The sequence below is a fragment of the Labeo rohita genome, chromosome 5, assembly GCF_022985175.1.
Source record: "Labeo rohita strain BAU-BD-2019 chromosome 5, IGBB_LRoh.1.0, whole genome shotgun sequence".
Taxonomy (NCBI): domain Eukaryota; kingdom Metazoa; phylum Chordata; class Actinopteri; order Cypriniformes; family Cyprinidae; genus Labeo; species Labeo rohita.
Genome location: NC_066873.1, coordinates 43447948 through 43696703, shown reverse-complemented (window position 1 = coordinate 43696703; position 248756 = coordinate 43447948). Strand labels below are relative to the sequence as shown.

The window sequence follows — 248756 nt, the reverse complement described above, 5'->3', positions numbered from 1 at the left end:
TCACATGTGACTAAAAGTCCTCCATAACGCACGGGTATATAGCCCGAATATTGTTGCAGGGGAAATTTGTCGCATACTGCCGTTTTTCGCGTTTTTTTCGCTTGCGTGCGGGGGCGCAAAGATTGGGCTCCTCCCTTTGCGCAGCAGTGTATCTGATTTTTTAGCCAATTAAAAGCTAGATATAAGAGAAAAATTTAAATGTTTGTACGGTAAGATTGTTGTTTTTTTTAAGAGTTCTCTTTTGTTGACCAAGCCTGCATTTATTTGATCCAAAGTACAGCAAAACAGTATTATATTATAGTATGTTATTATATTATTATATATTATATATTATATATTATATTATATTATATTATAGTATATTATGTTATTATTATATTATAGTATGTTATATATATATATAGTATAGTATTATATTATAGTATGTTATAACATTTTGAAATATTGTTACTATTAAAAATTTGAATACATTTTAAAATGTAACTATTCATGTGATTTCAAAGTGAAATTTTAATTTCTATAATTTAAAAGAATTATACTGCTTTTGAATAGTACAGAGTATACTGTATGAGAATATGAGACAAAACACATACAGGGGCATTTTTTGCAGCAATATCTTGAATTTTAGGGTATAACTGCATTTATGGATAACTGCATCATATGTGTCAACAGTCATTTACACTGACCAAAATTATAAACACAACACTTTTGTTTTTGCCCCCATTTTTCATGAGCTGAACTCTAAGATCTAAGACTTTTTCTATGTACACAAAAGGCCTATTTCTCTCAAATATTTATAACAAATCTGTCTAAATCTGTGTTAGTGAGCACTTCTCCTTTGCCGAGATAAAGATCCACCTCACAGGTGTTGCATATCAAGATGCTGATTAGACAGCATGATTATTGCACAGGTGTGCCTTAGGCTGGCCACAATAAAAGGCCACTCTAAAATGTGCAGTTTTATCACACAGCACAATTCCACAGATTTGTGAACAATATTTGAGATCTAGATCTAATTTTTAGTATGGCAAAGGGGTCTATGAGGGGTGACAACACCAAAGCAAGCCTAAGTATAGTTTTAAGGGATTTATAGTCTGACATACACAGTTGTGTTCACAAATGCATTTCCATTAAGTATTCATTCTATATTCATCTATACTGTTTAAAATGAAAAACAAATGACAACATTTCAATATCCATCATGGCACCAAGTGAAAAGGTACATCTTTGTACCTTACCTACCCCTAACAGTACATATTAGTACTTTAAAAGTACATATTTGTACCTTTTCACTTTGTATCTTAGGGTACTGCCTGAGCGACAAAACTGTACCTTTTTTTCTGACAGTGTAGGTTAATTTCAAATGCATGTTTTTGTTTGCAACTCAAACTTTTGTAAGAGCAATCTTATGATCATTTTTAAATTTATATTTATTTCTATAATTAATCTATATGGTCGTCTAACCTTGTGTGAACTATGTGTTTAAACTGTATTGTGTAATGTTTTGTAGAACCAAAAAGATCCTGACATGAATGTGACTGTAAACTTAAGCCAAATACCTGAGATGTTTGTTTATACACCTAAAAACCCTAAATAACGATACTTGATTAATCTGAGTGTCCTATCTGTACTTCCTCATTCATTCAATCAGTACATCTGCAAGCTGTTGACAGTTACACTGTTGTTCATTGCTTCCAGATGATTGATGTGGACGGAAGAGATCAAGATTACATGTAACTTACCTGCTTTTGCTCACACAAACATTTATTTGTTCATTTTACTCCTCACTTGAATTTCAAGAGAAAAGCATCTTTGTACCTTACACTCTTAAAAATAAAGGTGCTTTAAAAGGTTCTTCACAGTGATGCCATTGAAGAACCATTGTTGGTTCCACAAAAAAAAAAAAAAAAAAATTCAGGCAAAGGTTCTTTAAGCACCTGTAAATCTAAAGAGACACATACAATAATGTGCTCAAACAGACAGCCTCAAAATTAAATATAGCCCCAACAACAATCATCAGGGTCCAAGCACCAGTGACTCACATTGAATATCAATCCAACTGAAATGTATCTTATGACATGGTTTTTACAGAAAAGTCTGTTTTGAATCTTCACTGAGAGTTACAGTATGATGGAACAAGTTATAGAAACACACTGGTGTCAAAAGGGACAACTGACTTTCAAAAGAAAATAACCCCCTTACTGAAAGATGTAAAAAGCAAAACAAAAAAACAAACAAAAAAACTACTTTTACAATCCAACAATATGTGCTGTATGCAGTGTCACATGATGTTTTCATTCTGTATCTTAAAGCTCTGCGGTTAGGTTAATATGAAAGACTTTTATTTAGTACTTCCTCATTCATTCAATCAGTACATCTGCAAGATGCTGACAGTTACACTCTTGTTCATTGCTTCCAGATGATTGATGTAGACGGAAGAGATCAAGATTACATGTAACTTACCTACTTTTGCTCACACAAATATTTATTTGTTAATTTTACTCCTCACATGAATTTCAATACCTTTTTATAATCTGAAGAACCTTCTTCCACCACAAGCAACCTTTTGTGAAGCAGGAATGTTCTTCAGATGGTAAAGGTTCTTTATGAAACCATTTATACAAAAAAAGTTCTTCTATGGCATTGTGAAGCACCTTTATTTTTAAGAGTGTACCTACCCCTAAACAGTACATTTAAGTACCTTAAAGGTACATTTTAGTACTTTGAAAGTACATATTTGTACCTTTTCACTTTGTATCTTAGGGTACCGCCCCAGCAACAGAATTGTACCTTTTTTTCTGATGGTGTACAGAGATCCGGTGAGAAATGCTTGAATTGCAAATGGGATATTTTTCGCAGTTCTTTTCTGAAAAACTGACTTGTCCTGTTGTGTGACATGCTATGTTATGGCACCATTTAAAATGAATTAGTGAAGGCAAAACGATGACTGTTTTCTATTTGAATATATTTTAAAATGTAATTATTCCTGTGATTTTAAAGCTAAATTTTGAGCATCATTACTCCAGATCCTTCATCTAATCCTTCATCATGATTCTTCAGAAATGAACAGCATGTATCTGAAATGGAAATCTTTTGTAAAATTATATCATCACTTTTGATATCATTTTAAAGAATTCAATTGTTTTTGAATGGTATAGAGTATAATGTTACAAAAGCTTTTTATTTCAGATAAATGCTGATCTTTGGATCTGTGGAATCCTGAAAAATGTACTCACTTGTTTTAAATTTTGATAATAATAATAATTAAAAAAGGTTTTTTGAGCAGCAAATTAGCATATTAGAATGATTTCTGAAGGATCATGTGACACTGAAGACTGAAAATTCAGCTTTGATCACAGAAATAGATTATTTCTATATTCAAATAGAAAACAGTTATTTCAAATAGTAAAAATATTTCACAACATTACTGCTTTTGCTGTACTTTGGATCAAATAAATGCAGGCTTGGTGAACAGAAAAGACTTCTTTAAAAACATTACAATGACCTATATTTATCTACTTAATATTTAACTTTAATCCTGTTCCAGGATCAGGGCTGGGAGACACTTTGCTATATAAAGCTAAATTTTAAGCTTTATTTAAATGTATTTTAAAATTATATTTTAAAATATATTACAACATAAAACAATTTAAGTTGTAATAATATTGCAATACTGCTGTTTTACTTTCCTTTTTAATGATTTCCTATTTTATTGATTTACTATATATACAAAGCTCTGATTCGCACTCACATAAATCAAACTTTTCTTTTCGTTTTATTTATTTATCACCAGAGGACAAAGACACACACGTTTCGGCTCGCAGGCCTTCTTTAGTGTGTTAAACAATATAAAACCTCCACCCACTTTTCAAATCACTGAATGTTCATTCATTACATTTTTGAAACAGCTTGCATTCAGTTACTACACACATTATTAAACTCACCACAATTCTACAGTATATATCTTATTCGAGTAAAAGTTACATAGAATTACACATTTGTCGCCCTTATATTAACAGGCAGTTAAAATGAACCATCAACAGTATCTGCATTAACATGAAATCTTCAGTGATTAAACACATCGGACATGCGTCGTGATTAATAATCACTGATTCTCTCACTAAATGCTCGAGATTTACTTCAAAGAATCCGTATTGATTGAATTCTAATTCATTAAAGAAAGACAGAAAGATCCAATTCCTCATTTGGAATTAATGATTTAAGTTTATATATCCAAAATGCTTCTCGTTTCAATAACTCTTTATTTATATTACCTCCTCTACGCGATCTAATGACTTGTTCTATACCTATACACTCTAGTTATTTAATATCATGTCCCAATTCATTAAAATGTCTGGCTACTGAAGAAGTAATGTCTTGTCGTCGTACTTGATTTATGTTCATTAATTCGTAATTTCAACTGACGCGATGTTTTACCTATATATATTTTTTGACAAGGACATTTTAACATATAGATCACACTATGAGTTGAACAGGTGATACAAGATGCCATTTTAAAACATTTTCGTGTTATTGGACATACAAACTCTGACACGAATTCCGACACGCAGCACCATTTCTGCACGGAAAAAGACTTTCCCCTCCTTATTACATCTGAATTGACCAACATATCAGATAAATTACGTGATTTTTTGAAAGTAAATAGTGGGTAATACAGAAATTTGTCATTTAATGATTCATCAGATGATAATATGTGCCAGTGTTTATAAATGATTGATGCTATCATATTATCATGTCAGTAAACAATTTACTGAATTTTTATTTTTTTAAATAGGTTTATCTGTTTTCAAAAGATCATCTCTATCCACTTTATTTACCTTATCTAATGCATTATTTAACCAAATTTGTGAAAGAGCAATTCTACTTGTTCGTTAAATTCATGTGCAGTACTGCGATTACGTTTCAATCTGTACAACTGACTAAAGGAACTGGATGATAACTGTGAATGGCTATCTCATCCAAACCTTAATATTTGAATAAAACAGATTGTTATTATAGATATGATCTTGTTCAAATTTACCCATAAATAAATTGGCATAATTTGGTGCTATTTGAGTACCCATTGCTGTATACCTGAACTTGCAAATAAATCTTTCAAACAAAAAATAATTTTTGGTAAAAACTGGTCAGATCTATTATATATTGTGATGGTATTCTAATATCTTCGTCTTTGCAGTACAAATTCAGTGCATCCAAACCTACATCATGAGGTATATTCGTATAAAGTGAAGTAAAATCAAGTGTTACGAGCCAATCCATCCGTGTTTATGCAAAGAATTTTATCCAATTTATTCAAAAAGTCTGTAGTATCTTTTAAATATGATAGTAATTTTTTCACTGTTAATGACCCATTCCCTGAGACAATTGGTCACATTGGAGGATCTTCTAATGATTTGTGGATTTTAAGTAGAGCATATAAAACTGGAATCCTAAGATGTTCATTTTTTAAATACTTTAATTCTTGTTCATTAATCCATTTCCTATCAAATTTGTAAAATGTCATCAATTTGTCTTTTATAAGGCTCAGTCGGTTTAAATACAAGTTTCTTATAAAACGTCTCATCATGCAATATTGTTTTTATTTTCTCAGTGTACATTTTAGAATTCATGACAACAATTCCTCCACCTGTATCCGCTCGTTGAATGGTCAAAGTTGAATCATTCATTAGTGCTGACAAACCATTTCTTTGTGCTCTTGCTCTTGTTAAATTGTATGTCCTATAAGATTTATTCTGAGGTTTCTGTAACAATTTTTCCACATCGGTTTCTACAAGTCTACAAAAAGTGTTTACTGAATGATTTTGAACCACTGCTGTAAAGGTATTCTTGGTTTAAATTGTTGAACATACGGAGTTGCATTCACATTTGAACTGAAAAACTCTTTAAGTTTAACATTTTTGAAAAACTAACAAATTTAACAAATTTTGAAAAATTATATCTCGACATAATTCACAAGCTCAAAATCCTTAGAAACACACAATTACCTTTACTATGTATGTGTAGTTTACTCCATCCTCATCTTTAGAAATAAAGTCAACAGGAATATAAACCGCAAAATTGAGTCCAGCCATGCTCTCCACGTTTGACTTCATCTGAATAAACAACAGATTGCATTCATTAGTCTCTGGAGTTCTAAATGAAATTACATTAAATAATGAAATGAAATTAAAATTTTATTGTATAAAAACAATAGAGAATCGTGACTTTAACTGAGAAGCAAAATAGCGATCTCTTCAAAAATGACAACAAATATTTCCCCACCTCATTCACAACACCAAAATACATTCTCTTACTAAGTTAGAACAAATAAATTAATTCACAATGAGTAATTTCGTGTTTCATACCTGAAGGCAGATGTGCTTCACTTCTGGAGTGACAGGCTTCACCGGCCTCCACTCAGACATGGCCAGGGCTGGACTGGGACAAAAAATTGGCCCTGGCATTTTTTGGTTCAGGTGGCCCACCTCAACATATATACCTATAGGTATAGCCTACTATATCCCCAAAGAAAGAAACTAAAAGGTCGAAGTGTCATTTCCAAATAATAAAAATAAGTATGCAGCTGTGTACAACATATATGTTAAGACCTCCTCAAAGAATGCAGCCTTTAAGAGAGGAAGGCAAAGCACAAGTTAATAAATTATGATTTTTTTTTAACACATTGATTACAGTACTGGTATCTTTAATATTGAAAGTTAAGTATTTGAATCATGTGCGTCGCTAGGCCATTTTTAGGAGGGCTATTGCCCCCCTAAAATTTTGCGATTAGCTCCATAAACTGTACACGAATTCGTGATCGCCTCTGTCCCCTTTAAATTTCATAGGAAAGTTGCGGCAAACTTCGATCGGTTCCCCCCGTCTTTCAGCGCGTTCTTCTTTTTCAATCCGCAGACCGCGGCGGCGCAGAGTGATAAACAGACAAGGCGTGTGTTTATCAATAGATTGTTATAATATCTGCATCTGTGCGGTTCATTGTCATAAAAGGAGCAATCGGTTCCCCATCTACTGTAGTTTTCTCTGTGTTCACCCCTCCACAGCTTCTTCTGAAAATTTAACGTCCAATATAATGCATATTCCAGTGCATGTGGAAATAGGGTTGTACTAGAAATGCAAACCGTAATTCTGTGTATAATATATATATATATATATATATACACACACAGTACTGTGCAAAAGTCTTAGGCCACTAGTATTTTCATCAGCTAAAAAATGGTTTAAAGTCAGTTAAAGTCGGTCTTTGGCTGTAGTGTGTCAGTAGGAAATATCAGTTTACATTTCTAAACATTCATTTTGCCATTACTTATAATAATACAGTGAGATTTTTGTATGGAGCACAGGCTGTTGTCAGACTCCTTGTGCAAACAAACATCTCACTAGATTATTACAATTAATGGCAAACAGAGTGTTTGGAAATGTAAACCGATATTTTTTACTTACACACTACAGCAAAAGATAGAAATAACTTACTTTAAACCATTTTTTAGCTGGTAAAAATACTAGTGGCCTAAAACTTTTGCACAGTGCTGTGTGTATATATATATATATATATATATATATATATATATATATATATTATAATAGCCTCATTGGGGGCTGAGACCCCTAAACTGAAAATCCAAAAATCGCCCCTGATTTGAATATATATAAAAATTAATGTGAATTGCCTATCCCATCTCATTGTTTTGGATAAAAGCAAAACGTCAGATCATATTTAAATCTAGATTTATTCGCATTGGCCCATGTCATGAAATACTCTCTGTGAACACACTTGACTTGGCCAAAAAAGCGCAAGGGACGAATTTTCGTTAAAAAATTTTTTTTTTTACGTATTCTACACTCCTGGCGCGCACACGCATTTGGACAGGTTAGATCTCTCCGTTTCCCCTTCATGCGAGCCCCTGTTATCAAGCTCCTTACCGATTAAACTCCTCTCCTCCTGCTGCCTGTCCCTTTCGCCCGCATTACTCACTGCAGAGCAAGCCTGTTCTTGATAACGCTGCTGTGTACATTTCGGAATTGCTAACGACGAGGCACATTTTGCGGCGTCCGCCTTCAAATTTTTAAGCAGAATGTACAGACCAAAGCGAAACGGTGGTGCTGAAAAGTTCATGGAAAAGTAGCTTAAAAATTTGAAGGCGGACGCCGCAAAATGTGCCTCGTCGTTAGCAATTCGTCCCTTGCGCTTTTTTGGCCAAGTCAAGTGTGTTCACAGAGACTATTTCATGACATGGGCCAATGCGAATAAATCTAGATTTAAATATGATCTGACGTTTTGCTTTTATCCAAAACAATGAGATGGGATAGGCAATTCACATTAATTTTTATATATATTCAAATCAGGGGCGATTTTTGGATTTTCAGTTTAGGGGTCTCAGCCCCCAATGAGGCTATTATAATATATATATATATATATATATATATATATATATATATATATATATATATATATATACAGTCATATAAGATCATTAATCCGTGAACACACATTTAAAAGAGTACCCGAGCACACATTTCAAATTCACTGCAAACATTAAATAGTGAGGCATTTCATACACAGCACCCGTAGTTAGAATCTCCAAGCATAAATCACATGCCCTATGTGTAAGAACCAGCACAGGCAATCAATGTATTATATTCAGGGAGACAAAAATCAGTAATAGCTGAACACAACAACAACGCACATGACTCATATATATTGAATAAAATAGTTTCGGACTTCCCTGTCCACGTCCGACGACACCCTGCCGTCACTGTGAGGACTCAGCCTTCCCCTCCGCGGCAATGATAGGAAGGTCTTTATTAGGGCTGGACTGGGACAAAAAATTGGCCCTGGCATTTTTTGGTTCAGGTGGCCCACCTCAACATATATACATATAGGTATAGCCTACTATATCCCCAAAGAAAGAAACTAAAAGGTCGAAGTGTGTTTGGAAATGTAAACCGATATTTTTTACTTACACACTACAGCAAAAGATAGAAATAACTTACTTTAAACCATTTTTTAGCTGATAAAAATACTAGTGGCCTAAAACTTTTGCACAGTACTGTCACAAAATTTTAGGGGGGCAATAGCCCTCCTAAAAATGGCCTAGCGACGCCCATGATTCAAATACTTAACTTTCAATATTAAAGATACCAGTACTGTAATCGATGTGTTAAAAAAAAAATCATAATTTATTAACTTGTGCTTTGCCTTCCTCTCTTATTCTTATAAAGGCTGCATTCTTTGAGGAGGTCTTAACATATATGTTGTACACAGTTGCATACTTATTTTTATTATTTGGAAATGACACTTCGACCTTTTAGTTTCTTTCTTTGGGGATATAGTAGGCTATACCTATAGGTATATATGTTGAGGTGGGCCACCTGAACCAAAAAATGCCAGGGCCAATTTTTTGTCCCAGTCCAGCCCTAATAAAGACCTTCCTATCATTGCCGCGGAGGGGAAGGCTGAGTCCTCACAGTGACGGAAGGGTGTCGTCGGACGTGGACAGGGAAGTCCGAAACTATTTTATTCAATCTATATGAGTCATGTGCGTTGTTGTGTGTTCAGCTATTACTGATTTTTGTCTCCCTGAATATAATACATTGATTGCCTGTGCTGGTTCTTACACATAGGGCATGTGATTTATGCTTGGAGATTCTAACTACGGGTGCTGTGTATGAAATGCCTCACTATTTAATGTTTGCAGTGAATTTGAAATGTGTGCTCGGGTACTCTTTTAAATGTGTGTTCACGGATTAATGAGTTTATATGACTGGTGTACTTAATCAAGATATTTATATGAGACAATGCCATATGGCTGCTATTGTTGTTAATAAAGTATATTTTTTGTAATTCCTACTCTTGAGTGTGTTTGAATGTTCCTCCCGGACCAGACCGGGTTTGAATTAAAGGTGGTGGCAGTAGGTATTAATCCGAAATAGAGAAGTTCACCAGTGGCCTCTAGTGGTGGCTGAATTTATTAACTATTAATAATTATCTCACGAATGATTACTTATGAGCTTTCATTTAATTTGAGAAACACTCAGTACACTCAGCTTGTCACTGGTATCATCACAAATAAATGATAAGAAGTGATTGATTGTTAAGTAAAGTTTTTTTTTTTTTTTTTTTTTTTTTTTTCAGAACTGTAAGTATATGTATTTACTGACTTCATGTGTAAAATGGGAAATGAAATGATCATTCTGGTACCTTTCGACGTAGACGCAGATTTTCAGATCAGCTGTGGCATCTTAATGACTTGGTGACATTATCAGCATAAAGTACATGTGGTCCTGTGCCTCTACATACATTTCTGCAACACCATAATTACTTGCCTTACTGCAGGTTTCGCGGCAGTTTCAAAGTGAAATGTCCAGAGAGTGGCGATAAAACACGTTCAATACGTGGCCGTGGCACGTTTTTATTACGTTGGTACATATACGTACTGCTGCGTTTTTTATTACGCTGCTTGAGATACGTATCGCAGCTGTTTAGAATTCAAATATCTGGGGCATGCCGCTAAAGGTTAATGCTCTGTCGTATTGAAAATGTCCCCTACACCAAAACCCAACCCTAAACCTAACTGATAGTGGTAACAAATGCAAAAGTGATTAACAAATTTATTTGGTGATGCATCCGTACTATTTCAACTTCCTTATGCGAATGTGAGCTGTGCTGTCGAACGTAGTTGAGCTACTGGGCAAAATGACTGCATTAGAAAACTCATGCGTATGAAGCTGTATGTGACGACAATGAAAATTAGGCATCAAAACTTTCTGTGTAAATCATACCTGCCTCTAGTGTTAATTTCACATGGAAACTGCAGTCATTCATAGGTACGTTTTTTCAGATTTCTTTTTCAGAAGTTGAAAATGTATCAACTAAATATTTAGAAACTCTTAGCGTCAAAAATTACATCAAAAATGGTTTGTGCTTGCAGGATGACATAGATGATGCAATTTTATAGTCTGAATCTCATTTTCAGAGTGATAATTCAAATAATTGATCAAAGAGTGTTAACGTTTTTTTTTTTTTTTTTAACTGTTTAAAAATGTACATTTTTAAGATCATATTTTCTCACCTTTCTGCAGAATGTAATTGCCATCATCTATTCCCACCTGACAAATCAGATGTTATATTTGTATTCGTCAGAAATCATTATGAGACATGTTTTGTGCTCTTTCTTTGATATCTTTAAAGATTAGTGGGTTCAGTTTACACTTCCATGTAATTTTACAATGCATTGTTGTGCATGAACATGCTGACTTATGCTTAACTTTAGCTGGGTTGTTTGTTTTGATTAATTACAATACAATTTCAGTAGAAACAAAGTGTGCTGAACTCATCTCAAAATATAAATTTATTTTCATTCTCTTCCTGTCTTACGTTTGTGGAATAAACTGAAAAATAAAAGTGGACAAGACTTTGTTCTGACAGTCAAAAGTAAGAAAAATGCTAATGGTAATGTTCTGTCAGGACAATTTCTGTTACTTTTATGGGCAATATTTTTTTATACTTATTTAACACTACAAATTGAATACTGATTAAAAAAAACTACACATGGGATATCAGAAGCAGGAGAACAGTTAACATGCAAATGTGATCATTCATTATTAAAATACTTATTTTAAAATCTCAAAAATTTGAGTACTTAAAAAAAATGTAAATAAGAAATGTAAATTTATAGTTTTATAACCAGTTGACTAGTGACTGAAAAAAAATATGAAAAAGGAAGATATAAATAATTTATTGCTATTGTGTGAATAATATGTAATCATGTAATCAATAAAAAGTAACTGTAGACTGATTACAAGCATTTTTAAATGTAATATAATGTAAGAACAAGTACTTAACTTTTTGAAATCCAGATTACATGTAATGAGTCCCTAGCAGTGTTGGTCTACTGAAAGAACATAATATATTACTCATTACTAGTTACTCCTTTCAGAAGTAACGTTGTTACTTTACTTATTACTTTCTGGCAACAGTAATTAGTTACACTGCTAGGTACATTACTTCTTTCTTCACGCCCCACAGAAGTTGAAACTGTGTATTTTCCACATAAAATTCTTCTTGCATGTTACTAGCAACATATTTCTGCCTCATCATTTTACCAAAATCCACATTGGATTGCAGTCAGAAGTTATTACAAACACTCAATAGTGTCTTATAGTGACATTCAAGTAGAAGTGTTGTATTAATCTCATTTTTTTTTTTTTTTAATATAACTAACCATTATAGTGATTAGTGTTCTCTTTGGTTGCGCACTTAAAACTTTGCTCACATTATTATAAATTTCTTTCTATTGATGCAGTAATGCAACATGAAATCAGAGTAACAAGATTTCAACACAAGAAAAGTAATAAATAGATTGCTTTTAGAAGGTGATTCTTTTTTCAGATTAGGTCATTAGCTACTGTATTTTTGTGTGTGTTGATTTACAGACTTTATCATTTCATTGGTTTTCATAGACGCCTTGAGAAGCTTTTAATTGGGTAGCAGTAATCCTTTAATATTTGGGGAAACATGCTTGAGTCACACACAGACTTCAACATTCACAACAATGGTAAAAACTCAATTTTTTATTTATTTTTATTAACTGTAACAGTAACCATTTTATTCGCTTTTTTTAGTACTACTGCTGACACAAGACAGCAAAAAAACTGGCAAATAAAAACAACTTTGGGAGTCAGTGAGTAGCTGAGAGTAAACCTCAAGTAAAGGATCAAGTACCCCCTACAGTTCTTTTTTAGTTACTAGAACTCTTGTGTAAGTAAACTATACTAACTAAGCATTTGTCAGTACAACATACTATTCCTGTTTCACTTTACTGTTTTTTTTAAAGCAGTCATTTTGCTTTTTTTTTTTTTTTTTTTGACAGCAATTAAAGAGAATTGATCTAAAAAGAGTATTGATGGTAATGGAAAGTTTAAAAAAACATGACAATTAATGAGATTAATTACACACTTCTACTTGAATGTCACTGTCAGACACTATTGAGTGTTTGTAATAACTTCTGACTGCAATCCAGTGTGGATTTTGGTCAAATGATGAGACACAAATATGTTGCTGGTAACATGCAAGAAGAATTTTATGTGGAAAATACACAATTTCAACTTCTGTGGGGCGTGAAGAAAAAAAGTAATGTACCTAGTAGTGTAAGTAATTACTGTTGCCAGAAAGTAATAAGTAAAGTAACAATGTTACTTCTGAAAGGAGTAACTAGTAATGAGTAATATGTTATGTTCTTTCAGTAGCCCAACACTGGTAGTGACTCATTACATGTAATCAGGATTTCAAAAAGTTAAGTACTTGTTCTTACATTATATTACATTTAAAAATGCTTGTAATCAGTCTACAGTTACTTTTTATTGATTACATGATTACATATTCACACAATAGCAATAAATTATTTATTATTGTATGCATATATTAAAGGCATACAATAAATATGACAATGATGTTTAAATACGTATAAGAGAAGTATAAAGTGGGACCAAAATGGGTTTAATTTTCTTTAAGCCAAATATTATTACACATTTAATACTATTTGATGTGGGAATGTTTTTGAGAGGTTTTGTGAATGTTCAGGATTTTAAAGATTATGTTTATATCTCAATTCAATTCAAAAGAAGCAATTCTTGTTGTGAGATGGGCTAAACAGAAAATGTGTGTTATCCTTTTGTGTTTATGGAGTAATTGTGATATAAAAAATTGTCACAAACACTAACCCTTTGCTTTTGTATTATTTATTTCAGTTTACATTATTTTTTAAAAACTAATTCAGTCATTGAAGTCAATAAAATCTTAAAATTTGATCATTTTATTAAAACTTAAATTCTTCACATTTATATTCAAAGATTTGTAATAGTGAGGAATGTTTATTTTCCGTTTTCAGTGTAAAACATTTGTGGAGCGAGTTTGGCATTGTTCAGTAAACACACTGACACTGGAAGATTTGATTTTGGAGTTTATTATTGAGGAATGAAATGATTTATAGTTCCTCTGTACAGTATGGAAACTCACTGCATGTATCTGTTATTAGATAAAGATTATTTCTTGCGTTAAAAAGGTACCAGCGGGTCATAAACACTCAGGTACTGGATGTCTTTCACACTCAGTTCCCCTCCAAGTTGCTGAAATATCCATGCATGAACACACATTCCATCTCCACATACATCAACCAACACCTGACAGAGAGAGAAAAATTAATAAGGTTTTCATGCAGACAAACGCTTTACAAGTTTGACTACATTTGGACATGTCCAGCAATGCTACAATGTTAAGAAAAGGTTGGACAAAATTACTTGGTTACACCTGGTTAGAACACACTGCCACAGTTGACTAGTTGATATTGAGTAGAATGTGAGTTGTGCCTTGAGTTTCACAAGCTCAAAATCCATAAAAAATACAAACAAACAAAAACATTCATTTACCTTGACCATGTAATTCATTCCTGCCACAACCTGAGAAGAATAGACTGTAGGAAAGTAAATCTTAAACTCCCTTTTAGCCATCTTCTCTATCATTGGCTTCACCTGAATAAAGAGAGAAACATTATTATTGTGGTAACACATTACAATAAGGATCATTTATTAAGAGTTAGTAGTAACTGCATTAGTAAACCCAAACTAATATTAATAAATGCTGCATTTTAATCCACAAAAAAAAAAAGACATTTTAGACATGTTTTGAATATTTTACATCACTTTTGACAAGTTTAAAGTTTTCAATAAAAGATTAAGTGATTATTTATCTGTTATTAAATCTGAATTGATTGAGTAGGCACTTACATATATCATTCATATGGTGCTACATGGACATAAAAACTATGAATTTAAGTGAAAACTTAAAAAAAAAAAAAAAAAAAACAAAAAAAAAAACAAACCTAAAACAAATAACTAATACAATATTACCGCACCAAAAGAGTCACACAAACAGCTCACTACCCCATACACCGTGTTTACTCTAGGAGTGATTTTGTGTCTCGTACCTCAAAGAAAATCTTTTTCTCCTCTTGAGTGATCTGCTGCACTGGGCTCCATTCTCCAAGTTTAGCGTCTGTCATTGCTGCAGTGTGCTGATGATCCGTGTAGAGAAGAGGAGTGTTAATCGTCAGTCAGTCTGACCACCAGGATGACAGTACTGCGCTTTTAAAGTTTAGATCACATGACCTGAAGAACTGTGGGAGGTGCTGGCACAAATGTGTTAGTGAACTACAGTTAGATGTTTATTAAATCACCTAACCACAATGTTAAGCAACAGTAATATTGTCAGGTCAAAATTTATTTGCATAGCACGTTTCACAATACTTACGGTTTCAAAGCAGCTTAAAGAAAACCATAACATTATGTCTATAATGCTTACCTAAGAACTAATTTTAGGGCAAGCTTTTAGTATTGTTTTATTAAGATGTTTAAACTTTAGTCAGTTTAGTTTTAGTAAGAGGTTAAAATGTTGCTTGGTTTCCTTGTTGGTCACTATTGTGCTAATAACTGTTCACCACTTTTTGATCATAGACCTGAACATGAAATTTCCAACGTAAACTGCCGTAAATCTTGACTGCTTTGAAGCAGACTTGAAACACAAACACAAATTATTTTTTCCCATTCATTTCCAGTGTTTTTTTTTTTTTTTTTTTTTTTTTTGCAGTTGCAGATTTCTCATATTTTCTTAACATATTTCAACTGGTGAGTAACTCCTGAAAGTAACTCCCTGAAATACTTCTGGGAATTTACATGTTCAGTGGTGTAAAATGCTACATTTCATCTGAAAGCATTTGCAAAATTATTTAGTCACGATGTTGCACCATTTAAAATTTAATATAAGTCACTGAGCTTTTAAAGTGGTTTGCAAGACACCGATGAGCTCAGGATCTCCTCTCAATCCTACACAGAATCAGCTTCTCAGTTTCTAATCACAACACACTGTTTTCTGCTGTTGTATCTGTTTTTTGCCAACAAATTTTCTTCACTGTTTGCAAACATCTGTAAAATATCTTTATATCTGTAAAATGCATGGGTTTCATTTTCTATGAGCAAAATATTATTACCTATTCATTTCTATTCATTTGTGGTAAGATTTGATGTGAGTTTGCTTTTGAGAGGTTTTGTGAGATTCACCCAGTGTTGTAGAATGTTTAACATTTTAAAGATAATGTACATCATCTCTCAATTCAAAAGAATTGAATACTTTTTATTTTTTTAGAGAGATTTCATGTTAAGTTGGAACATGAAATTTTCAACTTAAACTGCTGTAAATCTTGAATGCTTTGAAGCAGACTTTAAACACAAACACAAATTCTTTTTTCCCATTCATTTCCAGTGTTTTTTTTTTTTTTTTTTTGCAGTTGCAGATTTCGCAACTTAGGCTTATTGGAAATATGTGCCTCTATATACATTTCTGCAAACCTGAAAAAACGTACCTATATGTACGAATCACTTCAGTTTCCAGTTAAAATGACTGCTAGAGGCAGTAAAACTTTTATTCCTTTTCACACATAGTATGATTTACACACAGTTTTGATTAATAAAGCCTAATTTTCAGACGATTACTACTGCTGAATATTATATTATGGTTTAAAAACAATTTTAACAACCCAAGCAATTTGAAAATTGATACTTTTGAACATTGTCGTCACACATACAGCTTCATATACATGAGTTTTCTAACGCAGTCATTTTGCTCAGTAGCTCACGTAATACAGCGTTGCACTTGGGTGATGAAGAGCGCCGGTTCGAACCTCGTGAAACTACGGTTCGACAAAACAGCTTAAATGTAAATGAGGAAGTAAAAATAGCACAGCTGCATAACAAAATTTTAATCAGTTTTGCATTTAACACTGCCGGTTAGGTTTAGGGTTGGGTTTGGTGTAGGGGATATCTCCAATAAGACAGAACATTAACCTTTAGCGACACGCCTGAATATTTGAATTCTGAACAGCTGCAATACGTACCTCAAGCAGCGTAATAAAAAATCAGCAATAAGTGCCTGTACCAACGTAATAAAAACGTGCCAAAGTCACGTATTGAACGTGTGTTTTATCTCCACTCTCTGGACATTTCACTTTGAAACTGCCATGAAACGTGCAGTAAGGCACGTAATTATGGTGTTGCAGAAATGTATGTAGAGCCACGTATTTCTATTTCTCATATTTTCTTAACATATTTCATCTGGTGAGTAACTCCTGAAAGTAACTCCCTGAAATACCTCTGGGAAATTTACATGTTCAGTGGTGTGGAATGCTATATTTCATCTGAAAGCATTTTACAGAATCAGTTTGTCAGTTTCTAATCACAACACACTGTTTTCTGCTGTTGTATCAGTTTTTGGCCAACAAATTTTATTCACTGTTTGCAAACATCTGTAATTTTTTCTGTAAAATGCAAGGGTTTCATTTTCTATAAGCAAAATATTATTACCCATTTATTTCTATTCATTTTGTGGTAAGATATATATATATATACTTTTTAATGCTACTTTTTAATTTAATACTTTTTATTTTTAAAGAGATTTTATGGTACTAAATTACATTTATGGAATAGTTTTGATCCATTTATTACCAGTTTACCACTTTTTGATCATAGACCTAAACTTGAAATTTCCAACTGTCGTAAATCTTGAATGCTTTGAAGCAGACTTGAAACACAAACACATATCCTTTTCCCATTCATTTCCAGTGTGGTCATTTTTGACCCTGAACAGTTTTAGGACCACTTAATAGAGGAAATCCTGATTCATCCTGATTGGACGTCACTGGCTAAAAATGATTAAGTATGAAAAGTTTAATGCCCGGACACACTTTTGTTTTGTTTGAAGTGAGACTTACATAATGATACTTGATTAATGTCTTTATGCAATAGGAATTAATGTTATGAATGCTCATTCAGATCTCTGTTCATCAGTACATTTGACAGATGATGGCACCTTAACAAAAAATGTAAAACAGCGATATAGGACGATTTTGAAGTTGAGGGAGAACATGAGATGGGAGTTTTTCTACATACCAACAGTTTCTACATTTCAACAGTTCAGGCAGAGTAAGACAAGACCAGTGACCAGCGATTAAAATAACCGATTGTTTCGCTAGATAAGACCCTTCTTTCTCGGCTGGGATAGTTTACAACCGCATTTGGGATTGTTTGAAGCTGCATTTAAACTGCATTTTGGAATTTCAAAATCGGGGCACCATATCAGTCCATTATATGGAGAAAAACGCACAAATGTTTTCCTCAAAAAACATAATTTCTTTACAACTGAAGAAAGACAGACATGTGAAGAGGTGAGTACATTATGTGTGAATCTTTTGGAAGTGGACTTCTTTAAATTTGTTTGTTTTGTTTTGCTGCAGTGTTTTATAGGGTAAAAAAAAAAACAATTTTAAAATAGTTTTTTTTAATAGTAATGTTCTGTTTTTTGTTTTTAACAGATAGTGGCATCAGTTATATAACTGCTTTGTTTCCACTCTGTGAAGGGCTATGAAGACAATGACTGAAATTTCTGCACCACTTGACTGTTAAAATGACAACACAGACCAAAAATGTATTATTCATAATATCTCACATGTGTCTATATATTTCTGGTAAAAAGAAAAAAAAAAAAAAAAAAAAAAAAAAGAAAAAGAAAAAGAAAAAGAAAATCATAATAAATAAATAATGAATATTGCATTGCAAATGTTTGATAATTTGGTTGTTTTTATGCCATAATATAATTTAGTCAGCACAAACTTTACAGAAATAGGCCCAGCTAAAATATTTATTTTACATCTATTTGTGGTACATTTATGTTTTTCAAAATAGCTTAAACAAATACTATAAAATAGGGTTATTGTAGCTATCAAAATTAAAATCATAAAAACATTTTTGTTACCTCAAATAAAATGTAAAACATAAAATACATTAAAAACTTTTTCATTTGGTAAAGTGAGTAAAATATCTAAAACTAAAATAAAATAGAATATCTAGACACACACACACACACACACACACATATATATATATATATACATGATATATATATATATATATATATATATATATATATATAAAAAGCACAAAACAAAATTGCTAAAACCTTAACTAAAATTGAAATAAAAATATTAAAACTTTGAATTCATAATCAAGCACTGAACAAACTGATGATGGACAAACGGTATAACAGGGATTTTCAAACTGAAATAAATTCAGATTCACACAGTTTCTTTGTGACAAGAATTTGAATGCACTACTTGAACAAATTCGATTTCCTACAACCAATTAAAATTCACCAGCCATGTGGAAAATGTTGTGCATGAAATTTAGTCAGAATTGAGCCACAAGATGGTGCTGTATTATAGAAGTTTTCATATTGACTAGTCACATTCACTAATAACAACACAAACTAAAATAGATTTATGTATAAAAATATCTGATGTATCGTGGTTCTTTCCGTTTCTATTTTGGTTTAGTCTGAGGTGGGACCAACACAAAAAGGAGAAAGACAATAGTGGGCGTGGCTTATGAGACCAAGCGTTCTCTCTGATTGGTCAAGTCGGATGGTATGAATTGTAACTTCTCTTATTTTAATTGCACACTTTTATAATGACTTTTATAATTACTTAATGCCATTACTAAAGAGTAATTAATTGTCCAGACAGCTGCAGAAATAGAAACGTAAGCGACGGAGTCATGTGGTGTATGTAACTGTTCTCAGCTTTTGAACGGACCGATCACAGTCAGTTGTGATGACTAGATAAAGATTTGTTTTAATGACATTATCTAAACATTATAGTAATATATTAAGTAAGTAAATATATTAAAAGATTTACAAATGGAAATGGAAGTCTTAGTTGCTTTCTTATTATGTAAATAAAAATTGTCTTAAATTAAATTTTCTTTTTGAAGAACCAAAAATAATGGCTTGGTTTTTACTATACTTGCACTTATGAATATGCAAAAAATAAAATAAAATTTATAATGTAATACTCTTTCCTTTTATTTGAGGGGATTTTAGTAAAAACAAATAAAAGGTGTTCTAGACACACAGAAAAAGTGGGGTCAATGTTATCAATTATAAATCTAGTCAAATCTTCTAGTCAAAAATATTTTACATGAGAACAATGCCAAAATAAATGAAACAAAGTTTCAGTCATCATATTACAAAAGGAACAATTCAAATCAATATCATTTTAAAATTTAACTAGAAAATTATTTACTGGATAGTATCTGTGTAAAATTTGAAAGGTTGCTTCCTTCACTTTATTTACCAACAAGTATTTGTTTGGTAAGGTCCAAATGGCCTTCCATAATAAACCTTTAACTAAGCTGTTCCAATAAATTATACAGTTAGGAGTAGAAACAATATCTTTTGGAAGTAAACAAATTGTTTTATTAACATTTGTACTTCCAGTGTCAAAACAAAGTTTACCAATATTGGTATCAAACAGATCAACTGCAAAGGGGGGTGTAATACTGTTTTGGGTATTAGCTTTAAATAATGCCAAGACTCCTGTGGGAATTGCATCCATGACAATAGACAAACTCTTTTGGTGTTACTGGAATTCCATGGACAGTTAGAAACTCAGAGTAAGTGAGTAACCTTCTTGATTTAATAATTAACTAACCCGAATTATGCCTGCTGAAAACCAGTTTTCAAAAAATAAAGATTTATTTTTATATCATATATTGCAATTATTCCAAATTAGGTACCTATGGGGTGAGAAGTTGTGTTTATACAATAGAGACCAAGCCAGCAACATTTGTTTATGAAAGTAGGATAAGCTTAAAAGAATTTTATCAATTTTATAAATGCAAATCAAGAGAAATCTAAGACCCCCTAATTTAGAAAAAAGAAAATTAGGTATAAAATTCCACAAAGAATTTGGGTTTAAAATAAAATGTCTAATCCAATTGATTTTAAGGGTGTTACTTAGAGAAATCAAGAAAGTTCAGTCCACCTGATTCATATTCATTATTGTAGACTAGATGTCGTTTCTCTACTGTGTTCTCCAAAAACGCACATCATCAGAAGTCGAATTCTTGAGAAAAAAAAAAAAAAAAAAATCTGGTGTTGTGTTGTTTAACAAATAAAACAAGACTTTCCGTTTAATACGATCTCTTAACCCCCTGGCATTAAGTGTAACTATAGACAATGACAGAATGAAAGTGTAAGTGAAAGTGAAAATGCAATCCACAAAAAAGGAGAAACACAACAGGTTAAATCTAGTAAGAGTTAGCAAAAGTCCTCGTCCAGCATGTTGTGAAAATTCAAAATACAGCAACAATCAACTAAAACTCAGGAATCCCAGGACGGCTCATATCCAAAACAAGCAATTATCTAGTAAGAGTTCCAAAAAATAAAATTCCATGATCCTTATCCATCATGTTAGATTAATTTCAGTTCCGGCAACAAAAGCTTTCCCGCCAACAAAATATGCAGATTTCCCTTGGAGACGAGCTTCATGTACTGCAGGCAGGGCCCTGTTAACCATTAGGAGGGGGCCCGTAATTGGCTGTGGAGTTGATTGAAAGGCCATGGGTAGCGCCGATCGTCAAAGCCTCACCATGCCCCCCACATATAGCGCTATTAGGAGCTTTTCCGTAAATTCCATGTTACCATTAGAAATTAAAACGTCACGTTTGAATTTGGTTTACTAATCAAATGCGTATATTCTATATTTTACTTTTGATGCATAGATCTATCAGGTGATCGCTGCGCCTAATGTCCACATTCTGCTCTCTTAACTTCGTTCTGGCATAGTCTGGAAATGGTAGCCTACGCAATAGAACAATCTTCATAAGTAAAAATGTAAAGATTTTTTCTTGGGAAAAAACAAACAAACAAACAAACAAAACACCACTGTAAAGGGGGCTAGGTTAGTTCCCCAGCTAGGTTATTTTAGTAAAGCTGATAAGGGAGTGGACATTGTGGAAACACCGGGCACAAGGAGCATATAAAAACAGCGTCATCGTTCCCACAGATATTAGGTCAGTTTGATTATTAACTTGTTTAATGTATTTTGTTTTTAGTGTTTGAGCAAAGTATATTCGCTTCTGGGTTGAGAAATAACCCGGTAGAAATATGTCAGTCGTTTTGCGCGTCATGATGTAGGCTGAGCTGTTCATTTAAATGCATTTTAAGCACTGGGGTTTAAAAACAAATGTAACTGTTCAGGGACAGCAAGACAGAATTCATTTTGGCAAATGCGTGCGTTAAGGCGGTTTCAGTGTGATACACACAGCGCGCAACTGCTTGTACAGCGCCTGACTAAACTTGAGTTCTTTTTCGCGCCTTAAATGAACGTAGTTAAAGATAATTCACGTATAGGAGCAGGCTATATGAGATCCTTACATTATATGGTAAGATTTTAAAGGGATAGTTCGCCCAGAAATGAAAACACTGTCATCATTTACTCACCCTCAAGTTGTTCTAAACCTGCTTTAATTTCTTTGTTCTCCTTAACATAAAAGAAGATATTTTGAGGAATGTTTGTAACCAGAAAGTTTCTGGTCCCCAATGACCCCAATACTGTTTATTTTTTGTTTGTTTGTTTGTTTTGTTAATACTATGGAAGTCAGGGGGTCCAGCAACTGTTTGTTTACTAGTATTGTTCCAACTATATTCTTTTGCGTTCAACAGCAGAAGGAAACTCATACAGGTTTAGAACAACAACAGAATTTACATTTTTGTGTAAATTATTACTCTAAAGCAGCCTAATATAGTTGCCATTTGTGTCAAACATTAGAAAGAAATCACTCACTACACTGTAAAAAAATTCCGGGATTTCACAGTGTGTAACTGTAATATTTCACAGTAAATTACATTATTGTCACTTTACAGGTTTTACTGTGATATTTCATGATATAATACCGTATTTGGGAATTTTACTCTAAAAAATAAAGCAGGCAGCGCTGCTTACTACTTACTACTGTAAAGTTCGTTCCACTTGCTGTGTCGTGACTGAGCTCTCTCCTCTGAGCTGAGCTGCTCTCTCGTCTCCTCAATGTTCTCATCTGTGATATTAAAATTGGTAACAAAAAAATTAAATTTCAATGCATCAATGGATAAAAATTGATAGGATAAAAATCCTTTTAAAGCTATATATATATATATATATATATATATGTATCAGTATTGTGTTGGGGGGGGACCTTGCAGTAAGTCACAGGCCCGGGGCCCAGTAAGTACTTAATGTGGCCCTGGTGACAACTCTGAAACCAATAACGCATTCTCTTTTTAGCTGATGATAATAGCGCTCTGCTCTCTTCCAAACTCTTCATGGCTTTAGTAGCGGCGCGCAACCAGTCTGCTTGGCTACATCAGACACATCATGACTCCCTTCATTCTGTTTCCAGGCCGGAAAACAATAAAAAGAAAGTCCGTTGTCTATTTTTTGCCCTGTTGATCGTGTGAATGGACATTAAGTTCAACAACGCAACAGGTTCTTCCCATGACTAAAAGTTCCTTGGCGCGTCACAACAAGTGGCCTCATAATATGGAGATTTTTCCCATCAGCAACCGCGGCGCTAGAGCCGTGACCTCACGCCCCCCATCCCCTATTGGCTTTTGAGCTTCTAAGCGCCGCCTGGATGAAAACGTGATTCATGTTTCACGATAAATGCTGTCAGCTAAACTCAGATCCTTGTAATCGCCTCAGTCAATACACTGCTTTAGATCAGTCGTAGCTGACGTTTTTAGACTTAATTCTGTCTGTACTTAAAAGCGCACGTATCTTATCTTGAATTGGATAGAGATGAACACAGTGGTGCACCTGAGGTCAGGTGTGTGCGCTCTAGTGGCGCTCCTACTTCTGTCTGTCTCAGCACACATTACAGATCGATGTGATAATGGAGCTGACAACTGCAATAAACGGCCAGAAACATCTGACAGTCAACCTCTAAATACAGGTAAAGTATTTAGCTCTCACTTTATCTGAGCTAATGACAAAATAATAATGTCTAAAATGCCAAAAATATCAGAGAAATGTTTTTAAAATCTACTTTAATATGTAATCAATTTGTATTTCACATATGCGAAACAAAATAATTGTATGCATTTACCGAACGTGAGAAACGTAACACCTGTCTACACATTAAGCATGTGAGTTTACACGTATGGTCAGTGACTCAATCATGGGTCAATGAAAGTTTAATGTTGCATCATATGATGAACGAGTTGGCTTTGCCATATCCTGCCTGATGTCTATGAAAGCCGTTTTCTGTCACATAAGCAGAAAAAAAAGGTGATTTGGTGAATTGGAATTAGGAGAAATGTTGCAGTTATGATATAGAAAGTGGAAATGAGGAGAAATTATGACATAAACGCAAAAATAATGACCAAAAAAAAAAGAGTTAAAAGTTATGACACATTGATTAATGATGAGATAAAAAGTAAACATTTTGAGATAAATGTAGAAAATATGACATAAAAGTAAAGTTTTATATATACACATAAACGTAAAAATTATAGATAAAATCATGTCATGTTGGGATGAAGAGTCAAAATTATGACATACTAAGTTAAGTCTATGTATGAGAAAATAGTCAATTATCAAAAAATCTAAATTATGAGATAATAGTTATGAAACAAAAAGTAGAAATCTTGACAAAAAATGATCAGATAAAAAGTCAATTGTAGCATAGAAAGTCAAAATTATGAGATACTGTAGATAAAAAGTAGAAATTATGACATTAAAAGTTAGAGTTCTAACACACCGAGTCATAATTATGAGATAAAAAGAAAAAATTATGACATATAGATAAAAAAAACCAAATTATGACAAATATAAAAATTATGATACAAAAAGTTAAAGTTATGACACAATAAGTATTAATTATGGATAAAATTATGACACTGGGTCATAATGGGATAAAAAAGTAATTATAAGAAAAAAAGTCATATTATTTTGAGATCCATTAAACAAAAAGTAGAAAAAAAAAGAAAAAAAAAATCAGATAAATAGTCAGTTATGTCACAGAATGAGCTAAACTGAATGAGATAAAATTGTTTAAAGAATAGTAATTATGAGATAAAGACAAAATGACAAAAAGTTAGCGTGAGATTTAAAAAAATCATATTTATGAGAAAACCCATAATTATGTGATAAAACAAAAATGATGACAAATTGATAAAAAGTCTTTATTATGACATACTGAGTCATAATGATAAGATTAAAAAAATCTAAAACATGACAAAAAGTAAAAATTAAATTAAACTCTTAATTTTTTTAAAAAAATATTATGTCACAATTACTTATTATTTTAGTATTTTTGAGTTTATATCATAATTATGACTTAGTATGTAATAATTTGAACTCTGTATCTCATAATTATTGTCATAATTATGGTTTTACAAAGCATGATTTTTCCACTTGTGTGGCTGCAATGAGTTTCCAACTTTTCATCTTTGAAGGGTCAATGATTCAATGAGTGGAAATGTAGTTTTTTATATAAAAAATGAAAACACTCAGAGGTTTATACAATCATTTTAAACCTGTACACGTTCAGGTAGATACTGATGGCAAGTTGCAAGTGTAGCTTGGCAGTGAAAACATCAAACTTCTTTCCAGCCAATTAAAAGACGCAGATTTCATAATTAATTTAGTTCATATTAATTTAATTAATAAGTGTCTTGCAAATATATATATATATATATACACACTCAGATGTGTTCTCACCTGTCGTGTGTTTCAGATGATGTTGTGACGTATGAGCAGCTGAAGGAAATGATGTCGACTGGAAACATCCAGCTCTTCGATGTTCGTGAACCAGACGAGCTGGAAGCAGGATTTATTCCAGGAGCCACTAACATTCCCTGTAAGTCACCAACACACAAAGATCTGCACAGACACACACAGACATGATGAGTTACAGTGTTTTTGGTCATTCAGTGGGAGACGTGGAGCAGGCCCTCAGACTGAACCCAGATCAGTTTAGAGAGCGCTATGGCGTCCCAAAGCCTGGTTTAGAGGACTCAGACTTCGTGCTGTACTGCCAGAGTGGTGGCCGCAGCTTCAAAGCGCTGGAGACCGCGAGAGGTCTGGGATACAGCAGGTATGAACACACACACTGTTATTCCTATCATTATATATGTGCATATAATGTAATTAGATACACCTGTAGGTGTAATTTAATAAAGTGTTTTTTCAGCACAGACTTTTTTGCACAGGCCTTTTTAAATATATCTATATAGTTTTAGCAAATCAAGTTAAATTAAATAAAAAATGAGAAATGTTGCCTTTGCAACTAGGTAAAATAATAAAAAATGTTTTTTTCCTTGTATTTTATTTTAGGTGTGTTCAAAATTAATGTTTATTTTCTTTCAAGTAAAAGAATGGTTTAAGTTTTTTTAATCTGCATCTGTAAATCACAAAAACCTCATGATAATTCATTTAATTTATGCTCATTCACTCACAAAAAACAAAACTCATTCATGGTGTTTTTTGTCTCTCAGGGCCCGTCATTATGCTGGAGGATACAGCGAATGGGTTCAGCTGGAGCCTCAGTAAATGAAGCTTATTTCCGCTCTGTGCGGGACCTTGAAGACAATGACTGAAAATTATACAGCGCTTGACTGTTAAAATGACAACGCAGACCAAAAATATATTATTCATAATATCTCAGATGTGTTTATATATTTTTGGTTAAAAAAAAAGAGAAAATAATAATAATAAATAATGAATATTGCATTGCAAATGTTTATGATAGTTTGGTTGTTTTAATGCCATAATATAATTTTGATATGATTTTGTCAGCATGATCTCCATAGCAAAGGACCGTAGCATAAACATAAAAATGATGACAAAAAGTTCAATTTATGACACATTGAGTCATAATGAGATAAAAAGGTAAACATTTTGAAATAAAAGGTAGAAATGCTAAGATTAAAGTAAAATTATATATTTATAAAAGTACAAATCATAGATAAATCGATGACACTAATGAAATAAAAAGCCATTGTGACATACAAAGTCATAATTAGATATTAGGGATATTAGGTCGTAATTATGAGAAAATAGTCAATTATCACACAAAAAGTCAAAATTATGAGATACTCTCATGGTTATGAGATAAAACAGAAATGATGACAAATGTAAAAACTATGAGATAAAAACTCCTAATTTAAGCCAATCATAGCATTAAGACTGTTTTAATGCTATGTTTTAATGCTATGATTGGCTTAAATAAGGAATATTTAAGCCAATCATAGCATTAATTTATATATATGTATATTTATATATATATATATATATGTATGTGCTTGTTATATATATATATATATATATATATATATATAACAAGCACACAACAAAATTGCTAAAATCTTGAAAATGGGAAAATCATTCAAAATATTAAAATGTTGATGTCATAATCAAGCACTGATCACACTGATGATGGATGAACAGTATAATAACAAGGATTTCCAAAAAGAAATAAATTTAGATTCATGCCAGTTCTTTGTAACAAGAACATAAATGCACTTCATGAACAAATTCCGTTTCATACAACCAATTAAAATTAAGGGATAAATGTGGAAAATTATAGGTATGAAATTGAGTGAGACTTGAGCCACAAGATGATGCTGTATTCAAGGAGTTTTCATATTGACTAGTCACATTCACTATTAACATCACAAACCAAAGCAGAGGTTTCAGACTTTCAAAAAAACATATCACTTAATGTTAAAGTCACCATCTTAACAATGCAGAACAAATTCAAGAGAACTGAACCATGCAAATATCTAATGACTACATTGCATATTTCACACTATAAAATAAACATTCATTAAAAAATATGAATTTTAACAAACTAGACTGCATTGTACATGACTCTGGAATATCAAAAATAATGAAAGATACCACTGTAATGCCTTCAAAAACTGACCAGATAATGATATTTAAAATAAAATTCTTCTAAAGGTTATGAGTCTTGAAAAACTGCTAAAATATTTAAAATATAATTTTCCCCTACCCAGACACTTTTAACCTTCTCTTTATAGTAAATGTATAAAAACTGATCAAATCGTACACATTTTACTTTGCAATGTTTCCTAAATGCAAGCATTAAAAATATGATTAATTTGGGATTTATACGTGCAATTTGTAATTTTCTTGAAAGATTTTAAGATTTTATTGAGGCAGTCTATCATGATCAACTAGTGCTAAATATGACTATAAGGCATGAAGAAAGCAAGAATTATAAACATTAACATTATGATTTTCTGTATAAGCTTGACAAACTCTAGCAGAAGAAATGTCCAGAGTAAAAATCCATGCTGTTTTTCAAGCTCTGTTTAAATATATACATTTTGAATGATTGTATTCTCTCACCCTTTCGTACAATACATAGTAGTGTGTGAATATGCAGAATTATGTTTAAAGATGTGACTAATAATAATGCTACTCTTGAACTTCAGTTGGTTCATGTACTTCATAAACAGATTCATTTCCAGTTAAACACTTTACCTCAGTTAAAAGAAAAGATGACCATTATTGTGTTTAATGACCAGTGCAATAGCTCCATGACCAATATTTATCTACTTAATTTTTAACTTTAATCATGTTCAGGGTTGGGAAACACTTTGCTATATAAAGCTAAATATTACTTAAGTAATATTATTTAAAGTTTTATTTAAATATATAATAAAAATTATATTTTAAGATATATTACCATAGAAAACAATTTAAGTTGTAATAATATTTGCAATATTACTGTTTTACTTTCCTTTTTAATGATTTCCTATATTGATTTGTAATAATGAGAAACATTTATGTTCGGTTGTTTTAGCATAAAACAAGTAATGTTTGATTTTGTTTATATCCACAGATAAACACACTGACACAGGAGGATTTGAATACTGATTTTAATATTGAGGAAAGTAATAGTTTTAAATAATTTTCCTGCGTGTGTCTGTTATTTGATAAGACAGACCATTTCTGTATGTGGTTAGAGGTGTTTAGAAGGGGACCAGAGGGTCATCCATGTTTTTTGGGTAGCGGATTGCTTCCACATCCGTTTCTCCTCCACCGGCAGGAGAATGTCATGACAGACAATATTAGATACAGTGACTGCTACAGACTAGACTTGGACTAGATTTTCAAGCAATACTACAAAGTTGCAACAGAATGATTTATCTTGCAGGGAGTCAAATGCAGAGAAATTTTATAGAGTGGTCTGGTGCTCCTCCTCAGTCAAGATGCAAATCACTTGAGTTGACACATTATCAGAATCAAAATGACTTTAAATAATTCACAAGCTCAAAATCTTTAAAACACACAATTACCTTTACTATGTATGTGTAGTTTACTCCAGCCTCATCTTTAGAAATAAAGTCTAGAGGAGTGTAAACCGCAAAATTGGCTTGAGCCTTCTTCTCCACTTGTGGTTTCACCTGAATAAACAAAAGATTGAATTCATTGGTCTCTGGAGTTATAAATTAAATGTATTTAAACTAAATTAATATATTATTGTATTAAAACAATATACGTAGAATTGTGACTTTAACTGAAAAGAAAAATAAAGCGATCTCTTCAAAAATGACAACAAATATTCCGCACCTCAGTCACAGCACCAAAACACGTTCTCTTACTAAGTTAGAACAAATAAATGCATTCACAATGAGTGATTTCGTGTCTCATACCTGAATGCAGATGCACTTCACCTCTGGAGTGACAGGCTTTAGCATTCTGGTACCTTTAGCATTTCAGAGGTAGATGCAGTAGATTTTCAGATTAGCTGTGATGTCTTCATGACCACATGAGTACATGTGGTCCTGTAATGCTGAACTCACCTGTAAATCTACAGTAAAGTCGCATACAATAACGTGCTTAAATAGACAGCCTCAAAATTAAATATAGCCCCAAACAAAAATCATCAGGGTCAGTCACTCACAATGAATATCAATCCAATTGAAATGTATCTTATGACATGGTTTTTACAGAAAAGTCTGTCTTGAATCTTCACAGAGTTACAGTATGATGGAACAAGTTACAGAAACACACTGGTGTCAAAAGGGACAACTGACTTTCAAAAGAAACTAACCCTCTTACTGAAAGATGTAAAAAAAAAAAACAAAAAAACCCTACTTTTATAATCCATCTGTCCATGTCATAAGGCTCTGCATTTAGGTTACTTATTAAAGACTTTTATTTAGTACTTCCTCATGCTTTTCACTAGAACACGTCTCCTGACACATAATGTCATTTAAGAGTTAATATATTATCAAGCTTTTTATGGTGAGGCCAGCCCATACAGCAGCTACATTAATAATTTATTAATGCTTCTTTTTATATATAACTATATAATATTATTTTTTGAACATAAAGTAAAGTATGTTCTTTGCTGAATTTTATTCAAATGTGTTATACAGAAAACAAATAATATATAAAGCTAAATATATTTGTACATTTATATATATATATATATATATATATATATATAAATGTACAAATATATTTAGAATATATATACATATATATCTTATATCATAAAATATATATTAAAAAATATACAAAAAACTGGCAAAAATATATTGGTAGAAAATGTCTTTATGCAAATAAGACTCAAGATGTTACTGCTTCTGCTCCTTACACTAAAAAACATGCAAAACATTTGACTTGCTCAATGCCTTCAACACTGTAAATGATGTTTGTCTGATCTGATCCACTGAATTCAGGTTATGACTGATGTAAAAACAATTTTTATTCACATCAGGTGGCCGTTCATAACAGTCTTCTTTCATTTTAGCTGCACACAGAATAAGAGATGTAAATATATTTTGAAAGGACAATGGTGGCTTTACATGTTTTCGTCCTGTATTATAGTCATGGTTGACCGTAAACAGTAAAAAAAAAAAAAAAAAAAAAAAAAAAAAAAATCCTTTAACCCTAAAACAAAACAGTGCAAATCCAAACATGGGGAGAACAACGGTGAAAGGTTATTACGGAAAATTCATACACATTAACAGATACACTGGGCCCAGTTTTATCAGTGCATGACTAATACTTTCCTGACCAACCAAAATCACGAGAGAAGCTGAAATAAGTAAGCGCAATGACCACATTCCATATCAAAACTCAAAAGTTTTTCATTTCCATACCTAAAATGTATATTTTAGTCACCCTTGTGCCTTGGGGCGGTATCCTAAGGTACAAAAGTGAAAAGTAAGAAGTAAAAAGTACATTTTTGTACCTTATCTACCCCTAAACAGTACATATTAGTACCTTAAACAGGCCCTCCAGTTTTTCGCGATTCCGCGATCGCTGAATCCAACGCAAAATCAGCAACATGTCGCATTTTTTGTGATCCTGCATAATTTGCCATTTCACCGCAAAATAATCGCAAAAATGAAGGTCTCAAAAAAACAAAACAAAAAAAAAAACAACAAAAAATTAAAAAAGACCCACTAATTTATATAATTATTAACTGAAATATACCTAATTTTACTGAAGCTGTAATGTATTATTTTCAAGATACAGATATGCGCACGTGATTGGTGTGTGTGAAACAGTGAACACAAAACTTTGGCTGGAGTCTGCCACTGGACCGGTCGCAGTCGATCCGTGATATGTACGGACCAGGTCAAGACCCCACCGTTCGTCATGTGATTTTACAGATTAATTTGCCAATTTACACGTTCAAGCTATTTAAAACCAAAAGAAGAAGAAACGTAACAGAACTCGATTCGTTACTTACGCGCTGTTCTCGCATACACCCGAAGCGCGCACAAGCACAAAGACGTGCTTCAGACAGCGCGGCACCGAGTTAATTCCTCTTTTACGTCTCCCTGACGTAATTATTTTCGTACCTGGATTAAACGTTTTTCAATGGTTATCATTATGCACTTAAAAAAAGTGCCTTTCCTTTATTCTTTTATTGTTGTATTTTTGTTTTAACATATTGTACTTTTGTACATATTGTACTTTTGTACGTTTTACTATCTCTTTTATATATGTACAAAGATGGATCTTTAATTAATTTCCAGTTTAATAATATTTAGCAATGTTAATCGAATGACCATTAGAAACTGGGTGATTTGTTTATATATAAATAACCTCTGTCCAACTGGTTGGTCAAAACCCTCTGAGCGATTTATCTAAAAGCAACATATCATATCCTGTGGCTCTAAAGATCACTGTTATGTCATATTTATCAAAATATTGCTATAAATTCTCAGTTGGTATGTTGCCAATAATAAGTAACAATTCCTATCAAATCAACATCAAATGCAAAAATAGATGTAAATGATGAAAGATACCATCACAGCACAATAAATGCTCTGATAGGATCACTCTTTGGACATTTATTGGATTTTTTTTTTTTTTTTTAATTCAGTGTTCTGATTTTAGTTATTTGTTTCATGAAAACCCACTAAACTCTTCTCTAAAACAGTGAATATACAGTTATATGACAGTTAAAGATAATTGCATTGTCTGCAAATGCATCAAAAAAAATAAAAAATAAAAAAATAAATAAAATAAATAAAATAAATATTTTATAGCGAGTGAGCACGGAGAGATTTGCAAGTGCATAGGATACAGTTTGAGCGCGCACACGCACACTTTGAGAGAGAGGAGAGAGACATTTTAAGTGCGCACAATCTCTCTGGGCGAGAGCAGCGTGAATCTGAGAGCGCGCGTTCGGTTTTGTGCGAGAGCAAAGGAAATCCGCGTGCGAGCGGAGAGATTCGCGCTCGCGCATTGTATTAATCTACTTTCGCGCTACAATAATGCGCTCTCGACATTTGTCATTAAAATAACCCCATAATAGACTTCTATTACTTTTATACTGACCAAATGTTATATTCTATCCCCTAACCCAACCTTCAGTCGGCTGCATGTACGCCATAAAGGGAATTAAACGTTTTAGGTTTAGGATATTCGATACAAAATGAAGTGCTTTTGTACTTCTGGGTGCAAAATGTACAAGTGTAACTACTGTAGAATACGAAATATTGCTGGTTTTTGCTGGTCATGAACCAGCAAAGGACCAGCTTAAACCAGCATCAAAACCTACCTAACCAGCATCCCAGCATCAAAACATACCTACCAGCATATGCTGTTTTTTTCACCAGGGGTAATTCTTTCAGTCAATGAAATTAGTCATAAACGCTGATTTCTTCCATCATGAATTGCCTTTAAATATTTTCATTTGTAAGCAAGTCAGCAACTCTGTGTCATCTATAGTGACAAAATGACAACCACAGACTTTCACTTAAATCACCTAAAAATGCACAAAAATTTGACTTAATGTTTGACATTGATGTAATGTCCTTGAGTTGACACAGTAAAAGACAGATCAGAGATTCGTTATGCCATATCCGAATCATTGTTTGTAGAGATGACAAATTACTCTATTTGCCTAGATTTGTAACGTAGGTTTGGGAGGAGCCTTATCATTCAGTCCTGTCAATCATCATTACGAGCCTATATAAGCAGCTCTCATTGCACCATCCCAGCCTCAGTTCTTCCGGCATCCCTCCACCTCCCCTTCTCCTCCTCTATTTCTGTTATTTTCCCTCTAGGTAATATCGCAATGGGGGGTTGAAGTCGGCGCTCAAACCGAGCCTCGGGTTTGAGCCTCCATTAAGGACAGTAAGCCAAGTTTGTTTATCATTGCCCATCAGGAATGGATGGGCAGGCAAACTCGTGAAATGGTTCGTTATGATCAATGTTTGTTGCATTAAGCGTTGTCTGAGGGTGTTAATAAAATATGAACTGTGTATGTATCAGATTGCTTAATCTTATGTTCGCTGGAAATGTTGTGCCTATGAAACTAAGATGTGCAAAATGTGAGGAAATAATGCTATATTAATTACTAATAATTTTAATATTTTGTGATATCTGTAACTATTAGTTTGCACCCATAGACATTATTAAAGCATGCTAAACACCAATATATCCAAATTCCTTTCTCCCCCTCATAAACTACTGATAATATACTCAGTAATATCAAAATAAAATCCTATTTAACTTCCTAAAAGTCAAATGATATGTGAAAACAAATCATACACCAAGACAACCGTGTGTTCACTGGCATTTAATGTTTGTACAGAAGAATCAGCCTTTTAGCTGATAAACCGCGATGTATCACGATGGCAAACAAGAAATAATTTAGCAACATATTTACATGGCAACACAACAAGAGTTCATTCACAGTTCCAGCAGAAACAAACATAACGTACATGCAGTGCAGCTGTACATGTGTGTTTCGCTCCGACATCCTCACGTGAAGAAAAAGCTTCTCTTTAACAAAAACAGCGGCCTATTTAAAGCTGAATTCATATACAGAAAGGAAAAACTGATGCTAGATAAGTAATACTCTCAACAAATAACTAATAATCACTATCAAGAGTCAGTTGACTGTGTGAAGCGAGGAGTGTTTTACAGAAACCTGACAATTTATCCCAAAATGAACATTTTATCATTTTTACTTGTCTTCATGTACTTCCAATCCCGTATGATTAATTTTGTATAATTAGGACACAAAATGAGACATTTTTAAGAATATTTATGCACTTTTTCATGTTACAGGTCACTGTGACCCACTATAATATTGTGTAATATTTCAAGTACAAACACAAAACTGTATTTTTATCATTTTGGGGGGTTGAATTGTCATATGGAGTTCAAATGACATGAGAGGGAGCAAATAATGACAGAAATGTCATTCTGGAGTGAATGATTCCTCTAATTCTGCTTGGTGTCAGATTTCTGAAGCTGATCTGAATGGATGAGATGTTGTACATGTGGATTGTGTGTTCAGTATTACAGACTGACAGTGGTTTCTCCTTTAGTGACAGACGCACCGCAGCTCTATAAGAGTTAAACTTCATTCAAAGACAAACACGCTTAAAACTCACACACATTATCGCCAAACTTCATTACACTCATCAGTCCTGCACAGAACGAAATATGGGAAATAAACTACAGAAAACTACACTTCTGTTCCTTCACTCGATCTGAATGAGCATCTCAGTGAGATGTTTCACATTCATAGTTGAACTGATAAAAATAGACATAAAAGAGTAGTTATCTCTTCAAAATCAGTACTCGATCAGGTTGCAAACATGCAGCTGCTCCGATGACGCTTGTGACCTAACAAAAACATATCCAGATCAATCAAAAGATAAATAAGGAATTATGTTTTGCATAAAGAAAATAGAACTTTTACTTTTCTATCTATTTTTTAAAAGCTTTGACATTATTTTCAAGGTCATTTTAAGCACAGTTTAACTGTATTAAAATATAAAAAAGTGCATTAAAAATCCATAAGCATAAAGGCAGTACAGTAAATATGACTGTGATGTATAAATATTACAGATTTATATAATGTGTTTTTGTTTGTATTACAGTAATGAGAATTTAATAGCTAAATGTGCTTAATTGTCATGAAAATAATGCCAAAATATGAAAAATCAACTTAATTTTCTTTAAGCAAAATATTATTGCTTATTTCCTTCTGCTCATTTTGGGGTAAAATATGACCTTAACAAGTTTTTGACAGCTTTTGTGAGATTTGTCCAGTAAGTTACTGTAAATGTTTAGGATTTTGAAGATGATGCACATCAAAAGAAGCAGTTCCTGTTTTTGTGAAATGGACTAAATGGAAAACAAACCTTTGTTTTTATTAACTGATCGTGTTACGTGTTATAAAAATTGTATTGTCCTGTTAATGTACAAGGAACCCTATCAGATGTAACAAACACAAACTCCTTGCTTTTATATGACATGCCTGTATTTCAGCTGGTTTAAGTTGTGAGTTGTGGACTAAACCTTCATTTGACAGGAACGGTGTAATAATTTAATACTTAGAGCCCAAAACAAGCTTTCATGAGTATAAAATGAGTAAAACAGAAACTGGATTCAGAGTCCCTGATGTAAACGAGTCACACTCACAAACCTTCTTCAATCAGCACCGTCCGTCTTCATGATCACATCATAACATTAACCAGAAATGAAAACCACTGTGCTGAAAGGAGATATGATTAGTTTGGAACTAAACCACTCTTAACCAGTGAGTATCATTAGCTGGTTTAGGTCTTCAGCTATGGTTTGTTTGTGGGAGCAAACGCCTGTTAGTTTGGCTTTTTTTAGTTTTCTGCTACAGGCGGCATGTTTTCTCTTTCCTCACTTATATCACCAGAAAAATGCTCATCTCAAGCTTCTGTTTAATTTAATTCCCATAACGTACTTCACTGAAGCCACACAAACACTTTGAGATCCAAAAGTCTTCTACAAAAGACATGATGGAGCTGGAACGGGCAAAATTTCAAATTCACTTCTCTTCCTACCACATACTAGTGCGCAAACCTCCGGTTCCGGCTCTGTAACAGACTTCCTAGTGTTAGACTTGTCCGTCGGGCTCTTGGAGGGCCAGTGGATCAGAGCGAGTCCTTTGGCTCAGTGGACTCTTCAATAATGAAGGATTTTTGCTCTTTCTTCATCCTTTTGCTGAACCAAACACATTCTTCTCGATCTCTGAAGGCCTTTGGCACATTATAAATGTCTTCAGGCAAGAGTTACACAAGTCTGTTTACTCAAACGACATGAGATTCGCTGGTATCTACAAGAATGGAAAGAGCAATTACAGCATTGTGCAATTGCAACTGTAGTTTAGTTGTTCAACATGATGCATTACAAACTCATTTTAAAAATTTTAGCTCAAAAGGTTTTTTTCTCCATAATATTAAATACATATCAATTAATATAAATACATACATAAACTACCTTTTAAAAATGTAAGATTTTTGTCTCTTATGCTTTCCAAGGCTGTATTTATTTGATCAAAATACAGTAAAATCAGTAATACTGTAAAATATTATTGTTTTCTATGTGAATATATTGTAACATGTCATTTATTTTTGTGATGTAAAGCTGAATTTTCAGCATCATTACTCCAGTCTTTAGTGTCACATGATCTTTCAGAAATCATTCTAATATGCTGATTTGCTGCTCAAGAAACATTTATGATTATTATCAATGGTAAAGGGGTCATCGGATGCCCATTTTCCACAAGTTGATATGATTCTTTAGGGTCTAAATGAAAAGTCTATAACATGCTTTGGTTAAAAATTTTCAATGGTAGTGTAAATAACACCTTTTTTACCTTGCCAAAATCAGCTCTGCAAAAATCATCCTGTTCTGGTCGAGGCTGCTTTAAATGTTAATGAGCTCTGCTCGCCCCGCCCCTCTCTTCTCTCTGTGAAGTAATGAGCCTGTTTACTTTAGCCGCATTTAGCCGTGTTTAGCCGCTAAACTTGCTAACTAGCATGTTATTAGGAAGGCGATCGCAAAGATTCATAAAAAACCCCTTATACTCACTTCTGCTGTAAGTGAAGCTGGATCACGAACGATTCACGTGAACATAGACGGATATATGTAGATCGGGAGGCGCATTCCCTTCACAAACAAATGTAATCCACTGCATCTTCAGCGGCTCAGATGTCAGGAGTAAATGACGACCACTATGTTCATTATTACATCCAGCAACACAACACCTCAATCGCTCAATCTGAAATATTCTTGTCTAATTTACATCCCTGCTCCGTAGTGATGGGAAGTTCAGATCATTTTACCGACTCGGACCTTTGAGTCTCGTTCAGCAAAATGAACAAATCTTTTTGAGTCATTTCGTTCATTTTAGCAAAATATAATTAAAATGTTACCTGTTACCTCCCTAACACATCTACTGCTTACACAAACGTTGATTACACTTAAAACAAAACAAAACTATAATGCTATAAGAAACAGAAAATATTAATTCATTGTTTACCTGGGTCTTTAGTCTATGATTCGCTCACCTCGCCTCTTATCGGACAAGATTTCGGGTTTGAGTCGTTCGTTCATCACCTGACAGCCCCATAAGGTGAAAACCTGAAGACTTGAAACAGGTGAACTAACTCCAGTACAGAACCTAATAGGATGTTGCGCATGCGCGACTAAATGAATCACTCCCCGAGACGACTCGTTCATCCCGAGTCACATTAAAGATTCGTTCAAAATGAACGAATCGTTCAAGAACGGCCCATCACTACTGCTCCGGCATCGAAACAATGGAGGTCGGACTGTTACAGCTGATCTGAGGTAAGACGCTCATGTCAATCAACTATCGTGGAAGAGGCCTCTGTGGGTTTTGTACATACACTGCCAACACACAGTAATGTTCAAACAGCATGTAAAAATGAACTTTGTATCCGATGACTCCTTTAAGGCTGTGCTGTTTCATGCTGTGCTGTGATACATTTTATTTTTCAGGATTCTTTGATGAATAGAATGTTCAAAAGAATCTTTTGTAACATTATAAATGTCTTTACTGTCAGTAAAGAAATGAAAGAAATTAAAGCATCACTGCTCAATAAAAGCATAAATTTTTTATTTTAATTTAAGATTTGCTAAAAAGCATTATTTTTTAACTTAAATAGTGCACATATATGTATATAAATTATGTTATTATAAATAACATATTTGAACATTAAAGTTCAAATCTAGTGTTAAAACATTTGATCCCAAGATTTCTGTAATGTGACACTGCTTTTACATTGATTCCAGACTTTTTGCTATGCATAATTTGATTTCTGAATCACTTGAATTTGTGTCCATATTTGTTTGTTTGAACTTCTAGCAAAAATAACTCTGTGCTATTATTGTGAATAAGATTTTGGTCACATCATTCAGTCCTATCACACGGAAGTAAATGAATCAATAGTTGTTGATACCTGAGGTCTTCTTCTCCGACACGCCTCCTCCAGGTGTTTGTGCCACATGATCGCAGTGAAGCGATCGCTAGTCTGAAACTTGTAAACATTCCCTGAGAAACACAGACTTTGCTTGAGTTATTTTTTAAAAAAAATTAACTATAATTAAAACTATAATTCATTTAACAATGAACAATTTTGTAATTTAGTGAGGAGTGCCATATAACACATATAAAAGCACAAAAGGAAACCCTTAGGGAATCAGTTTTACCTTTGTCAGGATCATTGAGCTGAAAGATGTTGGGTTGAGCCGGATCATCCGGCAGCACCACCATCCAGCCCAGAACAGACACTTTTTTACATGGTGAAGACTTGTACTATGTTATGTGGAGAAAGATTTCATAAAATGTTATTTTCATGTCAAATGATTCTTTTCCCTTAAAATTCTCCAATAATGTTTACATTTTTTATTTATTTAAAATAAATAAAATAAATTTATTAAATTACAAAAATAAATAAATAAATAAATAACGTAACAATATATTTATTTTTTAATTTATAAAATATGGGATTGCTGTGAGATTCTTAGCATCACTCACATGTTTCCGTTCTGTGGCTCGCAGAGCTTTAGATCCGTAGAATATGAGAGTGGAACCACAAAGTGTGATCCAGTACCGCGTCCATGATGCCAGCTGAAAAAACAAAATAAAGCAAACAATCCATGATGCAAACTCAACTCAGAATGACATGAACTATACAAGTGAGCTGGGCAATACTCCCTATGATTATATAAACATATGTGATATCTAGAGAAATTCCTGTAGCTCAAATGAGAGCATGGGACCACTGACATCAATGAATGCATGAACTAAATGTTTACTTTAAATGCAATTTAACCCGCTTTGGAAAAAAAAAGCATCTGTCAAATGCATAATGCAAATGTATAGAAATCTTTTGGAATTTTATTTTTAGATACACTGTTTCAAAGAAAATCAATGAAGAAACATGTTGTTTTGTGCTTGTACGTGTTGGTCACTAGATGGAGCAGCTGCATCAAATATTCAGTTCATTCAAAGCCACAGGGACACACATTTCATGAAACATTTATCAAATCAAAGAAAAGTTACAAACTTTTCCCTGCTGCATACTTCTCGTTTGTAAAGTACATTTGGACAAATCAATATATCAGCATAACATCTCAAAGTTATTATCTGTTACATCCAAAAAAAAAAGGGCCAAAAATGTATCTGCTAAAATATGTTTCAAAATATATTTATCCAACATATTTTTTAAATTAATGTTCTTGAAAATATACATTTTAAAAACATTTATTTATATCTTTGCCCTCTTTATATTTCAATCCATGAACATACAATCAAATAAGTTGCATTTGATGAAATGTTTATATTGTCTATGTGTAATCATATTTATAATATTAATTCCAAATGTTACACTGTTAAAAATAAAATGCACATATTAAAATAAAATACAAATATTATTATGAATATTATAAAATATTTTTTTATATAGTAAATAAGATTATATTTTGAATTATATTTCATTATACCTGCACTGCCGCTCAAAAGTCTCTGATGCTCATCAAGGCTGCATTTATTAAAATACAGAAAAAAAACAGTAATATTGTAAAATGTTATTACAATATAAAATAATGTTTTTTATTTTAATATATTTTAAAATATAATTTATTCCTGTTTTGCAAAGCTGAATTTTCATCAGCTGTCACACGATCCTTCAGAAATCATTCTAATATGCTGATTTATTATTAGAATTATCAATGTTGTAAACAGTTGTGCTGCCAAATGTTTTTTGAGAACTTGTGATTCTTTTTTCAGGATTCTTAATGAATAACAAGTTAAAAAGAACAGCATTTATTCAAAATATAAATCTTTTCTAACAATGTAAATCTATGCTATCATTTTTATTTATTTAACACATCCTTGGTGAATAAAAGTATTAATTTCTTTAAAAAAAAAAAAAAAAAAAAAAAAAAAAAAAAAAATGTACTGACCCCAAACTTTTGAACAGTAGTGTATATTGTTAGAAAGCCTTTCTGTTTAAAACAAATGCTGTTCTTTTTATCCTTTTATTGATCAATGAATCCTGAAAAAACTATCACAGGTTCCAAAAAATATATATATAAAAAATAAATGTTAACATATCAATGTTATCATGTTTTCAACATTGATAATAAATCAGCATAACAGAATGATTTCTGAAGTATCATGTGACACTTAAGACTGGAGTAACAGCTGACAAAAATTCAGCTTTGCATCACAGGAATAAATTATATTTTACAATATATTAACATAAAAAACATTATTTTATATTGTAATAACATTTAGCAATATCTGTATTTTTCATCAAAAATCAAATTGATCCCAAACTTTAGAGCATCAAGTATATGTTGGCCCCCTAAATATATGTCATCTGCGTGCTACCATGTTTGGCCATAAGTACTCATGTCATATATGCACCATTTTAAAACAAATGCAAAAATATCTTTCTGTATGAATACTGGCAAATGCTGAAAAATATTTAAATACAGTTTTGTTCCTTTCCCGTTCACCTTGGGTTTCCTGCCCTCCTTCAGCAGGGTTTTCCTCTTCAGCGCCCCCTCCATTGTGACTCCACCTGACTCTCCATGAGCCAGACTGGTCTCTGCTAGTGACGGACTGCACAGAGGGAATCACATTAGCTCAACACCTTCACAACAACAACTAACTTATGCATGGCGTGTGGAGCGCTCAGTTGACACACGGTGATTGCTGCTTCTCTAAGCATGTAATGAGGCCTCAGAGAGCAGACGTTCCAGCTCACATCTGATGTGAGGAAGTGACGGAGCTGCAGGAGAGCTCAGGCTGAGGCTGAGGTGAAGTGTGAGTTTGAGAGAGTAAAGACAGCATTGATGTCCCCCTTCACCCGGCAAACACCCCACAAGATATCGGCTCTGTTTCAAAACCTACTGAGCTGCCAATGTAGGATGCATTAAACAGTATAATGCAGCCTTTAAAATAATCTATTCATGCCAAACTCCTCAAGTTCTAAATGATTTAACACAAAAAAGCTTTTTTATGCAATATTTGACTTGTTTAAAATACCAGTTAATATCGGAGTTTCCAATAAAGACCTGCACTACCCCATCTCCCTACACTCTTAAACTACTGATATATTTGCATATATCCAGATATATTTTAGTGTACATAAAAATATATGGTTTTATGACTTTTGAATGACTAGAAATCAATCATTTTATACAATCACTATTGAGTGGAGTCTCCTCATTTGCATCACACTTGCACTGCTTTCTGGATATCCAGCTTTTCTTTGAATAAAAGCATCCAATATACCAAGGTTTATCAAAATTAAATATGTATAAAATATTACTTGGAACATTATTAGTTTCTATTACAATATATTAGGTTTTTTTCCCCCTAATCACTAAACTGTTCACTAAACATACTGTTTGGATGTATTATTTATTTATTTAAATTTGATTTGTTTTGAAATGGTGCATACATGACATGAGTACTTATGGCCAAACATGGTAGCATGCAGATGACATATTTAGGGGGTAAAAAAAAACAAACAAAAAAAAAAAAAAAAAAAACATTTTTAATAGTTTTTAAAGACGTTTCTTATGCTCATCATGGCTACATTTATTTGATCAAAAATACAGAAAAAAACAGTAATATTGCAAAATGTTATTACGATATGAAATAATGTTTTTTATTTTAATATACTTTAAAATATAATTTATTCCTGTGATGCAAAGCTGAATTTTCGTCAGCTGTTACTCCAGTGTCACATGATCCTTCAGAAATCATTCTAATATGCTAATTTATTATCAATGTTGAAAATATTATTTATATATATATATATATATATATATATATATATATATACACACATACATACATACATACATATACATATATATATATATATATATATATATATATATATATATTTTTTTTGGAAACTTTAATATTGTTTTTCAGGATTCTTTGATCAATAAAAGGATAAAAAGAACAGCATTTGTGCTTGTGACAATAAACTTTAACAAACTGTTAGTTTATTTTTAATCTATTATTTTATTATTTGTTTACTTTAACCTAATTTGTTAGTTTATTTATTTTCATTTAACTGTTGTTATTTATTCATATTTATTTATTTGTTTACTTTAACCTAATTTGTTAGTTTATTTATTTTCATTTAATTATTTTAATATATTTATTTATATTTATTTATTTATTTATTTACTTTAACCTAATTGCTACCGTTTGTTTTCATCAGTTTATTTAATTAGATTAATGTTATTTTTTATTTTATTATTTATTCATTTTTGACATGGTTGTTTTCTAAACTTTGCATGTGAATGTCTATCTGAGTGCTGTCCATGTACTAGCTAGGATGCCAAAGGAAGCCATCCAGGTAGAAAGGAGAGTGGACCGCAAGTCAGCTGGTTAGGTTTTGGATCAGAGCTTTCTCTTCTATAAATACAGTAATTCTGTTCTATAACCATCCTGAAATGATGACAATCTGATGTCTGAATAAAGAGAGAACAGATGACAGACATGAGAGTCTTCAGACTGAACCAGACAAGAGAAGGAAACTGGAATGTTAAAGAGGAGACGCTGCATGCCGAGACAGGTGAAACCGATGGCCCAGAGGAATGGAGAAGGTGACCTTTGACCCAGGTAGGGGTTTGTACCTGTGGGCATGGCTGCGGCCTCTGGGGGAGCTGCGGAGTGGAACCCTCCAGTTAGGGCCCAGAGTCGCGTACATGCGGCCCCTGTTTGCACATTCGCCACAATGAGTTTAACTGATACTCATACTACAGATCTCTAAATGATTTAGGCTTACATGTAAATGCATGTATTTGAATTGCACCTATAATTTGGACTATACAGTTTTAACATAAACAAACTAATGAACTTAAAGTGATATACAGTCAAGCCAAAAATTATTTGGGCACCAGATATAATTGTTGATATTTTTTTACTAGTGGGTACAGGACACTATAATTCATTTATGTAAGTGGGGATAGCAAAGTAAAGTAAACTGTGACATATTATACTCAAAAATTCTTCATACAGTGGACTACTAATAAAACTGATAAAAATTTGGGACCGAATTTTTTATTGTCTTGTCTTGCTCTGCCTGAACTCTGTGTATTCTGGCTCAAGACAGTTAGGGTATGTCGAAAAACTCCAAACGTATTTTCTCCCTCAACTTCAAAAATCATTTCAAAATCATCCTACATCGCTGCAGAAGTTCCAACCCAGTCTTTACAAAGTGAACATGCAAAGAAGATCAAACATCCTTAACAAAAAAGGTAAAACAGCGATATAGGACAATTCTGAAGTTGTGGGAGAGGGAGAACATGAGATGGGAGTTTTTCGACATACCCTAACTGTCATGAACCGGAAAAAAGCAGAGTTTAGGGAGAGCAAGGCAAGACAAGCGTTTGACATTAAAAAATATATAAATAGTATTATTTTTATGAAAATAACCAATCGTTTTGCTAAATAAGACCCTTCTTCCTTGGCTGGGATCGTTTACAACTGCATTTGGGAAGCTGCATTTAAACGGCATTTTGGAAGTTCAAACTCGGGGCACCATAGAAGTCCACTATATGGAGAAAAATCCTAAAATGTTTTCCTCAAAAAACTTAATTTCTTTACGACCGAAGAAAGAAAGGCATGACAATCTTGGATGACAAGGGGGTGAGTACATTATCTGTAAATTGTTGTTCTGGAAGTGGACTTCTTTAAATTCAGGCCTAATGTACGTACACAGGCTCTCACTGACAGAATTAAACGAACATTGAATAAAATCACTGAATCTGCCCAGATGTTGAAGGAATAGTTCACATAATGAAAATTGTCATCATTTACTCACCACATTTTCTCCATGCAATTAAAACAAATATAAAGTACTACGATGACTTTCAACTTCATTTCAAAGCACATATGACTTGTGCAATTGTGTAAAAAGTCTTCTGAATTCACTACAGAAAAGACTGAAGACTAGTGCAGAAGATCACTGTTATGGTGATTTTGTGTCCTCTTTGGAGCTTGAAAAGTCTTGGTCACTGGCTTTTATGTGAATATCTAATAAACGTTTCCTTTTGTGTGTCACAGAAGATAGAAAGTCACATGATTTTGGAACAACATGAGGGTGAATAAATGATTTCATTTTCAAGTGAACTATCTCTTTAAAGCTTCAACTGTTTGAAATCAATTTCTGTTTCAGTAGCTGTGTTACTGTGTTTTGCTATTTGTACGCATATCTATGTGTTTTTCTGTAGAATGGACATAAATAGATGTTAAACATTTATAAACATTTATAACTGGAAACGATAAATGAACAACAACAAAAACAATTAGCACCACTGAGCTAATAGTCATAAAAGTCATTCATATTAAAACAAAAAACAAAAACAAAAAAATCACTTTAACTTACAGCATGAAATAGTCACAAATATGCGAGAAAATCTCACCTCTCGACTCCTGGAGAAAGATCATCACAGAACGAACTCTGACTGCTGCCTGATAAAACAAACCAAACAAACCTCACAATTATTTTCATGAGCGTACAAATCAAATGCTCCTTCATCATTGACAGTGGTAATGAAACAATACGGTACTAGGCAGTAGAGTACAACCTCACTGGGGCTGCAAAACAATTATATTTAAATAACTGAAAACATACATTTTATTAATTCAATTAGATCTATTAGCAGCAGTATGACATTTAGTTGACAATTTAGGTTTTTAGATAATCTAATGTTAATAGTTGGTCTCTATTGGTTGCTGTGCAGTGTTGTTGGGTCATGGGTCATGTTACTGACCAATCAGCATCCAGGATCAGAAATGTATTCTGGGTTCAATATAAAATTAGCTGTGGGATAATGTTAATAACACAAAATTATTTTGATTTGTCTTTCATTTCCTTAAAAAGCAAAAACAGTTATAATAATGCAGTTACTATGGAAGACTTGCACTTACAAAAAAAAACACAGACAGGCATAAGACTTTATTGCATGAGTTTGCATGTGATCTGATTTTCTCTGTGTAGTTATATTTAGTCTTTCAACTCTGTTGCCATGGTGACATAATAGTGTTCTGTTCCTTTTGCACAATACATGCAATGATGCAAGAAATCTGTTCTCATGAATTACATCAGAAACACATAAGCAGAAGACCACTCAACCTAGTACAGTAGTCCCACCTCAAAAACGCATATTTAAATCTTTACAGATCAAATTACTATTAAGTTTTATTGAATCCGTTTTAGGTTTTTATAATGCATACGTATAGTATAAATACGTAAAGCCAATTAATATGGCACGGAAAATCATTTGTTTATATCATTGCTTATACTGCAAAATGTAAACGATGTCATCTTACAACTATATGCATATATGAAACATTATACCCATCTTTATTCATACAGACAGTACACTCATATAAAGTGCACATATGTGACCCTGGGCCACAAAACCAGTCATAAAGGGTAAATTTTTTGAAATTGAGATGTATACATTATCTGAAAGCTGAATAAGCTTTACATTGATGTATGGTTTGTTAGGATAGGGCAATATTTGGCCAAGATACAACTATTTGAATACCTGGAATCTGAGGGTGCAAAAACAAAACAAAAAAACAAATCAAAATATTGAGAAAATCGCCTTTTAAGTTGTCTAGATGAAGTTCTTAGCAATGCATATTACTACTCAAAAATTAATTTTTGATATATTTATGGTAGGAAATTTACAAAATATCTTTATAGAACATAATCTTTACTTAATATCCTAATGATTTTTGGCATAAAAGAAAAATCAATCATTTTGACCTACGCAATGCATTTTTGGCAATTGCTAAAAACATACAGTGCTACTTAAGACTGGTTTTATGGTCCAGGGTGACATATGGCCACAGCCATTTCACCCTGCAGCCCAAGACTGGCTACCCACTGAAGCTAAGCAGGGCTGAGCCTGGTCAGTACCTGGATGGGAGACCACCTGGGAAAACTAGGTTGCTGTTGGAACAGGTGTTAGTGAGGCCAGCAGGGGGTGCTCACCCTGTGGTCTATGTGGGTCCTAATGCCCCAGTGTAGTGATGGGGACACTATACTGTAAAAAAGCACCGTCATTCGGATGAGACGTTAAACCGAGGTCCTGACTCTTTGTGGTCATTAAAAATCCCATGGCACTTCTCGTAAAGAGTAGGGGAGTATCCCCGGTGTCCTGGCCAAATTCCCTCCTTTGTCAATCATGGCCTCCTAATAATCCCCATTCACTGAATTGGCTTTATCACTCTCTCTCCTCTCCACCTGTAGCTGGTGTGTGGTGAGCGCACTGGCGCCGTTGTCCTGTGGCTGCCGTCGCATCATCCAAGTGGATGCTGCACACTGGTGGTGGTTGAGAGAGATCCCCCCATATGATTGTAAAGCGCTTTGGGTGTATAGCAATACACAATGAAAGCGCTATATAAATGTGATCATTCATTCATTCATATATACTAATACAGTAAAAATATCTGCCATATTTTCTCACAAAATTACTAAAATTAGGGCTATTTATTTTATATAGCATATCTGCTTGATTGCTTGTATTGTCACAAAATGCAACTACTGTATATTTTTGCCCAACTCCACTAAATGCAACTATAACAAATTATGATATAATAAACATTAACATTTTGATTTTCTGTAAAGCTGCTTTGTAAGTGCGAGTAAAAAGAACTACATAAATAAATATGACTTGGTTAATTCATGCAAGTGCTTTAACAATAATAAAAAAAGCTTCACATTTATGCTTTTAAAGGTATATTATATTGACAGCTAGTGGTTGAACGGGTACTGCAGACCAAATTTAAAATATTGTTTCCATGGTTGTAATATACTGTGTTTTTTGTTAGCTGGCAACCCAGAGTGTTGAAATTCTATTGGGTGAACCAGCAGTGGGCGGAGTCACACGGATCAAAATAAAAAACAGACATTCCGATGCGGAACACGCATTTCAAAGCTTTGTTTTTGGGAGAAACATGTTATGTGAACTTAGCATGCAAACATATTATGGTATTTTTATGCTTTAGTACAGCGAAAAAAATTACATATAACACCTTTAATTTCATCCAGAATGCTGGGCTTCTGTACTTCCAAGTGTGTTACTTTAACCATATTTTTATTTATTTATTCATTTTAAACTGAAGGCTGATTCAAAATTATTTTCTGCTGTAATTAACATTATTCCACACATGCTTAAAATGCAGTAAACTCAGCACATTCCTTAAATACGATGTGAAGGGCTTTGGTAAAATCCATCAGCTTGTGCTGTTACCTATAGAGATGCCGTTAGACACGGAAGAGCTGTGTGGGTTGTTCCTCGCCGGACTCTGGGACTCTAGGAAGCTGTCGTCCAGCAGGTGACGTGGTTTCTCTATGGGGAACGTCGCACTTTTACTCTCCACCACACCGAAATGCCACATCATACTGCGAGAGAGTCAGAAAACCATCATGAGGCAGGAGATTGAGGAAAACTGTCGTGTAAGTTTCCATTGAGAAGTAATCTTGAAAGAATAAAAGCAAAAGTCATGCATATTTGTTGTTTAATACACAGTTACATCAGTGCTCAAGTTTGGGGTTGGTAAGATTCTTCAAAATGTTCTTGAAAGAAGTCTCTTCTGCTCACGGAAGCTGCATTTGTTTGATTAAAATTGCAGTAAAAACAGTAATACTGTCAAATATTGCTACAATTTAAAATAACTCTCTTCTATTTGAATATATTGTAAAATATAATTAATATATATATATAATATATATATATATATAATTTCATTACTCCCGTCTTCAGTGTCTTCAATGTAAAAACTAAAATCTAAAACCTAAAAACCAAGTAAATAATTAAATTAATTAAATAAAATAAAAAGAGACAAAAAAGAAAAAAGTAAATAAAATGTAAATAAATTTAAATAAAAATCAAATAAATTAAAAAAAATGTAAATAAAAACTGTAAATAAAAAAAATACAGAAAAAGTAAACTTGATTTAACTGAAATCAAGATAAAAATATGATGTAAAAATATAACACCTTTAATGTAAAAACTAAAACCTAAAAACCAAAAAATAAGTAAATAAATATTAATACATTTAAATAAAAATCGAATAAATGTAAAAAATGTAAATAAAAATTGTAATTCACTACTAAAAAACAACTGCTCATCAAGGCTGCATGTTTGATTAAAATTTCAGTAAAAACAGTAATATTATTTCATTAATTATATAATAAATAAAATAAAGAAAAAAAATGAAAAAAGTAAATAAAATGTAAATAAATTTAAATAAAAATCAAATAAATGTAAAAAATTTTAATAAGCATTTTAAATAAAAATATATAAAAAATGTAAACTTGATTTACTAAAATAACTACTAAAACTGGGGAAAAACAACTACAGAGGTTTATATAGAAAAAAAAACTACAGTGGTTCTATATAATTATATAAAATACAACAAAAAATGTCAAAAAAACCCCAGCAAAATTACCAGAATGTTTACATAAAAATAAAAGCTAATGTAACATATTAATAAAAAACTATTATAGTATCTCAATGATACTAAAATATCATTGGTACAAAAAAAAATTCTAGATATATAAATATGCAATAGATATGCAATAAAAGCGCTTTACATGTATGCTTTTAAATCCTCTGTACTTCCAAGTGCATGACTTACATACATTTATTTATTTAATATAAGTTAAAATAAAGTTAAAAATTTGCATTTATTTGAAATGGAAAGCTTTTGCAACATTATAAATGTCTTTACTGTCACTTTTGATCAATTTAATGTGTACTTGCTGAATAAAAGTATTAAGCTCTTTCAAAAATATCTTACTGACCCCAAACTTTTGATCTAAATATAGTATGCAAGTATGTGTGTATATGTAAACAGAGACAAAACGGACGTGTTTCCAAGGCTGTGGCTCTTCCTGTGACGTGAGGGCGGTGGCGTGGGAATATGAACCCCCACGGTGGCATCAGGACAAGTGGGCCGTCGATTATACCTGACCGACAAAGACAACTCGGATGGACCTGGAAGAACAGAGAAAGAGGGAAAAGCAGAATGAGTTTTTCTCTGAACATGCCTGATTGTTCTCACCGTCTCACTCAATGAAACATAATGAAAGAAAACACGTGGAGACTCTGTCAGCAGAGCCTCTGCTTTAACAATCACAGCCGCAACACAAATGTTAACATTCTCTAGTCCTCTTGAGGGAGACAGATTCAACGCAGCGATGAGAGAGAAGGAGAGAGGAAAACAGAGAGGATCCCCAGAGTAACGGCATCCACATGTTCCCGTCCGTGAGTCAGTGATGGAGCGTCACGGCGGCTCCTGAACGTCATCACATGCTTTCTAAAGCCTCGCTCGCGTGATGTTCTTCTACTGCGCGGTGAAAAGTAGCTCTAGAACTTTAGAGCCATTAGTGAACCAGTGTTTTTAGTGATTTAGTGTTTGTATTCATGTACTATTATAATATTTATAAATATTTAGATTTTATAGTTTCAGATTAAGCCATTCTGTTATGTGCTATAAAGTATTATTTTTATTATTTTAACATTTCTATTTAGCTTACTTTTATTTTTATATTTATTTTATTTTTTATATTTTGGATTATTTATATATTATAGAATTTATAGGTTTAAGGTTCTTAATTAGCTTTTATTTTTACATTTTTATTTTTATTAGGGTATTATTATCTTATGTGCTTTTGTCATTTATATTAGTTGTTCTCTAATATTTAGTTTTTATTGATTTTTATTATTTTTCCATGGCACCACGGTTATTTTTTTTATTTATATATTTAATATTTATATATATTTAAGTATTTATTCAGATTTTAATTCATCTTATATTTTCAGTTTTCATAAAAATTTTACTATTAGTCATTTTGTTATGTGCTTTTGTAATTTTTTATTATTTTTTAAAAATATACTTTTATTTACCTTTCATTTAGTTTTATTTTATTCCTGGTTACATTTACATGTCACCAGTGTTATTTTCATTTTATCTATATATTATAGTATTTATTAATATTTTTAATTAGCTTTTATTTTTATATTTTTATTGTAATTTTAATTTAAGTATTATCAACTTATGTTCTTTTGTCATTTATATTAGTTGCAATTAATATTAAAATTAAGTTTTTTTTTTTTTTTTTTAATTTTCCATTTACATTTAGATTGCACCATGGTTATTTTTTTTTATTATATATATGCCATTATAGTATTTATTAATATTTTAATTCAGCTTATATTTTTATATTTTAAGTTTTTATTTACATTTTTACTGTATATTATATTATATATCTATATATCATAGTATTCATTAATATTTTGAATTAGCTTTTATTTTTATATTTTTATTGTAATTTTTGTTTAAGTATGATCATAATATGGAGGGCCAAATTACTCAATATTAAATAATTAAATAAATGTTGAAATATATAAATAAATCGTTAAAAGCATAATTTAATTATTGAAAGCATAAATAAATGTTTCAATATTTATTTATTTATTTATTTATTTAAATATTTACTTTTTTTAAATGTATTTTTATTTAAATATTTATTTAATATTTTCTTTATTCATTTATTTATTTATTTATTATTTAAATATTTATTTATTTATTTACGCATTTATTTCTGCATTTCTTATTGCCTCCACATTTCATTTTGAGGTTGGCGGTTGTCGGCACGTCACTCAACAATAGTGGGCATCACCTTTCCAGCTCGATTTCTTTGGCCTTTCTAGTTCAGGTGCCTTTTTCATGTTTTTCGCATCACGAGCTATGGCCGTATTGTTGACAGCTGGAGTATAATGCTGTCTGTGAAACACACACACACTTAACTGCAGAACGATATTTCATTGATGAATCGTTTCTATCATTTATTTAACATAACATTTATTTAAATATTTAACTTTGAGTAATTTGGCCCTCCATAATTTAGCTTCCATTTAGTTTGATCTTATTTCTGTTTTACATTTAGATGGCACCGGTGTTGTTTCAGTATTATTTATATACTATTATAGTATTTATTAATATTTTAAATTAGCTTTTCTTTTTATATTATCAGTTTTATTTTAGTTTTGGTAATTTTTTTGTCATTTTAATGCATTTTTACTATTATTTTTAAATGGTCTTTTTTTCTATTTAGCGTTTATTTATTTTTATTTCAGCTTTGTTTTTAACAGTTTTATTACTTCAACTTAGTTGTCGAGGGAACATTTAGGCTTAAGTTTTTCATCAAATATTTCAACGTTATTTCAGCTTTATTGCAATGACCGAAAACAATTTCCACATACAGCATTTTTTTTTTTTTTCTTTTGGAAAATATCTTGGAAACAATCATTAGCAATGCAAAGAGAAGTTTCCTCTTTTAGTTGCTCAAAATTAACAGTATTATACTTTGATGTGTATAGTGCAGATGCAATTCAGCATATTTGTATGTGCATTTATGCATTTAGCAGATGCTTTTATCCAAATAGAGAAAATCGAGGATATCTGTTATTTGGGTCAAAGGGAAAAATCTGAACACTTGACATTGGTTACTTAAGGCGATAATTAATCCAAAAATGAAAATTTGGCCATGCCGCACCCTCATATTGTTCCAAACAATGACTCTTTTATGTTTATGACATCATGAAGTAAGTCATAGTTTGGAGGCACATTAGGGTGAGTACATGTTTGGGTGAACAATCCCTTTAAACTTCAATATCCCATCACACGAACCCATCAAAAGAGGCAATCAGACGGTCTCAGACTCAACGACTCAACAGAGTTTTCCACAGTGGACAAAAACACCTTCAGGCATCATGGGAAAGTGGAAACAATGTAAGACAGCATGCTGAGACACTTACACACCAGAAAACACATTTAATGGAGCGACTGGAGCCTTAAACCGTGTCTCTTCCAGTCTGGGTTAGACGACGGCTTTACACTGTGTTTCTAATATGTAAATACTCGAATGCCACAGTGGGACGTTTAGGAAATGATCTTCACCTGGTTCTTGTTAAAACCTTCAATAATGAGTCTGACAACCAGCTCATGAAATGAACGCCACATTCTGAGCGGATATTCCATCTGACAATGAAAACGGCATGATGGGGTGAGATTTGATTCGACGCAGGTGTTTCTGGAGCATCATGGAATTAGAACCTTGGAATCACGGAATCTTTAAAAATGAACAGCAATTAAATGTAACATTAAACATGTTCCCTGTGGTATGGAGTTACTTTTGTGTCATTTTTAATGCATTTAAATATGCAGTATTTGAGAGCAACATGAATTATTCAGTAACTAAAAAACGAAACTCTCTGCAATGCCAATAAATTGTTGTTTTGCTTTGTGCATTTGTAAAACTTCTCATTTTTAATGTTTTACTTACAATGTAAGTAAAACAGTATGTTTGATTGCATAAAAAGTAGTGGTTCTGGGACACTCAGGATCGAATCCGAGCCATGTTATGTCTTGATTTCATCTCTAATTATTGATTTGCTTCCTTGAAATAATATGTGGCAAAAGATTAAGCATCAGAGGGAAAACTGGCGGTATTCTGGGAACTAGAGAGCGGCTGCATCATTACTGCGATCAGATTACTGGCTCAAACTGAGACATTATGCAGGTTCTACTGGAAAGACATGCTTTTTCATACACTTTGGTCCTTTTTTTAAATCAGCTAATGATCAATTATCTAATATTTAGAGCACAGCTGACACTGGAAGCAATTATGGGTCAATCATTTGATCTCTCACCTTAAAAAAGAAATTCTGTCTGGTTTTGCACTGGGTTGCTCCAAGAGCAGTTAACATACTTTAACATGATTTAACAGTCAACATGTTACTTTAGTGTTTAGTACTAAATCATTCAAGAAGCTGTTAGGAGAAGAAGGTTTTCTAAGTGCTTTGTCTGGTGTCATCTGTACCTGCGGACTCCAAATCGCTCTCCATTCTTAATTTATTAAAAGCGAATTAGATGGCAGACATATGCTTTGAGTTTAGCAGTACATGTTAGCGATCAATCTCATCCTGTCTGTACATGCTGATACATGTGTTTAACCACATATGTTCATGTGTGGGGGTCAGACTGGATTGTATGTGAAACATAATTCATGTAGCAGCATGTGTTTCTTTTGTTTTTGCTACTAAATGAGAGATTTAGGTGACTTTAGAGCCTCATATAACTCTTATGCTTACCAAGGCTGCATTTATTTGCTCAAAAATACAGTAAAATCAGCAAAATTGTTAAATATTATTACTATTCAAAATAACTGATTTCTACTGTAATATATTTTTAAATGTAATTTATTCCTGTGATGCAAAGCTGAGTTTTCAGCATCATTACTCCAGTCTTCAGTGTCAAATAATCCTTCAGAAATCATTCTAATATGCAGATTCTTTGATCGACAGAGAGATCAAAAGCACAGCATTTATTTGCAATAGAAGTCTTCACTGTCATCAATTTTGATGATTTTTTTTATCAATTTAATGTGCCCTTGCTGAGTAAAACTCACCCAAACACTTGAACAGAAATGTATACACAACTAAACACTGACAGGGAAACACAATGTGCAGAGCTAAGAATAACATCCAAGGCTGTGGACGTGAGGGAGAGACATTTCTGTCTCGGGTCTGTCTGTGATTAAGACCTGCTGTTCCCAACATGAATGTAACTGGCTGCTTCCAGATAATAATAGTTTCACAGTGATGTGTTTGAGAAATATTGTTTATGTGTGTCTGAGTGACATAGAGTGATAGGTATGCTTATGGACTTTCCCATCTAAACACATTTAAATCATTCTTTTCAATATCTGTCTGTCCATCCATCTATCTATTGTTCTATTATCCATCCATTCTTTTATTGTTCTATCCATATATCGTTCTATCACCCATCAGCCTTTTATCATTCTATCATTCATGCATTGTTCTATCTTTCTATCATCCATTCATCCATCCATCCATCCATCGTTCTTTCTATTTTTCTATTCATCTGTCATTCTATCATCCATCCATCCATCCATCCATCCATCCATCCATCCAGTCTAAATGTCTATCATTCAATCATCCATCCATCCATCCATCCATCCATCCATCCATCTGTCATTCTATAGCTCATCTATCCATTGTTCTATTGTTCTATCATCTATCCACACATCCGTCATTCTACTCAGGTACCATCCATCCATCCATCCATCGTTCTATTCAGCTACCATTCTATCATCCAGCCATTATTCTATTTTTCTGTCATTTTATTTTTTTCTATCCATCTATTATTCTATCATCCATCCAGTCTAACCTTCTATTGTTCTATCATCCATCATTCTATTTTTATATTTGTCTGTCATTTTATTTTTTCTATTCATCTATCATTCCATCATCCATCCATCTATCATTCGACTTAGCTACCATTCATCCATCCATCGCTCTGTTCAGCTACCATTCTATCATCTATTTATTCATCCATCCATCCATCCAGTCTAACCTTCTATCATTCTATTATCCATCCATCTATCCATCCTTCTATTTTTTATATTTGTCTGTCATTTTATTTTTTTCTATCCATCTATCATTCTATCATCCATCTATCATTCTACTTAGCTACCATTCATCCGTCCATCGCTCTATTCAGCTACTATTCATCTATTTATTCATCCATCCATGCATCCATCATTCCATTTTTATATTTGTCTGTCATAATGTCATCTATCCAACCATCCATCCATCCATCCATCCATTCATCCATCATCCAGTCTAACCCTCTATCGTTCTATCATCCATCCATCCTTCTATTGTTCTATCATCTATCCAGTGCTCTCTAGTTTTATCCATCAATCTTTCTATAATCTATCCACACATATGCATTCTACTCAGGTACCATCCATCGCTCCACCCACGCATCCATCTATTATTCTCTTGTTCTACTCATCTATTGTTCTATCATCCATTCATCCATGATTCCATTTTTCTATTCATCTGTCATGCTATCATCGATCCGTTTCTGTCTGTAGGTATATCTGCCTTTCTATCACCCATCCATCAATATGTATATTTAACATGTGAATTTCTTTGGCCAATCAATAAAGTTAATCTAATCTAACCTGATGAAAATACACATTTACACTTCAGTAGTGCTCAAAAAACATCCCAGGTATATGTAGAATGATTCTTGATTGTGGAAAATAGTCATAATAAAGAGAGAGTAGTTGTGTCTGAACGGCTGTTCCATGTTTTGCTCTGTTTTCTGGCCTGAGTTCTGTGGCGAGATCTCATTTCCTTGCCTGCACGTCTTCACAAATACAGGTTATGTAACAGCCAGTCACCCCGAGACTCTAGGAAAGACCTCGTCTGCCCAGTCCTTGCTGTGATGTAACCATATGGCTGAGACGTGGCCACAGGCATCTCATTCAATAAAAGAAAATTATATATATATACACCAAACATTGCTTCATGTCAAACTGGCATTCGAGAATACAATGAAAAGGAAAGAATGACACATCACAAGCCAAATGGTCTCAGTATCCCAGACCACTGTGTTATATTACTCTCGGTCAGATCATCTGGTGTCGATATTCAGATGGGCATGATGCTTCATAGGAGAAAAATGCTGACGTCTTTATTTAACAATCAAAAACTTTAGGACTACAATAACTACAAATGTTATAGACATTCACCTCTGGCTTTGGAATAAGAACAGACGCGTTATTCAATGGCAAGAGAGGCTGAACGGTTACAGATTGCCTTGGAAACCCGACAAACATCAACTTTTACGAAAATGGAAACCTATAGATTTGGTTACGCAGCTCAGGAGCAAATGCTTACCAAAGATACTCACAGAAAACTTATATTATTATTGGAAACTGCTGTTGGCTCATCGCGTGACTAGACCTACCGGGCAACAGCCAGGCAGCGTTTTACAGTGCCAGCATCTAACATACAGTATTTACAACGTATGAGTTTTAATGGTGCAAAGAGAACTAAAAATCCACACCTATATGTTCATAACATGGCTAACATTCACAAAAGAAAATAATCTCATAACGGTTTTTGGCAGTGAATAAACCAAATGTACTATACCTCAATTAGAGGAGTCAACGATTATGTGATGATCACAAAATGATTCAGTCCTTTAGGCTAATCCACTATTGTTTGTTCAATTTCAGCACAAATGTGCTCATGTGAGCACTGGGCCAAAACACACAAGGTAATCTGGGCTAGTAAAAATGATGCGTAAAATTATTATAATTATTATAAATGAAATTATTACTAACCACGGTAAATTAATGGCAAATTAAACTCCTAAACATAACATTATGTGTAATTATACAATTTCTGATGAAATATATCCCACAATGCCCATCAGAAAGGCCTTTTAACCCAAAAACGACTGATAAAAAGAAATGAATATAATGTAGGACTGAGTAGGACTGAATATAATCAGAGGAAGTATTACTTCAAAGAGTCACTGTTGGAGAATTAGAATTATTTAAATGCACGCAAAATATAGTTAAACTATATTTTTAATTAAAATATATGAGATATTACTTAAACATTTAACCACTTGAATTTGCATGCACCAATATAACAACAGCATACACCGGTAAATAAATACATTTAAAATGTAAACTAAATATAGTAAATAAATAAATCAGTATTTTATTTTATATCAGAGATGCTAATAAAACACCTTTTCAGAGCTCTCATACACTTTGCTTAAAACATTTGGGATCAGAATTTTTTTTTTTTTTGACAGAAATGAATACTTATATTCAGTAAGAATGCTTTAAATTAATAAAAGGAGACAGTACAGAAATTTATAATGTTACAAAGGACTTCTGCTTCAAATAAGTGCTGTTCTTTTGAATTTTGTTTTCAGCAAAAAAATCCTGGAAAAAATGGTTTCCATGAAAGTATTAAGTTGCAAAAAGGTTTTTTTTTTGGCATATTATTATGATTTTTGAAGGATCATGTGACACTGAAGACTGGAGTAGTGCTGTTGAAAATTCAGATTTGATCTCAGGAATAAATTACATTTTAAAATATATTCAAATAGAAAACAGTTGTGTGAAATGGTAAAATTATTTCAAAATATTACTGATTTTACTGTATTTTTGATCAAATAAATGCACCCTTGGTGAACAAAAGAAGCAGTACCTACATAGTGATTCATTAACTGGAACAAAACTTAGCAACTGGCATTGGTTTGTAGGAAATGCAATGACCAAACAAAAAGCTAGGAATTAAAACACTGGTTAATTTCATAACTGCACCAAAAATTACACTGCATAGTTCATAAACTGTCCAGTTTAAAACAGCAGAACTCTGGTGATGTGGCTTGCTGTTAAAAGTGTTGCTCAATGACTGCGGTTTATCATGTTTTCTAAGCTCAATGACTGATGCCTGCATGTGGTGATGTGATGCAGATTTGCAATGTTGAAATTAAGGCTCCGTTGAGAGCCATTTATGCGCTGTTTGTTTTCTCAGTCCACATTCAGTTCCCTTTGCCCTTTCAATGAGTCAAAGAGGACGGGGCCCCTTGGCCCTTCATTTACTCAACCACCAGGGGCCAGTGACCTCATTCAGAAGGGACAACATAAGGGATGCTGGGGAAAAATGACTGCAATGTCTTTTGTAAGTTACTACCATTCAAAAGTCAGGGGTCAGTAAGACTTTTTTTTTTAAGAAATGAATATTTTTATTCAGCAAGGATGCATTAAATTGATTAAAAGTAAGAGTAAAGACATTTATAATGTTACAAAAGATTTTGGTTTCAAATAAATGCTCTTTTGATTTTTTCTAATCAAAGAATCCTGAATAGAAAAACATCCATCACTGTTTTGAATGTTTCTTGAGCAGCAAATCAGCATATTAGAATGATTTCTGAAGGATCCTGTGACACTGAAGACTAAAGTAATGATGCTGAAAACTCAGCTTTGCATCACAGAAATAAATTACATTTTACAATATATTTAAATAGAAAACAGTTATTTTAAATCATAATAATATTTCACAATATTACTGTTTTTATTGCATTTTTAATCAAATAAATGGAAAATATATATATATATATATATATATATATATTTATAAACATATATATATTGCATATATATGGCAAAGCATATAATAAAAATGTACTTTCAAAAAAACATTTAGGAAGTTTTTGAACAATAGTGTACTTGCATATAAGTTGGGCCTCATGGCAAAGCAATTCTGCAGGTAATAAAAATGTACATGACAAAACCCCTTTCAACAAAAACATGCAAATATATTGGAAGTAAACTGTGATGACATTTAGGCTGTCTTACCTGCAAGATCTTCTTTGGATGTGGCCATGCGTGGCGAGCTGTTCCCTGGTTCAATTTTCAGAGACAGTCTGTAATGGAAAGACAAGCAAAAGTTTCACCAAAACACTCCACAAGGCAATGAAGCTTCAGACTGGTACATTCAATATTTCAAAACCCATTTTGGCTTATAAACGGTGCTTGATCTGTGCCGAAACGAGATGACTTTTTCACAGGAGAAATTAATATTATGGATAGAGGACTCATATTTTAGCTAGAAGCAAGTTAAAAACGTCTTAATGATGGATTTGTTTGTTACAAACACACAGCTTTTGGCTTCACAAGATGTTAACTGATGGACTAGAGTGGTATGGATTACTTGTGAATTACTGTGATGTTTTTATCAGCTGCTTGGACTCATTATTCTGACGGCACCCACTCACTGCAGATAATTTATTGGTGAGCAAGTGATGCAATGCTACATTTCTCCAAATCTGTTCAGATGAAGAAACAAATGTATATTTTATAGGAAATTTTCATTTTTGGGTGAACCGCTACTTTAAAGAGATATATTACATATGCTTTCCCCAAGTGCAAGAACATTTCTTGAATGAAAACAGCAAAAATGAATGAAACCAAAACTACAAGCTCATTAACATATAACTGCCCACATTTACATATTAACACATAGTCAGTATTCAGCAACTTAACCTGCCCTGTTGAACAACAGTCTGTGTACAATGTCATCACTTGAAGCCAACTAGAGAGATTAGAAACATCATACAGCACAAAACTGAAACCACTTCACCTTTCAAAAACTATAAAAGCCCTTATAGGCCTCAGTGGTGATGTAACATTGTTCATGCTTGCATTTGGCATTTCTAGTCATGTGCTTGACCTAAAGGAGACATTGAGAAACCCAAACATGATCTGTTGGGCTGATAACATTTCACGTTTTTATAGGGGACCAGAAGGGACTCATTGTTAACAATCCAATAAACTGAAATGCAATCTCTTATTTCCACACCGCCAACTATGATTTGACATTCTGAATGCACAAAATATACAAAAACAGGCTTCAATGGCATTTTGGCACAATGTACGGTGAGCTTTGGAAAGGAGCGTTCAAAATAAACAACACGCAGCCAGGCTTCTGCATCTCAAACAACAAGGCCAAGGTCATGGGTTCAATTCCCAGCAAATGAATGAACTGAAAAAAAAAAAAAAAAAAAAAAAAGCAGCGCTTAAATAACGTTTCTTTGGGTAAAAGTGTCAAAATGTGCCAAACGCATAAACGTAAAACCAGTATGACTTGAATTTTTACTAAATATTAACTTTTGCATGACGCTATGAGCAAATCACGGTTTTTATAGGTAACTAAAATTAATCTGAAACCATAAAAAAACATTTTTATTAGTTATAAAATAAAATAAAAACTTTAATTGAAATTAAATATTAAACACTTGAGCTTATTTTATGTCAGCTAGCTCATCTCATTTTCATTTAGAGTAAACCGATGCAATGAAATAAGTGAAACTAAAGCTGAAATATAAATGAAAACTACATAAAAAACAGATAAAATGACTTTAAATGCAATGAAAATGAGAAAAATAATAAAATATAATGAAAATACAGAAAATCTTTCCCAGCGAAACATATAATAAAGTTAAAACAATAACAATCACAATAATAATATTTAAATACAAAAAGCACATTATAAAAACACTTTAACAAGAAAAAAATATATAGTTACAGTTACCAGAACAGTATCTGTTATTGTTTATAAACAAGATAAATCTCACATCAGGGATTTGTTTACAATCATTCCACATTATTTACTTGTTAGCAAACAAATTAGATGTTTAACAGTTGGTTTACCCATCTCAAATGTAGCTACTGGACATTTTTTCACAAATATATGATTGAACAAGAGATCAATGACTTCACGTCTGTAATAAATCACTGAATGTTGTCAAATTTTTAAAACACACAGCTGCAGAAATTACATCTGACAACCTCCAGAAAACTGAACTGGTTTCACACCATGGGCACACTAAAGAAAAAGTCCTCAATAAGTAACACAAGACAGACTGCATGTACTGATAGCCAAAGAACAAAATGAAACCGCCAAAAACAGCAACTCATCAACCTGAAACAGCGATCGGGGGATTTATGAAAAAAAAGATCAGATTCTTTTAGGATAACACACTGTTTCAGGGAAATTAAAATTTTTAGAGTCAGATAACCTATGGGTGTGGAGAAATCCCCAGAGAGGCACTTTAATGACAGCAATCAATCACTCACTGCTAATTTGCACGTAACAGCATTTCTCAGCCACGAAAGCAAAAGTTTTCACCGACAAGATTGAAGTGACTTAACAGAGGTTGAGAGTTCAGAAAACAGACAGTCGAACTATTCCAAACCATAGCAAGACTACATTTTAAGGTCTCAAGGACAAGCTCCAGATGCAACAGCTGTTTCCAAACGATAGGTAGCAAATCGATGCTGCATAGACAAATTATAAAGCAGCACCAGGTGACTCCAAAGATAAGCCAATCCCAGAATGCACTGCGACAAGCTAGGTGTAAATTACTTTGAGTACTACACAGTTTCACTACAACAAACTAACAAGGCATCTCATTTAAAAAAAAAGGGATTATTTTAAACTATTTCTATCATGGAATAAATAATGTAATCTCATAATTCTGACTTTTTACTTTTCTAATTCTGTATTTATTGCTCACAATTCAGACTTTTTTCCTTGCATTTTGGAGAAAAATACCAGAATTGTGACCTATAAACTCAGAATTCCAAGAAAAGTCAAAATTGCAAGATTCCGAGTCAGGATTCCGAGGAAAAAAACTAAAAATTGTGTGATCTAAATTTAGAATTCCAAGAAAGTACAAAACTATGAGATATACACTTAGAATTCTGAAAAAAAAAAAGAAAAATCATAAGATTTAAACAGAAAAAAAAAAATCTGAAAAAGAAAATGTCAAAAAAAATGCAAGATTTAAACTCATAATTCAGAGAAAAAGTCAAAATTGTGATGTAAACTCATAATTCTGAGAGAAATAAAAAATGGCAAGATTTAAACTCAGAATTCCGTGAAAAATCTTAATAATGAGATGTAAACTCTCATAACAATTCTGAGGAAAAGAAAATTCGAGATTGCAAGATTCAAACTCAGAATTCAGAGAAAAAAAGTTTCAAAAGTTTTAAACTCACAAAGGGAGAAAAAAAAGCCTGAATTGTGAGATAAGAAGAATTTTTTTTTTATGCTGCGGCGAAAACAAGTTTTCATAGTAAATATGCGAAACATATATACAATACATTGAAAATCATTTTGAACTGCGTGAAGTTCATTTTCCAGCCTGGTGCATGTGTAGTGTTTCCAGACCTGTGGACCTGCAACGCAAAAGCCCTCGATTCTTTCAAGTTCACAACCCATCTACTATATGCTGGCTGTGGATCAAAAAGTGAGATGGCCACCGGTGATGAGGGAGGCTGGGGTTTGTCGGGCAGGATACAGCCAACAGCATGATGTCAATCCTGGATGAACTTCAATAGCACACCCTACGGTTTCCGAACGTTTGCGGCCATGTGAGGTCGTAACGGGGTCACAGACGAAATGTCACCATGGAGACCACATGAGAACCGCCGACTATCATCGAGATTTGGAGCTGAGCCCATCTCACCCGCTATAAAACAGAGCTGAGCTGTGCAAAAACACCCTGGAGATCTGAGATACGGCAAACAACAAATAACAGCGTGACAGACGCTCAGAGTCCCTCTGTTGTATAAAGATGGAAGAGCTACTTTAAAAATGTATTCATCTAAAAAATGACAAATGACACAATGAACTCCTGACTGAACTCTAACTCGATCCACAACAAAACCTCTGTGATTTTTACCAAATATAGCTGCAATCTGATTATTCTGACTTTTTAAAAATGTGAATTTAAATATAAATTTGTACAAAAATATAACAACGTATGTCTTTAAAAATATGTAAAATATATAAAACACACACACACACACACACACACACACACAAAATACTAATACTAATAATAATACTAATAATATATATATAAATTTTTTTATATTAAAACATAAATGTATATTTATATATAAATGTAAAAAAAAGCTTTAGATGAAAAATATAAACGTGCATAAGATATATTTTTTTAAACAATATGCTAAATAACCCAATTTTAAAATGACAAATGACAAACTTGTTAAAAAATATATATTTTTTTTTTCAAAAAATGTGCAAAATATTCTACTTTTAAATGACAAAATATAACAATACAAATACTTTAAAAAATATGGAAAAATGTAACTTTAAATGAAAACATATATTTTTTTAAAAATATGCAAAAAAATGATTGTATACATCTTCAAAATGAAAAATGACACAATGAACTCCTGACTGAACTCTGACTCGATATATAAAAATCTAACTTTAAATAAAAAAATATAAACTGCTATAAAATAAAAACACAAATTTATATTAAAAACACAAATTTATAAATTAAAAATTTTACATTAAAACATAAATGTATATAGATTTTTGATAAGTAAAAACCTAACTTTAAATGAAAATATAAATGTGCATAAAATATAAAAATATTTTTTACACAATATGCTAAATATTCTAATTTTAAATGACAAAATATAACAATACATATACTATACACATACACACACACACACATATATATATATATTTCCCCCAAACATCCATGTAGTTGGACCTTGATTTTTTTTTTTTTTTTGTTACATATATATTTTTTTTATTTTGGGTTCATAACACAATTTTAAGTCTGCTTTTTCTCCAAAATCTGTGTATAAGTGATGTGATGTGTGATGGATGTATTCCCTGAGACTGCATTCTTGAGACTGAAGAACTCTGATTAAAACGACGTTTACTGATCGTCTGTTGTCAGCACAGGATTCGCTCCAAATTTTTTGAAGTGAGTGAAGCCAAGAAAATAAGAATATAATCATTTCAGACGAGCTGAATGAAAGAGTGATGGAGGGACGTGTTTATGTCTAAGTCGTCACGGATCAACGGCCACAGGACACAGAGAAAAAAAAAGACACTGGCTTCTCAGTGCAACATAATGTTATGGTTTCAAATCTCTGTTAAAGTTGATTTCTTACCAGTCAATGAAGGATATTTCAATTTTATAAACACAGCACAAGATAATATTTCATAATTGTGTGCTAATATGATTGCTTCAACAGACAAACACTTTTCAGCAGGGGTGATATCAGATATTGGACTCATTATCACATTTCCTCTCCCATGTTGAGACATTAATATGGTGATGTCCATCTGATACAGCAAAAACAGGCTCTTCACAGCACTGACATGAGCGTGTCACAGATAATCACTCATCCTGAAGCATAAACATTTAAATGCAGCATAATCACAGCCTCTTTTAACACACTCTGATGAATTGCTACTTCACAAATTCTCTTCACAGCTGTTCATGATGGTATGCAATGGAGAGGAGAACTTTAGAAGTTGACATTAAAACAAAGAGAGACCTGCCGCATTCTTTACAGCTTCTGGTTGGAGATCTAGTAAATGTTGGTCATCTACCTACAAAGAAACAGCTCATCCAGAAATGAAAATTCAGTCATCATTTACTCAACCTCATGTCAATTACAAACCTGTCTGACGTACTTTCTTCTGCAGAACATATTTTGAAGAATGTTTCCATTGTTTTTTGTGGTTTCAGACAGCATTGACTTTCATTGTACAGACAAAAGAAAAAACTGAAATATCCTTGAATGGCCACAAAAAAGCACATGCATTTTTCCAAAATGTCTTGTTTGGTGTTCTGCAGAAGCATAAAAGGCATTTTTGTTTGAAATATCCCTTTAAGGAAGACTTGTTTCCACTATGGGATATAAAAAAGGAATAAAAAAGGTAATTGTGACTTTTTACACAGAGAAATAGTGAAACAGAATTCTTACTTTTTTCTTTTAAGTCTGAGCTTACATCTCTAACTTTTTGAAATTCTAACTTTTTTTCCTTAGAATTCTAAGATTACATCTTGTAATTCCAATTTTTTTTCTCAGAATTATAAGTTTATATTTTGTAATTCTAACTTTTTTCTCAGAATTTCTAAGTGTCTAATTTTAACTTTTTTCCTCAGAATTTGTCTCGCAATTCTGTTTTTTCCCTTTTCTCTCAAAATTGAGTTTATATATTACAATTCTTATCTCATAATTCTGACTTTTTTTTTTCAGAATTTTAAGTTTAAATCTCATAAGTCAGACTTTTTTCAGAAATCTAAGTTTAGATTCTCTCCCCTTTCTTACTTTTTTCTTAAAAAAGTTTACATCTCATTCTAAATTTTTTTTCTCATAATTCTAAGTTTCCATATTATATGTCTTACTTTGTTTTTTTAAGAACCAAGTTTACATCTTGTAATTCTAATTTTTTTCTTAGAATTCTAGGTTTATATCTCGTAATTCTGACTTTTTTTACTCAGAATTCTAAATTTATGCCTCATAATTGTAACTTTTTTTCAGAATTCCATATACAAACCTCGTAATTCTAAATTTTTTTCCTCAGAATTCAGAATTTGTTTCGCAATTCATCCCCCCCCAGAATTCTAAGTTCATATCTCGTAATTTTATTTCCTCAAAATTCTGCTTCAGAATTCTGTTCACATCTTGTAAACTGCTTTTCTCAATTTCTAAATTTACATCTCATAATTACTTCAATTTCTCAGAATTCTAAGTTCACTTCTTGTAATTTTTTAATTTTCTCAAAATTCTGTTTCTAACTTTTTTCTCAGAATTCTTTAGTTTAAATTTCTCTGTTCTTTTTTTTTTGCCACAGAATTAAAAATAAAAAGGCAATTGCAAGTTTTTTCCTCTTACAATTCTGACCTTTTTTTTTTAAGTTCATATCTAAAAATTCTGACATTTCTTCTTAGAATCACATTTCTGTTTTTTCACAATTTTTATAAAATACTTTTATTTATTTTTTTTTTCTCAGAACTGCAAAAAAGTCCAAATAATAAGATATAAATTCAGAATCACAAGGAAAAAGTCTGAATTGTGAGATAAAAAGTTGCAATAACCTTTAAACAGACTGCGAGGTTCTGTCTAACATATGATCATAACCAATAACAGAATTAAAAACAACATTAAATGTTGCTAAAAAAATAATGCAATTACTGCAATTTAAACAGCAATACTTGCAATGAGTTGCTAGATGCTGTTAGTAAATAAATACATATTAGGGGTATAAAAGTAGACCAACATGACGTTCAGTACAAATTTAAAGAACAATACTGGCACAGATTTGCTGGATGCTGTTATGCAAATACACCCTTTACGTTTCACCGCTTAAGGGGCAAATTATATGGTTTGGAAAAACTGCATATGAGGATTTATTTATTATCTCACTGTTGGTTTCACCATGTGTTTGGACTCAGTCGGCCTAAACCCTGCTGAGCTTAAGCAATGTTGCTCAAACTCACAGAACGCCCAGTGATTTTAATAAAAACACATTACATTTGTGTAAAACACTATTTAATGGGACAATCAAAATGTCTAAAGGCGGTTACAGTTTCACCACATTTATGTGATGACTTTGCTGCTTACTGTGCCGACCACCCAAAAATCTAATCATGCTGTTGTTTGCCTATAAAAGCAGTGACCCGTTAATTCCCAGTGTCCTAGGGATATCGGCTGTCATGTTGCAACCAGAAAAACACAAATGCAATCATCTGCTATTTCCTGTTCGCCAAGCATTAAATCATCTGGCTTACAGGTCGCCCTCGCTTTGGGCCACTCCCGGTGCCATGCGTCCTGCTAAAGTCATCACAGCAGGAGCTATGCAGTGAACACAGCCCCTTTGCTTTTTACCTTTGAGACCTACTTACTTGAAATTGTCATCTTCCACAAACTTCTGAAGCTCCTCGATGTAGCGAACAGACATCAAGTACTTCTGCACATGCGGGAGGGTCACGAGGTGATCTGTGAGGAGGATGTCGAGGGTCAGACATGCGCATGTATATATAAACGTGTAACTGAAATCTCCCTACAGATTTCATGATTAAATATCCTGCAAAGCTGACTGTGAGCTAATGAACTGACCGTATGTGCAGGACATCTGGAGGTCAGAGATCACCCGTAGGATGTTGTTCATCTGATTGGTTCTCTGCTCAGTCTCAATGATGCTGTCAGACGCAGGATAGGCAGAGTCGATGTAAATCATGTCCAGCAGGTAGATCCCTGCGATTGAGAAAAGGAAGAGAGACCGACTGTAAGAATTAATGTTATATATGGATTCACTGATATGGACATTTAAGCTGACATTATAGCGACCCAGGATGATGTATCACCATGAAAAAATTTATTTTGTCATACTGACCAAATGACTGTACAGTGTCTGGCTTATTTAATAACTACTAACCAACTATCATTTTTAAATTTAAATTGTCTGAAATGATTTAAATGAATTTCTATTATTTTAAATAATATATTGTAATAAATGAAAAAATGAAAATGCAAACAAATAAATTTATAATGTGTGTCATGTTTTGAAAAAATTATCTAAATAACTTAATGAATGCAATTAAATATTTTAAATTATTTAAAATAATTTAACAATTTAATTTAATAATAAATAAATGCAATTAAATATTTTAAATTATTTAAAATAATTTAATAATAAATAAATTGAAAATATTTTATTTGAAATTATTTACTCTGTGTCAGCCTTACCACATGCTGATATCTGTACAGACATCAGATAATACAGCAGAAAAAACTCTGTTAACTTGCGATAAATTATTGCAATTCTAACTGTTTTTCTTCAAATTACAAGTTTACATCTCATAATTATTTTACTTTCTCAGAATTCTGTTTACATCTCATAATTCTAACTTTTTTTTTTCTCAGAATTCTTTAGTTTAATTATTATAAAGCTTATAAAACTTATTATTTACTTATAAATTTACTACTGTTTTATTTTTTTTGCCACAGAAATAAAAATAAAAAGGCAATTACAAGATTTTCTCTCACAATTCTGACCTTTTTCCATGCAAATTTCAAAATGCTGACTTTTCTTCTTAGAATAACGTGTTTGTATTCTACAATTCTGTTTTTTTTGTCTTCTCAGAATTGCAAAAAAGTCCAAATGGTAACATATTAATTCAGAACTGCAAGGAAAAAGTCTGAAATGTGAGATATAAAGTTGCAATTACCATTAAACTGTAATGCCCTGGAATTATGGTCATACTGACTCTAACCAATCAGACTGTGAGGTTCTGTCCAACATATGATCACAACCAATAACAGAATTAAAAACAACATATAATATTGCCAAAAATAACGCAATTACTGCAATTTAAGCATCAATACTTGCAATGTTTTACATTTAAACATGTATGAATGCAATTAAATATTTTATATTATTTAATACAGATTATTATAATAAATAAAAAATATGCATTTAAATAATTAATACAATATTTATTTTTAATTACAACTTAATTACAATTTAATTGAAATTCGAATAAATTCTTAATTCTTAAAAATGATTAATGTAATGTTTTCAATAATAAGTAATAAGTAAATAAATAAACAAATAAATATTTACATACATTTATTTAATTTAATAGTAAATAAATTGAAGATATTTGATTTGAAATGATTTACTCTATGTCAGCCTTACTGCATGCTGATATCTGTATAGGCATCTGATAATACAACAGAAAAATTATTTTAAGTCTAATAAAGAGATTGAGATAAAGCACCTCCACACACAGTAACAGTGTATTACCTCAGTCAGGCTGTGATACACGTGATTTGTACTGACTAACAAAAACCAGACATGTACTGTAGGGACAAGTGGACACTATTGGCCTTAATTTACCTCAGAATGCCTCTTGATTTAGACACAAGGTAGAAATTACACTTCTGCACGGCATTCATAATTAGACATTTCCTAATCCTCTTTTTGATTTCTGTGAGTTGGTCAAAGAGCAAAAGCATCTGATGAGATGAGAACCGCTCATGTGAGGATCAGAGGCAGTCATGCTTGTGTTCTAAATATAACATTTCCCTTGTGTATCTTTAATATAAGGATGTGTTTGTAATGATGGCATACTACTACAGTACACTTCAGTACATGACTTGCACACTTTAGTATGCAATGAACATGCAGCCAAATATGACCTATACTAGGGGTGTAACGGTGCACAGAAGTCACGGTACGGTACGTAGCTTGGTTTTAGGTTAAGGTTTGATTCAAGTTTGGTACAATAGGAAATCTATTTTCATTTATTTTCAAAAGAGAGTAGTGCTACGTACATCAATAGCATAAGCAGTAGCTTTTGTATATTTTGTATATGTATAATTTTAAGATTTAAAGCAAAAACAGAATGGTCTGATTTTAGATTTGTAAAATTATGCTACACCTGTACAAAACAAAACCGGCAGGCGGACTGAATAAATACAAAGCAAATTTATTCTCTGACAGCAGGAGGCGCTTATGTAACGGCAGCAATGTAGGGTTTCCTATGTTACCGCTTTAACCAAAGCAGCTACGCTTATAAACATTACTTTAATACGCATTATATGGAGGTAAGCAGAAAAGACAATGCCACTGAAACATTTCTGAGGATGGTCAGTTCCTCTCAGAGGTACATTCATATAAACCCCCACATATTTGTCTTCCTATATTTCGAGCATCACGAACAGTGAGCTTGATCTGCCTGCTACAGTATTTTCTCCTCTTTACAGACTTCATAAAAATTCCACACAAATTAAATTTTGGGAAATGACTGCAATGCAGTTTGCGTGCAATTCTGGAATAGAGATCGGCCAAAATAAAATTAAAAACCGGTTCCGGTTTATAGCCGGTCAACCGGTGGATCTCTAGAACCTGAAACATTCCCACATTGCTCACTTATAACAAGCAGGCAGTTTTTTGAGCTCTTGCGTGCCAGCCGGTCTTGTTTCTTGTTTTGGGTTGGTGCGTAGATTGTCTCTTCTTCTTCTTCTCATTCCTGTTGTGACAGTTAGCGTTGCATTACCGCACCCCGTTTTGGATTAATCGCCCATGACTGAGTGTATTCGGATCAGAATAAGCGTGACGGATCATGACAAATACATGTACCGTTACACCCCCAATCTATAATCTGAATTAAACTCAAAAGACAAGCTGAGACAAACTACTGAGAGCGAAAGGCCTTCGGACGTGTTCATAATCCTCAATAATAAGCGCTGGAGTGACTACAGCAGTTCAGCTGTGGAAAGAATGAAAAATCTGTTTCCACCCGAACAGCTGAGGTCTCTGGAGAATGGGAGCAGATGTTTGAGGCATCTGAAAGCATGTGGCATCACTGTGGAGGAGATGGCATGGCCTCCTGCGAACCATTAGATGGGTTTCACTAATGCACACTAGCAAAGGGTCAGGATTCCCGCACCGCAGCGGTGTCTATTATTCCAACATACACAACTTAAGCAACTTTTCATCTGATGATTCATCTGATTGTAACTTTTTCCCATCAAGATTTTTTTTTACTGTAGTTTTGCTAGAGTACCAGCCACTTTTTCCCTTGCATGGAACTTTACTGTTCTTAGACATTATATTTACACAAAAGTTATTTACAAATACATAGATATATTTTTGTGAATAACTTTTGTGCAAATATAATGTCTAGGAACAGTAATGTTCCATGCAAAAGAGAAAAAGTGGCTGGTACTCTAGCAAATAAATGTTTCAATGAAAACCACATGCCTGGATTCAAACTGAGAGAGGAAGTCCTCACAATCTAATAAAAGCATAAATCACACTAATATATAAAACAAGGCAAAAGTCCTGCTCATAACTGTGTAGTCAAACGGTGGTGCCCTGCTAGTGATTAGAAGAGCATTATTTGAGCAAATGACCTGGAGCGTTAGTTTAATATGTCAGCGTATTTATGATGTTTGGGTAAACTGCTGCAGGCTGCTTGTCTTCAGCAAAACAGATGGAGATGTTCATCTACAGAATCAAGTTGTTCTGTGCTGTAAACAAAACATATTTAAATAAATGGCCCGTAGCAGTGGCACAGCATGATGGATTCTATTAAATCCTGCATTCATTTGAGTCTCAGACCACGAGAGGTGACGCGTTACCATGAATGAAATGATCATCAGACATAAGCAGTCACATTAGACAGAGTACAGACATACTTTTAATGAACGATAGATAGATAGATCGATAGATAGATAGATAGATGACAAAATAATTATTAGGTAGAATGATAGCATGACAGAAAGATAGCACAATAGGAAGATAGATAGAAAGAACGATAGAACAATAGAATAGATAGATAGATAGAACGATAGATAGAATGATAGATAGATAGATAGAATGATAGAGTAAAAGACTGAATGATTGAATGATAGAACGATAGAATGATAGATAGATAGATAGATAGATAGACAGATAGACAGATAGATAGATGGACAGAACAATAGAATTAAAGAACAAGAAAGAATGATAGAGTAAAAGACTGAATGACAGAACAATAGAATGATAGATAGAACGACAGAATGATAGATAGATAGAACGATAGATACATGATGGACAGAACAATAGAATTAAAGAACAAGAAAGAATGAAAAAACAAAAGAACGATAGAATGAATGATAGAGTAAAAGATTGAATGAGTGAACGATAGAACGATAGAACGATAGATAGATAGATAGATAGATAGATAGATAGATAGATAGATAGATAGATAGATAGATAAATTGAATGCTAGAACGATAGAACGATAGATAGATAGAATGACAAATAGATAGATGATACATAGAACGATAGATAGAACAACAGATAGAAAGATAGAACAATAGATAGATAGACAGATAGAACGATAGAATGATAGAGAGAACTATAGAACAACAGATAGATAGATGATAGATAGAACGATAGAATGATAGAGAGAACTATAGAACGATAGATAGATACAACGACAGAACCATAGAACGATAGAACGATAAATAGATAGATGGACGGATAGAACAACAAAATGAAAAACATGACAAAATAAACAGGTAGAATGATAGCATGACAGAAAGATAGCACGATAGGACGACAGAAAGAAAGATAGAATAGATAGATATACAGCAGAACGATAGACAGAATGATAGAACAATAGACAGTTAGAACGATATGACAGAACAATAGAATTAAAGAACAAGAACGAACGAAAGAACAAAAGAACGATAGAACGATAGATAGAGTAAAAGATTTAATGATAGATAGACAGATAGATAGATAGATAGATAGATAGAAAGAATGACAGATAGAAAGAATGGGTAGAAAATGGATAGAACGATAGAATTAAAGAACAAGAAAGAACAAGAAAGAACAAAAGAACGATAGAATGATAGAGTAAAAGATCAAACGATACAACGATAGAACAAAAGAACATTTAAACAGACAGAATGATAGCTAGGACATAATTTTAATGATAGATAGAATGGAAAAATGACAGATAAAATGAACGACAAATAGAATGTTAGACAGAAAGATAAGCAGACAGACAGACAGATAGACAGAAGTGAAGCAGATATTTTAAGCTTGTCCAAATATAGCAATAAAAGTTCAAAAACTTCAAGTAGATATGTTGTCAACACAACGTCTACACACATCCAGTTCAGTCACACACACACACATCTGTACGACCAACCTTGACACAATCTGAGTCATTGTATGGCTCCATCCACTCGATGACATCAGCGCTCAACACAATCAACATCTCTGCCATTGTATTAGCAATGCCGTTCTCTTTCCAAGCACAAAGCCCTGAAAATCTTGCAACACATCATTTCCTATTTCCTTTTTTATTTCAGGGTGTTATCAGCAGGTTTCGTGAGGTTCACTCGAACACTTAAACTAAATATAAAAACTCTGTTTGACAACATCGGATGAAGGTTGTGGGAGGGTACAGACACGTTGCACAAGTGATTACAAACATCAAATCGCGATTTACTGCTTGTCTTCTGCCTGGAGTGTGTTTTGTTTAAGGTCATCTTTTGTTTTTTCCAGGAAAAACCTGATGAAGGATTCACTGATGAGATGCTCAGACTAAACAGCATCAGGGTACAACTCCCCTGTGCCCTTAAAAGGCAGCAGTGTGGCATCTTACATAACAGTGTCTCAAAGCACATGGTGAAAACCTGACAGATCGAACAGTGTATCACTGTTTCTTCCTTCTATTGCAACATTCACCTTGGACAGCGCAGCTCTGCATCATGTGTTGTTCTTATTACACAATCAGAGACGTTTGCCCAAAGAGACCATGAAAACGTGCTGAAGCGAGGTTCACAAAGTTGTGATTTGCTTCCAAGGCCAATCATCCAACACAAACCAGGTCTTTGCACATGCAACAGTCTCTGGTTGTGCTCCTCAGATGTGAGAAACTGCCTTTTCTCTGATGTGTTTTATAGCTACACGTCTGCACAAGTTACTGTCTTGGACAAAAATTATGTCCTTCAAGCCTGGCTTGGATTGTTCCTCTTTACTTTGAGCATAATAACTGATGACTATTTATGATGTTTAATTATGCATGCATATGAACAAAAATTCTCAAACTGTTAATTGCAATTATTTATGACAATTATTCATTATTAAAAATTCTGTCCTAACAACATGCATAATCAAACCTTCGCTGAACAACACTGAAATACATAGACCACTGATAAAAAAAAAAAAAAAAAAAAAAAAAAAATGGCAATTTCGATGATTTATATACACTGAAGCATCTTTAAACCTGAACATTAGCACAGGAAATGTAATATAAAAGAGTATGACAAAACTGCTGCCAGGCAATGAGCTCATAGATACAAACCAGTGTCACTAAATATATAGCAACACTACTAACTTAAAATATTTTTAAATAACATAAAAATCCTCAATGTATATGTAAATAATTTAAAAAAATAATTTATATATATATATATATATATATATATATATATATATATATATATATATATATATATATATACACATACATACATACATACATACATACATATATATATATATATATATATATATATATATAATAAATCAATATTTCATAAATATCCTATAGTTCAGCTGACAAAAAGTTTGTGAATAATAAATGTTTTATTTAATATTTAAAAATAAAAAAAACAATATTTTGATATACTAATCCTCATCGTACTGTACCAGATAAATACTGTTCGGACTGTAAATATGTGAAATGTACACCTTTAGTGCAGTTTAAAATAAATTCAAATAATCAATTAATTGATAAATCAATATAAATCATACAAATGTCAAATTGAAAAAATTATTTGAAAATTAAAAAAAAAATGTTTACTAAAAATGATAAATATATATATATATATATATATATATATATATATATATATATATAGAATTTTTTTTGTTGTTGTTGTTTTTTTATATATTGTACTATACCAGATAAATACTGCTCTGACTATAAAAATGTCAAATTTATACCTTAAAGGCAGGGTTTCCGAAAGCTAATAATTAATTAATTATATAACTATAAAATGTGTAATTAAAATGATAAAAAAAGATTTTTAAATATAAAAGTAAAAAAAAAAAAAAAATTTTATTTGTTTACTGGCATGTCCTGTGACCTTTAACCAACATTAGACACCCACAAACATGCAAATGTGTCATTATATTACTGAAATAATTGTTTTTAAATTTAAATATTTAAATCCTAAACAACAAAGAAGAGGGACTTTAAGTAAAATATTTAAAAAAAAAAAGCTCCCTGCTTTAGGAGTGCAGCAGCTTGTCACTATTGTACACTGTAAAAAGTATTATTATGTTAAAGTTGTAAATAAAATAAAAATAATTAAAGTAGGTTTTACAAGAAAATACTATTTCAGTTACTTTGTAATTATGTGTGACATTTATTAGCAATTTCTACATGAATATTGTTTGAAAATATATTCAATAGTACTTTTGTGCCTCATCTACCAATAAACAGCACACATTAGTACATTAGGGTATTAATACACGCCTTTTAAGGATAAATAACATACTAAGCTTTTTCCTTTGAGAGCACTGCCACATTTTCATTTTGAAACCCCGTTTGGAAGGGACAGTACATTTTATAACACTGAATCACACAAAGTTTCAGATGAGAGTACATTTGAAGACTTTCTGGATTCAATAGCTTCAGAAATGCACATAAACACCAACTTTGCCTGTTGGGAAAGACGTGCAGTGAATCAGACAAACGCTTCACTGCAATCTAAGCAAAAGCGGAAAGAAGGGACGTCTTGTTATTCTCCGTTCAATTATCTTTAATTTTATGGCCGAATTTAAAGCATGAGCTCCTTTCAAAACGCATTATCATCTTCATGTACATTAACCACCTTCACCTCCAGGACAGAAAGCGAGATAGTGATGAGGAGACATGTTTGGACTGCAGAGGATATGATGTAGTGGTTTGTTTTGAGGCTGTACATCTCTGTGTAAACACTCAAAATCTTATCAGATGAGTCACAAAACACATTTCTTGGACCGAATGGAGAGAGAGGAACCATATTGTTCCTGTTAGAGTTGCTCTTCAGTGTGAACTTGACAAATAAACAGTGTAGAGGTTCTCAGACAGTCCATATAATGACATAAGTGCTTAATTTGTCACTCAAGCATCCATAACATCCCTTTTATGGATTTATGGATTCTGTGCTAACTGCTAAGCTGCTCTGAATGTTCTTGCTAGACAGTTCAGAGTGCGTTTTTACTGGCACGAGTGAAAGGCTTCACGGAAATGACGGACCTGAGAGAATGTTTTGGTGTAAAACACTTTGGTGTAAAAGGTAAAAAGTGAACCAGAGGCTGAGGAGAAGCGTTCTTGTAATACCAGCATCTAAAACAATGCGTTTCAAGCATCTGTCTGCATAAACTGCACGCTGAATCACAGATAACCAGTGTACGATCAGGCGCATGTCAGACTGTACTATTTTATCTGTAGAAAAATATTTGGCAGGACATGTTTTCAACATTAAAAATGTTTTTTTGAGCACTAACTTAGAATATTAGAATGATTTCCGAAGGATCATGTGAAACTGAAGATGCTGAAAATTCAGCGTTAAATCACAGGAATAAATAACATTTTACAATATATTCAAACAGAAAATGGTTATTTAAAAAGGTAATATTTTTTCACAATTCTACTGATTATACTACATTTTTCGTTGAATAAATGCAGCCTGGGCGAGCAAAAATTCTTCTTTCAAAAACAATCAAACTTTTGAAAGTTAAAAGCACACAGGCACCAGTTACTGTTTTTTGTCCCTTAATGGCATCAAAATTGCAAGCGAAGTATCATTTAAACTGCCCTTTAAAACCTGTTTATATGCAGGATGTTTACCTCAATTATGTTAAGATTGACTAAATTACTTCACTTCAAGACACCGTGACGCCATCAGTGACCTTACACACAGATAATGACCTTCTCATGTGGTTACGTCAAGAAACCGGCACTCGAAACCGCACCGGATCGAGACTACGAGGTTGTTTCTCACTGTGGCTCCACACTAAAGCATCTGATTGACCTCTGAAGCAGCTCATTATGCTGCCGCTGGTTTTCACATCACCACTAAGACATAATAAATAAACAAACTTTCCAAGCAGGGGCAGCGTGGCTTGGCAACCTCCTGTCCTATAATCATAAATCAATCCAATAAAGGTGCAGGCCCGGGACTGGACACGGCTCCCCTGCTGCAGATAAATGGACACAAGCTCTGAGCTCTGCCAAACGGACATTCAAGAACACAACATTTACCTGACACAATGGTCAGCAGTCAGAGGAAATCTGATTGCTGAGAAAGAGAAAATGAAAAACAGCAAGAGAGGACAAAAGGTGATGAGTAAAACAGACAACGGACAGAGTCGCGTGTGTTCGGTCCAAAACACGGTCAGTTTCACAACTTTGAAAGGATATTCACTCAAATATGAACATTTTGATATTATTTACGCTCACATGTGTCATACATGAACATTAAACCTCCTGGACAGCAACCAGTCTGGCTTCAGAAGTGGACATTCAACCGAGACTGCCTTGCAAGACTGGCAAGGGCTGCTTCCAAATATTCAATACTTATCTTGCTGGATCTGTCCACCAGATCCTCCTGTCAACCCTATTGGCAAAGTGCATCTCAGGAACTGCACTCTAGTGTTCGAGTCTTACCTCTCAGATAGGTCCTTCAAGGTATCTTGGAGGGGTGAGATGTTCAAGTCGCAACGTCTAGATACTGGGGTGCCTCAGGGTTCAGTTCTTGGACCACTTTTCTTCTCTTTCTACATGTCATCACTAGGTTCTGTCATTCAGCAACATGGCTTTTTATATCACTGCTATGCTGATGACATTCAACTCTACTTCTCATTTCATCCTGATGATCCGACAATAGCTGCTCGCATCTCAGCATGTCTAACAGACATTTCCTGCTGGATGAAGGACCATCACCTTCAACTCAACCTTGCCAAGACAGAACTGCTTGTGTTTTCAACAAACCCATCACTTCATTACAATTTCACCATCCAGCTAGGTGCATCAACCATAACTGCTTTAACCCTCTGGAGTCGAAGACCGCACCGGTGCGGTCTGTCTAGTTATTTGTTGATGGCGCGAAATGAAATAAAAATACAGATAAGAATAAGGTATCATTTGAAATTGCAAAGGGTCTACTCTTATTTGTGTATAGTCATAATAACAACAACACAAAGAGCTTTTAATAAACAGGGTGCGCTCTTTGCCGTCTCGGTCTCTGTCACCTCTCTTCAAAGACACGTAAATAAAACAACCTGAATCTCAGCAAACACTTGCCTCACAAACATGATAAGTATATGTGTAGAAAGCTCTGAATGTCTACTTTTAAATGAAGTCACGTCAAAAAAACAAAGATGCATGTAAACTCCCACATCACCTCTGTTAACAAACCTGAAGATTCAAGTTCATCTCGGCTACTTTTTGTTTCTGGTCTGGAAGTAGATGCGCTAATGAGACAGAATTTACCTCAGAAGAAGAACACGATTAGTGATCGAACGATACTGATATTCTATAACCGATACCGATACCAATTATTTGCATGTTTATGTGCCCGATAACCGATATGCAGAACTGATATATATCTTCACTATTATAAAGTAAATAAATGACTGAAGTAAATCCATACCTCACTTTGGGTTTTCCTCCTTTCAGTCATCTTAAAAAAAAAAAAAGTGTTGAAAATTTGCAGTCTTTCATGTTAAATTTAATCTTCATATAACAACAATAAAAACATTTTATTCATAAAAAGCATCAGCTGCAACACTAATAAGCAAAATAAATGTAGAATGTCAGAATGTTTTTTAAAGGAGAAAATAAATAAAGGACAGGAGTCATCCTCATTTTAAATTTTAAACACTTGCTGTTAAAGCTGTTAAATTGGCTAAAGAGTAAAGAATAATTCACTGGATAATGTTATTTCATTGAATAATATTCTCTGGAATTTTTATTGCATTTTATTGAAATTTTATTGCATATGAAAGGCCTGCTGACAAAGCGCTGTCTATCTATGCATTTACACAGAACTATACTCAAGCTGCGAGCGTTTGCAGAGATAATAAATCATTAATATCCATAGAGTTGTATTTATTTAGATGAAATAATGGTTATATAGGCTGTGTCCGAAAGCCTAGACAGCTGACTTGCTGCCTCGCTGCCTTATCAGTCAATGACTTTGTAGACAGCGGTTCTGCATGAAGGCACCTCATGAAACTGATTTCGGACAGGCTACTGAGGCAGCGTAACGGTTTAATGATCTACAACAAAATAGAACAAAATAGAAATAGAGTTTTGATGATAACTAAACAAATATTTAGATACTATAATACTGATTTCTCGCTAGAAATAGCATCAAAAGTGCAAAAAGTCAGTCAGAAATATATATTTACACACAAACCGACTTTCAGACGCCATCTTTATTTTTTTAACTGCCACGGAATGGAACGCACAGAATTGTAGGATATCTAAGGCAGCGAAGGATACATCTATGCTGCTTTCAAAATTCGATCAGAAGAAGGTACCTCCGGAAACAGGAAGTGAAATTGAATTTGTATTCAGACATGCCTTGATGCCTTCCTGCCTCGGAATGCTGCCTCTGAAGGCAGCATTTTAGAGCTTTTGGACACAGCCATAGTAAATGTTAATAACAAGTGAATCTTGCTAAAAGCTACATGCGGTGGCCGTGCTGGAGTATTTCCTGAGCATCAAACCGGTGAGTAAACAGCAAAATGCAGACGACTTCCCATGACTAATGATGAGCACACAGACAACAGAGAGAGAATTAAACTCAGCACTTTCATTTCCAACATGTGCTCATTCATGGCTGTATATTATTTAATTCAGGCAAATTTATGACTTTACTGGGACAGGACTTGACGGATTATACGTGACTCAGTGAGGTCTTAGAACCAAGCTGTAAACTAGCTATCAGGAATTTATGTAACACATCTAATATGTGCATTAATGGCTGTTAGGTTAAATGAAACATACTAACTACAGCAAAACATGTAAGTATGCTTTACCTATGCATGCCGTTGTTGTTCTCTCGTCTCCCCCCCCTTTGTCGACACCGCAATCCTGCACACAATTCTCAAAACACTCACAAGATGGCGGCGTTTATCGGTGAAACCGATATTACAAAACCGATAGGAAATCGATATATCGGTCGATTTCTAAACACGATGTAACGCGCAGCTTGATCCAGTGGAGGATATCATTCCGATGAGTAAGATTACATTAGTTTGTTTTGCTTTAGTTGTTACTGTGTTATTGTGACATAACTTGTACGCATTTTACTAGTTAGACTTTTTCCAAACTATAATTCCAGACTACATGTATAAAATCAAGTGAAACATTTTGAAATATGTGTCATTTCATTGCATCTAAATGTCTCACAATGCCAGGATGTTTTATTAATGTTCTAAAAATATAAAAGCACAATGAGTGGTATGAGTGTTTACACTGTTTACACAGTGAGAATGTTTAGCACAAAGGTGTATTATTGTTCAAGTCTCAGTGTTTAGATCAGTTTGTTCAATCATGTGTCCTTGACCTCACTGTTGATTATGACACTAGCTATGTTTCCATCAGTTTATGCACATTTTGAAGTATTGCATTAGAAATGTGATGAAAACACCAAATTTAGAAAAAAAAACAAAAAATCCTTAATTCGCAAAAACGTTTTTACGCTGACTTGAGGTGGTTTTTGAATTGTGCGAAAAAAGGTTAATGCGAATACTTAGTGACAACTTAGATATTTGTGTTTGCTAAACTTAACAGATGGGTAAGTAACCCAGCTGCCTTAAAATTTTAAGTTGAATCAACTCAAATATCTAAGTTGTCACTTAGTATAATTTAACATTTCAAGCTGAATAAACTTTTTTTGAGCTGACTGAACTTAAAATTTTAAGGCAGCCAGGTAACAAATTATTTTAAGTTAACTCAACAAACTGTTTTTTACAGTGTAGCAGACTGACCTTATTGCACAGCATCTGAAATGTTGTTATGTTTATTTTAAGATGCCTGAGCAAAGTCTGCCGTCAAAGTATTTTTGTATAACTGCCTCAAAAAACTGTATTACAACACTGTGTTCCAAACAGCTGGCATCCACCTCCCAAAGCAATGATCGCATGTACTGTTTTGTCTACTCTCTCTGAATTGCAAGTAATTTATTATATGTGACCCCTGGACCACAAAACCAGTCTTAAGTATCACGGGTATATTTGTACCAATAGCCAAAAATACATTGATTTTTCTTTTATGCCAGAAATCATTAGGATATTAAGTAAAGATCATGTTCTATGAAGATATTTAGTAAATTTCCTACTGTGCATATATCAAAACTTATCAAAACTTTTTGATTAGTAATATGCATTGCTAAGAACTTCATTTGGACAACTTTAAAGGTGATTTTCTCTATATTTTGTTTTTTTTTTTTTGCACCCTCAGATTCCTGATTTTCAAATAGTTGTATCTCGGTCAAATATTGTCCTATTCTAACAAGTCATACATCAATGGAAAGTTTATTTAATTTACTTCAAAGACTTCGCGACTTTGGATGGAAACCGGGCTACTGTTATAAACCCCTATTATTTTACTCTCCTCACATTCTTTCTTACCTGCTTCACAGACACATTGCTGATATATGGCTCATTATGGGAGGGCCCTTTGTCTCTCAGGTTTGAATCACTAAATATTCATGGAAATTGTCAGTCCCTCACATACGGCCTTTCTAACACAAATCATCTCTTAATAAAGTTAAAAACAATAAATTGTTTTCTGTGAATGAATGGGCAGGATGACGTCATTTTGAAGCAAAAACTCTAGGCTACAAGATCCAAAAGTGAACAAATGTTCTGTATGTGTTTTATGGCCTTATTTCACTGACTTAAACATTTTAGTTTTTCACTAACCACACAGAAAGGTTGTTTTCTCAAAAACACAAACATGTACATTCCTGCTGCTCACATATTATTGTAGCCCAGTTTGTGCTGATTACAGCGTAATCAGACTTTAGCCATTAATATGTTAAGATACGGAAAAAAACACAAATGTCAGGGCAAGTCAAAACTTCTCCAGGGCCCCCAAACCCCCTCAGACCCCAGAGGGTTAAAGACAGGCAGAAACCTTGAAGTTGTGATTGATGATCAGCTGAATTTTTGAAACCACATTGCTAAAACTGCCCAGTCCTGCAGATTTGCTTTATTCAACATTAGGAAGACCAGGCCCTTTCTTTCGGCTGGACTATTGCAATGCTCTCTAATCCAGAATGTGGCTGCAACATTAGTCTTTAATGAGCTGAAAAGAACGCATGTCACACCTCTGTTCATCCATTTGCACTGGCTACCAATACCTGCTCACATAAAATTCAAGGCATTGATGTTTGCCTACAAAACCACCATTGGCTCTGCAACCTTTACCTGAATTCACTGCTTCAGACCTATGTATCCTCTAAAAGCTTGCATTCTGCAAGTGAATGGCGCATTATAGTGCCATCCTGAAGAGGCACAAAATCACTTTCACACAAGCAATTTTTAAAAGGGTGGTCATTGTGGACTAGGAACACCAAATTAAGTGTAGGATTTTCCTCAATTGCTCAAAGTTTCTGCTGAAACACAGTGAGGGTCACAGGGGTCACCAGCAGCACCTGTCAATCACTACACAAACTTCAAATCCTCTAAAGAAACTAAAGGAAGTCAACTCTTTTGAGAAAGAACTTAAAATAATCCTTCATCAGTACGGTACCTGCTCCTAAGAATGAATAACTGGGACAATAAAAAAGTGGATTATATGACTGCCGTCATTAATAACGTAACTAAAGAATCCAAAACAGACACAAAAAAACCCCAAAAAGCTACGTTATGCATTACAAAACCTGGCTTAATTTTCAGTCATTTTATAGTTTAGTCACGCAGCTGCGAGCGCCATCATCCCAAAACTATTTAGTCTAAACATGACGGCTACACCGCAACGAAACATCATCATGTTCACAACATACAAACTTCATTAACGCTAATCTGTATAACGTTGCATGCAGTCATTCCTCCGCTGGGAAAAGCTTGTTAATGACAGGCCGTGTAAACTCAGCTCTGCGGGCCATTCCAAAAGATCAGCTTCTAATTGTTGTACATTTGTGCTTGATTTTTATAACCATACACAGATCAGCGCTCAGTGCTTCCAGCTGGACATCCCACACGCGGATAAGGTAGATGTGACCCTCCGTTTACAGCGGTTCGTCTGGAGGGAAAGAGGACTCGTGGGACTGTAGTGGGAATTGTGTAACATCAGCTGACAGCTGTCGGGATTTGTGGCCGGGAGCTTTGGGTCTGTAAGAATGCAGCTCATCACCCTTAATTCATCCTGACAATCACAAACGTTAAAAGATTCACCCAGAACAACAGCAAACACAAGCTAAACCACATGTACAGATAGTCACACACCACTTATTTATACTAATTGATTAGCTGGTGGACCAGATGACTCTGGCAGAAAACAAGAGAATTCGATTTGGCATAATGGATTTAAATACATGTAGCTTTCTGTAGTCCGAACTAATAAAAAAACAACAAATTGACATTTGTATGTGGCTAGAAATCTATGGAAGCTTAAGAAAGGTTATTGTGACTTTCTCTCGCAGTTCAGACTTTTTTCCCCTCGCAATTCTGAGTTTAAATGTCACAAATTCTGACTTTTTTGCTTGCTATTTTGAGTTTGTATTTCAACGTTTTTTCCTTTCAATTCTTGAATTTATATTTTGCAATTCAGACTTTTTCCCCTCACAAATTTGAATTTGTCTCGCAAATCAGACTTTTTTCCCCTTGCAATTCTGAGTTTATATTTCACAATACAGACTTCCTTCCTTGCAATTCTGAGTTTGCCTCGCAATTCAGATTTATTTCATCACCATTCTGAGTTTCTATCTTGCAATTCAGACTTTTTCTCATTGCAATTTTCCTTGCAATTCTAAGTTTATATTTTGCAATTCTGACTTTTTCCTCACAATTTTGTCTTTTTTCCTCAAAATTCTGAGTTTATATTTTTTACAATTATGAATTTTTTCTCCTTGCAATTCTGAGTTTACATCTTGCATTTCTGAAATTCAGACTTTTTTCTCCTCACAATTTTCGTTGGAATTCTGAGTACATATCTCAAAATTCTGAGACAAAACAAAACTTACAAAACCGTTTTCCCCTTGCAATTCTGAGTTTCTATCTTGCAATTTGGACTTTCTTGCATCCGAGTTTACATCTCACATTTCAGACTTTTTTTCTTGCAATTCTGAGTTTCTATTTTGCAATTCTCACTTTTTCCTCAAATTCAGATTTTTTCTCACAATTCTAAATTTATATTTTGCAATTCTGACTTTTCCCTCACAATTTTGACTTTTTTCCTCATAATTCTGAGTTTATATTTTTTGCAGTTCTGACTTTTTCCTCTTGCATTTCTGAAATTCAGACTTTTTTCTCCTCACAATTTTCCTTGCAATTCTGAGTTTATGTCTCAAAATCGAGACTTTTTTCCCTTGCAATTCTGAGTTTCTATCTTGCAATTTGGACTTTTTTCCTTGCAATATTGAGTTTATATTTTACAATTCTGACTTTTTCCCTCACGATTCTATTTTTCCCCCTCAAAATTCTGACTTTTTTTCTCAAAATTCTAAGTTTCTATTCTGCAATTCTGACTTTTCCCTCATAATTCTGAGTTTATTTTTTGCAATTCCTTCCCAATTTAAAACAAGCCTGACTTTTTTCCCCTCACAATTGCGAGTTTAGATCTCACAAACTGATTTGAATTAAAGTGAATCTTCACTCACTTTTTCTCTACACTGTGCATATAATTTGCTATAAAAAACAAGGAATGAGTTACTGATTTCTAATGCACATGCATGAATGTAAAAAAAAAAAAAAAATAGCAAAGTCTCTTACGCTTGTGTCATCTCACGTGCCTTAGATTAGAAACGAGAACAACAGACATGAGCAGACACAAAGTTCTTTCTGCATGGAAAACAACTTATATCATTTTGCAATGTCTTTACTGACATTCATTCAGCTTAGATGCTATAAAACACTTTAAAAGTCTTCAAAGACCAACAATTTAATGGTTTAAAGTTAATGGTGCAACTTTATATCTTGCAATTCTGACTTTTTTCCTTGCAATTCTGAGTTTGTCTCGTAATTCAGACTTTTTCCTTCGCAAAATAAATAATTTTTCGCTATAAAAAAAAGAGGGATTGAGCTATTGATTTCTAATGCACATGCATGAATGTGTAAAATAGCAAAGTCTCTGATGCTTGTTTCATCTCACGTGCCTTAGATTAGAAATGACAACAACAGACATGAGCAGACACAAAGTTTTTTCCTGCACGGAAAACAACTTAATATCATTTTGCAATGTCTTTACTGCCATTTATTCAGCTTAGATGCTATAAAATGCTTTAAAAGTCTTTAAAGACCAACAATCCGATCCCTGTCTTTTATCCAATGCAAAAATCAAAGGTTAACAACCTGAAATTACCTCTGGCTCTTTACTTAGCGAGCGCTACTGTGACTGCTTGTTTGTTAATGGTGCGAAAACCATCCAAGCATGATGTCAGGATTTCATCACTTGCACAATAGTGGTCAGTCCTAAAGATTTCATACTTAAACTGGAGCTGTGTTGTAGTCTAATCAAAGCTTTATTTCCATCGATACAGGTGTGCGCATTTGAGCGCAATAGTGTAACGGTGCCGACGACAAGTTACAGCAGATTGACGGAGTGTTACGACTCCACAGGGGAGGGAAGGAGTGTGAGATGTTTGAGGTAATAAGTCTGAGCTGTCAAGTGAACGTTTGAGTGTGTGTTACGAGGGTCAAGGGAGCGAAACCGCTCTGGAACGGTCAGCGGCACAAATGTTGACTCTAAGCAACCATTTGTGCCCAAGCGCCTGTGATCGGTCACAGGTTTTCCGCCCGTCAGCTGCGTCGCGCAAGAATCAAAAACAAACAAATTAACCCAAAAACCCACATGCAATGAATTAGCCTGGCATGTGGAGCCCAATGAGCCAAGGGGCAATTTAATTCCAGTTTGGAGGCATAATGGTCACGGTTTGATCTCTCGAGCATTTCCAGCATGAAGCATAGCAGTGTTCGATGAAGATGGATGTAATAACAGGTTTGTTTGGGCTCATGCTTGGCTAATGAGCTGACATCATGCTTGGATGCTTTTCTCACCATTAAAAAACAAGCAGGCACAGTAGCGCTTGCTAAATAAAGAGCCAAAGGTAATTTCAGGTGGTTGACCTTTGATTTTCACACTGGATAAAAGATGGAGATCTGATTGTTGGTGTGAAACAAGGAGCCAGTCTCCAGGTCTACTCGGTAAGGGTTTTACTGCGCTTTTCGCACCACGAGCGCCATTAGACGACTGGGACTCCGGTTGAGGGGCAATAAAAATAAAGCGAGTATGATGGTCTCAGCACATGGAGGAGATTTAGAGAGGACGGTCCACAGAAACCAGGAGACCCAACTCATAAAACAATCCCCAACATGCTTGAGTGTGCACTATAAAAAATGACATATATTTGGGTAAAATAGTAGCCAAGCTCACAGTCAAAATATAAACACAGCACAAGGCGTGTAATTGCTGAGGAAGAATGTATACGCCGTGTCTAATGTGCAGACAGTATGTTTATGGACGTTGCTTTATGTTCTCGGATCACGCTGGAAGCTTTTTGTACATTAAACATTTGAAATGTTTATTATGATCTTCAGTTAAGACAATGGCTTGCTGTTTGGATCAGGGCTTCCCAAACTTTGTTAGCCAAATCCCTTAGATTTACTTGAAGCATTCAAGATTTTGAGGTGATATTTCAATAATTTAATGACACTTTCGTATGATCATGGTTCTGCTTAATGGTCGCATAACATGCAACTGAACAGACAAAATATTTAATCTTTATTTGTTTATTTATTTTTTTAATAAAATATATCACTTAAAATGTTTCAGAAATGTGACAAATAAATTAATAAAATCATTAAAAGATTTCATTACTTGGAAAAAAATAAAACACAGATAAACAAACTGAAAAAAATAAATAAATAAATAAAATACAAAAAGGGTGCAATTTATATCATCTAGTTGACAAGGCAGCCTTTCTCATTTTTATTTACTTTGTTCAAGCACTAAAATAACCAAAACTAAATACTAAATTATACAGACAATTTATGAATAAATAAATAAATAATACATTCGTTTTTAAAATATAATTATATTTGTATTTACATATCATTTAAATATTTATGAATATTTAAAGAATTATAATTAGACAGAAATATAATTATAATTAAATATAATTAGTTCTGCAGAAAAAAAACTAAAAAAACAACCCAAAAATGAATTATATTTAATTATAATTATACTTACATTTAATAATAAAGATTTAAATTATCATTAATTATAAATATATTTATATTTTAAAAACTAATATATTATTAAAAATAAAATACACAACAAAACAATGCAACCTTTCTCATTTTTGTTTACTTTGTTAAAGCACTAAAATAAAAACTAAATACTAAATTACACAGACATTTGGTAAATTTATGAATTAAAAAAAAACATTTAAAATAATAAATTAGTTTTTAAAATATAATTATATGTATAATTAAATATTTATAAATATTTAAATAATTATAATTAAATATAAATATAATTATAATTAAATATAAATTTTGTTTTTGGAAAATAAAAACAATAAAATCCCCAAACTAATAATATTGAATTATAATTATACTTAAATTGAATTATAAATATTTATAAATATTTAATTATAAATATAATTATATTTTAAAAACTAATGTATTATTATTTAAAATGTTTTTTATTTATACATTTAACAAATAAAGTAATGAAATTTAATAATTAAAATAATTCATTACTTGGAAAAAAATAAATAAACACAATAACAAACATAATAAAAAAAAACAAATAAACAAATTGAAATAAAATATACAAAAAAAAAGGCGTATTTTATATCATCTAGCTGACAAGGCAACTTTTCTTATTTTTGTTTACGTTGTTGAAGCACTAATATAACCAAAACTAAATACTAAATTATATAGACATGTAAAAAAACAAACAAACAATTTAAAAAAAATTTGAAAACTAATACAAAAAAACAAAAAACAAAAACCCTCACCCACAGCAAAATTACTAAAATTAAAATAAAATCTAATTTGAAATATTACTGATTTGGGAAAAGAGAAATGAGCACAGCATATCTGTGTATGTACTCAATTGGATAACTGCAAATTTATTTATTTATTTAACTTTTTTTTTTATATTTAATTACAGTGTTCCACTGGACACAAAGAAACTTTTCTGATTTTCTTGGATGGTTTGTATGCAGAGAGAAACTCTGTAATTTAAGACTGACCATCTAACTCTTGAATGGTATACAAAACTCTCATTATATTTCCACTTTTATGGTGGAAAATGCAGGAAAAACAGAGTCAAAACTGAAAAACAGAACTGGTTGGTAAATTTCGGTCTACCACTTCATCCAAACAATGCTCAAGCTGAAATGTGCGAACCCAGAGTTTCTTTATGACTAAACCATTTGAAGGCCACGACTAACGCAACTGGCCTGAGCGTTTTAAGAGACTGAACTTCAACATGAAAAGAGCGCGAGAAAGAGACAGAGGACACAGAAAGCAGCTCATTAGGGTGTGTGTACACACTGCTGTTTTACAAGCGTCTTTGATCACAGGTCACAGGGAAAGGGTCATCCTATAAAAATAAAGGTCCTGGCGAGTTTCCTTTCAGCTCTGACATTCCTCTAGAGTGTTCTGATGACAGACGTCTTCCCCTTTTTGTGCTTCAGTTTATAAAGAAGAAGGACGTCACAAATAATGGCTTATGGGGTCACTGAGCACATTAAAAACTTATATAATTACTAAAGAATGTAAACTATGTTTTATATACTAAAGCTCAAAAGTCTGGGGTCGCAAAATGTTTTGAAAAAATCTGTTCATCAAGGCTGCATTTATTTTATCAAAAATACAGTAAAAACTTTTTTAAAAGAAATTAAAAAAAAAAATGCAGCCTTGTTCAATCAAAAATATAGTAAAATAAGCTAAATTTGGAGAAATTATTACCCTTTTAAGTAACTATTTTCTATTTACATATATTGTAAAATGTAATTTATTTCTGTGATGCAAAGCTGAATTTTCAGCATCATTACTCCAGTCTTCAGTGTCAAATCATTCTTATATGCTGATTTGCTGCGCAAGAAACATTTATGAGTATTATCAGTGTTAAAAATTGTGGTGCATCATAATATTTTGGAAACTGATTATTTTTATGAATAGAAAGTTCAAAAGAACATAATTTAATTAATGCAGAAATCTTTTGCAACATTTACCAATGTTACTTTTAATCAGTTTCATGCATCCTGAATCCTTCATGAATAAAAGTATTAATTTCAATCTTACTGACCCCAAAGTTTTGTCAGGTAGGTCTATTTTATTATTTGGAAATTTGGTAACTAAAAACATTTGTAGTAATTGAAATAAACCTAAAATAATACAAAATTTAAATATAAATATTAGATGGACATCAACATCAACTTTTTTTGTAGTTAGTTATCAAAACAATTTGTTCCTAATTGTTTTTTTGTTTTTGTTTTTAAGCCGAAGCACTAAAAATTTCCAACTGAAAATAATTATATATATATATATATATATATATATATATATATATATAATAAAATTAATTACAATATTTAGAAATATATTTAAACAACAACAACAAAAATCACATATTAAATATATATATATATATATATATATATATATATATATATATACATATATAAAAAAAAATTGTGGTTATTTAAAAAACAAAGTAGGCACACACCATAGCTCCAGAAAGAAAAATATAGAAATATATAAAAAAAAATATTTATTTATGTTCTCACCACAAGGTGACGTTTCGAGCTTCAAGGCTCTTCATCAGACAGATTTTTATTTAAAATGTAACAAATTTCCTTTATGAATAGAACGTTCAAAAGAACAGAATTAAATTGATGCAGAAATCTTTTGGAACATTTACAAATGTTACTTTTGATCAATTTAATGCATCCTTGACGAATAAAAGTACTAATTTCAATCTCACTAACCCCAAAGCTTTGAAAGGTAGGTCTATTTTATTATTTGGAAATTTAACTAAAAAACTTTTTAGTAAGTGAACTAAACCTGAAATAAATAAAATACAATTAATTAATATAAATATTAGACAAAAAATATCAATATTTTTCAGTTAGTTGTCAAAAAACAATTTGCTCCTTTAGAATTTTCAACTGCATTAAATTAATTCAAAAAATATAATAATAATAATAATAATAATAAAACACAAATAATAATAATAAAATAAACTATAATATTAAGAAATATAAAAAATAACAACAAAATCACATAATAAAACATAAATAAAAAAATACATTTGTGGTTTTTAAAATGTAACATTAAAAATAAAAATACAAATACAAAAATACAAGCTAAATTTAAAAGTTATACCATCATGCATGTTGGATAATTTATAATATAATGGGAGGAGGTAAGACTTTTCAAGAGGACATTAACCAGATCTCCCTTCACCCCTGTGGTGCCAGTTGGACCACCAACACTAACCACGTCCGGTTAGGTAAGGGGCTAAACTACACATCTCTGAAACAGACGCCAAACACTGGCCCACAGCGTTAAATGGAAAAAGAAAATAACGATGCTTTACGACAATGTCCGCTTCTCAGTGTGATTTCCTAAATGTTTCTTGATTTACTGTAATTCTGAGCTCTTACCTCATCCCGTTTTACAGCTGAGGCTAAAAACAGCATCTGCTGCCAAATTATGATCCCATCGGCAGAACATCGAAGGAAAAGCTGCGCAATCCAAAACTGGAAGTGATGCTTAAGCTTCACATCATGACCTGCGTTACAAGCACGTCCTGATCTTCTGCCTTTGAGTTTAGCCTTATTTATTACTGAGAGGAACAGAAAGCAGGAAAACATATGGACAAATGCAGTGCTTTGGCAAAGACAACACTGCTTGTTCCTTTGCATGCACCATCAACTATTTAGTTTCTTAATATATGTTTCTGGTCTTACGGTAAATGATTCAACAGCGCAAAAAAAAAACAAAAAGAAAAAAAACACTGACAGTCTTCTTAGTCATCAACAAAGACTTTATAACTCACTCTACCTCTGAAACAACTTTGCTGTTTAGCAATCCAAGATGGATCAAATTAACTCCTGTTTATTTTGTTCATTTTATATCCCATTTTAATCATCCCATTAAACATTTCACATTATGAATGTGTTACATCATGTTGACTCAAGGCAACTCTTAAAGGAACAGTGCACAAAATAATGAGTTCTGTCATCATTTACTCTCCCCTAAGTTGTTCCAAATATAACATTTTGATTACGAACATATGATTATATTTCTTTCATGGTACACAAGATCAGATGTTTTGCATACATTGATCTTTTCTATACAAAGAAAGCTCTAATACTGACATTAAAAAAGTATTCTACAACACTGTTGTTTTTTTGTTTTGTTTTGTTTTGTTTTGTTTTTTTAAGTACCATTTCAGTATTTCTACTTTAAAATGTCATGTTTAATTCAGTTTCATTTGCCATTTATTAATTCAGGTCATCCAAGATGTAGACGAATCTTCATCAGATTTAGAGAAATCCCATCACTTGCACACCAATGGATGTGAATGGGTGTCGTCAGAATGAGAGTCCAAACAGCTGATAAAAACACACACAATAATCTACAAGTAATCCACACCACTCCAGTCCATCAGTTAAAGGAGAAGTCCACTTCCAGAACAACAATTTACAAATAATTTACTCACCCCTTTGTCATCCAAGATGTTCATGTCTTTCTGTCTTCAGTCGTAAAGAAATTTTGAGCTTCCAAAATGTTGTTTAAATGCGGCTTCAAAAGGCTCTAAACGATCCCAGCTGAGGAAGAAGGGTCTTATCTAGCGAAACGATTGGTCATTTTTTTCAGGAAAAAAAAAAAAAAAAAAAAAGTATACTTTTTAAGCACAAAAGCTCACGTACCACAGGCTCTTGGATGCGGGTCCACAGGTCGTTCTTGAACAATTTGTTCATTTTGAACGAATCTTTGATGTGACTCGCGAAGAACGAATCGTCTCGGGGAGTGATTCGTTCAGTCGCGCATGCGCAACATCCTATTAAGTTCTGTACTGGTATTAATTCACCTGTTTCGAGTCTTTGGGTTTTGTCACGTGATGCTGATTTTGTTAAAATTAATAAAATGACTCAAAAAAGATTTGTTCATTTTGCTGAACGAGACTCAAAGGTCTGAGTTGGTAAAATGATCTGAACTTCCCATCACTACTACGAATCATGTCTAAGTTCATCGTCTGTGTACTCCGGCTAAAAAAGGTCCATTTTATTTTCTCCTACAACTTTAGAATCGTCCGACACGTTGTACCTTTTTGTTTGTAAACAGCGTTTGACTTACTTGCACTTTCCTACGTTCGGCCTGACCTTTCGACCTGATTCAACAGTACGTAGTGAACGCACATGCCGGAACCTGTGCTACACCAGCTTTTGTGCTTAAAAAAGTACACACATTTTTATTTTCTGAAAAAAATGACAGATTGTTAGATCGCTAGATAAGACCCTTCTTCCTCGGCTGGGATTGTTTAGAGCCCTTTGGAGCTGCATTTAAACTACATTGTGGAAGTTCAAAATTGGGGGCACAATTGAAGTCCATTATATGAAAAAAATCCTGAAATGCTTTCAAAAACCATAATTTCTTTACGACTGAAGGCAGAAAGACATTCTCCTTTAACATCTTGAGAAGCCAAAACCTGCATGTTTTAAGAAACAAATCCATCAGCAACATGTTTTTACCTTCAAAAGCTGCTTTCAGCTAAATTACGAGTCTGTAATCCACAACATATCCTCCAGTGAAAAAGTGGTCTGGCCTGAATCGGGAGAGAAATCTGCACAGATCAAGCACTGTTTACAAGCCAAAACAGCTCTAAACAAATTTCGATGTGCGTGACAACAGAAGATGCACTTTTTCAGTGGGAGAAGCGTTTTTATAGGTTATGACCTCTAAAATTGGCCAGAAGTGTCTTAATGATGGATTAGTTTCTCGCAAACATGAATATTTTTGCTTCTTAAGATGTTAACTGATGGACTGGAGTGGTGTGGATTACTTGTGAATTATTGAGTTGTTTTTATCAGATGTTTGGACTGTCATTCTGACGGCACCCATTCACATCCACTGGTGAGCAAGTGATGTAATGCTACTCTCGGATGGCATGAGGGAGTACATATTCAGCAAATTCTCATTATTAGGTGAATTATACCTTTAAAAGACTCTCAATCCTTTTGTGTGGTCCAAAACAGCATGAGGCAGATTTACTGTAGACATGCAGTGCGCTGCTGTTTTCATCAACAGATTTACACCGAACAAAGCGAGGACAAGCTGCAAAGCTGGGTTCAAATTGCAAGTGATTCCCAGGAGTTCAGTTCAGCCGTGGAATTTCAACATAAATCTTTTCATGCTGAAAAATACCATGTCCCGTCTCCTTGTTTTCCCTAAGCACCGGGCGGATTGTGATCTCACTTACTGAGGCTTACAATGCTATTGATAGAGTGACTGACACATGAAAGTGTGTGAGAGACCACACAGCAGGACAAATGTTTGAGTCAGTGGGAACAGAAACACCCATCAGCCTGTCCGTCAGTAATCTTGTTATGGATAGAGCCAGAATGAGAGAATCAGAATGACAGCCAATTTGACCTCCTTCATTGTTTACATTCTCTGAACAAAATATGACCCCCTGCAAAATATTCCAGGGTGTTACTATGTTTCTGGGTTGCTTCATTTATGAGAAAACAAGAGATACTTCAGATACTTAGCTAAAGAGTCTCTTTGGAAAAGGAGCTTGTAGAAAAAAAGTCTTTGTGCTGACAGGTGAGCAGAGAGAGCTTGTGAATGTGTGTGGGCATTTTCTGTGTTAGTCGTCTCTTTTTTTGTCTGCAGGGGTCGTTGAAACAGTTGGACACACTTGTACTTTTTCAGATTCTGGCCCTTCACCCAAAAAAACTCAGACCACCAGCTCTAACTTCGGGAATATTTAATGTCTCCATCATTCAAATCCCCTGCCATTTAATTAAAAACACCTCAATAACGTGTCATTTATGCAGTATTTCCAAAGCATATATCAATGTGAATTTACCATTTAAAAAAGTGGTCTGAATGAACTATGAACTGGCTATGGTGTAATAAGAATAAGAATAAGAATAAGAAAAATAATAATGTAGATGATATTTACATACATAATATAATTATAATTATTTTAATCATTAATATATTAGTTAAATATAATAATATAGATTTATTATTTTAGTTATAGTATAATAATATTAATAATAAAATGTAGATATTTGCATATGTAATATTATTATTATTATTTTTTAATCATTAATATATGAATATATTTGTTAAATATAATAATATAGCTTTATTCATATTTTAAGTAATTAATATATTTAACAGTTAAATAATAATTATTAATAAAATGTAATTATGTACAACAACAATACTATTTTAATTTTTATTATATTTTGTTAAATATGTAGTAAATAAATAACTATTCATATATTAGTTATTAATTTGTTAAACAGTTAAATATAATTGATCTTATTAATAATAAAGAAATAAGAAGCAGAAGACGGATTTCATTAGAATTTAAAGTCAGAAGTTTAAAACTATCCACTTTATAAAATTAAGTCATTTATAATGCTTTATAATGCAACTTAAAATGTTATGTTTTATTGTGAACTATAAACAGGTACAATAAATGATATTTAACAATTAAATATTTTAATCATTAAAAAAAGACTATAATGCATTAGAATCATGATCAACATCAGAAATAATTTGTTAGACAATCTATTATATGCATTAAATCAAAGGAAACAAGGCATGGATACCTCAATAAAGCATGACATATACTCTACAAGCTTTACAAGAACAAATAGTGTTGAAATTGCAAACGATGAGAGCAGCTGCTCTTTTGTAAAATTGCAATGCGACTGCAGCAACACGAACATTCAAGTAAAGTGCGCATTCCTGCTGATCACTTCCCAGGAATCCCAAACAGTGAGGAACAATGTACTGATGCAGACGAAGCCGGTCACAAGGTTTGGCATTAAGACGGACATAATGAAGACTGCATCGCAAGCTCCCATGGGCACTGCTTTGAAACACAGCAACATGCTCCTGCTGGAAGAGCTTTTCAAGTTCAGCAGAGTACATCACCTCTCTTTTTTATTTGGCTCACCTGTGTGTCCCATCAATCAGGCTATCCGTCAGACAGGAGGGAGTGAGATCATGTCTGAACCATAAACCTCCATAGGAAGTTTTACAAGTTCTACAGTACATACTGGAGTCTGCAAGCGTACAGATCAGCTAAATGTACAATGACATGAAACTAAATACGCAGCCAAAAGTGATTAGACATCTTGTATTCATGAACAAAAGCATGTAATGGGGATCAGAAAAAATAAACATCAGATCATTTCCAACCACCTGCACCAAACAGATATCCAACAAAGACCTTTAGTCATCATTTCAGTGATGACATCTTATCTGTACTACATTTTGTGCATCACTGTACATGTTCAGGTAGCAAAGCTGTTTTGAAGCAACACCAATATCTATGGTAACATCCTAAATGGTAAAATGACCATAAAAACTATTGTTTAAACAACTTTACAGTTTAAATAATGTAAGTTTTGACAAAACCAAAACGTTTTAGTTTACATACACTTGATTCTTAATACCGTGTTCTTACCTGAAAGAAGTTTGTCATGAGTCCCTTGTTTGTCCTGAACAGTTAAACTGCCTGCTGTTCTTCAGAAAAATCCTTCAGGTCCCACAAATTCTTTGTTTGTTTTTTTCAGCATTTCTGTGTATTTAACCCCTTTCCAACAATGACTGTATGATTTTGAGATCCATCTTTTCACACTGAGGACAACTGAGGGACTCATATGCAACTATTACAGAAGGTTCAAACACTCACTGATGTTCCAGAAGGAAACACAATGCATTAAGATCAGGGTAAATTGATCTTCTTTTGTCTTCTGGGAAACATGTAAACATCTTCTGTAGCCTCTGAAGGGCAATATTAAATGAAAAAATATAATATTTAGGCAAAATAAGAAAAATGTGCACATCTCCATTCTGTTCAAAAGTTTTCATCCCCCGGCTCTTAATGCATGTTTTTTTTTTTTCCCTTCTGGAGCATCAGTGAGTGTTTGAACCTTCTGTAATAGTTGCATACGAGTCCCTCAGTTGTCCTCAGTGTGAAAATATGGATCTCAAAATCATACAGTCATTGTTGGAAAGGGTTCAAATGCACTTACAAATACACTTTAAAACAAAAAACAACAAAGAATTTGTGGGATCTGAAGGATTTTTCTGAAGAAGAGCAGGCAATTTAACTGTTCAGGACAAAAAGGGACTCATGAACAACTATCACTAAACAAGCAAACAAACAAAAACAGCTGTGGATCATTCAGGTGTATTAAGAATCAAGCGTATGTAAACATTTAAATGGGGTCATTTTTTATAAATTCAGCTATTATTTTCTCTTGTGGACTATATGTAAACATCTTTTATGTGAAATATCTTATTCAGATCAGCACTAAATAAAACATAACATGCATTTTGTATGGTTCCTCTTATTTTGGTAAAATAATTAACATTTTGCAGATTCTGAAAGGTGTATGTAAACTTTTGACCTCAACTGTATATAATTGGTCAGGAACAAAAAACAGCAAACAGGCTGAATGAAAATGCAAATTCGCTCTCTGACAGTAGGTGGCGCTTATGGAAAAGCAGAAATACAGCAGTGACATCTGAACACAAAGCAGTGCTGTGCTTATAAACACTGCTATATTGGGCATCCTACAGATAAAGGTTGAAACTTTTCTGACGACAGTTCCCTTCAATAAAACCTCCTCAGATTTGCTCGAATAGCAAGAATGGCCTATATCGATGGCATATAAGCATATCAAAGGCGACGATTTGCAGTTGATCACCACTTGACAAGTTTCCAGCGACAAGCCACGTCTGTGCACATAGAATATGAAATTGCAACAGCACACAATCACAGCCAACCATTTGTTGAAATCAATTTACAAATACATAGTTTTTGCACTTTTAAACATTCTTAACTACAATAAGAAACACTACAATAATACATTAAAAGCACCATTAAAAGTAATTTTTATAGTCTTTTTTTTTTAGACATGATGGTCAATGCCACAGAGGTGACTTTAATTGCTAAAAATGCTAAAAAGCTCATTCATTTCATGTTTAAGGTCTTTTTAAGTTCATTTAGATTTGGGTGTGTCAGAAAGTGATGAAATCTGAGTAAGTTGTAGGCCAGTTTGTAATGTGCAATTTCCACCAGTTTGCCCCATTCAGGTCCAAAAACATAGGAGGTTCTCATTACATTAAAAGCATAATCATCCATTCACAGTGATATGAAAGCACTGCATCATTTTCACGTGACTTTACAAAACACGTTTTGAGAACACAATGAGCTCAAGAGAGGCAAAAGAGCCAAAACATTATCCACCGCTGTCACTTTATGCACATTTCATATTTGTTTTGTTTTATTTTTGTACAGTGTTATCCAAGTATGAGCAAGTACGAACAACATGCCTTAACAGACACCACAAAAAATATGATTTATGTTTTAAATGTGCCTCTTTACAGACTCACACGGAATCGTGTGTGAATAAAAAGCGTTTTATCGTTTACTTTTTTCCAAAAATAAAGGCACCAAAAGCTTCTTTTTTTTTTCTTTGCAGGAATGACAGAATAAACATTGTTGGTTCCAAAAAAAGAACTTTTCAGTAAACAGATCTTAAAAGAACCTTAAAGAACATTTTAATAATCTAAAGAATCTTTTTTCCACTATAATGAATTGTGTCCAATGGAAAAGTTCTATTGATGTTAAACGTTCCTTACGGAACCATCAATGCCAATAAAGAACCTTTATTTGTAAGTGTATCAATAGTGATGACCATTAATTCTGTGCCAGGGGGAGGGGAAAGGGGCGGAGCCAAACAAAAACAACACCATTACCACAAACTAGAGAGAGAGAGAGAAAGAGAGAGAGAGGGAGGGAAAGAGACAAAGCAGAGTGTTCCCTGTGCTCAGTGGTGATGAGTGGAAGTTAAGGACGTCTCTCTCTAAATCAATGTGTCAGTCAAAGTGAACACTTAACAGTGAGCAGCTGGAGGATCATTTGGACAGAGACTCCAGCAGGACATGCAGACACATGCTGGGACACGCGGACTGAACTTAAACTGCACTTAAAGACACTTAAAGACACTTTAGGACACGAGGACACAAAATGAGACTGTCACCCATCATCCCATGACAGGAGACACGCCGGGGGACAGACAACAAGAAAGAGGGACAGAATAGAGCAGAAAGGACAGTGGTGGATCGGTGATGACTTTCACTTCAGGGACGACAACATCCAACCTGCCTGGAGAGAGATTAAAGGGATAAAGCAAAGAGAAAAAAAGGAAAAGAGCCGGGAACATCAGCACACTATCTGGTAAGAGCTGTTTGTTTGATTACAAACGCGATGAAGTCACATGAATCACATTCTCTGGCTTTCACCTCTATACTGTGATTCAACTTTACAAATGAACAAACTGGCTCATAAATCATGCAATGAAAAAATTCAAAACACATTCTTCATGTCAAGGATTTCTTTGTAGAAATGTGCATGACTTTGCATGATATTTTATTCATTTTCATTTCTTTGCCAGACCTGGATTTTTTTTTTAAATGCCTGATTCCACATGACATTTAAACAACAATTACATTTATTCATGCGCCATATGCTCAAATCACAATTTAATTGTTGTAATTTTGCTTAACAATTTTAGAAACCAAACATAACTACAGAAAAATCACATTTAATAGACATTTCAGGGTTTTAAAAGAACTGCACACTGCAGCAATGCCAAGTCAAGGGTTCGATTCCCAAGGAATGCATGATGTATACCTTGAATGCAATGCAAATCACTTTGGATAAAAGCATTTTCTACATGCACAGATGTAAATATTTAAATGTGGAATGATGCACAAAACTCTCATCAAAGCATGTTGTGTCTGGTACAAACAAATGTGTAAGTGAAAAATGTTCTGCATAATGATGTTGTAATGGCAGTAATGATCCTCTAGCATGCAGATGCAATCACACTTTCCACAGAAACAATTACTGCCTGAACTTCACTTCATGCATTCAGGTACTGGAGGATTTGAGGTCAGGACAGTACATATAGTTTCAACAAGAGCTTATGACATAATCACCCATAAAAGCATTTGCCGCATCTAAAAGAAAGTTCTTTGCAGAGAGCAATGAATGCAAATTATTCATTACTGATTGTCTTTGGTACTTGTTTGTCATTCACTCAAATAAAGCTTCTTTATTGGCATTGGCACCTTTCATCTCCATAGAAACTTTCCATTGCACATTGGTTCTTTATAGTGGAAAAAGATTCTTATTTTTAAGAGTGTTGCAGTAATACTAATTGTATTGCTGAATGGATCCATACTTGAACTCAATACTAAAGTCATCAAACAGAAATAAAACCAAAAATAATTGGTTCATCCCACATCATCACAGGAATCCCTTCAGCTGGATTTGTATCCAAAAGACACGCTCTCGCCTTTCGTTCTGAGAGAGAAGACTACCATTTAATTTCCTAAGCGAATACTAGTGCTACAGTTAACGCAAACTGAAAACTATCCAAGAAAGCCAGAGAATTGAGAGCCGGAGAGAAGAGGAGACCCCGATGACATCAGCGGCTCAAGCCGGCAGTCCATTATGAAATCAGTCGGGTTTGAACTTTTAAATCCGTGAAATCTAAGTCAGATTTTGAATTCTGAACAATGATGTAATGCTGCTTTCTCATGCATGATTCCATGAAAGTGACTCTGGCATCGCTCATTACAGTAAAACAAATCCATGTGTTGCTTTTATTGGTGATGACACCAAAACACTGCCTCTATTTCGCAAACCTTAAGAAAAAATAATGCACAACATATAATAAAATAAGCATCAAAGAGTAAAATGTGCTTAAGTAAGGTAAAGTTTTGGGCACTTTGATAGACTTTTTTTTTTTTTTTTTTAAATATGGTAATCACATAAAGGGTTAAACATATATTATAAAACAATGCAATACAGGGTTGGAAAAATCCTAATATCTAACAGACAGTGAACATGTTTCCTAAATCAATGCCAAGACAAATACACAACAAAAACATCTCTACTAATACAGTTATGCAATTGTTAAAGAATATATGATTCATCATGCATGTTTGTACGTCTTGTGCAATCTTGTTTATATTCTGCTTGATTGGAATACACTTTCTTTTGATGACTCAAAGCGAGGAATGTTTGTTTGTACATTCAGTCCAAACCACAAAACACATTCAGATATTAGAAATACTTAAAACATAAAAAACCTTACAGGTTTTCAGTATTAAATGACGTATTAAGAAGTCCCATGTACATCACCTCCCCGTGGCAGTACTATTGTTTTAAAGCTCTCTGTTCAGTGTTTACTTCTGAAGCAATCCCTGAAATGAGTGGGACGGACCTCTTACTTAGTAATGAACACAATGAAAAACATAGACCGCTGAGTCTGTTGCTACAGGAGACGGTCTGTACACACAACACACCACACCAGGCACTGCGTGTGATTGATTTTTCCCATTCGTGAATTAGCGCATTCCAGCGCCGGGGTGTAAATCTATGACTCAGCCGCTCAATGGCCGGAGAGATTAGAGAAACATCAAACATGCATACACATGCACTTATGTAGCAAAATCTGTATGCATGTGCATATGTTAGACTTTTTAGGATTTGATCTGATGTTCAGACTGTATGTCTTGAGACTTTATAAAAAATCTGACTTATATTAAACAATTATTTTAAAGAATCATATAAAAAGACTCATATTAACATGTTCCTGGTTTTGAATCAGGCTGATGAATGTTTTACTAAATGAACTCAATGCATCAGTCAGATCAGTGACCAAATTAACATTACTTAATGATCTTTATTACAATATTTTGTATAATTTTGTATATGTAAAAAAATATGACTAGATTTTATTTACATTTTATTTCAAATTTTATTAAAATTAAAATATTTTAAACATATTTTCTCAGATGTGAATCACTAAATATTCATGGCCACTGCCTGAACCACAAAACCTTAAGTCGCATTTAAAAGTCTTAAGTCGCACAGGTATATTTGTAGCAATAGCCGAAAATGCATTGTATGGGTCAAAATTATCAAATTTTCTTTTATTCCAAAAATCATTAGGATATTATGTAAAGATATTTTGTAAATTTCCTACCGTGATAGGCATCGCTAAGAACTTCATTTTGTCAACTTTAAAGGCAATTTTCTCAATATTTAGATTTTTTGTTGCGCCCTCAGATTCCAGATTTTCAAAGAGATGTATCTTGGCCAAATATTGTCCTATAAACATTGTCCTAACAAACCAAACATCAATGGAAAGCTTTTATTCAGTTTTCAGATGATGTATAAAGCTCAACTGACCCTTATGACTGGTTTTGTGGTCTAGGGTCACATATTATTGTAGCACAGTTTGTGCTGATTACAGTGTAATCAGACTTTGGACATTAATGTTTTTAAGATACTGGATAAATACATTTAAGATAGATAAATAAAAATAAAATAAAATAAAATAAAATAAAATAAAATAAAATAAAATAAAATAAAATAAAATAAAATAAAATAAAATAAATCACAATTGTCAGGGCATGCCAAAAGACCCCAGAGGGTTAATATAAATTAAATGTATTAAATTATTTAATTTGATTATTTAATTATATACAAAGTTTTCATATGAACAGCTGATTTATGTTTCAAGAATCTTAAGTACACTATATTTTCATTTTGTGACCGACAGCAATGATAAAGTTCAAACATGAGAGTAAAAGTTAGTAAGATGTGGATTTGGTCACTGCTCTGATTTGTTTAGCAAAAGATCATGAAACAAATTCAAACCAGTAACTTGGGATTTTGGGCTTTTCTGAACAAATCATTAAAAGAACTGGGTTACAAGAGTCAATTGTCTGTGAATCAGAGTACACTTGGCACACAAACACAACTAACACATGAGTTGTTTTGTTGTGGTTCTGGAGATTCAGTAGCTGAAAATGGTGCAGGAAACACAGGACCACATTATCCACCATATTTTAATTCTCTCTGCTTATTCGTATCAAACCATACAATGAACAGACATAAACAAAAACATTCATAAACATTTATGTATACAGCAAAACTTGTGTGGCCAAACTTGCATATAAAGAAAAGCCACTGTGAGGCCTAATGGTTTAAGACCTGTCAGGTATTGGAAGAGATTTAGCATCAAATCCCACAAGGCACAATCCAAAAGCTATTAGAATTGGGTAATTCTAATGGTGCAGAGTAATTCACTTTGGATAAAAGCGTCTGCTAAATCACCACTTACAGATGCTTTACCAGGGCAAACCAGACCGGTTCTTTGGAAATCACCAAAGACCTTCTAAGGTTTTTAAACACAAAACACGTTTCATTAGCTAATGGCTTTAAGATCCATTTACATTTCATTCAACAAAGGGACTCAAATGATGAGGAACTCTTAGGGTTGTTCAAACAGGATGCAAAATTGCATTTCATCAGTGCTGTTTTTTTTAACTGTCATTCTACAGTATGAGCACATGCTGCAGACATGCATCACTGCCTGTTGCACTGCATCGGAATCAGGCTACTGCTTTAACTGCATGGGAAGCCCAGTTGAAGACTGCATCAAATGCATCTATGCATAAAAATTGGCAATGCCAAAAGTTTGGGGTCAGTCATTTTTTTAATAGAAATGACTGCTTTTATTCAGCACAGATGCATTAAATTGATCAAAGATGACTGTAAAGACACTTAAAATGTTGGAAAGCATTTATATTTCGAATAAACGTGGTCTTTTGAACTGTATTTAATAAAATAATTCTGGACCAGTTTCCACCAAAATATGAAGCAGCACAACTGCTTTTAACATCAATGATAATAAATGTTTCTTGAGCAGCATATTAGAATGATTTCTAAAGGATCATGTGACTGCAAAGACGAGTAACGATGCTGAAAATTCAGCTTTGCATCACAGGAATGAATTACATTTGAACATAGATTCACATAGAAAACCGTTATTTTAAATTGCAATAATATTTCACATTTTTTACTGTATTTTTCATGTTCCAGCACAGAAACACATCTCAGAGAGCCATGACTGTCCTCACTTTAAAGCGCTTTCTTCTGGCCCTGCTGACCATCACCCTATCCAGACCCGACTCCGCTTCACTTGGGTTCGCTGAGGAGTTCGAAAGCCGAGATGACATTCTCGAAAGCGAGTTCATGTACGCCAGTCGGCCCAAACGCTCCCCTGACCCTCCGAGCACCTCGGACCCTGACAAATGCTCTTACACTTTCATAGTGCCTCAGCGCAAAACCACAGGCGCAATCTGCGTCAACTCTAAAGAGCCGGAAGACCTGCTGGAGAACCGCGTGAACAAGCAGGAGCTGGAACTGCTGAACGGAGAGCTGCACAAGCAGCGGCGGCAGATCGAAACGCTGCAGCAGCTGGTGGAGGTGGACGGCGGCGTGGTCAACGAAGTCAAGCTGCTTCGTAAGGAGTCGCGCAACATGAACGCACGGGTCACGCAGCTCTACATGCAGCTGCTGCACGAGATCATCCGAAAGAGAGACAATGCACTTGAGGTTTCTCAGCTGGAGAACCGCGTGCTGAATCACACGTCGGAGATGCAGCAGCTGACGGCACGCTATCGGGATCTGGAGCACAAATATCAGCACCTTGCATCGCTTGCGAGCAATCAAAGCGCGCTTATAGTGCAGCTAGAAGAACAGTGCAGGAGAGGAGGCTTTGTTGGTGGTGGTGTTGGTGGTGGTGTTGGTGTTGGTATTGGTGGTGGTGGTGGTGGTGGTGGAGGTGGAGGTGGAGGTGGTGTTGTACGACAAACGCGACCTTACCAGCCGCCTGCAATCCTCCCCCAGCCACCGCAGCCTCCACAACATCGCCAACCACCTCCACCGCCGGTCCACCATTCCCCCGCCAGGCCTTTCCACCCACCGACCTACACCCGCAACAACAACAACCAGATCACCAACGAAATCCAGAGCGACCAAAACGTCAAAGCAATGCCACCGACTTTACCGACGGTGGCCTCTGAAACACACAGCTACTCAACAGATAAACCCTCAGGTGAGTCTCTTCAGCATCACTCCATCTGTCATCATTTATTCACCCTCATGTTTTTCCAAACCTATATTTAGATGGTCTTTGAAACATTAGAGATTTGAACATATTTTTAACAATTTGAATTTGAAAAAGGTCATTAAAGGGCAAAAATTTCCATGCCAAAAAATAGCCGTAAATATAGTATATAGAATTTATTTTTTCAGCTTTCACATCTTTTTTTAACCATTTTTTAAACCAGGATTTTAACCACTTAAAAGTATTTTTTTTAAACAATTATTAATTAATTAATTTATTTATTTTTTTTACATAATAGCACTTTAAAATATAAATAAATAAATAAAAATCAAGCATTTTTTATATACTAAATGCTAAGCAGTTTTTTATGCATTGTTTTTTTGTGCAATGCCAGATTTTTTTTTAATAACTACCATTCAAACACACACATTTCTCAGTACACATGTAAAAACCACACCAATAAGACCACACAATTATAACTGCATTGATTAAAAATGTTCAGCAGAAGCAGAAAAAACAGGAAAAAAAGTATTTGCTGCATAAGTCAAACTTAAAAACAAGGTGACATCAGGTAAAGAAAGAAAAAAAAAAGATGCCTTGCCAACCGAATGGAAGCCTTTTTACTAATTTTGCAATATATCATGCAAAATTTGTAAATAGGCTTTCATTCATATATATTTAATATTATGACTTTCAGTGGGGATATTTTTGTCCTTAATTTCTGATTCTGAAATATTACATATTTATATTTATTTATTTATTGCAAAAAAAACAAACAAGCATATTTTTAGCAAATTAATGCTGTTTTGCATTAACACAGCCATAATGGAAAAGACAAAAAGTCCCTAAGGATCCATTAGAGGTTTTCTTTCTCTCAATCGAAAGTCCAGGTAACCAAAATGTGAAGATCCAAAAATCCAAAAATGGTCATAAAGGCATTATAAAACAAATCCGAGTGATGTAATCATTGTGAAGAGATATGATCACTTTACATAATGAACAGATTTAACTATAGGCTTTTATATAAACACAGACACGCAGAGCGCATCACATATGGTAAACTAGGAAGCTTAAACGTGTGCCTAAATAAAATGAAATTAAAAACTGTTCATCATATGAAGTGATTATCTCTGCGTTTTGAAGATTAACCAAAGTCTTATGGGTTTGAAATAACATGAGGGTGAGTAAATGACGAAAATTTTCATTTTTCAGTCAACTATCCTTTTAATGCCATGTAATAAACCAAACCCATATGACTTTCTTTCTTATGTGGAGCATTAAAAAATATATTTTAAAAACGTGGGGTTTTTTAAGTCCATAAAATGCAAGTCAGTGGGGTTGAATGTTGTTTTGGACCCGCTGGCTTTCATTATATGGACAAAAACAATTTTTCAAAATATCTTTTATTGGTTAAATGATGCACAGAAGGGCACATAAATGATGACAGAATATTCATTTTTGGATGAACCATCCCTCTAAATCAGTGTTATCATTGACTGTTTTATATGAACATACAAAGACACGCATTTAGTTGCATGAATTGTAATGTCAAAAACAGCACCAAAAGTGGTATTGTTTGGTACTGTATATAAAACACCATCTAAAAGTATGGAAAAAGTGTGATTTTTTTTTTTAAATATATGCATAAAATTCTGCATTTTGTGATGACTTTGCTTTGATAAGTTACAGAACAAACTTCAAAAACAAACATTTAAAAAAAAAAATACTGAATCCGGAATTTGGAAATATTTAAAACCCTGGTAATCTTAAACCAGTCTAAGCTGGTTTGCTGGTTTTAGCTGGTCTCCTTGGAGGTGACTGGCAAGCTAAACCAGCTAAGACCATCTTAAACCAGAACAAACCATCTAAGTGCTGGTTTAAGTGAGTTGTTTTCAACTGAGACTAGATCTTTAAACATGTTCAAATTAGTCTGCTGTGCACAAAATTTATTTGCCAATCAATCAATAATCTGACATGCACTATTTGTGAAGTAAACAAAAAGAGATTTTTGTTGCAACGATAACTGCAAGTGACTTAAATCCATTTATTCCAAGATCTGATAAGGATTTAATGCTGTCCAAAATTGCTCTTTGAAACCTGGTACATTTCCAAACATGGGAAGGATACTATATGTTAAGCATATAGTTAAGCACTCAAAGAAACATTAGGCACTGCCTCAATTACAGAACATGTTAAAGAAAACATTTCCTCAAAATCATGACGCAAGTCTCCACGCTTCTACAAAACATTATGCATACGCAACAGGATCAGGGTGAGTAATGAGAAACATCTAAACATTACGCAGCCAGCAATCTTCTTTTTCTTGCGGCGTTTTAGCAGATTTACAAGGGTAATTGTATTCTGCACACCGAGTATGATAAATAGGTATGGATACGCCTAAGTGGTTTGGTTATATCAGTGCTTCCAAAGAAAACAGCCTAAAAAGTTCAGCGACACAGTCAACACGTGGATTTCCCTGCTCAAAGAGCTTGGCCTCCGTCCCATTACAACACAATAATTTGGCAACACATCTTCTGAACTAAGAGTGCGCATTAATCTTGGGAGGAAAACCCTACAAGACATTAACCACTTTAAAGCCCTTAATTTGGGGATTCCAGACACCATTCAGTGAACTTTTACAGAGAAATCTGTGGTTTAATGGAAGGGGTCTGTTTAAGTGTTGTTTACTATTCTGCTATAGGGGAATTTCTTTGTGGTAACTTAAGATTGTTTGTCTCGAGATGCTCAAATGTGGCTGTATAAATGAAATGCAGTGTAGGAACATAAATAATGGGGTGACTGTATATGGTTGTGATTATGAACCAGTTTACACATTTCTTAAATCTTCCTCACAAAAACCAAAACGTCACCAAAACATGCATGCATGGTATATTATACCATGCTTGTTTCTCCCATAGGATAAAAAAGGTCACTTTTTATGTTACAACCCTGTCTGCATTGAGGAAAAAAAATGTTAGAACTGTCAAGATGTAAACTCAGAATTGCAAGAAAAAAAAGTCTGAATTGTGAGATGAAAAAGAAATCATAATGACCTTTTTTATATTTTTTATCCCATGGCTGAAGTTAGCTTCCATACTGTATCCACTGCAGACCTCTGTAAATCCATCCTGTCGCTGTATTTTCTTCATTAAATGCCATTAAATCACGCCTCTGGAAGTTATTAGCAAGATCTTCGCCCACAACAAACAACTGTAATGTGCTAATGTGCTTTATTTTAACAGATTCATGCACACTTAACAACATGCAATGCATCACTTGACGGCACACTTCTAATAAATATGCCACTCTGCATGAATAAAACAACTTTTAAAATACTGAGTAGCTACTTTATCATATGCACAGCACATTTAGTTTTAGTTTTCACATGAAACAGATGAATTGGCAATGTCTTATGCCGTTTACACCTGCAAACAAAAATCTTGTGTAATTTGGATAAAAGCAGCTGCTAATCGCATAAATGTAAAACTTCAGATGCTTTCTGAAGGTAATAAAATTTGCAATGCAAATCATCAAAACTGGGCTGATACCCAATTGTGGTGCATATGTATAAGTATGCAATAAAGCTTGTTTTTTAAATGAAAATTAGATTTTGCATGACAGCTTGCTCTGAAAATATGTCCTTGTACATAGAATAGAGCAGAAAGGGCTGATGAACAATCGTCTAAAACCTTTACGGAATACAAAAGATTCTTCCAAAAAGAGCCGACTGTGATTTCAGAGCAGACTCTGAGTAGCTCTTACTCATGAGATGAGAAGGCTCTTGCTCATTCACAGTCTGGAAAACGATCTGGTCACAAGCAGATTGATTCCAGTCGTACCCTTTGGAGATCCTAATGCTTGATTATTCAGCAGCAGACGGCAAAAAAGCTACTAATCTGAAACGAAATGTCAAAAACAGCAGTCGCCGAAAAGGCCGAGACAAATCAGATCAAAAACTGTGACGAATCCGATTCGTCTGAAGAGATTCCATTGTATTAGCATCTGAGGGAAAGTCAACAAGTGTGACAAAAGGTGGAGGATAATTTGAGACAGAACTTCAATGAATGTTCTCTAAATGCAGCTGACCTATGGATGAATGTCTTGCTATAATTCGGTAACTTTATTAGAGTACGATACAGTTCACAATAGGGATGACATCAATCTGGTCTGACTCTGTACTGATGATGTAATTTGCATGCTCACACTTAAAGGAATAGTTCATCCAAAAATGAAAATTTGCTAAAAATGTAATCACCCTCAGGCTGTACAAGATGTAGGTGAGTTTGTTTCTTAATCAGATTTGGAGAAATGTAGCATTACATTACTTTCTCAGCAATGGATCCTCTGCAGATTAACATCTTGAGAAGCAAAAAGATGCGTGTTTGTGAGGAACTAATCCATCGTTAAGACGCTTCTGGCCAAATTTAGAGTTCATAATCTATAATAACGCTTCCTCCAGTGAAAAAGTACATCTTCCATTATCTCTCACATCAAAATCCACCCACAAATTTGTTTAGAGCTGTTTGGGCTTAAAAACAGTGCTTGATCTGTGCAGATTTCTCTCCAGATTAAGGCCAGACCACGTTTGAAGTGGTGGTGAATTACTTGTGGATTATTGTGATTTTTATTATGGCTCTTATTCTGACGGCACCCATTCACTGGTGAGCAATTGATGGAATGCTACATGTCTCCAAATTTAATGAAAATAACAAACTCATCTACATCTTTGATGACCCGAATTAATAAATGGCAAGTAACACTGAATTACATCACTTGCCCACCAATGGATGTGAATAGGTGCCGTCAGAATGAGAGTCCAAACAGCTGATAAAAACATCACAATAATACACAAGTAATCCACACAACTCACAACAAATCCATCAAGACGTTTATAACTTAAAACGATCACTTCCAGCTAAAATATGAGTCCTCTAGCTATAATATAGTTTTATTCAGTGAAAAAGTCATCTGGTCTGAATCAGGAGAGAAATATGCACAGATCAAGCGCCGTTTACAAGCCAAAACAGTTCAAAACAAATATGTGGGTGGATTTTGATGCAAGAGGACAACAGAGGATAGAATTTTTAAATGGATTATGGACTCATATTTTAACAAGAAGCGATCTGTTAAAGTTAAAAATGCCTTGATGGATTTTTTTCTTACAAACACGTAGCTTTTCGCTTCACAAGATGTTAACTGATAGACTGGAGTGGTGTGGATTACTTGTGCATTATCGTGATGTTTTTATCAGCTGTTTGGACTCGTTCTGATGGCACTCATTCACTGCAGAAGGATCCATTGGTATGCAAATGGAATGCTACATTTCTCCAAATCTGATGAAAAAAACAAACATCTACATCTTGTACGTCCTGGGGGTGAGGACATGTTTAGCAAAATTTTCATTTTTGGGTGAACTATTCCTTTAATCCACTTTAATACATTTCTCACAGCTGCTTGTTTTTATAAACTCCCCTGGCAAAGCAGCTCACTTTCAGATCAGAATCCCTGCTAGGTATCCAAAGCAGACAAACAGCTGGTACTCGCTAGGATCAGAATGCTAAACCTACTAAAACAAGCTTCTTTGTGTAAATCTGAATGTAATCATGTCTGGTAGCAAATGGTGTGATCTTACTTTAAAACACATCCTCATGCAAGCATCTTCCACCAAATTCATTAGCTTGCAAATGGAAAAAAAGTACCGTTAACATTTAGACCTTTGGCAGAAACACACTAAGGTGGCCAGACAATATGGAAACAATAACCTGAAGTATTCCGTCTGAGAACAGAGGTGCGATTTGGCTCATGAACTGAAGTTCGCAAACTCATTAGACTCGTTTACAGGGGTGCTCAAGGCAGGATGGATTCAGTCAGTAGCAAGACCAGTGTGCTAATTCTCTACATAATTTTCCATCTCTTTAGGGCAGTTTATATGCTGCCCAAAAAAGGTGTGGAGAACATGCAGTCATAATGAAAACAGCATTGTGCTGCTGGAAACTTGTGAGTCCAGATGAGAAAATAACATCTCCGAGGTCAGTGAGGACAAAAATGGCATGACTACTTTAAGGGTTCATGCATTTAAAATGCTTACCAAATCTGCAATTTTTACAACTAAGAAAGCTGCAACACAGTCGATGCACAAAAGAAAACAAGCTCCTGGAGGTCCTGACCAGGCATCACTCATCAATAAATGATGAATCTCTTTCGCAACTGTTCTTTTAGAAAAGCAAACCTAAACAGCTATCCTCAAAAACAGCTGGATTGATGGATAGCAGTGTCTATATGTAATCTAAAGCAGCTATGAACCACATCTGATTTAATTTTCACATTAAATTCAGAGATGCTGTAGAGAAAACCATGCATTTAATATTGCATGTGCTTGCTTTCCAAACAGGGCCATTTAAAGACTGTTTACAGGCTCTAGAGGAAGGACACGCCAACAGCGGCATGTATCTGGTGAAGCCGGAAAACACCAACAAGCTGATGCAGGTCTGGTGTGACCAGAGACACGACCCCGGCGGCTGGACTGTCATACAACGTCGCATGGATGGATCGGTCAACTTCTTCCGAAACTGGGAGACGTATAAGGTCAGAAAGAAGTTTATGTTCATTTTTTTGAAGTAAGATGATGACGGCGACTATTCTGTGTTACCTTAACGTGTGAAGTTACACAACATGTTTATAAATACATATTCTGGGTTCAGTATACAAATTAAGCTCCAACAGCATCTCTAAGTCAAGTCATATTTATTTACATAATGCTTTATATGATGCAGATTGTTTCAAAGCAGTTTCACATTAGTAAACTGAAAAATAGCAAATATGCAAATATGCTGCAAAGTTCTTTAATTATGAAACAATATTTCCTGTAGACTAAAAGGCTGTCTCACAATATCAGCACAACTGAAAATGTGATATTGATTTTATAAAATAGTTTGATAAACAAGAAGTTAATATTATGTTAAATTTTAAATCAATATAACCTGTTTTTCTCAATTTTGCAAACAAAATAGTCCAAACAAAGCCACCAAAACTAAATAAATCTGCAGTTTTAAATGAAGAACTGTAGAACTCCAGTGACAACCATTACAAGATGACTAGTTGAAACATTTTAAAATGCACCTGCATTGTTTTGCATTTTGTGATTTCTTACAAATGTGAACCTGGACCACAAAACCAGTCATAAGAGTAAATTGTTTCCATAAGCTTTCCATGGATGTATGGTTTGTTAGGACAGGACAATATTTGGCCGAGATACAACTATTTGAAAATCTGGAATCTGAGGGTGCAAAAAAAAAATAAATTAATAAAAATATTGAGGAAATCGCCTTTAAAGTTGTCCAAATGAAGTTCTTAGCAATGCATATTACTAATCAAAAATTAGGTTTTGATATATTTGCGGAAGAAAATTTACAAAATATGTTCATGGAACATGATTTTTACTTAATATCCTAATAATTTTTGGCATAAAAGTAAATTGATAAATTTGACCTAAACAATGTCATGTTGGCTATTGCTACAAATATACCTGTGCCACTTATGACTGGTTTTGTTGTCCAGGGTCAGAAATAGTGTAAAATAATTTTTTCATCTTGCTCTTGTGAACCCAATATTGTGCATCATCACACCCCTAATAATGATGTAAGTTTATGGGGGGAAAATATCATGCAGATGATGATGACGTGATCATACTGAGGTCATGCGTGCATACGTCATTGTTCAGCGCTGATAAAACTGAATGCAATGCTTCAGATCTCCATCATTGGATAAGAGCAGGAACTCCCCCTTGGTCACAGTTAGTTAAAGTAATGAGACCCACATTGTTCTGAAACCCTGCCATTCGTGCTTGGAGAGACTTTCATGACAACATGTCTTAACCGGTCAGTCTCATAGCAAACTGTGGCTTTATGAAATCATCCAGAACATCACTTTCAAACGTCAAAGGAATTTGGTTATGCAAGATGGGCAAGGTTTTTAAACAAGGGCCAGGGCTTTTCCACAAAAACACTGTCTGACGGAAACACTCTGTTGATCTCAGAACAGAAGTGTCAGTGTTAAGGAAAATATCTTGATGACTATATCCACTGAACTGCTCGACTAAAATGACACTGAATGAAATCGAATGACACTGAATTGCAACAAAAGTTAAAATGCATTATGGAAATAAATAAAAAATGTTATTTAAAAAAATAAAAATAAAATTATATATAGAATTTTATTTTTATAAAAAAAAAAATAAAAAAGTTGCATGAATGCATCGTTACTCACTAGTAGTTTTAGAAAGTTTTGATCAAAAATATTGGTCACACTAAGCCTTTTATATAATATATATATATTACTGTATATATAAGGCTTAGTGTGACCAATATTGTTGATCAAAACTTTCTAAAACTACTAGTAAGTAAGGATGCATTCATGCAACTTTTTTTTTCTTCCATTTCCATGGAAGGATAGATTTTGAGGATAAATTTTTATGCAGTTCATAATGAACACATCTGTCAAGCTATGGCATTAATGATCTTAAACTCTGCATGTCGAATCAACATGACACTTTTGAATTTGCATGCAAATATAAATGTTGCATAAAGATTCTCCATTGTGTTGCATGGAAAAGCAGCGTTTGGAACGACTTGTGGGCGTGAGGAAATAATGACAGCATTGTATTTTCTGGTTGAACTATTTCTTTAAACAATGAATAACACAGCAGCAGTCTGGAGTGAAAGTCTATGCTGGTGATTTATCACATGCATTAATCAGCTCTGTTCCTGTTTCCTCATGCTATACTAGGTGTTGAGCTGGCTTGTCTGTGACGTAATGTGTAATTTCTGTCTGACATCAGCTAGTTACATGCAGTATGTTCTCAGGTGTTGTAGATACTGTGGTCAGAACTGCTTCCTGAAAGAATAATGACTCCTAATGCTGAGACAGCTAAGTACAAACACATGCACGATATCGCTGGGGTTCTTTTAAATTTCATCATCTGGCAAGATTAAAGATCTGACAAAGAGTGTATAAAACAAGAACGAGCATGACAACTTCTGAACTGTAAAATTATTTCACAGATTTCACCACAGTAAAGCTTAAATATTCATATGTAAAAGTATTTATATATATTTTTAAAAACAAAATGAAATATTTATAAAAATAAATTGTTACAAAACATTGTTATAAAATATTTATATTTTGAATAAACACTGTACTTTTTAAACTTGTTATTCATGAAATAATCCTGAAAAAAAAAAAAAAAAAAAAAAAAAAAAAAAAATCACAGGTTCCAAAAAATATTTGGCAGCACAACTGTTGATATTATCCAACATTGATCATTCTTATAATAAATCCGCATATTACAATGATTTCTGAAGAATCATGTGACACTTAAGACTGGAGTAACAGCTGATAAAAATTCAGCTTTTCATCACAGGAATAAATTCTATTTTAAAGTATGTAAAAATAAAAAACATTATTTTATATTGTAAAAACATTTTGCAATATTACTGTTTTTTTTTTTTTTTTTTTTTTTTTTTTTAATCAAATAAATGCAGCCTTGATGAGCATAAGAGACTTCTTTAAAGACTATTACAAGTCTTACTGACCCCAAACTTTTGAACGGTAGTGTATATGAAGAGTTCAGGTGCAAAAGCCTCTAAATCCATCTGACGTATTTCTTTAAAATGAGCACTTCTTTCTGGCTACTTTGTATAGGTTTCTATGTAAGTACTGGTACTTCTGATTGGGCTGAGGCTGGAATTTAGCAAGTTTATTTATTTTATTATTATTATTATTATTATTATTATTTATTATTTATTTATTTATTTATTTCACAGATTTCACCATAGTAAAGCATAAATATTCACATGTAAAAGTATTTATATATATTTTTAATAACAAAATATTTATTAAAATAATATATATATATATATATATACACACATACACACACACATAAGACTTCTTTTCATTTCAGATCGGGACTTTGAAGTGTATCTGGAACCATTTAAATTAAGTTCGGAACTTCAGAGCGGGTTTGCAAATCATTTGATTTAGATTGTAACTTCATAGCAGGTTCTTGGATCATTCTGTAAATTGAATGATTCGCGCTCCGTGCTCCGAGTCCTGATCTGAAGAGATGGTTTGCGAATCATTATTCAGACCAGGCCTTCGGAGCGTGGATTGCGAATCATTTGATTTAGATCGGGACTTTGAAGCATATCTGGAATCATTTGATTTAGATCAGAATTTCAGAGTGGGTTCTTGAAACATTGAATGATTTGCGATCCGCGGTCTGAGTCCTGATCTGAAGTGATGGTTCGTGAATCATTATTCAGATCGGGGCTTTGGTGCATGGATTGCAAATCCTTTGATTTAGATTTAAACTTTGGAGTGGGTTCACAAATCTTTTGCTTTAGATAGGAGCGTGAAGTGTGAATTATTTGATTCAGATCGGGACTTCGGAGCGTTTTTTTGTTTTATCTTTTTTTCAAATTTTTACTTAAACAGTAGAGAACATCAAATCATAAGTGAGATCCCTGATTAAAGTCCTTGAAAAATCAAAAAAGTAGTGCTTGAAAAGTCCTTGAAAGTCCTGGAATTTTGTTTTACAGTATGTGTACGAACCCTGTAAAAGAGGTAGAATTGTTTGTTTAACAATCTCTTTGTCTTTTCTATCTTAGCAAGGATTTGGGAACATCGATGGCGAATACTGGCTTGGTTTGGAGAACATCTACTGGCTGACCAACCAGGGCAACTATAAGCTGCTGGTGACGTTGGAGGACTGGTCAGGAAGGAAGACGTTCGCAGAATACGCCAGCTTCCGGTTGGAGACTGAGGCGGATTTCTACCGGCTACGGGTGGGCCGTTACCATGGCAACGCTGGAGATTCACTCACCTGGCACAACGGGAAACAGTTCACCACCCTGGACAGAGACCACGATGCGTACACAGGTATCACACCTGCACTGATCGAGCATTGAGAGTTCACTTACTCAACTAGAGTTCACTTACTCAAAACCCTTATTTTCTCTCTCACAGGAAACTGTGCCCACTATCAGAAAGGTGGTTGGTGGTACAACGCCTGCGCCCACTCCAACCTGAACGGCGTGTGGTACCGCGGTGGTCATTACCGCAGCCGCTATCAGGATGGAGTTTACTGGGCCGAGTTCCGTGGAGGATCTTATTCCTTGAAGAAGGTCACTATGATGATCCGACCAAATCCCAACACTTTCCATTAGAACATCACATGAAGGAAAACGCAAGCCTAATGCAGCATAACTCAAAAAACGTTGTAAAAAGTGCAATGTTAATGTTTTGTTTTTTGTTAATTATTGATTGTTTACTTTGTTACGAATACATAATATGCAGTCATACATATCCAAAACCAAAAATGATGAGTGCAATGACTTCATGAAGGAGACACGAGTCTTCATGGGATTCTTCCCAAATGGCATTGTGGACACTGAAGACCAAGTGAAAATACTCGAAAAACTGACAAACCTGGCAACGCAGGTTCCACATGACCTGGAAGCCGAACAGCATTGTGTGCGTCCTTACAAGTGTGCTTCAAATGGAGATAGAGTCTGTTCATTCTCACTGTAAGAAGTCTATCCTTGAAGAATTTTTTTTTTTTTTTTTGAGTTTACATTAGTGTTATTAAACATGACCTGTTATTTGAACACATATACATTCTCCTTTGATTTGTCTATAGCATTGACTTCCAATACAGCGTACGCCGCAATTGTGCCTAGGATTTCTGGACATCTTAGACAGTGTTTTTGATGCAAAAATTAAAATTCGGTCATCATTTTGGAGGTAAATCTAGCCTGGTCTTTGTAGATAAACTGTAGCTTAAGGTAAAATTGTGAATTGGTAAAATCAACATTTAATCACAAATGTAATGAAAGGTTTGAAAACTTCAATGACTGGGAAACATTTAGCAGCATAAATGCAAATCCTCTTTTGTTTTAGAATTGATCTTCAATAAAGGGTACATTGCAATTGTGCCTTCAAGTGAACTACATAGGATTTTCCATGCAAAAAATAAATGTTGGTCACCATTTAGAGGTAAATCTAGCCTAGGCATTGTGTATGCATCTATTATCACATTCACACAAATGCAAGGCCTCTGCAAAAACCACAAATGCAATGTCTGTCTTTTATATTATTGTCTACTTGACTGTTTTAGTGTAACATTGTGTTGAGCAATCATATGTCCATGAATGATTTCACTCTGGCCCTTTAGACTGAGTGCTGTTTTGAAACCATTTGTATATAGAAACTACGAGTGAGTGTTTTTGTAACGCAAAGTATGGTTGTGTTGTGTACTTACAGAATTTTCCAATAAATTATGTACAGCTACTACATTGTATAGACAGGCTCTTCTGTGATCAGCTGCGAAAAATATACACCAGTCTCGGCCTGTAGACTACAGTACATTATTAACACTGATAGAGAGACTGAGCTCAAACCTCAACGTTTTCACTTTTATAAGTAACTAAAGGCTGTAAAGGATCCTACGGGAGACTCTGAGTGCAACAGAACAGACTCAGAAAACTTTTCCCCATTAATCATCTTTGTCGCTATAAATGAAAAATGGTGTCATTACCATTAGTTTCCAAATGAGGAAAACCCTATAAACTGCTGGAAAATACATTAAAGTCAAGTGAAATGAAATTGGCATTTGCAAGCCATTTTACTTCTGTAATGTAAAACACTTGCAACTGAAACAGGATATTGTTGAGGAAAAGTAGCTGGTGGAACTGATTTTATTAATCAGAAATGAACTCAACTGTAAAAAGCAACATGTTTTAAAGGAAAAGTTCACTTAAAAATTAATATTTGCTGGAAATGTATTCACCCTAAGGCCATCCACGATGTAGATGAGTTTGTTTCTTCATCTGAACAGATTTAGAGAAATACAAAACAGTTCTAAAAAAGCATTTTGGACTATTTGGACTCTCATTCTGACGGCACCCTCTCGCTGCAAAGGATCCCTTGGTGAGCAATTGATGTAATGCTACATTTCTCCAAATGTGTTCCAATGAAGAAGTCATCTACAAATTTGAGCACATTTTCATTTTGGGGTTAACTAAGACTAACAAAAAGAGATTCTGAGATTGAATAGATGTGTGCAACAGGAGACATGAGATCTTCTGTGGCATTTTGTCTATGTTTACGATAAGCAGATGCCCACCCACAATGACTAGACATAAAGAGCAGATGAAACAGAGAGAACAACACACTGACTGTTCAGCACGACAGGGCATTTTAAGGGCACTAGGACAAGTACATACTCTGAATACCATGTGCTGGGACACATCAACACATGAAGGTATTAGTAAGTTTATGTACAAAGCATAACACTGTGCTGGGTCAGTCAGTTCTCGGATGCCTGCACATTTTTGTGCATTCTTTTAGGCTTGTTAATAAGGCTGTCAATTGATAACAATTTCAGCAATTTGATAATACAACATGCTGATTATTGTCTAGGTTGCTTCCTAATCTAGTTGTCTAATAAATCTGGCAAATGTTTTGACAAAATGCTTTTGTTTGTCTTTTGGATAAATTTACATTAATCAAATTACTCACAATTAGGAAAAAGCCACCAAAAGAAGATAATTACATTGCATTGTGTCAGATAAGTAAATCAAGATGTTTTAACTTTAAACTGTCGCTTCTGGCCAAAATACTAGTCCTCTATCAATAATATTACTTCACCAGTAAAAAAGTTGTATGGTCTGAATCAGGAGATCAAACACTGTTTACAAGCCAAAACAGTCCAAAACAGTTCTAAACGAATCTGTTTGTTGATTTTCATGTGAGAGCACAACAGGAGATGGAGTTTTCACTGCAGGAAGCGTAATTGTGTATTATGACTTGTATTTTGCCCAGAAGTAAATATTTAAAATCAAAACGTTTTGGAGTCGTGTGGATTACTTTTGGATTACTGTGATGTTTTTATCAGTTCTTTGGACTTTCATTCTGACGGCATCCATTCAGTACAGAGGATCCACTGGTGGGCAAGTGATCCAAATCGGTTCTCATGAAGAACCTCAACCTCTACAGTACATCTTTGCTAGTTTTGATTTAACTATACCTTTTATAGACAAAAACTGTATTATTGAATGGCAATCTGATCTACAGTCCACATTTATCTATTGGACAATCAAATTTGTCCAAGATACAGTTGAGGTCAAAAGTTTAAATTCCCCTTTCAGAATCATTAAACATGTTAATTATTTTACAAAATGCATGTTATTGTTTATTTAGTACTGACCTGAGTAAGATATTTCACATAAAATGTTTACATATAGTCCAGAAGAGAAAATAATAGTTGAATTTATAAAACTGACCCCATTCAAAAGTTTACATCCCCTTTATTCTTAATACTGTATTCTTACCTGAAGGATCCACAGCTGTATTTTGTTTATGTTTAGTGATATCTGTTTGTGAGTCCCTTGTTTGTCCTGAACGGTTATACTACCTGCTGTTCTTCAGAAAAATCCTTTGGCATTTCACCATTTTTGCATATTTGAAACCTTTCCAACAATGACTGTATGATTTTGAGATCCATCTTTTCACACTGAGGACAACTGAGGGACTCATATGCAACTATTACAGAAGGTTCAGATGCTCACTGATGCTCCAGAAGGAAAAACAATCCATTAAGAGCCGGGGGGTGAAAACTTCTGAACAGAATGGAGATGTGTACATTTTTCTTATTTTGCCTAAATATCATATTTTTTTCTTTTAGTACTGCCATTCAGACAGAAGATACTTACATGTTTCCCAGAAGACAAAATAAGTGAAATTTACCCTGATCTTCAAATTCCAAAAGTTTTCACCCCCCGGCTCTTAATGCATTATGTTTCCTTCTGGAGCATCAGTGAGTGTTTCAACCTTCTATAACAGTTGCATATGAGTCCCTAAGTTGTTCTCAGTGTGAAAAGATGGATCTCAAAACCATACAGTCATTGTTGGAAAGGGTTCAAATACACAAAAAAGCTGAAAAGTAAGAACACAGCATTAAGAGTCTTTTGAACCGGATCATTTTTATAAATTCAACTATTATTTTCTCTTATGGACTACATGTAAACATCTTTTATGTGAAATATCTTATTCAGGTCAGTACTAAATAAACAATAACATGCATTTTATATGATCCCTCTTATTTTGGTAAAATAATTAACATTTTTAATGATTCTGAAAGGGGGATGCAAACTTTTGACCTTAACTGTATAGGGGCGAATAACATCTTCCATCTTCACTAAATGAACAAATTAAAATGACAGCACTACTTTTTAGTCCAAAATAACTACATCAAAGCCTACAGACATACTCTATTGCACACAGGCAGAAAACAAGCCGTATTTGGTTCTCTTAACATGCTAGACAAACAACCTCTTACTGTCTAAGTGAACAACTTTTGGCCAGAATAAGCTACAAGAGAGATAACACATTATGTTTAGTTAATGGTTTGGGTAAACAAAATTACCGATTGTGTCCAGGCAACATGTGATACCAACAACAAAATTGCTAGAACGTGAGTACAGTGTGTCCAAGAAATGCTTGCACAATCACCAAAAAAACAGCACCTGTAACACATCTATAAATCAGTACTTGATATGAGCATTTAATGTGTGGATCCCTCCATCTTCACCCAATTTGAGTTAAATCAGAACAGCAGCTGTAAATGACTAAGTGCTGAGGAATATAAGACATAGTTTCCAACAATCCCTGATCACTGATACTGCTGTAAGAGCACAGAGGGTTTGGAATCAGTTTATTGTTAAGTCTCCAGACTTACTGCGAATCTGTGAGATAATGAGAACCGTAAGTCTGTGATCTCTCTGATAGAGTTCAGAGCATAAACAATGACGCTGACGAAACAACAATGACGTCTAATATGCATTAGAGTAGAACACGGGAAAACACTGGAAAAAAAGGCCTAATATAATAAAACCACCAATCTAAATTGCATGTTTCATATTTAAACGCTGAGAGTACTTGTTCCAAGGCAGATATCATATTAAAAACACATGCATTATGCATGCTGCCATTGTGTTTAAGAAACTTTGTAAGGTGACCAAAAATGACATGATATTCCCTAAAACAAGTGTTTTCTGTCAATATGAGAACCCTAAAGACAAGCAGTGCTTGTAGATTTCCACACTTTTAATGAACAGATTAACTATAAACATGAACAGAACAAGTTTCTCTATTCTTACGTAAATGCTGCGCTGAATTGAATGTGACATTCTACATCAGAATGTTTTCATAAATGATTTAGCTAAAATCTGTTGAGCTTGTGTTTCATAATTGAAGTTTATCAATGTGTTTATAAAATGATGGCTCAACATCTTAGTATGTTCTAATGTCCAGATGAGATATATTATATGTATAAATATACAGAGAAGTCAATTTAATGCTTTTTTGAATCTCTAAAACAGAATCAGGCGAAATGGAGAAAAAAAAACAATTTGAATGGCCAAAATTGGAGAAAGATTTGTAGAACAAGATCATGTATTTACAGAATCTACCAGCAAGGGCAAATCCCTTGATCCCTTGGTAATACTTCCCATCCATTCATCCCATTTCAAGGTGAAGTAAAGCACATTTTCAGAGAGACTGAAAGAGAGCAGACAGAGGAGGACTCACCAAGGTAGGGGATGCAGGGCACCATCTTGAGGGAGCGGATGTACTCTCTCATCCTGGCGTAGTTCTCCTCTTTGGACGTCAGGTAGTCCAGCTTCTCAAATGTGGCCTTGTCCTTCCGACTTATCAGCTGAGGAAAAACAGGAAAGTTAAGGCTAGTTTTTCATCTGAAACACTGTCTCAAAACAGGCCATGTTGAGAAGATACTTTAAAACCCAGATATGATCTACACAGAATCAACCCAACATGGAAATGCTGCTACATTGAACACCAATCATTCACTCTTTGCGTGTTTCTGACATACATACTTACTAACATGATTGTTCTCAGCTAAAAATAAGAATATTTTACCATGTTTAAATCAATTTTGCAGAATATTTCAACCAAAAATCAGCACAAATATAAAGTCTGCAGTTTCCATTATATGCATTTTTAAATTACACTGTAACACATAATTTTCTCAAAGTTGTAAATTAAAAAATTGGACTGTGTTTTATATTCTACGGCAAAATTCCATGTTTGATTCAATGTTACTTGAAATTTCTTTTTAATTATCTTTGAAATTTAACAACCATTTCTGAGTGAAAACTGTTTCAAAATAAATTTGACACCTTTTTTGTCCAGCATAGATCAACAGCCAATCAATTTTTAATAAGTATTGACTTTCTGTATCGTATGACTTTTGAAGGCTCAGCTGAAGCACAGGTGTCACATGGACTTCTTTTAAAGGTCTATTTTGGAGCTTGACACCATGGTTTGCTAGGTTTTTACAACAAAACCCGCCCATTTGCTACTCAAAACTAGCCCAAAACTAGCCCAATCGCGTTCTGAGGTGGGGTCATCTGTTAAAAATCACCTTCTGGGATAAAATAAAGTTTTTTTGTCAAGGTTCCCCTTGTAAATTCGCATTTCAGGGGCTAAATATAATGTTATAGGGTTCAGTCCAAAACATCAAAAACAACCTGCGGCAACAGAGTTAAAGTAGCCAAAAAACGCAGACTTGGCAACACTGCTTGACACTCATTTACATTCATTAAATGGAAATGTGGAAATGGAAAAGTGACTGCAGGTTACCAAAGATTTAACCTTCCTTTTTTGATAAAAATCTGGACAGTTTTTGTTGCAAGTCATTGCTTTCCATGCAATTCACCAAAAATCAGCACTGAAAAACACCAAAGAATAATGCAACAGCAACAACAAAAAAAAAACTCTTTTGTAGGTTGACAGAGCTTAAAAATATAAAACATGTAACAAATGTCCTCATTTCTGTTGTGTTTTTTAAGTCATAAATACTTCTTGTGACTATTTGTACACTGAGTTGAGAATAAACACAACTAACTACAATTAATATCTAACATTATTTGTACATGCCAGCATTTATTGCTACATGTATTTACCTTTTCTGGTTCTCAAACCCTTGCAAGGGTAAAACGGGTTTCTCACTCTTTTCAGTACTACTGAGGTCCAACAAACTATCAACCAAAAAAAAATCCTCTCAGAGATTTCTTTCTGACAAATGAAGACAAGTCTTCAGTTTCAATCAAAGTATACTTTGAGTTTTAAGATTAATAAGCTCTCATGCAATTCATATATTATGTCTGGCAGGCTACAATAAAAAGTTCATTTTTTTTTTACCAGACTCTTTGTTGTTTGTCAAAGCACTGATTCCTGGCAAACCGCACAATCTGACCTCGAACATAATCAAAGGAAGCAAAATTTGTAGTCTTTCCAAAACAAATTTGCGTTGAAACTTTGCATGCACCTTCATACATGAAAAACTCATAAAATTCAAGAAACAAATAGTTCAACCAGCGTTTCAAGTGGTTTAAAAAAAAATCAAATACAGGTTGATTGGACCCTAAAACCCATTTCCAGTGAATAAGTACAGCTGGTGGAACATAAAGAGGGACCTTCTCAACACGCCAAGCAAATGCAAACAAACCCGAGTGAATGAACAACTTGCAGAGGAAATCATCAGACCAACTGTTTTCTGACGCTTCTTTTAGACTTCACAGCTGTTAGCGCTCATGCCGGGGTTTGACCTGCACTACACACTCTGAAAACACACATGCATATCGTTTTTGTAGGTTGAAACCCTTAAAATCTGTAGTATAGTCAATTACTTGTATGCTAAATCTATGTGAAACTGTCTCGAAGACAAAGCTGCTATTCAGCAACCATTTTGGTTCAAAGTTCAAACTCTACACAAGCTTGTGAACGCAAACATGTTTCTTTTGGAGATTAATTAAATGACAATGACAAACATGTAATTTTTCCACTCTGCACGTGCTACAATATCCAAAGGTTCAGAGAAGGAAATGAAAACTAAACCATTGCAAAAATCCAAACATTCTGGCTTGCTTCTCCCAATTGGTTTAATAGTTTACACTGTATTTCTGCCCACCCAGCTTGTTTCAAAATACAACCGAAAACTTCAAAGCCAAAGCGGGCACATGGTGCTCAAAACTCAAGAGACACTCGCGTGTCCATACATGTGCCTCATTAATAATGAGTCCGGCCGGTCACGCCATGAGCTCATGGAAGCTGCGATCTCATTGGTTTACGAGGCTCGGGGGGACAATGCTAAACGCTTGTACATTTGCAGTGGTAAATACCTCATGATGGGAAGAAAGAGACACATTTGAAATTCCACTGACTACTGCAGAAAACTGCGGGGAAAACACAGAGCTGTGAAGCACTTGGGCTCAAGACGTTGACAAGGAAACATCAAGGCGCTGGTCAAGGTACTCAATCAAACAACAGCTGTACAAACGCACAAATTGAAAAAAAAAATATATATATATACTAACACATATGCTAAAGGAGAAAGGTGTTCAAAAGTGACTTCAAAAAAAGTCTGTTATGTTTAACAAGAATGCATTTATTTGTTCAAAAATACAGTAAAATGGCAAAATATTATTATAATTTAAAATAGCTGTTTTCTGTTTGAATATGTTTTAAAATATAATTTATTCCTGTGATGCAAAGCTGAATTTTCAGCATCATTACTCCAGTCGTCAGTGTCAGATGATCTGCCAGGAATCATTCTAATATGCTGATTTTCTGCTCTAAAACATTTCTCATGATTATCAGTGTTCAAAAAAATGTGCTACTTATGTTTTTATGGAAACCATCAGGATTCCAGGACTCTTTGATGAACTTAAAGTTGAAAATCACAGCATTTATTTGAAATAGAAATCTTTTGTAACATTATAAATGCCTTTACTGTCACTTTTGATCAATTTAATGCATTCTTGCTGAATAAAACATACATAAATCTTTAAATAAATTCATTAATTTTACTGACCCTCCATTCAAAAATGTACTGTCAGTACGATTTATTTATTATCTCATTTCAGTAGTGTACATGCATTAAAAAGTGTACAAAAAGTGCCTTCTAAAAGAATACAATAAAGTGACTGAATTTTATTTTCATTTAATTTTACGGATGTTTGACACATGCAGATTTAAATGTTTAAGGCTGACTAGAGAAATGCAATTATTTTTTACACTTTTACATCCAAGCAGGCAATTACTTTTATGCATTTAGCAGACACTTTCATCTTACTTTGCATTCAAGGTTTACATGTTATCAGTTCCTGAATTTCCTTGGAATCAAACCCATGATCTTGAAGTTTCTAAAGCCATGATTTTACTGTGTGAGCTACAGGATCTCAGACCCTGTTTACACTTGTGCGTTTTCGTTTTAAAACGGCATTTTCAGAAACGATCTCCGTCTACACTACACAACCCGAAAACGCATGTCACATGACGATTCAAGCAGGTACAACCATAGATAAGTATAGGTAGATTCCCTATGCCGGACGCGTCTACGTTCTTGGAGCGGTCGAATGACGCACCCCTGGAGTTTTCAAACCAAAATGGGATCTGCAGCATTTTCAAAAGTCTCTGTTTTCGAGGGTCGAAAACGCCGGAGTAGTGTAAACGACAGGCGTAACCGTAGCAAAAGTTATGCGTTTTAAAACGAAAACGCACTAGTGTAAACGCAGCCTCATCCTTACATTTTCAGAAAAAACAAAAAAACAAAAAAAACAATGAGTTGGTTTGTTCTAATAATCGTTATACACTCCAAAAAATGCTGGGTTATTTATTTTTTTTTAACCCAAATGCTAGGTTCAGCCAGATGGGTCATTTTATTGGGTTGTTTTAAATATTTTTACCCAGGTGCTGGGTTGTTTTTTTTAACCTAAATGCTGGGTTGAGCCTGTCTCCGGCGAAACAACCCAGCTGCTGAGTTACAGTCAGAGCGTGGGCTTATTTGAGACCTCTACAGGAGAGACCAGTTCTCAGCGCTGCCAATTTGATGCACTTCTTCAGCTAAATAAAGGTTTGTATACATTTTATTTCATTTCTTTACAGGACAAGACGTCAGTCAGCTGCATCAGCAGCGGTCTCTTTGGCATGATGGAAACGCCTTTTGCATTGCATAAAATAAATGGATTTTATTCGTTATAGTATTGAGTTTAAATTTAATTTGATGTTAAAATATGTTCTCTAATGTCATACTGTTTGTTTATAGGCAGGTTTTGGAGTCTGTCACGATATCTTTCAGGTATTAGTGAAACGAGAGGCTGCGGCCTGCAACTCGCCGGCGCAAGAACGAACGCTATTTTGGTAAAAAGTGATTACAGAGAATGGCGGAATACACTAAATTTAAAATGCATGTCTTAAATGCTTGTTAAACAAGTGTATGTAATATTGTGAACTATGTATTCACCCAAATTCAATTTGTCTTGTATTTTGTCCATGTGTTCTTGCTTAATAATAAATGTTCATCTTTTGTTCATCTCTAGTAATTCCGTGTGTGTTTTTATAAGTTCCAGTCCATTTTAAGCCTGCAATATAATAATTTGTAAACAACAGTTGAGTTAAATAAAACAACCCAGCATGTTTGGTAAAAACATTCAACCCAACCAGCTGGGTCAAAATAACCCAGCATGTGTTCTGTTCAATGTTTACCCAGCGCTGAGTTGCCAAATAACTCAAGTTTGGTTGTTTCAAACCCAGCATGTTTTAGAGTGTAGTAATAGGTATGCAAAGGCAACAAGTGTAAGTACTGTAATAGAAAATAAAGTCATCACATGGTAGCTGGAAATGTCAACTACATGGATATGCTGGAAAAGGCGCACAGTGGGAATGGTGGAAAAAACTATTGCACAGGAGGAAATTTCCTTCACTTGTTCAGACAGCGCAGACAGCCTGCTGATATTTCACTCCACACAGACACAACCCTTTTTCCCAACATGCAAGCTGACAAATATCCTTTTAGTGGCTGGATAGGAACATTTTTATGGTGGGATTTCAGACTAAGCTAGATGGACGTCAGATATCAAAGCTAAAGCAACTCGAGTAATTCAACTCACTCAGTACGGAAACTTAGAGTGAACCGTTAATGTGGAATACGGAATGGGACATGAGGAACGGGATATGGATTTGGGTCAGTCAGCATCTTGGTGTTATAGTTGGCAGCGGGATAAGAAGTTTAGGAAAAAACAGTGTCATGTTTCACGTTTGTGGTGAGCAGATCTGATTGAGATGGAAAATGTGATGGATGAACCTGCGTGAGGCGGGGAAGGGACGGTGTATGATTTCCTCTGTGAATACGGATGGATTGCAATGGAAGAGGAAGCGGTTGAGACCTATAGGAAACACGGGTGTGTACACACACACTAGGCCTCACTGTCTGATATGCTTACATGAACTATGAACATACTGGGAAGAGACACACAAATGATTTCAACACATGTAACCACAAACGAAAAGAGCAGAAACAATGACAAATGATTTAATTTCTGATTTGGAAGTTGGAACAGCATGATTGACTGTGAGAGCTGCAGTTACAGCTAAAACACTACTGTGAAGACAATGCAATAACAATAAACAATGTGACCTAAAATATTTTAATGTAATGAGCTATTATTTTATCTATAATATCTAATTGAATATCAGATGAAATCAACATTTGGGCTAAAATCAGCCAGTAGAACTTTTATCTCAGAAAATGGGTCAAAATAAAATTTTCATTTCAAAATTAAAAAGAATACTGTACATCTAAATACATTAATAAATTAATGAATAAAAATATTATATATTATTAAATATTATATTATATTACATTACATTACATTACATCATATTATTAATATAATATAATATAATATAATTAATGGTGTCAAAATTAGCACTTTAACGCAGGCGATTTTTATTTTTTAATTTTTTTATTTTAAGGCAGTAAAATTTTTTAACGCAATTACAGCAGGGGCGGGGGTAGGTTTGGCCACCCCACCCACAACCACTAAAGAATTGCGTTTATTTAGACGCAGAATGTAATAACGAGCACATCAAACGAGAGACTTTTCAGACACTCACTCCAACGTCGCCAGGCGCAAATCACACGAGTGCGAAAACGGTACCAGTGACGACCCGAGCTTCAGTAGAACATCAGTGAACTGTGGTCAGATCAGATGTTGTCAGTTCATATGTCAGTAAAGACGAATCTTACTAAAGTACTAAAGTCACAGCAGCCAAAATATCATAATAACCAAGAACAAGAACAAAATTTAAAAAAGAGGAAATCAATAACTTCTGTAGTTTTAAGCTTTATCTTTTATTTAATTTATATATATATACACACACACAATAAATATATAGTATATTGTAAAAATTACAAATATACTGTAAAATAAAAGCTAAAAGATGAATGTGTGATAATATATATATATATATATATATATATATATATATATTTTTTTTTTTTTTTTTTTTCCCATAAGTTATAAAGGTAATATTTGTTCTTGAATTATTCACCCTCAAATAATTTCCATAAAAATGTTGGAAATCATACGAATGTGTAAATAAAGTAAACCTGGCACACAATGCATTACCAAATGTGCGTTAAACTTACAGCACATTCAGATATGGTCTAATCTCTGCTTGATAATCCTCAGATGTTTTTGGGCTGAAATAAGACTGGAACATTTCTTGACAGGCTTCGTGAGATTTACCAACATTCTTCGGCTCATCCAAATATCAGGATATTAAAAGCAATTGAGAATGACTTGTAAAAATTAGCATGCGCTTTTATTTAATGGGCTAGAACAAATGGTTTATGTCATTACATGCCTCACAGATGCCTGTTCCCACCGTAATCATTAGCGTTTAACGCAAGGAAGAACTGACATGAGGAATCCTGGCAGAAAAGTTTGTTCCACCATCGCACATGAAAGCGGACACGCCAGAGATCAATGGAAACACTTGTCAGATGGATTAATAGCCAGTGTAACATCTCAATGCAACAAAAAAGACTTCTGACATCTGAATCAAGCTTTGAATGCCTGTCAATTAAAAAGCCAAAGCGCTTTCACGTCCAAGAAAACATCTCTCCAAATATAAGATCAGATAGCAGAATAGCTTTCTGCCCGGAAACAAAGCTTGTGCAAAATTCAGTGCTAAATAATTAGTTCCTGTAAAGCGTGGATTTGAATTGAACTACAGTAGTTAAATTGAACATTGCAGGACTGGAATCTGAAATTTGAATTTTGAATTAGAATGTTGGAAAGTGGAATTTAAGGATTTGAATTTTTAAATCTGATGATGATGTTGACACTAAGGTCATTTATAAACGTGGTTGAGCGACGTTAAAAGCTGATGTAAATTACTCTACACCTTTGTTTACATCTATGTGTTGCTAGGCAACCACTTTGTTGCAACCACAACACAACAGTTTCTGAGGAACTACATTGTTTGGTGGAAAATAATGTCTCTATTAATATCATTAGACTTTATTTGCTCAGTTTTATTTTGTGAAACCTTACTATTGTTTAAGTACACACTCTAAAATTCCAGGAGTGACCACTGCACTTAAATACAGGAGTGAATCCCTTAAAAATTATAGTGTCAACTGTGTCAACTATCTTGCACATTTAGCTATTTTTAACCAACGTAATATTACAGCGACCAAAGACTCGTTATATTCAGCAATTTTAACTAAATCGCAATCAACAGAACCATATAGCGTTTTGTTTATGTTTTGAAAGGTGCTTTGTAAAGCGAGCTCTTAAAGGGTTGCCATGTCCACTTATTATAAGCAATGCCTTATTAAGCATTTCCGGGCCTTTTGTTTAGGCTAAGCTAATAAAGTCATCTAGTTTATGGAGTTAATTAAGTAAACTGGTGTTGGTCATGATATTTTGGTATGTGGCTCATTTCCAAGGTGACACGTTTGGGTTTATTATGGGCTTTATTTTATATCTTATAGCATACTCTGGCAACACGAACAAGTTCTTGCACCACACATACAGAAAAGCCACAACTCTGATATCCACTTAGATACGTCATTTTTGAATGGTATGTTTACAGAACTGTATTAAGCACTAAAAGGTGAACTGACAATCGAGTTTGGCTGCAATGTTTATGTGGCCATTGTGTGGCCATATAAAGAGTATGAGTGGACTGTCAGTATGGAGAAGGCCTTACTGCCCAGTCTGACCACCTGACATCTGGCCGACAGGAAGTCCAGCTGCTCAGGGAGCAGTTCAGGACATCAGCATGTTGTGTGTCAAACTATAGAGCTGAATGCCAAGCTGTTGTCCACAAACAAACCGCATTCTCACAGATGTGTCCAGATGAGAGAGAGCAGTGCAGGATGAAGACTGACATCATCATTATGACACTGCTCTTAAATCATGTTTGTTACTTTCTGCATATGTTTTCATTCACAATTGAATAGAGACAGCCTTTTAAATAACATTTGAGTTCCTGAATTTGAATTTAATATAACTAGAAGCAGAACTGCAATTTAAATATGAAATAGACAGTAGAATAAAAAGAAATTAAGGCTACGTTTACATGCCAATGATGTAGTCAAAAACAAAAAAGTTTTTCCCTTACATTGTTAAAAAGATTTACATACAACAACGTTTTCAAAACGATTCACAAGTTGCAGGTTTATATCATGTCATTTTGAAAAAAAGACAGAATTGTAAGATATAAACTCAGAATTTTAAGATAAAAAGTCACAATTACCTTTTTTTTTTTTTTTTTTTTAATGAAAAATCACTGGACAAATGAAAAGAAACGTCACAAGTCCTGCTCTGCTGTCGCGCTGCATGGTTTTGTTACACTTTTAGAGAATTTGGGGCCAGTTTTACTAAACAGGTAAGAGCACAATTCCATAAAAGCACCGATGGGAGGGGGAACCTCTGCATGTGATTTACTAACAACGCACACATTAAAGAACACAGATGCAGCTAGATCATGTCCACAATGACCAATGCAATCTACCAGGAGCAGTGCAAATTACTGCCTGCTTTAAGACATGCTTTTTTTTGGCGTTAAATAATGGTGCAAATACCAGTAATTTGACGAGCGGTGTGTTATATGCATCTACCGAATTTTGTGAAGCATAGCTTGAGAGGCGCTTTGTTGAAATTTTATAGGTGGTGCTATCAAGCCATTTTGTCACACCTACTTCTGAAACCAACATCAGATGTAAATTTTCACCCCTTTGCCGTGTGTGCAAAGTTTCATGAGTTTGAGCGTGCTTAGGCCCTTGAAAATGCGATTCATTTTGGAGAAGAAGAATCTGAGCAATTCCAATAGGGTCCTCACACCACCGATGCTTGGGCCCTAATAACAGGCTTCCTGTTGGGTTTCGAACTTCGTACTGGGGCACTTTTTTGTAGATATTTATGTTACATGTGTCTACCAAATTTCGTACGTGTATGAAACATAGCTCGAGGGGCACTTTGTTGAAATTTTATAGGTGGCGCTATCGAGCCATTTTCCCCACACCCACATCTGAAACCACATCTGATGTAAATTTTCACCACTTCTGGCATGTGTGCAAAGTTTCATGAGTTTTCAAGCATGTTTAGGCCCTCAAAACTGTGTCCACGCCTTTTCAGTGCTAATTCTTCACTGCACGTTTTTAGTCATTCCTGACAGCACTATTTTAATGCCAAAAGACAGTTTGTGCTGGCGCAAGCTGTTAGTAAAACTGTCCCTGTGTGGGAAGGGGAAGGCTATCCATATCCCTGGTTGCAACCAAAGTCCCTCTTGAGAAAACTCTGCTCACTCAACAGCCAATTTATTTTGAAAGCAGGGCATTTTATGCATTACACTTTCTTCTATTCATAGTATACAAGTTCACCGTCTAGGCATTTCTAAAGTTTTTGCTGCAGCCCTACCCACAAGTATTGTATAATGCATGTTGCTCTACCAACAAAGTAACTTTGCAGATCGCCCACCTGTCAGTCAGGATATCATTGGCGCTTATGGGGTGAACCGTTCTGATCAAAACCCAAGAAGATTCAACCACAAGCGTGGGACAATCTGTATCTGCGAGAGAGATTTTCTTGTATGCAAAAACAATAAATAAAAAAATAATGTCTACAGAACTCTAACCTTCCCCATCAATGAAGCCTGTAATGCAGCTAACAGAGTTTCTTCTGTGGTAAAAGTCAGAGTTCATCTAAATTCATCTAAATCACGGCTTTGGGAAACAGTCTTGCTAGCAGTAGTACTGGGCTTTAGGGTGTTGAAAGCGGATATACCATGTTTCAGGTGGTTTCAGCATGCCTAACATCGAATATTAGCCAGTATTTTCTCAATCTGCGATTTAAATCAATTTTCACAGTGCCAGCTGTTGAAAAGCTCTTGAGCGACAGGCTAATCCTACAGGAGAACACTGGATAATCTTTCTTCTGCATTTGACATTACTGTTTTAAACAACAGTATGGATTGAAATGACCCTTTTGCAACAAAGCCACTGAAAAAGCTCCTGTAACGGGCTGACAGAACAGGAAAATGTGTGCAGGACCTGGCAAAGCATCTGGAGGTCTCTGGCTGAGAGAGCAGGTGCAAGGAAGGACGGTTGCTGGTAACTGGGGGATAAAACAAGCGCTACTGGTCCCTCAGGACTAATTAGACCTCGGCTGCTTTCAATACAGTACAGTCAAATCATATCCAGCTCATACCTGCAGATGGGCTATAAAGTTTGTTAGCTAACCATGTAATACTTTCCTGTTTTCTCCAGTAATGCTTGCCAAAATTCAATATTCACCATCGTGGATTGTTGAGATATCACTCATGTAACACACATGACATGAGACGAGTTACAAGCCAGTTTGATACGTGCCGTTAGTGTTCAAATCACTGATTATAAACCAAACCAAACATGATAATGAGCTAAATAGCTAAAGTATAGGGCTGTCAATCAGGTTTATTATTGTTAACTACAACTAAAACTATTCAAATATATTTTTGTTCATTAAAACGATAATGAAATAAATACATATACAGTGGGTACGGAAAGTATTCAGACCCCCTTAAATTTTTCACTCTTCGTTATATTGCAGCCATTTGCTAAAATCATTTAAGTTCATTTTTTTTTTCCTCATTAATGTACACACAGCACCCCATATTGACAGAAAAACACAGAATTGTTGACATTTTTGCAGATTTTTAAAAAAAAGAAAAACTGAAATATCACATGGTCCTAAGTATTCAGACCCTTTGCTGTGACACTCATATATTTAACTCAAGTGCTGTCCATTTCTTCTGATCATCCTTGAGATGGTTCTACACCTTCATTTGAGTCCAGCTGTGTTTGATTATACTGATTGGATTGGATTAGGAAAGCTACACACCTGTCTATATAAGACCTTACAGCTCACAGTGCATGTCAGAGCAAATGAGAATCATGAGGTCAAAGGAACTGCCTGAAGAGCTCAGAGACAGAATTGTGGCAAGGCACAGATCTGGCCAAGGTTACAAAAAAAAATTCTGCTGCACTTAAGGTTCCTAAGAGCACAGTGGCCTCCAAAATCCTTAAATGGAAGACGTTTGGGACAACCAGAACCCTTCCTAGAGCTGGCTGTCCGGCCAAACTGAGCTATCGGGGGAGAAGAGCCTTGGTGAGAGAGGTGAAGAAGAACCCAAAGATCACTGTGGCTGAGCTCCAGAGATGCAGTCGGGAGATGGGAGTAGGGCTGCACGATTAATCGAATGCGTTTATGAGGCGTGCTTAGTCAGTAAAGCCGGTACTTTGATTAGTAGTAAAGCTCCATCACGTGCGTTCAGCTGGAGCGGCAATTAATACACAGAGCCGTAAATCACTGACAAGCTACGCCAAATCGCACTCATAATCGAATGCGATTCATCTGCGATTATGAGCGCGATTTGGCGTAGCTTGTCAGTGATGAACGCACGTGATGGAGCTTTACTACTAATCAAAGTACCGGCTTTAGTGACTAAGCGCGCCTCATAAACGCATTCGATTAATCGTGCAGCCCTAGATGGGAGAAAGTTGTAGAAAGTCAACCATCACTGCAGCCCTCCACCAGTCGGGGCTTTATAGCAGAGTGGCCCGACGGAAGCCTCTCCTCAGCGCAAGACACATGAAAGCCCGCATGGAGTTTGCTAAAAAAACACCTGAAGGACTCCAAGATGGTGAGAAATAAGATCCTCTGGTCTGATGAGACCAAGATAGAACTTTTTTGGCCTTAATTCTAAGCGGCATGTGTGGAGAAAACCAGGCACTGCTCATCACCTGTCCAATACAGTCCCAACAGTGAAGCATGGTGGTGGCAGCATCATGCTGTGGGGGTGTTTTTCAGCTGCAGGGACAGGACGACTGGTTGCAATCGAGGGAAAGATGAATGCGGCCAAGTACAGGGATATCCTGGACGAAAACCTTCTCCAGAGTGCTCAGGACCTCAGACTGGGCCGAAGGTTTACCTTCCAACAAGACAATGACCCTAAGCACACAGCTAAAATAACAAAGGAGTGGCTTCACAACAACTCTGTGACTGTTCTTGAATGGCCCAGCCAGAGCCATGACTTAAACCCAAGTGAGCATCTCTGGAGAGACCTAAAAATGGCTGTCCACCAACGTTTACCATCCAACCTGACAGAACTGGAGAGGATCTGGGGAATGGCAGAGGATCCCCAAATCCAGGTGTGAAAAACTTGTTGCATCTTTCCCAAAAAGACTCATGGCTGTATTAGATCAAAAGGGTGCTTCTACTAAATACTGAGCAAAGGGTCTGAATACTTAGGACCATGTGATATTTCAGTTTTTCTTTTTTAATAAATCTGCAAAAACGTCAACAATTCTGTGTTTTTCTGTCAACATGGGGTGCTGTGTGTACATTAATGAGGAAAAAAAATGATTTTAATGATTTAAATGATTTAATGATTTTAGCAAATGGCTGCAATATAACAAAGAGTGAAAAATTTAAGGGTGTCTGAATACTTTCCGTACCAACTGTATATTAAATATACAATACCTATTAAACAAACCTTTTCATTCATTGCAATATCTACTAAAACTAATGGAAAATATCAAAAGCACATAACAAAATTACTAAAAATTTAGGGGAAAAAAAGCTTTTTAAATTAAAATTAAATAAAAGCCCATTCAAAATAGTAATAAAAACTACAATAGTATATGCATAATACTAAAATAACACTGTTGTCAGTTGATTAAAATGCAATTAACTGCATAAATGGCAATGTTAAAAGAAATGTTATCTTGGATAAATAACTATAAATAAATAAATCTCTACAGATTCATTTACTAATAAATGGATGCTGTGATATTGCAAAAGAAAATATTATAAAATATTTATATGAAAATAGAACATTATAAGCTGTTACCCATACACTGCCATTTGAAATGTTGGGGTTGGTAAGAATTATAAATGTTTTTGAAAGAAGTCTCTTCTGTTCACCAAGGCTGCATTAATTTAATAAAAAATACAGTAAAAACAGTAATAATGTGAAATATTTTTACGATTTAAAATAACTGTTTTCTATTTTCATACGTTGGAAAATATAATTTATTCCTGTGATGCAAAGCTGAATTTTGAGCATCATTACTCCAGTCTTCCGTGTCACATGATCCTTCAGAAATATTCTAATATGCTGATTTGCTGCTTGTGGAAACCATGATACATTTTATTTCAGGATTCTTTGATGAATATTAATTTCCAAATAGCATTTATTTGAATCTGTAGCATTAAACAATGCTCAATAAATGTAAAATCTGTAGAGAAAATGAATTTAAAATTTATTAATTGCATGTCATAAATCTAACGCAAAGTGAGATTCTGTCCTAAACTGCTGCAACCAAGACAAGAACATGCACGTTGTTTTTTTGCTCTCTAGTCGTCTGATTTGGTCATTTAGGGTTGCCGTACGTACTGAGGAATGAGGGTGAGCAAATGATAACAATTTTCATTTTTGGGTGGAATTTCCCTGGAAGTGTGGGCAGATTAATTACTTTTCCTTGGAAACTGATGCATCAAATGTGATGAGATCACAGCGCAAAAATGCACATGCTACTAATAATGAGATTTTGCTGTCTGACATCATCATCATCACCATCACCATCATCATCATCATCTTCTGTATATAGCCATAGCCTTGAGCTTTTGAATAACAATTAATCACAAAGCCATATTTTGTTGTTGTTCCCTTGATATCATATTTTATGCGCAATCCCTTGCGTATTATACATAAATCTGGGCTTCACATTATATCAAATATGTTCATATTTTATTAAGCTGTGCATAAATGAATACCTCCCATCCACGTCACTTCAACCAAGGCCAAACCTCCGGCGCCACAGACCTTCTCGAGGACGGCTTTTAAAGGACAAAGTGTCCCTGGTGTTCCTCTGGGGGTGGACGGACAGGGCCATAAACCTGCCTGCAGAGTTGATCTTGGCATCATCCGCAGCCAACACAGAGGTAAGTATCACTGAACTAAACCTGCAGCTAAAAATCATTAGCGGAATAGCAAAAACACTGCGTTTTGAAGAGAGACACATTACGGATCAGACCAATCAGTCCAAATTTGTCCAAAACCTAGTAAGCTGAGGGGTGCTTCAAAAACAAAGGCAATGTAATATTATCAAAAAGACATCTTTTGGCTAAATTTTAAAGCAATAACATATGGAAATCCAATTATGGCTTTTAATCTGAGAAAAAAAATCATGATTGCAAGACATAAATTCTATTAATATAAATATAAAGACTTATTTCTTGCAATTCCAAGTTTATGTCTCTCAGCTCTAAAAAAATAAAAAGCTTAAATTGTGAGGAAAAAAAAAAAAAAAAAAAAAAAAAAAAAATATATATATATATATATATATATATATATATATATATATATACACTAAAACTGTGTTTACATAATTATAAATATACTGTGTACATTATAAATATACTGATATACAATAATATACAAAATATACAAAAATTCATGTAGGAAAAAAAGATCCATTCAGAAAATTGCCAGTAAATTTCACAAATAACTATTACAAGCAATGCATTGAATTAAACTATTTTAAAGTAAAAAGACTGAAATGGTATTTTCTTGTACTTTATTATTTTACTGTACTTGAGTAATGGCAGCTGAAAATTCAGCTCTGCATCACAGAAATTAGATTTTAAAATATAATTATAAAGTTATTTTGAAGTGTAGTAATATTCACAACATTACTGTTTTTACTGTATTCTTAATTAAATAATACTTTAATTAAATAAATGACCCAAGCTTTTGAATTGTAGTGTTTAAACATCCACAGCATAAACTCTCTCTGTTTATAAAGCCAAACACTGCTTTTCTAGTTAAAAATTGATTTCAACTGCACTTCCTTAAATTCAAATGCAAATTCAGAATTCTGCTTCTTGTTTGCTAGCTCAATTTCAAATTCAAAATTAGAACTGAACTGGAATTTAAAATGCATTCTAAATTCAGTTCTAAATGTCGCACAACACTGCTGGTCACTTAAAAAGGTTTCATTTCAATTCAGACGCTGCTTTAGAGGGCAGTAAGTGGCAGACAGTGAGGCCAGTCAACAGGTTTTGAAACACAGCCATTGAGCGGTTGCCAAAATCAAGCGGAAAAAGCATTTCTAGTACATTGAAGGTCATACTGTTCGTTGAAAGAAAGTGCAGGAAATTATTTATCCGATGCTTTAATGATGAACACATCCTAAGAGCATCATTTCTCTTCACATTTCAAACATCTGTTAATTGCTAGGGGAAGTGGTCATTTGGCCTCAAATATGAATAGTAAGAGGATCCAACGGCAAGTGCCAAAAAACACGCACCCAGACGTTCAGTCCTCAACCTCCAAAGCTCCCGTGTGCTTCCAGACTCAAACAAAAGCACTGGATGTTGCAGCCGTGACCCAGCAATCTGGCTTTAAATAGTTTATTTAAATTCCTGACTTCTACTAGAAATGTTGAAAAAATACTATTTAAAAATAAAAAATAAAAATCTATGCTACAGTGAAGAGTTCAAGCGTGAAGCCCTGCTGCTTTCATGACCATTCTGATCGATAGCGGCAGAAAGAACAGCACGATCACACATTCGTCACTAAACTCGTCAAATTTCCAAAACAAACTCACCAAGCATAAAATCTGACAAATAAACTGGTTTTGGCAATATTTTGCAGACCAGCTGGTCTGATTTTTGGAAACTGCAACATAATGCATGACTTCATATTCAAGACATGAATAAATACATAAGGAGGTTTTCAAGCATCAAAACAATAAAGGTTTAATGTATCAAAGTGCTGCTTTTTAACAAAAAATAATGGCTATCATACAGCTTACCCACTAAAATGTCATTCAGTGTAATAATAGTTCATGAACCAAAAATCTTGTCAGACATATTTAGAACCAGAATCATTCCAATGAAACGTTACAAAATGAATAGTACATTTCCAAAGACCTGTGTTAAGTGTAAAATCCACAATATATTGGGAATCTCTCTGAATCTTGACCCACTGGTCTGTATTTTAAGGATCCTATTTCTCTCAAATATTGTTGACAAATCTGTCTAAATCTGTGTTAGTGAGCACTTCTCCTTTGCCAAGATAATCCATCCACCTCACAGGTGTGACATATCAGGATGCTGATTAGACAGGATGATTATTGCACAGGTGTGCCTTAGGCAGGCCACAGTAAAAGGCCACTCTAAAATGTGCAGTTTTATCACACAGCACAATGCCACAGATGTCGCAAGTTTTGAGGGAGTGTGCAATTGGCATACTGACTGCAGGAATGTCCACCAGAGCTGTTGCCCATTTCTCTACCATAAGCCGTCTCCAAAGGCGTTTCAGAGAATTTGGCAGTACATCCAACCGGCCTCACAACCGCAGACCACATGTAACCACACCAGCCCAGGACCTCCACATCCAGCATCTTCACCACCAAGATCGTCTGAGACCAGCCACCTGGACAGCTGCTGCAACAATTGGTTTGCATAACCAAAGAATTTCTGCACAAACTGTCGGAAACCGTCTCAGGGATGCTCAGCTGCATGCTCGTCATCCTCATCGGGGTCTCGACCTGACTGCAGTTCATTGTCGTAACCGATTTTAGTGGGCAAATGCTCGCGTTTGATGGCGTCTGGCACTTTGGAGTGGTGTTCTCTTCACAGATGAATCCCGGTTTTCACTGTACAAGGCAGATGGCAGACAGCATGTATGGCGTCGTGTGGGTGAGCGGTTTGCTGATGTCAATATTGTGGATCAAGTGGCCTATGGTGGCAGTGGGGTTATGGTATGAGCAGGCGTATGTTATGGACAACGAACACAGGTGCATTTTATTAATGGCATTTTGAATGCACAGAGATACCGTGACAAGATCCTGAAGTCCATTGTTGTGCCATTCATCCACGACCATCACCTCATGTTGCAGCATGATAATGCATGGCCCCATGTAGCAAAGATCTGTACACGATTCCTGGAAGCTGAAAACATCCCAGTTCTTGCAGGGCCAGCATACTCACAGGACATGTCACCCATTGAGCATGTTTGGGATGCTCTGGATCGGCGTATACGACAGCGTGTTCCAGTTCCTGCCAATGTCCAACAACTTCGCACAGCCATTGAAGAGGAGTGGACCAACATTCCACAGGCCACAATCAACACTGCATGAGACAAATCGTGGTCACACCAGATACTGACTGGTTTTCGGACCCCCCAATACAGTAAAACTGCACATTTTAGAGTGGCCTTTTATTATGGTCAGCCTAAGGCACACCTGTGCAATAATCATGCTGTCTAATCAGCATCTTGATATGCCACACCTGTGAGGAGGATGGATTATCTTGGCAAAGGAGAAGTGCTCACTAACAGATTTAGACAGATTTGTCAACAATATTTGAGAGAAACAGGCCTTTTGTGTACATAGAAAAAGTCTTAGATCTTTGAGTTCAGCTCATGAAAAATGGGGGCAAAAACAAAAGTGTTGCGTTTTGGTCAGTGTTTTGGTCAGTGTAACTGCCATTGTAAACCTTTACCAATCTTTGCCACCATACTTCAAATAAGTGCCTAATCATTTAAAATATAATTACATTTAGTATGATCACTTTTTTGTATATTTTAATAAGTACATGTCAGAATAAGTATGTTGTTTCATTTTTCTGTGACGCTGAATGATGAATACTAATTCACCAACATTTTGCCATTTTATTTTGACAAATGTTATTTGAAACATTAAAGTAGACACTTTACTTGCATTTAATTTGATTTCTATGTATATTAAATCACTTTTGCAAATTAAATTTGATGCGGATACCAGAATGGGACGTCTTGTCTTTGACCCACATACACAATTTAATGCAATAATGCATTAAATCTGATGCAGGTGCAAGCGGATAAAAATCCAAGAATTCCAAATGGTCTCACAAAACAAAAACCATTTAAGGAAATACAGCGAAACTGACTCTTTGGTGTGGATGACATTATACTACACATTACTAAGCTTTTGTAAGAAAACTGATGTAGTTTACACTAACATTCATAAATTTAGGATCAAAAATGATAGTAAGGACATTTATAAATATATGTATATGTAAAATTATGTTTTTTTTTTTTTTTTTTTTTAACGTTTCCACAAAAAAATGTAGCAGCAAATGTGTTTTAAAGACTGATGATCAGAAATGTTTCTTAAGCAGCAAGTCAGCATATTAGAATGAATTCCGAAGGATCGTGACACTGAAGACTGGAGTAATGATGCTGAAAATTCAGCTTTGATCACAGAAATAAATTACATGTTTAAATATATTAGTGTAGAAAACAGTTATTTTAAATTGCAATAATTTTTCACAATATTACTAATTTTACTGTATTTTTTAACCAAAGAAATGCAAATAAGAGACTTTTAAAAACATCAAACTTTTAAATGTAGTGCATTTCAAACAGCGGCTACCTTACAATGAGCGTTTTTAGCTTTTGGTTTTCATTCCAGTTTCTATAGAACTCTAATTTCATCCAAAATGTTAATTTGGGATCATCACTAGTTATGACTAATGTTTTCTGTAGTCTACACTAACTGAAAACCATACAGTATACAGTAGGATGAGAGAGGTGTTATGTTTGGATTCCATGTTTCTTTCCACAAAGTTAGATTTTAAAGAGTAACTTTCCATTTGAAATGACAGACGCTTGCGCTAAAAACATCAGTCTCAAAGCGAGCAGGGAAAAATAATTACAGGACTAAGTGGTCAAAGTGTGGAAAACGTAATTATCGTGATGTATGAGCAACACATTTGTATAATTCAGACATCATGATTAAACAGCCAAAGGTTTGAGGTCTCCGATGAGTCTGGCTTTATACTGTGGGGACAAAACAATTCCCAGAAGTGAGGCGTTTCTTAAGTTTCTTAAGGACAGTCTCAGGTTTGGGTTTTGTCATTCAGACAGCTTGCAAATGTGTGTAAATGTTGAGTGTTTCTTACCGCCCAGGTCTTGCTAAGTCTAAAGATGGGAGCGCTTTGCAATGCCGACACCACAGACACCATAGAATGGAGGTTATTCAGCTCTAGAAGTTTCTGCAGACATAGAAATCAAGTGATGTATTGATAAACACTCAATGCACAAACCACAAAAAGGGTGTATAAAGCACAGGAGAGTCAACACTGCAAATAATGATTTCTTGCTCAATATTTCATCTGATTTTCCAGTACAAACATCTAAACACATCATGAAACATTTACTTGGGAAACAAAAGTGCTTAACCCTTGCTGTGCCGAAAATCCTTTACCTAATGTGGTGTTCTTGATCAGAAATGACCAGCTTTTTAAAAACTGCTTGGAAATCTCTCATTACTGCATTTTAATCACCAAATCCTGAATTCAGTATTTTGTTTTTGAGTGAAAAAGCATTATTTGTGGGTAATTTTGACAATGTTCATTTAAAAACTGAGCTTCATTTGTTTTAATGCATTATATTTTCTGAATGTGTAACAGTGAATTGAGCATTATAATGCACTGTATGTATTATTCATAAGATTATACAATGCATTATAAAGTGCATTACAATGCTAACATACATCAAAACTACATTTATTATGCATCATGCATAAAGGCTTAAAGTGTTACCAATTTTTCAAAATGCAAAAGCTCACTTAATTTGCTTTCTCAAAATTATATCAAAATTAAGAATAATGAATAATAAAGTATTAACGCAGTGACAAACTCTTTTGTTTTAAATTAATTTAAGTAAAAAAAACAAAAACAAAAACGACTTACTTATTTTTATAGCTGGAAAGCTGCTTTGAAACAATCTAAAATGCTACAGAAATAAAGGTGACTGACTGTTATTATGCTTCTCAAGTAATTATATCTTGACTTTATGTTTACATAAAATACAGAGGAAGAAAACACATTTTTGCAATGAATGAGTAAATGTATACGGCAACCACTTACGTCAAGTCAAGTCAAGTCACCTTTATTTATATACCGCCTTTAACAATACAGAATTGTGACAAGGCGGCTGTACAGTATTAAATAGGAAACAGTACATCAAGGCAAACCAAAGGCAACATTAAACACTCACATTATACGTAAAGGTAGTTAATCAAAAACAATAAAATAAAATGCAATATTGTGTTAAGAGAAAGTGTCCCCAACTAAGCAAGCCAGAGGCGACAGCGGCAAGGAACCAAAACTCCATCGGTGACAAATGGAGAAAAAAACCTTGGGAGAAACCAGGCTCAGTCGGGGGCCAGTTCTCCTACGTTTTACTGGTTGCATGTATGTAATGAAGAGTTCTCACTTCATAAATGGTTAAGCTGCAATTTGTGCAGACAGAGAAAATGCACTTGTAATGAAGCAGACACACTACAGTCTGTTTGTTAGGTTAGATGATGTCACAGCTACCGCCCACACTCGAAACCCCCTTTACTGCTCTCTGATTGGACATCACCCACTAAAAGACAGTGTCCTTCAGTAAGATACGGACCTGCTTTCATCATTACTCCCACAATGAAGACCCAGCAAACTCTAGAATGATGGAAAACTGCTTTGTGCTCGCTTCAGCAAATTTGGCACACCCGGATCAACTCCATGACACATGATGACTACAATCTGAGTTTTTCTTTTTTTCTCAGCTTTTGTTCTGTCAGCAAGTGTTCCTCTGAGATTTAGTCATGAGATATCTGAAGGATGATATTCCAGCCGCTTCACTGACGTGGCTTGTTTTGATGAGTTTACTGAGATGAAGACAGTACAGCAAAGGCTTCTTCAACACAGTATGAAGATGAAGGGTGGGCAAACATATGTCAGAGTAATTATCAAGCTTAAGATGAAAAACAAAATCAAACTCTTCATACTGTGTTTAATTGCATTAAAAGTGAAGTGTGCACTTTATCTGCATAATTAAATTTTGACTAAAGAAATCACTTTGAGAAAATTGGACATTGGTTCACCCAACAATGACAGCTTGCTGAAAATGTACTCACCCTCAGGTCATCCAAGATGAGTTTGTTTCTTCATCTAAACAGATTTGGAGAAAAGTAGCATTACATCACTTGCTCACCAATGGATCCTCTGCAGCGAATGGGTGCCGTCAGAATGACAGTCCAAACATCTGATAGAAACATTACAGTAATCCAACCTCCAGTCCATCAATTAACATCTTGTGAAGCCAAAACCTGTGTGTTTCTAAGAAACAAATCCATCATTAAGACATTTTGACATCAAACTACTGCTTCCAGCTAAAATAAGAGTCCATAATCCATAATAACACTTTGTCCAGAGGAAAAATCCACCAAAATATTTCTTTAGAGCTGTTTTGGCTTGTAAACAGGGCTTGATCTTTGCATATTTCTCTCCTAATTAAGATCAGACAAGTTTTTCACTGGAGAAAGCAACATTATGAATGGAGGACTCATATATTAGCTCGAAGCAATGATTTAAAGTTAAAAACATCTTTCTTATAAACACACAGCTTTTGGCTTCACAAGACGTTAATTGATGGATTGGAGTGGTGTGGATTACTTGTAATGTTTTTATCAGGTGTTTGGACTCTCATTCTGACGGCACCCATTCACTGCAGATGATCCATTTGTTAGCAAGTGATGCAATGCTACAAAATCTGTTTTTCTCCAAATCTGATGAAGAAATAAACTCATTTACATCTTGGATGACCTGAGGGTTCATTTTTGGGTGAACTATTCCTTTAAACTATGGTAGAAGAAAGTACTCTGGCATTGAGAAAATTGCATGTCACCTTTAATATTAATTTATACTAACACTTGCAGTTTACAAATCAGGAAAATGAGAAAGAACATTTTAAAGTGCACCTAAATAGCTGCACAAACTATGTCTGAGGAACCATTTCCAGAACATGACTGTGAACCGTGTATTGCACGGAATGAGCCAAGATTTAAATCAGTCAGAGAGGCATATAAATGTGACGGCTGCTCATTCATTAGTCCTAATGTGGCATTTCTATAACATGACTAAAGGCTTCCAAACTATATAGATGAGAATATTAAAATTTAATAGCATTAATCTTTTTTTTTTTCTTAATTACATGTTTATTATAAACATTCTATATATTGTAAATTTCAGCTCTGGCTTGACTTCATTAAGCTCTTCGTGTAAAGTAATGGAAATTTGAAGGCAAACTGATGCATGCTTATATAATAAAACTAAATAATAATGCTTTGTTTATCGACCTTATTTCAAAGCAGGAAGTTGTTAGTCAGAGTTGAACAGACTAACACGCATCCAGCTTTATTCTAGCACGATACAGCTGCGGCGATTTGACATCATTAGTGTAACTTTTCTGCAGTATATGTAATCCAGACTCACTGTAAAAGCCCTGATTGCTCATGAGCTGCCCACACAGACAGCATTTTAAGGCTTCAGAGGCTGTTCCAAAAATGTGGGAAAAAAAACATTGTTTTCAAATTCTAAGGCTGCATTGCATGATGAGAAATGTAGTTGTTGCACAAACAACCAAAGAATAAAGATTTTAAAAATGCCCTTGTGAATAAACAGGTGACATTGCAGCATTTATTACGACCATCATACGTGCAGAATGATGTACTTGCAACAGACTTTGTGAGTTTTCTGATGGCTTCTTGTTGATTCATTGAGAATATGATATTGTAAACAGCTGTTCGTTGATGTACCTTTGCAATCTTGATGAAGTGGCTCATCATCTCGGCACGGATCTTCAGCGTTTGAGCGGTCAGGATTTCCCGTACTAACCAGAAGCTCACCTGAAGACGAAAACAGGGGAAAAGTTTATGTGCAAAAAGAGACTCATATTTAATAAATATGGCTGAAGACAATGAGCATGTCATATGATAAAACGTTTAAGGTGCTGGACTGCACAAAAGGTACCACTATGACGCCAACATGCATTAATTTGCTGGACTTCACAGTGGTTTTTAGCACAGTTTTAGCAATTTTTTTTTTTTTTTGTGTGATTTGCATAGTATATGCATATTATGATGGAAAGGTGATCTTCCCAAATAATTAAAAAAAAAACAAAAAAAAACAAAACTGAATGCTTTGAGGAAAATAAATATATAAATAAATGAATATTTTATAAATACATAATAACAGTTTATAAATAATGTTTCTATATTTTTAAATAAATATTAAATAATTCATATGTAAATAAAAGAATGATCAGACTTAAAAAGAATGAGAGAGAAAAGCAGAGGTCAGCTGAGGTCACGTCACAGGACAGCAATAAGTCATCTGGGGTTTCAACTCATGATTTTTTTCACTAAAGGGAAACTCAACTAGAAACTCAAATCATCTCTTGTGGAAAACCCATTTCTGAAGGACAAAAACAAAAATGCTGGAAATGAGATGAAGAAAAAGTGGTGTTATGTAATGAGTGAAAGACGAGACACTCTGCTCTGATTATAATTGTACAGCAAACACACAACGCTGGACTTCACTTGGCAGAGACTCTAACCCAAGCAGATGCCAAAAAAAAAAAAAAGAAAAAAAAAAGAAAAAACAAAATTAGAAAGCAGATGAAGCCCGAGTGATTCTGGCTGTAGTAAATAGTTTAAGATTTCAGCCGCAGGGAACCATTACAACATAACGGGAGTCAGGTAACAAACTTCAACAATTTCCTCAAAAGCAGCAGATTATATTTCACGCAAGGAAAATCAAACTAAACTATTTAATGTCTAACAAATAATTTGAAAGAACTTTTAGCACTACTGAACCAAACAGTGTAAGAACTGTAAAACAATATTGCAAGTTGTAAATAAAAAATTATTGGAATATGTTTTCACAAGAAAATACTATTTAACACTAGGAATTTCCAAGTGAAAATGAAATGTAACATTTTTAAAAATCCTACACCAAACTGTGTACTGACTGCAAAAAGATTGGGATCTTTTTAGACAGTTTATAAAATAAAATAATAAAAACTGCACTATTTATGAGGAATATGTACTGTTATGGATGTGACAAGAAAATCATGCACTAAAAAAAAAAAGAAAAAAAATGAAAAGAAAAATGTTTTTAAAAACTACCTCACATTAATATTTGAACCACCAAATGTTGACATCTGTGCTATCAGCATAGTAAAAACCATGGTAAAATTGACCTTTGCATGGAATTACCCACTGACATCTAAGATTAAGTCAAAAAAGTCCACATTTGAGGTCTAGCATCCTAAAGCACACAAAATGTGGTTAAAAATCCAGACAAAGATTCTAGTTTAGAAAAGGCAAAAAACAGTCGATTTGTTCACAACCAGTAAATGGCCGCAGAACTCCCTGAGGAACAGTAAATACATCTGTAAACTAAGAATATATGGACTGAACCATCCAAGCAAATGATGTCTTTTCCATCGACCCTCAGAAGTTAAAGCTTAAACAACACATTGGAGGAAAAGGGCACATAGTTTAACCGTAAATTTGGCCACTGACTTTCATCCTTAACAGAAGACATTAAATTGATTGAAATTGAGTACACAAAGCTTTAGAATTAACATATAAGAAAATACAAGCCCTGTTTCTTAAAGTGAGCTGCCTTGCCATCTACTGCCTACACAGACGGCATGAACAACTGAAATGGAAGCTAAAGTGAATGATATAAAGTGCTTTACATGCATGGGAATTTTGCACGCAAACAAAGAGATCTCCACACTAGAGGTCTTCACGGGTCCACCTGGATCTGAAAACCCAAGGTTCGACCCGAGAGCCGAGCAGGTTCGGGTCCAAAACTTCTACCTCGGACGTGGGTTAGGTTTGGTATTAGCAGGCTTGGCTCTTGGGTAATTTAAAACAAATGTGCTTTTTCCAAATGAACCCGAGATGACCAGAATTCTTTTAAACTATCCGTGTGCTTGTACCGTGTGCTTGGAGGAACGCACATAGAAAAGGAGCATATGTTTGTAACCTCACACACAGAAATCCATCTATGAAATATGAGATCCATCAAGAAAAAAAACACTTGCTTCATTACGCTGCGTGTTCATGCAAATAATTGAGCAGCGGCCAAATCAGTCAGCAGGACACACGGATTTTTTCCTGATTGACTGCAGGGCTGCCGGCTGTGCACGTCAATGCTGTTTACGTTTGTTTACGCACATCAAGTTCGGGTAAGAAGTGATTCGGGTCGGGTACAGATTTTAGGAAATGAGAAGACCTCTACTCCACACACAATGTGCACACAAGACACTCACATGATATGACCAGTATGAGTCACTAGGCAACGTTGCTTGGAGCCAATGCTGTTTGAGAATGGAAAGAAACTGAATACTGAAACTTTCTTTTTTTTCCTTTTTCTTTTTGGTACAATTTACTGGAACCACACTGAGAACCCAATATTTCTGGAATTGAACCATACAGGGTCTTCAAAATGGAGATACCAAGAGAAAAGTTTTTTAGGAACCCAATACTACTTGAATTACAGTGTTTTTGTTTGTTAGTTTTTGTTGGTTTGTTTGTTTGTTTGTTTCTTTTATTTTTGAACTGCAACCTTTAGTATATAACACCACATGGATTGCTAAAGTCAACAGATATTACTAATAGACCTACTAACCTCTGTGTAAAAATAACATTGATGCTGCCATCTTTCTAAAGTCATTTTTACACCATGTAATTTGGCTACAAATCACAGGTGAAAATTGTCAATTTACCCTTCTCTGCAAAATAGTGAATTAATCTGTAAATATACGTCCATGACATTTAATGTTTTGGCTTTCACTACTATTTATGTTTTCTTGAGCTGTAATATGAACAAAATCAACAATTTTAGCCAGGAAGTTTCTGAAATTTGGTTGATTTGACAGAGATTGACCTGAAAGTTTGACTACAAATATTGGTTTACAAAGTAATAATACATTAACGGAGCCACACTGAGATTCACATATCTCTGGAACTGAATCATAAAGGGTCTTAAAAATTTAGATAACAAAAGAAAAGTTTGTTAAGAACCTAAATCAAAAAGGATATTAATATATATTTAATACTTCTTGAACTACAGACATGCCAGATTCGGGGAATAGTGTTTTTTCCTCCCCATATTTGAACACCATTGATATATAGTGCAATAAGGATTGCTAAAGTCAACAGAATTTATTAATAGACCTATCAATCTCTTTGTAAAATAACATAATAATGCTGCCATTCTCTAATTTGGCTCTATATTACAGGTTAATTGACCCTTCGCAAACAGCTTGATTGACAGGCGATCTGACCAATCATAACGCAGAATACGCTGTTCTGTCCGACAAACAAATCAGACAGGACAGTAGATTAACTTTGGTGGACTTAAACTTAAAAATTTGTGTGTATTGATGTCTTTCTGCGGTTGAATTAAAATACATTCTGATGTTCATTCATGTTTTTTTTTAATGCAAATATGAAAAATAAGAAAAGACGCGATCGGTTCATGTGTTATTGATTTAATAAGGCTGATCTGATCTATCACATTTGTTGTATTATATACCAATGGTGATCATTTAAATATGGGAATAAAAGTACTTTTTCCCCAAAGTTGGCATGTCTTTAATTTAGGAAATTTTTGATTTTGGTTCTTAAACTTTTCTTTTGGTATCTAAATTTTAAGACCCTTTATGGTTCATTTCCAGAGATATATGGATCTCAATGTGGCTCCATTAGTGAATTATTAAATTGTAAACCAATAATTGTAGTCAAACTGAGTGACAATTGAGTAATTCTGTGTCAAATCAACCAAATTGTAGAAACTTCCTGATTGATTTTGTTAATATTACATCTTAAGAAAACATAAATAGTGATAAAAGCCAAAACATTAAATGTCATGGACGTATATTAACAGATTAATTCACTATTTTGCAGAGGGGGGTCAAAATGACAATTTTCACTTGAGATTCGAAGCCAAATTACAGGGGGTAAAAATGACTTCAGAAAAATGCCAGCATCATTATGTTATTTTTGCATAGAGATTGGTAGGTCTTTTAGTAAAATCAGTTGACTTTAGCAATCCTTGTTGCATTATATACCAATGGTGACAGTTCAAATATGCGAATAAATGCACTTTTCCCCAAATTTGGCTTGTATATAATTCAAGAAGTATTACATATATATTAAAATTTGCAGTGGAGAGTCAACTGACATTTTTCTCAATTGAGATTTGGAGCCACATTACAGGGTGTAAAAATGACTTTAGAAAGATGACAGCATCATTATGTTATTTTTACACAGAAATTTTCCCCCATGCCTGTAATTCAAGCAGTATTGGGTTCTTAAGAAAAGGGAAAAAAAAAAAAAAAAAAACTTCTTTTGATACGTATTTTGAAGACCTTATATGGTTAAATTCCAGGTTAAAGTCTGTAAGTAAATTGTACCAAAAAAAAAAAGAAAAGAAAAGAAAAGAAAAGAAAAGAAAAGAAAAGAAAACAGAAAAGCTTTCATTGGCTTATTCAATGTTATCCCCTCATTAATGAATCAAATCCTGACTAAATTCCCAAACTACTCCTCCTTCATTTCATAAATGTTAACAGACACTTCAATGTCATCTTTATTAAGATAAATGCACACACCCTTGTGAAAGTCACAGTGTTATAATCTAAAGAAAATGTGCTTCAAATAGGCCAAAAAGTCAAGTTTTCCAGCAATTGTAGGGAACAGGAGGGGCGTATCATAGCGCGGCAGCTGTGTTAGGTTAAAATATACGAACGCCGCTTTGCTAGATAAACCACATGCAATGATGTCATAGCCTATAGCTCATTATCAAATCATTTACACATTATAAGAGGTCTGGTTGGTATAGAAACCTGTGGAGAAACGGGGCGCAGTGCTTACATTTCTTGGCTCGGGGATGACGGGTCTTTTTCCAAAGTGGTTGTAAAGTGGGCTTTACCAAAGCGTAGAGCTGTGACCCCCTTCATGAAAAAAGGTGAGCTCATCTGGTTCATTCCTATCCATAATGCCCTCAAAACGGCTCTGAAAGCTTCTGTTCCTGATCCATAAATAATAAACTGGCAAAAAGTGCTACGATGTTCTGAAGGCCGAAGTTTCTGCTCAGTTGCCATGACGACAAAGCACAATGTTTCCATGTACAATTTTTGCTCACCTGATTTCACTAAAAATACAGAGGTGATTTATCACATGAACAAACTCAACTAGACATTTAGCAGAGCTCTTGAATAGGGCTGCAGGACTTTTCTGCTAAAAACTGTGACTGCAATTTAAAAGAAAAAAAAAAAAAACAAATCAGGCTTGCTGTGCTTGTTTGCAGGGCTGCACAATTTGGCAAAATATTTGTAAAAATTTATCAATATAGACATACAAATAATAATATAATATAATATAATATAATATAATATAATATAATATAATATAATATAATAATAAATCATCATTGTTACTATGAAATACAAAAATATCATATTTAAGAAATAATAAAATACAATACATTACAATATAATCAATATGGATATAAAACAATAATAATAATAGTTGTTGTTGTTATTATTATTATTATTATTATTATTATTATTATTATTATTGCTAATATAAAAAATTAATAAAATAAATATAACTATTGTAATATTTCACTGCAAAATAAAGAATATATATTTAAGATTGATTTAACACAAGTTTTGTGATTATACATTAATATGGATATAAAATAATAATAATAATAATAATAGATGATAGATAGAATAGATATAAAATAAAAATATTATAAAAAATAAAATAAAATAAAAATAAACATAACTTGTAATATTTCACTGCAAAATAAAAATATATCATATTTAATAATTTAATTTAATTTAATTTTACATCTTCCAAAAAAATGCAACTGATTTACAAAATGTGATCAATTTAAAATACCAAAAATCTAGGTTTGCTGTGCTTGTTTGCACAATTATTTATTATTTTTATTATTATTATAAAAAAAAGAAAAAAGAAAAATTACTAAAAAAAAAACTATTACAATTGTTCTATTGCACTGCAAAATAAAGAAATAATATTTATTAATAATAACAACAATAATAATAAATCATGAACTGCTTGCATGTAAATGAACATGCCTTGCTCTGAAATATTCAGTGCACATATTTATTTCAAGTAATTAAATCATACCTTTGTTTAACTACTTACATTAAGGACAAAACATGAATTTGGTTTTATTTCTATTAATTGTGCAGCCTTGCTTGAGTATGCAAAACTCATCACCACAACACCACAAATGATTCAGATTAAGTAACAAGCCAATGTTTAACATTAGAGTCAAAGGTTTGTTCAAATCATTGTCTAACATGAGCACCAGTAATAGTGATGCAAGACTTACTGCAAGAACTGCACTTTCTAGACAGTCTTTACAAGAACTATAGGGCTTGAGGTTGGTAGTTACGGGACTTCACAGTACATCAAACGACAGGCATTGTTTAAAGAAAGACACACTCTTGGGTGGCCAAGAAATGTGGCTAAAAGCCGCTCCATCTTTCCGAAGGTCTGGAAGCCAGCTCATCATGTTCGGCTTAATGATGTCATAAAACCGACGACGTCGACAGCCAAGATAGAAGGAATTCTGTGAAACTGACTCTAAGGAGATCTGCACAGCTAAGACCGCTTCAAACGGAAAATGTGCAGCGGGGAACTTGATGCTTTTATGTAATTTCCACACACTCCTGGCTGAAAAACTAGAACAAATCATTAAACATACGCCATGAATGTAAAAGTGGGTAATCTACTGTCTGCTTTGCACTTTTATAGCACTTTCACAAAATCGTGAATATGAAAAATCGGGACGCACCAGTTAATCCAATTAGGTTTCGGATTTAAAGAGACGGATTTAAAATCAAATTCATTCCAGGCTGAAACTTCATAAATAAGCAGAACTGGAAGAGCTACATTGAAACCACAAATTTAGTTAAGATTAATTTATGGCCAAATGCTTCTAAATTACACTGAAAACCAAACTTCCTTTTGGTATTATAATTAACGGCTCACCAAGTTTCAATAACAAACATTTTAAATGTCAAAATTCATTCCATGAACAAATCTGATTCACAAATCTTTCCTACGAGTCGTGCGAGTTGAGTTGTACTGCTAAAGCTAAAGGCAGGAGAACTTGGAGACTGTTTTTGGAGAACAAAAAAACAAAAAGGCTCCATACAAATGAAGACACACACATAAAAAAAACAACACACTATCAAATACTATCAAAAACACTGACTTGTCGCCTCATACTGTAATCAAAAACTTTATATCAGAGTGTTTAAACATTTCAACACAAATAATTATTAAAGGAAAAGTTCACCCAAAAAAGAACATTTGCTGAAAATATGATATAATATAATATAATATAATATAATATAATATAGTAATTTTTGATGATTTTTCGGTGCACCACTAGTGACACTAGTGAATAAAATAAAATAATATAATATAACAGAATAAAAAATAAATAAAACTAATAAAATATTTTTTTTTACAATACAATAATAAAAGATAAAATTAAAATTAATAAAATTTAAATAAATTTAATATAATTTTAAATTAAAATGTAAAAAATTAATAATAAAATAAAATACATTCAATAAAATAAACATGACTACAATACAATAAAAATAATAAAATAAAAATGAAAAAAAAATTCAATTAGTTTAATATAATTTTAAATGAAAGTGTAAAAAATAAATAACAAAATACAATTACAGAATAAAAAAATAAATAAAACTAATAAAATAATGAATACAATAAAATAAAATGCATTTGATAAAATAAAAAATTACAATAAAATAAACATTTAAGAAAATTTTAAATTAAAATACATTTTAAATTAAAATGTAAAAAATAGAAAAAAATAATAAAATAAAATGTGTTCAATAAAATAAAAAATGATTATAATATAATGAATATAATAAAATAAAAATTAATCAAATTTCAATTAATTCAATATAATTTTAAAATAAAATAAAATAAAATAAAATAAAATAAAATAAAATAAAATAAAATAAAATAAAATAAAATAAAATAAAAAAATAAAACAAAATATGTACTCACCCTCAGGCCATTCAAGACGTAGGTGAGTTTGTTTCTTCATCAGATTTGGAGAAAGATAGCATTACATCACTTGCTCACCAACGGATCCTCTGCAGTGAATGGGTGCCATCAAAATGAGAGTCCAAACAGCTGATTAAAACATCACAATAATCCACACCACCCCAGTCCATCAGTTAATGTCTTGTGAAGCCAAAAGCTCCATGTTTGCAAGAAACAAATCCATCTAAAAGACATTTTTAACTTCAAATCATTGCTTTCATAATCCATAATAATGCTTCCTCCAGTGAAAAAGTTGTGTGGTCTGAATCAGGAAAGAAATGTGCACAGAACAAGCATCATTTAAAACAGCTCTAAACAAATATGTGGGTGTATTTTGATGTGAGAGAACTTTTTCACTTGAGGAAGTGATATTATGGATTATGGACTCATATTTTAGCTAGAAGCAATGGTTTGAAGTTAAAAAAGCTTGAATTTCTTTCTTACAAACGTGCAGCTTTTGGTTTCACAAGACTTTAATTGATAGACTGGAGTGGTGTGGTTTACTTGTGGATTACTGTGATGTTTTTATCAGCTGTTTGGACTCTCATTCTGACGGCACCCATTCACAGCAGTGATGCAAGTGATGCAATGCTAAATTTCTCCAAATTTGATGAAGAAACAAACTCGTTTACATCTTGGATGGCCTGAGGGTGAGCACGTTTTCAGCAAATTGTCTTTTTTTTTTTTGAGTGAACAATTCCTTTAAGTACAAAAACAACTTGGCGGGTCGTGCAAATAATTTCTCACATGCATCTTTGTAAGAAAGCGGTTTTCACAGTTGGCCCGGGGTGGTAAGTGATTTGTTGGGAGTGATCATTTTTAAAAAAGACTGTGTGCCGTATGTCAACAACATACAAGATGACAAGATGAATGCTGCCTAACACAAGAGCACAGCAGTGCTTGGCCAACCACACATATCTACTTTTCCTTAAACATGAACAAAATCGAGAGGTGGAAAAGTTCAAGCTTGAGGAGGAGAAGAGCACCGGGCTGGATTTCTGGCCGTGTGAGAGCTGTTAATAGTATTTCCAGCACATATTAAGTCCTCAAGCTGTGGGCCATCAGGTTGATAATGGTTTAGTGGCACAGTTCACAGTCTGCTGGCACTACATCAAATACAGCACAGCCAAAAGCACACTTTATATCCACTTCATACACTTCACATCTGGAAAACTAAATGAATATATACATGAATAAGTGCAGCATCTCACTGGGATGACAAGCAGGGATGAACAATATCTCCATCATATCAATATCAGCCTCAGTCTGATACTGGGTCACAATTACAAGCTGATTTAATTGATTTAAATGATTTGATTAAATGATTTAAAAGTGCTACACAGTTATATATCTATTCCACGTGCACATTTAGATTTGATTCTTGATTTCTTTTGAAGCATAAGCAACACTGGATTGTAAAAGAATAGAACAGAATAGAATAGAATAGAATAGAATAGAATAGAATAGAATAGAATAGAAGAATATCCATCATCGACAAATGTTCTTTTTTTGTGCACCACTAGTGACAATAGTATAGTAAAATAAGTAAGTAAATAAATATATAAAATTACAGAATTAAAAAAAATAAAAATAAAAAGTAATAAAATAAAATTTAGTACAAAACAATAACAATATAATACAATAAGAATGACTAAAATGTCAATTAAAATGTAATTTTTAAATTAAAATAAAAATTTATTTATATATATACACATATATATATAAATTTTTAATTTATATATATATACACACACACGCACACACACACATATATAATTATAATAAAATAAAACAAAAAATGAGTACAGTATAATAACAAATTAATACAACGAACAAATACAATTTCAATTAAAAATGTAATTTTAAATTAATTAAAAATGTATAAATTATATAAAAATTATGTTAAATTGAAATAAAATATAAAATAAAATGAAATAAGATAAAAATGAGTACAATACAATAAATTAATACAATAAGAACAAATAAAATAGAAAATAAAATAAAAATGAGTACAACACAATAACAAATTAATACAATAAGATAATAAAATTTATTAAAAATGTAATTTTAAATTAAAATATAAAAATTAAATTAATATTTTAAATTAAAATAAAAAAATAAATAAATCAAATTAAATAAAAGAAAAAATGAGTCAATACAATATCAAATTAATACAATAAGAACAAATAAAATTTCAATTAAAATGTAATTTTAAATTAAAGTAAAAATGTAATTAATATTTTAAATTGAAATAAAATGTAAAAAAAATAATAAAATAAAAAATGAGTAAAATACAATAACACCATAAGAATGAATTAAAAATGTAATTTTAAATTAAAATAATATAAAAATTTAAATATTATTTTAAATTGAAATAAAATGAAATAAAATAAAAATGAGTACAATACAATAACAAATTAATACAATAAATAAAATCTCAATTTAAAAAAAATGATTTTGAATTAAAATAAAAATAAATAAATAAATAAAGTAAAACAAAGATAGAAAATCAGCAAACATGCCAATCGTTCATCTTACCTGGTTGAACCTCCGTGTGAAGGCAACAACATTAGGAGCCAAAATGTGTTTCTCCTTTTTGTTCCAGCCACAGCTAGCAAGCTCCTACAACACAACAGATACAAACAATGCTTAAGACAGTAAATACAATCAGTTTTGATTTCATTCCACCATTACGATTTGTTTTAAACATCCTATTGTGGTTGAAGTGTTTTTTTTTTTTAATGACTGAGCTCTAACATCCAGCGCCTTTGACTGACAGCAGGCCTTTAAGTGGAAGCAGAGTTATTACACTGAGGAGCCCCTTTATTTAACCCAAGTGTAACCGAACCCTGTTTCAGTGATGATTTTGTGTTCGCTCAGCCTTGTGTAAGATCTCAAGTTTCCTCTGTCAGTCAGTAATTATGTAGATTGCCCAGAATTTTTTTTAACACTCAAACCCTCAAGTGAACTGAACGTGACGGACCTTCTGTGAGTTTACTTTATTTGCAGCTTACAGCTAAACTAATGTGTTCGCAATTATTCTATATTTATATACTGTCACAAATGATGAATTATGGCTTTCCAGATGGCTCTCACAAGTCCTATAGTCTTTAGTCAGGGTTGAAGCTCATGATAATTGTCACTTATTTTTGTAAGTCGATTTGTAAAGAAAAATTGCATGTATTTTTGATGAAGGCATAACATTTGCATTTCACATTAGGTACACAACAATACTTAAGCAAATTGTATATCCATCCCTCACAGCCATACAATTCTTAAACCAGACAAGAAAAAACAAATAAAAGTAAATAATAAATAAATTTAAAATGAATGAATAAATGAATGAATGAAATAATTGCAAATTAACAAAAAAAAGAGAGTTAATAAACTAAATAAAATATCAAAATAAAAAAGATAAAAATAAGTAAACGTAAAGAACAATTACTAAATAACTTAGGAAATAAGAATTTAAATAAAATATAAAAATAAAAATAAAAAATGACAAATTAGTAAATAAATTAGAAAATAAGAATTTAAATAAAAAATAAGTAAATAAAAAAGAAGGAAATAAATATGAAAGCAAGAACATAAACACATTAAAAAGATATGAAAATAAGTAAATTAAATGAAAATAAATAAATTACAAAATAAGAAAATAAATAAGATAAAGAAAAAGAAAAAGAAAAAAAAAGTAACAAAAAAGTAAAAAAAAAAGAAAAAGAAAAAAAGAAGGGAAAAATTAAATATGAAACAAAGAACATTTAAACTATAATTTAAAAAATAAAATAAAATAAAATAACATTTTGACCGCTAAAAGACATTCAAATCTGTGATGAAGAGGAAAAAAAAAAAACACACTAAAGGGTTGGACGAAGTGAAGGAGCCCAAGGCTCTCCAGGTGGGTGTAAGAGCTCACGCTGAACACTTGAGAAACACCCAACCAATTAAAAAGAAAACATGTGAGAGGTCAAAGGTCGCGTTTTTTAACTTTCATTCTCAGAATGCCTGGCACTAAAGTGGATACGCGGCACTGTGGGTATTCTGAAAGGCCACAGTCTCTCCCGTCACAACACCTGCTCCTCACATCACTGCGGTCCCAGTGTTTTTTTTTTTTTTTTTAAACATTTGAGTGGCTTTTATGGCTCACAAGACGAGGCACAAGCAGCCATAATCCAGTTCTAATATGAAATTATTTCTGAGATCAATCAGACAAGGCCAAACACAGTTATTAAACATAACTGTTTAATAACATATGTCCTACATAACTTATTTATTTCTGTGTGTATAAAAATTATATATATATATATATATATATATTATTTTTTTATATATATATTATTTATATATATATAAAAAAATCAATAATTGTACAATTTGCAATGTCATTCAAGGTCAGAAAAATACCTGCATATTATATATAATATAGAAACAATATATAGAATATATATTAATTTGATTTTAAATTATAAAATGTTCAACAATAATAAATATATTTAGTATATACATACATATATATTGTTAATAAATAATGTTCATCATATAGTCATATTAATTATTGCAATTAATATTTGTTAATCACAATATTCACTGTCATTTTGTTTTATTGTTGTGATCATTGTTTTTATGATTATTCTACGTCCTTTTATGTAAAGCACTTTGAATTACCTCTGGGTATGAAATGTGCTATATAAATAACCCTGCCTTGCCTTGCTACCTATAGCACCTATAGTATTTTTATATTATTTTTTTCTCAGCAAAATGAATTCAGTACAACTAATACAATTCTGAATTGAGGGAAATGTGTTAAAAGGTCACAAAAACATTACAATGAAAAAAATGTATATTTTATCATGAAATGGTCTTAAATTAGGCGTAATATTTTTGTTCATATTTTAAAATATTTGTTTTATTTGTTTAATTGTATTATTGTACAAATATAAATTATAATTTTTCTTCATATATTCATATTAATTACTGTGATTATATTATTTTGATTATATTATATTATATTATTTGATATATACATTTTGATATTTTATAAAGTTTTGCTTTTTTTTAAATAAAAAAAATATATATTTTATATTTATTTTTTATTTAGTGCATATGCAAATCTCTCATGACTTTTTATAATAAAACTGCATGCGAGAAATGCTTGGGTAAAGATGTGGTATGCAACTTATAAATAGTTCAGAAGTCTAAAAAACTGTTTTGTTTAAGGCTGTTACCATTACTACTACTGGCAAGTGATGATTTTCTGCAATCACAGACTGCAAATTTTTAGCACTAATGGCTAATTTACTAAAACAAATTCATCATCTCACTTGCATGGAACGGTCAGAGGTTGTCAGACCTTACGTCAACTTCCTTTATAGCACAAGAATTATCAGTGATAGTTTATTTCGAGTCAGGCCACGAACACCTACAGCCTAGACTTAACACGAGTAAAAGAGGAGGCAAAGATGGTAAAAGCAGACCCAGCTGGAGGTGGTTACCTCTTTCCCTTTGCATCAGCGGGAAGTCAGCTTTCAGGAGGGCCAGAGGTCACGCAGCTCCGAGGGACGGCGTAAAAGTGTCAGGAAAGGAATTATGCGCGATTTCAAGCGCCGAACCCAGCGGCTTTTACATCTGAATTCAGGACAATCCTCAAAACTATCAGGATAAAATTGAGTAACATAATGAAAATGAATAATGTGATACTAACTAACCCGCCACAGCAGACTCTAGAAAAACATGGAAAAAATGGCTCTAAGATGTTATGATTCACAACGACGCTGGATAATATGCATCCAGTGGTTTCAGACACGACAGAAAGTTCCTTCGTTTTACGCAACTCGTTCTTCCTGCCAAAACTGCTGTTGTGGTGTTTTTCCAGTACTTTGTTAAACTAGTTTCCATTAAACAGATTAATGAACTCTAATTACAGCTAAAAGCCCACAAAAATGCAGTAATCAAGAGTAATAAAGAGTTCTCATAAAAAAGGGACAATCTCTCTTTTTTTATATATAAAGAGTTTTCACAATAATAAATAGGTTATTATAGTTAACTAAAACCATTAAAAAAAACATTTCCATTACTTGAAATAAAATAAATGCTAACAGAAATAAGAAATAAATAAGAAATAATAATAATAATAATAATAACAACATTATTATTATTATTATTATTATTATTATTATGATAATACTTGATGCAGTAACATAACTAAAATTAGAGCAGAAACACCATATTATATAACATATTATAAAAGGAATATTAAAAATATATATATATTAAAATATACAAATATGTATTTAAAAAACATAGTATTTTAATTATATTAAAATATCACTGATAGGTTCACACTTTTTTCCAAATTCAGATTTTTTTTTTTTTATTTTTAGTCATGTAATTATTTTTCATTTCTATTTTATATATATAGTTTTTTTCAAAAATTGATTTATTTAGTATTATTTATTATATATATATATATATATATATATACACACACACACATACATACATACATATACACACACATACACACACACACAAAACGTATAAAATTGACAAAGCATAAGTTAAATTTCAAACATAAGTTAAACTTCAAAATGTATTTTTATTTAGTATTATTTATTATATTTATTATAGAATAATTTTTATTTATATATTATTTATTATATTTATTATAGAATAATATTTGTTCATATATTGTTTATATATATATATATATATATATATATATATATATATATATATATATATATGTTCATTTTTTATATATATTATTAAATTATTTACATTTATTTACCATTTTATGTATTTTTATTTTTTATGTATTATTTTAAGAATTTATATATTTTATATTAATTTTTATCTTATCTATTTTATCTTTTTTTTATTTAGCATTATTTATTTCTTATATTCTATATTTGAATATATATATATATATATATATATATATATATATATATATATAGCGTGTGTGAGAAATATATAGCATAATATAAAAATATAATAATATATTTAAGTTATATTTACATAAGTTACATTTAAAAAAATATTATTCAGTATTATTTATTATTACATTTCTGAATGTATTATATAATTTTATATTTTAATATTTATTACATTTTTATATATTATATTATTATTTATTTTTTTTACATTTATTTACCATTTTATTTATTATGAATCATTTTTTAAATTTAATAGATACTCTTAATTCATTTCAGCTTTAAAAACTGGCCTGATCAGCTGAAAAGTCCCCAATCCCAATCACTACAATATTGGGCAAATGATTCCCCCATAGACTTTCACTTCAGTCAACACGTTTTATTGTTTTCATAAACATCATAATCCAGAAAACTCTATTCAGTTTAAAGCCTGAATGCATTAAACACAAAGCGTGACTCTGCGGCCCGCTGACAGACAGATTAAAGCTGGAGCGAGTCGCTTTACAAATTCTCTGTTAGGCATCATAATTCTCCGCTATTCAACTGAGAAATAACAAAGCGCGTTTATGTTTAGCTATAAACACAGCGCTGAGGTAATCAGGCTCTTTTTTTTGGTTTGCACTCCAGATGTAGCTGACTGACCTCAGGAAGCAGATCCAATCTAATCCGCACTACTATTGCTCACTCACGTCTATTATACTGTAGTATTTGATGCATTTACACATGCAAATGCCACATACTGTCTGTACGACACCATACGGAAAGACATTTCTCTTGCACAATTGCAAACACTCAAAAGACTGAATGTCTGAAAATGTGAGTACAAACACACACTGAGTAGACATTACAGCATCTTTAAGGCCCGTCCAAAAAGAGAGTGATATCTTGCGCAATTTGTTAATGCCTAAATTACACACAGACCTTGTGTTACATTGCACACGTTTTTGTCGATGTGGAATATGTTTCCGTCTGAAACTTTACAGACCGAAACGAAAGCCGTGTGTTTGTTTGAGTAACTTGATGTTTGAGAATGTTTGAGTGTCTTACAGGATGTGCTAAACATGAACGGTCAGGGGGATCGGCTTCACTTGTGCGTGTTCTTCTCATGTAACGTCATCCTGTGTGTTTACTCAGTGTTTATAGCAGCGCTGTATTTACAAAAGCATCTTATGCAATAAAACAATATTTAACCCTGTAAAGACATATCAAACAGTAGTCCAAAAATAAAAAAAGTGTTTACATGTAAGTGTTTATAGGGGCTGCATTACAATTTTCATGTTAAATGGAGAATACACGAGTCAAAGAAATAATACAACAACAGAGCGCACTTTTACGCTTCTGTAAATGTGAGCAATCATCATCCAGGTCTGAAATATACAATAAAATAAAATGTAAAATAAAATATAATAAGAGAAAAGAAATCCAAAACGTTTGCATATGTATTGTGTGTGTGTGTGTGTGTGTGTGTTTGCATATGTAGTTTTTTTGTTGAGCACCATTTAATTATTTTTAGAAAAGCAATCATCATCCAGGTTTATAATAAAATAAAATAAAATGTGCATATGTATTTTTGTTATTAAAATAAAAACACAGTTTTAAAAAACTGATATAACAATAATAATAATAATAAAGTTTGCATGTTTGGTTTTTTTAGCATCATTTTATTGTTTTTTTAGAAAAATCAATCATCATCCAGGTCTGAAAAATAAAATAAAATAAAAAAAGTAAAATGTGCATATGTATTTTTGTTATTAAAATAAAAATACAGTTAAAAAATAAATAATAATAATAATAATAATAATAATAATAATAATAATATGTTTGCATGTGTATTTTTGTTGAGCATCATTTGATCATTTTTAGAAAAGATAATCATCATCCAGGTCTGAAAAATAAAATAAAATAAAATAAAATGTGCATATGTATTTTTGTTATTAAAATATTAAATTAAAATCAATCACCCAGATCTGAAAAATAAAATACAATAAAACAAAACAAAACAAAATATAAAATAAAATATAATAAAAATAAAAAAATATAATAAAATAAAAAGTTTGCATATGTATTTTTGTTTTTAAAAAAAAAAGAAAAAAAAAATACACATTTTAAAAAACTATAAAAAAAAATATGTCTGCATAATTATATGTTGAGCATCATTTGATAATTTTTTAGAAAAATCACGTTAAAATGTGAGTATAAAACATGATCTCATAGGCTTTTGAGGAACATTTATTTGTACATCTCAATACAATCATCATTGTATTGCATTGCATTGCATTAAATATGAGCAAACATGTAATTTGGTGGAGATGCTAATATTTATATAGCCATGTAAAACCTAAAATTTAAATTCTTATACCTTGTAATGTAAATCAATTAGATCTTTATAACAGCAAGTATTGCATTATAACTGAAATAATATAAATATCAGTTGTCACTCTTTAACTCCAAAAATATGTCTTAAGATAATATTTAAATGATCAAAACATATAATGCAATGCAATATAATGATGATTACGAGATGAACAAATAAACGTTCCACAAAAGTCTGACAATCATATTTGATACACTTCAGTATTATTTTGTATAGATAATCAAATAAACTCAAGTTCCTTCAGTCCAGTAAGTGTTCATCTTGAAATATTACTAAAAATATAAAAGCCATTTTATGTTCACTCTAAAAACCTTCACAGAAGATTTCGCAGTAAAAAGACACATTAACAACTGGTTAAAGGCCTTTTACTTCCTAGAAAGTCCTAGAAAGAAGCCATATAGTGCAACAGGTTTAACAGCAAAGTTCTGATCATGTTTATCATTTAGAAGCATTAGAAATTTGCAGATCAAATATGATAAAGCAGGCTTTATAGGGTTAAACTGAATAACTAGGATTTGTCAGACCCCACTAAGCAGCCAAAAGCATTGCATGTACAGCAGTGCATCATTAAGGTGCTTCATAACCAGTCTGAAGTGAGCATTAGTGAAAGAGGAGCTGGGAAAACTAATGAAAGCGGGTCACAGGTGGTCTCATCCATCAAGCGCTGTGCGCCAGCGGTGTGTTTTCCAACAGTTTTACATCATTCTCTTAGGAAAAATTGGACCTCCTTCTCGCTGTCATTTACACCGGCAAAGATAATGAACTGATAGCGAAATGTTATTCTCTTCCCCAAACAGCTTATAAACATGCCTAATGAAAAACTGTCAGACTGTTAGAATATTCTGCCAAGGCGTTTTATTTGCAAAGTCTGCGCTTCCACCGCGGCGCAACTGTGTGTATTTTATCAGCCGGTGCTCTTCAATCAAAACAATGGCTGTTAGATATTAGCACCAGGATCAAGATAGTAGCATAAATATTGAAAGAGGTCGGTTTACACATCCATCATGTTATTAACATGGAGGGAAATACAACACTTTCAGCAAAGACACGCACCTCTTATTTGAGACTATGAGGTAATCCTGAAATAATGTGTACATGCAGATAAAATGATTATGGAGTCTGCTCTGCAGTTTCCATGTTAAATGGGCAATAGTGTGATTATGAAGTATAAATAAGTTATAAATTGTAGGATAATACAATGCATTTTAGAACAATTGGAAATGTGACCAATCATCACCCAGGACTGAAAACTAACTAACTAACTAACTAACTAACTAACTAAATAAATAAATAAATAAACAAATCATCAGCTATGCCAGTCAAATAAAATAAAATAAAACGAATAACTGACAGAAATGGTAGTACAACACAGTGTATTTTAGCAAAAATTAAAAATAAATAAAATAATAAAATAAAATAACATTCTTACTGACAGAAATAGTATTTTTAGCAAAAATCTAAAAAAAAATTAAATAAAATAGAATAAAATAAAATAAAATAACTGACAGAAATACTAGTACAACACAGTGCATTTTAGCAAACATGAAAAATAAAAAAATAAATAAAATAACTGACAGAAATATTAGAACAACAGTGTATTTTAGCAAAAATTAAAAAGAAAAATTAAAAATACAAAAAATGAAAAAATAAAATAAAATAAAATTCTTACTGTCAGACATAGTATTTTTTTTAGCAAAAATGTAAAAAATAAAATAAAATTCTCACTGACAGAAATTGTAAAACAGTGTATTTTAACAAAAATTAAAAAATAAAATAAAATAAAAAAATTCTTACTGACAGAAATACAGTATATTTTAGCAAAAATGAAACAAAATAAAGTCTTACTGATCTTACTCACTCAGCGAAAATAAAATAAAATAATAAATAAAATAAAATAATAAAATAAAATTCTTACTGACAGAAATAGTAATAGTGTATTTTAGCAAAATGAAATAAAATAGAATAAAATGAAATAAAATAACTGACAGAAATACTAGTACAACACAGTGTATTTTAGCAAAAATGAAAAAAAAAATACAAATAAAAAAATAAAAACAAAATTCTTACTGTCAGAAATAGTATTTTTTAGCAAACATTAAAAAAATACAATACAACACAATTCTCATTGACAGAATTACAGTATATTTTAGCAAAAACAAAACAAAATAAAATCAAATCCTACTGACAGAAAATGGTAGCACACCACAGTGTATTTTAGCAAAAATAAAATAAAAATGAATAAAATAAAATCTTACTGACAGAAATAGTAGTATAACACAGTGTATTTTGGCAAAAATTAAACATTAAAATATAAACTAAAATTAAAATAAAATAATAAAATAAAATAAAAGTCTATAATGTGACAGTGTGACAATATGAAGTGTTCTCCAGTCTACAAGATTTCTGGCTCAAAACATTTTGACCTCTGTCTTACCTCTGGCTGTATGGCCTTAAACACGGGGGCATCCATCAGGGTAATTTGGCTCTAAGAAACAAAGACAAAAATAAAACCACGTTTTCATCGCTCAGAATGAGAGTGAGTAATCACAGCCATGAGCTCATTTTCCAGCACTAAGTTACAGCGAACATTATGGCAAAGGACAAAATGAATGAAAACAATTCACCATAAAAAAAAACAACAACAAAAAAAAAACACCACAGTGAAAGAACTTGGTTCAAAGGGGTACTTCCAAGTTCCTTAGAAGTCTAAAGACCTTGATGCAAGTGAATTATGGGTAAAAGACTCCTTCAAATCCCGCAATCAGGCTAACTCACCTATTGTAAATCACGTTAAACTATTCTGAGAAGTTATTATGCATCACATATCAGCAGCTGTGTCCCAAATCCTAGTGAGCTGCCTACCTAGACAGCATATAAAGGTGTCATAAGGGCACTCAAGATGCAAAGACTGTTCTGAAAAGTAGGATCATTACAGGATGGCCGCATCACATGCATCTTTTACTGATTACGTTTATTTACATAAGGTCCTTGAATTCAAAGAAAAGGACAAGGATTGATTTCAAATGTATTAAATAAATACAATAAAAAATAAATAATTATAATTGTTTTCTATAATTAAAAAAAAGTCTTATATATTTGTTTATTTTTTTAAAATATAAAATAAAATATATACAATAATAAAATGTATTTACAAACAAGAAGAAAAGAATACAACAACTATTTTCAGTGCATTTAATAATTTTACAGGATCATTAGTCTTGGCATCAAATAAAAACATAAATAAACATTGCAAATATAATAATGCAATTATTTATTATTATTATTATTAATAATAATAATAATAATAATAATAATAACAACAATACAACCTAAACACCCATACTTATGCATTAATTATAAGTCAAAACCCATTTTAACAGGTTCATTACTCTTGGCTTCATGAAAAAGAAAGAAAATGAAAAAGAAAAAGAAAAAATTCTTTACAATGCATTAAAACAAATGCATTAAAATTAAAATACATTATTTATTTCAATTAATTTGCAAACATAATTAAGCAATTATTTATTAATAATAATAATAATAATAATAATAATTCCAGCTGGGGAAAAGCCTACAGTAACTCATCTAAACTGGTTCATTGGCCTTAGCTGATTTAAACTTGTCTTCACTTGTACGTGCCCAAAACCCTTATAAAACCAGCCAAGAGAAGTTCGCTTGACTGGGCTGAGCGAACAGCTAAGACTGGTTAAAACATGTTCCCTTAGCAACATCAAACTCTTTGAAGGACAACAGTGAGTAATGACCTTTTTTTAAAACAGTCTTTGTTCCACAACCATTTTCCCTTTCACTGTCCACAGCGATGTGGCACAAGGAGCCGCTCACTATTTCACTATATAGCTTATGAGGCTCCATGTCAGTCAGGATGCTGCTCACTCGGTTTGGACCAGAGCTAGAGTTTCCACACAGAAAGGTCCCTACTGACCAGGACTGCTACTAATAAGACTGCATCATTACGGGACAAGATAAACGATGTAGAACCAAGCGCAGCTTTAGTTTTCCACTAGAGAATGCTTCATTTTTAACGCTGACAGTTTTACTCACTGCGAACTCCTCTGGCGTCACTTTCAGCACATCAAAAACGACAGCATCGTAGCTCTTTGCGTAGTCAGCGCCCGGGCCGTCCACAGACACAGAGCTGTTGCTTCCCTGAATATGACAAAGGATATAATATGAAGATACCAACATGTCAAGCATGAAATATTACAGACGCTCATAAATGCATAACAGTAAGAGAGAAAAGAGAGGGATGCAAACAATGCCTAATCATAAACTAATTAAAAAATCGAAATCGACCACATTTGCTCTCTTAAACTAAATTATCCTCATTTATTCTGCTGTGGCCCTGTATTGACCGATCATTAAAAAAAAATCAGCACAGTTCTTTCCATGGAAAAGCGAAGTTGTGTTAGCGTGAGGTTCTCATGGCAGACGTGGTATATGTTTCTCATGAGACGACTGCCAGCGCTGGAAAAACCATGAAAACGTTCCTGGATCCTGATTGAAACGATCTTTGATCTGATGATAACAGCATCTGAACGAGGACACGTCTGTGAGCATATGGGCAAAAGTCTTATGATTTTGTGCATTGGACGTGTAAATGTCCAAAAACTACATAAAAAAAACAGCTGAGCCTTACAGAAAAGTACTGTGGTATCACCATAAAAATGCACAATGGAAAACTGAGGTTTGGAGACTATCGTGGATTTTATTAGACGTTAACGTTACAGAATCTTTTAAGTCAATTAATGATTGACAAAAACATGGGTATTTTTTATTAAAAAGTGCTGAGGCTTTGAAAAAAGAACCGCGGTATTGCCATAAAAATGCACAGCGGAAAACCCAACAATAATTACAATATCATGGATTTTATCAGACTTTGAAGGTACAGAACATTTCAACCACATTTCAAGTCAATTATTTATCATTAAGGTATTTAAAAATGTGGGGTCAATAAGATTTTTTTAAAGGAATGTATTATTTTATTCAGCAAGAATGCATTAAACTGATCAAAAAGTTTCAGTAAAGACATTTACAATGTTACAAAACATTCCCATTTCAAATAGATTAATTTAATGTTTAATCTATTCATCAAAGAATTCTGAAAAAAAAAAAATAAATAATAATTCCACAAGAATACAACGCATGCAATATAATAATCAGAAATATTTCTTAAGCAGCAAATCAGCATATTAGAATGACTTCTGAAGGATCATGTGACACTGAAGACTGGAGTAATGATGCTGAAAATTCACAGGAATAAATTACATTTTGTATTATATTGAAATAGAAAACAGCTATTTGAAATTGCAATAATATTTCACAGTATTACTACTTTTTACTGTATTTTTAATCAAATACATGCAGCTTTGGTGCACATAAGAGTTTTCTTTCAAACAGGGTTTCTGCAGGATTTTTAAGCTCAAATGTAAGACTTTTTAAGACATTTTTTGAAGAACTGCACAAACTAAATTATTACCATATGTGCAGGGTAGGGCAATGTCTATGTTTGTTTGTTCAGACAAGTGGAAAGAAAATACCCAAAGGACACTGTTCAGTGTTTCTTTTTATAGCATTGTATCTATTTGTGTCAATAGATTTCAATTACAATACATATTTTTAAAGGCTGTTTTCTCAAAATGATTTTTTACGGCTACACTGAGCCATAAATCTCCACTTCAGTAGCACTTACACACGCCATTCTTTACAATTTTAATCCTGTTTATACCTATAATGTACAACATTTTAACAGCAGTAGCATCTAATATCATGGCACTTTTGTAAGTGGAGGAACAACGTCAGTTTTTAGACAATAGAGCTGGGCAGGCCGTAGGTTGATGGTGCTGCTGTGGGTCGGGTAATGAGAGGTGAACAGAGGTGAGGAAAGGGCTGGCAATGGAAATGAGGAGAGGAGTGGGAGGCATTACCTCATTTCCACCGCCTGTCATTCAGGGTCAAACACTCATTAGAGCAATGCAATGCTCCACTGCAAACCCATAAACTGTCCATCAAACAACAGCCGCCCTGCAGAGGACGTAAGTGAGGACAGCAAGTGCACTGATGCCTTTCACGCGTGTGTCAAGATTGTTATGTTTTGGCAAGTCTGAAATGTGTTGATTCTTCTATAATTTCAGAGACGTTATTATTATATTACATTATTATATTATATTATATACAAACAATTGTTATTTTTATGTTATGGCTGAGAAGCAAAATGATGGTAATACATACTGTGGTGGCCAAAATTATTAGAACACTAGTATTTTCACTAGCTAAAAATGGTTTTAAGTCAGTTATTTCTATCTTTTGCTGTTAATTGCAATAATCCAGTAAGATCTTTGCTTGCACAAGGAGTCTGGCAACAGCCAGTGCTCCACACAGAGATCTGATCTCATTATCATCCAGTCTGTCTGGAATTGAAGAAACAACAAACTGAGACATACTAAATCCAGAAGAACTGTGGCAACATCTCCAAAATGCTTTGAGTGCATAAATAGTGTCATAAATAGATTTTCTTTATCAATTAACTTGTATTAACTAGATTAAATCAACATTTGGTGTTACCCATCCTTTGCATTTAAAGCAGCTTTTGCCCTAGGTGCACTTGCGCATAGTTTTTCAGGCAGCTTTGCAGGTAGGTTTCTTGAAGCAACTTGGAGACGCTGCCAGTTCTTCTGGATTTAGTCTGTTCTGTTTCTTCATGTCATTCCAGAGACAGACTGGATGATGATGAGATCAGATGTCTGTGTGGAGCACTGGCTGTTGTCAGACTCCTTGTACAAACAAAAATCTCACTGGAGTATTACAATTAATGGCAAAATGAATGTTTGGAAATGTAAACTGATATTTCCAACTAACACACTACAGCAAAACATAGAAATAACTGACTTAAAATGATTTTAAACCTGAAATACTAGTGTTCTAAAAATTTTGGCCACCACTGTATATCATACATAACATGATTAGTACAAATAGATAACCTAGTCTGTCCAACTAATTGGTAAAAACCCTCTGAGCGATTTATCTAAAAACAACATATTATAGCTTATATTGCTCTTAAAGGGGAAGTCCACTTTCAGAACAACAGTTTACAAATAATGTACTCACCCCCTTGTCATCCAAGATGTTCATGTTTTTCTGTCTTCAGTCGTAAAGAAATTATGGTTTTTGAGGAAAACATTTCAGGATTTTTCTTCATATAATGGACTTTATTGGTGCCCCGATTTTAAACTTCCAAAATGTAGTTTAAATGCAGCTTCAAAGGGCTCTAAACAATCCCAGCTGAGGAAGAAGGGTCTTATATAGCGAAACAATCTGTCATTTTTTTCCAAAAATAAAAATTTGTACACTTTTTATGCACAAAAGCTTGTGTAGCACAGGCTCTGGGATGCACGTTTACGATACTACAAATTAGTGATGGGTCAGTCTTGAACGATTCGTTCATCTCGGGGAGTGATTCATTCAGTCGTGTATGCGCAACATCCTGTTAGGTTCTGTACTGGAATTAGTTCACCTGTTTCAAGTCTTCGGGTTTTCTGATTCGTTCGTTCATCTTATGGGGCTGTCACGTGATGAACGAATGACTCAAACCCGAAAACTTGTCAGATAAGAGGTGAGGTGAGCTAATCATAGACTAAAGACCCAGGTAAACAATGAATGCATCTTTTCTGTTTCTTATAGCATTATATTTTTGTCTTGTTTGTAGCGTGATCAATGTTTGTGTAAGCTCTAGATGTGTTAGGGAAGTAACACGTAACATTTTAATTATATTTTGCTAAAATTAACAAAATGAATGAAAAGACTCAAAGGTCAGAGTCGGTAAAGTGATCCGAACTTCCCATCACTATACTACGAATCACGTCTAAGTTCATCGTCTGTGTAGAGTATGGCGGCAGAGTATGAGTATGGCGAAAAACTCCATCTTATTTTGTCCTACAACTTCAGAATCGTCCGACATCATTGTACCTTATTGTTTGTAAACAGCGTTTGATTTTCTTGCACTTTCTTAGTCTTTGCACGTTCGCTTTGTAAACACTGGGTCTGTAGTTCGCCTACAATCGGCGTGACCTTTCGACCTGATTCAACAGTACGTGAACGCGCATCCCGCAGCCTGTGCTACACAAGCTTTTGTGCTTTAAAAGTATACCAATTTTTATTTTCCGAAAAAAAATGGCAGATCGTTTTGCTAGATAAGACCCTTCTTCCCCGGCTGGAATCATTTAGAGCCCTTTGAAGCTGCATTTAAACTACATTTTGAAAGTTCAAAATCAGTGCACCAATGGAGTCCATTATATGAAGAAAAATCCTGAAATGTTTTTCTCAAAAACCGTAATTTCTTTACGACTGAAGACAGAAAGACATGGGGGTGAGTAAATTATTTGTAAATTGTAATTCTGTAAGTGGATTTCTCCTTGAAGACATTGCATATATGAGATAAACTAATGTCATATCATGTCAGATACCTCAACTGAATTTAAAATAATTGCAATAAATTCTCAGTAGAGCCTGACCGATTTATCGGCAGGCCGATATTATCGGCCGATATTAGGCATTTTCCAAACTATCGGTATCGGCATTTATAATGGCCGATAAATGTCCCATGTCATGAGTGTTGGCGTTGTATAGTTTGTACACCAGAGGGCACTCTACACTGTCCCTGTTGGCAACACTCGTGTATAACGTGCCACACATCCTGCAACCTGCTGATCCAGCCAGAGTCGGGCAGAGAGAACCAGTTATCCGCGAGTGAGATCATCGGTGAAGTGTGTTCATGGTGAGTTGGTCACGAGACATACATTGCTTGAATAACAATTAAAAGAACATCCCCATCAGTTCTCTTAACTCAAATAAGCATGACAAAATTCGTGACTATCATGTCCAGTTTTGCTGCTGTTAAATAAGCCGAGAGTGAAGCGGAATTAGCTAGTAATTACGTTACGTTGTTACAGTGTAGTTGACTGACTGTCCTTTTAACTTTTGACAATGAGACTGAAGTATTTCTTTAATAGCGTGACAGTTATAGCAATGAGACGTATCATCTCTCCTTGGCCTGTTATATTGAAAATGTATGTTTTACAATTTGCAGTATGACGTTATCCATTGCTAAATTATGGCTCATCATAGACTAGCTAACCACAAAGCTAGCTAATGCCACTATCAGTGGAAGACCGCTAACGTTAACATTAATGAGCTTGGAAACCACAACGAACTTATTCTGCCTAAATAAAGTAATGATTACTGTATTTATAACTAGCATATCTCTAGTTACAGTCCCTGCATTGTAAAATGTAAGTTAGACTTGCAAGGAGTGAACATTTAGACAGAGAAAAAGTATCAAACGTAGCTTGTGCATAAAAATTAGCTTTTCTTTTACATGTGTGTGAAATCCAATGACGCCAAGTGTGCGTTGCAGACTGTCGTTCAGCCGCAGCATTAAGGCGTCACATAATGGATTTAGATTGCTAAATAATAGGTTTTAGAAGGCAGGCAGCAACTGATGATTGAAAATGGTTTGATGTAGCTTGGTGGAAAGAATTTAAAAAGTGCAGGTAAAGGGATAAGCAAGCTGACATTGTAATTGTGACAATAAAAGAAACAAGTTTCTTTTTAAAATGCATTATCATATTATGTTAGTTAAAACTCATAAATAACTACAAATAACTAAAGTTAGGGAAATCTGTTAATGTTTTGTTGCGCGTTTCCTAAATTTAAAAAAAAAAAAAAAAAAAAAAATCGTCCGATATATCGGAATATTGGATTTTAAAACCAATAAATATTTGTATTGGTATCGGCCTTCAAAGTCCTTTATCGGTCGGGCTCTAATTCTCAGTAGGTACACTGATGGCAATAATAAGTAACAATTATGTTTCCTATTAAATCAACATCAAATGCAAAAGTAGACGTGAATTATGCACAAGATATAACAAAATAAATTCTCTATTAAAATCGCTCCTCTAAAACAGTGAATATACTGCTATATGACAGTTATAATGCAGGTAACTACACTGTCTGCAAATGCATTAAATAGCAAAGAACAAAAGCGTAATGTCCACACACTCCACTGCTCCATAGAAAAATATTTATTTGCAACAACGCTTCAACTGCCTTTGTTCTTTGCCAATTTCTGATTTTTTTTTTTCCTGCACCTGGGCCCTGTTTTGGGTTTGGGTATATGCGCACCTTATTTATATTTTGCAAATGCATTATATATGAGGAATTCATTATAATGGTATACTTGGTCTCCACATTTTAAGTATTTAAGGAATAATGCATCTGATCCAGATGTAAATAGTTCTGTCTTTTGACAACACTACCGGATGTAGTCATTTAGCAGACACTTTTATCCAAAGCGGCTTACAACTGAGGACAATACAAGCAATTAAAACCAACAATAGAGCAATAATATGTGTGAGACAATTCTCAGCTAGTCTAACATAGTACATGTAGGAAGGTTTTTTTTTATAAAAAAAAAAAAAAAAAAAAAGTAAATAGAATTGAAAAAGAATAGAGAATGCTAGAGTTAGAGATAGATATTAATAGACAGATAATATAGATTATATATTAGATTATATTAATAGATGGATAGAAAATACAAATTTCTGCCTACCAGTGTTACAGGTGTTTGTGCCATTGTAGATGCTCACTGTCATATACTTCTCCTGACTCCCAAGATCATCTACTGTGTGATGTAAATTATGTTAATGACACAATTTTGCAAGCTTCAGTAATTTATTGTGTTAAATTATTTTAATACGTTTAGGATGTTTAATCATCAGAATGTGTTAACATACACAGAATAATAATAGTAGATCAGTAGTGTTATTTCAGTATAGTGTAGTTTATTATTTCAAATAATCAAATTAGTTTTTAGTTGTTGTTTTTTTTATTTTAGTTAAAGTTTTAGTAATGTTGTTGTGTGTTTTTGTCATTTTTATTAGTTTATTTTATTTTCTTTGTTTAAGTAAAGAAACCATTTTATATCAGTTTTAGTTTTAGATTTTAGTAGAAAGTTAAACTAAATGAAAATGAGAAATTGTGCTTTGGCGACTAGCAAAAGATCTTATTTTAATTTCAGTGACATTTATGCCATTTCAAGTAATGAAAATGTTTTTAATGGTTTTAGTTAACTATAATAACCCTGTACATGAGTCACTAAACGATATTGTTATAATTAATCACAGTTCCTACACTTAAAATAAATCTTATCCTTTCATAATGCTGAAATTAGTGCATTTTATTTTCAATGATGACCCCTTGCAAATGAGTAAATCATTATTTGTCCGCTAATAATTTCAAAACATTATTAAATTGGAATTTTTAGAAAGAAGGAGTGGTTACCTCAGAGGAGGCGGAGCTAATGCTGGTGCCATCCGATAGGCCGTTTCTACGGTACATGCTGGTGAATCAGCCAATGGGGTGCAGACACCCGGGCAACAGCGGCCCTCAGCCAGACCCCACATATGACAAATCATCCATACCTGAAGACAGACAGAGAATGACATTAAAATATTAAAACACATAAACTGTATAAAATATCATTAGCTTGAGAGAGAATAAGGAGTTTGACTCAGTGTCAAATGCAGTGTTTCATGGGAGTTTGCGGTTACAGATGAATTGGGTTCAATCTTTGACTAGTGGCCTAAGTGTGTGTTCGTAAGAAAAACTAAGTAACTCCACAGGGACACAGTTTCCTCTCTTTCCCAGATGGCCCGAGGAAGTCCCAGCATACCTGACTGACCGATGAACCGCCGGGCCGGGAAGGAGCGCAACAAATAGGAAAGAATGTGAATTTTACAATGGAAATCCTCTCGGATCACTCACAGAGTGATCAAAACACTTAATGGGTTTTGGGAAAGTTCTCCACACTCAGTTGGAGATCTGAAACAGCCAACGCATTAGCAATATGACCCCGCTTTGGTCACAAATCGGGAAATTGCATTTACAATGACAGACATGCTGCTGTAAAAGAAAGCTTTTTAAACTCAGCTCCAACTGTGAGAGTTTTTATCAAGTAGATCTTATATAACACAGTCTGAACTACAGAGCTTTTTACATGTAAACATTTCAAAACGTGAGATGCATCAACAAACAACTATGAGTGTGAAGGATCATCAGCAGCGTCAGCTGCATCCTTTCTGAAATAAACAAGTTTGATGCTCTATGTAGACTTACTTAAGCTCTTAAACAGGCCAAGCAGAGAATTTATAGCCACTAAACTGAAAAAAAAGATACTACAATCATCATGCATCATATTAACATATGATGACCGACATTTACATATTGACATCTTATGATAAACATGTTTCACCACTCAGAAAATTCTACAGAAAATCTAGTTTGTTGTGTTTGTTATGCAATTTTGTTTGTTTGTTTGTTTGTTTGTTTTGATGCAAGAATCCTTGACTAATATTATCAATATAAACCCCTATAACAGTGCATGGCTTTTTTGCATAAAAAGATTTAAGTCTAATTTGCCAAAGCAGTCAGAGGATCTGTGGTGACCTCTAGTGGCCATATGAGTTTCCTAAAATCCAAGGATGAAAAGATTGGGGGTGGTAAGATTGTTAATGTTTTTATAGAAAATCTCACCAAGACTGCATTTATTTGATAAAAAATACAATTAAAACAGCTAAATTGTGAAATATTATTATGATTTAAAATAACTGGTTTCTATTAGAATATATTTTAATATGCAATTTATTTCTGTGATGCAAAGCTGAATTTTCAGCATCATTACTCCAGTCTTCAGTGTCACATGATCCTTCAGAAATAATTCTAATATGCTGATTTGCTGCTCAAAAACATTTCTTATTATCATCAATGTTAAAAACAGTTGTGCTGCTGCATATTTATTGTATAAAACATGACACACTTTCTTTTCAGGATTCTTTGTTGAATAGAAAGTTTAAATTAACAGCATTTATTTGAAATACACATCTATTATAACATTATAAATGCCTTTACTGTCACTTTTGATCAATTATCAATAAAAGTATCTATTTAAAACAAACAAGCATACTTTAAAAATACTTTTGAAGGGTGTATTTAATGTATGAACAAATCTGTTCACTGAACAGTATTATAAAAGCAAAGTAAACATTTGATTTAAATATCATGCCTTAATTTCACCAACAAAAGCATAATTTGTCTTGCTAGTGATTAGTCTGATGTGTCGTTCATTTTGCATACTAAATAATATACTAAACATAGACTGCTAATGAGATACATAAAAATACAATAATATACTTGAACTGTTACATCTATCAAGAAAGTTAATATTTTCATCAGTCACATTTGAAAAAATTGTTGTAACGCTCATCCATACCACAAGATGGCGGCGCAAACCTACAAAGGTCACTGTACTATAGTAGTTGCTTTATTAGAAGAGCTTTGTTTCAAAAACCCATTTAATGTTTACAACACTTACATCAGATCAATATTCAAACCATTTCCATGTAGGATAAAAAAAAGGTTATTTATCTACTGTATATTTAAATAATACATATATATGTTGTATAAATTTGAGAGGTCAATTTGCATGCTTTTCTAATTTAAAATAACTAGGCCTATATGCATGGCAAATTATAGAATAAGCATAACAATTTAGATGAAAAAAAAAAAGTGTTTAGTATATATGCAGGTCTAAATAATGTTAGCTTTTCATTGTGTGACCCTGGATGGCACAAACTCTTCTCGATTCAGCTGAATTGGAGACGGCTCACATTTCTCTCTGCTCCTATTTGTAACCCATTCAACACCAGAACCCAAAACTCTCCAGCTATATCACACCAGAGCCATCTGATTATAATCTGAAAGCGTTTCCTATAATATCAGCCATTGTAATCCCCCATGAGTCATTGATAATACTATCTCACACATCAGTATTATGGTGGATCACCAGCGCAGCAGTCGAGCTCTCTTTCAGAGTCTGTCTGACATCACCCGTTTGAGACGCCATCTGGACTGAGAGCGGGTGTGAAAGCTATTAAGTGTTTCCAAGGAGACGCACATTAGTTTATCTCCCGCTCACTTAGTCCACTCCAACAGAGTGGGAGCCTCAATTTTTTTTTGTTTTTCACAATACAGACTTGAAGAATGAACTTCAATTCAAGGGTTTACACAGAGCATGAACACCTGCCTGATCCTTAAGCAAAACGTTCAGCAAATACACCTAGCACACTACAGTATAGTATAGTATAGTATAGTATAGTATAGTATAGTATAGTACAGTACAGTATAGTGATATACCACACTACAGTGTAGTATACTATAGAATACTATAGTACGAGTAGTGATCGTATAGTGGTAGTATTGTATAGTATAGTATATGGTGATATACTATACTACAGTGTGGTATACTATAGTACACTAATATAACAATTATATAATAGTATTTTATAATATGAGTAGTGATAGTATTGTTTATTACAATATGGGGCGACACACCATAGTATAGTATAGTATAGTATAGCAAAGTGTTCTATATTGTGATATACTATGCTACAGCATAGTACACTATAATATGATTAGCAACAGTACAGTATAGTGTAGTATAGTATAGTAATATACTACAGTGTAGTATACCATAGAATAGTAAGAGTAGTTATAGTATAGGGTAGTATATAGTATATGGTGATATACTATACTACAGTACAGTATACTACACTGTAAAATGAAAATTATAATATATAATAGTATTTTATAACATGAATACTGATAGTATTGTGCAGTATAGTATATGGCAATACACCATAGTATAGTATAGTACAGCGTAGCATAGCATAGTATGGAAAGGCGTAGTATATTGTGATATACTATACTACAGTATAGTACACTGTAATATGAATAGCAATGTTATAGTATAGCATAGCATAGCATAGTATAGTATGGCAAAGTGTAGTTTATTGTGATATACTTTGCTACAGTATACTACACTATAATATGAAAATTATAATATACAATAGTATTTTATAATATGAATACTGATAGTATTGTGCAGTATAGTATACGGTAATACACCATAGTATAGTATAGTATAGTATAGTACAGTATAGTAGAGCATAGTAGAGCATAGCATAGTATGGCAAAGAGTAGTATATTGTGATATACCCTGCTACAGTATAGTACACTGTAATATGAATAGCAACATTATAGTAGAGTAGAGTAGAGTAGAGTGGAGTAGGCTCAAGATGGGAAAGCTTTAACAAAGCCTTTATTTATTTAGCTGCTTTTTAAATGAACTTTGAAGGAACTATGGTAATCTATGGTAACCATTCAATATTTGAATCGTATCAATCAGTTTATATCGAAACCTATTTATAATTATATTCAGAATTTACAAATCTCACCTTCACAAATCACAATTTATTTGCAGCATTTTTACTTCAGGAAACTTTTACTTCATTACTTTCAAAGCATACTAGCATACTTTTTACTTTATTACACTTCATTAAAAAATATTGTTCCTCCTTACTTCGAGCTAGGGCTGGGTGATAATTCGATAACGATAATTTTCGCGATATAATTTTCCTCGATAAAACAATATGAGGAGTTCGATAAATGTTCGATATAATTTGTATGTGCCAAAAGCGGAACAAAACAGCGCGACTCATTTGAATCGTGCTAAACTGCCGGAGAAGGGTATTCCTGCACAACCAGAGGCTGCAGTTTCAGGGCCGCATTTCTAGGACCCTATAGTTTTTTGGTTTTTTTTGTATTATTTTATTTATTTATTGTATTTATGTATGTATTAGCTTCTTATACTTTTTAGTAGCGCTTGCTATTCAGTTCTGTATGTTATTATATTTTAAAGAAATATGTAGTTGTTTAACTGTATACACTGAATTACTGTCCTAACCAACTCCTAACCCTTAACATACACTTAACATTGGAAACCCGATCGAAATATTTAACATAATTTTTGTCAATATATTCTATATATATTCTGGTTTTAAATTCAGATTTCTTGTAAAGAAAGACTTGTATCTTTGTGAGACTTCAGTTCATTAGCCGCAGCACAGCGATTCACGTCTGATGTGTGACACGCATAAAGTGCAGTAAACGGTAAAACAATTGTGCTACAAATTAGTGTGTTTATTGGTATATTAATAAATGTAAGATAATTTGAATACAAATGCTAGTTTATAACATTCAGCAGAACAGTGAACTGTTTTGCACAGCTAAATAGGCTAAATGGAGATTGCTGACACCGCCTCAAACGCAAGTTCACACCAGGTCTTACATTAAAAATAAGAAAGATTAAAAATGAATAGTTTTTGTTTTATGCTTGAATCAGGTGTCCTCTAGATGGCGCTGTCACAAAAAAAAATAGGGTCTTAGAAATGCGGTCCTAGAACTGCGGTCCTGAAACTGCAGACCCCGGTTGTGCAGGAACATACTATTGTGAACTGCCGCGCTGTGCGAGCTCACTAAAGATGCATTTATTGTCTCAATGCGGCACGGACGCGCCTGGAAAAACCGAGCGTGTTGCGACCGCGTCGTTTCCGTAATGAGCGTAGCTGCCGCGGGCCTACTGGGTCAGAATAAATTTAATCATATAAAACTGAGGTTGCTACAATTTTTACAGATGTTACTGATTGATAATAAAAAAAATTCCTTTGCATCCCCAAGCTACTACCAAAAAAATTATATTATTATTTTTATTATTATTATCATCATCATCATCATTTATCAGACAACCCAAAACCTGTTTCTTGATTTGAAACAACTCATTAGAACATGCAGAAATTAATTTTTCTATTTAGATATTTATTTTGTTAAAGAAAATTAATTAACTTTTACTTTGGAGCAAAAATCTGACTTTAAACTTGAAAGAAATAGAGATTTGACATTTATCGTGATAATTATCAATATCGACTGATATGAAAAAAAATATTGTGATCATTTTTTTGCCCATATCGCCGAGTCCTACTTCGAGCTCAATATAATATAATATAATATAATATAATATAATATAATATACTTTCCTGACCAGTTCAAAGATCTATAAACTAATCTGCAAAAGAAACAACTAAACTTTAACAACTTTGTGTCATGCAGATACATGCAGACACATGCACATCAATGACACATATTAAGTGTTTAGACTTGATCTGTCTATTCAAAGTGAGTTAAAAGGTAATTAAGGTTTAAAAAAAAAAATAAAAAAAAAAAAATAAAAAAAGGTAATTGATTTGGGATCCTAATCAGGTGCTACAAATTCTGAGACACACATCCCCTCTGCTGTGTTAGCTGTCTCCATCGTGTTCAATCACACCCCTTTTTGTCACCCTCAATCTCTTTAATTATCCCTCATCTCTCTCTTACGTCCATTAAAGCAGCTGCGAGTTGCTGTAATTATACGGCTCAGTCTGCAGCTCTATTAAACTCACTCCAGGATCTCTTCTCACACACACTACAGCAGCATTCAGCAATACAGACATTCTGGCCAATACTGAAAGTTGGAACAGCATGCATAAAAAATCTCTTATGACTCATATGATACTGAAATGTTTCTGATACCAACACAAACTCAATCCAGACTGCACGCTAAGGACGAAACTTCAGTGTTCAGATAACATACTTCACAGAACTGCACATTCAAATGACTCAGAAACGACTTTTAAAAAAAGTAGTATCGCCCAAAACAGGGTTAAGTAATCAGACACAGTAATACTACAAGAACCAGTTTATCAGGTAGAAAGACAGTGCGTTTTCAGAGCTTGTGAATGAGAAGTATTTATCGGTCTTTTAAGACCTGTTCTTGGTCAAATTCTACGACAGCATCAAACTTATATTTTTATGGATAAGGTAATCCCAGAATGCACTGTGATGAGCTCAGTAAAAAAGTCTCATCCAAGATGGTGGACGGCGAAGGGACCGTGGGCAAACAGCCGCACCGGGCCCCACGGCAAATGGGTAATCAAAATATAATGCAATTCATCTGTGCTTTTGTTTTTTATTTATTTTCACTTTTAGTTTACTATATTTGAACTTTACTTCAAATATAAAATGCTTTTTTTAAGATTGTAACATTACATTGTATTATGTAATGTGATTTTAACCCTTTTTTGCACATAATAGCACAGCCTACATGGTTAGATTCTCCATATTTGTTGTCACACCCTTTAATATGAACAATAATATGAAAATGAAAATAATAATAATAATAATAATAATAACAACAATACAGTGTTTTTAATCCAAAAAATTGTAGTAAATACAGAGATATACACTATATATTGCAATTCAACCAAAAAAAAAAAAAAAGTGGGCAGTACTAAATGGAACAATATAGCATTTAAACAACATTTAAAAATAATAATAATAATAATAATAATAATAATAATAAACATATTCATCCTTTTCAAAATTTTTCACCCCCCAGGTGTGAAAATCATTCATTGTAAAAAGATGAATCTTAAAAATCATACAGTCACTGCTGGAAGGGTTCAAATACACAAAAGATGCTAGAAAACCAAAGAATTTGTGGGACGTGGAGGATTTTTCTGAAGAACAGCAGGCAGTTTAACTGTTAAGGACAAACAAGACTCATGAAGCACAAACATCTTTAATGAAAAATATCATAATCAGGACAGTAATAAATAAAAAAAATAATAACATGCATTTTGTATGATCCCTCTTATTTTAGTAAAATAATTGTTAAAATTGTTAAAAAGTGTTTCAAAAAAAAAAAAAAAAAAAAACATTAGAAATAATGCATTGGCAACTAACTGAAATAAAGTTCAGTGTTAAAACGACTAAAAATTAAAATAAATAAAAAGAGATACAACGTTAGAAATGTTGCATTGGACTAACTGAAATAAATATGTTTAAGTATTAAAATTACTAAAACAGAAATTAAAGTTGCCTTGCCTTGGCAACTAACTGCTAAAATGACTAACATTGATATTTTAAATAAATAAATCAATAAAAATTAGATATGTTGCCTTGGTAACTAACTGAAATAAATTTAATCACTAAAATTACTAAGTAATAGCATATGGTTAGATTCACTATATTTGTTGTCATAGCCTTTAATATGAAATTGAACATTGTTTCATAAATAAATAAATACATACATACATACATGCATGCATACAAACATGCATGCAAAAAAAAAAAAAAAAAAAAAAAAAGAAAATAAGAAATACAGATATATATATATATATGTATACGGTGTCGCAATTCATTTGTGGGACCTGGAGGATTTTTCTGAAGAACAGCAGGCAGTTTAACGGTTCAGGACAAACAAAAGACTCATGAACAATGATCACACACACACAAAAAAATTAATTAATTAAAAATTGTGGATCATCTAATGACACACAGTATTAAGAAGCACATGTAGGCTTTAGAAAGGGGTCATAATATTTATGTCTTATTTTGTCTTGTGGACTATAAATCTTAATCTAAATCTTGTCAGTACTAAATAAAAAAATAACATGCATTTTGCATGATCCCTCTTATTCTGGTAAAATAATTAACATTTTACAGATTTTGCAAGGTGTATGTAAATGTCTGACCACAACTGCATAATATTTAATATAATAAATGATGAGTATCAGATGTAAAATTTAAAGCTGACATCATCACTGACAAGATAAAATTTTCTATGGAGTAAAAAGGTGATTTTTTTTCTACATGACTTTCTAGAAAACAGAGAAAAATGGCCGTAGCATTGCCTTCAAAACGGTAGGAAAACTTGAACGGCCATAATGCACTGAACTTATGCACTTAGATACAAACATGCAGAATGATGCAAAATGACATCAATATTTAGACAAAATAAATGGGATATCTGGATGCCAGTAACACCCAGATATATACCCATTTACACATACTGACATTGTAACAGCACAAAAGGATTTAAAAAACCTTTTAAAAGTTCTAAAATTTTAATAAAAATTCAAAATGTTGCCTTGGCAACTCCAGTAACTGCAGTGAAGTTTGTGCTACTTTAATATCACTGCTCTACATCTACATCCTGCATCAAGCATGGGAGTTTCAGTCTTATGAGAGCAGGAAACTCATGCACTGTCATCCGCAGAGTTCCTCCACTAGTGAACCGTGAGAAGGAACTCTGAACTTCACAGGTCATGTTCAGCTCTAGAATGTGCATGCATATCAGCCGGCTCGATCCGCAAAAATAACATTTACTAGAATGCATATTAAGCGCTGAAAACCAGATGGACGATGGTATGACACATGATAATACGAAAACCGGATTTGACATTAGTATAAGGCGTCCACCCTCAACGAAGAGATTTACTGCAGAACTGATGTTAGGATTTTTCATCCCAGGGTTCATACTTGGCAACAGAGTGCTTTTTTCACATCCCTCCCACAATCCTCGGCTCCAAGGGACCATCGTCATGGCAACAGCAAACCACTTGGAATGTGGGCCGGCTGGCTGCGGTTCTGAGTTTTTGAATGGGCTTTGACGGTTGCCGGGGGGAAACCGAACCCTGAGCGCAGCGGGGAGCACTCAAAGCAGAGATACTTCACCCGGGATGTCATACTTGAAGAAAGTTTTATCGGAGACTCTCTGAAAGAATATGTAAAGGAAAATGTGCATTCAAGAGGTCATTATCGGAAATCTGACAGGGTGATCAGGACTCCGACATGGAGCAGAGCTGCTCTGTATCATCCTGAAGTGCTTTATTTAGCAGTAATGGCTGCCTGACTGTACATTATCCAACTTATTACACAGGTACTTAAATAAAAAATAAAAAAAAGCTAATTTTGGCGGTCATTATATTAAACATTTAAGCACAGAACAGACTCTAAATGAACTGTGGTTTAATTGCAATTTACAAATTTACAAATATTAGAGAGAAATCTTAAATTTAAATGAAAAATAGAAATTTATCTAACTAGATAAATAAATAAGTTCTAAAATTACTAAAACTGAAATAAAAAAAGAAAAAAAAGATTGTTTTGGAAACTGACTGAAATAAATTTAAGCACTAAAATTACTAAAATGGAAATTAAAAAAAAAAAAAAAAAGATAAATGTTGCCTTGGCAGCTAACTGAAATATATAAGTTTTTAAAGTTCTAAAATTATTAAATTAAATAAATAAAGAAAAGGCCTTGCCAACTAATTGTACTAAATTTAAGTGCTAAAATTACTAAATCTGAAACAAAAACGTAAAAAGAGAGATAAAACATTACAAATGTTGTGTTGGTCTAACTGAAATGAACAAGTTTAGGTGTTAAAATGACTAAAACAGAATTTTAAAAAAAGAAAGAGAGAAATGATGCCTTGGCAACTGACTGAAAAATAATTAAGCGCTAAAATTACTAAAAAAAGCTTTGGCAACTAACCGTAATAAATTTAAGTGTTAAAACTGCTAAAACTGAAATTAAAAAAATAAAATAAAACTTTAGAAATGTTGCAGTGGACTAACTGAAATAAATAAGTTAAAGTGTTAAAATTACTAAAACAGAAATGTAAAAAAATAAATAAATAGAAATGATGCCTTGGGGCAAATGAAATAAATTTAAAATAACTAAAATGAAGTTTTAAACAAACAAACAAACAAACAAACAAATAAATAAATAATAAATCAACATAAATATTAGATATGTTGCCTTGGCAACATAAGTTTAAGTTTTCAAATTATTATTATTTTTTTAATTACTAAAACAAATTTTAAAAAGCTCTGGCAACTAACTGTAATAAATTTAAAGTGCTAAAACTGCTAAAACTGAAAAAAAAAAAATAAACATTAGAAATTTTGCATTGGACTAACTGAAATAAATAAGTTTAAGTGTTAAAATCACTAAAATGGAAAAAAAATAATTAGATATGTTGCCTTGGCAACTTACTGAAATAAATAAGTATTAAATATATATATATATATATATAAAACAATCAAGCACACACAAAAATCTCGTTCAAAATATTAATAAATACTATAATTATATATAAATACTAGAAAGTATGCACATACTGTATGTCTGCATATTGCATGTATGCCATTCATGTAATATGCATCAGATGGTAGGGATAAACTCTGTGTTCATTCTGACTGCTGATTGAGCAATAGGTACAACCCAAAATCATAACCTATGACAAAACTAAAGACCAGGTGTGAAGCTGTGAAGATAAAAGTAGTAGAAAAAAAAAAAATCCCTGAGCTTATCAAATGTCTGGATTAATGGTGGACTCGTCCTCAGATGCACCGCAGAGCTGATCTGAGATTCGGTGCATGACATCAGCGTAGCCGTGAGCACACTCAGCGTTTCTAATGGATTGAGTGTCATATAACACGCCAGATCAAACATCAAGGGACTTAGAGGGGAAAACAGGAGAACTGTGAGGTGAAAATGAGAACAAGCTGATTGTGACACTCAGTGGGCAGGACAGAGTGAGGAAAAACATCACTCTCCAAAAAAAAGGCACAAAAGCTGTCACTGGGGCAGTATCCTGTCAAAAGATACTAATGTGCACACTTTAGGTACTAATATGTACCTTTAAGGTACTAAAACGCACCCTTTAGGGGTAAATAAGGTACAAAGGTGTATAGAGAGTCTGAGAGTCTTGGAAAGTGCCGTTTCCCTGTTTTTAATTGATCACATTTGGAACATAATACAACAAAGACTGCTAAAGTCAACAGATTTTACTAATAGAACTACCAATCTCTGTGTAAAAATAAGGTAATGATGCTGCCATCTTTCTGAAGTCATTTTTACCCCCCCTGTAACTTGACTCTGAATCTAAGGTAAAAATTGCCATTTTGACCTTCCTCTACAAAATAAGTGGATTACTTAGTAAATATTGATCAATGAAAAATTTGAGCCGGGGACCTCTGGTTGAGTTGACACTTAAGTGCTGAATTGTAAAAACCTGATGGTTTCCACAAAAATATGAAGAAGCACAGCTGTTTTCAACATTGATAATAATCAGAAATGTTTCTTAAAGGGGTGCTATTATGCTTTCTTCACTCCAAAAGTAGATAATTCGATTTAAAAAAAATCCCCTTTCAAGAACTACAACGAACGGCTCCTTTGGACTACAATGTTTGTTTTCTACATGCAATGATGTCACAACGCGGACCATTAGAATATCATTAAATTAAATCCCGCCCGCAGAAATCTGAATTGCTGGGGGGGTGTGGGGTAGGAGTAGGGACATGTGGTAAGAGATTTATTCATCACACAGTGTAGATAGCTTCAATTAACGCAAGTGTTTTTTTAAATGCATAAACTTGCACTAGAATAGGCTAGGCTAATCAGTGATGATGTTCATTGAAAATGTTAGGCTGCTTTTAGCCTCATGCTGGAGCTGGTTTTGGGAAATGAGACTAAGTAAGTAAATAATTAAATACATTAGCACGATAATATACATGATATTGGTGATCTCTCAGGCTGACGATAGGACCCAACACTACTGTAGTGTATTATTTACTCACCCTCCATGCATCCTAGGTGTATATGACTTCCTTTTTTCAGACGAATGCAATCGGAGTTATATTAAAATTTATCCTGCACTCCCAAGCTTTAGAACGGCATAGATGGGTGTTTCTCCTCATCAGTCCAAAACAAGTCTAATAATATGCATCTATCCATAAAAAACGTGTCTCACATGGCTCCAGGGGGTTAATAAAGACCTCCTGTAGCAAGTCGATGCGTTTTTGTAAGAAAAATATCCATATTAAAAACATAAGAATCACTTTAATTTAGCTAAGAGTTGTACACGGAACTTCGACAAGGGGCGTGGCAGTACTGAAATACCATCTAAGCTGTTCGCCAATCGCAACGCAGTGGGACAGCTAACCAGTCACAACATATTTTGTTTTTTGGAAGGCGGGCCTTCATTAATCCCGGAAATAATTGAGCCATTTGTGCTGGGCTGGGAGAAATGTATTGTAATCACATAAATTATGTTAAAAATAATGTGTTTTTCAAACCACCAAGCATGAAAGCATGTTCTAGTACACCCCCAAAACAAAATCAAGAATTTGTAAAAGAGCATAATAGGACCCCTTTAAGCAGCAAATCAGCATATTAGAAAGATTTCTGAAGAACCATGTGACAGTGAAGACTAGAGTAATGATGTTGAAAATTTGCATCACAGGAATAAATTACATTTTACACTATGTTGCAATAGAAAACAATTACTTTAAATTATTAATAATATTTTAGTAATAATATTTCACAATATATCTGTTTTTATTGCATTTACTGTTTGCACTGTACTGTATTTTTTGACCAAAAAAAAAACAGGTTGGGTCTTTTATCTTTAACTCAAGTTTAGATAAAACACACTCTGACTTTTAATCAAAAAACTACTGCACATTTAAAATTACTCACAGCATGATAAAAATGTCACGTTAATGACAGGCAGCACCAGAGCTGCTGCTATTATAAGCAGAATAGCAGAATTGACCAGGTGGTCGCGTCTCAAATGTCTCACACATGCTCACTGCTAAACAAATACAGCCATGGAAAGAAATAACTGGGTCAGAATCTAAAATTTCACACTCTTCGATCTGCACTTTGATAACAGATGCTGTGTGTTTTTAATGCTGTGGGGCTCAGAGGGCGAGAACTTAATCTATACGGGCTCCCCTTTGAGCTGACAGTTCAGCACCTAAAAATAGGAGCGCAGCGGGCCAAAGAGCAAAAATAAAACACACAAATATCAATTCAAGCAGCAAATAGCTGAACCTACAGCTGATATTTAGAGGGAAGTCGACACTGGGAAAAAAATAAAAATAAATGCATGCAAGAATAAATATAACTTTAAAATATAAAAAAAAAACTATATATTAAATAATATTTATATTGCATTTATTATTTAAAATAAAAAGTATTTAAAAATAATAATTTATTTAATTAAAGTATTTTAGAAATAATGCTAATATATTATAAATAAAACAAAATACATAATCCATTAAATTAACAAATAAATACACCTGATAGACCTGCATGGCTGATATCCATTTACAAAATGACAGAGCAGAGATAGAGATATAACTGCACAAGTTCATGTCCTAATTTCTTTTCTCACTGTACACATGCAACAAGAGATCTGTAGGCAAGCGCTTCAGTGCATTATCTTTAATTAATCAAGTTCTTGGAACGAGCCCCACTGATTCAATGTCAGCATAACTTGTCGCTTTCAACAGGAAGCTGTAAGATAGCGCAGTTCTTGATCACTGATCTTCGAATTGCTGTTCATATCATGCGTGTCATGCAGTGATGTTTTTTAAAGCACTAATTAGACAGCATCTGTTAATGGTGTTGATGACAGTTTCTGGGCTCATGCTGATCCAGACTGGAGGAGTCTTATATAACATTAGGCCTATTATTACGGCACTATATAATTACGAGCACTGAAACCGCCTGAGTTTGTTAGTTTAAAAGACCAAACGCTGTCATGATTCTTCAAAACAGTTATGCTAATACTATCATATACCCTCATCAGAATAGGCCGTGAAACTGAATGACTGTTTGTGGTTTGTACTGTAAGCAGAAGACGGTCAGACTGGATTTTAGCAACTTACTCTACAAACCAGAAAGATAAACAGCACATTTACACTTCCTCTTTAAGATCCAAGGTGTCTTACAGATGAATGTTTACTCAAAAGTGCACTTCTAAGTTTACCAAGTTCTTTAAAATGCATGTTTGTATTTTAAAAAAAATTAATTAATTAAGCTTGGGGTCTCTAAGATTTTTTAAATATCTCTTCTGCTCACAGAGGCTACATTTATTTAATCAAAAATACAGTAAAATCTGAAATATTATTAAATAGTATTACAATTTAAAATATTTGAATATATTTTAAACTGCAATTTATTCCTGTGATGCAAAGCTGAATTTTCAGCATCATTACTCCAGACTTCATTGTCAGAAATCATTCTAATATTCTGCATTTATTTAATCAAATATACAGTAAAATCAGTAATAATATGAAATAGTACTACAATTTAAAATAACCATTTTCTATTTGAATATATTTTCAACTGCAATTTATTCCTGTGATGCAAAGCTGAATTTTCAGCATCATTACTCCAGACTTCATTATCAGAAATCAGCCTAATATGCTGATTTTCTGCTCAAGAAACATTTTTCAATGTTGAAAACAGTTGTGTTTTTTCAGGATTCTTTGATAAACAAAGTTCAAAAGAACATATTTGAAATAGATACATTTTATACATAATAAATGCCTTTATTGCTTTTGATCAATTTAATGCATCCTTATTGAATAATAGTAATGCCAAAAAAAACACACACTTCTGTTTTAAAGACTGAGCTAACAATAGCATTCATTTTAGACGTGCAATAATATTACCATAATTATTTGGGATATGCACCATTAAAAACCATGGAAGTACTTTATATTTAACTCTGCATAACTCTGACAGCCTTATCCTTCAACCCTGCTAAACTTTGCATTTTCAAAAAAGGACAAATGTGAAAATAACTTTTTTTAAAATCAGCAAATTAACAGCAAAAAAAGACGCATTCAAAACATTTAACAGAACAGGTCACAACAGCGCAAAAGAACCAACAACAGGCCTTAAAGTATATCCGTCAATGACGCTCACTGGAGTGAATGCAGATGTTAAAGTTCAGAAATGACAGTGAGTGCTACGTGATGAGCATGTGTGAGATATAAATACAGTCTTCTGAACATGACCTGCTGGTAGAAAAGTTTCCTGATCAATGCTCGTGTAATGTCAGACGTCCAGACAGCTGCAGGGGTTCGGGACGCCCTCATTTACCCCCCACTGCATAACTGCAAGTCTTCAGACAGAGACGGAACTAAAGATGTACAAATATGTGCTCTGACATAACTGCACACATACGAGCATGCACTTTTCCATCCTAATGCAATGAGAAACACCTGCTTTTTAGGCTGGAACTGCTAATAAATACAACTTGATGGTCAACCTGTTTTTCATTACACAGTTCAAAGGTTCATTTAAAGGAATACTTCACCCAAAAATGAAAATGAAATGTAGCATTAAATCACTTGTTCACCACTGGAGGCTCTGTAGTGAATGGGTTTCGTCTGAATGAGAGTCCAAACAGCTAATAAAAACATTGATGATCCACAAGTAATCCACACCACTCCAAACCATCACTTAATATCTTGAGAAACCAAAAGCTGCATGTTTGTAAGAAACAAATCCTTTGTTAAGATGTTTTTAACGAAAACATGAGTCCATAATCCATAATGACACTTTCTCCAGTGATTTCCAAAGCAATATTATATAAAATATAAAAAAAATAACTATTTGTTGAGTGAACTTAAAATAATGTTACCCTGCTACCTTAAAATTATTAGTTCAAATAAGCTTAGTCAACTTGAAATGTTAAGTTGTACTAAGTGACATCTTAGATATTTGAGTTGACTTAGCAAAAAAGTGGTTTGTTAAACTTAAAAGCTAGGTTGAATCAACTCAAATATCTAAATTGTCATTTAGTACAACTTAACATTTCAAGTTGGCTAAACGTTTTTTGAGTTTACTGAACTTAAAATTTTAAGGCAGCCAGGACACAAATTATATTAAAGGAGAAGTCCACTTCCAGAACAACAATTTACAGATAATGTACTCACCCCCTTGTCATCCAAGATGTTCATGTCTTTCTTTCTTCAGTCATAAAGAAATTATGTTTTTGAGGAAAACATTTCAGGATTTTTCTCCATATAATGGACTGATATGGTGCCCCGAGTTTGAACTTTCAAAATGCAGTTTAAATGCGTCTTCAAACGACCCCAAAGGCAGACAATCCCAGCCAAGGAAAAAGGGTCTTATCTAACGCAACTATTGGTTATTTTCATAAAAATAATACAATTTATATACTTTTCAATGTCAAACGCTCGTATTGTCTTGCTCTTTCCGATCTCTGTTTTTTTCTGGTTCATGACAGTTGTCGAAAAACTCCCATCTCATGTTCTCTTTCAACTTCAAAATCGTTACATCACTGTTGTACCTTTTTTGTTAAGGGTGTTTGATCATCTTTGCATGTTCACTTTGCAAAGACTGGGTCGGTACTTCTGCAGTGATGTAGGATGATTTTGAAATGATATTTGAAGAATACGATTGGAGTATTTCGACATACCCTAACTGTCTTGAACCAGAATACAGTTCAGGCAGAGCAAGACAAGACGAGCGTTTGACATTAAAAAGTATTTAAATTGTATTTTTTTAATTACAATAACCGATCGTTTCGCTCGATTAGACCCTTCTTCCTCGGCTGGGATCATTTACAGCCGCATTTGGGATCTTTTGAAGCTGCATTTAAACTGCAACTCGGGGCACTATAGCAGTCCATTATATGGAGAAAAATCCTGAAATGTTTTCCTCAAAAAAACAATTTCTTTACGACTGAAGAAAGAAAGACATGAACATCTTGGATGACAAGGGGGTGAGTACATTATCTGTAAATTGTTGTTCTGGAAGTGGACTTCTCCTTTAAGTCAAGTTTTAGCCAGAAGTGATGGTTTAAAGTTAAAAATGATCAGTAAGTTTATTATTAACACAGTTTTTCACGTCACAAGATGTTAACATATGGACTGAAGTGGTGTGGATTATTGTGATGTTTTTATCAGCTGTTTGGACTCTCATTCTGACGGCACCCATTCACTACAAGAGTATTCATTGTCGAGCAAGTGATGTCATACTACATTTCACCAAAGAAGCCAAATGAAGAAACACATCTACATCTTGGATGTCCTGAGGGTCAATACAAATTTTCATTTTTGGGTCAACTATTCCTTTAATGTTAACTATTCTTTTGTGTATACAATGCTATTGGTTTCTCGGTTATACTTTATTTTATGGTCTCTCTTAACTAGTTGCTTATTAGCATGCATATTACTAGAATATTAGCCATTTATTAGTACTAATATTAATGCCTTATTCTACAAGACCTTATTCTACATCCCTAATCCTACCAATACCTAAAGTTAACAACTACCTTACTAACTATTAATAAGAAGCAAATTAAGAATTTATTAAAGGAAAAGTTGTAGACAGTAGCATATAAGTTTTCCCTGTTCTAAAGTGTTACCGGTTTCTCTACAGTTTCACTTTCACATGCATTTGTACATAAACAAAACAGAGGCACACACTGCTTACAAAATATATATATTATGACTGTTATAATACTTAGAATTAGAAATGCATGTCATAAGGATGACTTTTATGGTGTTTTTGTCATTTTTGGAAGTTAAGGAAAACACTTCTGAAAAATATCTGTTTGTGTTCAATGGAAGAACAGGTTTGGATCAACATGAAAGTCTGTAAATACTGACAGAATCTGCCTGCTTAGGTGTACTACTATGTACCTTTCTAGAAAAAGCACTAAAATTCACGACATCTGCTCATGACAAGGCCATTCACGTTCGCTCTGGTCAACTAAACCCGCATTCATGTGGCGTAGTAGTTGACACCACAACACACGGCAGCTCAAATGCCGAATACTACACCGGCTCCTGAACTGAGGAATGCTCTGGCTCTCAGCCATCAGGAATAAGCACCTCGATACAGCAGGGCCGCTGAATTCCTTCTCACTTACTCCAAGTTTCATCCTGATCAATTACACACATCTCACATTGGCTGCACCGCAAGTGCATGAACTGCATAGCAAGCAGCATAACAGACACTGCATCTCAGCATCTGGGGAAACAATGGCTTTTTCAACAACAAAAAGCTTCTTTGATACTGAAATGACTCAAATCTTTACAATGGAACATTTGAACAGACCAACCAGACATGTGGCATTTGCATCATCTATTAAGGCATTAGGCCTATAATATCTCTGAAAACAATATCAGAAATGTTTAATATGAATATGAAAAATATGAAAAATATGAAAAATATTATATTAGAAATAATTATTCTTAACTAAATTTCTCATAAAATAAAACAAATATTTATTTTATATTAATATTAATAATTACATTATTTAACTTTTTTAATTTAAATATATTTTGATTACTATTATTAAAAAACTACATTTAAAAGCATGTAAAATATTTATTTATTTACTTTAAATTAATAATAACATTATTATTTCATACTTTTTTATTTGTATTAATATACATATTTATTATTAACTGCATCAACAAATATTTAGAATAAAAAAGCCATAAAATAAATATCCTCCTTAACAACATTAGGCCTATAATATCTCTGTAAACAATATCAGAATTGTTTAATATGACATAATAATTAAAACATGAAATGTTATATGAATATGAAAAATATAAAAAAATATGAAACATAATATTATAAATAATTAAATAATTATCATTAACTACATTTCTCATAAAAAATATTAATTTAATAATTAATTGTATATTAATAATTATATTATTTACCATTTTTCATTTATTTAAATATACTATTATTATTAACTACATTTTAAAAACATGTATTTATTTACTTTAAATTAATAATAACATTATTATTTTGTATTTTTTATTTATATTAATACAAATATTTATTATTAACTGCATCAACAAATATTTACAATAAAAATAAGCCATAAAATAAATATCCTCCTTAAGAAAACATTAGGCCTATAATGTCTCTGTAAAAAAATATCAGAATTGTGACATAATAATTAAAATATAAAATGTTATATGAATATGAAAAATACAAATAATATGAAACATGATATATTATAAATAATTAAACAAATATTATTAACTACATTTCTATATTAGTTAGAAATATTAGTTTAATAATTTATTTTATATTAATAATTACATTATTTAGCATTTTATATTTATTTAAATATACTATTATTATTATTATTATTATTATTAGCTACATTTTAAAATATATTTGTATTAAAATACATATTTATTATTAACTGCATTAACAAATATTTACAATAAAAAAGCCATAAAATAAATATCCTCCTTTAGAAATACCAAAAGCTAGCATTTGTGATTTCAGAGATATTACAATAAGAGCCAATAATAGCACACCATATGCAAATACTCACCAACTGAAATTACAAATTATGGAAAGCGACATATTACAAAACAAAAAATTTCATCATAATTGCCTCAGAAACATGAACATCTGAACATGTGCATTATAGATGACAGAAACAAGCTGCTGTCTCTCAGGATTTTGAGTCTTGTAACTCATAACATGTAACAAGCGCCGCGGTGACGCGCACAGGGCTGTAACCTTTCACCTTTACTAACCAGTCTTAATGAATGACGTGCACAGACAGTTCCTAATCAATACTCATCGACCCATCATCCATAAAATCGATCAAATCAACATGTGTTTCGCCTACCTTGTATCTCCGTACTGTGTGATCCTGGATCAATGAGAAGAAACAATCACGTTTTGCCTCCAGTCGCATCCATTAAACGGGCTCAACTGCGCGTATAATCCAATACAGTACGTCAGGGTATTATTCCAAGGCGTCAGGACGATCTTACGTGTTTATAAATGTAAAGACCTTTGCGAGAGATGTACACAAACATGGCAGAGATACACAAATATCACACTGCCAAAACAAGCGAAACATTCATGGGCAGGAAGTGTCAGGTAGGTTCCTTTGATCTAATGGACAGGTCAACTGCCCAATCGCACGTGTAATACCGACACATAACCCCGCCCACCGAGGAGCGCTAGCCAATCGCGTGGAAGCACCGGGTCTATGTGAATTTGAAGTGGACGCGCAGGTGCATCTGAGCAACAGTGATGTCTTCCTCTGTAATTTAACACTCTTAACATTTAACCAATCTTATAATAGTCTTAATAAATCTTACAAATCTAAAAATGTTAATAAACAATTATTTTTTTTATACTTTTTAAGTCAGTATGTTAACGCCAGACACTCTTTAAAGACAAAAGCAAAAGATTTTCTGGATTTAAGTATTTATGCGATTTTTTGTTTTTATTTTTTATTCATTAATTTAGTTTGATTTTATTTAATTTGATTATTATTATTATTATTATTATGTACTATTAAGAATTTGTGGGTGTGTATATATATATATATATATATATATATATATAATATATTTTTTATTTTATGGTTTAATTTATATAAATTAATTTATATCCCTTTTTTTGTAAATTAAAAATATATATATATATATATATATATATACATACATATACAACTGAAAAGAAGACAATGCATAAAATAATTAAATATAAATAAAATATATATATATTAATTTATATAAATTAAATTATATAAATACATTTTTATTCAATTAGAATTTATTTACATATAAATTAATTCATATAAATTATGTATATACATTTTAATTAATATTTCTTTAATTATATATTGTAACTTTTGTAAAAGCATCTGCTAAAAGCAAACAACTGAAAAGAAGACAATACATAAAATAATTAAATATAAATAAAAATAAATATATATTAATATAATTTATATAAATGTATTTGTATATAAAAGATTTATTCAATTAAAAATATACATATATATAATATAATAATATATACATGGAAGCAAATTACCTTAAATATGCTTTCATAATTATAATAGTTGAGCACAGAGACAATTAGGTGAGTTGATACTGCCATCTACTGCCTGAAACCTGGAATTAAAAAGTCATTGCAAGTCGAACACAAAATATACATTGTTCTTAATGCAACAAAACAGGATCTCCAGTACAAATAAAACATTTATTGCTAAACACATTTTTGTACAAATCTCACAAAGCTTCACAAAGTTCTTCTATAAGAAGAAAACACAACAGAAGTGTAAGTGGGAAATGGAGACGTCCGGAAAGAAACGTTTGCTGATAAACAGATCGTATTACGACAGTCCTGTTGAGGTAGTGATCCGTCCAACATCCTAAAGCTCTGCCTGTCAATTAAGAAAATTTGGTCACTTGAGAATAGACATTTTTATATAACCGCTTCCAATTTAAAAAACAAAACAGAAAGTTTCTGTAACAAATCAACATATATATTTATATATATTTTACCAGATTACATTATAAGATACATATACATATACATGTATTAAATTATTTCAACATTTATTGAAAAAAAAAGACAAAGAATGGAAATATATATAATTAATACATGGTTGAATTTATTTTCCATAAATATATTCTGACTTCTGAGAGGTGATTTTTAACGGTACTGATGACTTAACTTTCACATGTTCTGTTTCTGCCTACATGATTGTCAGTTGTTTGTTCTGTTTGAGGCATATAGAAATTTACACATTCATAATTATAAAACAGAATTCAAACACTATTTACATACTACAATTTACCAATATTTGGCAACTGCCAAAACAACATATTTGAAATCTTCTTTAGAGTGTTATATTAGCTTACAACACTTTCAGGTATAATTCAATATTCTAAGAAAAGCCCTATTTATTTGATCTAAAACTATAATAAAATTAGTTTACATTTTATTCTAATTAAGCACTGTTTAAATTCCATGCACCATCTTAAACTACTAAATACCACAGCATCTGAGGTACTGTTGTAACAGAGGTTTGAAGTTAATTCACAAACGGACCGTAATGGCAAACTACTGAAAGCCAGACACCCAACCATCCATTCATGGCACATTATGTACATTAAATTCAGAAAATAATACAAGTAAACACCCAGCTGCTTTTATACAAGAGTTTTACAGCCCTTTCATAGTTTGCTTTTTGTGCTCTTTTGATGTTTGCATGAAATGTCTTTGTGAAGTAAAACAATAAAGATGTGCTCTCTGTTTCATTTCATTGATATTTGATATTTACAGGTGGCTGTGCTTTGATATTCCTCTCTTAAATCCACTTAAATTCAATACTGTAAACACAGATGAATTTTAAAAACCCATCAAGAACATGTCCTGGTCATATTTCACCACAAAAATGAAAAGAAATGCATTACACACTACCAGTCAAAAGGTTTTTAATGTTTTTTAAAAAGTCTCTTCTACTCACCAACTCTGAATTTATTTGATCCAAAATACAGCAAAACAGGAAAAGTTTAAACTATTTAAAATAATTGTTTTCTATTTGAATATATTTTAAAATGAAATTTATTCCTGTGATTTCAAAGCTGAATTTTTAGCATCATTACTCGAGTCACATGATCCTTCAGAAATCATTCTAATATTCTTATTTGCTACACAAAAAACATTCATTATTATTATTATTATTATTATTATGTTGAAAACAGCTGAGTAGAATTGTTCAGAAATTCAGATTTGATCACAGGAATAAATTACATTTTAAAATATATTCATTTAGAAAACTAAAATTAGTTATTTTAAATAGTAAAAAATATTTCACAATTTTACTGTTGCTACTGTACTTTTGATCTGCTTGGTGAGCAGAAGAGACTTTTTTATAAAACATTTAAAATCTAGTATATTTGGCAATATAAAGTTATATTTTGCATAAAGAAAATAAAGCCTATCATTTAAAAGAAATATTAATAAAAAAGAATGACTCAAAATACTGTATTACAGTAACAAGATTATAACGAGAAACCCCATTTAAAATACTGAGAATTACAAACAAACAACATTAAAACTAATTATAATAATAAATGTGCTAAAGGAGGATTCAATGTCTTTATGCAAAATATAATTTTTCTAAAACATTTTTGCATTTTTTTGTGCGTGTGTGAAGTATAACCTGGACATGTTTTTCGAAAGATTCACCCATATAGAGATGACATTTATAATATTTTACAATTATGGCACATTATAAAAACATCTGACAAAATGAACATCACATAAGAACACTGTTTGCAGAAGGAGATGAAAATGTCAATGCCATTTACGCAGCATTATGTTAGATTTTATTTGACTTTTTCCCTTTCAAAATCCTCCTAATAAATCTGTTGACTTTTAGAGCATAAAATGGATTAGAACAGATTAGCAGCTGAAACAAGCGCCGTTCTCTGTCAAATCCTGTTGGAAACGCTCTAGCTACAGAGATTTGCAATAGAGTTAATGCCAAACACAATCCAGCTCAACTACAGCCAATAAAATCCAGCATAATGCTGCACTGGGAAATATTTCTATTTACATAAGATAAACCTTGTTAAAACTCCAAAGCGCTTAGTGAGTCTTTAAACCTGAATATTATGACTGCATTCAAGGCTCTTGGGTAGAATGTGGTCATATTTTTGTCCTTTAGATATACTAATCATTCTGAGACATCTGAGGCATTTTACTATTATAACATCTATTAAGAAAAGACATTTTTGACTTCATGATGACTTTACATCATTCCATGAGGAGAGACTGCCAGTCAAAAGTTTGGAATAATTAATATTTTTTTAAATGTGATTTAAAGTCATCTCTTCTGCTCACCAAGGCTGCATTTATTTCATTAAAAATACAGTAAAAACAGAAATATTATGAAATATTATTACAATTTAAAATACCTTTTCCATGTGAATATATTATAAAATGTAATTTATTTCTGTGATGCAAAGCTGAATTTTCAGCATCATTACTCCAAACAGTGTCACATGATCCTTTAGAAATCATTGGAATATGCTGATTTGCAGCTCAATTATCATCAGTTATTACTGGTGCTCAATTATTAATAATGGCATTATTATAAATGTTGTGGAAACCATATTGCATTTTCTAGATTCTTTAATTAACAGAAAGTTCAAAGCATTTATTTGAAATAAAAATCCTCTGTAACATTGTAAACGTCTTTACTGTCTCTTTTGATCAATTTAATGCATCCTTGTTGAATAAAAGTATTAATATCAATTAAAAAAAAAATGGTAATGGTAATGCATCACTGTTTCCACAAAAATATGAAGTAGACAACTGTTACCAACATTGATAATAATCAGAAATGATTTCTGAAGACTGGAGTAATGATACTGAAAATTTAGCTTTGCATGACAGGAATAAGTTACATTTTAAAATAAATTCAAATAGAAAACAGTTTTTTAAAACTGTAATAATATTTCACAATTTTACTGTTATTTGTAATAACATTACAAAATTTTAATGGTAATATATCATGGTTTCCACAAAAACATGAGGCAGCATAACTGTTTTCAGCATTGACAATAATAAGAAATGGTACTTAGAATGATTTCTGAAGGATCATGTGACACTGAAGAGTAGAGTAATGATGCTAAAAATTCAGTTTTGCGTTGCAGAAATAAATGACATTTTACAATATACTCACACAGAAAACAGTTATTTTGAACCATAATAATATTTCACAATTTTACTGTTTTTACTGTATTTCTAATCAAATAAATGCAGCCTTGCTGAGCATAAAATGAATTCTTTCAAATTCAAAGACATTAAAAAATATAATTATTCAAAACTTTTGACCTGTAGTTCAAACCTGAACAAATAAATTGAACAGAAGGCCTCTGTTCAAATTTGAGGTGTTTGTTTAAAATGATCCTACTTTAAGTTTATACACTGGCTAATTTGGCATTCTGGATGCTTCCATGCTGAGGTTTCTTAAACGTTCCTACAAGGATCCTGCATGAACCCTAACAGATCTGAGAGGCCCGTCGGGTCTGATGGGCCCTTGCGCATGTGGAGGTATGTCGGTTGAAGCTGTCTCTCCACATGAAGCGTTTCGAGCACAGGCTGCACTCGTAGGGTTTAATGCCCGTGTGGATCTTCATGTGGCCCACAAGATGATGCTTCATTTTAAAGCTTTTGCCGCAAACGGCGCAACCGAACGGCCTCAGACCCAGATGCATGCTCATGTGCCGGTCCCTCTGGCTTTTATGCGTGAAACTTTTGCCACACTGACACGGATAGAGCTTGTAAACCACCGAAGCGAATCCCGAGTGAGAGGTCTGCTCCTTTAAGCCGCTGTCAACAGGCGCCTCGTCTTTAGAAACATCCGTACCTCCTTCAGCCTGAAGTTTATCCTTAGATGCCGGGTTGGAAAGCTCATCCACAGCTTGCGAAAAGCCCTCCATGGAGGTCCCGTAGAAGTCTAACGGCTCTTCATAGGAGCAATCTCGATCTAAGCACTCCACTAGTTTCTCATCAAAACAATCCTCTGCTATGTTTGGATTGTGAGAGTTTTCATCTGAATCGTTCACGGTGTGTTCAGCACCAAACAAGCCACCGCAAGCATCTCGAGTCTGCCTTTCTGATTTTATTTGCACCTTCTTTCTGTGCCCCATTATGCTCGGTGGCACATAGGCCGGTCTAGAGCATTGGTTTTCCATTGCATCCGAGCCATTTTCGCTGCTCGGATCATCTGGCGAAGAACAACCGGCGCTTTCTAACATTCCTTGCCCTAAAGCAGAATCTAGATCGGCTAGATCTTCCCCTTGACCTGCAGTCTGACTGGCATCATCATTATCAGTGGCATAACCATCACCTTTTGGAGATGCTCCACTGTCGATTCGTTTTTTCTTATTCCCTACTTCCAAAAGCTCAGTGCATTTGTCCACCACGTGCCACATTTGCAGGAAGCTCGCAGCTGTTAAGAAGGAAACCACCTCTCCGGATGGCACCGAAAGCCCTCCCGTGTAGCACGACAACAAGAGCTGCTCGAAAACGCAAGGATGCATGACGTCCGGCAACACCACACGGGCGCTGTTCTTCAGCAGCACCTGATCGCAGAAGTACGGAGAGCTGGCGGCCAGAACCGCGCGGTGGGCGCGAAACTGATGGCCGCCGATGGACACGATGAGGTCGCACAGCTGCCCTCTCTGCCGCTGCTGGTTCAGCTTCTTCAGGAGCGAGCAGGAAAAATCCGGGAACTCCACATGGAAGGAGTTTGCATCAGTCTCCATGGTTGCGTACAATCTAAACACTCTAAGAAAAAAGAAGGGTAGATTAGTGTGCTAGTTAAAAAGGATAAAAAAACATGCTACATGCAAACACAAATGGAAAGCAAAATAAATAAGCTTCAAATTCACTCACTTTGTAATAGAGCAAATATTAATATGTATGCCAGTGTTATCTAGGTGTACAAGCAGAAAAATCATATGTCTGTTGTTGTTCATGCATTTATTTTATGTAAATATTTCCTATGTCATTTCATGGTATTATTATTCAGTTCACAGTAGTTTTAATCGTTTTCAGTGTTTGATTAAGAACATTTTGTTGCTTTTGTACAATCAACAGTTTGCAAATGATCATATAATTGTGCACAAGCAAAAGAAAAAAAGCTTTATTGTATGGTCAAACTACTTTGGAGCCAGTATATTATTTTGTAATATAGCATATAACATTTATTCAAGTGTTATCTATGTGTTAAGCAGGAACATCACACCTCTGCTATTATTTATGCATTTATGTTATGTAATTTTTTCCCTTTTGTATTCAGCCTGCATTTCATGGTATTGTTTAGCTTATCCAATTCACAGTAATGTCAAGCATTTCCAATGTCTCATTTTTGACAAGTTAGCAAATGATTGTAAAACTGTGTCGTCAAGACAGCAAAATAAATAAGCTTTTTATTGTTCGGCCAAACTCATACTAATATAAATATATATATATATATATATATATATATATATATTTTTTTTTATATATATATATATATATATATATATATATATATATGTATATATATTAGTATGAGTTTGGCTGAACAATAAAGCTTATTTATGCATTAAGAGCTGGGGTGTGAAAACTTTTGGAATTTGAAGATCAGGGTAAATTTCATGCAAACATGCAAGTGTCTTCTGCAGCTTCTGAAGGGCAGTACTAAATGGAAAAAATATGATATTTAGGCAAAATAAGAAAAATCTACACATCTTCATCTTCATATATATATATATATATATATATATATATATATATTAATGCAACACAGCAACTATTAATATAAAGTTGAGGTCAAAAGTTTACATAAACCTTGCAGAATCTGTGAAATTGTAATAATTGTGTCAAAATAAGACGGATCATACAAAATGCATGTTATTGTTTATTTAGTACTGACCTGAATAAGTTATTTCACATAGAAGATGTTTACATATAGTCCACAAGAGAAAATAATAGTTCAATTTTTAAAAATGACCCTGTTCAAAAGTTTACAAACATTTGATTCTTAATACTGTGTTGTTACCTGAATGATCCACAGCTGTGTTTTTGTTTAGTGATAGTTGTTCACGAGTCCCTTGTTTGTCCTGAACAGTGAAACTGCCTGTGGTTCTTCAGAAAAAACCTTCAGGTCCCACAAATGCTTTGGTTTTTCAGCATTTTAGTGTATTCTTTCCAACAATGACTGTATGATTTTGAGATCCATCTTTTCACACTGAGGACAACTGAGGGACTCATATGCAACTATTACAGAAGGTTCAAACGCTCACTGATGTTCCAGAAGGAAAAAAAACATGCATTAAGTGCCAGGGGTGAAAACTTTTGAACAGAATGAAGATGTGTAAATTTTTCTTATTTTGCCTAAATATCATATTTTTTTCCATTTAGTTCTGCCCTTCAGAAGCTGCAGAAGATACTTGCATGTTTGCATGAAATTTACCCTGATCTTCAAATTCCAAAAGTTTTCACACCCCGGCTCTTAATGCATCATGTTTTCCTTCTGGAGCATCAGTGATTGTTTGAACCTTCTGTAATAGTTGCATAAAGATGGATCTCAAAATCATACAGTCAATGTTGGAAAGGGTTCATATACAAAAAATGCTAAAAAACCAAAGAATTTGTGGGACCTGAAGGATTTTTCTGAAGAGTAGCGGGCAGTTTAAATGTTCAGTACAAACAGGGGACTATTTTTTTATGTAAATGTCTTTTATGTGAAATATGTTATTCAGGTCAGTACTAGATAAAAATAAAATGCATTTTGTATTATCCCTCTTATTTTGGTAAAATAACTAAGTGTGTAAACTTTTGACCTCAACTGTATGCAATCTAAGATTTATCCCAATGTTACCTGTGTTGAAGAAAAAGCACATGTGTGTTGTTGTTTGTGTATTTACATTATGTAAATATTTATATTCATTCCTATGTCATTTCATGGTTTTATTCACTTTAAGTCATTTTCCATGTTTGATTTGAACATTTTGTGTTACTTTAGTACAAACAGTTTGCAAAATAATAGTATGATTGTGCAGTAAGCATAGCAAAACAAGTAAGCTTCATTATCGGTCAAACTCTGTATTTTGGTACCAATATTTCACTTTCGCCAATATGGCAAATATTAATATAATATTTATAGCAGCGTTACCTATGTGTGAAGCAGGAAAATCACACGTCTGCTGTTGTTTATGCAATGATGTTATGTAAATATTTTTATTTCATAGTATTTTTGAGCTGATTCAGTTCACAGTCATTTTACTCTTTTACAATGTTTGTTTTAAGAATATTTAAATTAAAACCAAACAGAACTTTAAAGAAATACAACAACAATAGTACAATTATTTACATACTGTACAGTATTTATTTATTGTAATAAACAACAACAAATCTATAATGGATCTTATCAGGTAACTAATAAACTAATACCACAATAGTACCACTATAGTCACTATATAGTGAACATCAGAAAGATTCCAAAAGCCTTTTACACTGATTGCAGGAGGTAAATTGTACCTTATCGAGATTTTACAGTGGCAACAATAACTACATATAGTAACCACAGTATTTTTTGGCGGTAACTATGGTTTCCATGGCGACATTTTTGTAAGGAATTGTAGATGTCATATGGTGAGATTCAAGTGAGAACTGCAAGTACAAGAGATTATAAAAACACACAGACATAATTTCTGGCGCTAAAATCATCCACACGGAAATAATGACTAAATAATCTTAAAAACAGATCTTTGTTGGTCGTCGAAGGAAACTACTTATTTCCAAACTACTAAACTGTCAAAATTCACATCAGAGATCAGGCTAACCTGCTATACTGCTAGCTAGCATATCAAGAGACTTTATGGATGTTAACAGGCGACAGAGACATTGTTGTTCATGAAGGAGACGCGTAAATATTAGTAGTTTTCTACCTCACTCGCGATATAATAAAAAATTCCGTCTTACCGTTTTCTGCATCATTTTAGTCCGGTTTTCTGAAAGCTAACCTGCCTCCTCTCTTCCGAGAGCCAGAGCGCTGCGTAACAACTTACGTCATCACGCACAGTCGCGTGGCGCAGGAAGAAATGTAAACAAACACGCCTACTTTCCGCTGGGTGCCAGGTTGACTTTTTTTCAGCGCAGCTGTACTACATAACAAAAACAACGGCACAAAAGAGGTGTGATAAATAAAATAAAACAAAATAAATGGGGTCAAGAACTACATTTAAATTAAATTAAAAAAAAACACACAAAAGAGGTGGGAAAAATAAAATATAATAAAACAAAAAATAAAAGCGAAGAACTAAATTTAAATTAATTTAAATTTAAAAAGCGCAAAAGAGGTACGAGAAATAAAATAAAAAATATACAACAACAAAAAATAAAATAAAAGGAGTCAAGAACAATTTAAATTACATTAAATTAAACAACATAAGAGGTGTGAGAAATAAAATAACATCATAAAAAATAAAATAAAATAACACAAAAGGGGTCAACAAATAAACTTAAATTTAAACAAATTAAAAAAAACACACACACAAAAGAGGTGCAAGAAATAAAATGAAAAAAAAATTAAAAGGGGTCAAATTAAATTTAATTAAAAACACAAAGGTGGTGTGAGAAATAAATAAAATAAAACAAGATAAAATAAAATAAAATAAAAAATAACACAAAAGGGGTCAAGAACTAAATTTTAATTTAATTTAATTTTAAAAACACAAAAGAGGTGCGAAAAATAAAATAAAATAAATAAATAAAATAAAATAAAATAAAATAAAATAAAATAAAAAATAATACCCCGAAAACTGTGGTCATGGACATAATACTGGCACAGTATCAATATATATAACAATAACACAACATAATTTATAATTAATAATTTATTTTTTTCCAACTTATTTTAAAAATTACTTAAACGTTAGCAATAATCTGGTACAAGAAAAAGCTTCACTTTTTTTTCCTCCTCTGAAGCTTCACTAATGATATCCTTGTAATATCAACCATAACAAGCCTTGTGGTGCTATTTAATTCATTTTTAACATATTCCTGTTGTCTTAATTTAAATAATAATAATAATAATAATAATAATAATAATAATAATAATAATAATAATTAATTAATTAAAAATGTAATTTTAAAAATACTCAGCAGGTGGCGCTACAGGATAAGCTCAACATTAGGCCTACATCAACAGATACTCTGGCCCAAAAGTGAGCTGTATTTTCAGTGTAAAAGAAGAGCAGATTCTTAAATGTATGATCAGTTTAATTTAATTCAACTTAATCTATTTAATTTTAATTGAAATAGCAGTATGAAACATTTCCGCTATCAAAGAGAATGCTGTTGCAGTTGTTCTGTGTGATGAAGAGAGTCTTTGTCGTGTAGAGCTGAACGCTTGATCAGTCATTCCTGTCGAGCTGTCGCTCACCGCTACAGCTGCAAAGATCAGAGGATCCAGATTCTCCAGGTGGGCCAGACTGGGACTGAGTTTTGTTCTCTGTGATGCACAAAAAGCATCTGTCCATCATTTCATCCGTCTGTCTATATAATACGGGAGTTTGAAGAGTGATGACAACTATAAATAGAAGAAGAAATACTAGCAGGTGAAGTTTGCTGTATATAAAAAGGCTTTGTTATGCATGTAGAGATATATATTTTTTTCTACATGCATGTTTCCAACTAATTAAAAAGCGTTCTCAGAACCTTCTGGTAAAGTTCTGAAGAAACGTTCTTATGCTGATAGAACGTTCATTCAAAGTTTTTTTTTTTTTTTTTTTTTTTTTTTTTAAGACTTGTCTTGACTTCATGTACTGTTTTTATATGTTAGGCTACTTGTTTCAGAAGACTGAGAGATCATTTCCATGGTAGCAAAATGTTCCATTAACGTTCGCATAACCACAAAAAAAAAAAAAAAAAAAAAGTCCCTGTGCAATCTTCAGAGCTCATTCGGAAATAACATTTAATGGGAACATTTCTTAGAACATATTTTTGTTAGCTGGGAATGTTAAGGGCAGTACACCTTATTTTGCAAAGTGAAGTAAGCTATATTGTACAGGTAAAATAAGCTGAGAATAATATGAACAACTCTGCCCATGCTGACTTGATCACTGCAGTTCTTATTAAATATAAATGCTGACTAATAAAAACGTCCAGCTGTCAGAGTGTAACTGAACTCATTTTGCTTTCAGATATAGAACGATTGAGTCACCTGATAATGCATTGTATATTACTCACTTATACCCACTATACTGAATCTTTCTGGAACAAAGACAAAAGTGCCTATTTATTAAGTTGATATACACTGCCCTCCAAAAGTTTGGAAATACCCCTGGCAAAGTGTGGTTTTGGACAATAGCAGCATAAATCCTTATCATTTTTTTGGTGCAAATACATTAAAATAGCTTGACATTATCACTGAAGATCAGCAATAATCATTTTCATTTTTATTACATAATGGCAATATATACATGTCAAAGTTAGATATGCTCCTTTGCCAGCTGTGATGCCTGATTACTGGTGTAAACTTGGCCCAGGTTTTTAAAAGATTTTTGGATCAGCACACCTTAATATCTTCAACAATTGATTGCCAGTTAAGTTTAGAATACAACGAATTTAGGCCCAGATTATGCAGAGCTGTAATAGCTGCTAATGCTGGATATTTTGATGAATCAAAAATGTAAGTTTTTTCTATGTATAAACTGTTTATGTAATAAAATATGTTTTCATAGTTTGTGTTGTCCTTTATCAGTGCAAAACTATTGCAAATTAAAAAGGATTCATGCAAATGTTGTCCAAAACCCCACTTTTCTAGGGCGTTTCCAAACTTATGGAGGGAAGTATATGTTCACCAGATATATAACTGTGCGATTAATGTGGCTTTGTGGAATGGTACTTATATCATTTACATAAAAAGACAACGTTTTCTCTTAGACAACAGTGAGATTACATGAACAAATGGAGACCTCATGCTTGTCAAAAATGTAATATACTAGTTTCGTTTTTGTTCAAATTGTCATATTTTATCATTTTTAACTTAATTTTAGTTATTTTTATTGTTTAGTATTTTTGATTGATTGTATGTATATGTATATGTATATATGTATATATGTATATATATATATATATATATATATATATATATATATATATATATATATATGTTTGTGTGTGTGAATATATATATATATACATATCTATACATATATATACATATACATATACATATACATATACATACACACACATATATATATATATATATATATACACACACACACACACACACACACACATATATAATTTCTTTTTCTTTATGTCAGAATGGTTTTAGTTTTAATTAACAATAACAACCCTGAATCAGATCCCAGTATGAACTCAAACATTTCCAAGTTTAATAATCTGAGCTGCCATCCACACTCATTTTATAACTCCACACTTACTGTACATAAACTTCCTAGAGTTTTTATTTCTGCTCTGGAATTTTAGAAGAAACATCTGAGACAAAGTCAATTCTTCAGTGAATCCTGCTGATGAGCAATAAACAAGTTCTCCGGGGATGCCAGATTGTCTCTCAATTGTCAGAGTTGGTTTAAAGATTAATTTTATAGCAACTGTAACCTTCTCTGAAGCTCAATAGCCATAAAACAATAAAAATCCCTTCCCTCAACTGTAAGAATGAGCGTCCAGAGGTTTGATTGAGTCGTGCGGGAAAAACCAACAGGCTTCTGTCCATCACTCCTCAGCTTCAGCAGAAAATCAATGTGCCATTACATATCCTACTGAATCAATATTTTGATGGACACACTATCAAGGCCAGCGGTGACAGAAAACTCAATGGGCTTCCATTATAGATCTCAGGAAAGCACAATGGTGTATGATTATATTCCTGCCGGCAATCTCACCCATACTGACAGACAGCGAGTCAAGCACAAAACATGGCATAACTCAAGAGAGACCTTGCCAACACTTAGCGTGCACAGTCGCCCAAACTGCTCACGCTAGATCCTACTGATCCTCAGGTTTGCTTCACCAACCAGAACTCAATCGCTATTAATATACTAACATGGCACTATTGCACAGTGATTTGATCAGAAACACCTGTGGCTGAAGCTGTCATATACTTTCTAGTATGCTTTACATGTTTCATATTATTTGGGGAAGAGAGAGTATTCAATGTATTTTCTTTACTCAGGGTTTGTAAAATGTGCTTAAAGAGCTTGAAGTACTTGAATTTGGCTTTTTGAAATTTTAGGCCTGGAAAATCCTTGAAAATAGCTATATTCCTGAAGAGGTACTTAAAAAGTGCTTGAAAGTCTCTATGAAATAAGTGTTTCATTTTTTCAATAAGCACATATCTTTTCCTGCAAAATTCAGACAAAAAAAAACACATCATACTTCATTCATCATTTTTTTTTTCAGTTAATGTCATAAAACTATCCAGCCAAACCAAAAGCAGTACTGACAATGTGGTGTAAGCATGGCTGAAGAATCAAAAAGAGGAACAGACGAATCAAATCAATTGAGTGAGTCATTTACGCTGGAACCGTTATTTCAATCATTTGGTTCAAGTGATCCACTAGCAAAAACCAGATAAAGGAAAAAGAACCATTCATTTTCGAATTTCGTCATTACTAATTGTAATGATTTTATAAAGCATAATGATGGATGAAACTTAGATTTTTGGAACTCCAAGTCAGTTAAACCATTCTTCGCAAAATGATTCACTGTTCGAAGCGCTCCAATCGGATCGGGTTTTCGAATCTTTTGCTTTAGATCGGATTCTAGGAGAGCGGATCGCAAATCATTTGATATGCATACTTGCATACTTTGCAGGTGCTTGACTCTTTATTTTTCGATTTTATTTTGTATTTTTTTATCTATTTATCCTTTTTTTTCTAAAATTTGAAAAAGAAGACATTGTTCGATAAGTGAGATCTCTGATTGAAGTCCTTGAAAATAAAAAAAAAGTAGTGCTTGAAAAGTTCTTGAAAGTCCTGAAATTTTATTTTACAGTATCTATACAAACCCTGTTTACTGTTTTATACATTTTTTTAATATTAGAATTACAAAAGTGATGATTAATGTTGATGATCATAGTGTGGATTTGTTTTTTTACTTTTTGTGCTGTTTTTTGAAAGTTTTTTCAAAATTAGCACAAAAATTGCACCAAATAGTGCACCTTCAAATCCTCATATACAGAAGAATTTTATCTTTTGTAGAGACACGTCGAGCAGACAATCCCCAGATTGCGTTCACGTCTCAATCAGCTGTACACTCAGGAGTCATCAGGTCCAATCGAGGGCTTAAGCTCAGTTGTGGAGCTAATGGTCTGAGATGGACTCCGCATGCCACGGCGTAGGTGAGACGGAGCTGTTCCTGCCCAGCCGAGCGGAGATCAAACCCGAGGCCGTGGAGGGGGGAAGTCACCTGTGTCCACCTGCGGCTCTGGAATCAATAAGTCTGTCATCCCCGCTGATATTGGCCGCAGTAATAGCGCCGGGCGATTAGGGCCACTTCCCTAGGTATTAACTGCATCTCTCATCCTCAGAGACCCAGGCCAAGCCATGGAGAACAAAAGCCTGTTTGATAAGGCCCGGGAGCCTTGTCTCACGTGAGCTCAAGGTGGAGATGGGCTTGGGGTCGGGAACTCGGGAAGCTTCGAAATGAAGGAACTCTGAGGCTTTTGGCACAGAGGAAACTTGGATTGTAACCTACTACTTTGGCGAGAGCTTCACAGAGTTCAGGTTGGAGCTTCACAAATGCTACTGTAAGAGGAGACTGACCTGTGGGCAAGACTTTTCTTTTTTTCTTCATTCTGTAGAAGCTTTGGTGAGGGCAGTGAGAGGAATCCCAGCCCAGGCTCACTGGAAAAACGTGCCATGGTCACATTTTCTGCAAAACGATATTGCACTAATAAAAATAAAAGTTTCAAAAGGGAGTTTTCGCAGTGATGTCAGACAACCATTTTGGGTTCCCCAAAGAACTTTTCAGGGAGCAAAAAAACAAGTATGAACACTCCTAAAGGATTAGTTCACTTCCAGAAAAAAAAAAATTCCTGATAATTTACTCACCCCTATGTAATCCAAGATGTTCATGTCTTCCTCTCTTCAGCTGCAAAGAAATTAAGGTTTTTAAGAAAAACATTCCAAACATTTTCTCCATATACAGTAGTGGACTTCAATGGTGGTCAACGGGTTGAAGGTCCAAATTGCAGTTTCAGTGCAGCTTCAAAGGGCTCTACACAATCCCAGGCAAGGAATAAGGGTCTTATCTAGCTAAAAAAAATTTACATTTATATACTTTTTAAGCAGAAATACCCAGTGTTTACAAAGCGAAACAGCCTTTACAAAACAAGGTAAAACAACAATGTCGGACGATTTTGAAGTTAGAGGAGAAAATAAGATGGAGTTTTTCACCCTACCCTACCTTTTTGAACTAAAGTACACGGATGAAGAACTAACCATGCGTGACTTTTCCAACGTAATTACGCACTGTGTGCAGATACAGATGCACATGTGCATCGCAGAGCTAGTGCAAGACGCGTTTTTGTGGTTAAAAAGCATATATTTTTATTGTTTTAAGAAAATGACAGATCATTTTGCTAGATAAGACCCTTATTCCTCAGCTGGGATTGTGTAGAGCCCTTTGAAGCTGCGTTGAAACTGCAGTTTGGACCTTTAACCCGTTGGCTCCCATTGAAGTCCACTATATGGAGGAAAATTCTGGAATGTTTTCCTCAATAACCTTCATTTCTTTTCGACTAAAGAAAGACATGAACGCCTTGGATGACATGGGGGTGAGTAAATGTGCAGAGACGTCGAACGTGACCAACTGAAAGGGAACTTGCACATTTCATGGGACTTTCAAAGGGAAATGTGGCACTAAACACGTTTAATTTTATCCAGAACAGATGAACATATATCCGAATATCTTTTATTTTTTTAAAGGTTCTATCTGAAACCATAGATGCCAATAAAGAACCGTTATTTTCATGGCACTTTCAAAGTGAAATGTCCAGTGAGTGGTGCTTAAAAGTGTGTTGAATGGAAACATTCTATAATTTATAGTTTCTTTTTGAAACCATAGACGATATAAAGAACTGTTACTTTTAAGAGTGCATGACATGTTGCTTTTTGTACATATTGTGACAGTTGAAACGCCCGCTCAGCGCGAAAAGGTTAACCTATTATCGCGTTTGAAAACAACGTATCGTCTATATACCTACCCTAAATCTAACTGACAATATTAGCAAAAGCAAACGTGAGATAAAAACATATTTGCTTAAGCAGTCATGCAGTTTTAGCTTGTTTCTATGCGTCTTTGAATGGATTTTGTGATTTGTGTTTTACAAGGTTCGTAACATGTCAGCCAACAAGTCAGAAATGGAACTATAATGGGATATGAATGGCAAAATGTAGGCCTATAGCCCAAATATTGGTTTGTAAACATGCGGGATGGAGAGATAGCCTTTACAGCTAGACAATTACAGGGATACGGTACAAAATAGTTAGATTTAAAAAGATTATAGATTATATTGATTAGATGTCATTTTCAAAATGTTCTCTGCATATTACAAGAGCTTGTCACCCAGTGATAGGCACTGTTATTCAACGAAATTGACGTTAGATGGTGGGATAGTCTTACCGAAAATAGGGATCCGAAATAGGGATGGCGGTTTTGTGGGCGGTTCAAGTAGCAGTCTACGGAGCCATGGAATGAAAGAATAAAAAAAGGTAAATTTGATTTTATATTTCAAAATTCTGACTTTATTCTCAAAATTCCAAGATTGTCTTCTAAAAAGCAAAAACAACTCATCATTCTCTCTCTTCCCCTCGGCCCAGAATAGGAGTTTATATCTCACACTTCTGTTTTTTTTTCCCTCAGAATTAACAAATTCACCATTTTTGAGATAAATCAAGTTATAAAGTCCAAATTAGGAGATATAAACTTGCATTTGCGAGAAAAAAAGACAGAATTGTGAGATAAAATACATAAATGTTATGTAAAATGTTAATAGTAATAGGTTTAAATAATATTTCATGCTGTAACTGTAGGGCTAATACAGTACGTATTTTAAGGCAGCAGGGTAACAAATTATTTTAAGCTGACTCAACAAATTGTGTTTTTTTATTTTTTACAGTGTATGAACAGCATTGAATATTATGTAGACCTATTGTTTAAATTAAATTTATGCTTTAAAAGTAGAGTAATCATAGCAGTTTTCATCCATAGTCTGTCCGTTTAAACGTCTGCGTTTAGCTTCAAATGGCGTGTTTGATGACAGTATTCTATAAAAATGATTTGCATTCTGATTTTGACATCAAAAGGCACAAAAATATTTTTTCCCTCTTATTCTATGTACCAGTATGTGCACAGCTGCAAGTGACGTAACTGTGACGTCTAGGCCTACTACAAATTGGTGTATTAGTTTATAAATTATGAAAAAAGCAATTTGAGGTCATAACTGTCACACCCATGGACTGTTTTGTTGTGTTTTCATCCCTCATGTGTTAATTGACCCAGTTTCTTTCTCTCTTCGATTAGTTCAACCTGTCTGTCATTCATTAGCATCCCTACTTAAGTTCAAGCCTGTTCAGTTTGCCTTTGTCTGGTCTACTACATCTATCTCCTGCCTGCCAGTTTGTGGATTTACCCTCTTATGGATTTATTAAAGACTATTTAATTTATCCTGTTCTTTGTGCATTTATTATTCACACTAGCGTGACAATAACATAGTATGGTGCAAGGAAAATTAGCCTTTATTAACTAACAGTCTGCACTCATAAGCATAATTTGTGTGGAAAAAGGGTAAAGTTGTTGCAAGTTTTCATTTCAGCTGGAAACTGCGGTGAATTGGATGTATAGGTAAGTTATTTTTTTAAGTTTTGCAAAAATATAGTTAGAATTCATTGTTCACCTGGAGCAGATCTTTAGCCAAGATATTTGGGCCTGAGAGCCCTGGATCGAGAGGACTAGAGACAGGAACATCTGCTGGGATCTAGAGAGGCCTCACTGGATATGCATCTCTTAGATGAAGATCTGGGGTCATGGGATACAGCGCTGGGAAACATACATTCATCTGGGAAATCAAAACCGAGACATACATGAAAAAAAAAAACCACACACACACACACACACACAATATACACACTTTTGCCCATTATGAAAATGTCACTTCCTCTAAAAACACTTGATGATCACTAGCAATAACAAGTAGCAATTCATGGTTTGTGAGATATAAACCATAAGCCCTTCAATAGGTCTCACCTCTCTTTCAATTTCTTGTCCAAGCACCAAAGCTGCACTCATCATGCAAGTGAAAATATATACATTTCTATTACAAAAGATTTCTATTTAAAAAAAAAAAAAAAGTTATTTTTTTTAACTTCCTATTCATCAAAGAATCCTGAAAACTAAAATGTAGCACTGTTACCACAAAAATATGAAGCAGCACAACTGTTTTTAACATTAGAAATTAGAATGATTATTAGAATTATTTCTGAAGGATCGTGTGACACTGAAGACTGGAGTAATGACGCTGAAAATTCAGTTTTGCATCACATGAATAAATTACAAGTTACAATATTTTTAAATAGAAAACAGTTAAATTGCAATAATATTTCAAAATATTACTGTTGTTTTATGCTTTATTCAAATAAATGCAGCCTTTTTGAGAAGAGGAGACTTCTTTCAAAAACATGAAATAATTTTTTGGAAAACACTGAAAACATTTAATATTAAACTTATGTAATAAAACTGGCAGCTGTAGTCGATAGAAACATTACTGTAAATTTGAATGTTTATTACTGTAAGCATCAATATGTACCACATAACAGGTACACTGTACAAATGGCCTCTGACTTACATAAATTTCACCACAAAACATTAAAACATTCACATTAAAATATATTTTTATATTATATATGACTCTGTACCACAAAATCAGTAATAATGGTTTATTTTGAGATTTAAGATTTTGAGAATTTAGATTTATACATCTGAAAGCTGAATAAATAAGCTTTCCATATGGTTTGTTAGGATATGACAATATTTGGCTAAGATACAACTATTTGAAAATCTGGTGAAAAAAAAAAAACTGAGAAAATCTCCTTTAAAGTTGTCCAAATGAAGTTCTTAGCAAAGCATATTACTAGATTTTTGGCATTAAAAAAAAAAAAAAAAAAGATCATTTTGACCATGCACTGCAATGTATTTTTGGCTACTGCTACAAGTATACCCATGCTACTTATGACTGGTTTTGTGGTCCAGGGTCACATATTATAATAATTTACTGTAGCAGTTTGCGTATTGTTGTTATATCAAATAAAACTGTAAATTGCAAATTATAAGGAACTTTACTAAATATTTGACTTTAAAAAGACATGCTTCTTTCTACTGCATATTGTCCGGTAACTTAAAGGTAACAAATGATCAGGTTTTGAATGTAATATCAAAATCACAAGCATTTTGTACAGTGTCCATAAGACAAAGAAATTAAATCTGAAACCGCAACACTGATCCCGGGTTCACCTGTTGAACTGGAGTCACGTCTCAGAACGGAGCACATACAGAGACGTGCCATGTCTGACCTGAAGCACAAGACTGAAAAACAAGAAGTCAAACAGCAGCCAAACAAAAGCAATCATCTTTTGATTAAAGCTAAGCATCCCCACCTGCCGCAGCAGACCACGACTTTCATCTAAATTCCAGAGCTCAGCGTCTGACCCCCGGTTTGTGTCTGTTATTTCCGGACAAAAGCACACAGAATCCTGGGATTGTTGTCTGTGCCCCCAGCGCAGCGGCGGGTGGAGGCAAACGTGACAGGGGCCTGAAGATTCACCTTTCATTAAACCAGCAGAGCAACAGGAAATACATCACAGGTCAGAAACACAGACCAAATCAAACATACGGCTTATTCCTGAGAACAAAAGAACAACTAAGGGGAGCGAACACAGGTGAATGGGGTTAAAAGAAAAAAAATCGAAATGAATTTTTTTCTGTATTAGAATGCAAAACATTTTTGTATCATGACTTCACTTTAAATTAAAAAAAAAAAAAAATGCAAATCTGGTATCACCTTATTAAAATTATCATACTTGCATAATATATTAAAAATTATATAGACCTAAATAAATAGAACATTTTTTATTTATTTAATAATTCAGTCATTCATTCATTCATTCATTTAATTATTTATTTGTTTTGATTTAAATTGTATTGCTGGAAGGCTAGAGTGGTTCTTTATTGTATGTACGTGTTTTTAAATAAATGCCCCAAAAATGAAAATTAAACATGATTAGTTACACTGTGTATTTTAAGTGTATTTTTTAAATATATAATATATTAAAAGTTATATGGACTTCATACATTTATTATTTTATTTTATTTTATTTTATTTTATTTTATTTTATTTTATTTTATTTTATTTTATTTTATTTTATTTTATTTTATTTTGTTTTGTTTTGTTTTGTTTTGTTTTGTTTTGTTTTGTTTTATTTTATTTTATTTTATTTGATAAGGAAGGCTAGAAACTGCCAAGTGGTTCTTTATATACAAAAATATGTAATGAAACATTATTTAATGAAAGTTGTGCCTATTTAAGTGTTTTTATAAAATGCCCCTAAAATTAAAATATAAAATAATAAAAACTTAAATTATATATATATATATATATATATATATATATATATATATATATATATATATATAAACTCTATTTATATATTCAATTATAAATTAAAATATTTTATTAGTTAAATTGTATACCTTAAGTGTATTATTTTATATATATATATATATATATATATATATATATATATATATATATATATATATATATATTATATTAAAAGTTATATAAACTTCATAAAAACAACATTATTTTATTTTATTTTATATAATTAAATTATAATTAACATAACACTAACACAATGTTATATTTAACAATATTACTACTACTACTACTACTACTAATAATAATAATAAAACTCTAAATATTTTATTAGTTACATTGTATACCTTAAGTGTATCTTTTAAAATATATATTTAGTGTTATATATGGGAAAAAACTAGGCATCAATATAACTAACTAACTAACTAACTATATATATTTGTCATTACTTGAAATGAAATGAAATTTTAAATGAAATAAAACTAACATAAATATTATTATTAATAATAATAGTTAGTATTGTAGTAGTTGTAACAGTAGTAGTATATATTCTGTATACACACACACACACTAAATATATATGTATACACATTTTTGTAATTCTGTGCAGGTTACAGGTGTTTGTTGGCCAGGATGGTGAAGTTTTTAAGGTTTGAATTGAACATTCTTGTTATTTGGTAAAAACTACGGGAGCATTTCATGTGAACATGGTGATGTCTGTCACTGTAGGAAGGTGATGAAGTTTATAATAATATTTACCCAGACTCACCACGCAGTTACGAGTTTAATTGAATTAAGCAGGAGCTTTAGTTGAGGATGAGGAGGTCGGGAGGCCAGTGCTGTCATGGACATCAGCCTAGAACTGGGAAAAAAGACTTTAGCATATTAGGATTCAGGCATACTACGTGGATATGTTTTAGCTAATAAAATAACACTTTAAATGACACATTTTCCTTTTGGACCAGGTTACATACATTTGTTTACAAAAGCAATATCCATCCTTGACTAAGTTATCAGTCATAAATCCGTCTCAAACATTATCTTTTATCTGCATTTCTGCTCCTCAAACAAAAGAATGTCTCCTTGATCCAAGCTTGCAATAATCCCAGCAGCATATAATGCATGTTTTAATAAGAGTTTGGATTCGACCCCGTTCCAGCATGCTCTGTCCCCTGCAGTATCTCCATCTGGATTTCCGTGTCGACCTGTTCTGTCTGAGGAGATTCTTGGTGGGATTTGGAGAAATGCAAACCATGTGGATGCTGATACCACAAAACCACAGGCTTTCTGTCTCTCGTTCTCTCACATACAGCATTCTCAGCTCACCTGGAATCATCTCAATCTTTCATTTGGTTTTCCGAATTCCTTTTTTATGTCTCTTAAGTTAATAAATAACTTAAAAGACTTTGTTGAAATGGGAGGCATATATAATATACTACACTAAAATACTACAAAAATATTTTTTTACAATTGCCACATTAAATGTGTGTGTTTGCCATCACAAGAATAAATATTTCAATTATATAATAATAATAATAATAATAATAATATTAATTATAAACATTATACATAATAAATATTATTATATTATAAATAATTACAGTAATAATTATAATAATTACAGACAGACAGACAGAAAAAAAAATTAAAACGTGATTAAATAAATTAGGTGATTTTTAAAGGGAACCATTTGTGTCCATTTGAATGTTTTTTTTAAATTAAATAAAATAATAAAAAATAAAATAAATGAAATAGACGCATTTTAATTTTTTTTAATGAAAACAGAAAAAAATAAAAATAAATATTAATTAAACCTATAATAGTATCTCAGTGAACAAAAATAACTAAAATAATGTTTGAGATGGTTAAATAGTTAATGCATGAATATTAATTTAAAATATATTCAATTAAACTGTTTTATCTAGTCAGTTGACAACTCTTACATACAAAAAATAAAATACAATAAATGAATAAATAATAGTTTATATAAAATGATAAGTAATAGAAAAATAAGTAAAAGGAAATAAGTAAAAATATATAATTAATAATAAGGTAAAAAAAAAAATTCTAATACTATAAATAAAATAATATGATAAAATATATTAAAAATATAAAAGGAACAATATAAATAAATTTAAATAAATTTGATGCTCCTTCGATGCTCAGAACAATTAATACAAAAACATTAATGTGTGTGTGTGTAAATATATATATATATATATATATATATATATAAAATGAAAACAGAAAATATTAAAAATATATAAAAGCAAAAACTATTTCAAATATTAATAAAAAGATATCATGAAAAAAGAAAAGAAAAGAAAAGAGAAAAGAAAGAAAGAAAGAAAGAAAGAAAGAAAGAAAGAAAGAAAGAAAGAAAGGTATATGAGTGGTGCTTTCCAGAGCAAAAATGCAGAAAACTTTAAAACAATTTAACTTGCTTTTATGGAAAGTGTCAGGTCTAGTATTAAATAATTTCCCATATCTACCTCCAAACATGCTTTTTCCCACCTTGCATCTTATTCTGCCCCAAAATCAGCCACTTAGGAGGACAGTATTCACCTTTGCTTTACGTTCCTTTCAGAGCCTGGTTTATCTGAAACAGATGAAACCACAACAATAGAAATGAATGGAAGTGCACAGCCCAGTATCACACAGCCATTCAGAAAGCACTATGATCAGAGTTTGTCTGTAGGTGTCTTACTCCTCCACGTTGAGTTGAGTATCAACAGTCAACAGTTGTTTTTCCACCTCCGGATCCAAATCCTCCTTTTATTGGCGAATGTGCTCTTTAGACCTCAGGTGTTCATCACACAGGTTTTCTGCCTTGATTCTTCTCCTCTCTCCCCAACTAATAACAAACCAATCAATACATAGAGCACATTTAATGTCTTCATTCTTCTGCGCTGCCTTGGGAGGCGACCTTTGCCGGCTTGACTCACAAGTGCCTTAAGTGAAAAATTAGTTCGGTATTGCGGCGTGGCCTTTGTGCGTATTTGGGAAAGGTTGGCCGATTTCATAAGAATTCACAACAGTTTTTCCTCCACAAATCGTTGTTAATAAGTTTTCTGCTGATCTTTCCCCTGAAGAGCGCCTGATTGAACCGTCCGCACCTCTCACGTGCCTATTGATATTCTGCTGCTGAACTCTGAGAATTAATGAAACTCACACAAGTTAGACGTTCTGCCCGTTTCCCTGCGTTATCGTTGGCAGAACGCTTGCTTTTCGATAATGTCATCCAGTGGCCTATGAACCCTTATTGATTTCACGGTTCAATTTTTCCGTCAGTCAAACAGCAACCAAACAAAGTAACTCATGAAAGTTGCTAAAGTCCGTGTAGAGGTGGAAAAAAAATAAAAGCAAACTCTTCCTAAAGAGGCTAATAGTCACACATTTAGGTATTTTTTTAATCATTTTATCATTCGGTTCGGATTCATTTTGTGAGTATTGTAACTCAATGCGCAACATTACTTTAAGCGATCAACATATTTTTACCTGTTGGATGTTAAAAACGAGTGACAAAAAAAAAAAAAAAAAACAGATGAGGGTTTTTTTTACTAAGCCATAACAAATTTCTTAGGTAAAATTAAAGTTTCAATAAGAAAAATTTGCAGAAATACAATAGAATAAAATTATACATATATGAGGGTTATTACTAAAACTAAAACCATAAAACACTTTACTTAAACTACACATAATTTACATAAAATAAACATTAACTGAAATAAGAAAACAGAAAAAAACTTTTTTCATCTGGTTTTTAATGCAACATTTCTCATTTTCATGTATTTTATTTTACTGTACTAAAATAACTAAATGTAAAACAAATAAAATGCATATATATTTATTTATTTATTTATTTATTTATATTTTAAATACAACAACAAAAAAAAAAAAATTCCCAAAACACAACGCAAAGCAAATTAGGTGATGTTTAAAGGGAACTTTCCTGGCCCTTTGAATGTTTTTAAAGAAAAAATAAAACAAAAATAAAACAATCAAAAATAAAATAAAGAAAATGAATAGATTTTAAGAAATTAAAATGAAAAAAAAGTTGTATAAGATGGTTAAATAGTTAATGCATGAATATTAAATTAAATTAAATTAAAAAAATATATTCGATTAAACAGTTTTATCTAGTCAGTTCACAGCTCTTACACACACAAAAAAAAATGATTAAATTAAAGTAAAAAAAAAAAAAAATAAATAAAATAAAATAAAATAAAATAAAATAAAATAGGTTAAATGAATTAGCCATTTTTTAAGTGAACCTTCTTATCTTTTCAAAAGCTTTTAATGAAAAAAAGACAGAAAAAAAATTAAAAAGTGCTTAAATAAATATTATTTATTTAATTAAACAATATTTATTCCATAAACTTTCCTGTTCCTTTGAATGTTTAAAAAAAAAACATAAAAAATAAAAAATAAAATTAACACATTTTAAGAAATTAAAATGAAAAGATAAAATAAAAATAGTATCTCAGTGAACTAAAATAACTAAAATAATGTTTGAGATAATGTTTAATGCGTGAATATTAAATTACATTAAAATATATTCAATTAAACTGTTTTATCTAGTTTTATCTGACAACTGTTACACACAAAAAATAAAATACAATAAATAAATAAATAATAGTTTATTTAAAATAATATAACAATAAGCAAATATATATTAATTAAAATAAGCTACAAATAAATAATAAATATTTAAAATACTATAAATATAATAATATGACAAAAATGTATAATAATTTAAATAAAGACATCCTTTTGATGCTCAGAACAATCAATACAAAAACATGAATGTTTTGCTTTAACTAATTTATTTTATTTTATTTTATATTATTTTATTTTATTTTATTTTATTTTAGATAATAAAAACAGTTCAGGGTTTTGGTTTTTTTTTTTTTTTTTTAAATCACTGTGCTAAAAATGTTCTGAAACTAACAAGATATTTGAGGGCAATCAAACACTTCAAACCCAAAACAAAGTTTTATGTAAAAAATATACATAGAAATATACATTTATTCATATTTTTATATTCTGTTCTGAATAATAGGAGATTTGAGAACAATCAAACACTTTAAAACCAAAAGCGAGTTTTACGCCTCACCTTTGGCCCCTAAATGAACCCAAGAATCCCCTTTGAGTTCCCAGCTGATCCCGGCGTTCACCTCAAGCTCACAGACTCATTACAGGAGAGCAGGGATTTCTGGACGCTGCCCTGGCAACCCGGGATGGGAATGTGCATGAGAGCGAGACAGCAAGGCTGAGGAGGAGCGGAGGGGGTCTGCGGTGTGGAGCCGCTTACACGCCGCCCGCCGACTATCCACATGCTTCTGTCGCGAGGAACTCGAGGAACGCCGCAGAAAAATGCCTGGAATTCCTGATGGGAATCTGATCAAGCTCACAGCTAGAAAGGAAGTCCTGCTTATGAGGAACTATCCGAGCCTGTCTGAGTCAGACGGCTGCGCTGAAGCGTTTCTGTCGGTCTGAGCGCAGTGGTTTTTAAGTTTTAACAGCTATTTATTCAGTCAAACAAGACACAATTTTTACTCTGACTTTACAAAGTTGCACAGAGTTAACACACAATAATGTCTGATGTGAAGCATCTGCCCAAACCATGAATGTTCAGTGGAAAGTAGCTTTTCCTCTCCTGATTTTGAGCATTTATGTGTTCATATGCAATATCAAAGCAAAGGGATTCTTTAAGGGAACTTTTCTGTCCCTTTGGATCTTTTAAAGAATAAAATAAAATAAAATAAAATAAAATAATCACTAAAACAAATTCTTTGTGTGTGTAAGAAAAGAAAAGAAAAGAAAAGATAAGGAAAAAATTACATTTTTAACAAGTGATTAAATACATTTTTAAACAATTTTAATGGTAAATTTGTTTTAATCTGTCCCTTAAAATGTTTTTAAAATAAAATAAAATAAAATGTGACTAAATAAACTCAGTGATTCTTTAAGACAACCTTCCTGTCTTTTTGGAATAATAAAAATAATAAAAAGGAGATTAAATAAATTAAATGATTTTCAAAGGAAACGTTCCTGTACATTTGACTGTTTTTAAAGAATAAAATAAAATAAAATAAAATAAAATAAAATAAAATAAAAAATAAAAATGTGATTAAATAAACTCAGTGGTACTTTAAGACAACCTTCCTGTCCCTGTGGCTGTTTTAAAAAAAAAAAAAAAAATATATATATATATAATAATAATAATAATAATAATAATAATAATAATTAATAGAAGTAAATAAAAGGTGATTAAATAAATTAGGTGATTTTCAATGGAAACTTTCCTGTCCCTTTGGGTTGTTTTTAGAGAAAAAAAAAAAAAAAACATTTAAAATAAATAAATATAACACACACACACACACACACACACACACACACACACACACACACACACACACACACTATATACTGCTATATACTAAAAATTATTTTCTACATTTTAGAATATTAAAAATCATTTAAAATAACAAATGGAAATGAGGGAATCAAAACATGCAGTACAAATAAAAAAAGTCTTATATTTGAGTTCCCTCTTTAATGCTTTTAAACACTAAATTCTAAAAAGTCAGTGTATTTATTTATTTAGACAAAGGCTACATGAAAGGTGAAGCATTTCAGTAATCTTTCTTTAACTATAAAAAGGGATCCATCCAACAGCAAGTTTGTTTCTAAGTACTGTGTACAGTAAAACCAGTCTTTGTGCTGAATAATGCACAGTCGAAAGAGCAGCCGTATCTCTCAGCAAAAGACCATCTGATGACAAGCCCCATTAACAAATGTCCTTTAAACGGATGTTATGTGACGATAAGAAACAAGTGCTGTTGACAAGTGTCGCTGTTAAAGTTGACTACAGAGTGATCGTTTCCTTCAGGCGTGAGGATTCTTTACGGATCTGAGAGACTACAAAAACAGATTGCCTGGTGCTGTGAATATCTATCTAACAGTTTATTATACAGCAGTTTATGACTATTCAATATCATGCTTGCCAGATTAAGAATTCATATTTAATTCAAATGCATTAATACGTTGCATAAAGAACATTTCTAAGACAAACTTCACTATAATGTTGTAAATGGGAAGACAAGATTGCAGAGGGCGCTATTGAACAGCGAGAAGAGCCACGACTGAACTGAATGAAGGCCGAGCTCATGAATATTAATTAGCTCATGTTACTCCAGTGGTTATCAGACCTACTCTTTTATCACTACATTAACTCTGATGGTAATAATTACAAGATCTCTGATTACACAGCAGACAGCAAATTACAGCAATTTACACTGGAGAAAGCTTAATATTTAATGAAATATGGCTATAATATAAAATATATAAGTATATTTTAGAAAATAGAAATAAAATATTTAATAGTTTAGAAATATTGATACATCAACAAATAACTAATTTTAATATAAACTTAAATTAAATTAGACTTTAGCAACAAAAAAGCACTAAAAATGTGTGCTATTGGACCTTCAAATAAAGTGTTACCAAAAAATAAATAAATATAAAAATAAAAATAAGCTCTAAAAAAACGGTATACATCTAAAATAATGATTTCTACTTAAATGTTGTTTAATATCAGCAATACTTGACATTTGACCATTGACATGTATAGTGGTCACAAACGGTTTATATCTTCAGAAGAAAAAAATAATACATTTTAAAAATTACTTGGCAATGCTGATTTTCAAATGATCATTAGAAAATGTAAAGTGGCCATAAAAGATTTATAATTACACACACAGGCTATACATACATACACACATACACTATATATTTATTTTTTTCTTTTTAATTCTTTATGATATTTTTTCTTTGCTTTGTTTTTATAACTGTAATGTCTTAATGGTTTGATGTTTTGTACTGTTCTCCTCTCAAATCCTGCTGATCTGAATCAAGTGAATCGCGATACGCAATCCAAAGTCCCGATCTAAATCAAATGAGTCGCGATCCGCTCTTTGAAGTCCAATTTAAATAACGATTCACGAGTCTTCATTTTAGATCGAGACTTCGGATCGCGAATCATTCAATTTACGAAATGATTCGCTCCGAAGTTCCGATCTGAATCAAATGATTCGCGACACGCGAAGTTCCGATCAGAAAAAAAAAAAGTGATTCGCGATTCGCGAAGTTCCGATCTGAATCAAATGATTCGCGATACGCGAAGCTCCGATCTGAAAAAAATGATTCGCGATACGCGAATTTCAGATCTGAATCAAATGATTCGCGAACCCGGTCCGAAGTCCCGACCTACATCAAATGATTCGCGATACGCTCTTTGATGTCCCTATCTGAATCAAATGATTCGCGATTCTGCACTGAAGTCCCGATCTAAATAAAATGAGTCGCGATCCGCTCTTTGAAGTCCCATTTAAATAACGATTCGCAAGTCATCATTTTAGATTGAGACTTCGGATCGCGAATCATTCAATTTACGAAATGATTCGCGAACCCGGTCCGAAGTCCCGACCTAAATCAAATGATTCGCGATACGCTCTTTGATGTCCCTATCTGAATCAAATGATTCGCGATACGCTCTTTGATGTCCCTATCTGAATCAAATGATTCGCGATACGCAATCCGATTGGAGCGCTTCCAAACAGTGAATCATTTAGAGACGTAATTGTTTAACTGATTCGGAGTTTCGAAAAGCTCCGTTTCACTCACAATAACTTACGTGTTTTTTTTAAATCATTACAAGCGGTGTCAAAATTCGAAACTGAATGGCTCTTTTAATCTTGTTTTTGCTAGTGAATCGTTTGAACTGAATGACCAAAGTCACTAGTCGGAGCGGTTCCAGCGTAAATGACTCACTTAATTGATTCGGTATGTCGGTTCCTTCCCTTTTTACGTCTTCAGCCAGGTTTACACGACACTGTTCGTTTATGACATAGAAATAAGAGGAAAAATCTATATGTTTACAAATAAAATATAATTTTTTCCATTCCAAAGATAACACTGAACACAAATCTACGAACATATTCAGGTGAGGTAACCGGTTTACTGCTAACTAGTGAAAACACTCCATTAATAATGTGTGCTGCAGCTCAAAATACATGTTAGATGGAAACACTGTGCATTATGATCGAATTTGCAGTCATATCATACCACTGAAGTGAATGTTACATTTATCAGTATATACTGTAATAAATATTTGAGAAATTATTGTTGTATCTGATTATATTAGTCTATACAGAGTGATTGTTAATGTAAAAAAGCAAATGAGAGAAACAGATGAACAATAAACAGCATAATATAATTAAACCTTATCATTCAACTGACCTGTGCACATATGTTTTAAACACTTGTGCAAGGTTTTTACACCTTGAAAGCGTGCAGTTTTCTAGCACATTTTTAGTAATTTATCAGGTAATATTAATGGTATGACCTATTTCAGATGCAGCCGAAATGACAACAACAGTGGTTGCATACACATATATTTAATTGTTTGATCAAAATTTTTGCTATAGGGACAATTTATTACTAGTGTCTCTACTAAATTCTACGCCCTTGGTCATAGAGGCAGGCTGTTGTTGCATGTTTCTTGTGTTTGCTGATATTTTGCACATTGATTGTGTGTGTCCTTGGCAGGTGTGTTATTGTGGCGTGATGTCGTGCCTCAGGCTGCAGTTTATTCACACAGTGACCCACTTATTGTGATTCAGGCGAGAAAGAGAGAAAAGGACAAAGATCTGCCATCATCACATCTAAACAGATGAGCTTCATCTGACGTCTAATGACTCACAGCAGCTGCTGCCGCCGGATCCGGGTCTCTAGTTTACTCTCAGCTAATAATACAGATGTAGAGATTTTACTCTATTGACCTTATCTTACCTTGTCCTTTGTGTGTGAGTTTCAGTCTCATAATGTCTTACAGTGTGCTTAATATGACCTTAAGCATTTTTAATCAAATTCTTCCAAATGATCTGAGCTGCTATCCATCAGTGTTATTTTTGCACATCATAAAAATACAATATAGTTTTTATTTATTTATTTTTTTTAGTATTTCTTTTCGTGTTTTCTTGCTTAATTTAATTATCATTTTATTAAAGCTGTGGTGTTTCTTTTTACATTTTTTAAATAAATATATATAGTTTTTATATATTTTTTATTAATTTAAACTAAATGAAAATGATAAATATTGTCTTGGCAACTAGCTGAAATAAAATAAGTTTACTTTATTTCATTTAAAGCTAACATTATTTTAAGTAACAAAAGTTTTTTTTTTTATGGTGATGAAGCTGAAATAAAATAAGTTTAAGTATTACCTTGTTACAGTGTAATTATACAATTAATTACTAAGTAATATTAATTAACTACATGTACTTACAATATGGTTAGGGTTAGGATTAGGGTTTGGCTTAGGGTTACTTACATACTTACTTAATTATGCATAATTAATTGTTATTATAATAGTAAGTACATGGAACATGTGACACCTTAAAATAAAGTGTTACCAAAAATGACAAAAAGCACATAACAGAATTACTAAAACTTAAACTAAAATGAAAACTGAAAATATAAAAATAAAAAATATATATATTCAAATACATAAAAAAGAAATTTAAGCTAAATAAAAATATTTTTTAAAAATAATACAAATTACATAAAATTACTACAACATAGACTGATTAAAATAAATAAATTAAATATAAAATAAATATTTTTTTTTAACCTAAAAGCATACAATCACTCCATTAGATTGCATCATGGAAAACAGTGTGTTCTGATTTACAAAATCTCTTTATGAACTCAAACATTTCTCAGTTGTCTCACGTATTTCTGTTTATACTTCTGCTTATAATTACACCAGAAACAGCAAGATAAATGAAACTAAAAAAACAAAAAGGAGAAAAACAAGTTAAAGCATCTAAAACATACACTTTTCCTTGAACACTCACATAAATTTAAACCTCAAATCCTAAACCTGAAAGTATCCAGTCGCTCCATTAGATTGCATCATGAGAACATAAACATCTCAGAGCATCTCCTCTTTCACAGTTTAGGCGGCCCACATCGTGCTGTCAAATCATGCTGCCGAAAGCACTAATCAAACGCATGAACTCTCTGAATCATCTGTGGATATAAACATTTAAACTGTTGGTTCTTCCTCTGAGAGCCAAAACAACAGCACATTCAACAGCAGAGAGAGCGCGGGAGCGTTAGGGCGCTGTAGGCGGCAGGTGTCTGATGCTTTTCAGCGCTGTGTTTAGTCAAAGGCTTGTGTGGTTTTAGCCGAACGTGTGTGTATGCATTTCTGTCCTCACTGAGTCCCGCTGGACGGCAAAAGATTTTCACTGTAAAGCTGTAGACTGATGCACAATGATGTATGAGCAGCAGCGCACAGCGCACATCAAAAGCTGCACATTCATCAACGTCCGGCACACCAACGGCCCGTCTCTGAAAAATGATTAGAAGAGGCTGAACTCAAATATTTAGGGGGAAAATGACATTCTCTGCATATGATTATACAGATTTGGGTTTCTGCAAATGACTTATTCATTATTAAACAAGGAAGTTCTAGCTTCTCTTCTCAAGAACCAGTTTTTTTTTTTATTGTAGTCACATTTTGTATTATTTAGAGTAAATCTTAAAAATCTCTCAGTTGTTTCTCCTAGACAGAAGTTAAGATAATATAAAAGCACATTGTCAAAGATTCCAGCATCTCAGATGTTGTTGCTATTGTGTTGTGATTATTAACTAAAACCAAACCTTTTTTGTTCATTTTGTTTTGTTTTTTAACTGAAATACAGCTGAAGTAAAATAAATTCTAAATATTAGATACAAAAACTAAAAATATTAGAAATGTTGCACACTGAAGTAAAATCCTAAAATTACTAAAACTAAAACTGAAATAAATATAAATTAAAGCTAAATATAAATATTTTTAAAAGCACATAATAGAATTACTAAAAATTAAAGTAAAGTATATAATTTGATTGATATAGTAAAACTGAAAATATAGAAGCAAAAAAGCTCATTTAAAATATTGGAGTATAGAAATAACAATAAAATAACACTGTTTAGATATTTCTTCTGAGCATCTTACTAAATTAAAATGACTAATATAAAATAAAAAATAAATGTAATATATGTAAGCTAAATAAAAATATTAAAAAAAAAATAATAAAATCCCATAACAGAATTACTAATTGTTAAATGAACATTAAAATGAGGACACAACTAAAAATACAAAAATAAAAGCTAATTCAAAACATTAATAAATAGGCTACTATAATAATATATAAATAACACTGCTCGGATGATTATCCTGAAAATAAGACCCAAATATTAAATTAAAATGAGTAAAACTGTAATAAAAATAAACTAAGGCTAAATATAAACTTTTTTTTTTTAAATCCTAAAAATAAATGCTAATTTAAAATATTAATAAATACTATAAAGATATGAAAAATAACACTGCTTAGATGTTAATCCTGAGAATAAGACCCCAGTAATCTCACAAATTAAAATAAATAAATAAATAAATAAATAAAATGCATTAAAACTAAATAGAAATATTTAAAAAATACAAATGACAAAAGAGCATAACAAATTACTATTAACATGAAACCTTAAATCTCTCGAGCTATGAAAGCACGAAATCATTTCCCTCTGGGTGAGTCTGTCCATATTTATGTATCTGGGCGTGTGCAGAACCATCGGCCCTTATTCAGACGAGACTCTGGCAGACGTCTGCTTGATCTAGTCACTGAATGCCTCTCTGATTAACCATGAATCGGTTCATCCAGCCCCTTGCTTTTCTTCTTTTAGGGGGTGGGACACGGACACCCTCTGGTGTCGTCCTACAGCTGCTGGTGTCTCTGATGCGCTCCACCCTCATGCTTTTCATCAATCTCTGCTCAAACCCCAATGACACGCCCTTTTGTGAAAGAAGTTGACTTCCTTCTTTGAAAGAATATACTTAAAGGAATAGTTCACCCAAAAAAGAACATTTGCTGAAACTCACCATCAGGACATACAAGATTTAGATGAGTTTGTTTCTTCTTCAGATTTGGAGAAATGTAAAATTGCATCACTTGCTCACCAAAGGGTCCTCTGCAGTGAATGGGTGCCGTCAGAATGAGAGTCCGAACAGCTGATAAAAACATTACAAAAGTAATCCACACCACTTTAGTCCATCAAGTAGACAAACTTTAAGTTGGCTTGAAAAAGCCTAGTCAGAAAGTTTGAAGTTGTTTTAAAAGGTTGAAGTTTGAAGGTTTTCAGTTTTAACTACTTTGAAGTAGTTTTAAAGTTAAAGTTTTAAAGACAATACAATCTATCAGAAAAACAGATATATAGATAGACAGATAAATAAACAGATATAGTGTTTCTACGTGGTTGCTATGGTTTTCGGGGTGGTTGCTAGGGTATTCTGAGTTGTTGCTAAGGTGCTGCTATGCGGCTGCTAGGGTAACCCAGGCGGTTGCTAAGGTGTTGCTAGGTGGTTGCTAGGGTACCTGGGTGGTTGCTAGGGTTGCTAGCATGCAAAGGTACCCGGGCGGTTGCTATTGTACCTGAGGTGGTTGCTAAGGTGTTGTTAGGCATTTGCTAGGCTGCCTGGGGTGGTTGCTAGGGTGTTACTGTTCGGTTGCTAGGGTGTTGCCAGAGTACTTGGGAGGTGTTGCTATGCAGTTGCTAAGCATGTTGCTAGCATGAATAGCAAGTTACTGGCATGATTCTAGGATTATTAGCATGCTACTAGCATGTTGTTACCATGATTCTAGCATGTTGCTAGCATGATTCTAGCATGATTAGCATGTTACTAGCAAGTTGCTAGCATTTTACTAGTTACTAGCAAGTTACTAGCATTTTTATAGCATAATTAGCAAGTTACGAGCATGATTAGCATGTTACTAGCATGTTGCTAGCATTTTACTAGTTACTAACATTTTTAAAGCACGATTAGCAAGTTACTAGCATGATTCTAGCAGGAATAGCATGTTACTAGCATGATTAACATGTTACTAACATGTTGGTAGCATACTGCTATTTGATAGATACAAGTTACTAGCATTTTTATAGCACGATTAGCATATTACAAGCATGTTGCTAGCATAATTAGCCAGTTACTAGCACGATTAACATGCTTACTAACATGCTGTTAGCATACTGCTATTTGATAGATAGATAGATATTTTTAAAGTCCTCTGTTCATAATATTTCTTCCTCCAGTTAAAAAGTAATCTGGTCTGAATCGGTAGAGAAATCTGCACAGATATAAACAAATATGTGAAAGAACAATAGGAGAGGGACTTTTTCACTGACAGGGGTGTTATTATGGATTATAGACTTGTATTTTGGCCAAAAACTTTGGTTTTAAGTTAAAAGGCCTTAATGATGGATTTGCTTCTTACAAACATGCAGCTTTTCTCTTCTCAAGATGTTCACTGATGATCTGAAGTGGTGTGGATCATTTTGTGGATTATTGTGTCGTTTATATCAGCTGTTTTGACTTTCATTCTGACGGCACCCATTCACTGCAGAGGATCCATTAGGTGAGCAAGTGATGCAATGCTACATTTCTCCAAATCTGATGAAGAAACAAACTCATCTTCATCTTGGATGGCCTCATGAAAGTGAACTCTCCTATTGTAAACATTCATTCATATTAATACATAAATATGTATTTTTTAATTAATATGTTCAAGTTTTTTTTTTTTTTTTTAGAAATATAAATTTAAAAACCCTTTAAAACAATTAAGCGACTCGCTCTCTGACTGCATGACAACTTAAAGAAAAGTTCAGGCTGCTAAATTCAGACTTCATTTTTTCCACTACAAATAATAAGCAGCTGTGAGGGAAGCTGGCGGTCGAGACGTACGACTGTTTTTAATTGGATTTACACAAACACGCACAACCTACAGGGAAGGCTTCCAATACTGGCAAATAAGATCAACCGTCTATCCCACAAGTCTTTGGGTTATGACGCTAAATATAATTGTGCTGCTGTCAGAGCAGAAACAGACAATGGGATTGTCCGATGTTGTGGGTCCAGCCGGGAAAGTGTTTAAATGTTATGAGAGAGAGCGAGGTGTGGCTCATGCAGGCAGACAGACGTAATCCTCTGCCTGAAATCAGAGCCGTGCATCTGAATTAGACGCACAGGGTTTCCCAGGCATTTTGGGATAGATGTGCTTCTCACCCTGACCTCGGCGTTCCAAAGTAAGACTGGTTAACTCAAACGGACATATGCAGACAATGCCGTGATCTGAGCTAATTTTACAAACTAGGATCACGTCTATTGGAGGAGCTGTAGAAATGTGCTCAACTCAACAAGAGTGTCGACTTGAACTGAACTGGCCAAAACACAAAGGAACTGAACTGAAATGGCAAGAAGTGGGAATTTACTGAAAAGTCGGTCCACAAAAGTTGTTTATTATGTATAAAGAAAAGTATAACATTAAATTTATTCAGACACCTTCAACATTTCTCACATTATCACATTTTATTCACTATGGTTTAGATATGGTAATAAAATATGACAAGAACTGAGTTAAACTGTGTCAGAACAAATGCATATTGATAATGTCAGATAACTCTGGATTGTAGTAAACCCAAAATTCAGACAACTGTTAGTATGACAATATTTACACAACTATCAGTACTTTGTTGACCAATATTCAAGCAATGCCTAATTTTGTTCGGTCTATGGTGTAAAAAGTTTGCACTACCAATTAAAGAAAAAACACTTGGTCAGATCAAAGTGTCAGAATAATATTTGGTCCCAGATTTTTATCAGTTTTACTGGTAGACTATTTTATGAAGAATTTTTGGGTATAATGTGTCACAGTTTACTTTATTTTGCTATCATCAATAACATAAATAAACTATAGTGTCCTGCACCCAATAGTTAATATATATATATATATATATATATATATATATATATATTGACTGTATGCTACAATTGAAAAGTTTAGAGTCAGATTTTATTTTTATTTAGCAAGAATGCATTAAACTAATTAAAAGTGACAGTAAACACATTTATAATGTTACAAAAGATTTATATTTTAAATAAATGCAGTTCTTTTGAATGAATCCTGAAAATGAAGTAAACGGTTTCCACAAAAATATGAAGCAGCACAACTGTTTTCAACATTGCTAATATTCGGAAATGTTACTTGAGCAGCAAATCAGCATATTAGAATGATTTCTGAAAACTGGAGTATTGATGCTGAAAATTCAGCTTTGATCACAGGAATAAATTACATGTCAAAATATATCCAAATAGAAAACTATTATTTTGCATTGTAATAATATATAGCCTTTTTATCTGTCGGTCCATCCATAAGGCCTATAAATCTTCAAACTTAGAAAGCATTGAAAAAAAATGACCTTGTAAACATCTTCATCAAACCAGCATTGTAAGTCAGTTGTATGAATTTCCTTGATTTTTAATTATACTTCCTTGCATTCAAACTGCACTTCTGCTTACTGTCACTGTTTGAATTGTTACTATAATTCAAATTCAAGAACTGAATTGGAATATAAAAAGTATTCTCTTAATTTAATTCTGAATTGTGCACAACCCTGGCAAACACTGAAATGACTACTTGGCTAATGCATTGCAAACACACAGTTTCATTATACAGTACTGTGTGTGTTTTTGTGTTACTGTTTGAACAAACCTCTACTATTACATCTTAAATCATCATTCCTCAAATCAGGTGCTGAGATCAGACAGACGATTTTCACCTGAGATCACAATATAACCAGTTAACAAAAGTATGTCCTAAGACTGATTGACTAACATTCCCATTACATTATGATAATGTTCTCTGAAAATTCTAAATGTTTAAAAAAAATGTTCCTTGTTACACAAACATCAAGGAAACATTCCATTTTATCATTCTGCAACATTATGGGAATGTTACTTTTGAATGTTCTCTGAACATTCTGAACAAACATTCTAACATTACTGGAAAAAATGTTTGTTTATAATTTTGAGAGAACCTTGCCAGACTTCAAAGATGCTTTTCCTGCCATTATAATTTTTATTATTTATTTATTTATTTATTTATTATTTTCCATTGTGGTGCCTTATGGATTTGTGATTTAATATACACATTTTAATATATTAAGGGAAAGGGTTCATTAAATCCAGAATATTGTCGTCACAAGGTCTCCATAAGTTCTGGTTGACTCTCAGTTGCCACTTGCTCTTTTGTTCTACTTGTTAATTGGTTTATTGTTTTAAAATGCAGACAGGCTTAGTGTGGACCCACTCTGAAACCCAACCCAGAGTCAGACATTACACATTCATGAGGTTAAAGCAGGAATGACATCATTCCTGGGGCTGAAGCTTCAACATGTCTGACACCTGTCCTCAACACATTAGTGAACATTCACCACTGACTGTAGAAAGAAAGTTAGTCAGAGAAATGTTCATAAGCGGCCTGAGATGGGAAAAAGTTTAAATAACTAAAATTTAATTTAGGAAATCTGAAATCTAAAAACCTAAAACAGTACACGTTGCCAAATCATTTAGGCTTCTAATTACAAATCAGTTAGAAATTAGTTGGATTGTTTTTAGTGTAAATATGTGGTTCTTACCCCAAAAAATAAAAATAAATAAATAAATGAATAAAAATTGTCATCATTTTTTCAGCCTCATGTAATTTCAAACCCTGTATGACTTTATTTTTCTGTGGAAAAGGAATCGTTTGGAAGAATGTTCACTCGACATGAAAAATTCACCTTATATCTTCTAAATGCATATTATAGATCTTAATGTGAATATTTCATCCGTGCATGCATTTTTTGGCCTTCCAATGTTAAATCAAAGTATCTACCTGGAATTGACCAGCCTTTTATCTGGTGAGATATTCAGGATTTCTATACAATCAAGGTTGCCAGGTTTACGTATAAAAATATTTTGATATTCCCAATATCAAAAATTTTAAATATACCACTCCCATGCCTAAAATACATATTTTACAATCATTGTTATGCGTTATACACAATTCTAACATGAAAATCACTAGATTGTAATTATAAACAAAGTATGTTTTAATAAAGAAGCTCACAGGCTCCCTACCAGTGTTCCCTTCTCACAAACTTCATAATCTATCAGTTTTATTATTGGCAGAAAATACAATTAATTAACACAAGCATTTCAGTCAAATACAATTTGTGCAATATTTCCACCAAAAATTATTTGGTTTTCTTAATTTGAAGTAGATTTTGTTTTAAATATTTTCTGTATTCTTGTGAAAGTTCATTTTGTTGTGTGTTTTTGTCATTTTAATGTATGTATATGTATGTATGTATGTATTTATACATATTTTAACAGGTTTTAGTTATTTTAGCACTTCAAGTTAGACTAAATGAAAATGAATTATGTTGCACTGGCAATTAGCTGAAATAAAACAGGTTAAAGGTTTTGTATTTTATTAATTTCAGGTCATTTTTATTTTATTTCAAGCAATGAAAACGTTTCTTTATGGTTTTAGTTTTAGTAAAAATAATAACCCTGATCTAAGGTTAATTCTCAGTGGTCTATATTGGATACTACAGTAATTATTGAACCCTGAGAGCAAGTTAAACGGATAATCAAAGTGCAAACTAAGATTTCATTTACCCTCAGCTGAGAAAAACCAGAGATGCAGTGGTGAGATGTGATATCCCAACATAACAACACATTGTAAAAACGCCCAGTGTTAATGTCTTGAGGAAATTTAAAAGATATTGCATGCAAAGTGAGTTATTGTGGGAGCGTCACCAAATCAAAGGTTACTGTGACATTTCCTTTTACTAGAGGAAACGGTCATGTTGCGAGCGAAAGAGAGCTGCTTTCATTAATCACACTGACCACATGTGAGAATATCAGACGGGCATCCAGACGGGCGGTACGCTGGTCACACCAGGCCTCTGCCAACGGACACATTAAACCGCTTTTACACAAGTGTTTAAGAGGAGAAAAGGATGGATGTAAGACAGATCTGGGTTTTCTCAACCATAAAGTCTGAGTCTACTGCATTAAAGCCACAGTCCTACAAGTGCAGCACCCACTAACACCCTGATATTGACTCATGCGGTCAAACTTTTTGACCTTTGAACCGCAATGGAGAGACTAAGCTTTTACAGTATATACAGTGCACAAAACCTCCCAAACAATATATTTAACTTGATTTATGTATATGTAAATGAAGAAAAGCATCGTTAAAAGAATATACTCAAGAAAGGAAAGCAGTTAAACAAACAATTTTCACCCTCACCTCTCTTTGTGTAAAAAAAACCAAACAAGCACGCAAACAAAAAAAAAAAAAAAAAAAAAAAAAAATGTATTTCAATAACTAATATAATGTCATTATACCAAGCCACTGAAGTACTAAAATCTCATTTATACCTTTGTAATATAGTGACAATTATCATAAAACACAGGTGATTACACACAAATACAAAACAAATACACCACCACTGAACACACGACATTAAAATAATGCTATAGACAATAACTTATACGCTAATGTACATAACTGACAAGAACATGCAGTTACTAGGGTGTAGGATGTCTTGTTCTTTATCACTTTGGAAAACTAAGGCTAACAGTATTTTACTGAAAAGTTACATTAAATTATACTTAGCCTACTACAGTTTTTAATACAGAATTACCAGTTAACAGGTTTTAATGATTTTTTACAGCGTTATTATTTTGAAAACCTTGAGATCTAATGATCAAATAATAAGCCACATCCAGCATCATTGTTTGTGAGGTCTGAGTTACTCTAAGGGGGACAAAAGACGTCCAGCAATTACAGGTTACTTCGGATTAACATAAAAGCTGAAATACACTACAATCTGAACTGATTTTAAAAATCTAGGCATCATACACTTACCTAATTTTTGCAAAAAGTCACTGAGAATAAACTGGCCATCATACTAAACGACTAGGAACATACTAAAATGAAAACAATAGACATTACGCGCCAAGATTTGCCATTTTTATTAGGTTGTTTGAACTTCCGTTTTTTCAGTAGCTCTGTATATTTATATTGATGGCATTGCTGTTGAAGAGTAATTCAAGTAATGATTTACTTATTATAAATGTCATAGCAAGTTAGTAGATCGGGAAGATCTAAAAACGAGCGGTTCATTCATAAATTCGTAATATTTTACCTTCATGCTGTGGAAATACAAACCGGAAGACAGAAGGCAATAGGCGTGTGTCCCAAATCGTCTATTTATGCACTATTCTGTGCCTTTATAGTATAGGGATTATTCCACAAAATCGGTGCCTTTTGTGTCCCTAATAAATAATCAACCATAGATTTAATGTAACAAATAATAAATGTGCCATTTAAAACACATAACAATGCTATGTACGCTTTCATCAATATTACATAAAAAGTCAATTAAATATTATTTTAAATAATTTAAATAGCATTTCTTCTTTTAAGTTTTAATATGCAAAATGAAGGCAAAATGATATAAAAATCATATTTGCATATTGTTCTAATATAGTCTCATTGTTAAACAATTTTGTTCTATAAAATATAAATCATTTTATTGGTGTCCCCTGATTTCATGTCAGCCCTGTTACCCTCATCAAAAAACCCTTGAAAAATAATGTACATTCAAGTGACATCATGTCTAGGAGGTTACATCGTCTCTCACCCAGGATTCCAACACTTAAAACACAAGCATGTTTCTCTCACAACTCTATAATGATTTATTTTTGATTATTTATGAGGCTTGACTGAGGGGGGGCCATCATGCAATGTCAATCCTGTTACCATTTTAAAAATGTCAATTTAAACTATTATTTCTTACATTTAATATAATCAACATCTATAAGTAAAATCCTTTTTAAAGTGTACAGTATGTTCTTTTGTAAACTTGACTATTAGCTAGCAATTAGCAAATTTGTTTGAAATCATCAAACCTGTTACTTTTTAGATAAACAGGATTTGACATGTGGGTAACAGGGATGGCATTGATTAGGTTTGACCCTGTTTTTAAAAATTGCCTGTGTAAAATTCAAACATTTTACCCTCAATATGTAATTGAGCTAATGCATTCAGTGGCATATGGGTTCTTATTAAACTAGTATCTAGTAATGCTTGTGTCACTAACAGGGTTGACAAAAATACCAAAACATGAGGTAGAAAAATAGTCATAAAATAATAAATTACATAGCCTGAGATGGCACAATACAATTTCTTGTCATTTTAACTTGTGTTCATTTTATGGATATTTAAAAAATTTAAATAAACATTTTATTTTAAGGCTCCAATTTCGTGGAATGACCCATAAATATGCGAAACGGTGCGAATAGTGTGTGCACTGAAAGTTCCAAAAAGAAAAAGTGTACTTTAAATACTCAGATGATGCATTTAATTAACCAAGAAGCATAGCATGATTGACAAATAACCTAATTAATTGAGCGCAAGTTTGTAGTGCATTAAGTGCATAGTGTATAGTGCATTATTTGGGATGCAACAAATAAGTGCAGTGTTGAAAAGGTCCGTAGCTACATATAAGTGTTAAGTGTAAAATCATTTCCAAATATCAAACCTATTTGATGTCCTCTGGATGGATTCATAGCTTGAAGCTTAAAAAAATAATAAATAAATAAATTAAAAAATTGCAGTCTGTGACTATCATACACTACAAGATTTTCTATAAAATCTGTCACATCACATCTGCAGACTGACTCTGACTTTAAACAGCCAGCGTCAACTAGTCCAGACTGTGAATCGGGGCAAAAATTTGTGCAAAAGTCGTGTAGTGTATTCCAGGCTTTAGAAACACTGCGTGTTTGACTGTTTTCACTGGCCTGGAGAAGAAAGGATGGTTCCAGACCAATCTTATGATAGCCTTGGAAAGCAAATCCAGTAACCACAATCATTAGCCCACGTCCAAATCACATGCTGCAGCTCTACGATCAGTGGAAATGCCCTCACATGCAATTACCGAACATGAAAAGTGACAAAGAAATGCTTTTACACGACAAAATACAGAGGTGAATGTTTCAGAGCTAATGACAAGCAGCTGTTCCGACGGACTGAGCTGAAAAACACATTAATGCGCCAACTGTTTTTTTTTTTTCTGTTATTGTCGTTTCAAGCACAATGGTGAGTCATTTGTGCAAAACTCAGTGCAGTGATGATATGATGTTCTGAATGTTTGCTATGGTGTCGCTAGGTGGTTGCCAGGATGCTCTGGGTGGTTTCAAGTTGGTTCATCCTCAAGTCTCTGTGATCTGCTCTGTAAGATGGCTCTGGTATTCAAATAGTTTAGAAAAACAACAGTGCAGGAGACGTTTTAGGTTTTGTCTATGAGCACCAGTAATAGTGAGGCTTGCCTTTGTCAGCCTGATCAAAGTTGGCCCTTAAACCCATGGCCTAACCTTAACCTCCACTCGATGTTTTAGCCCAGCACTCACTCTCGCTCTCAACGCCCTGAGGCAATCTCTGGCCTCACCACAACTTTCACATGAAATGTGAAAAATGCCATTAGGGCATGAAAAAATAATAGGCTTGACCTCAGTGAAAAGAGACTTTTGCATGGTTTCTGATGCCAACATGGACACAGTTTTAGTGACAGGTTAAAATGAAGCTGCTGACAGATGAAAAATCCTTCTGAACTTCCTTTGATTTGAAGACAGTGTTTGTGTTTGTTTTAAATTACTTAGTCTATTTTTTAAAAATAATTTATCCTCATCTAAAGCATTGCAATTCACAGTAAAATATTTAAAAATATTTATTTTACATTTATGCACTTGGTAAATGCCTAAGTGACTTGTACTGCAATTACACTACTTGTAAAAAGTTCTGAATATGTAAGATTTTTTTATGTTTTTGAAAGAAGTCTTTTATCAGCATACTACAGTGATTTCTGAAGGATCACGTAACACTAAAGGCTGAAGTAATGATGCTGAAAAATCAGTTTTGCATCACATAAATAAAATACATTTTAACATACTCTACCTGTCAAAAGATTTTTTTGTTTTTTACAGAATTCTCTTCAGCTCACCAAGGCAGCATTTATTTGATCCAAAAATACAGCAAAAGCAGTAATATTGTGAAATATTTTTACTATTTGCTTTCAATTCAAATATATTTTAAAATGTAATTTATTCCTGTGATCAAAGCTAATTTTTCAGCTTCATAACTCCAGTCTTCAGTATCACATGATCCTTTAGAAATCATTCTAATATGCCAATTTGCTGTTCATTTTATTATTATTAATAATATTTAATTATAGAAATTAATATTTTTATTTTTTAAGGATGCTTTAAATTCATCAAAATGATGATAAAGACATTAATAACGTTACACATAATATAATGTTGCATATAACAATAAAAATAAATGTTTTTGTCATGTGACACTGAAGACTGGAGTAATGATGCTGAACATTCAGCTCTGAAATCACAGGAACAAATTATATTTTAAAATATAGAAAAATAGAAAACAGTTATTTTAAATAGTAAACATTTCAGAATTTTACTGTTTTTGCTGTACTTGGGTCAAACAAATGCAGGCTTGACTTCTTTAAAAAACATTAAAAATTGTACTGTTCAAAAACTTTTGACTATTACAATAGAAAGCAGTTATTTTGAATTGCAATCATATTTCACATTTTTACCATATTTTTGATCACATAAATGCAGCTTTGGTGAGCATAAGAGACTTATTTCAAAAACATCTTAATTAAAATTTTCAGTAGTGAATTTTGTACATATTTCTAAAAATCAAAGTTCAAGCCACTGGAATGTTTTAATTTAATAATATCAAATAGAATTTCACATTACAAAATCTTATTAGTGGCAAGCATCACGATTATTATTGTTTGGCAAAGACCAGACTGTCAGTAAATGCACCTTAGTTTTTGCTCTAGTCTAAAAATCTAATTATGTATAATATACACTGCCCTCCAAAAGTTTGGAAACACCCCTGGCAAAGTGTGGTTTTGGACGATATCAGCATAAATCCTTATCATTTTTTGGTGCAAATACATTAAAGCAACTTGACATTATCATTAAAGACCAGCAATACTAATTTTCATTTTGATTACATAATAATGGCAATATATACATGTCAGACATGCTCCTTTGCCAGCTGTGATGCCTGATTACTGGTTTAAACTTGGCCCAGGTTTTTAAAAGATTTTTGGGTCAGCACACCTTAATAGCTTCAACAACTGATTGCCAATTAAGTTTAGAATACAATGAATTTAGGCCCAGATTATGCAGAGCTGCAATAGCTGCTAATGCTGGATATTTTGATGAATCGGAAATGTATGTTTTTTTATGTATAAACTGTTTATGTAATAAAATATGTTTTCATAGTTTGTGTTGTCCCTTATCAGTGCAAAATTATCACAAATTAAAAGGGATTCATGCCAATATTGTCCAAAACCCCATTTTTCTAGGGCATTTCCAAACTTTGGAGGGAAGTGCGTTTAATTAAAAAACTGTAATGTACTATTTAATCAACCGTTACATATACAAAAACAATCAGAGTGTCTCTCACACATGCTATATTAAGGTTAGTGGCACTGTGTAAACTATTCTTGGAACAAGCTATAGCGCTCTTATTCTCTGTGTGCTCTGAAGATCTGGCTGATATGAGAAATTAAAAAATCACATATAAAGCAGGTTGTTAAAGTTATTATAGCTCCATATTGTGCTAAAGCAAACAGCTCACGGGGGAAAACCCAACAAGCTCTCTGCGTGTAATCTCCCGTTATAGCTTTATGGGTCAGTCCCTCCAACCGGAGTTTCATAACAAGCGAGCAAATAATCAGACAGATCTCTCACAACACAGTTTACAGATCTGCGCTAAAGCTATGTAAACTACAGCGATGTGTGCCGAGCGTATGCACTTTGCTCAGTGTGATATTGAGCGGAAACACGATTACTTCACACGTGGCTGCATCTGATAGAGATGAGACAGGCCTACGACATACTGAACATCTCCATGCTGTTCTAACTACAGAAACAAAGAAATGAGGACAAATAAAGGTGTGCATTTACATGCATTTGGGAGACACTATTAGCTAATGCAACTTACAGCGCATTCATGCAGTGGCTGGGAATCGAACCCACGGCCTTCGAGTTGCTAGAGTCATGCCCTGTTGGATCTAACTAACAGCTAAATATAAGTAAAAAATAAAATGTATGTGTGCATGTATGCAATTATTTATTTATATACATATAAACATTTATTTCTGTTAGTGAATTATATAACATATATGTGACCCTGGACGACAAAACCAGTCATAAGTCAATTTTCATAACCGGTCAATTTTTGGAAATTGAATAAATAAGCTTTCCATTGATGTATGGTTTGTTAGGATAGTACAATATTTGGCTGAGATACAACATGAAAATCTGGAATATGAGGGTGCAAAAATAAATAAAAATACAAATATTGAGAAAATCACCTTTAAAGTTGTCCACACAAAGTTCTTAGCAATGCATATTACTAATCAAAAATTAAGTTTTGATATATTTACGTTAGGAAATTTACTAAATATCTTCATGGAACATGATTTTTGGCATAAAAGAAAAATTGATCATTTTGACCCATACAATGTATTTTTGGCTACTGCTACAAATATACCCATGCTATTTATGACTGGTTTTGTGGCCCAGGGACACATATACTGTTATATATAATATATAAAATATAATAAAATATAAATTAAATATACTAAATATAAATATACATTTCTAATAATAATAAAAAATACATATATGTATTTCTATATTCACATTTATCAGGAAATATTATGTAAAATGTTCACTTTTATTAGCAGTAAACAATTTTTTTTTAAATTATGTTTTCGGTTTTATTTATTGAATTCACTTATATTTTATCACAAAGCACCATCAAAAGTGACAGTAAAGACATTTATTATGGTTATAATGTAAATGATTTCAAATTTCCAACTTTCTATTCATCAAAGAATCCTAAAAAATAAAAATGTATCTTGGTTTGTACAAAAATATGAAGCAGCACAACTGTTTTCAGTATTAATGATAATAATAATATTATCATTAATATAGGAAGCAGCAAATTAGCAAATGTTAAACAAACAATATAAACAAACAAAAACCCCAAAAATGAATTAGCAGTCTATTATTTAAGAGCTGTCATGTATTCTTCAAAGAATAAACCACAGCGGGTGGAACTGAACTTGCCAGGGCAATTTGTAGTGAAATACAGCATATGCTCCTAAAAACAAACTGTCTTAAGATACCAGTATTTATGTCAGGGGTGGTAAAGTGCTCATAAATCGCACATTCACAGTTCGGACTACATGTCATAAACTTTTTAGGAAAGCCAGGGGAAAATGCCTAGGGAAACAGCTATCGCTGAATCTAATAATCAAGCAAAAAGAATATAACTGCCTAAAGCGAGCTTCAAGAAGTAATGCATAACATGATTAATATGCAAAAGAAGGAAAGAGAGATATTCAGATGGCAGACTCACAGCAAGACATCCAGTGGACCGGCTCTTAGTACTTTCTCAGGTCAGCGATAGGCCGCTGCTTCTGCTCATGGGAACGGTGGCTGTCGCTAGGAGCGACGTCAGGGCACGACTCGCTAGAGGCCAGGGTTAAAGCGCAGGGGTCATCGGCAAGGCGTGAGGCGCCTCGGGTCCCGACATCCCACACTTTAACCCTTCCCAGCATTCCACAGACTGTGATGATAGCACATATTAACATCCAAACGATAATTACTACAGATCAATTAGCTCATTTGATATCTCGCCTCAAATAATGAGGGTCTCGTTCATTACACAGAAGAAAAAAAATCATTTAGTTTGACTTTTTAGCTGTATGTACATTTCTTATGCATGGGAATGGACAATAATGGTATCTTCTATTCAAATATTGTTAGTGTATTTTGAATAAATATTGTGTAAAATGTTTTATTTTTTTGCATTTGTCATTTGATTTATTTACCTCTTTTTTTTTCCTTTCAAAATTTTCTATTTTTGGATGCATTAAATTAATTAGAAGTAACAGTGAAGACCTAATATAATATAATATAATATAATATAATATAATATAATATAATATAATATAATATAATATAATATATTAAGACAAATAAATAAAGCATTTATTTAATATAATTAAATAATACAAATATAAAGAAATTAAAATAAAAAATTAAATTCCAACATTATTTTTTTTTGTTTAAATTTATAATTAAGAATTAAGAAATTCATAATTGTATTCAGCAAGAATGCATTAAATTGATCAAAAGTAACAGTGAAGACATTTACTTTGTTGCAGTAAATATAAATATTTATATTATACCATTAACCATCAATATTAACAGTTCTACTGTATATTCTAGTTTTTTTCTCACTCTTTGTACATTTATATAATATAATATAATATAATATAATATAATATAATATAATATAATATAATATAATATAATATAATATAATATAATATAATATATAAAGACAAATAAATAAAACATATTTAAGAAATATAAAAATAAAGAAATAATTTTTAAATTCCAACATTATTTATTTATTTAAATTTATAATTAATAATTTAGAAATTCATAATCTTATTCAGCAAGGATGCATTCAGTTGATCAAAAGTAACAGTAAAGACACATTGTTGCAAAAAATATAAATATATTATTCCATTAACCAACAATATGGATAGTTCTACTGTATAGTTTTTGATTCACTCTTTCTACATTAATATAATATAATATAATATAATATAATATAATATAAAGACAAAAAAATTAAGAAATATAAAAATAAAGAAATAAAACAATCTTTCAATTCCTACATTATTTATTTATTTAAACGTATAATCAATGATTAAGAAATTGTTTTTTTTTCCAGCAAGGATGCATTCAATTGATGAAAAGAAACAGTAAAGACATTGAAAACGTTACAAAAGATTTACATTTCAAATCTATTTGAATTACACATTTCTAATCAAAGAATTTTGAAAAATAAAATGTATCACCATTTCAACACAAATGATCAAAGCTGACAGCAATCAATTACATTTTAAAATATATTAAAATAGAAAACAGTTATAGTAATATTTCACAATATTCTATCCACCTTATTCCTACGCCACCTCATTCCTTATCCATGACGCTTTGTGCGAATTATGGGTGTAACTTCCATTAAGCTATAAACAATCAGTGAAAGGTTCGCTCTATGAACGCAATAATACTTTTCTTTTCTTTTTTTTTTTTTTTGCCACCCATAATTCAAAACGCATTAGGCTCATCAAGAATAAGGGATATAGTATACAATGTTCTGTGCAAGTATGTACTTATACACTAAAATGTATAATTTGCCGGGACAAACATCTAAGTCGTAAACCAGATGAGTTACTACTTATGAATTCAGCTATGAACATAGAGACTGTTTAACTCACTTTTATTGACTTGTTCTGCAAGATTCACTTCAAACTGTTGCTCCACATTGACATTAGTTGACCTGAAAGCGAAAACGGTCCATAAAAGAAGATAATTCATGTAGAGTATGTTTGGGGGCCTTTAATACCTAATGAAATTACCTAAAAAGGCACCTAATAAAACTCTTTAGATTATATAAACTGCACAAAAACACAGGAAACATGATCAGTTCACATAACATACGATTGTATGGGCAGAAACATCATTTCAGGCGGCTGAAAGTGCAGGTAGGATACTATAACATACTCTCTGTCCTCTCCAAATAACCAGTAATCTCTCTCATACAAAGACTCTGGTGTCCCTCTGTTAGCATTTCCCAGGCCGCCAGGTTTAACTTTTCACACTTTGGTTCTCTTTCTCATTCCAGACTTAATTAAAAGATGAACTTCGGGGGAAAACCCGAATCAGAAATGTTTTTAGAAATTGAAATAAACACTCACTTCATGAGTCTGATTCACTGAAGAGAGTGTTAAAATTACAGAGTCAGACTGTTAATCATCTAAAAATAATATGCCAGTATTGCATCTGTATTGATACCTTTCAGTATTTATTGATGTAATGTCAGTGAATAATGTTAAGAATATTTCTGGCTCTTTTTTTTTTTTTTTTTTTTTTTTTTTTTTTTTTTAATTTTGAGGTCAGTATGACCAAGACATGTTTTTGCAAGATATATCTTAATTTCCGTTTTGTCACATGAGTGAATAAAAAGAATTGTTTGCTGTTCCATTCTCTGTCAGTAATGTTAATACGCTAATAGCTGCAGATCATAAATCAAATTAATTGTTCTAATGACAAAATAATAATAATTTAATGTAAATATCACAGGTTTAAGTTACACAAATCTGCCAATAGCTAATATCAGCTCTTTGTGTTTTGGTCTCTTGGGAAGGGCAGCTCTGAGTGTCTTTGATTAAAGCAGCGGGTGTCGTTGGTCTAACCTGATGAAAGGCTGTTTGAGGTCAAAGGTCGAGACTCTCACCATTAGCATGTCACTTGCCCTCAGGCCTGTAAACGGTAGTTGCTACAGTTAGTTGACCAAATGGCTGACACAGCACAACATCCTCTTGCACAAACCGTCCTCATAATCATCCTAATGGAGAGTTATGATGGATGGACACCACTGAGAAGCAATGTAGAAAATGAAGAAATTGTGATGAGTTCCATTGAATTTTTACATGCAGTTTATGTGGGACATGAAATACATCATCAACCATCACTCCGTGTAAAAAATGATCAGCTTTGCAATTACAGGAAACGTCTTAATTATACATTTAAATGAAATAACTATAGCTTCATTATTTGCACAGGTTAGGGTTGTGTAAAAAATAATAAGGTAAAACCATCTATTTAAAATTTCATATTGTCAACTGGGTTGACATAACTTTATCAAGCTACAATGAATGTTTCAGAGTGACACAAATCCAATAAAACCACAAAAGACCACAGTTCATCTGATCCATTCCTGACACACTTACTGTTGTTTGTGCTGTAGTTTTCCCTCCAAAATGATGTCATCAACAGGAACTGGTTAGTTAAAAGGCATCCTACAAAATGAAATGGAACTATAAATTAAGTATCAGTTAAAACAGTGTTCCCAATAAAACTTTTGTTTAAATCATTTTTATAAGAGAAAGAAAAAAAACAAAACAAAAAAACAAAAAAAAAACACTTGGAAAATTTCTGTTTTTTTTTTTTTTGTGAGTGCAGCTTCATGACAAAAAGGAGAGAAATGGTTTAGAATACACCTGTGTTTAATTTAATGTGGTATTGATAATATTTTATCCAATATATTAGGACATTAATGCATATATTAATTTATTCACAGCCATACTGGTCTTAAATTATGAGTACAAAAACAAAAACATGGCATGTTTATTTTTATAATAACTTATTTTAAGATATGTTTTTAAAAAATTAAGATGTAAATAAAACAATGATTATTATTTCACATTTAATTCAATGTGTTACTTGACATTTCTTTGTAATAATATGTGAAATTTACTTGCCATTTTTGAGTGAAAATTGTTTCAAAGTAAATCATGCACCATTTTTTCAGTGTTCAAGTCTTAGAAGATTATATAAGTGTAGTTTGTATTGTTGTACTGACAGATGTTTTCACTTGTCTAAAGCATAAACCTTACGAACAGTATTTTTTTTTCTAACAGTTGTTCTTGCAGTGCATTGCAAATCAAATCAAAAATCTGTAGAAAAATAAAAAATGTCCTGGCAGAAAGTCCTTCGACCCTAAAACACAACAAATGCATGCAATATGTAAATCAAAACATAAAAAAATATATTAACACTGTATTTTTACAGACTTTTCTTAAGAGTGCCAGTGTTTCTGGGCCTTCAGCATCAGTATCAAAGCTCAGAGGTCAAAAGATCAAGCTTGTTTGTTCCCTCTTCTTCAACTGCCTTTTTTTACCCGGACGCCTCCCATAGTTTAGCAGGTGTGGAGAAGTATGGCAGTTATTCCTCTAGACACCTAACAGCTAAGAGGGTTAGTTGAGTAAGCTGCTTTTTGATTGACAAGCGTTGCTCAGCCAATCAGATCCGGTCGTGTCAGAGCGACGTCAGTGGAGTTGCCCTCAGGGGTCTCATGCCACAGCGACGGCTCCATGATGGACGGCCGCACGTCTTCGCACCTGTGATGTCAGATAACTACAGCGATAAGAGGTAAAAATACTACAGCGAACTAGACTAAAAACTCTCCCACTTAGCATGACCGGGTCATTCACAGAGCGCCGTGTTCGCCCCACCTGCAGCCCGAAGCACTGATCTGAAAGAAAAAGAAAATATGTACATTTTCCCACACTTGCAAATGGTGCCACAAGACCCGAATGCTGTCTTACACCAAGACACCACAGGTGAAGAAGGTAAAATCTTTTACTAATATATCGCCATATGTTAATTAATCACAGTACTTTAAGACATTAAATTTTCTATTACAAGTTTTCTGAAATGGTATGTTTAAATATGCAAATGAAGCATTATGTAATTAAGCATTATGTAATTCACTAATTTGCATACATTTCATAACAGAAATCTGAACACTGGATTTTGTTGCTGTTTTCTGTGAGGTGGAAAACACGTTGACGCCTGTCTTGTACTGTTTCCATCTGAACGTTGGATGAAGCCAGATTCAAAATTCTTGTTTCACCTTGTTGAGATATTAGAGCTGAAGGTTTTTACAGAAGGGATTTTTAATATCTCTTTGAATCATTCCATTAATCATAAAATACTATCAACAGCCAGAAAAATACCATGTTTTTAGGAATAATGTATATAAAGATATAAACCAGTGTGAATGACATATGAACAAACTGCACAGTAAAAACTTTAAGAATACAGCTAGAAGTAAAACTGTAAGTTTTGGTGAATGTAAGTGCTGCTGAAGTGGAGAAAGAAACTCGCAGCCTTAAAAAATATGCATTTTTCCCATGTTTTTAGGCATAAAATGTCATATAAATCTGTGTGAATGACATATGAACAAACCCATCAGTAAAAACCTTCAGAATATAGACAGGAATAAAACTGTAAGTTTTGGTGTATGGAAGTGCTGCTGAAATGCATAAAGAAACTCACAGCCTTTAAAAACATGCATTTTTACCCCGTTTTTAGGCATAAAATGTTATATAAATCAGTGTGAATGACATATGAACAAACCTCTCAGTAAAAAGCTTCAGAATATAAATAGGAATAAAACTGTAAGTTTTGGTGTATGGAAGTGCTGCTGAAGTGGAGAAAGAAACTCATTTAGAGAAAACGGCCTTTTAAGATATGTATTGTAATTGATATCTACAGATGCAAGTAGTCTGAAATAAGACATGTTATGGAAGCAAAATAGCCCTCAGTAAATCTCAAAATTCAAAACAATGTTTTTCCCTGTAGTGTCTTACCATTTGAACATTAGAAACTAGCGGCTTAAGTTTATTTGAAACAAAGTTCATAATTTCAGGCTTATCTTTAAGAACTGAGTGTATTTTAGTCCATATCTGTAGCTTCTAGGTCATCTATATGCTCCTAAAGTTAATTTTTAGCACATATGCATTTCAATTTTACACTTTTAACCTTCCAGAAATATGGACTGCTATACTGATGACATCATCTAGAACTCACAAGTGTTTCGTCCAATCAATGCTTTCTAAAAAAAAATTTCTTCCTCTTTATACCCCCCACCTCTAGCAAATGAAAACAAATGTCCAAAACATTGTTTCATGAATTACTTTAATAAGTTAAAAACTATATTAAACAGAGCAAATCATTTCAAATATGACGAGGGTGTTTATGCACAGTGGATGCACAGTGTTTATGCACAGTTTATGCACAGTGTCCTAAAGGCACAAACAAAAACAGTGTTTAATTGTATGAGTCAGAGAGGGTGATGAAAGCTAAATTACAAGTTTTTGTTGCCAGAAAAACTGATTTAAAAAAGTATGATATGACATTGGAACACTGTCAAAATCAGGTATCTGTCATTCACAATTACAAATCTGGCCTGTGTATGACCTGCTTAGATTTGCTGTGTTCTGTGAAGCGGAAAACACATTGACATCTGTCTTGTACTGTAATTTCCAGCTGAATGCATGTAAGCTTGGCGTGAATGTGTGCACTCTTTGTTTAAAGCAGTCTGTAAATGATAGTTCATTAGTCAATGACATGATTGTTTGCCTTAAACCAAGCGTGACAAATTGGGTTATTCCTATCACGCTGGGACACAAATACTCAGGAATATATTGGCTGGGTGAAGAGTAAATATTGCCTTATATAATTTACAATAATTACACAAAAAGATCAAAGTTGTGCGTCACTGTCATATTAAAATTTGCACAAACTCCACGGAAACAGATTGTTACGCCGTCATATTGTCTCATGCAATAAAACAAAGGCAAACTTCTGTGTTTTAGGTCAAGAGCAGATGCTTTTGATAAACGTACAAATTAGAACAATGGTTGAATCTATCATTATCAAACTTTGTGTATTTTATATGATATGAATAGTTCTTTTTCTATATAAGTGCTAATATTTTGTGTTTAAACCATATGTCAACTTCCATAATAATAGTTTGCAATTTTTAGATAATTTCCTTAATTTTAAGAAGGTCCTGTTAGCATGTATCAACAAAACATTACAAAACATTAGGAACAAAACGAATAATAAATTGCAAAGTTGTTTATGTAAATATGATTATTATGTCAATCACATGATTGAAATAACCAAATGTGTTGGACAAATTACACTGTATTCTAAAATCATTCTTTTTTGATGTTGAATGGTCAGTTTATCGATATTTATAAAACCTCACAGTACACATTTTTGCATCTGGCATATTTGTCAAAAAAAAAAAAGAAGGAAAGAAAACATACTTCAATATATATAAACATCTTTGACATTAATCTAAATTTGTTGTATATTTATATTTTCAATTCTATAGCCTGTTTTGTCCAAGTATGTCCCAATTACATAAATAAAATATATGTTAACTATAATCTAGAATGTTTATATTTTGTAGTTTTATATTTATCTTATTAACATGCATTATCCTATTAAATAAGCAAATAAATACTCTGTGAGAAAAAAACACAGTTCTTCTAATTTCACTAAAATATGATCATTTGTTATGATGAAATAATGTGTATTATGAACTTGTTGATGTTACGGTGAACATTGGAAAAGGAATAAGGTCGCATGTAAAATTTAATGCATGTTTTGAGGCCAAAGTGAACAACATATGTGTTCAATATACAATATTTTAAAAGAAAAATTTAAAGTTTTTTAATACAAACA

The 248756-nt window shown here is 33.0% G+C and overlaps 5 protein-coding genes across 10 annotated transcripts; 2 read left to right on the top strand and 3 right to left on the bottom strand.

The window, feature by feature from the left end:
- Nucleotides 1-13963: 13963 nt before the first annotated feature.
- On the bottom strand, nucleotides 13964-15115 carry LOC127165478 (stefin-C-like). Its single transcript, XM_051110145.1, has 3 exons — nucleotides 15000-15115; nucleotides 14443-14544; nucleotides 13964-14196 (listed from the first exon to the last, which is right to left on the bottom strand). The coding sequence occupies exons 1-3, from the start codon at nucleotides 15072-15074 to the stop codon at nucleotides 14071-14073; spliced, it is 303 nt and encodes a 100-aa protein (XP_050966102.1). The 5' UTR covers nucleotides 15075-15115; the 3' UTR covers nucleotides 13964-14070.
- Nucleotides 15116-23611: 8496 nt separating this feature from the next.
- Nucleotides 23612-26680, top strand: LOC127165476 (thiosulfate:glutathione sulfurtransferase). The gene is made up of 4 exons (XM_051110144.1): nucleotides 23612-23889; nucleotides 25675-25797; nucleotides 25872-26034; nucleotides 26435-26680. Exons 1-4 carry the CDS (start codon nucleotides 23736-23738, stop codon nucleotides 26487-26489), a joined length of 495 nt encoding a protein of 164 aa, XP_050966101.1. The 5' UTR covers nucleotides 23612-23735; the 3' UTR covers nucleotides 26490-26680.
- A 7321-nt stretch (nucleotides 26681-34001) lies between these two features.
- LOC127165467 (ras-specific guanine nucleotide-releasing factor RalGPS1) lies at nucleotides 34002-193410 on the bottom strand. 5 transcript variants are annotated; one of them, XM_051110126.1, is made up of 20 exons: nucleotides 193154-193410; nucleotides 173214-173353; nucleotides 165921-166025; nucleotides 164293-164343; nucleotides 155091-155174; nucleotides 144168-144257; nucleotides 140485-140577; nucleotides 120707-120833; nucleotides 67166-67303; nucleotides 66952-67045; nucleotides 59060-59127; nucleotides 49664-49790; nucleotides 48042-48193; nucleotides 45198-45246; nucleotides 43407-43487; nucleotides 41262-41367; nucleotides 39274-39366; nucleotides 38946-39051; nucleotides 38696-38787; nucleotides 34002-36543 (listed from the first exon to the last, which is right to left on the bottom strand). In XM_051110126.1, the coding sequence occupies exons 2-20, from the start codon at nucleotides 173268-173270 to the stop codon at nucleotides 36514-36516; spliced, it is 1743 nt and encodes a 580-aa protein (XP_050966083.1). In that variant the 5' UTR covers nucleotides 173271-173353; nucleotides 193154-193410; the 3' UTR covers nucleotides 34002-36513. The 5 variants fall into 5 exon arrangements, with proteins under 5 accessions (XP_050966083.1, XP_050966084.1, XP_050966085.1 ...); XM_051110127.1 differs by lacking the exon at nucleotides 193154-193410 and adding an exon at nucleotides 192851-192969; XM_051110128.1 differs by lacking the exon at nucleotides 193154-193410 and adding an exon at nucleotides 172483-172554.
- angptl2a (angiopoietin-like 2a) lies at nucleotides 97865-116407 on the top strand. 2 transcript variants are annotated; one of them, XM_051110132.1, is made up of 5 exons: nucleotides 97865-98304; nucleotides 103035-104047; nucleotides 110451-110644; nucleotides 114727-114997; nucleotides 115085-116407. In XM_051110132.1, the coding sequence occupies exons 2-5, from the start codon at nucleotides 103054-103056 to the stop codon at nucleotides 115282-115284; spliced, it is 1659 nt and encodes a 552-aa protein (XP_050966089.1). In that variant the 5' UTR covers nucleotides 97865-98304; nucleotides 103035-103053; the 3' UTR covers nucleotides 115285-116407. The 2 variants fall into 2 exon arrangements, with proteins under 2 accessions (XP_050966089.1, XP_050966088.1); XM_051110131.1 differs by having other exon boundaries at nucleotides 103030-104047.
- Nucleotides 193411-194404: 994 nt separating the features above from the next.
- On the bottom strand, nucleotides 194405-202901 carry zbtb43 (zinc finger and BTB domain containing 43). The gene is made up of 2 exons (XM_051110139.1): nucleotides 202816-202901; nucleotides 194405-199632 (listed from the first exon to the last, which is right to left on the bottom strand). The coding sequence occupies exon 2, from the start codon at nucleotides 199608-199610 to the stop codon at nucleotides 198342-198344; it is 1269 nt and encodes a 422-aa protein (XP_050966096.1). The 5' UTR covers nucleotides 199611-199632; nucleotides 202816-202901; the 3' UTR covers nucleotides 194405-198341.
- Between the last annotated feature and the right edge of the window lie 45855 nt (nucleotides 202902-248756).

Coding starts and splice junctions, on each gene's coding strand:
- zbtb43 (XM_051110139.1), bottom strand. CDS start 199,610: ATGGAGACTGATGCAAACTCCTTCCATGTGGAGTTCCCGGATTTTTCC.
- LOC127165476 (XM_051110144.1), top strand. CDS start 23,736: ATGAACACAGTGGTGCACCTGAGGTCAGGTGTGTGCGCTCTAGTGGCG. Junction 23,890..25,674: donor CAGTCAACCTCTAAATACAG/GTAAAGTATTTA, acceptor CGTGTGTTTCAG/ATGATGTTGTGACGTATGAG. Junction 26,035..26,434: donor AGAGGTCTGGGATACAGCAG/GTATGAACACAC, acceptor TTTGTCTCTCAG/GGCCCGTCATTATGCTGGAG.
- angptl2a (XM_051110132.1), top strand. CDS start 103,054: ATGACTGTCCTCACTTTAAAGCGCTTTCTTCTGGCCCTGCTGACCATC. Junction 104,048..110,450: donor CTCAACAGATAAACCCTCAG/GTGAGTCTCTTC, acceptor CTTTCCAAACAG/GGCCATTTAAAGACTGTTTA. Junction 110,645..114,726: donor GAAACTGGGAGACGTATAAG/GTCAGAAAGAAG, acceptor TTTCTATCTTAG/CAAGGATTTGGGAACATCGA.
- LOC127165467 (XM_051110126.1), bottom strand. CDS start 173,270: ATGTACCGTAGAAACGGCCTATCGGATGGCACCAGCATTAGCTCCGCC. Junction 59,128..66,951: donor GTGGAAGATGACAATTTCAA/GTAAGTAGGTCT, acceptor TTTCCATTACAG/ACTGTCTCTGAAAATTGAAC. Junction 38,788..38,945: donor GCTCAATGATCCTGACAAAG/GTAAAACTGATT, acceptor TGTGTTTCTCAG/GGAATGTTTACAAGTTTCAG.
- LOC127165478 (XM_051110145.1), bottom strand. CDS start 15,074: ATGACAGACGCTAAACTTGGAGAATGGAGCCCAGTGCAGCAGATCACT. Junction 14,545..14,999: donor AGAAAAAGATTTTCTTTGAG/GTACGAGACACA, acceptor CTCTTTATTCAG/GTGAAGCCAATGATAGAGAA. Junction 14,197..14,442: donor GAATGAATTACATGGTCAAG/GTAAATGAATGT, acceptor TCTCTCTGTCAG/GTGTTGGTTGATGTATGTGG.